General features: G+C 37.7%; 12 protein-coding genes and 1 non-coding gene across 23 annotated transcripts; 6 read left to right on the plus strand and 7 right to left on the minus strand.

The window, feature by feature from the left end:
- Positions 1-1,675: 1,675 nt before the first annotated feature.
- Positions 1,676-81,457, minus strand: LOC114360373 (ring finger protein goliath). Of its 3 annotated transcripts, none has more exons than XM_028315074.1 (12): positions 81,153-81,457; positions 42,083-42,739; positions 26,327-26,527; positions 18,643-18,742; positions 11,831-11,963; positions 10,679-10,796; positions 9,136-9,207; positions 8,808-8,890; positions 8,542-8,638; positions 7,358-7,453; positions 5,491-5,579; positions 1,676-2,970 (listed from the first exon to the last, which is right to left on the minus strand). In XM_028315074.1, exons 2-12 carry the CDS (start codon positions 42,281-42,283, stop codon positions 2,856-2,858), a joined length of 1,305 nt encoding a protein of 434 aa, XP_028170875.1. In that variant the 5' UTR covers positions 42,284-42,739; positions 81,153-81,457; the 3' UTR covers positions 1,676-2,855. The 3 variants fall into 3 exon arrangements, with proteins under 3 accessions (XP_028170875.1, XP_028170877.1, XP_028170876.1); XM_028315076.1 differs by having other exon boundaries at positions 5,466-5,579; XM_028315075.1 differs by having other exon boundaries at positions 81,149-81,457.
- A 1,254-nt stretch (positions 81,458-82,711) lies between these two features.
- msps (msps cytoskeleton-associated protein 5) lies at positions 82,712-127,165 on the plus strand. Its single transcript, XM_028315112.1, has 37 exons — positions 82,712-82,904; positions 84,051-84,313; positions 86,613-86,743; positions 87,103-87,347; positions 88,773-88,936; positions 89,272-89,510; positions 89,846-90,040; positions 93,044-93,224; positions 93,653-93,786; positions 94,696-94,831; positions 96,483-96,626; positions 97,449-97,656; positions 98,917-99,138; positions 99,669-99,906; positions 101,404-101,562; positions 102,644-102,863; positions 104,012-104,191; positions 104,939-105,108; positions 106,544-106,711; positions 107,116-107,236; positions 107,756-107,873; positions 108,535-108,772; positions 109,474-109,609; positions 110,677-110,870; positions 111,283-111,414; positions 113,503-113,597; positions 113,974-114,171; positions 115,061-115,193; positions 117,452-117,631; positions 118,152-118,333; positions 119,145-119,372; positions 119,866-119,989; positions 120,825-121,025; positions 123,949-124,102; positions 125,133-125,197; positions 125,988-126,119; positions 126,911-127,165. Exons 2-37 carry the CDS (start codon positions 84,112-84,114, stop codon positions 127,004-127,006), a joined length of 6,063 nt encoding a protein of 2,020 aa, XP_028170913.1. The 5' UTR covers positions 82,712-82,904; positions 84,051-84,111; the 3' UTR covers positions 127,007-127,165.
- A 3,671-nt stretch (positions 127,166-130,836) lies between these two features.
- LOC114360370 (uncharacterized) lies at positions 130,837-146,149 on the plus strand. Of its 3 annotated transcripts, none has more exons than XM_028315070.1 (8): positions 130,837-131,062; positions 134,046-134,139; positions 134,357-134,476; positions 135,599-135,736; positions 137,690-137,813; positions 138,770-138,898; positions 143,488-145,022; positions 145,982-146,149. In XM_028315070.1, exons 1-7 carry the CDS (start codon positions 131,013-131,015, stop codon positions 144,522-144,524), a joined length of 1,692 nt encoding a protein of 563 aa, XP_028170871.1. In that variant the 5' UTR covers positions 130,837-131,012; the 3' UTR covers positions 144,525-145,022; positions 145,982-146,149. The 3 variants fall into 3 exon arrangements, with proteins under 3 accessions (XP_028170871.1, XP_028170870.1, XP_028170872.1); XM_028315069.1 differs by having other exon boundaries at positions 130,838-131,062; positions 138,767-138,898; XM_028315071.1 differs by lacking the exon at positions 130,837-131,062 and adding an exon at positions 133,613-133,788 and having other exon boundaries at positions 138,767-138,898.
- An 82-nt stretch (positions 146,150-146,231) lies between these two features.
- Positions 146,232-198,912, minus strand: LOC114360371 (paired box protein Pax-6). The gene is made up of 10 exons (XM_028315072.1): positions 198,507-198,912; positions 192,021-192,141; positions 189,825-189,990; positions 187,106-187,286; positions 168,124-168,385; positions 148,991-149,167; positions 148,695-148,777; positions 148,156-148,340; positions 147,571-147,758; positions 146,232-147,464 (listed from the first exon to the last, which is right to left on the minus strand). Exons 2-10 carry the CDS (start codon positions 192,106-192,108, stop codon positions 147,376-147,378), a joined length of 1,419 nt encoding a protein of 472 aa, XP_028170873.1. The 5' UTR covers positions 192,109-192,141; positions 198,507-198,912; the 3' UTR covers positions 146,232-147,375.
- Positions 198,913-217,324: 18,412 nt separating this feature from the next.
- On the plus strand, positions 217,325-226,317 carry CAPA (CAPA/CAP2b protein). The gene is made up of 5 exons (XM_028315103.1): positions 217,325-217,337; positions 221,178-221,249; positions 224,267-224,377; positions 225,064-225,237; positions 225,606-226,317. Exons 2-5 carry the CDS (start codon positions 221,183-221,185, stop codon positions 225,698-225,700), a joined length of 447 nt encoding a protein of 148 aa, XP_028170904.1. The 5' UTR covers positions 217,325-217,337; positions 221,178-221,182; the 3' UTR covers positions 225,701-226,317.
- A 3,042-nt stretch (positions 226,318-229,359) lies between these two features.
- LOC114360380 (uncharacterized) lies at positions 229,360-235,101 on the minus strand. 3 transcript variants are annotated; one of them, XM_028315084.1, is made up of 5 exons: positions 235,016-235,101; positions 233,571-233,631; positions 232,185-232,355; positions 230,855-231,000; positions 229,360-229,517 (listed from the first exon to the last, which is right to left on the minus strand). In XM_028315084.1, exons 2-5 carry the CDS (start codon positions 233,626-233,628, stop codon positions 229,449-229,451), a joined length of 444 nt encoding a protein of 147 aa, XP_028170885.1. In that variant the 5' UTR covers positions 233,629-233,631; positions 235,016-235,101; the 3' UTR covers positions 229,360-229,448. The 3 variants fall into 3 exon arrangements, with proteins under 3 accessions (XP_028170885.1, XP_028170886.1, XP_028170884.1); XM_028315085.1 differs by lacking the exon at positions 229,360-229,517 and adding an exon at positions 229,544-230,293 and having other exon boundaries at positions 230,975-231,000; XM_028315083.1 differs by lacking the exon at positions 229,360-229,517 and having other exon boundaries at positions 230,719-231,000.
- Positions 235,102-242,534: 7,433 nt separating this feature from the next.
- LOC114360381 (pickpocket protein 28) lies at positions 242,535-246,906 on the plus strand. Its single transcript, XM_028315086.1, has 7 exons — positions 242,535-242,621; positions 243,072-243,297; positions 245,132-245,414; positions 245,497-245,547; positions 245,831-246,011; positions 246,394-246,485; positions 246,779-246,906. Exons 1-7 carry the CDS (start codon positions 242,560-242,562, stop codon positions 246,904-246,906), a joined length of 1,023 nt encoding a protein of 340 aa, XP_028170887.1. The 5' UTR covers positions 242,535-242,559.
- An 81-nt stretch (positions 246,907-246,987) lies between these two features.
- Positions 246,988-249,701, plus strand: LOC114360383 (uncharacterized). Its single transcript, XM_028315089.1, has 7 exons — positions 246,988-247,389; positions 247,690-247,897; positions 248,134-248,342; positions 248,419-248,512; positions 248,682-248,810; positions 248,888-249,111; positions 249,313-249,701. The coding sequence occupies exons 1-7, from the start codon at positions 247,211-247,213 to the stop codon at positions 249,563-249,565; spliced, it is 1,296 nt and encodes a 431-aa protein (XP_028170890.1). The 5' UTR covers positions 246,988-247,210; the 3' UTR covers positions 249,566-249,701.
- Positions 249,702-250,916: 1,215 nt separating this feature from the next.
- Positions 250,917-252,122, minus strand: LOC114360382 (uncharacterized). The gene has a single exon (XM_028315087.1). It carries the CDS (start codon positions 251,915-251,917, stop codon positions 251,171-251,173), a length of 747 nt encoding a protein of 248 aa, XP_028170888.1. The 5' UTR covers positions 251,918-252,122; the 3' UTR covers positions 250,917-251,170.
- A 4,668-nt stretch (positions 252,123-256,790) lies between these two features.
- Positions 256,791-265,174, plus strand: LOC114360389 (tetratricopeptide repeat protein 5). The gene is made up of 8 exons (XM_028315104.1): positions 256,791-256,919; positions 257,322-257,454; positions 257,691-257,914; positions 257,989-258,288; positions 258,642-258,827; positions 259,264-259,442; positions 262,533-262,677; positions 264,753-265,174. Exons 1-8 carry the CDS (start codon positions 256,851-256,853, stop codon positions 264,870-264,872), a joined length of 1,356 nt encoding a protein of 451 aa, XP_028170905.1. The 5' UTR covers positions 256,791-256,850; the 3' UTR covers positions 264,873-265,174.
- A 2,654-nt stretch (positions 265,175-267,828) lies between these two features.
- Positions 267,829-274,366, minus strand: LOC114360386 (torso-like protein). Its single transcript, XM_028315096.1, has 6 exons — positions 274,051-274,366; positions 272,564-272,782; positions 271,586-271,880; positions 270,884-271,027; positions 269,080-269,443; positions 267,829-268,335 (listed from the first exon to the last, which is right to left on the minus strand). The coding sequence occupies exons 1-5, from the start codon at positions 274,155-274,157 to the stop codon at positions 269,177-269,179; spliced, it is 1,032 nt and encodes a 343-aa protein (XP_028170897.1). The 5' UTR covers positions 274,158-274,366; the 3' UTR covers positions 267,829-268,335; positions 269,080-269,176.
- A 3,817-nt stretch (positions 274,367-278,183) lies between these two features.
- tsl (membrane-attack complex domain containing protein torso-like) lies at positions 278,184-286,117 on the minus strand. 5 transcript variants are annotated; one of them, XM_028315100.1, is made up of 7 exons: positions 286,001-286,117; positions 284,897-284,949; positions 284,482-284,653; positions 283,129-283,251; positions 282,481-282,655; positions 280,200-280,334; positions 278,184-279,626 (listed from the first exon to the last, which is right to left on the minus strand). In XM_028315100.1, the coding sequence occupies exons 1-7, from the start codon at positions 286,099-286,101 to the stop codon at positions 279,366-279,368; spliced, it is 1,020 nt and encodes a 339-aa protein (XP_028170901.1). In that variant the 5' UTR covers positions 286,102-286,117; the 3' UTR covers positions 278,184-279,365. The 5 variants fall into 5 exon arrangements, with proteins under 5 accessions (XP_028170901.1, XP_028170902.1, XP_028170903.1 ...); XM_028315101.1 differs by lacking the exon at positions 284,482-284,653 and adding an exon at positions 284,090-284,256 and having other exon boundaries at positions 284,892-284,949; XM_028315102.1 differs by lacking the exon at positions 284,482-284,653 and adding an exon at positions 281,048-281,182 and having other exon boundaries at positions 284,725-284,949.
- Positions 286,118-286,930: 813 nt separating this feature from the next.
- TRNAD-GUC (transfer RNA aspartic acid (anticodon GUC)) lies at positions 286,931-287,002 on the minus strand. The gene has a single exon. It is a non-coding gene; the product is annotated as a tRNA-Asp (tRNA).
- Between the last annotated feature and the right edge of the window lie 1,356 nt (positions 287,003-288,358).

Here is a 288,358-nt window from a genome sequence, read left to right on the forward strand (position 1 = left end):
GCCCAAAGTGAGGTCTTTTTTCAAGTTTTTCAAGTCAAATTTATTGTATATGTTAATCGTTTATTAGGAAATTAAATGTGTTTTTCTTTAAGGATATTTATTGGGCTTTAAAATAACACCAATATTGTTGGGGCACCATGATTGTGTCAGTAGAAACGAGTTTTCCTGTAAAACGTAGGTGGGCCGATTTTTGTGATGACCAGTGTATGTTGTTTTTCAAAGCAACTACTCAAAAATTACATGACGTTACTAAGTACCCCATTTGTAAAATTAAATAATTATACTTTTATAATAAATATTGTTTGTTAGTATGTAGATGAATAAATTAGGAAAAACATAATAAAGTAGTCGTCACAATCAATTTAGTAAGTTGTGGTAGATAAATAAGCTGTTTTGTGATAACTATGTATGAAAATGAATTCTCCTAGATATATTATTAATTGGTATGTTAAAAATGTGGTGTACGTTTTTGTAAATAATAATATTCTCAATGAATTTAACTATAGTCAATAAACTTTTTTTAAGTAATTACCTATGCAATATCTTTAAATTTTATCATCTACGAGACCAAGATCAAAGTTTTAAATAATAATATAATGCAATAGGTAGGTACATTGAAACACAAATATTTCAATACTGTTTTGGTTTTTATTTCAACACTTGATGTCCACACATGGGAGTCCGTAGAACATTTTCAAGGGGGGAATGTAAACATCTTTACACAATAACGGTTATTAAAAGTACATACCAGTCTCCTTGTTAATATAAAATCCAATGGATTTCTCGTAATAAGTATCTTACGTGTACTGTAAGTAATAACTTAAATGCTCACTTAAAACACTAAAATATAGTTTTACTTAAAAATAAAGTTTGAACGGCCATGGTCGCTTTTAAAAACAACTGCAGTAGTCATAGAATATGACAAACGCAAATAAATTGTATCTAAAAACGACATACCTCCACTTCAGACTAGAATTTATAACTACCGTTTTCTCTGAGTCACGAAATAAGTGTTAGCATACATGTAAATAATGATTGGACATAATGAATAATTACACTGTATAATATACATTGTTTTACTTAGTGGAAAAATGAAAGATTAACATCGTCGATAATTATGGAATAAACTAAACCACAGTCGCACTTTGAAAACACATTTTATCGACGTTGCCGCGTTGCAGTTGTGTAAACATTATAAATATTAGTCCGTTATTTATTTACGTGAACTATAAGCTAGCGACGAAGAAAGGTTGAAATAACTTCGGGAAAGAAGTATCACATTACAATCAATGATGATTTAAGTGTAAATCACAAAAATTTGGCTGCAATTTGGCCCCATTTTTACAAACAAGAATGTGATTATTATATTACGTTTATGAAGAGCACAACAATATCATAAAATACGTGGATACATTTAAAACATAATGGAACAGCTTTTTTATGAATTACATGAAAATACAGAAATTGAAACATTTGAGTACAGAATATCAGAATGAAAGATATTATTTACTATGGACGGATCTCTCGCACACTTCACTTGTTCATAAACAACATAATTAAAATGTATATTTAAAATCCACTCAGTACATTTAATTTCATTTGATAACATAGGCCAATAAGGAAAAATATAACTTAAAAAATCATCAAACTTTCGAATATTTTTTTTGTATAATAAAAATGGATCACTTATTTAAAAGAATATTTTATAAGTACATGATTTAGTAAATTTTAATATGCTAAAGCCTTTGATTTTGAACATTTAAAAGAAAAGTGGCGGAGACTGATTATTAGCCACCAATTATAAAGATAAAATATCCTGGGAAGTTCATCACAAATACAAATAGTTCCTAATTAAATTCATGGCCAATACACAACCGGGTTACCAAAAATAAATGTTACAAATAAAGGTTAAGTTTTAGGATACATTATGAGATCATGAACCAAATATTAACATTTTAAGTACAGTGGCTCGACTTAATTCAATATTTTTAATTCGGCAGTTTTGTTAAACGTCCAGACTGTACTCAACAGCGTTGCCTAAGTTTGAGACTTGGTTGTAAAAACAATATTATTACGAAAAATTTAAAACTTAACATTTTTAAACCCTCGTGATTTGTTTATGTAACCGATTTTAAACATTTAAATAACAGGAATTCGTAAGTACACAATAACTACAGAAACACGTACATACTCGCATTTTTATCAGTTTTAATTTTTTTTTCTACAAAATCGTTAAATTACAATGTTATGCCACTGTGTATTTGGTTTTATTATCCGTTATCGATGGTGTTACGTAGTCAAGTTACAACAAGTACAATCAACAGCACATCACACTACACATTAATGTTGCAAGTTAGCATCTATTACAATAATAATTGTTGTTAAGTTTGACGTGCTGTCGATACATTCTCGCCGCTTCCACTAGCAAGTCTGTGAGGTGCACCACAAAACGAACAGCTACATAGTCATAACCGTCACAGACGAGCCATCAGACCGGCGAGGTACGGGTATAGTCTGGTCTGTGAGCACGTAGAATTTTGTCCAATGACCCCAAGCTACCCATCCTTATCGCTCGCGCGTAATTATATTGCTGTCGCGACTGGGCGACGGGCGCCCGCAGTGAGTGTGCGAGCTTGGGGTCATTGGACAAAATTCTACGTGCTCACAGACCGGGCTTTAGATTACAACACTATTTCGTTGACTAGGCGGAGTAGCGGATGCCTACCTAATATAAAACTAGCTTAAACAAAATATCACTTGTCATCCACATTTCACTGGAAGTTCGAACCACTATTGTTGAGTATTTGTTTATTGAACACATCACACTGCACTGAGTCTCGCTCACGCGGCACGGCTTAGGGGCTTGGCGTGGCGCGGGCTTCCCTTGGCGAACCTTGCAGCGGCGCGTCGGACGCGTCGGGCGCCTGCGACGGCTCACCATGCGACCCCGAAGGAGACGATGCGCACGACCTGATGAAAATGAAAATGAAAAATAAAATATTTTATTCAGCGACACAAAACAGCATCAAAAATACATATTTAACAAAAGTAATTACGGACGGATTAGCAAGCTGAAGTGGCAATGGGCAGGGCACATAGTGCGCACAACTGACGGCCGATGGGGCAGCAAGGTTCTGGAATGGAGGCCGCGTACCGGAAGGCGCAGCGTGGGACGTCCACCTACAAGGTGGACCGACGACATCGTAAAGGTAGCAGGGAAGCGCTGGATGCAGGCCGCTACCAATCGAACAACGTGGAAAGCATTAGGGGAGGCCTATGTTCAGCAGTGGACGTCCTATGGCTGACATGATGATGATGATGAACAAAAGTAAAGAGAGTAGGTGATGTGCGTGTCACCGAAACGGTATCCACTCAGCATCATGTCGAGGTGTCGTTTGGGACACCACGACGCTGGTCTTCCGTGGATACTCGGAGGGCAAGAGGCACTGCTATAACACAGCAATACTACTCCGGTTGCAGTACAAGTAACACAGTTATCACTAAAGAACACACCGATTTCCTTACTGGTAGGCGAAGAATACAACACTGTTATAGTTCCAAAATACTGGACTGTCCTGTCGATGACATTGACAGTGGGGCGCCACCGTCTATACCGGATCGCTGGTTCAGATTTTTGCCATGTTGGAAACCATATAGTTGAACGATGGTAGCGCCCCCCTGTCACTGAGTTTGGTGGGACAGTTCAGCGTGGGTCATCTATACTTAATGATGACAAACATGTTGTTAATAAGAAAGAGTTACAATATACATCAGGGTTGGCCAACCGGTCGATCTCGACTATTAGTCCAGTCGTTCGTGGCAAGGAAAAAAATACTACATGATTGTGTACTAAACTATGCTGTTTCATTTAAGATTTCCAGAAGTATGTAAGTGGTAGATCCCCCAGGGTTTCGTTAGTAAACAGTAGATCGTATGTCTAATCTAGTTGGCCACCCCTGATATACATGGTATGTGGAGATGAAAGATTGTGAAAAAAGCTATCCGACTATTTTGCATTCGTGGTATAGGTTGAGTAGCCGCGGTATGGGTACGGCGGTGAAACTAAAAAGAAGCCCTAGTTCTGACGAAAGGCTCTCGGTAGGCTTGCTGAAGTCGGCTATTTGTGATGGTCTGGTAGTGGAGAGGGATGTATGCCACTTATTGTCTTAGAGGGGGATGCGCGGGGTGGTATATGCTAAAATCCATCTCATATGGGGGCTGCGGATATCAAGGGTCGAAGACCCCATATTCACACATTGGTGCTTGAGGCCTGGTCGTGCGCGCAGCGCGCCAGATGGCGTAGCGTGCCTTAAACGGGCCCTGTATTAAAATTTTTTGGGGGCCCCATTGTAGACCGTTTAATTAAAAAAGGTCTTTGCAAAATTCACTGTCTGAATGCATAGAGCTTTCCTGACAGTTGCCTATTCTGTCTAATGCGAAAAAGTCTGGCCCTGGCGCCTGTAGCCGGGGGGCCCCATATTATTGGTACTGCGGGCAATTACGCCCCTGGTGCGTGTAGCGTGTAGCATTGAGTAGGTTTTTGGTACTTTGGTAGTAGGTACTTGGCACCCGGTAGGCGAGTGGGTTTTTTTTTATTTTATTTTATTTATATGGCATACCAACAACATATATATTATACTCTTATGATTAGGGTTTAGTGCAGTCTTTCCCAAAGTGGGCGATAACGCCCCCTTGTGCGCGCTGCAGGCTTAAAGGGGGGCGGTAAGAGACCCAGAAAAAAATCGGGACGTTGTGTAGAGGCTTGGGAGGCGTCATTTACTAAGAGGACTTTTAGACACCGACTGAGCACTCGACTACAAATGGGGGCGCTAAAAAGAATTTATTCTCAAAGTGGGCAGTAGACAAAATACGTTTGGGAACCGCTGGTTTACGCCCAATTCCCATATTCAATCCTTGTCCAAATCCGGATTACAACTGTCAAATTGAATTCAGTTTTAGATTATATTTCCAAAATGTTCGATGCATTTACACTTTAATATTCTTTAATATTATGTCTTATAAACAATATAAAAATGTAAAAACATCAAAAACCGCAGTTATTTTGGCCAAAAACATATTAAAATTTGACAGTTGACAATCCAAATCCGTATAATTTGGATTAGGATTGAATATACAGGGTGTTAGGTAAATGGGTATATGAGCCGACACTAGCCCATGTTAACATGGTCATATAAATGGTATGGTGAAGTCAGAAAATTGATATCTTAATTTTAATTATTTTAATTTTCATACAAATCGGATTTTATAAAAAATATTTTGTATGAAAATTAAAAAAATTTAAATGATAATATCAAATTTCTGACTTCACCATACCATTTATATGCCCATGTTAACATGGGCTAGTGTCGGCTCATATACCCATTTACCTAACACCCTGTAGAAATCCAGCATTAGTGGGTAATTCGCCAAATAAGACGTGTCCTGCACCCTGTAACAAGCTGTACCTAGGGCTCTTGTTCGGGCACGGACCTGGCCAGCGTGGCCACGAGCTCGTCGGGCGACGACGCGCGGCTGCTGCGCTCGCTGGCCGCCTCCGAGTACGAGTTGTCGCTCGTCAGCTGAAACAACAACACATTCGTTAAAAACCTTATGATTTTAGTGCAATGTCGTATGGGGCCAGCAATGAGGGCTATCGTTTTAGCGCTCACCAGTTAGCGCCACTGTAGAGTAAGGTCCTGTCACTTGCTAGTAGCGAAGACAGTGGCGCCAACTGGTGAGCGCTAAAGAGGTAGGAGGACTATCGTATTTGTACTCATCAAGATGGCGCCACTGTAGAGTAAAGTCCTGTCAATCGCCAGGGGTGCCAACTGTTAAGTATAAAAATGATAGCCCTCATTAAAATCGTATGATTTTAACTAAAATAGTAAGACACGGGTCTTAACGCGACGGTCTGACTATTTTAGTTGAAATGGAACGCGAAAGTTTAAAATCGTATGATTTTAGTGCTCAAATATTTACCCATTACTTTTTGGATGGGGCCAGCAATCGACCTCACAAAACATTTTTAAGGCTGAGTTGCATCACCACCGGTAGTGTGTAGAGTTTGAGTGACATTTGACGTTTGTTATTCGTTCGTTCGTTTCAGCCAAAAGACGTCCACTGCTGGACAAAGGCCTCCCCCAAGGATTTCCACAAAGACCGGTCCTGCGCCGCTCGCATCCAGGCACCTCCCGCGACCTTCACCAGATCGTCGGTCCACCTAGTGGGAGGCCTGCCCACGCTACGTCTTCCGGCTCGTGGTCGCCACTCGTTTGTTATAATTAAAGTAATATGTGCAACCCAGGGTAGTCTCGTTAACCTTCTGTTAAGCTAAATGTAATAATTATGCTTGTGAGACTGGGTTCACCATAATAGTTCACCGGCGACGGGGTTCGAAACAGAGTTCGTCAAATCTGACACCAAAGCCCATTGGACTATTGTCGCACTATGGTTTGATGTAAAAATTAGAGCGGTTAATTGCACATGCAACTATAATTTATTGTTGCAAAATACCTCCTATCCTATAAGATGTTATGGCATAAAAGTACCAGGGTTAAGTAGTCGGCCATTTGGTGTAGTGGTTCGAAACGGACTACTATTCCGGAGGTAGCGGGTTCGATTCCCGCACAGTACAAACATTTGTGTGCATGAACATATTTGTTTGTATTGGACTGGGTGTTTTCTATGTATAATAAGTATGTATTTACAAAAAAAAAGTATTTATATCCGTTGTCTAGTACTCATAGTACAAGCTTTGCTTAGTTTGGGGCTAGCGGCGCAGTGTAAAATGTCCAAGGATATTTATTTATTTATATGCTGATATGACTGGGATTTCCAGTCAGCCAGTCCAACACCAAGCGGTTAATTGCATATCATAGCTCGTAGAGCTGATGGCCGCTGAGGCAGAAAAGTTCTCGAGTGGCGACCACGAGCCAGAGTGGGCAGGCCTCCCACTAGGTGGACCGACGATCTGGTGAAGGTCGCGGGAGGTGCCTGAATGCGAGCGGCGCAGGACCGATCTTTGGGGAAATCCTTGGGGGAGGCCTTTGTCCAGCAGTGGACGTCATTTGGCTGAAACGAATGACTGGGTTCACCACACTAGTCCACCGGCGATGGGGTTCAAAACGAGTTCGTTAGGTCTTAAAACCGCTTTAGTTTGATGTGCAATTAAAGCTACTAATTATTGCACATCAAACTATAATTTATTGTTGTGAAATAGCTCGTATGACTACTGTGTAAGATGGCTTGACATAAGAGTACCATCGGTAATGGGTGTCATTGTCCGTTAACATTATCACAGATTACATTGTTGCAAAAAAGCTTCTATCGCAAGTACATAAGGTGCACATTCGCGTACCAGCGTGAGCGGGTGGCGGGCGCGGGCGGGGCTGCGCGCGCGGCTTCGGGCTTCCTCCACCTCCAGCTGGAGGATGCTCTCTTGACTACCCGTGTACTGGAAATAAAAATAAATTTCATTTATTTCAGACCTCCGTAGTCCAGTTTTTTTTTTTAAAGATTATTAGTAATTTGTTATTACACAAATTACTAATACTCCCGTTAGCCCCTCGTACTAAGCTAAATATGCTTGTGTCACGAGTGAGCTCACCACAATAGTCGAGCGGCGGCGGGGACCGAACCCGCGTTCCCCGGATCACGAGTCGGCCAGTCCGACCCCTTCACCGTTCGGCTATCGTGGCTTATAATAAAATCACATCATCCTCTGTGGTCTAGTGGTAAGACCACCTGCTTCAGACGCAGACGCAGAGGTCCCGGGTTCGATTCCCAGTGGGGGAAGATTTTTCTGTTCGGTTTGGTTGGTGGTAGGGCTTGTTCTAAGTCCGCCTGGCTAAGCTACCACCATCTTACCTAAGTCTGTCGCCATAACAACAATGTTAACAGCATTGTTGTGTTCCGGCAGTTAGAGGTAAGATAGCCAGTTTTTCCGTGGTTGAGGATTCCGGGTGAAGCTCGCCGAAGGTGGAAGACCTTCGGCCTGATCGTCACTTACCATCAGGTGAGATACAGGCCAAGAGCTTCCTCGTTGTGGATAAAACAAAATCAAATCATTTAAATTTTTAAAGACTTGAAAAAATGGAATCGCTTCAGGTGGGAATTGAACCCACGACGTTTGTTTGCCGAGAGACTCTGACCGTTGATCAAGCAAACTCGTCGCAAGCGTATTACGCTGTTAAATGAACGCGCAAGCAAGACACGGAGTGGAGGCCGCGTACCGAAAAACGCAGCGTGGGACGTCGACCCACAAGGTGGACCGACGACATCATAAGGGTAGCAGGAAGGCGCTGGACGCAGGCCGCTACCAACCGGGTAACATGGAAAGCATTGGGGGAGGCCTATGTTCAGCAGTGGACGTCCTATGGCTGAGATGATGATGATGATGAGTTGGGGGGTAAAATAGCTAGTTTCACAATATTGTTTTCCCTAGAATTAGAATTCACAAGAGGTGAGAACGCAACAAAAATCACCCTGCCGTTTAAAATAAATTAAAAAAAAAGTCTTAAAGGTTGAACATGGGTGACTCACCACAAAACCATAGTACTTAAGGATGTCCATCTTGCACATAGGACAAGTGCGGTGCTCGAGCAGCCACGGATCTATGCAGTTCTTGTGGAAGTCGTGTCTGGAAATAACATAATTACACATTAATGAGGGCCATGTCGCTTGTAGGCTACCAAAGAATGAAACCCTTTTCAAAAACAGTTTATGTAAAGTATTATGTAAGAAACTTTGTACTTAGAAAAGGTAGGAGCAGCTTTAAATTATAACTTTACTTTTGTAGTTACACTTACCTACAAGGAAGAGATCTAAGCGTTTCTGAAACTTTATAAGGTTCTATGCATATGGCGCAGCATTCGCCATCGCCCTGTACTTCCTGAAAAACAAAACAATATTCCTTTTAATGTTATACTTTTTCGTATATTTTCATTTTCCCAATAATCTGGTCGCCGAGCACGTAGAATTTCGTCCAATGGCCCCAAGCTAACCCGAACGCGCTCGAACACTCACTGCGGCCGCCCGTCGCACAGGATAAGGATGGGTAGCTTGGGGTCATTGGACGAAATTCTGCGTGCTAGACTCTACAGTAAAAATTATAAATTTTAAAATACAAGAACTTACTCTATCTTCAGTCTTTAAACTCTTAACAGGTATTTTGGACAGCGCCTTTTTCGCCGCGCAACACAAACGTTTCTGTAAAAGAAAATATTTTAGTCATACAGAGCTCTGTGTCTGTCGACGGGTATGGGACTATTCCCACCACAGGAACAGCTGTGTGGGAAAGATAAGTACCCTTTGTGTATGTTTTTTATTAGGGTTCCGTACCTCAAAAGGAAAAAACGGAACCCTTATAGGATCACTTTGTTGTCCGTCCGTCCGTCTGTCAAGACCCTTTTTCTCAGGAACGCGTAGAGGTATGAAGCTGAAATTTATATCAATTACTCAGGTCTACTGTCCCTTGAAGCTGTGAAAAAATCAAACTTCTAAGCCAACGCAATCAAAAGATACAGCCGTTTATGCCGCAAATTTTCGACACTTGCAAGGGAATCAAAACCTACAGGATGCTTCCCGTGAACTCAGAATCTTGAAATTTGGTACGAAGCAACGTCTTATAGCATAGATAAAGGAAAAATTACGAAAACCATAAATTTTTAGTTACATCACATAATATATATTTTTTTAATAATTTTAAACTTACTACCCATTTCCTCATAAACGCGTAGAGGTATTAAATTGAAATTCATACCAAATACTCAGGTCTATAATACCTTTAAGCTGTAACAAAATCAAACTTCTATGTCAACGCAATCAAAAGAAACAGCAATTTAAGCTGCATATTTTGAAACTCGCAAGTACTCGCAAGGGAATCAAAACCTAAAGGGTACTTCCAGTCGACCTAGAATCTTGAAATTTGGCATGAAGCAACGTTTTATAGCACACATAAAGGAAAAATTCCGAAAACCTTAAATTTTTAGTTACATTACAAAATATATATTTTTTAATAAATATAAACTTATGAATTTCATTTTGCAATAAAAATACCATAGTTATGACTCGATTGTCGTAATGAACGAACTTTGTAAACCTTGCAGGTTTGTACGGAACCCTCGGTGCGCGAGTCCGACTCGCACTTGGCCGGTTTTTATGCATAACAAGGCAGGTATTTGACCGCAATCGCTCCTGGTGTTAAGTGAGATGCAGTCTAGAATAGTACATAATCTACCCTGTAAGTGCCTATTCACTCTCGCCTTAAAAAGACCTGGATGTGTTAGGAAAAGACAGCAGCAGGCAGCGAATTCCAGTCCCTAGCTTTTCACATTATAAAAGAGTTTTAAGAAACGTTTAGTGCGAGCTGATGGAATGTCGACAATATAGGGATGTCAAGTTTTAAAAATGTCTTTATATTATTATGGTTTCATATTTAAAAAAGCCTTAACATTTTAATGGTTAAAAGTTCTGCCAATTAATTACTTGACTTTTATTATTAAACCTAAACAACTGGTCATTTTTAAAACTTGACATTTTGCGAATTTGACAATTTATGAATTTGGCAGATTGCGACCGCATGACATTTGCGAATTTGACAATTTGCGCATAAAGGATGGTACGCTACCCTGCGTCTGGTTCCCGGGTGATGGAAGGGATGTGGTTGTTATGTACTCACAGAGAGCCTGTCCTTGGCGTGTATGTACCGGAAGCGCTGGATGTAGTAGAACACCAGCCACGCCAGCGATATCACCATCAGCACGATGAACGATATCGACACGAATAGCACTGACGTTCTGGAGATAAAGATTAGGAGCATTTAGTCAACTAGTACAGAGCTTCCTAAACTGTGAATCCCTTTTTAGAATATCCCATTTTTTGGGTGACCCCCATGATATTTTTTTATTAGAAAGAATAAGAACATGATTAAAATTAAAAAAGCTTTTCATTTGCTTTTATTTATTTATTTATTTTGAGAAGAATGTGCATTATTTACTGAGCATTTCTCAAAACTGGAAGTTTGGTGGAAGTGGCTCAAGTTTGGAAGTTGCCACTCATCTCTTTCTCCGCATTTCTTTACGATTGCTCTCACGACGTCCTTGGGATGTCATGATGCCCCGGGCGACGTAGTTTGGAAAGCCCTGAACTAGTTGATGAGTTAAAGAAACTAGAATTGACTGGAGGTATACAAATTACAGGGTTGGTGGTATATTGATGGCCATTCATTTATTTCTATAAAAATGGCTAGGTACCTAAGTTTAAATCACTAGGATTTGGAGAAGCTGTGATACACAGGGTGTCCCAAGGAGAAATGCACTCTTGAAAATTCAAGGAAAAACAACTGTATAATTTTGTAGAACTTTATTTATTAATTACAATTTAAAGAAAATTAAATGTAATTTGCGCTGGGGCAAAAGTGCTCGAGTGGCGACCACGAGTTGGAAGACCGGGCAGGCCTCACGCTAGGTGGACCGACGATCTGGTGAAGCCTGCGCAGGATTGGGCGTTGTGGAAATTGGGGGAGACCCTTGTCCAGCAGTGGACGTCATTAGGCTGAAACGAACGAACGAAACTATGTTTATTTTTAAATTTACTTAAAAATAAATTTCATTTCAATTTATTTTCTACTGTTATTTTCTCTCTGGGCCACCCTGAACAAATTACTTATTCTTTCCCACTCTACCCCGTGCAAGCTGAATCTGCACTATAACGGTCATTATCATATAATAATGATGATGATAATTGGAGATTTACATTGCACAACAGTAGCCAAGAAAGTCCAACCACGGCATGCAATACTAGAAGACCAGAGTATTTGAAAGAGACTTACTTGTTAATATTGTTGCTGACGTTGGCGAATGTCCGGCCTTTGAGGATGCCGATCATGACGCGCGTGCCGTTGTCGATGAGCCGCGTGATCTCCTCGCCCTTCCACTTGTACGTGAACACCGCGGATATGTTGCCTGCAACAAACAAAAAAACATCATGTCAGCATCACTACATAGTATAAAACAAAGTGGCCTTCCGCTGTCTGTCCCAATGTATGCTTAGATCTTCAAAACTACGCAATGGATTGTGATGCGGTTTTTTTAATAGATGGAGTGATTCAAGAGGAAAGTTTATATGTAGCACGCGTGCGAAGCCGGGGCGGGTCGCTGGTAGGTATATAAAGTACATAGCATAAGATCATTATGTAATTTAGTAGCCTATGAAGAAGCATGCCCTTCCTAATCATCCACTGCTAGACAAAGACTTCCCCCAAGGACTTTCACAACGATCGGTCCAGCGCTGCCCGCATCCAGGTGCTTCCCGCAACCTTCAGCAATATTCACGTCCCTCTCTACTTTACCAGAAGAATATAGTATACTATCTATAATTCTATATCTATACTTCTAAACTGTTAATTATGAAAAATCTAAAACGTTAAAATAACGGTATCGTTGTGGCCAATGAGATGCTGTCATAGTGACATTGACGATACGTCAATGTCACGCTAGCATCAAACGTCAGAATAGAGGGACGCGCGGAACGACTCCGCGCGCTTTTGTGCTAAGTGATGAATTGTATTTAAAATAAGGCAATATACTGTGAAAGTTAAGTATCCAGTGTTTTATTTATGAGAATAGATCTACCGGCCTTTAATAATACTAATATTATAAATGCGAAAGTAAGTCTGTCTGTCTGTCTGTCTTGCTTTCACGCCTAAACCACTGAACCGATTTTGATGAAATTTGTCATAGAGATAGTTTGAGTCCCGGGAAAGGACATAGGATAGTTTTTAACCCGGTTTTTGAAACAGGGACGCGCGCGATAAAGTTTTTCTGTGACAGACAAAATTCCACGCGGGCGGAAGGCTAGTTATGTTATATTCTGGCTTACACTCTCCTCTCTGGTCCTCTAGTAAAGGACTGATTAACGTATAAATTGTTTTTAGTTGCCTTTTAAAAGATGTAAATCTTTTACGGGAAAAATGGGATTGGTTCTATTCTACTCTGCAGCAACCACACGGCAAACAGCCATGGAAAGAATTAATTAATAAGAAGAAAGTAATTAATCTGTTATAGCTATATTTTTTACCTGACTGGTTTCCACTCATAACGATAACAAACAAGTTGTTTTGTGACCAAATTAATTAAAATAAATCAAAAACTAACTCAGGTAGGTAACTAAACTCTGTAACTGAATTATTAAGTGAAAATTAAGACTCATAAATAAATAGATACATGTGTACTGCGCTAAAACAGCGAGTTAAATGAAACGTAAGGACACAAAACAAATGATAATAAGTTCAAGTGTAGTGTAGCGCGGTGATTCAACCAACGTTCATTATTCAGCTGAATAAACATACATTTTTGTTGTTCAATCGGCATGAGTTGCAACAAAACACCTGTAATTCGAGCATACGTGACATCACCACTAGAGACGGAATCTCCCTTATCAGTTATCACAGACGTTATCAGTATATGAAGAGATCATTTGATAACACGTTACTAATCGTTGCCTAATAGTTCAGTTAGTTTGAGAAATGTATTCCGGGTGGCATTGATATCATTTCCAAGCAAATATGTGAATACAAGGAAAGCATTTCACAATTCTTTATCTTATGAGATAAGTATGGTATTTTAGGAAGTATTGCGTGAACAATAAACATCAGATGTAATTCTTCATTTCAGGGAAAAAATGAAGAAAGTTACTTGTAAGTACTATCTATTTCATCTGTAATTAAGTAGTATTCTATGTATGAACTGTTAAATAAATAAACATGTGAATTTATTAGAATATGACGTCAAAGCAAATAATGATAATGACTTTTTACAGTCATATCATTATAATATGTAAATGAAGACTCGACAAAAGCAATTGTAAACTGTTCCACTGTGGGATGTAGTATTTGATACTCAACTATAATCTAAATTACAAAGGTTTTGACGTAACTATGTAAATGCAGTTGTTGTGTGGTTGCGAATGGCAAATAAAGGTAACATCTGTAGTAATGTTTGTTTAAAACGCAGAATGACCATTGGATAAGAGCCCCCATAAAATAGGATGAATATTTATCACTGACACTACAACCGCTGAATTGTATTTCTATAGACAACTAGCTTTTGCCCGCGGTTTCACCCGCGTGAAATTTAGTATGTCACAGATCGTCATAAATTATAGCCTATATGTTAATCTGGGTTATAAACAGTAATACTGTAAAGTTTCAACAAAATCCGTTCAGTAGTTTTTGCGTGAAAGAGTAACAAACATCCAGACATCATGACATCCAAACTTTGGCATTTATAATATTAGTAGGATGGGTAGCTATGGGTCTGCATCCTCATCTAACACTATAATGTGACGATCTGGCCGAAGGTGGAAGCGTACTTCACATGGTATTAATAACCATTTGGCAATCTGAAATTACCAAAGAAAAATATTCAGCGAGTAGACGCAACACACTGTTCAATACATGGCAATGATTAAGTACCTACGAAAGCGGATTACCATTAATCAAAGACTAGAGGCAAAGTAGAGGCGTCAGTAGGCCATCTTAAAGTACCTATTTCATATTTAAGCGGATTATACTACAAAGAAGGCGAATGCGTCACGCAAGGGCAGTGGGTGCAGTAAGTAGTAACGCGATTGTACCGTCGGGTTTCATTGTCAAGGCCTCACTTAGTGGTCGTCGAATGCTATGCAGATGCGATTATAGGCACTGAAATAGACGCACTTGTCTTTAAAGTGCAAATGTATTAGTCATTGCGTTATCAAGGCTTCATTAGTAAAGCCTCATAACGTAGAGGTTTAATGTGGACGTCAGTAAAGTGCGCATAAAGGTGATAATCGTCCAAATAAAAATAACTCACAATGAATTAGATACGTATTATTAATTATAGTGATGAAGTTTATCAAACAATAGCCTTAATCTATACCTAATCAAAAATGAACCAATTTATATCATTCTATTCATAATTTTCCCTAAAGTTTAATAATTTGTTTAATTTTAATCGTATTTATTAAGGAAATAAGGTAGGTCGGCCGTTTGGTGTAGTGGTTCAAAACGGACTACTATTCCGGAGGTAGCGGGTTCGATTCCCGCACAGTACAAATATTTGTGTGCATGAACATATTTGTTTGTATTGGACTGGGTGTTTTCTATGTATAATAAGTATGTATTTACAAAAAAAAAAAAGTATTTAAGTATGTTTATATCCGTTGTCTAGTTACCCATAGTACAAGCTTTGCTTAGTTTGGGACTAGAAGCGCAGTGTAAAATGTCCAAGGATATTTATTTATTTATTTATTTATAAACAGCAACATTTTTAAAACATATAAACCAAAACAAAATAATTAACACATTTGCCTTAAATAATTTCCACAGGTTATGTTGATTTAGACAAATAATACAGACGATAGCACAACAAGGTAATCACTTAGGGGGAATGGGCACTTTTGTGCACTTACTTTACTTTAAACCCAACTTCACACACACTCAATAGTCAAGACACTTTAAAGCTTATCAATAAAAATATTTACCACATACTAACAAATAGGTACTTACTACTTGTTATCAGTAAGTGGCTCATAATGAACCTTACTTAATCACTTCTTCTAATTAATTTAACCGTTAAAGATGTTAAGCCGGTTATTAACAATGCAGTTGCGTTAACTATTACTAAACAGCGACCCACGACTGCTTCCCACGAATCTGTGATACTTAATTATTATGTATCAATAGAACTTATTTGAACATGAGCATTGCATTCAGAGAAATATAATGGAAGAAATACTAGAAATTCGCTTTAGCCACTAACATTGGTTTTTATTAAACTTTAGGCAAATATTTAACCACAATCTCACCTAATATTTCATGTGCAATTTTTAAGAATACCTATATTTAAGTTATTTCACATTTTATGTAACACGTCCCTTGTAAAAGCGTTAGTTGCCGGCCTCGAATTGGTCACGAAGTTGTTTTTAACCCAGATTTTAAAACTTTTTATGTTATTTATAAAGTAACTGGTAAGGTTAAGTATGTACTAGCCTAAGGTTGGGGCATTTCCGATACCATATCGTAAGAAAACATTATAAAAGTGATTGTTATTATTACTAAGTACGGACCATAATTATTTATGATTTGGGGTTGTTTTTATTGAGATCCACATTAAGTATGCTCGTATTGGTATTTTTATGGTCAATCGATAGGCCTGACCCGGTACAGTAAAGTAGAATACTGGAATTTTTCTAAGGAGAGATTTCAGACAAAAATATTGAACCAATAGTTCTTCTAAAACAATTAACAAGTGAGAACTATAACATCGACTGCACATAGTTTTCAAAATGTATAATTAAATCACCGATCAAGTAAAGGGTAGTTGTATTCCTCGGTTATACTATGACCTTCTCTGGGCCATAATAAAGAGCTTTTAGTGTACGTAAAATATGATTCCCTAAAAAAAACTATTCCAAAATTTTCATCATTTCAGCCACAGGACGTCCACTGCTGAACATAGGCACATAGGCCTCCCCCAATGACTTCTACATCGCACGGTAGGTGGCGGCCAGCATCCAGCGCCTTCCTACCTTTATCAGGTCATCGGTCCACCTCGATCCAAAATTTTAATTTTATTTTAAATCACCGTTCAAGTAAAGGGTTCGCCCTTAACAGCGCATGCCTCGGTCCTGTTCCGGCCTTCGCCGCGCCATGTAAATCTGCGCGCACGCCCCTTATGCGTGCGTGTCGCGTATTTATAAAATAACCACAAAGTCGACAAACACGGCTGTAAATCACTAATGTTTATGTAGGCACTTACTTAGTTAGCGATAGTAGTTATATGCCGATTTTAATAAGGAACTACAAACAACTGTTAACTACAAATTAATACCAAATTCTAAAAAGTTACTTCCAGCTTTATGCCGATTTCTGCTTCTGAAGAACTACAATGATACAATTTAACGAACCTTTTAAAAATTTTACCCAAAATACTGATCATATCACCATCCTTAATTTAATAAATGAATTTTGGCTTCGACCTCGCATGCGAAATACAAAATTCTTGCACGCACAGCAAAATTTAGCTTAAACTTTACAACCGCATATTTCAATCTGGAAAAAAGTATAAATCTACTACATAGTAGCCTACTACACTCAGAAAGCATTAAATATCCCACAACTGGGTAAAAAGATCCCTCGACTCTTTTTAGATCTATTATTATTTCAGTCAAGTTTATAGGATCATTGTCTACATCTTATCAATAAAAAAAAGTAAAGTTAACGTCATAAATTGCATCATCAGTAATCGTCCAGATATACCTCCAAACAACAAGTAAACAAAACTATCTTTTGATCCATATCTAATCAATTCAATTTATTATCGACCAATCAGAAATTCCTTCGTTTTGTTTATTTTTGTTGAAACACGCATCAACTTAGAAACTTTATATCGCAATTTCTGACTCAATTTATTTAAAAAGTCTGCATTATTATGAAGCAATAAAATATAAAATTCTTTAAAACTTTGTTTGTCATTAAATACTGACTGGAAAATAGCAAGATGATAAGACAATAAAGAGTCATGCAGACTGATAAAGAAAACCAAGAAAAGCACTGATTATGCCTAATCTATTTAGTTACCTACTTGTTGCTCAAATCTGCCACAAGACAGTGATAATTACGTATAGAAAATGTATATTTATCTATATTAATCTATACTAATATACTAATAAAAATGCGAAAGTAACTCTGTCTGTTTGTCTGTCTCTCTTTCACGCCAAACCACTGAACCGATTTTGATGGGCATCGAGATAGTTTGAGTCCCGGGAAAGGTCATAGGATAGTTTCGTGATAATATTTTTCTGTGAAAGGCAAAATTCCACGCGGCCGAAACCGCGGGCGGAAAGCTAGTTGTTTATATTTCACTATAAAATACCCATACACATGCACCGAGGAGGACATCAAACTAAACTCTGTTCTATCGTACGTATGTAGTAGCTGTAGTTACTGTTTTTCAACAAAAATGTTTTATTATGCTATTAACAACACAATATAACAATAAATATACATTCTCACAATACTTTATCCTCAAAACATAGAATAATATACTAATGTAGGTACAATAAATAGTTATCAATGTATAAAACAACAACACTGAAGTGAAAGAATCCAAGAACAGGTTATAAATCAGGGTGGATAAAAATCACGATTTTTTTATTTTAATCAAAAAAATCTGTTTTTTTTTTTTTAAAAATCACGATTTTTTGGTCTAGCAGTGGACGTCATTTGACTAAAAGTAACGAACCTGTTGAGTGCACTTCGAAGAATAGAATAGGTGCGCTTTGAGGAATGCTTCTAGCGAATACCCTATCAAATAGTAACGTGAGTTTCGTAGTAAGTGCAACAACAGATAGATAGATACGAATTTACGACTATGACTCCGACGACCTTAAGAAGATAGCTGGCAGGCAGCGGCTGGAGAAAAATGCACGTTGATCGTTCGTGTTTTATATTCCTTGGGGAAGGACTACGTCCATCCAGTGGATTGCTGTTAGCTGACAATGATGGTGATATCGATCGCACATCCTGTAGTTCCTTGGTGAGACTTACGTCCACTAGTAGATTGCTATTGGGTGAAATGTTGATGATGAAAAGTAACTTACGTCCATTATCGGTCGACAGCTTCATCTTCTCCAGGAGTGTGGTGTCCCTGTCGTTGTAGACCAGCACCGCCGTCGCGTTCGCTTTCCACGCATTTTGCACCTGAAACATAAGAAAATGGAATTTAATTTAAAACCGCACTCAATGGTCCACTCCACGAGTGCACAAGAAAGGCTGCAGTGCGGGAGGAATGGCGACTGATTTTGAGACTTGCCACCGGACCTGGTGTGACGACCACGATCACTCTGGCAAGAGTGTAGCGACGAAGAAGGTAGGATTCTACTCATATTGTATTTATGTTAACTAATGGGAGATTGGGACTAGAGGCACGTATTCGACATTGACACGAAATTCAAGACGAAATCTGAGTTGACCCACACAATCATCATCATCATCATTTCAGCCATAGGACATCCACTGCTGAACATAGGCCTCCCCCAATGCTTTCCATGTTGATCGATTGGTAGCGGCCTGCGTCCAGCGCTTCCCTGCTACCTTTACGATGTCATCGGGCCCCCTTGGTATCATTGGTACACGATAAAGTGATTGAATAAAAGAAGAACAGTTACATCAAATTCGGCAAGTTAAAAATAATAATCGAGTTTGGATGTTTCGACGGAATTTTCTCATGAAAGTTTTCCGTCGTGTCTGCTGAAATGAAAAAGATAATATACAAATATTTACCTATCTTTTATTATTTTTCTTTCATACGAAAAGAGTTCTTTTGTATTTGCTTCGGAATATTTTTCTAAGCCATCACCAAACGCCCGAAGAATTCTATTCAGAATCTTTGGAAGTTTATCTTTTATAGAAGGGTGAGCTTGTCATCGACAAATACACAATACGTTTACGGAATAATACCTACCTAATTTAATAGACCCCGACGATGATATGTGACTGTGACATATCTATCTTGAAGATAATCTGTAAATACCTAAAAGTCACCGAGAAGTAAAAAACTGTTGCGATTTGCGAACAAAATCACAGAAAAAAGCTAGTCTTAAATAACGTTAGAACATAATTACGGCTCCAGTTATTAAAAAGAGGATAAATCGTTATTAGGGACAACCGATTATACCCAAAATGATTGTGTGATACGAGGGGTTTAGCCATATCGCTTTATGTTACTTTATTACGCGTTATCTGACATACAGCAATGGTTGATATCGGGACATCGATTAGGTACATACAACAAAAACGGCAAAGATATACAACATTATATGAAATTCTTATTGCATGTGTTGCCATTTTATGGTCCTTTGTTCCGTCAGGAATGGTTTATCAGTCGTATGTCACGGAACTCAAGGTGTAGACGACAAAAGTAGGTGTATAATCGTGAATGATTTAGGTTTTTACCCAAAAATATAATAAAGCTAAACAAATTAAGTTTGTGGACGACCTTTAAAAACATAATTATTGACTTGATCAATAAAAATAAAACCACAGGAAATAAACTGGTGCAATAACAATAACTTTATAAGTGACACGACTTCTACAAATACACATAATAATAAGTATGTATGTCGTTATCTTAATCTACCCATTCACACTTGAATAATCTGGGAGGAAATCCTATGTTTTTGGTGGAATAAAAGTACATGGACATTGGACACAAAATCGCACTCTGGGCAGATGCCAATAACTTGAAAATATTGTATAAAACTTCAAATACTTATGTAAGCTCAGTGAATCCCTTCTCCATTGTGGAGGCTGGCACGATGCCAGTTCTACCATACTTTATTACGCCACACTTTATCTCAAACCACTAATTTTAATACTAGAAAGTTCTGCAAATGGAAATCGTTACGTTGACGAGAAATACGACCAAATGACTATATAGGTTAGTTATTAAGTAATAAGTAATGCCAGTACGCACCCTTTAGTACAACTGGCATTTGGCCAGCTTGAATCATTGCGTCACACTTTATTAGAATACATACAATGTATACCTTGGTAAAGCACCTTGCAGTCATATGATTTTCTTTTTGTGCTTAGAAAGAGTAAAGATCCTTCCACTTTCAGAAAATCTCCGTTGCTATTTTCGCAACATATCATAAAATAAACTGAAGTTTTAGCTGTGCGTTAATAGTCAAGTCATGATGAGTCAGGACAAATACAGGGTGTTAGGTAAATGGGTATATGAGCCGACACTAGCCCATGTTAACATGGTCATATAAATGGTATGGTGAAGTCAGAAAATTGATATCTTCATTTTAATTATTTGATTTTTCATACAAATCGGATTTTATAAAATTAATTTTGTATGTAAATGAAAAAAAATAAAATGATGATATCAAATTTCTGACTTCACCATACCATTTATATGACCATGTTAACATGGGCTAGTGTCGGCTCATATACCCATTTACCTAACACCCTGTATAAGTACAAATACTGGATAAGTATAAATATGATACATGTACCTACGTACGCATAATATACTAGATGGAATTAAGATTGACACATACTTCAAGACTAAGAAACCAGAAATAAACCCTTACTACACACGTAACACTCACGCGGCAGATAACTTGCTTGAGGAGTCAATACTCCGTTATCGGCTGCAGCGGCCTCGTCCTCGGGCTTGGCCACTTCTGGAGCCAGTCGTTGACTAAAGGTCGTTTGATAACTACACTTGGATAATTAATTTATTTTCAATTATACGAGTATTGTACAGTCGACAGCAGCTGGCACTTAATAGTGCGTCCACACTGGGCGAACTGGCTCGCGCGGCAAACTCGACATCCTGCTCACCCTGCTCTTGAGTGAGCAGGATGTCGAGTTTGCCGCGCGAGCCCCTTCGCCTAGTGTGGACGCACCACAAAGGTGCGTACTTTTGTTTGCAAACGCTCACCTATTACCACAGCTGTGTTCAGCTTTAATGTGCTGTCGTCTGTAACAGCTTTTAAGTATGTGTAGTTCTAATAAAATGAAAACTTAGATAGTCTTATGTGCTGTTGACAGTACCTTCGTAAGTAACTCACTCAAGTATAACTCTGTCTGTACGCTTAACAGTGGTTTAACCTTGATAAATTTTGGTTTGAGATGGCTTAGACCTAGAAGAATTTATTTAGGCTATCCTTTGATGTCAAAATGTTTGTATGGTGGATCGTGCACCATTATTTATCATATCATGTTAAGTAAATAAATGTTTTATATGCTTTTTAATCTATAATAGATGCGAAATAAATAATTCCGTGACAGGTCAAAAGCTAAAAATACTAGTACTGATGTTTCTAGAATAGGTAAACGTAGGTTAACGTTCTAGTTAAATCTGGTTTTTAATTATTCAATAGTAATGGCAGAACATTCCAAACAGTCGAAATATTAATTTATTTATAAGATTTATTTTTGTCTGTCGTCATCATTTTCGAGAATTGACAAAGCGTGACCTAGAAAACTTTTTAAATCTATACAATACTTGTTTACTAACAGTCGTTGCTAAACTTGTTCCTAACCTACTGGTTAGGATTTTGATAATCATAATAATACGAACTACATATTATACAGGGTGACAGGTAAAGCGATACATTCCTTGAAAGGGGTTAAAGTAGAGCTTATTTGCAGTCATTTAAGTCATATGACACCATGTCCGAAACTTGTTCATTTCCAAGTTATTCAAGATTTAAGTATTTTTAAAAAAATCTCTAGTTTTTACGTTAAAATGTACCCTTGTAATGAAGAATACGAAATAATGTTAACTTTTTTGTTGTATTCGTACAGCTAAATAACAAGATTGACATTTTAAATTAAAATTTGCAAGAAAGAATCGTCATTACTCAAGTAAAAGCTAAAAAACCATGTATTATTTTGCAAAAAAAAAAATGTTTTAGGTAATTAAACGAAGAATTTCCAAGAAAAAATGTATGGAATGTTGTGTACAAATTACAGAATTTAGTTCCTTGATTCATTAGCTATTCAAAAAGGTACAGGTGTTTAACAAACACTACATAATTATTTTTATATTTGAATTTAAACGTCTAGTGAGATACTTTCATAAAAAATAAAATAAATAAAAAAGTCACACTAATAACTGTTCTTGGGTCTAAATAAATGAAAAACTTAGTATTTTAATAATAATTGTATCACCTAATTTTATCTAGGTACATTATTTTAATCGTTTCAGCCAAATGACGTCCACTGCTGGACAAAGGCCTCCTCCAAGGCTTTCCACAATGCACGGTCCTGCGCTGCCCGCATCCAGGCTCTTCCCGCGACCTTTACGAGATCGTCGGTCCACCTAGTAGGAGGCCTGCCCACGCTACGTCTTCCAGCCCGTGGTCGCCACTCGAGAACTTTTCTGCCCCAACGGCCATCGTCTCTACGAGCTATGTGCCCCGCCCACTGCCACTTGGTTTTAGCAATTCTGCGAGCTATGTCGGTCACTTTGGTTCTCCTGCGGATCTCCTCATTTCTGATTCGATCACGCAGGGAAACTCCAAGCATGGCCCGCTCCATCGCCCTTTGGGTGACCTTGAGCCTTCTTATGAGGCCCATAGTAAGCGTCCACGTTTCGGATCCATAAATCAACACTGGCAGCACACACTGCTCGAAGACTTTTGTCTTGAGACACTGCGGTATTTCGGACGTGAGTATATTGCGTAGCTTCCCGAACGCTGCCCAGCCGAGTTGGATTCGACGATTGACCTCTTTCTCGAAGTTGGCCCTACCTAACTGGACTGTTTGTCCCAGGTATACATAATTGTCAACAGCTTCGAGTGTAGAGTCTCCAACCTTCAAAGGAGTGGGTGCGACACGGTTATTAGACATGATTTTTGTCTTGTCCATGTTCATTTTGAGACCCACTTGTTGAGAGGCTCTACTGAGGCCATCGAGCATTGTGCCTAGATCTTCCAAGGTTTAAAATAATGTACCTAAATACCATTAGGTGATACAATTATTATTAAAATTCTAAGTTTTTCATTTATTGAGACCCAATAATAGTTGTTAGAGTGATTTTTTTATTTATTAATTTTTTTATGAAAGTATCTTACTAGACGTTTAAATTCAAATAAAAAAAATATTATGTAGTGTTTGTTAAACACCTGTACCTTTTTGAATAGCTAATGAATCAAGGAACTAAATTCTGTTATTTGTACACAACATTCCATACATTTTTTCTTGGAAATTCTTCGTTTAATTACCTAAAACATTTTTTTTTTGCAAAATAATACATGGTTTTTTAGCTTTTACTTGAGTAATGACGATTCTTTGTTGCAAATTTTAATTTAAAATGTCAATCTTGTTATTTAGCTATACGAATACAACAAAAAAGTTAACATTATTTCGTATTCTTCATTACAAGGGTACATTTTAACATAAAAACTAGAGATTTTTTTAAAAATACTTAAATCTTGAATAACTTGGAAATGAACAAGTTTCGGACATGGTGTCATATGACTTAAATGACTGCAAATAAGCTCTACTTTAACCCCTTTCAAGGAATGTATCGCTTTACCTGTCACCCTGTATAAAAAAATATGACTATGACATAATTCAATAAATAGGCCTCTGGTAAAAATAGTCCTCCTGTAAAGTAGAGACAAAATATTCGGAAAGATCACAGTCGAAAAATACGTGTTGTTTTAAAAATTTGCGTACATGCTAATTAAATGTAAATTTTAATGTAAAACTGTTTTAAATGTTCATGGTCCATACAACCAGTACAGTCAGGGTCGTCTTCTTTCATCTGCCTACAGTATCAACTCGAAATACCTTCCTGAGTTCAATCAACTTTAAACCTCGACAGGATTGTAATTTGTAAGTACGAATTGACAATATTGATGGCCTACTTATAATAATATGTACTTATTATAATATTTCCAATCTAATCCAATCGCTTATACAGAAATGATTCTTCTTGCAATATTAAATTTCGACATTGTTTTCTATGATTGAAACAGCACAAGACCAAAGCAAATGGCGACAAGACACACTTTGGCTTTGGGGCTAATTATTATAATAAAAAATCCTAATTAACGGTCTACAGACATTATCGATTCGCTTTCAAATAATGATAAGCGGGATGCTTTTTAACCGACTTAAAAAAAGGGGGTACCTACTTCTTAAAGGTCAAGATCTAATAGCAGAACAAAAGCAATACGAAAAATTCCCTACTAATAAACGATCTGATACCACGATTCGTGATAACCTCCGAGTTCACGGGAATCGATTGTCTAGATCGAACCACGAAGGCAGAGACGAAGGTCGGCTGCCCTAGTCCGGCGATGTTATCAGCCGAAGGTAGAACGAATTACTTCTATTAGAGGTACATTGACCCTAGAGTAGGTTTCCGTTGAAGGGCTAACGATCAGATCAAAGGCAGTATGTGACAAAACTAAGGAGGTTCCTTGACTTTGTCAACCTGTTGAGTTTTTACGCCTAAAACTCTAAACCAATTTTGGTGTTCAGATAAACTTAGAAGAAAGGACACCTTTTGTGAGCCAAAAGACGAATGGGAAAGCCATGATTTCTCAAATGATGGAAACAGTAACAGCGTGTTTCTAATTGCAGAGCACGCAATAAAATCTCTTTGCGACTGGTTAAACTAATTATGGTTAAATATTCGTAGACTACCCGGCAGGCGAAAGAAAGAATCGTTTATACTACAAACAAAACATATACTCCAACGTCATTCATATGAACAACATCACACATAAATTAAAATACGCTTATTCTTACAGTTATCATTTTATGACTGGTATTTTTACATTACTGGCAACAACCCGGAAACTCTACAATGCCTTATCACGTTCAGGGTCACTACGAGTGGATGCTCTTTGTGAATGTTATCTTAAGGGCAAGGAAGAGCCTCATTGAATACTTTCGCACTACATTGACTGTTGGGGAAACGATAGCAGCCAACGACCGCCAGAGGCCGCGTGCTATCAGCCCATCAGAACCCTCAGGGTTATTGGGTGGATGTTCCCATTACGGTGAATTGCAATCTTACTTTAAAGATATCAATGGAGTCAGGGGTTCACGTGAACGCCCTCTAAGGACTCTTGAAATAATCAATGGTTCAATTTTAACGTCAGTTTTATATCGAGTTGTTAAACACTTGATTGACAGCTCGTGTTAGCAATGACGAGTATATTATTCACAAGCATGATGGGTAAGGTCGAACAAATCGTGTTTACATAAGTCGCGTGGCTTTTGTAGCGTTTATGATACTTAATGAATTACCTACCAGTTACCACTAACTTGGTTTCACAGATACAGCGCTAGGAAAGGAGGACTCATTAGACAAAGCTTTGATAACAGCGACTAAATTCAACTGAGTAAGTTCTAATTACCTGATTATTTTCCTCAGTATATGGCCTATCCATCCATACTCGACGATCAAAGGGTATTTCAAGTTATTTGGGGCTCAACAAACCCACTTAAAACCCGGGAAATAACGGAGCCCTTTGGCTAAACAAATGACATCATCATCATCATCAACAGCCCTTTACAGTCCACTGCTGGACTATGAGTCTCCTCCACTATAGTGGAGGGTTTTGCCATAATCCCCACGCTTGACAGGCGGGTTGGAGATCCCAGTTTAGAAGATTGATGTTTTTCAGAGAGCGCTGCTGCCCGTTCTCTGTTTGATGTGTAGTCCCTAAGTCGCCTCTTACTAGAAGAGTAGGGGTTGGTGACAAATGTATTCTACTGCCGTCACCGCACGAAATGACATCCACAGACCTTAATTTCAAAGTTGCAGCTCCCGCGCTTGATGACAGCGATCCACGGCTCGGTGGGCAGCGGGTCATTGGGGGCAGCCACCGACAGCAGCGGCCAGGAGCACCCCGTGTGGTCCTTCTCGCCGTCCGGGCCTTTCGCGCGGACGTGCACCGCGACTCCCCGGGACGACAACGCGATGAAGCCCTCTCCATACTTCCCCGACTGTGGACAAAGGAAAGTGGCATTTTGAGCATACTTACAGATTATTATGGACAAGGCCCCTATCGTTAGCAGCCAATCTAAAGGCTTGAAGAAGCCAATCAAACAAAATGTGGCACAACACAACACACCTCGTTTAAAAATTGAGAACAAAAACTAGTCAGTGAGTAAAATGGATTAACATTAATGAAATGCATAATATTTTCATAAGACAATTGAATTTAAATCTTATTATCACAAATTTTATCTCTGATTTCATTCACATAATTACATACGAGACACGAGTACAGAGTACAGCACTTGATATTAAACGGGCGCGCTTTAAATTTCCCTTGAGAGTAGCCGAAATGTAGCATGATAATATTCTGGCAAGTCTGGATAATGGTTTCCAGCTTGGCAAACGTGTAAAATTTGTATCTTTTAACAATTATTATAATAATTATGAAACTTTACACTTAATTAAAACAATAAAAAAACCGCAAAATACTATGTTTTCACGTTCCCAGACGGAAGAATGACTGTCAGGAGATTGACACGAAACCATTTAATTATCATCAATATGCATATTGACCGCTATGAGTCAGTACATTGTGGATATCATGAATATTTCATTTCTATTTGTATGAACCCGAGTAGGTATGCATTGTAAATGGGCGATAAACCACAAAACAGAAACATACCAACGCACTATAATATTGTTTACACTTCTTGTGAGAAGCACGCGTATCAATACTTTCTACCTGACCTATGGCAACATGGGAATTTGTGTGTCCGTCCGTGTTAAAATTGAAATCAAAAGGTCCTAGTCCTACTATAATAAGTAAATAATTATTGATTCATCATCATCGTATGTACATACTACTATAACAGAATCAATAGGTAGGCAGTTTCATTTTCCTTGTTTACGCGTATCAATCTATTTTAAACTAATGATTGTTTTTGTTTATAAGTAGATAAATTGTCATTGTGGTGGCGAATTACAAAATAATTTACGCAAACGCCTTTAATTGAGTTCAATGAAACAGAAAGTTTCATAATCGTTTTAAAAGATGACGACGATTCAATTGTTCTATTGCGTCAATGTCGCAAAAACATATTTAATTAAAATCAAATGTAAATGGTAACTTTATAATTTATCAATGTTTATGGGATAATATGACTGATTTTTATGGTAATAATAGATATTATTATTGTTGGTTTGGTTTTTGGGCCTTTATTTGCGCCAACTCGACCAGGTTTGATCTATTGTGGCAGCCCTTGTCTTTAAAGTTCACTGCTTAGTCCCGTTGAGTCTATAAATTTCCAGATTCTTTGGAGCGTGATATCTGCTATCTCATCCGGGTGCATGATGTGTCGCCCGAGATGGATACTTCTTTTGCTCATAAGCGGGAAGCATGAGCAAAGAACATGCATGGCCGTTTCTTCTTCTGTATGGCAGAATCTGCACAGAGTTTCCTCGGTCATGTTCATGTTCGATTTATGTTTGTTTAGTTTGCAGTGGCCGGTCAGTATTCTAGTCACTGCACAGGCTTTGTATCTTTTGAACTTTAGCAGTTCCTTAGTTACTTTATTGCTATATCCCTGAATGAGTGCTTTTGAGTGTTTTTGTCCCGATGTAGACTTCCACCACTCAATAGCCTCTTGTTTGCAGAGGGCGGTTAGTAGCGTGGTGGCTCGTTGTTTGGTAATGCCACAGAACGGTTCTACGCCGATTTGAGGGTTATCGGCTCCATCTCTGGCGAGTTCATCTGCTACTTCGTTTCCTTCTATATTCGAATGTCCTGGTACCCATGTAAGCGTTACTTTGTTGGTATTTCCCAGTGCATTCAGTGTCTCGGTGCATGTTTGCACCAATTTTGACGTGTATTAGAAGGATTTTAAGGCCAGCAGTGCTGCTTGGCTGTCTGAGTTGATGTAGATGTGTTGATCCTGGAGCTTCCTTTCCAAGTTTATCTCTGCACATTTGTTTATGGCAAAGACCTCGGCTTGGAAGATTGAGGCTTCAGTCCCCATGTTTAGGCTAACTTTGAGCTTAGGCCTCTCTCCGTAGATCCCGCAACCTACATTATTTTCCTTTTTGGATCCGTCCGTGTACCAGACGTGACTACCTTCCTTAAATGACATTTGGCCTTCTAGCCATTTGTCTCTGGGAGGTATGTTTACGGAATATAGTTTGGTGAAGTTACATTCCGTAAGCATGTCGTCACTGGGCATGCACTGCAATAATAGATAACTTTATTAATTAGTAAGAAGTAAGCTTAACGCCTTTAAAAGGTATTATAATTGGCATATTAATTTTACAATAACTACATAAACCATTGTTGTTATTAAGGTAAATTATACATATTTAAATCAGATCACATTAGTCGAATACTTAATTTTCTGAAAGAGGCAGACAACAGTAACTGAGTTAGTTGCGAATGTTGCGATGTTTAATTTCAGAATTGTGCCCACCAGATTTTTGAAAAAGTTTTTGTTTGTAATTGAATATCTTGTTGTCACTTTCTAAGAAATAATATTTTATCATATTTTTTCATTTGAACATGTATAAAACTTCTTAGTTAACGCCTAGTACGCCTACCTACATACTTAGGACTCAAAGCCTTTTATAATCCCATACTTGTCCCTGTCCTTATTTTACCTTGTACCATCAATTTGTTACTTAAGCATCGCCTACGGTAATTGTGTTACTAAACAATTAGGTACAGGAAAATGTACATTGTTTTGCTAATTAAGCAAAGTAATTAATAACAAAAACCTTTAATTGAATCGGGTCACTGAATATCATTATCTGCGTTTGTTGGAAATAGGAACAAATAATATGTTACTTATTAAAGGTTGTGGATTAGGTATTTTTGAAACAAAAGGAACTAACAATATGTCGCGCGACAGAAGTAGGTAACTTATTTTGATATTAGATTTTTTTTAATCCAAGGCCCGTACTATGAAACGTATCTGAAAAATCTGAAGAATAAACTCAAGAATGAGACCAATCTCAGCATTTCAGAACCTTTGCATCTTGAAGAATGCTTGAACTTGAACCGAGTTTTGAGTGTTGTAGCACAAAAGTTGTAGTATCATAATATTCATAATAATACGGGTATCAGTATTTTTTACTGACAGATTTTTTATCACACGTACCTAAACAAGCATATCGAAATAAAGCGATCAGCAAGAACCAATAGCTATTGAATAAAAAACTGAAGTGCCTGTGAGAACCGATTTAAGCATATTCGATGGGCTTCGACGAAGACCTTGGTGTCTAATATTTATTCAGAGCACAACGCCGTCTGATACCACTTCATAAACACATCCTATGATCAACAAAAACAAACAAAAGCATTTTGCGATTTGATTAACTGTATCAAATCGCAAAATGCTTTTTCAGCACTAAAATTTAATAAAATCATTTGAATTTGACATTTCATTGTTAGCTAAGAAATAGGATAGAAGTAGGTATGTGTGATTAAATCATGTAAGTAAAGCCGATAAAGTTTCATTAATTTAATTCATAATAATTTTATTTATTATTTATTAACCAGGAGTCTTTGTTTTTGTTTTGTATGCTGTTGTATTGTTATTGTTATGACGAAGTCATTTTTTAAATAACTTTGGAACTCGTTAACATAATTTATCAGGCCGGAACTTCCGTAACTGTATGCAAAATAATGACAATATGGAAAGAAATAACAAAATACATCCATTGTTTTTAGATTAATACCATAAGGGACACTTTTGCGAACATCCGGCCTCCCCAGGCTGTCTGGCCAGTGCAACGTTGCGAGTGTAGATAAATTAAAGGGGGTCAGTCATGCTCCTGCACTGGAGACTAAATGAACTGATGATGATGTCCCATAGTCGCCTCTTACGACATCTACGAGAAGAGTCGAAGAGGTCTCATACTACTTGGGCCCCCGCTGAAAATCAGTTTCAAGACAAGCTCTGGCGGTCTTGATGTACGCTGAGCAGGCACCCCTTTTTGTCAGAGGGGCACAAGCAGTTAATTGTCCACTTGTTTATTTATCTCTGTTTGAATCTATGTCTTGGCTGCTTGTATACCTTTCTTGCAAATAAAAAGTTTTCTATTCTATTCTATACTTTATTGACACCACATGGCCATACTGATAGTGAGTAACAATTTAACTCTCAGGTACAACATATTTAGTATGAGAGACTTGCGCACGCACAGACAGCCGTGATTCTAATTCGTAATGTAGATTAGCAAGCCGATGCTTCCGCTTCCTCGTCTAACAATGACGTATTTATCTGTATTTCGTCAGTTTGTATTATTGTAAAAATATATTGAAATAAATACAAAATGCTATCTTGGGTCTGATAGGACAAATAGTTATATTTATAATAATCCTGCAACCTTCTAATACAAACAGACACAGTAAGAAAGAAAAGCACAACAAACGCGTTCAAAACAAATGAACGATTGTTTTAGAAGCATCCTTTGTGTTTGATTACAAATCTAATGTTGATTTAATTACACATGATCGTACTTAATTGATAAGGAAAAAAGTGATCCAACAAATGACTTCCCAAGGTTTCTCGACGTATCTCTATTTGATAAATTACCTAAGGCAGTATAATAGTGATTCACATACTACCTACATATTAAGTGTTGAGTCAGCTAATATGTGTCTCTGGATTCTCACTAACATTGCTATCATATCATACAAAGAGGAAGCCAAACACGCTGTGTACATAAGTGTATCACGGTAGAATATTTTTAAACAAGAGCAGATTAAAATTACATTCCTAAGAAATTTATAATCACGGCTCTTACTATTTTCTTGTTCCTTCGTAATAGCAAATATTTGTTGTACGTAGAAATATTTGCAATCAGAATACCATTATGCGCCTTGTTTCTTTTCTCAATAAATATAATTAATGGACATAGATAAATGAAAGAAGAAAACAATATTATGGCGAACCTTATTGATTATGGCTTTTTTTTCCTTTTCTGTTATGCAAGTTTCGATCTGTGACAGACTGTCTACAATACCATTAACCGACTATTGTGATATTGTCAAGGTCTAGAAGCTAGTGGTGGTTCTAAAAAAAGCGATTGCGCGGGAGGCACCTTACTGAATTTCCTTGTTCTTTTTTATATTTTTACGGCTCAACCTTTATATGTATTTATTACACGATCAAACATAACATTCGCGGGACAATTAACTGTTCGACTCGATTGTGTCAAAACGCGTCGCTTTACAAAACACGCGTCGTGTTCAACACAAACGTTTGTATGTACACGCCTGTAATGAAAGTGATTCATATGTCCACGACTTTATCAATGATTCACATGGCCGCAATAGGCGATGGAAATGTATAACTACACAAAGCTTAAATGCTGCAACGCTGCAAGTTAATTTTTATTGTTTAAAGGCTTAATAGTTTTTTTTTTTCAGAGACCAAACCAAAACTATAAATTATGTACAAAACCAGCAACAAAGTAAAACAATATTCGTGGTAGCATGAGAAGACATGCAGTGATACACAAAATACACACTGCTTTTTAAACTTTCCACCATAACAGCTGTTTGCAGCGGAAAACAGTACAAAACTGTTCTTTCATCTTTTGTATGTTCGTACTTCGTACTCCATACATAATTATGCAATCGTATAGTGTAACAAATTACAACTCCCATCACTTGTATGTTCAATGTCAAATGTTCGTCCTCTAGACTAGCTTCGCGTGGGTGCTCCTTTAGATGTGTCTATTGATCCTATAACGCTACGGGCAGAAATGATAACAAAGTAAGTAGGTACAAACAAACTACAAACAATCATCATCATAAAGATAGGCACCGATATAATAATAAGTCTGTTTGGACTAGATAAGCTGATAGATTAAAATACAAAAGAGAATGGATAGCTGGATCGGTATTGGTGTGTAATATTAGATCTATTTATTAATCTTTGCTGACATTGCAAGGAACAACGCGAAAAAAAAACTGTTTAGGTAGTAACAATTGCCTTCGGTGTACTTCATATTATTATAGTTGTAAGTCTAACTACCTGTACCTGTCTAATGGTTCGAAGGCAATAAATACATTTTTTATTTTATTTTTTTATTTAATAGGTATGTATGTTTAGGTGTAACTTCTGTGCGGTTTTGTTTGATGATTAACACACAATACACCATTAAAATTAAAACCACAGTCTAATATCATTAGTAAGTCACAACAGATAAATCTAAATGCGATTGTTTATGACTAATCTATACTAATATTAATACTATACTAAAATGCGAAAGTAACTCTGTCTGTCTGTCTGTCTCTCTTTCACGCCTAAACACTGGACTGATTTTTATAAAATTTGGCAGGGACATAGTTTGAGTCCCAGGAAAGGACATAGGATAGTTTTTATCCCGGTTTTTTAAACAGGGACGCGCGCGTTAAAGTTTTTCTGTGACAGACAAAATTCCACGCGGGCGAAGCCGCGGGCGGAAAGCTAGTATTTACATAATACGATACAAGTTTTTTTTGTTCGAATAATAGACATTAATAAACTGTAAACTGTTTTTTGCGAAGGATATGTTTTTCGCACCGTAGTCTCTCGTGTTAAGTAAGTACTACAACATTCGACAGGCTCTTCCAAGTTTTAAGTAATCTTTCAGTATCTCTTCAGTAATTTTCACAACCGACCTTCACAACATAGGTGTAGCCTACGCACTAAGCCTCTGATTCTTTCTTTCTGTTTGTAAGCAGAGCGTGGACCTCATGAAAATTATACTTAATTGGTAGAAAGTAAAAATGATATTTAAATCCTATTTATTGTTCTAAAACAAAATAATCAACATAAAATCTTTCTTTTAGTTCTTTTTAGTCCTGTGATTTTTTGTTGTTTTCAGTCTTGTAAGTTAGTCTGTACCTACGAAACCCTACATGTGCGAGTCCGACTCGCACTTGGTTGCCCCTACACAATCTCTCACCAGTTTTCAATTTGCTTAAATTTACATAAACATCTTATGTAAATTATACAAAATAATGTTTACACGTTCCCGAAAACTGAAACACAAACTGATTTTAAAGCATTTGATTTTGTTCCAAGAATAAATATTAAAATGTAATTGAATTACAATTTTATCACTTACGACGTAATCTTTAATGTGTCATAAGTCAGTAATAAATCTATTGGTTATGGTAATAATCGCCAGATGAGCTATTTATCGGACTGGCCAGCTGATTGTGCAGCCAATTAAACTTGTTACAAAAGATTTATTCGATCATGTGATTTTGATCCTTCTGATTCAGAGTTCATTAGAGGATCACAGAATATCACTATGTTATCGGAAATAAAACATGTGGCTTAGAAGACCATCTAAGTTTCCTTAAAATGCCTTAAATGTTTAAAATAAAGTACAAAAATCAAATAATTCCTAATTTCTTGAGTCTCTATCGCCGCAATCTTCTCCATCATACAAAATAATACTAAAATAATAAAGAATTACATTTTGAAAACAAATATCGATTAATTGATAGCTTTAAGTTAACGCCTTCGAGTAAGATTTAATCTTTAATAGCGGTTGTTTCAGCAACAGTTTAAACAATTTAAGTGTAGCCAATAAATTGTCCTTGCAATTACCGCCCCTGAGTGTAACGAACAGCTATTGCAATTACAATTATTTTCAATTACTCGTTACACCGTCAGATAAAACAATTCAGGGCTCATTATCCAGGCGATTACGTAACTTTGTATTGTAACAACCATCATACAACGGCAACACGTCAGACTTCACATTTTCATTGTAAAATAACAATTTTACAACTACATAACAGTGTAATTACCTTATAATATAAATAAAATAAAAATTCTTTATTTCAGACAATTTTAAAAGTCCATATTAAGCGGGTTCGAAATAAAAATAAACACAAAACAATAACAAATTCAAAAAACTTGTACCCTGTGCAGAGACGGACCATCATGGGGGTGGATAAGGCCCCGTGATCAGTCTCTGCTGCACAAGACACTTCCATAACGGCGATGTGTATCTGTCCGCTAGGGTCCTCAGAATGCTGTTGCGACTGGCTCGCACCCAGGGATACAGATTTCTTGCGTATTATGGCGCTAAACCGTTTGGTAATCCGCAAACATCCCTACAAAAACTATAATTTATGATGTCGTCTGTACCTTTAATTTGCCCTCATACGGGCCTGTCAGGTAGGTAACTTTCCCAATTCAACAATATCTTCTTGATAACGATATTATCAGTTTAATTTTAGAATCGATTTAAACGTCACCGATAAGAATAACAGTGGTCGTTAAATCTCGGCGATAATAATCAAAATAAAGGTGTCATTACAGAAATGAGGCGAAGAACTCGATTCTAAATCAAGCATAAATTCTAAGTTATGGCTGAAACCCTCGCAACAGACGGTAACAACATTGAACATCATTATCAAAATGGAAAAAACTGCCAAAGCTTAGTCTATGTGAACTGAGATGAGTGCATGAAATTAATGCAGATAACAAACTTATCACTCGAATAGGATTAGAGATAAAATGTCATGTTTATACAGAGGGCAAACCAAAACAATACCTACACCTTAAGGCTGAGTTGCACCACGTAACTTTAACGGTAACTATCTAACTATGACGATAAAAAGCACCGGGGGCTTTTTGTATGGATTTTTAACGTTAGTCAAAGTTAAAGTAAGATGGTGCAACACAGCCTAAGTCGCTGTAATACGCTGTTATCAAAGATTGTGCAACCGAAATATTTGACAGCTTATCGCAAAAAATATATTAAGAGCCATTGTTCGTCACACGCCGACCTGAAAATGATTCACGTGGTTTAAGACCTTTGTGTCAGTACAAAGATACTTAGTGAGCCGTGAACGCTGAAGCCAATGAATACCCAGAATGCGGCCGCTACAGACGCTGCATTGATAAATAGTTGTGCAATCCTTGACATTTTCAGCAAATAGTTATCAACTACTACTGAAAACTGAAACACATGAAAACAACTACCTGAATAAAGGCGTCTTCTACTTGGTAGAGCGATTTCTATCCGTACTACGGCCATAGAGTTTAAGGCATAGACCAATAATGTTTGTGTTGGGCTCGATTAACCCTCAAGTTTTATCATCCTACAATGCAGTGGATTTTCTCTTATTACGAGACTGATTATTTCGACGTCATATTTGACAGCTAATGGTGCTTCATTACTAGCAAAAGAAAAGTTTAAACACACCTTCCCCACAGACCACGGAAAGGCCTACTCAGTACCTTTAAAACCGCAAAACATTTTGCGGGAGATTTTGGCAACGTCCAGACCGCATTTCACCAAATAACTTGGCAAAGAAGCAACTGAAAATAGGTCGTTCTTATCAACAAAATGCTTCTGAATTTCGATAGGCATCAATATCATCCATAAGATAAACAGAGTTGCAACATCCAATGAAATTACTAAGTTCATCGATACTTGATAAAGTACATAGATCCGCGGAAGTCAATGAACTCAGGATATTGGAAGAAGCGAATATATCCGCTGTAGCAACTGAAGCGAAACTGACATGGAATCCCAACAAGATTTTATCTGGAGTAATCTTTAGTAAAGCTTTGTAATTTGCTATTAAATCACCTGAAACTGAATAATATACCTAATTATGAATTGTTTTAAGCTAAGGTTAACCGAAATGAGCATGAAAATAATTAAAGTACCTACCTAGATTGTGCGTCCAACTGCTCTGAATACGTCATAAGCATGTAAAAATGCATGAAGCGTGACGGATTTTTGCATAAGATTTGCAAATACATACATACATTAAAAGTGAATTCATGCATAATGCATTCAGGTACTTTAGGTTTAGGTACAAACTTAAAAATTTGGAAAGTCAACTGTTTCCATGGTTTCAGAACCAGATATTTTTGTCACTACTTAATCACATTTATAATGCGGACAGGGCCATTTGTGTGTGGTGAGATTAAGGCCCAGAACAGACGGTGAAACGCAACTGCAACGAAAATGCAACTTTGTGATGATTCTGATGAATGAAACTGAAACTGAAAGTTTCAAAAAGGTCGCGTCATGTGTGGTCTCTCAACGGACGCTATGGCAGAAAGTTAGATGCAACTCAAAAGTAACAGCAGTTGCAGTTTCGTTGCAGTTGCGTTTCACCGTCTTTTTCTGGGCCTTAGAATACCGAAGGTAGGAATGACAGTTATATTGATATCATTACTGACAGTGTCTAGATAGAGACCTTAAACTAGTGTTGCCATAGATTTAGATATCACCTTAGTATCAATTCGGACGCACTAACCCACATTCGCGAGTGAATGGCACGCGGCCAGCGTACCGAATCCATTCGATAGGTCGCTGATCCCGCTCCAATATAAATAATACAAAATCACCAAAAAATCTTAGAAGGGAATGACGAGGATGTTTTTATTACGCGTATTTTTAAAGAAACAAATGACCAGCATAAATACTAGCTGAGCACGCGCGCAAAGTAAAATACAACATTTAAGGGATTTATTGAGGTCGGGGAATATAAAATGTCGATAAATTATACAAAATAGATAAACATGTTAGTGATAGTAAAAATATGCAATCTGTTAGCCGGCAAAGCACTATTTAAAGCAAGTAATTTATAAAACCACATGACTTCGAATGATAAGTGTGACATTTCTCAATATCAAACCGGCTGTAAATACGAAAGAAACGACAATGTTGTAAAAAGCAAATATTATATTTTTAAATTCTACTATGTTGAATTGGTATGTACATATGTAAGCAATGGCGACGCTTCGCGTATCGATAGATTAAAATAAATTTTAAATACAAACACAAAGTAACGGTGTAATATCTGCGTTTGGCACATATTTTAATACAGGATTGTATCCGTCTCTGAATAATCTGATTGTTTAATAACACTTCAGCATATTTTATGGAATTTTACAAATAAATAAATAAGGTCAGAGACTTCGATTAAGAATATTTGACAAAATAAAAATTGATTACATTAGACCTTATTAAACCTTATAACATAGTTTTTTATTAACTTTCTTTCTAATGCATTATCATGACTAAAAATTAACGTATTATGTTTGCTTGTGAAAATTTAATTTGCAATGACACTATTTTTTTTTATAAAAGAAGTGATAGATCACAAGGATGAACCTAGTATGGAATAATAGTGCTGTCTGGAAGCCTTATTCAGTCGACACAAGGTTGATTTGATTGTATTTTTATTGTGAGATATAAAACTATGTTCTTAGTATTGTCACTATTTGAATTTGGCACCGTGAGCCTTCACCATATCATTCAGGCATAACCGTTGGCTACGGGCCTATAATTTAGGTACTAAGTGCCAAACTTTACAGTTAAGAAAGGTATAATTTACTAGGCAAAAGAAATAGTGTAATATAGTGCTACGTCATACCACGAACAATGTGGAAAAAGTGTAAACATTTGTGTATTGGTCTAGTGCCTGTATAAACAGCTCGTATAGTGCTGCTGTCAAGGTGTGAACTATAAATGGACGTACCGACCTTTCTGCGTATTAATTAAGGAACGACACTAGTCATTACAATAATGAGCGTTGAGTGAATCCGTATGTGGAATTATATGAAAACTAGCTTTCCGCCCGCGGCTTCGCCCGCGTGGAATTTTGTCTGTCACAGAAAAACTTTATCGCGCGCGTCCCTGTTTCAAAAACCGGGATAAAAACTATCCTATGTTCTTTCCCGGGACTCAAACTATCTCTATGCCAAATTTCATCAAAATCGGTTGCGAGGTTTAAGCGGGAAAGCGTAACAGACAGACAGACAGACAGACAGAGTTACTTTCGCATTTATAATATTAGTTGGGATTTCCACAAGACCGAATAGAAATTAAGAAGTGAAACTGTGTAAGTAGAACTGAAGTCTAAAGATTAACCTCTAAAAGGAAAAATGAGTTTCCTTACAGAAAGACTTACAATGCGCATTAATTTGACACACTCAAAAACTATTAGTAATTAAACATGATAGAAGAGGCAATACAACACAATACGTAAGTGAGTTATAGTTTTAAGTATGTACCTAGTATAGCGTCTGGTTTTTTAAAGTATGACGTACGGTACGCGTCCTAGAATGTCAATACCGAAACTAATTCACGCATCCACGATTGTTTTCAAGAATGACTTTAGGTAGGTATTCACATAGTTGGATTGAGGTTACAAGTTTCAAATACAGTGGGTAATTAACTGTGGTATGTACAAAAACATTGTTTACAATTTGTAAACGAGTTCAATTTACGGTACCAAAGTGGCTCGATTCTCATACTTAGCGCCAAACATGTGGCGGTAATCATATGTATTTACTAGCTTTCCGCCCGCGGCTTCGCCCGCGTGGAAATTTGTCTGTCACAGAAAAACTTTATCGCGCGCGTCCCTGTTTCAAAAACCGGGATAAAAACTATCCTATGTTCTTTCCCGGGACTCAAACTATCTCTATGCCAAATTTCATCAAAATCGGTTGCGAGGTTTAAGCGGGAAAGCGTAACAGACAGACAGACAGACAGACAGACAGACAGACAGACAGACAGACAGACAGACAGACAGACAGAGTTACTTTCGCATTTATAATATTAGTTGGGATGCCGTGGGTGCCATATGGTGAACTCTGTCATAAATTATTAGCATTCAATATTGAACTTTATCTATAATACTTCAACATGTCATTTTGGTTGATATAAACTGTCGGTTACCTGTTTAACTTATCTAGCTTAGTAACTGGAGGTTTAGCCGAGTTATTTACTATTATAGACACTCAACATTAATGCAGAAAAATGACATAAAACGACATAATAAATATTTAGCTTATTTTTAACAACGTTAAGAAGAAGGTGAATTACTTGTCTAGCACGCATTAAAGTGCAATTAAAGAAACCAGCGTTTAAATACCCTCGTACTTTATTACAACAATTTAAAACAATGACAAAGAAAGTGATACGATCTTCAAACTACAATTATCACATAAAGCAAAACTTTTATACTAGTCATAAACTGAATTTCAAATACACTCAAAATATTTACTTAATTTGGGTTTTAGAGAAGAGTTAAATATTCTTAGCGTTTGACTAACAGTGCAGAAGTGTTATCAGAGTGATTTGTCAAGAGAAATTATGTCATGAGGCCAAGACCTTTATCTCTGCCGTCAGTCATGAACGTCACTCGCAATTTGGCGTTAGAGAAAGTAATTCTTGTTCAAACAATTGGAATATTTGCATAAAAACAACTAGCGATGTCGAAATACATGTTCAGAGTTACTTAACTCCTAAAGTATTTTTAACTCCTACTAGTTATTGATCTATGTTAAAGCAAGATACATTATTTAATTTTAATTTCGAATGCTAATCAGAAATTCTATCTTTGCGGATTCATCAATGTTACATGTTGACCGTTATGTCTGCCCGTTTTGGATGGCTCAATTAATCAATCAGGACCAATATAATTTTATAAGTAAGCACAGATTGTGTAAATCCTTTTGACGAGGCAAGAGCAGAATGAAGTAATGCTTACATAAGTGAGAAAACAGTTTATAGTTAACTGCCAAATAAAAAGCGACATTACTCATTACAGCAGTAGAAACCACTAATATAATAATAACTTAACAAAGTTCCTTTACAAATGTAGCTGGGGCTTTGCTATAAGCGGTTGTAGCTCCTAAACAAACTAAGGGCCTTTCACTAAAGGACGATTTTGTAACGGGTGACCTGGTTTAAACCCAGTTGTGACGAAGGGCAGTTAAAGTGCGTATAGGAACTTATGACTTTGAGCTTCGAGCTTTAAGTGACGCCTCCGTAAAGTAAGCAATAGATAACAGTATAAATGTATGTTTAGGTCTTGCGTAAAGACATGATTGCAAAATGTAGGAAAGATGCTGTTTCCTATTTGGTTACTTTGTAAAACACACCTAGGCTGAAAATACACTCGTCGTCAAATAAATCGCACCTCCCGCGACAAGCACTTTCAAACGAATGCATCCCCACTTCCTACCAATATTGGCACTATTTAAAAGCCTAGTTCTAAACTTGATTTCATTATTGGAAAGGTTTTTACCCCAAAAATGTGTCTTTAGAAGGATCCAAGGTCACTTCTTCAAAAAATAGGTAGTTACGCTTGAGCCAACTTTTATGGCTATAAAACTGTTATGTTGGGATTAATCGCTATCTATCTGTTAAAGAGGACACGTGAGACCATTATTTGGTTTTATAACCATAAAAAATGGTCTAATTGATCCCAGAGGTGAGCCTAAAGTGAGGTATTTTTTCAAGTCACATTTATGGTTAATCATTTATTAATAAATTGAATGTGTTTTTCTTTAAGGATATTAATTGGGCTTTCAAATAACACCTATATTGTTGGGGCACCATGATTGTGTCAGAAGAAAATCTTTAAAGTTCGCGTCGCGGAACGTGCGATTTATTTGATGTTGAGTACCTATATTATAGAACTGTGTGGAACATTTGTCACGGACTCACGGCAGAGCTGTTAATCTGTCTGACTCATTAACTAGTTTTACTAAACCAAGAATAACAAAGTTGTATTATTTTAAAAGGAGAATAAAAATATGTATATTGTGCAATTTAAAAACATGCTAGTTCAGTAATTGTCGCTTCGACTTCTTTGACTTCTAGTCTAGTCTCAGTAAACTTGTTTAGTAGGTACTTAGAGTTGTTCGTTCATTTAATTAATTCATACTTAGTACAAAATTTTATAGATTACTTCTTCTAGATTTAGTTTCAAACTTAGAATTCATATTCTTTTAGCATTAAAATCACGATTTTTTTTACAATTTTCAGAATAAATCCCAGAGATTACTTGCTACTATGCTACGGACGGAATAACACTAGCAACAAGACTCAACTGTCTATGTCACATGATCAATTTTTCAAATTTCCCAAAAACATATCATTTATCATTGTTATGTATGTGGAAGGTATAATAAACACCAATTCTGTATGTACTCGTACAACCGTCAACAGCATTATCGGCGTCCGGATTTGATATTACGGTAAAGAGCTTATTCATATCTCCTGGAAAGCGACATTAATTTTATTGATGGCCGCACGTCATCAGGCATTGCATTGATTAGGGGAAACCTGGGATTTACACAATGCCTCATTTAAACAGAATGTACCGGTTAGAGTAGGCGCACACCGTTGATTTTTAGTTGGCCGATAGTTGTGCCCGATTTCAAATTGTATGAAGAATCGGCCAAATTGAATCGGCGTAGTGTGCGCACTTCCATACATGCCCATACTGATCAACAGCCCGACTAAACTATCGGCCGACGATAAATCAACGGTGTGCGCCTACTCTTAATATTTAAACACTAGCGGCCGCCCGCGACTTCGTACGCGTGAATCCCGTTTTTCCCGCTAATTCCCGTTCCCGTGGGAATTTCGGGAATTCCTTTCTTAGTGCACCTCTACGGTACCTAAGCTACGTCCCTTCCAAATTTCAAGTGCCTACGTTTAGCCGTTTAGGCTGTGCGTTGATCTGTCAGTCAGTCAGTCAGTTTCTCCTTTTATATATTTAGAAGATGTTCAGTTCTTACCTCAGATATCTCTGTGTACATGATTCCATGTTCATCCTCGTAAGTGATGTTGATGTTCGCCACCGTGAAGGTGTCGAACGGCGTCCGCTCTTCGGCGGGCCCGTATCGCACCGACTCCAGCTCACTCCCCGGCGCGTGGCATCCCACCAACGCAATCCACCCTAGCGCCGCTATACTGCACCACAACTCTTCCGAACGCATATTCTCAAACTCCAATACACATCCGATACTCAAAAAACAAAGTAACACTACACAATGTAGCTGTGCACAGTTCACGACACACTCGCACGGTCCAAATGTTTCTAAACATTAATATCAGCTGTAGTACGCAGCGCGGCGCGGTGTGACGCTCGTTCGAAATCAGCACGACTTATCTACTGCGCTATCGGTTAACGAAAACAGACGCAATGGATTTAGTTAAGAACGCGATAAAATATCGTTATCGTTCGCGAAGTTTCACATGTATTTGCACAACACTGAGAACAGACACTGCTTGATATGCTGAATTGTGAACTCAAAAATGTAACTCGATGTTGCGGTGGGAGGTTTTCGTCATGACGTCGCTGACGCAGCCTCTGTGTTGTTGTGGCTCAGAGCGGCGGCCGCGTAGTCGACTGCTGCCCCATACCCGTCGAGGAACCGTGCTGCAGCAGGCAACTGAAACAATAGACATGACGTCAGAACTGCCGGTTGGTGGTCACGTATGCTGCGGAATCATAAAGCCGCATTAGTGCGTAGGTGTGTTCACATAGCATGAGATACGTTACTATAATATCACTTATCGCTTACTAGAAGACATACGATATGGTATGGACAAAATATTTGTAAGGAGCGAGCTATACTTGTACTTATTATGTAGGTCACTTTTAACAATGTTATCAACAACCCTAATATTCCCAAATGCCAAGAAAATAAGTGTCAATAAATGTTCTAAAAATATACAAATTTTTATTGGACCGAAACGATAAGGCCGAAAACTGATAGCATAATGAGATGTTTGTTTATAAAATGTAGCAATATTAAGGTCGTCGACACGCGGCCAGTGAACCCTAGGTTCTAAATAAGGCATTAACATGAGTCACTTATTCTGGAGACGATAAAATACGAGCTAAACACTAATTAGGTTTTATTATATTAATTGGTCGCGACATTTGCATTCGATTCTTAGCAACATTTCGATCATCAACGACGCATACCATTCGAGTGCTCGCATCTTGTATCCGAAGTCCGAATCACAATGCATTTATTCCTATGCCAAACAGCGGTGTTAAGGTTCTTTTAGTAAGTAAAATGGCAACTAATTAGTAATTATATTTAGAAAAATAATGAACGTTTATTCAGTCATTTAGTGAAAATTTATTAACTAAACATTACTTAACAAACGGATTATTTTTAGCACAAGTAAATATATTTATCTTTGTGTCTATCAATTGCACTACACCCAGCTGCAACAGAGCAGAAAGCGGCACACCCTTGCACCCTTGGAACGTACAGAGTCAAGTTTTGTTCGCAGCACATTTGGTAAAAATAATGACGTTGACGTTTTTCGGTGTGCTACACACTCACAATCCTCGTCGATGTAAAATTTATTTTAAAAAAAATCAGTAAAAACCCCGAGCAAAACATCTGTACAAATTGCGGTTTAAAACTACTGGAATTTAAGTGATTTATCCTACGATTCACGCGAAGTTTCTCCTGTAACTCAAAAAGCACTTTTACAGTTTCTTCTTCAAAATAACTTGGGTTAGTTTTCCAAGAAATTCTCAACTTAGCAGTTTTCGACCGTTACTTGACTTGAACCTTATCGTTGTGGCGCGGAAACAAGGCGTAGTGCACAATAACAATGTTCAAGAAAATCAAAGGACCATAAAACAGCGGATTGCATAACGAGCGGGCGGAAACTGGGCCGTTGCACGCTGGAAACTGTAAAAACTACTAGCACAAGTTAAAATGAACAAAAAGCATTTACTTAGAGATTGCAAATAATTTGTCGCTGGCTATAGACACAAAATAGAATAGGGCACTTCTGCCGAAACAATAACGATAAAAGACCGCAATGAAAAAGTATGATATCGACACCTACAAGAAAAGGTTTTAGGTACGATATAAGGGTAAAGTAAGAAAAATAACAACTTCATGTTTCACATGTCATCTGATTTCTCTCGATAAAATCGCCAACGTATATTTGATACAGAGCGTAATGTGGCGTAATCGTCGGATAACTCAACTATCTCAAACTTTGAAGAAAGATGAGCATGCAAAACAGACAGCTGTGATGTTTTAACTTCGGTATTGTAATCAAATATAAGTATGCAATGTCAACCGTCAAAAAACTATTAACATAACTATTGTAAAATGAGACAACATTAGTCACATTCGAATCGAGACTAATCCTATTCGATGAGGTGTTGCGTAAAGCCAAATCAAATGAGGCAATTTGGTCGCAACATGTGTATTACAGAATCTTGATGGCGATTACATAAACTAAACCGATCGGCGATAAGTGTGAACACACCCTAACAAGACTAACTGATAAGGGAACCAGTATTTTAATACAATTAATGAACTAACTAAAAGGTAAAATGTTTACCTTGTGCAATGTAAGTTAGAACTCCATATTGAAATTATCATTTTCTAACAGAAAAACTGCAGCTTTTGGTTTTACAATTCTCGGATAGAATTAGAATCGTCATCAGGTCATTTAGTCAGTTGAGAAGGTCTGGAGGTCTGAGAAGTAAATGGAAAAGGCCTACACTCCCCCACCCCTCGTTGGCCAGATGGGTTGGGGAGGTTTGATGTTCGCATATTTGTCCTTTTGTCACCTTTTACGACATCCACGATGAATAAAGCCAGCAATGTTATGCGTCAGATAACATAGGTTGTCAGGGACCAGGAAACTTTAAAAGAGACCAGTAAACAACTGGGCAAAAGCTTAAACTTGCTTAAAAATACAAACAAACGCTTACTATGTAGGTAACAATCGAAAGGCATGTCTCCCACTAAAGCCACTAATATTTAATATGCAATTTTGTCCCCCGAACATTACTTGCGTTACGCATGCATGGGCACTACCTATGCGTGCGCATGCCATATGCGTGTAACGCGTGCAACGTGCGTGCATGCAATCAGACTAAGTAATTGTCCACTAACTAATGTAATAGGAATTTAGAAGGTAACTAAGATATTATCATAATATTTGTTCTAGCGTAGTTTACACTAAGAGGTTATTTGAAATACATCCATTAAAATGCAAATGTGCTACAGTTGAAACAGTAACTAACTAGTAAACAAGTATCACAATAGTAATATAGGTAACATTTGTGTAAAATGCATCATGTTTCCAGCAAATTATTTATTTCATATTTACGAATGATCTATCCGCTTGGCGACATTAATAATTTAATAATCAAAAATATTTATTAATTTGACAAAGACTATTGGGAAACTGAATTTCTAGGAAATACTTTAAAACAAAAAAATACTTATGTAAGTATTAACAAATCACATGTTAAATATTATGTGCATCTTAATACCTAGGATATAAGAGCATAAATCACTTCTGGTTTTTCATATACACTTCCTAATGATAAGAACCACGAAAGTGGGTTATGTAACCTTTATCTTTGTTATCAGGTTTACGTACCTATTCAAATAGTATAATTAAATAATACTAATTTAGGAAGGCGATAAGAGAGGCTTTCGCGAGATGAAGAAGACGGACGACCGAACTGTATGCGACAAAATAAATGTTAATTAATGTAAGCAAGTTGTATTTTTAACTCACATTAAATATTAAGAGAAATAGTAATTACCGGGGTTATCTATACTTATAATAAATCTGTAGAGAGGTCAATTCTGTACATGAAATATATTTTCAAAATAACTATCAGGGGGTGATTAGTGATCGATACTGATGCCAAAAATGCAATCAGTAAAATTTTTGTCTGTCTGTCCGTCTGTATGTTCCTTATAGAAACAAAAACTACTCGACGGATTTTAACGAAACTTGGTACAATTATTCTTCATACTCCTGGGCAGGTTATAGTATACTTAGGAATTCCTACGGGAACAGGAATTAGCGGGAAAATCCTTTTGTATGAAAAATCTAAACCGCTTAAGTTAGACGCTTTAAATTTGGCATGTAGGTACCTTAGTAAACTAATTCCCACGGGAACGGGAATCGTGGGAAAATCCCTTTGTATTAAAAATCTAAACCGCTTAAGTGAGACGCTTGTAATTTGACATGTAGGTATCTTAATAAACTTAAAGCTTAGTTACAACAAGGAATTCCCGAAATTCCCACGGGAACGGGAATTAGTGGGAAAATCCTTTTGTATGAAAAATCTAAACCGCTTAAGTTAGATGCTTGAAATTTGGTACGTAGGTACCTTAGTAAACTAATTCCCACGGGATCGGGAATTTGCTGGAAAATCCTTTTGTATGAAAAATCCAAACCGCTTAAGTTAGACGCTTGAAATTTGGCATGCAGGTATCTTAATATTCCCACGGGAACGGGAAATAGTGGGAAAATCCTTTTGTATGAAAAATCTAAACCGCTTAAGTTAGATGCTTGAAATTTGGTATGTAGGTACCTTAGTAAACTAATTCCCACGGGAACGGAAATTCGCTGGAAAATCCTTTTGTATGAAAAATCTAAACCACTTATGTTAGACGCTTGAAATTTGGCATGCAGGTACCTTAGTAAACTTAAAGCTTAGTTAGTAAAGGGAGTTAGCGGGAAAAAACATTTGAATGAAAAAATCTAAACCGCATATGATAGATGAAGGGGGTAAAACGGGATCCACGCGTACGAAGTCGCGGGCGGCCGCTAGTACAAGATAAGCATTTAACAATAACATAAGCCCGCATCAGATGTACAAAGATCACGTCTGATTAATCATCAAATTACTGTGGTCTCTTAATTATACTACTGTACTAACTCGTAGTAAAGTGAGACTCGAAAATCTCTGGTTATACATGGTGGAAACGATAAGTGATCTCACTCGATTATTTCTAAACAATACAAGGTTATCAAAAAACTAGTTAACTGATCCTGAAAGTGCTTCATGAGATCTATCAAACTGTGTTAATAATAGGTTACAGAATAAACTGGATCTATCCGAAAATTCGATGTTTTCAGCTTCCATACATTTGGTAAAGGGCGGCACATAATATTAAAAAAAACTACACAAGATATCGTAAAACTAGTTATTGATTCTAAAAGTGCTTCACGAGCTCTATCTAACGATATCAGCAATAGGCTACAGAATAAACTGGATCTATCCAAAAATTCAATGTTCCATTCCATTCGTGTCTCGATTAAGAAGCCTACAATACCGAATGCACTTTTTGTCCTGACGACCATGTTAGATGTACTCAGATAATAATATACAGTATGCACTTGCCTCCATACGTGTAAAACATAACTATACTGTGACGGACATACGTCAACGTCATACCGGCATTGAATATTAATGCTGAACAAAAACAGATCTTATTTGATGCCTATCTTATACAATGCTATGTAGAGAATACATAAACAAAAATATATATCTGTCAGTGTACGTTTTTGAACACTAATTAGGTAATGGAGATCTAAAGTAGGCTGGGTATTTTTCACTGCGTAATTATGTTTATACCCTGTAAATTGCACTTTGAAAAATAATGGGTTTAGATGGGAGAGGTTTAGATAGAAAACAAAATCTCACACACATACGCTGTCATAGACTATAGATCAAAATGTAAATTATGTATGACCCCGGAAGTCATTACAAGACATTAGAAAGTGAAAAAAATTATAACATTATGGACACAGAGAAATCGGAAATCATTAACTCTTTTTCGTATTATTCGACGAGTGTGGTGACACATTCTAGTTATTTACAGTAATGTAAAAAATTTAAAACTTTTACAGTGTGAAAATTGTAACAACCAAATACCAATTTCGTGTTATAATAATATTATGTACTGTAATGATGTTAGATTAGATAATTTCATTCAAAAAAACGTTATTGACATAAAAAATACTTAGTCAAATTTGTATAAAAATAAATATGTCAGAATAAAGTTCAGTCCAGATTATTATGAATAAATGTTTCAATAATGATGATTACACTTAATTATTACAAGAATGTACCTATTCATAATAAACAATAATACAAAACGAGAAAAATTTTACATAAAATTATTCAAAAAACAAGTCCATATGGATTATAAAACATAAATTAATTAATTGCTTTTATATCCAGTCTATTTTAAGACTTTGTTATTGATGTTGTAGTCAGTATTATGTACCTTAGACTTATCTTTAAAATACGTGATCTGTACCTTTACCAGTCATGAAAAATTTCTAAATTCCAATACTTTCCACTCCATGTCAATAGCAAGAATGCGAATAAGAGTACTTTAAGAACAAAAAGCCTAGGAAAAGTTCCGGGGTCATACGAGCGATGGAGCATCAAGGATCAAACTCAAAACTGTGGCTGTGTGTTTTCAAAAATAAAGGAATGTTTTCTTTCAGTAAAATTTTCTATCTACAGTATTAAGAGTACTTTCCCTCCAGGTGGCATTACAAAATTCCACCCTGTATACCTACCTAGTTGTATTCATTAATATAAGTGCTATTGCTGTTCAGCAACAAAAAAGTAGAGTTAGTCCAGTCAATGAATGCCTTAACAACGGTGTAGAGAGAAATCCGTGGAACACAATTTCTGACCTCGGGACTTTATTTAGCCTAGTTAGGTGGTGAACATAGCAAAAGTCCCCGCCCTTAGCTCTTGAGCCGGCAGGGAGAGGGGGGTTTAAAGGTACCACTTTTCGGTTTTTCACTTAATCCTCGGAAACTATGCGTCCTAGTGACATGACTACTATGAACCAAAAAAAGCTTATTCAATTTGCTACAGGCGAGACCGTCAAGTTTTTATATATCTTGTATAGCTTTTGCGGCATCTGCTCTAGAAGGTCTGTAAAATTGGAAATTTAATTTTTGTCTTACATGTTCCTATCAGGAGAAAATCGACTAAATCAACATTGAGCAAACACTATAGACATGCGGGAGCATGTTAAGCCTAGTTCCAGGGAGGGGACTGCACCGTGCGTATATTTGTACGAACCAATTGGAGCCACTTTTGACTCCTCATCATTCAAAAACTACTGTGCATTAACTCTTCAAATTTTGCTCATGTATTGAGACTTGCAAGATATACATCAGCTTTAAATTTCATAAATATATCTCAAACGGTTATTTAGGTATTGACGTTCAAAAATCGACATTTAGAACACTAAAATCTATCTATCACCTGTGAAATGTTAAAATTTACTGGTTTTTTATTTGTTCCTTTGTATTTGTACATAACTACCTTTCTGGATGCCAAATTTGAACCTTCGAGGTCATCTGGAAGTGGTTAGAATTTGGTATATAGGTCAGACATGTAGATTTTTGGACGTCAATACCTAAAGAACCGTTTGAGGCATATTTATGAAATTTGAAGCTGATGTATATCTTGCAAGTCTCAACACATGAGCCAAATTTGAAGTGTTAATGCAGAGTAGTTTTTGAGTGATGAGGAGTCAATAGTGGCTCAAAGTGCTTCATCTAAATATACGCACGGTGNTCACAGTTACATTTGAGGAATGCCGCAGCTTTCTGGTGTCTGGGGTACTCCAGCTCTGCAGCTAAAAAGAGAAGATTTGTCACCGAGTTTGATTTAAAATTGTCTGTCACTGGGATAAGAATCCATCAGCTGGTAGTAGAAGTGTGCTAGAAGGTAATTTTTAATTTCATAGAGTAGTCCTTTATGATAAACCCAGCTGCGACCTTCTCCAAATCGTCGGTCCACCTAGTGGGAGGCCTGCCCGTGCTACGTCTTCCGGCTCGTGGTCGCCATTCAGAAACTTTACTGCCCCAGCGGCCATCAGCTCTACGAGATATGTACCCCGCCCACTGCCACTTCATTTTAGCGATTCTGTGGGCTATGTCAGTCACTTTGTCCTCCTGCGTCTTTCGTCCTTAATTAGCGTAGTAGGAATCAATCTTCTACTTTGAACTTGAGGAGGGTAAGCGGAAACATGGCGGTCAATTCCTCAGATAGTCAAGAATAAAGATATCCAGAAGCAGCATACGAAAAGATGCAAAATGAGCCCTCTCAAATCACAATGGGATGGTTTGGCAGCACATCACCTAGAATGGCGGGAGATTGTGTTGTGTAGAGGCGAGTCCGCGAATTCAACGAGCAGCGCACAACTGAACTCGACGCAAAATGCGATGATGTAAATCCCGTCCATCTGCCGCCATTCACTATAATTATGTTGGCGACGGGTAATTACTCTCAATGTGCTAGGAGTTTGCCGCAAAGATCGGCTATGTAAGCCATCTTCGGGCNTGGACTAAGTCTGATGTGCTGTCAACTGTTTATCAAAATGTACATTAAACGATCAGTGCCGTACGTCAAACCTGTCGACCGATCGACATTGTCGAAGGGTGCGAGTATTTCGGTGGAAGGTCGCGACCGTGACTGGCGTCCTTCAAGCCTGGCCGTGGCTTCAGCTGCATTGCGTGTGGTTTTTGCCTAGACTTATCGTAGCTATAAATGTTAATAAATAAAATTAAACCGAGTAATGTTGCCTAAATATGTAATGTAGTACAAAACAATTTCAGGACATTATTTACTACGGGACTATTCCCACCTCTCTTTCCCGCCACTGCAACTCCTGTGTAGCCAGGATCTACAGCTTGAACGCCCCAACCAGTGAAGGTCAAGTTTGTCCCGAGGGAATTAAACTGTCATTGGACCCGCAACGAAATTAATCAGAAGAACATAGGAGGAGTTCGAAGTTAAAAGGTTCGACTTCCCTCCGTTGCAAAGCGGATGACAGGTGACAAACAAAGGTTTAGTAACCTTTATGAAAAAATACATTATTTACTAGTAATCTATTGTCGAATTTTCTTAGCGGATGAATATTCGGTTGAGATGGCGTATTTATAGTCCACGAACAATACATTGTATATCACACCGTCAAACACTCACTAGTGTGAAGAAATGTTTTGGGAATTGATCACTGTCTATGACATTCAATTGTCTGACCCAGTCACTTCACGAACAAAACGAATCCGGCGTTTGTTGTTGGCGAATTTTTATCGGATATGTTCTAAATGTCAATCCAAACAATATTTTTGTCAATCGGACCCAGCCGAGTCTGCAAGTTATAAAATGTATGCTCTACATACTCAATTAAATCTCAAACATAAGTCAGGAGGCCATTGATTAGTTGACTAAAAATGATTAGACCAATCATGCCCTTGAGTTTGAATCAAGTTTTATTTAAAAAGCCTCGTTACTTAATACCGGAATTATATATTTAAGTCCAAAATGTATAGTGGATCAACATTGGGGCGGAGAACACAACAATAATGTTGAGGTAGGAAATGATTGTCGAGTCATGGATTGAGGGGAAAGCGAAGCCGCGGCCGTGACTGAAATCTGGCCTTTATCGATGAACCCGATGGGGTTAAACCATTATCGACATCGATGTGAAAATATCAAACTACAATTTTGTTTCGGATTGAAAAAAAGTTAGATACCTACACCAATAGAGGTGGGCGCCGATATAAAATTGACCGGCGGCGGCGCGCCGACTTTTTGACCTCGGCGGCGGCGGCGTCGGCGGCGTGACCTTGTTTGACCTTTGTTCATTAGGTATTTTCTTTAAAATCAGCTTTTTTAGTATCTGTCGTCAGGACTAATCAGGTGATTTGCAGTTGGTTGGGGTTTGAGCCACTAAAGCAGTGGTTTACCCTAGTAAATTAGCTCTCTTAATCATAAATACTTTGATATTTGGATAGCGGGTAATCGCGGGTCCTAAATAAGGCAAGGCGAGCGTACCAATGTGCCGATAAAAGTACCCATAACATGTATTTTTGAGCTCTTTGGAGGCACATAGTTAATGTTGGATTAGCTGACTGTCGGTGGAATATTATATTCAGTTCTGTTTTATTTATATTTATGGTCTTTCCATGTCATCCTACGGTCCAGTATTTTAATGCAGGTTGATTGCAGCAATGTGTCGAAGTCTAGATTGTCCGGAGGATAAGTTTCACGCCTTAAATGATAATATGGTGAGACTTCGGGGCTTAATTATTTGCGCCACTTGGTCAGCCAAGCAGCTGACATTGCAACAGCCTAGTCACTTTAAGGTCACAGTTACATTTGAGGAATGCCGCAGCTTTCTGGTGTCTGGGGTACTCCAGCTCTGCAGCTAAAAAGAGAAGATTTGTCACCGAGTTTGATTTAAAATTGTCTGTCACTGGGATAAGAATCCATCAGCTGGTAGTAGNAAATTTCAAATAGTTTGTACAGTATCAGTATCGGCGCGCCGACAACTGGTCGTCGGCGGCGGCGGCGTGAAAAAATTCGCGGCGGCGGCGGCGCGCCGGCGTGGCGCCCACCTCTACACCAAAATAATAATGTAATTAGAATAGTACAAATTAAACATAAAATATTTCTGGAAATGACGATTTGAAATTTGCAATATATCCAAATTAAATGAGTTTGTTTTTCTGAGCACATTCACCACAGCAATACACTCTGTATTGCTGCCTAATTAATCATTTCTTTGAAAACCAAGTTGTGCGTAAAATCAGGTCAAAATTCAAAAAACAAATACTCGAGTACAAACTTCAATCCCCAAAATCCCAAGGCGATAGGTTTTAGCTCGAATAAAATAAATTAATAATAATGGAAATTAAACAAATCGACAAAGTAAAAATCTGAAAATATGAATTGTTAAAATATATTTTAAAGAACACTGAATATATTCTTTTAAAACTAACAAAAGCACTCCCTTACCACCACATAACCCAGCCATAAACATACGTTATCGTTACGTTACGTCCCCTCACTACCCCCCAGGGGTTGTAGTAGGGTGCGTCGCGTGACTGGCATGGCCGAAGGCTGCGAACTTGGACTTAACGATGCCGTGGCAATGTCACTGGCACGAAGCTTTGAGCTTTATGGAGGTTACAAACATTACGGTTTGTTTTCTCTGAAGCTTGTTGAATTTTTCAGCGATAGCGTTCAAAAGCTTTTAGGAGGTTTGAGTCAATTCACTAATAAAATTAAAGAAGTTGAATACTGACTTGCAAAAATGATCCGGAATTACTCGATTTTAATATGATTTTTTCCAAGGACTTCCTTTATCGACGATATCATCATGTTGAGAAATTAAATTATCTATTATTAAGTTTAATCATTCTTCCAAATATTAGATTCACCAACTTATCTATGAAAGATGAAGGAAAGGGAATATTGGAGTAGGTAGGTATACTAGAAAGCGTGACACAAAAAAAGAAAAAAAAAAGAGGTAAGAACAGCAAATTGATCGATTAACCCAATTCCCTCAAATTGTCACAATAAAACAATCCCATCATTCGCCGCCGGCCATTACTCAATTAGGCAAAGAACATTTTCCCATAGACCACACCATCGCTCAGTCAGAACGAGATGACTTCCTGATGGTTTTTGCCGCGGCCAATCAGCTCGGGAAGTGGAGCGGAGCGTTAATTGACACCTTTTTGCTGAGGATGGACGAGTTCCGTATTCAGATGTAATGAATCTTTGATCGACCTGCTTGTTAATAAACGAAGCCTATTGTTTTTGTAATTTGAGTGTATGTTTGCTTAGCTCCTTTGCAACTTAATTTTTAAACAGTTCCCGTAGCTAGAATAGGGGGTTTGGTATTCTTGCATAAACATAATGAAAATAAAACATTATGCTGATGTGGAAAAGGGCCACCTGCAGTCCACACAATTCCTCAATGACTTTACAGCAACCATATCGTGTCGGGGATCATTAGTTTTGTCTTGATGAGGACTCTTATGTTATGGTTTGTTTTTTTTTTAAATGATGACTAATAATATCAATAAACGAAACCTAATTAAATTATACCTGTAAGAGCTATGTTGCTGATAAGGCATGTTATTGGCCCGAAACGTGACGCTGAACCTGTTTGGAAACGTTGCAGCAGATAACGCGCGTGTTGCTCGACTCTCACTACTGTGCCTGTGCGCTGCTGTAATTTGATAGCCAGCTTTCAACAAAAGGTTTAAAAGGAAATAAAGGACATTAAAAAAATATTCTGGGTTAATAGTGTAAGGTGTAGGCTGTAGGTGTAAATTATAATTGAACTGAGCATAGGGTTGCCAGGTCCAAAAACACAAAACCGGACTCAGTGCTTCATTTGGCTGGACATTTTACCCTAAAAGCCGGACATATGACGGGAGGGAGGTGTCATAGCTCACGAGTGAGTACCGTACCTACTATCGTCATTGGTTGCCCAACATCCTGATGCGTGCGCTTCATATTATTCTGAGGCTCGACTTTCGTCTAGCGCGGCAGCCAAATAAAAAGCCTAACAATAGCCGGCCAGGCCGGACAAGACAATATTTGGCCGGACAAGACCGTAAAAAGCCAAACATGTCCGGCTTTAGCCGGACACCTGGCAACCCTAACTGAGCAAGCCATGACCAAAATTTATGGAATATGGAATGCGTTTTAGCATCGTTAGGACTCACAGAGAATTATAGCTTCTTGGACTTTGATACTTTTTATTTGTTATGTTTTACTTGTCTCATTATTATAAACATGAATAAAGACTGCTTTTTACATAATATACAACACCAGAAACTTGTAACTAGCTGTGTTTTCCATTTTTTACATTTTCTCTGTATGTTATCCTTATAACTTATAAGTATTATTTTTAGCTAAATGTCAACGTCTCACAACAAGTTTTTGATATAGGTAATTCCAAAAATTCCAATAAGAACGAACAACAAAATCCAATCGAAGTTGTAATTGAACCAGTTCTAATGAAGACATGTCCCCATGAGGATTCCGTCAACTGGGACCGCAATTAACTGGGACCGCGGTCCCAGTCGCCGGATGCGTAAAAATTAAATAATTTTCTTCCGGCGACTGGGACCACTCATGGATTTTAGTACTGTACCGATTTTGGATTGAATAATATTTTCTTTTAAGTTATCTATGAGTGGTCCCAGTCGCCGGNAATTTTCTTCCGGCGACTGGGACCACTCATGGATTTTAGTACTGTACCGATTTTGGATTGAATAATATTTTCTTTTAAGTTATCTATGAGTGGTCCCAGTCGCCGGAAGAAAATTATTTGATTTTTACGCATCCGGCGACTGGGACCGCGGTCCCAGTTAATTGCGGTCCCAGTTGACGGAAGCCTCGTCCCCATATAACATTTTCGCCTACATGCCGGGGCTTCCCTGTGGATTATATCCTATTTATAAGTTAAAGGATTTAGTTAGTTCTTGTTAGTCGCTGATTGAGTTTATTGGCCATCACACGGTCTAACTACGATGATTAGTCGAGTTATGAACTCCGATTGTGTTAGCAAGTCATGTGGTCGAGTGCGTGGCTCGGTCATGAGCAAAGGCTGTTTACGATTTTATTAATAAAGGAATACTTATTTGAGCCTAGGGTCGGTGCCGTGCAAGATGCTATTCCTTCGTTCAGATGTTGCGTGCATGCATGACCAAATGTAATGTTATTGTGGCAATAAAGATTTTACTTTATTGTACAAAGAGTGTACAAAAGTGTAACATTAAGCTACATGAACTACACAAGGTGAACTTAATAATAAAGGCATTCCTTGTTAGTCCCAAAATTCGAAGAAAATAAATATAAACAAGAAATATTTTATATAGAAGGCTATCAAATATTATTTAAACGTTTGTAACTGATGTAAACTTATAATTACATTATTACGCCTGTTCAATAGAACATGCGTAATAAGTGGGTAGGCTTCGAACAAATTGAATTATAAGCATTGTGGCTTAATAAATAGAGTTACTTGTTGTTTCTAGATATTTCTCATCTATTTCTTGAATGTTAATTATTATTTTTATTTATTTTCATTGGGGTTTTCTGTCATAACTTGGGAGAGTTTTATTTAGTGAATTGTTATAGTTTTCAATACTGAAGTACCCATTTCAAGGTAAAAAATCAATCACATTCCAAGTTTATTTAACCAGACAACCTTTGTAAATAGTTATTATAATAGTAGGTATATAGTAGTTCCATAACACCATTATCATTTTAATTACAAAAGTGCTTGGGAATCTATAATAAATCACGAGATTAATACTTAATTGTGTCTAATAAGCACAACGACAATATTCAAGACTTCATTAGCATACTAATAAAATCATACAAAATTCTTGTTTCCGTCAGTTTTGCAATTTTAAGTATGCATTTTAATATAACGTTTGTTTGGGGCTTCCCTAGCGTGTCGGACTGTCTGTATCATATCAACAAAAGTGCTTACTTATTATGGGTTTTCTCACGCAAACATAATAATTAATATTATGTATTTCTGTGATCTCATACCAATACGGCACGCCACATAGTTTTATAAATATACCAGTATGGAGTAATTAGCATGATATTTGAATTTTTAATTCTACATTATATCAAATTAATTGAAAAATAAAAATCTTTTCGCTTTTCGGAAGAGAGACAAATTAATTAATAGAAACACAAAATCGAAATACAATTTAGGCGGGCTTATGTACGCTTCGACTACAACAACTGAGCTATGAAGACATTAATAAACTTGTATGCAAAATTACATAATATTATTCTATTCTGTGCTTATTTATATTTCTAAACATTTCGGGCATAAATCACTACTGTATATCTTTAAAGCACGAGTATTCTCTGATTCGATCAGAGAAAACTGTTTGCATGAATTCGCGTCGCTCGGTGGATTAGAAGTAATTGCTCTTATCAAGATGCACCTTGAAGGTGAGGATTAGGCGTCACGAGTAAGATGGCGTGAACTGAGAGTAAGCTAGGATTTAAAAATGGTATGTTGCTCAATAGTAACAGTGAGATTACGCGCCTTGAAGGCTGATGGTGTAGTTGTTACTGTGTCTTTAATAAGTAGGTATTCTTGTGGATAATCCATAGGTACCTTTAGTGTTGGAACTTTACCTGCACTGTAATTATGAGTTCGCATTCAAGGGATTCAAGTCTGTGATTGGTCTAAGTGCTCATGCACACGACGTTTTTTCAGCATGCCATCGGAATTCACAGCGATGTTATCGTAATAATGTGCTCGTATGCAAATTAAACGCGCGCCTGAAAAAACTTGATGTGCATGGACCCTCAATATTGATATTCAGCCAATAAAATGTGTGAATATTTGCTAGGTTCGGGCGTCATTTTAGAACAAGAGTTTTCGAATCGGATATTTCACCTGTGTGCCTACCATGAGTTTGCGTTAGGTGTGCTCGCTAGCGACTGCGTAAAAAAATGACATTTAAATGTATGACATATTGTGCAGCGCCTCTAGTGGCTACTTTCAAGAAATAAGATCTTCATAGAATTTTTTGACGTATTCGCTAGCGAGCTCACCTAACGTAAACTCATGGTAAACAAAGTTGCATCTTCTGTAGTTATAATATGTGTTATTTTGCGACAAAGAAGTCTAATCTAATGATGCTGTCGATTTTATTATGCTATAATGCTATCTGTATTAACATTGAAACTGCACTTTCTGTCTGAGCAATGGCTTCAACAAAGAGATAAACACACTGATGAATAAAACCATTATGTATAGATAATTGCTGTATTGTCATTTGTCAGGCTATGAGACTGTTGCGTCAAATAGGAAACTACACATTCAAGGATGCGTCTTTCGTAATACTGGTAATACGTGTCTAGTGGTACGAGTATCAGGAAGAACTGCTATTGTATCATAGATTGTATTTATTTGTATGTACAGAGGTGGAATTGTGTAAAGCAATCGTAATCATTTGACAGTTCATAACGTACCTACGCTAAAGTCAGTTAAACAAAGCGTTTGACAGAATAATCGTACGTAACTGCTTTTGTATCATAGATTGTATTTATTTGTCTGATTGGTTATTTTTCATTTTTTTTATGCATAACCACTAACCAAGCAGGTATTTGAACACAATCGCACCTGATGTTAAGTGGGATCCAATCTAGGATTGCAAGCTTGGAAGGCCCATGGGCCTAATGACTGCTGATGATATGCTATGACAGTACATAACGGCTTTTATGCGAATACAGATCAGAAGAACGAATTACGAATATTTACTTAAGTGCATGAGCAATCAGCATTTGCATATTAAGTAATTGTTTTTGGAAGTGATAAGACAACATGCTAGGTGTGTTAATTGGCGATAAATGTAACATTAAACAACCTCGTGGATATACTTTCTCATAAATGACTACTCATACCGGATCTCTCGGACCAACTAATGGTTAAATTATCTTAGCCCGACCTTGTCGCCATTTTCAGGTTGAGTTTACTTTAGATTTTATAAAACTCTTTTTCTGATTACTAAACTGTTTAATTTGATGTGTGATCAATGTCTTAATCCTCTGCATTCGTTTTAAAAATGCACTCTCTCAGGGGATGAAACTGAAGTTCAGAGTTTGTATCTTTGCATGAAGAAACAAGATTATTGTATTTGTAGTTCACACGGGCAAAGCCGCATGTATAAAGTTAGTGTAGAAAAAATGCTGGAGCTAAAATAGCTGCTAGTTTCTAATTAGATCGCCGACGTAGCAATCCAACCGGTATAGAGTTTCATTGTTCGCGAAGAAAGCGCGAAATGGCCGGGTGTAGGGTTGCCAGGCGTCCGGGTTTAGCCGGACATGTTTGGCTTTTTAGGGTCTTGTCCGGCCAAATGTTGCCTTGTCCGGCCTGTCCGGCTTTTGTTAGGCTTTTTATTTTATTTGGTTACCGCGCCAGGCGAAAGTCGAGCTATTACAGAATCATAATGAAGCGCACGCATCAGGATGTTGGTTAGCAACCGATGATGATAGTACTCACTCATGAGCACCCCCCCCCCCCCCCCCCCCCCCCCGTCACATGTCCGGCTTTTAGGGTAAAATGTCCGGCCAAATGAAACACAAAGTCCGGCTTTTGTGATTTTGGACCTGGCAACCCTAGCCGGGTGTACAGTTTCATGCGATATTTGCACAATGGCAGGCGCTGTTTGCGAGTATAGTGACGTTTACGAAGGTATACGGTGACAGCGGTGACTGTACCCGCAGCGGTTCTCTAGATACGCCTGCTTACTGCACATAAAGATGACAGTTAGTGGCTAATAATTAAGGCTGCATACTTTTAAAGTCAATGGAAATAACACGACACTATATGCTTCAGTTTATCTGATGATACATGAATTAAAATACCTGTCTGGACAGTATGAGAAGCGTAGCTTAGGCCAAATTCTCCAATAATGTATCTGGTAATTAGAGAGTCGTGTTCCTGCAGTGAAGAAGAATGCCCGTTTTCACCACCAATCCCTAATTTTTAAGTGACCCCTATGGTAACACATAACAGGAATAGGAATTTTCATAGGGGTCACTTAAAAATTAGGGATTGATGGTGAAAACGGGCATGAGTGCCTGATAAATGGATAGCTTTTTTATTCGACTGATGTTTCGATCGTGGTTATAGGCGACCGAACACTAAGATCAGACGAGGAAAATCAATAAAAGGAAAATGCCACCAGTATTTTTTTAATTACAAACTTGCCAGTGAACAAGTTTATACCACCTACATAAAATATGTATTTTTTTTTTCTAAACAGCGAAATGATTCGAATTATAGCTGTATACTGTTTATAGTGTACTTTACAAACCCAGTGTGGCGAATGAAAAATAGAAAATTCGTCACTTTTCATTCATGACTCGTGCGTTTCATTAAATGGTTTGATTCCTGGTCTACCAGGAGTTCCTACAAAAACATTATTTCATTAATTTCTTTATTTGTTTACGACTGCCACTTTATTGCAAAGTATCATAGCAAGCTGGTTGCATTAACATTTAAATTGATTAATTTATTTATTTATAACATCGTTAGGTAATGATGTAAGCATCATCTATAATCCCAACTAATATTATAAATGCGAAAGTAACTCTGTCTGTCAGTCTGTCTGTCTGTCTGTCTGTCTGTCTGTCTGTTACGCTTTCCCGCTTAACCCTTAAATGGTTTCTGTCCGTTATAAAGGACATGTCAAACAATTGCCTACAGAATCTAAATTAAAGCAATTTATCGACTTTCAAGGGATATTTTATAAAAAGCATGATATTTTATGTGAAACACGGGGCAGTAGTTCCATAAAAAACCGCGAATTTTAAAAATTTAGACAGTTTAATAACTGCAACAGCAAGGTCAAGTTTTCGCTGTTGATAAATATGGCAACACTGTGGGTATTACACTTGTTCTTGTGCTTTATTGACTGATTTTAGAATATTAACGAATAAAACTGACGATTATTGCCAAAACCGTAAAAAAATATCGATTTTTTTTCATTCATTTCAAGGTTACAAATGTTATGTCACTTAAAACGGACAACGCCATGTATCTGTAATAAATACTCATGTTGATTTTTAGACATTTTTACCCCATTTCCCCCTTTTAGGAGTTGAATTTTGAAATAACCTGAAACACGTGTTTATTAATTTATCCATAGGAGTACTCCTGTGAAGTTTCGAATTAAATAGTGCAACTAATTTTGTTTCGCCCTACAAACTTTGGACCCCCATTTCATCCCCTTAGGGGGTAATTTTGGAAAAATCCTTTCTGATAACACCCTTAGACCTTAATAAGGAACCTACATGCCAAAATTTGTGTCTTTATACCCACCGGTTTGGGTTTTATGTTGATATATCAGGCAGTCAGTTTCTGTTTTTATATGTCTGGGTATTTTTTGATAAATTTATGTAAAATCAACAGTAAATAGTCCGGATGGATTGCAAAAGGCGCTGAATTAGCCAGAGGCTGATTATCAGGGATTTCTGTATTGTTAATAATAAAAGTTGTTTTACGTTTGTTTTCCTAAACTGGCAATGTCCGCCCTAAGTGACATGGATGTAATGCTAAATAATTGGCAATGTCCGTTTTGAGTGACATGTCATAACTTCTATACTAATTGAATTTTTTTCAAAAAGAAAACATTTTTTTCTTAATCTATCAAAACAATACCTATATCCCAAATTTGACCATTTTTGAAGCAACGGTTCAATGACTGCCAATTTAAGGGTTAAACCTCGCAACCGATTTTGATGAAATTTGGCATAGAGATAGTTTGAGTCTCGGGAAAGAACATAGGATAGTTTTTATCCCGGTTTTTGAAACAGGGACGCGCGCGATAAAGTTTTTCTGTGACAGACAAAATTCCACGCGGGCGAAGCCGCGGGCGGAAAGCTAGTGGAGCTATAAAAGTCTACTATATCGCGTTGTTTTGTTTGTTGCGGTTTTACGATTAGTGAAAAGATTTATTGTTCCCACAAAATGTTATGTTGAATGTAACTAATAGCTACTATTATGTATTCTGTGCTAATAGGTTATGTATTAGGGAAAACTTTGTTTGTGTGCTATAATTGTTAATTAATTTTAAAAACAGCGAGTGGTTTCGTGAATGGTCATTAACTCAGGGAATTTCCACAAACGAACCAATCAAGGGTTGAAATTATTTTAGAATACATATTTTTAAGATAAAAAGAAAACTAAAATAAGACATTGTAATATTTTTATCATTCTTCATAACACCTATCAAGTACGACGTTAGACGTAGTTACTAACTTACAAATCGTCGATTCACTTGGATAGCTATTCAATATGTGTGACGTAGATGTCGTTCAACGACGAACAACAAAGATTAACATTGACTGACACTTTAAAGCGTACAAATACCATCTGTTTAAGTGTTGTAGCTGTTCTTCTGTTCTCATTCATAAATCGAACGTCACATAATTATTATAAGACTATTTGCGAAATTAACGTGGATATAAGATTATTATCCATCAGCGTGAACTAGGAACTACCATACATATACATACGTTATTTAAATTGTGATAGCCGACTTGTCTGCCTACCATAAAAGATTATGACGTTTAGTCATAGTAATATTTATATGACAGTAATCGACAGACCCAGGAAAAGCCTTGACTCGCAGTAGGAACTATAGCTACGCAAAGTTTATTTTATTTCGTTATGTTGGCGCCATGCGGGTACTACTTACGTATAAATAAATGTTAGTATTAATTTATAAAGTTAATTTACGATGTGTGAAAGCGGAAATGATTTCAGTTCAGTTCAGTTGTGGTTTTGTTAGATTAGAAGATTAGTATCAAAAAGGTAGTGCATTTTACTTTAATTTTGTATATTTTAATGAAATCGAAGTGTTTGTTGTGTCAAAAAGGTTAAACAAAAACAGAGAACAAGTTATGGGATTACTTCCAAGAAACTACTCCCAGCATTCTACAAGTCACAATAAATCCACAATCATCGAGATAACAAGAACTAGCTAAACTTGACGGCGATTGTTGGTTATTCGTGTCAATTGATATGATCTTCAAATAGCACGCTCTCCAGATTAGCCGAAAGGCAGGCAAGATAATAAAATTCCTACCTCGACACGACTGTCACTGGATCGGGTTGAAATACTTTTTTATTCAAAGAAATTTAATGCAAACGTAATGGAAAACAATCACGTCATCTTATCATGTCTCAGCTAATCACCGAGGTACACGGAGGGCATTGATTGCATAATTAATTGCAGAATGCATCGACGCGATATAAACATTGCATAACCAAGTCCTTGGCCACAACTATTATACTACACGTGGACTAGATAAAGTTGCGCACCGGTGGTTTTGTTGAATCGTGGTGTTGCAATAGTAATAATTACTTACGCAAACCTAATTCAGTGCGCATCCGTTACCATCCAATACCTGTCACAGGAGTCAAGATTTACACGTCGAAGAACTCGTATGTCACCAAAACACCTAAAATCTGTCTGGACTCCACTCTTTCCCAACTTCTCTTTCTTTTTTCTTTCTTTCTTTCTCTTTCTTATTCTTATTCTTATTCCCACCACAGCCACTCTTGTGAAGCCAGGATCTACAGCTGGACCGTGCCGGTGAAACGTTTACTGGTTCTGAAGGCCGACTGTCTTGATGGAACACTCAACGGTTTAATCAGATCGTGTGATTAAAAAGATTTAAATTCCTCTGCAATGATAAGTGTACAATTCAAAAGTATTATCGCGTATCCCGATTTATTCATTATTTTCATCATATATTTTTGTCTCTACTGCAGGCGCATACGTCCTCTCTAATTTACCCGATCATAATCTTGAATGATGTAATGCTAATTATATTTCATTAATTCATTGACATTATTACACTCATCTTCATTCATTTTTCGGTCTACCATAACAAAATTTTATTAATAACAAAATTGTAATCCAAACAAGTTATACGTGTGAAAGGAAGCGTATTGTGGCTTGTACAACGCTTATAAACTTAAACACTTAGGTATCTTATGTAGTGGTAAGAAGAGCGATTTTGCTACAAAAATGTATAGTCTGATGTGCATGTTTTACGTGATAGTAATCGTATTAGATAGGCATTGTAATTCTGTTAATGAATGGTTGCGTTGGCTGACGTAACGATCGGGAGTCCGTGTCACCCGGCGCACGCGCAGGATGATCGGTTGAAGCAATCTATGTCCAAACCGCGATAAATTGCAAGCGCATGACTGTTTAATTGTGTTGTTATTAGAAATACCCAGAAGAATAAATAAATGTGAAAAAAATATTTTTTGTGTTTAATTTCTAAGATATAACACCTTTTTCGATTTTTGTGTACTGCTTAAAATAAGAATCCCTTTAACCTCTTAAAACCCTATTTAATTTCGCCTTATTTTCCCAGTGATGATAGCAAAAGATCATCGTATTCATTGAAAGGCATAGAAAACATGTACTGCCGGTTATTTCGTTCCTAAAACGTGAGTTGATCTATTCATTACTATTCAATAGGACGCTGTTTGCTTTCCAAACCAGAGTTAAATTAAAACGTACGTCTTTCATACAAGTACACGTACCTACCCATGCATAAAACATGGGATTCTCGCTGTTTTTCAATTTTCCTGTGCTCACTTCTAAAAAGAATAATTATTTTAACTATAACGTACAGGCGTCAACACTATTATTACAAAATTGTTCTTATTACATTTTAGCAGTTATAATGCCACAGTGGTTAACTGATATGCAGTCGTCTGTACTAAATTATTGCTCTACGAAGCATTTGTAGCGATAACAAAGTGTATTTTCCTACTGCAGTTATACGAGTACTATGGTTATGGCCAGTCGGGTCATGAAAATGCATAAAATTAATTTGCAGTAATCACTTCGCAAACGTCTTTGTTACGTCAATGCACGGAATTTGTATTCTGGAAAATTTCCCAGAACTAAATTAACTAAGGTTTATCTATTTACCCTCCTGAGACCCAGACCCCTAAAAATTGTCGGATTGTCTTGAATTTTGGAAGGCAGGCTAAGTTTCATATGTAAAACTAACAAAAAATACGAAAAAAAATCTAGCCCCCCTACATACGCCAAAATGGGGGGTGTCACCAGTGACACTATGGGTTTCAAAGACATTAAAACGGGCTTGAATTAATTAATATTTTAATTACTTCAGGTATGGTAAAATAGGTGTTTTTAGTTTCAAATTGATCTGCAATTGTTTAGAATCATGTAAGATTTACTTTTTAACAGCTTTTATTGAACTTGTTATTATAAACTTTAATTTAACTTGCAATAAATGTGTGAATGTATGTTTGAGTAAAATCTTGGAAGCTGAATTAGAGCTACTTACTGCCAACCGATTGAGCTGAAATTTTGCATAGACATGTAACTCAGATGAGACTTCAATATAATGAGGTCATGGAGCTGATCTGATGAAAGAGACGGAAGGTAGCCATAGAAACTCTGTGACTAAACGATGTAACTCTGTCGAGTTTTGACTCATTTGATTGGTATTGACAAGTACTCTGGACTTGGATGATATCCAGGGTCTGATCTGAGGATGGAGCATAATTTTTACATCATCTGTCTCATCAAAGTTGCATAACATTGACTTGACGTTATCATCAGACAATCCTAAAAAGGAACATATTTCAAGTCACGAGTGCCCAAAGTGTCACCAGTGACACTCGAATTAATTGACGAAAATACTTATTACGATAGAAACATTTTAATAGTTTTATCGCACAATCTGAGAGATATATTACCGTAGCACACAGAAAACACAAAACAATACCAAAAAACTTGTTTTAAATAATATTTTCTTTTCTTGGAATGTGTCATGTCGGAGGTCGCGCGAATTCAAAATTTCAATTAATGTTTACAAAATCAAAAACCCTTTCGTGCGAGGCAAAGCAATTTTTTGGATATGTGACATATTCCAACATTTCACACACTTTTATTAATTTTCATAAATACCAATAAATGGCGCTGTAAAAAAAATATATACTCAAGTGTCATGAGTGACACCGGGGGTCTCAGGAGGTTACAGTGAAGTTAAATCTTCTTTTTAAGTTTTCAGTTATTTTTACAAGTAGGTCCGTACTCTGTATTCGTTTGGGTCAACCAAAAGTTGTCCACTGTTGGTCAAAGGATGCATAACAACGACCGGCCCTAACGCTGCGTGCAATCCAAGCAGTGGCGGCGTAGCATGGGTTGGCACCCGGGGCGATCACCCATGAATTGAAATAATATGTATGATTAATCGCATCCAAGCAGGAAAAGGTTTCAAGACCATTTATAATATTCGAATAACACTTTTGCTGATGATGAAGATAACGGACAATAATGGTGTTATGCCGATAAGAACAGCACAATCAAACAGTGAATCTTCGTGGAAGTGCTGAATCACTCGTGGCCCTGACCGACTTTTTACTTGGTAATTAAAACAAGTCAAAAGGTGAAACGTGACGTTTGTTTTTTTAGCAATTAAATTGATTGAATCCCAAAATATTTATTTTATTTTGAAAATCGTAGTTAAAGTTAAAATAAGACGGATTATTTTCGCAGATTGAATAAATTAGAACAGGCAAACAACTGGGTTTTGAATGTAATTACGTTAAAAATGATATTACCGACATCCAAGATGGCTTCAAAGGGAAAAGTCTATTCAACCTAAGTATGTTTATTATTCCGACGTTGTGTCAGAAATCTTATGACGATTGTTACAACAAGCGCCAGCACATCAATCTGCCACAAAAACAGTTTCCCTAGTGCATTTTATATCTGTTAGACAGTTGTCAGATAACAATCAGAAACTTTAACAGCAACTGTTTTACTGGGGCTTAGAGACGAAAATGGCTCAAGCGGTTCTTAAGAGTAGGCGCACACCGTTGATTTTTCGTCGGCCGATAGTTTAGTCGGGCAGTTGATCAGTATGGGCATGTATGGGAGTGCGCACACTACGCCGATTCGATTTGGTCGATTCTTCATACAATTTAAAATCGGGCACAACTATCGGCCGACGAAAAATCAACGGTGTGCGCCTACTCTTAAGTAAATGTATCATTATAAGCCCGGATACACGTCATTACGTTTAGGCACCTATTCATTTTAAACTCACCGCAACAACCTTGGCAATCATGACTAATTGGTCATTAGGATTAACAAATGTGTTGGTTTGGAAGCAGTCCAAATTACTTTCCTTCTTTAAGATTCTCTTAGACGGAAAAACTTGTGGCGCAATACCTTACTGTTACTTCCCTGGGTAATTGTATGGAAGAGATAAGCAATAAGACAGCTTAAATGTGCCGTTTTCTATCAATCTGCTTATGTGCAGTTTCTAAATTCAATAAAAAAAATTTACCTTAACCAAGTTCAAAATGCATGGAAAACTACTTGAGAATGCTAATGTCATTAATTACGATAAGGTTTATTTTTGTAATCCGAATTTACATTTTATTCCACTTATAGCGCGATTGTTTGACAAAACATACAATAAAAGTCAATTCAATCGTTTGACACGACGACACTTCAATAGTGTGTACTCAACTTTTGATTGAAGTGAGTAATTCAGTGCTATTCACAATTCATTCATAATCATCCTTCACTATCGTATTGACGCAAGAGTAGAAGGTTCTTACCACACAGCACTGTCTAATAAATTCAATTTTGTCGCACATTATTATTAAATTTTTAGCGTTTAGAGTCGCATCTCAAACTAATTTGAAAATTATAAATAACTTGAAAAAATCGAACTGCCTAAGGCGGGAATTGAACCCACGAATCGAATTGAATCCAGTGTCTAAGTAGCTCAGTTGGAAGAGCAGTCGCCCGGCAAGCGGAAGGTCGTGGGTTCAATTCCCGCCTTAGGCAGTTCGATTTTTTCAAGTTATTTATAATTTTCAAATTTGTCGCACATTGTTTCCATAACAAGATAAATTGACTATTTTAGTAACAACTATGATTTCACAAAAGAGCAATGTTTCTACAAAAGAACAATGAAAAAGTAAATGTAGGAAAATCCTATCCGCGTTTGTTCGGAACAGAAATCTTGTACACAACAATCCATATTTAAAACCGGATCTCTCTAAAGGTTAAAAATACTGGCGAGACGTCGAAATCTTTAATTACAGATTGAAGTCCATCGTATGTGTGTCTGTCGTGAATCGCATCCGCCTCTTTCATTTCAGAAAATAATGTATCGGTTTTGGATTTGACCGGTGATTCATTAAATCCATACCCTTGTCTTCACTTGCACTGCAAGGCTGAAGTGACTGCTAATTCATTCATTTGTAAAAATAGCTACCCATCATGTAGCTGTAAAAAATATTTAAATGAAGTTTGCCCATACCGATTCCATACAAGGAAATCTTATAGCCTCATCAGCCTTGTCTTATAGACATCATGAAAGCTCAGGTGCATAGTGCATGCATGCATGTATGCAAACGCGACCTTTCAATCTGCAAGTTGATTCATGTCATGTCTCCATTAGCCGTAGCAACCCGGATATGGAAAGGAAAGGTGTGGGTCCATTCCGCCTTGAGGTTGCCAACCTTTTCTCACAATCATAACTTACCGACCCTCCCAAGTTCACGCGGCAATAGAAACACGAGGTCGAAAGAGGTCGATAATACCCAACTGACGGCTGCATCACGTACGACCATTGTCTTGTTCCCTTCTTATTCTGACCTCTATGCACCAAGGAATAAGGACACAATGTGCACTTTGTTTTGGTCTGTTTCTTCTGTTACATCAGCAGCAGGAAGTTATGTAATCTGTGTAAATGAAGCACGTACGGTGACGTTTAGCAACTGTCAATGTTATGGGCAATGCCATGATTTGTGAACCTTGTATGCTGAATCTTGATAAAGGAAGCGATAGTGTCCGTCAGAGAAGCCGTTACCGAGAACTTTGTTGAAGTGGACGTCTGATCGACTATACGAGTACTATCGGCAAGTTTGTCTTTGCCTTTCATGTTTAGGGAATTTGAAAGTTTGACGGCAAACTGCAGTCTCTACACTCATACCAGTTACGTAATACATTATCTTTACGGGTCAATTTCGAGTGCACTTCAGAGAGCCTTGCAGGAACTATCGGCAGTTGCCGTACAACCATGTGCTATGCTTCTATCCCCTTGAATTTGTAAGGAAGCGGATGGAGCTAGATTAGTTACATGAAACCGCATATCCTTCCTTTGTAGTAGGTATAATTATGTCGTGTGACGATACACTTGTAACAGCTTAAATATTTTCTCACGAATTTAAGTAGGTACTCAGTATGGTACTTATTAAATTATCATATTTTAATACATAAATAGGACTGTGTAACAGCAAAACACATTTGGCTGCAGTTCGGGTGCATAGAGAAATTGGCAAAGAAAATATTAATTTGGCAAATATAGCTCAGACGATGACTGAAAATTACGAAAACAGTGAATTAAAGATAAATTTTATAAATAAATTATTAGTCTCGTCTCGATTTTGTACATAAGAAATAAATTGCTTACAACAGTGCTACACTTCCTACGGTGTTAGCATTGAATATAGATATTACAGATTATAATGACATGCATCGTAATTAAATAAGTACAAGTTGCGATCTAGGAAGGCATACAATGCAGATAAATAGTCCGACGAGGAAGGAAGTAAGGGCAAAGCTATTAAGAAGACAAACCCAACGGTTGCAGTTTGATTAAGTGGCGTGTCTGATGAAACTAAGAACTTATTTTCTAGCAGTTTCCATTGATTACTAACAACAAACAAGTAGAAAATCTTTAGTTCTTTACTCGATTTGTTTTTATTTTAAACTCTTCTGGGTATCTCTTTGTAAAAATGTCATAAACAAAAATTGGCAAACAAAGTAACGTGACGTTTCTATTTGAGCTGTGCCTTAATTATTGTTTAGAATACAAAACAATTGCACTAAGCTAAGACCAAAATAAATCGATTCTGACCCTACTGGTAGTGTAGTGCTAGTGAAATATTATGTAGATATTGGCGCCAATATTTGGTGCACACGTTATTTGGCTTTTCGGCGCCAAGCTTGGATCCAATACATAACCCAATGTGTGGACGTGCATTATGCACATTAGTTGGTACGTATGAATAATAATGAGCGATTAATTTACTCAGTTGGATCGCTTGCAGACGTGGTAGAGAGAACCGTGGCCAAGCGTAGGATTGTGTAATATACGAATGTGCACGTTATTAGTGGAACCGTCTCAAACAGATATGCTAATGAGAATATAACTAAACATGTATTTGCAAGCGTAATAAGCACGAGTAGTTTAAAAATCATTAACAATTCTATTAAAAAAAAGTGTAACATACAGGTTCGGTTGGCTTTTGAAGTATTCGATTCGATACATAACTTGAAATCCTATGTATTAAAAACCGGTTAATTACGAGAATATTCGTTGCGAATTTTGATATTTCTTATTAGGTTGTATTTTATAATTTATCATATTCATGCATGTCTAGTAGTCTACTTCCTATGGTGATACATTAATGAATCTTAGAAGGAAGAAACATAGAACAGTCAAGTTATTTCTTCTCTATGTATAGTTGCTTTATTGATAGTAAACACTTTATGCTAAATGTAGGTATAAATTACGGTAATGAATTTACATTTTACATCCTTATTTATATAGAAGTCGCTTGATTACATGTTCTTCATCTAACGAGGCAAATATCCGAGGAGCAATTTCTATGAAATAATAGGCAAGTCATTATAGACGCCATTAGGGTGAGGCTGACCATTTCTTAACTCGGTAGAAACTACTGCATCCGCGTCTGAAATTGTAATACACTAATTGCAAAAAATAATAAAGAAAATTAACATTCATAATAACGCAATAAAATGATGAACAAAGCAGTAGGTACTTATTTTATCAACACGAAAAGCCCGCTCTTTTCCTAATAAAATAAACCAGTTTAGTAAAAACACGAAAAGATAATGATATTATTATAATAGTTGACGGTAAAACCATGTTACTTAATAGCTCATTTAATTTGATCTGATATAATAAATTGGCAGTATTAATTTTCGCTAAATAAGTAAGTAAAGTATCTTAATACGTGTAATAATACTTAATCAAATGTTTTTTTAAATTATCGACCTTCTGTATTAAAGTTATTAAATAATAATGAAATATTACTTTGGTTGGGTGAATGAGCCAATTCTCACACATACGAGTAATGTTCTAAAACTAAATGAATACAAGTAACAAGTTATGAGAAGTTATGCTACACAGACGTAAGTACATAATGCTTTTTAGGTTGTCTATGTAATTCGAACGTGTTCCTTTCATTTACAAAGTCAGTGTACTCCTGCTTCAAAATATGTATACGGAAGAAATCTCGTTATCGTTGCTGCCATGTTGCATGTTGTCTGAAATATGCTCCTGATAGAAAGCGGTTTGGTTACACAGGTGTTCGGTAATAAATTCAACAAACTTTCCGATGTGTTAACGCTAATATTATATTATCTATAGAACAGTAGTGCATTGGTTACTTAATAACATTGTTCCAAGAAAAGAACATTCGTGAGAAGACTTGCGTTTAAAAATAATAATAAGTGCTACTTATGTTTGTTCTTGCAGTAATGCGTGCTAATTACGAATGAGTAAATGCGTGCTAATTACGAATGAGTAAAGATATTACAAACAAACAGCATAATAATGGGTGGAATTAGGAAAACCCTCGCCACACAATTTAAGTATTAACTAAAATGACGCGCGGATTTCATAAAAATGATACAGTAGGTACCTAACTTTATAGTATGTGTGTATTATGTATGCAAGACAGACTTTCTTTCGTCAATAAGCAATATCAATAACGTAATTTTATCAACATGTATGCATTTTAGAATAATCAAGCGGGCGGAAAAGTGCCAAGAACATTTAACGGTGCCATGCTAACTCAATAACAAAACAGAGGGCGTGAGTTTCGCTAGCGATTTTGATTTGTTGATCGGAAGATGCTAAAATGTAACTTATTTACAAAAAATCCTGGACAACGATTATAAAATGTAGTATAGCGACCTGACATACACATAATATTAATCATCAGGTCATTTATTAATCTACACTACAGGAACACGACCCTCTGCACCACATACCAGATGCAAATGGAGGATTTGGTCAACAGAAACGGAGCCTAAAAACTAAAAGCGTTGAGGACATCTTTAAGATTAACATTTTACGGCTGTATTGGATAGTTAAGTTATAAATATCTGGTCAAATTAGGAGTCCTATCACTCGCCATAACAACAATGGACATTTTAGCATCAAAGCACGGAGCTACTTAAGCATTCAAGGTCTTTCAACGCCTAGGTACATGGTTGTTTTCAATGTAATACTAATTTTATTGTAATACGACTGCATTTACAACCAATCTTAAACTCTATGTACTTACAAAATTTTGCTACTCCTTTATTACTATAATTTAAATTTGATGTATGGTGCAAACCCGAGAAACCGAAATCGCAATAGGTACACAGTACACATAAGTTACAGTTTTACAGCTTCAAGGATTAAAATAAAATAAAAAACCAATACTTAGCTTTTTTAATACATCTAGATTCTAGACTGTGCAAATAAAATTACCATGTGTAAGTATAATATGCCGCACGTGAATGTTAGTAATTATTTATTTACCATGCGTTGTGTTACTTTAGAATGTATTTTTTTTTGACAGGAGGCAAACGAGCAGACGGATCACCTGATGGTAAGTGATTACCGTCGCCCATAGACACCCGCAGACCCAGGGGTTTAAGTTTAACGTTTTTAAGGAAACCAAAAGGCAAATAATAGTATGACCAATATAGGACAGTCATAACATTCCAATTTTAACTCAGCCGTTTGCAATTTATAACTAAAAATATCACTCCCAATCTTTACTAAATTACGATAACAGCATTATGATGGGAGACATCTGCTACCGTTTATTTTTACTCGCCTCAAAACATCACGAACGTTTATTAAGAGCCCCCACGATGTATTAAAAAGTGCCCCACGCTAAGACTAGACATAAATAAACTCCGAGATGGTATACATTTGCGAGTATTTTATGGACTGGGGTTATGACAACACGCACTCTTTTTGACCCGACAATAAAAATAACATCAATGGCGACATCGTCATTTTAACAAAGCTCCTTAAATGGACAAAAAAATTAAGGACCTCACGAAAATGATATGGGAACATCATCTCTATTTCCCTTTGATCAAACAGGCAAATACAATAAGGTACTTAATTCCATTGAAATCCCATATTTACTTAATATTAAAAGTCACTAATTCGATATTTTATGATGACTCAGCATGCCCGTAACCTACCTACAGAGAATGGTTAAATTCAAACTCGTTTGACGTCGTGCTTGCTCCAGTGAAAGGATATTATCCTCTTATGACGCAATCTAAAGTTTAAGAGAATGTTGCAAAAAGATCTGCATTACCCACAATGATGTAGCAAATCAAATATGTATCATTAGAATGCATCATCACTGTCCTTCTTCATAAAAATTATCACACATGGTGCATCCTCATTGTCATACGTAGGTGTTTGCGACATTTCCTCACTTCTGAACCATGGACGACCGATGCAGCGTTTGTTTTATTCCAACAAAAGTTCCCTCGAGGTCGTCCAGCTTCCGGGCGGCCATATTTGTTTATTTATAGGCCGCAGGAAGTACCCAAACGTGTTTCTTAATCCTATGCGCGATCAGATGGAACCTTTCCTGGCAACACTTCCTTTTGTGACGGTGTTGCTAGTTAAAACAATAATTGATAAAAGATAAACACACCATACACCATTACCCGAAAAATTATAGGGCAAGCATCTAATAGGCTCTGTAAAAAACTTGAGTTCTTTGAGCTGTGTCGAAACTTCATATTAATTTTCTAGCTAGAGGAATATAAAGTTAAGACCCTGGAGTTAGAGTCATAATGGAAATCGTCAAGTGCATATTGGAATAAGTAGAGTCATTTCTTGTTGCAAGTACAGGCAAGGGAGAGTTAAAAAGGAACAAGTAGATAAGGTTAACGACTTCTCTGGCCAAGGGCAGTGTTAACGGTTTGTTTTGTACTATTTCTGCTGGCACGCCATTTCTCTTTGCTCTTGTAAACCAAAATCTTTAACTTGGCCACCGGCCACTTTCATCGTCATATTATTTACGCAATTTTCAACCTTCAGTGAATGCCAAGATGATGAGGCGAATTGAGATTTAGGTCGTTTGTACTTAATGATAACAGATTCGATCACATCACATGTCTTTGAAACTAAATAAACACTAAAATAAAACGGTTCAATCGTAAATATAGTCCTACCTACCACTTATAAGTCTTACATTTTATCAATAGTATTAGTCAATTAATGAAATAAGTCGTAAACTTTAGATTTGTTTGTTACTTTGGTTTGTTGTCATTCAATATTAACATCAACAATCAACATCCTCCTACGCCACTCTGACCGAAATGGATCGACATGATGCAACAACCGAACAAAACCGGCATCGTACAACATTGCACATTTTTGACGTCTGGTAATTCTCAGTCTAAATCCGGCCCAGGAAGTGCAGCGGCCACCCATCCCGATTGAAGTGGTGCTTCACCGAATTCGGTTAAGCCGAATCTGAAACGGGGCGAGTCGTTCAACTCTCATGATCAATGACCCGCGATAACTGTAACTGGGTTTGGAGTTTTATTGGGACATAACCAGCCAGCTGGCATTTAAATCATACCTAATTTATAAAGAGGTAATGTTTATGAGCATGTTTGTACGAAGCTAAGTAATCTCTGGATATTTTTCACCAGTAGAAAACTACATTAAGATTTCCACGTAAAAGGGACAAAAGATGGTTTGCTTATAAAACGATAAATAATTATTAGTTTATTTAACAGACACAGTTAGAGTTTGTCATTATACCCTACTGATTCTTTATTTTCTGGTATATAAAAATCCAGTATATTTTCTGGATCAACGACCGAGCCGTCAAGATCGGACTTGCTGATTCTTTTGGTATAAGAGGAAGTGTTCGTCAATGTCTTATGTTTATTTTTATCAGGGTTCGAAAATATCCGATATTTATTATAAATATCAAAATATCGGATATTTATGATATATATCCGATATATATCAACTTTGATATATATCAATTTTGTATGAAAGCCATACTATTATTTTATTGTATTATTTATGAATACTATTGCATATGTGTTACATAAACATGATTTTAATACTTAAAATGAGACAAATAAAGCAAAAACATAATTTTTCTTTTAAATACGGCAAAATCAACTAAAATTATAAAAATCTTATGTCAAAAAGTACAAATACAGTAACAAATTTTAAAAATTGATATATATCGTCAAAACCGGCTTGATATATATCGGATATATATCCGATATATATCTTGATATATATCCCTTGATATATATCCTCGAACCCTGATTTTTATTGCACGGAAATACGCTAACCACTCTCGCCGTGTGTGAGCCGCAATCGAAACCAGAAATTAGCACGACTTTTGCATACTTAAATTCGATTTCCTTATTCGTCATATAGGGTAATTGCGCCGGTTTTCCGTCCAGCACCTGTTTTCGTCCATTTGACCGACTTGCCACAAACAAATACGGAAAATTAGAATACAAACCTAACTTTCCGTGCAAGTTTGGACTTGTTACAATCTATAATATCTAAGTAACAGTTCTGCCTGCATGATAATGTAATTTGACAAGTAATAACTCCAAAAAAATCTACGGAAGTTGCTGCTGCACACAGGTGAATGGAAAACGTCGTCAAGTTAGAAAAAAAACGTGCCGGTAGGGAACTTTCATGGTATGTTTCATTACTGTTTTAGCTACTTTACGTAATTTTTTTGGCACGTATGTCTAATTATTAGCATAATAAACACTATTTTAAGGGTTTATTAAAGTTTTTGTATAGAAATCTTAGATAATTAAGTGGACTAATACTAGCATAACAATTTTACAAGATTTTGGTTTTCGTCCACGTGGACGGAAACCCTGACACCTAGTTAATATTTTTAATAATCATTTTACTTCAATGGACCTACAAAATACAATGTTTTTTCTTCCAATATGATCTTTATTGCTATTACATTAAACATTTTAGTTTACGTCCACTTTTTAACAGTGATAAACCCATAAAAACCGTTAAAAAGATGTGGACGAAAACAAAAAACAGCTTTAAACGTTGTTGTGTTTTCGTCCATGACGTCATGAGCAAGCACTGGGGTGGACGAAAACCAAAATTAGCTATTCCTGTAGATTAGTTTTCGTCCATTTGTCCTTCGACCTATTGAAATATTTTCCTAAATTTAGGTAAGAAACTTATTTAAATCTTTTTGATATCATTTGAAAGCTAACAAAATTACCTTTCAAATGATATACCACAATCCATAGTTACTGTATTGTAGAATTGGTTTTAAGTTAATAATTCAACTGCACCCTTTTTTCTACACAGTGGTCGAAAACTAGCGTACACTAGGACGAAAACTGATTTTTTTGGACGAAAACTAGTGAAATCGCCTCTTTTGCATAAAATATTTTTTATAAAAAAACCCGTGGTATTTACTTATTGTCATATAATATTAACGTAAAGTAGACTATATAAGGACTAAAATGACATATCATACATATGAGTAAGGGTATTTTAAGATATTCATTTCGCATCACAAAGTTGGCAACTCCGATAATTGGACGAAAACTAGCGCACTTACCCTACCTACTTCGCCTGAGGATGAAGACAATCGAATGCTTACTGCGTGATTTTTTCAAATGAATCTATCTAAACAGGACAAAGACATTTGACCCCAAACAATACAACCTTAGTTATCTTCCAATGGGTCTAGGTAACTGATACTTTCTCGGAATATGATCAAGCTCGTGCTTATGTTGTTTGTTTAGTAAATAGGTCAGTCTATAATAACAGTGAGGTATGGATGACGGCACATTAAGCCACTGAAGCGTCTTATTAAGTTACAATGGGTGCGATTTTGCATCAAGGCGACAGTAATATAGTGGCGTTTCTATAACACAAATAATATGATTAACAGTTTCCATAACTGATGGGCTTCTCGAACATGAGAGTGTTGAACACAATTATTATTATTATTTAAAACGTTTTGCGAATTTTAGAAACCACAACAACACCTAACACTAATACCATTCAAACTTGCATGCACCGTGCTCGTGCATGTGGTATTAATTAAATCAAAGTAATATGGAATCCTTAGTAAACTAGCCCACATGTGACAGACAGACCTAAATCCTATTACTGAAGAAGTGAGCAGGCGAGTGCGAGCACATGTTCGAAGCGTTCATTCATTATGCTTAATTGGATAAGTAAATGAGCACTAAGTATGCGAATTAGTTGCCTACGTCCCAAATGAGAATTAATAAAAGAAAACGTGATTAATAGACGCCTGACATGTTAAAGATTTTTATAGTCACATTGGGACGACTCATTTTGCGATGGAGGAAGGGTTAGGAACAGTTTACAGCAGTGGTTCCCAAAGTTGTCTGGGCTACGACTCATCTAATACAAGTTCCCAAACTCGGGACCCACCTATAGGACATTTCGCCCGCTGCCCAGCGGTTGGATGGGTAGGGTGGTGTGTCGTTCTACAGGCAGGGCCCACTCAATGTTCGCTCACGACCCACCTGGGTCGCGAGCGCGACCCATAGTTTGGGAAACCCCGGTTTACAGCATAGTGTAAAGTGGGCATAATTGGCTGCGATCTAATACAATTTTCATTTATTGTTAGGAAAAACAAAAGCCATGTCATGTCAATATTTCATTGCGTTAACCGGTATTTATCTAGACCAAAAACAATTCTCCTAAGCTGTGTCACACTTTATAATTTAAAATCAGTTCATTAGCAAGTCAGGCGACATTAATACTAACGCTTACGTCACAGAACGATCCTTGTGGTGGCGGAAGTCTGCTGCAACTATTTATCAATAAAGAATCGCATTCAACATGCATACTTTGCTATAAGAGTCCAGTGGTCCCAGCTTGTATGGCCGTGAATCATATTTGTAGGGATGTGCTGCGACACTTGAATGTAGACATCGATCCGAACAAAAGGAATAGTGAAAATAATAAAGAATAATTTAAAAAATTGAAAACGCAAGTACACATCGTCAGTGGAAAGGAAAAAAGACTAAAGCGCCAAAACCGTACTTGTGGGAAATGAGGATCAAAGTTTTTTTTTTACGAAAAAAATTCGTATCTCTTTTGATATTAATGTTAAACAGTTCTTTTAAAATGCAATCGTGTTCTTGATTTTTTGCCTAAATTTTAATGAAAACACCAGGTTTGTAGCTCTTTTAGATCGTAAAATAGGTGTCGCTTTAGAAAAAGAGTCATGAAAATTCATTAAATGTTAGTCAGGGTAAAACTGCTAACCTCCATTTATAATCAAATATCCAGCCACCAATAAGTGCTNAAAAAAACCCTTACGAGACACTTGTTGCAAAAACACTGAAAACACGTCGTTTTAGCAGCGACGAGGGCGGTGATTTTAGAAATACTTAAAATTTTCAGAGTGCTAAAGCGCCAAAAAAGTCATCGGATTGAGTTGAAACCTAGATAGATCGACGCAGAAAAAAAAATCCTATCCAACAATGTATATAACTCATTTTGGCCAAAATGGCGCTTTAGTCCTTTTTCCTTTCCACTGACGACATGTATTTCACTTGTCTTATTTATAATTTATTGATTTTACCATTAACCCACCAAGATTTTTACTATTCATTGATTGAATTAAACCTTCAAATCAATGGCTCCTGATTAAAATTTCTTAGCGATTAGAGTCGCTTCTCAAACTAAATCTTAAAAAGAACTTGAAATAATCTAACTGCCTAACGTCGGGAGTTCAGTTGGAAGAGCAGTCGCCCGGCAAGCGAAAGGTTGTGGGTTCGATTCCCGCTTTAGGCAGTTCGATTTTTTCAAGTTGTTTATTTAAAATGGTGGACATCACTGAATATCCTATTTTGTTTATGCTTGCCTTTGTTTTCGATAACATTGACATCAAAGTACAGCCCTAATTAAGTTCAAAGATGGCGGCTGCAGCAAACATGGTGCGGGTATTGCCCGATGCATTACTACGTGACGGAGCACACGTAACTTGTGCAATTTTAACTTTTAAGCTACCTGCCAGCTCAAGGAAAACTGGAAAACCAATTCAATTAAAGTGTGCGATTACAACTTAAAACTTCATCCGATTCTTAACACTATCTTCCAAGTTTGGAAAGTAGATATGAGTGGTTGAAAGGAAAATGATCAATTATTTGCAGCATTTGCATCTTCTGTAGTATTCGTAGGAAAGTTATTGTTTCCCTTCTATTGCGACAGCGTATTTAACTTCAAATTCGTCAGAATTATTTACTTCTACCAAATAAATTTTAATAACCCAATTAAAATCGAAGGCACGAACAGGTAAAGTGACGCATTTATAGTCACATAGGAGGAACATTTTTCAGACAGATTCCCAGAAAAAATCCTCAGACTTGGTAATGAGATATTTTTCTGGGAATATCGAGGCTAACGAAACTTTATGTCGCTATGTGATAAATAAGGCAGTAATCATCTATTTATTTTACAGGTAGGTCTGTACGATAAATATTTTCTTATTGAGACAACAAGCACTTATGCCAGTGTTTACTTTTGTGTGATACCTACCTACTTATGCATTAATGAATATTGTAGATTTTTCGTCATTGTCAGTTGGATGTTGATGGACAGTTTCGTACCTTGGATGTTCCATAAATGGACATTCTAAAACAAATAGGTACTTGAAGGACTTTTTAACTAAAAAAAAAGGTCATTGCAAAATTAGTCTAATTTTTTGAGCAGATGGGATCTCCATCCATCGCGGCGCAGGACACTGGTTTTAAGCTTCTCCGACCCTGGGGGCCCCTGTAAGTCGAGGGCCCCGTATCATTGATACGGTTGATATCGTTGATGCTGAAGCTACGCGCCTACGCCCCTGTTTAAATACCTATTACATTCGTACAAAAAACGTAAGTCATGTAAAGTAACATGACTAGACTGTATCCTGTCATTGTACCGATAATAGTGATAAATAGAACAAACCTAAATAAAGTTAAATTAATTACGATTTTGTTCAACAGGTGCTTAGCATGCACTCATTGCCTGCTTTGACATGAACACAATTAAATGATTATGGCATTCTGGGATTACGACAGTGAATTTTAACCTAATTACCAATACCACATCAATTTAACCTACCTAAATTGGCTAGAAACAAAAAGTTAATTGAATCGCCGGCGATACGGTAAAAACGAAAAACGTTGGAACTTGGAAACAAGGAAGTGGTGAAAATGCATTCCATCAACATTACTAAATAACTAGGACCTACCTGCCTGCCTACCTGAAGATTTTTGTTAATTTGAATATTCATCAATATTTTTTCAACACTGCATTTTATAGTTTCTTAGAACAAGATTACTTTGTGTTAATGATGAAAATACATGTTTAGTCCTTAAAATATTTATTTTCATCTAATGAAATAATAATGTTTTTTAACATAAACAGAACAAATAAATTGTGATAAATAATGTACACAGATAAAGACCATAAACATGTCTTAAATCTGTACTTTAATTTGATGTGATCTTATTTTAAATTAATTTTAATATTAGTGTTTATTATTTTGGATTTATTTATTTATTTAAAGGCACAACCATAGAAAAATTGAATACATGATGATCACTATCACATTTTAAATTAAAATGATAAGAAAGGCACACAGTAGAGCACACAGAAATTACATCAAACAAAGATACTGCTATGATGCCCAAAAAACTGGTTTCCTTTTCAAAACTAGTTTGAGTTCAAACATGGTAAGTAGAAAGTAGGACCTACCTACTAGTTTGTTATGATTATATAGCAGTACAGTAACTTAAGTCATCCTGATGAGTCTTGGAACAGCTGATTAAATTATGTACAGATTGTATGTGACACTTATTTTAATATACATATTGACTGAATGTTTATTCTACAGTAAATAAAAATTAACACTTTTCCTATACCTAGGCAAAACGAAAATACCTAAAATTTTAAGCTACTAGTTTTTGGACATAATAGTCTCAATATTTTGGTAAGAAAAGCCTATAAATTGTACCTACATGCATAGATTCATGGAAATAAGTCAATACATTTTGTTTTTAAAACCACTAGGCATTATTTAAGTAGGTAGGTAGGTAGGTATGTGGTAGGTATTTAATTTACATGATTGTATTCCAAATTCTGGCCCTTTTTTTCGTTACAAAGCTTTCACAAGTAAGGTAGGTGAGTATTTTTTACCATATTTTTTGCTTTGTAACTAGCAATGTAGGAAAATATATGTAACTCCTTTCAATATAATTTACTCCACAAAGACTATTCCTTTGTTGTGCTATGTAAATACTGACTTGCTCTGAGAAATCGAGTTAAATTTGAAATTTAAAGTAAATGAATATTTAACAAATATCAAAACAGCTAAGCTAAAATACAAAAACTAAGGAAATCCTCACCAAAGTATTTACATACCCACCTACCTACTGTTTTAGGATGTTACAAGAAATTTGCGGTCACCTCAATGAGAAAATAACGAAGAACACATTATTATAATAGTAAATACGAGAAAAGAGCAACGTACTTACAATATGAAGCATACTATGCCCAAGCAGCTGGTAGAAACTCTCTATTATCGCAATATTTTGCCCCAACACCGAATACAAACACAACACTATTTATAGTCTATTTTCCATAAAATACACGTCTATGTCCTTATTTTTCCATTCAAATAAAACTTTTGATGCACAAAAATAAAGCAAAAACGATTCTATATCAAGATAATCGTATAAAACAGTCTTTATCTACAATATTGCGAACGCACAGTAGTCACGATAAAAACGTAACACACGTCTCGTTCGCAGGTGCTCGCAAAACTGTTTGATATTTTTTTCTTGAAATGACGGCGACGAAGCGTTGTTGCGTTTCCGGCGCATGATTTTTTTTAATGATACGATACAAGCAAAGACATCTAAACTAAAAACAGACAGGCCATAACCTAAGGCCATAATCAATTTAAACTTCGAATGAATATTGAATACTGATCGAGCAGCTGATTAGTGGTATGATGATGAGTCATTTTGTTTGTTTAATCCTGTGCATAATTCATTTTTTTGTGTGTGTATTATGTTTATGTTATAAATCAATGTGTTACATTTAATTAGAACTAGTAATTTATCATATAACTTCTCCAGTTCTAGTTAAAAAACTCAGTGGTGAAATAGTTTAGGTTCAATGCCGTTATTGTAGTCTATGGTAAAAAATTAAAATTGCCATATCAATGAAATTTCTACATTTGGGTAGGATAAATGCTGCTGCTAAATTGTTACATATTTAGGTGGGTAGATTATAACATCACACTGATATGTACTGACTGAGTTGAGAGTCGTCGATCTGTCTGGTGACGGTCGCGCGCGGGAGGTGTCTGTATGCTGGCGGCGCAGAACCTGTGGTTTCGAAACTTTGTAGTCACAAGTTCAAATATCATCAAATACATCGCTTTTGATTAAATATTAGAAAATGAATGTGTGCAAGCGCGACAAAAAGCGCATGTCCGTCAACACTCAATCAACAGACTACGCATTGTTTGTCAGACAAACGCCCGATTTCACAAACATTACTATGAAGTCTCACAGTGAGCGTGGACGCACAGGGTGACAAACGAACAAATTACAGAACTCTATTCAACACTGTGCGTTCCATTTGCTGCTTCACTTTAAGCAAGCATCGTTTGCGTATATATACGGGCGAAAACCTCATAAAGCTCAAACAAATCGTTGCTTGTGTTGTGTTGATTGCCTCAAGTGACGCTGCGCAACCTATTGTTAAATGCATAGAATCAATATAAATTCCAAAATTTTAATTGTGATATCTGTCTTCTTCTTCTTCTTTGGTTTATGGCGATGAACTTGCGTTTTTTCGCCACTGAGGGCACACTATTCCGCCAATGTCACGTGCGCAGCTTTTACACAGTGTGGTTATAAAAATAAATAATTTTGTAGCTGCAATTTAAGCAAATTTAAATACCTAAAACAAACAGACATCACAAATAAGACAACACAATACATGAAAATAAAATATAAACAGAAGTGATATCTGTCAAAAAGAAAGATGACATTTGTACATTTGGTAGATAAAAATACTGTTCCTCTGGCAACATTTTCCGTCCATTTTCATTTCGCAAACTCAAAAAAACGACGACGGAAAAGAAAAAGGCAGTTCTTTTTGTCGGTTACAATAAATCTTTTCTTTAGATAATGTGACTCATTTACTGTTTATCCTGTCAGTGCTTAATTAATAAAGTTTTGTCGCGAAGACTCGGCGAAGATAGGTTTATAACGGTAAGTTTCGTGACATTTGATTTTATTGTTTGTAAAGTGAGAAAGTGACCGTTGCGGACCTCGTAGCCGCTGCAGATGCGATCTAGTTTCACATTTCACCTTTTATTGGGCACATCTATAAATGAACCAGCTCGTAATTAACTATTTGTTCCGCATTAATACGGCCAACTGGTCTTATTGAGATTTATAGGGAATTGTTATTGAATCATCATTTTTCCATTGTAATATACAAAGATTTCGTGTTTATAGCCTGATAACATCAACGCCCACGCCGAAAAGAAAGTGGGCTCAGTAATAGAAAGATTTATTTATTAATAAGGTAGACTGACGTCTGCATATTGCATGTTCGCGGTTTGCCAATTTATTGTTAATTAATGTTCAGTATGTTAAGTAGTTACGTTTAGTCTGGACTCGTCGACGTACGTAAAACAATTAATTTACCTTGAACTTACTAGGGAAACTGCATTAAGGTCATTTGACTTGTTTTACAAAATAATACATACACAGTAAAAATTCAGGGCTAACAAGCATCCTTATAAAGGCAATAACTTGAGAATGATAGGTTACAATAATTTGTTTATGTGCATGTATAGTGTGATCAACATGACGTGTAGCTGGTGAAGTAAAATAGTGCTTTTTGTATCGCAGTATTGTTTATTTATAAGAGATCATTTTAAAACATTGATTGATGTGTGTTCTAATGAATATTTTAATAGCTTTGTACAATGAATTGAATTAATATTTGAAAGACACCTGTAATACTTAATTGACTTTATATGCCTCATAAATAAGTTTTTGTGTCATTAGATGCAGATTGCACATTAATAAATTGTTATAAATTACGTCTGCTGTATGTTTTCTCTGTATTTATAATAAAAATAAAAAATAAAAATAAAATTCATTTATTTCAGGCCAGGGCCCATAAAATTTCAATAATAATAATAATTGCATTAAATAATTAAAATCAAATTAAAATCACATTAAATCAATAAAAATAATAATAATGGAGACAAATAAATTAAATTAAAAATTAAATTGAAAATTAAATTAAACATTAAAATAATAAATAAAATTACAATCTAAATTTAATAATGAAAATATTTTATTTTAAAACAGAATACAACTGAAAGTTTTTATTTGTTGTAGAGAAGAAAAAAAAATTGACAAAGACAGCTGAATAGTTAATTAAAACTGACAAACCTTCAAAATGGAGGATGAGAATGAGTATAAGAAGTTGCCGACCGACGACAAGTGTGTCCACAAATTATGGAAAGCCCGATTGGCAGGGTATGAAGAAGCCATCAAACTATTCAATCAGATTGATGATGAAAAATCACCGGAGTGGAACAAATACCTGGGACTGATTAAGAAGTTTGTCACAGACAGCAATGCAGTGGCACAGGAAAGAGGTAATTTAATCATTATATCTTTGACATGTATTTTTGCATGGTAGAATTATAAACATCTTCAAAACCAAGTAGGTAACCATTTGATTACTTTCAAATCTGGAAAGTGAAAGAAAATAACTTTTTCAAAAGAACATAAATATTTTTTCATTGCCACTTTTGCTTAAATATCTAGTTAGTATGATTCAGTGCATAAAAATATTATAATTGTAAATATTTTTTTCAAGTAAAATAGCTAATTTATATTAAAATTCCAATGCGTTAAATCTTTTCTAGCAGTTGGTTTTCTAAACATAAAGCCACTAAGAAAGTGACTAGGAAATCCTACTTGAGTTGTAAATAAATCAACAAGGTTATGCATTTATTTAGTATAGATAGTGCACATAGTATACCTGTTCCATGTACAGGGACAGCACCTCAAGCTAAGCACTAGGATCTTATGTACTTATAATACAGATGAATTTGCAATAAAAATGTAAAGTCTGTAGTTCTGTTGTCTGTACCAGTCAATTGAAATGTCTAGGCGACTTCCTACTTTACTTTCATAGAATCTTGATCCATCTATTATGATCTAATCCAGTGGTTCTTAAACGGTGGTTCCTGGAGGCATTCCAAGTGGTCCGCGAAGACGTCGTAATAAACAAGTGACGTGACGTGATGAGTCGAGTAAACACAACGCAAACGGCGCACAGTGGGCGAGTAATCGACCTCCCCTTTCATAGGATTTTGAAAAAAAAAAAAAGTGGTCCCTGACTAGATAGAAATTTGGTAAAATGGTCCCTCGTGACTTAAAGGTTAAGTAAGAACCACTGATCTAATCTAATGATTTAGGTTCATACATTTTTTTATGCATGCAGGATTTCATACAAGTTTAAAGAAATGAACCCTTTATAAAATTACTTACCTATCTGTTTTTTTGACAGTATGTTGCATGAAATTTTTACAAATAGTAATTAACCATTGAGCATTATAGGACTGATTTAGTTAATTTAGTGAATTCTGGAGGAAGTTAAGTATTAGTAGATAGTGATTTAGTAGGTTTTCATAAAATTCATTAAGGCAGGGAATATGAAAATTTTATTTAATATGATGTGGATAGGTAATAGTTTATTTTTATTCTTTTAAGTAAGAACAAAACTAAATCTTAATTCACAAATATCTAGAAACAACAAAATACATTTTGCTGTCCAACAGTTCATTGAAGCATAACTTACTTCATATTGTAATTTATTCAGAATTGTATTGATATTAATAATTGACAATCAATTACGCGAGTAGTGGCGAGCATTCGTTTTCATTTGAGTAATAGGAGGTAGGTTTCAATTTTTAATCAATATTTCTTCAATAATACACTTTTGGCCTGGCAGTCTGTGCTTAGTATTTCACTACTGTAGAATATGCTGTGATGGGATTTATAAAGGGAATCATGCACTTCATGTTGAGTTTTACTTGACTAATTTAATTGTACATTTATATGCCAATGCGTAATTTCATCAATCTGACAGAGCCCTTCCAAACTTAGTGGTGAGGAAAGAAAGGGCTCATGAAAAAAGGTTATCATTTTGACTGTTATTTTTCGTTTCAGCCAAATGACGTCCACTGCTGGACAAAGGCCTCCCCCAAGGTTTTCCATAATGAAAGGTCCTGCGCTACCCGCATCCAGGCTCTTCCCGCGACCTTTACCAGATCATTTGATATTATCATGATGTTTTTTTTACTTCAAAGTCAAATTTACAACGTTTTTAGCTTATTAAAGAGATCGGCATAATCCGACAGCACGTTTATTCGCGGCGGAGACGTGTTGTATGGCATCCACACGTGCTTACCACAAGGGATTATAATGAGCATGTCTGTTGCCATATCTAATTATAAAAACACCTCTATTTTCACGTGGACTTTTGGCAGATTATTTCAATTAAAAGATTTATTTAGACAGAACATTTAAGACACATTCATGCGCCGTAACAAGATTATAAAACCGCGCCACGCTCAAAACTATTTTCATTCTCAGGCGTAAATTATTTAATGTTATAAATATTAAAATTCTACAAATCATAAGTTATTGTAATGTTGGTCCGTTTCTTCTTCTTCTCGTGACCTTCACCATATTGTCGGTCCACCTAGTGGGAGGTCTGCCCATCACAGTACATCTTCCGGCCCGTGGTCGCCACTCGAGAACTTTTATCCATCCATCAGTTCTACGAACTATGTGCCCCACTTAGATAGAGTAGCTTCAATTGTATTAAAAAGCCTCAATGTCCTTGAGATTGAATCAGGATTCAGGTCGATGTAAACTTTCTAGGTCTGGAGGCAGCACTGGTGTTCGTAGAAAATTGCGGACATGCCGGCAAGACGGCCGGCGAGGTGATGTCAGGCATCGTTGCCAAGTGCATAGCCGCGCCCAAAACGAAGACTAAAGACCTTGCTTTGCAGGTAAGATATATTTTTAAAGGTCTGAACGTGTGAACACGAGCGTAAGAGGGTAGCATGTTAAAATATGCTAACAACTTATTAATCTACCAGTTAGTACCTACATTATCAACAAAACGGTTTTATTCATTTGCAACTGCACTAATTTAGGACCCCAACTTAGACTGATGCTACTAAAAGGTGTTGAAACTTGTGCCAGATTTCTTAATTAAATCAGATAAAACGACGCTGCTTTTATGTTATTAGACGGTTGTTTAAATTCTGTGTAGGATGTCCCCTCTGTCTGTCCCACATATTGGCACTATAATTTGTACCCTATTCACTTCATCGAAAACCAATGAGAATTTTCTAACTGTTCACAGGTGACACTAATGTACGTAGAGATAGAAAAACACGAAGTAGTCGAAGAGGAACTCCTAAAAGGCATGGAGCATAAGAACCCTAAGATTGTGTCGGCCTGCACCGCGGCCTTGAACACGGCCCTCAAGCAGTTCGGCAACAAAGTCATAGCCATCAAGCCTATGGTGAAGAAGATACCGATACTGTTGGCAGACAGGGACAAAGGCGTGAGGGACGAGATGAAAGCGCTGGTCGTTGAGATGCACAGGTTTGTTGGTTATTTACTTGGTTGCCTTGTGTAGTGCATGTGACCTTGCCTTGAGGATTTGTGCGTCTTTGTTAAATGAAACATCTTTGGTTTCGGCCGATTTTTTTTTGTTGGGATCGACCTATAAGACCATTTATAGTCTCATCTCTCGTGTGATGTTGTTTGTGTGGACTAGAAACTTCTCTGTACGAGTTATTCTCCGCGATATTGTTATTCCAAATAAATAAAAAAAAAACAAAGATTCGATAATTTGGATTAAGAAAACTTAAGCCTCTAAAAATTTAAACAATGCACCTCATTGAACTCTATTTTTCAGTGTAAATAATTAGTATAATCAGTTGAGCTATTGTACATTATTTTCCATGGGACAGTGACCTAGATTTCTCTTATGGTCTCCTATTGTTACGCTGTCTAAGAGGAAGTTTGCAATTATTTTTCAATTTAGACGCCTACAATTACTTATAAGAGTAGTACAAATCATAGCTTCCAAATAAAATATGAATGCTTTTATGTACATTGTTTTCTCTCTGTAAACTTAAGACGGTTTTTAGAATTTAGGTCGTTTGATTTCATATCTTGATTAACGAATAATTAGCATCTTATGCAGTCATTCTTAACTATCGCTGCGATACCCACGCCGTTTTTGTTTATAAACTGTCTGCTCTTGTAAAATCGCCTGAATATTCGTAACTGAGAAAAGGTTCTCTGTTGAGAAAACTACCCTCATTTAAATGAAACAGTTACCTCAAGGTGGTCATTTGTTCGTTCGTTCGTTTCGTTCGTTTCAGCCGAAAGACGTCCACTGCTGGACAAAGGCCTCCCCCAAGGATTTCCACAAAGACCGGTCCTGCGCCGCTTGCATCCAGGTACTTCCCGCGACCTTCACCAGATCGTTGGTCCACCTAGTGGGAGGCCTGCCCAAGTCTCAAGTCAAAAGTATTTGACCAGTGTGTGTTGCCAGTGATGGTGTATGGCTCTGAGACGTGGTCGCTTACTGTGGGCCTCATAAGAAGGCTCAAGGTCACCCAAAGAGCGATGGAGCGTGCTATGCTCGGAGTTTCCCTGCGTGATCGAATCAGAAATGAGGAGATCCGTAGGAGAACCAGAGTGACTGACATAGCCCGCAGAATCGCTAAAATCAAGTGGCAGTGGGCGGGGCACATAGCTCGAAGAGCTGATGGCCGCTGGGGCAGGAAAGTTCTTGAGTGGCGACCACGAGCTGGAAGACGTAGCGTGGGCAGGCCTCCCACTAGGTGGACCGACGATCTGGTGAAGGTCGCGGGAAGTACCTGGATGCAAGGTCATTTGTACCTAAATTTTATTATGAATCGGCAAAAAGGCTAAGGGTTGGTGTTGCATGTGAGGCAGTCAAAATCGCGCTTTAGATATACTCCTCCTTTTAGATGTTTGATTCCGTCATTGCAGATGGATCGGTGCCGCCATAGAGCCTCACATCGCCTCTCTCCAAGCGGTGGTGCAGCAAGAACTCCGCGAATCCTTCAGCGCGGGCGGCGGCGCTTCGCCCACCAGATACCTGCGGTCCCAGCAGCACAGGGTCCGAGACACAGCTACTGCTGATTCCACTGATGGTTAGTATCCCTACAGCGATCGTAGCAGATGGATGAGTGACGTCAGAGAGCCACACATCAAGATCCTGTGCAATAAGAACTTCCGAGGGTATTTACAATTAATTGAAGTGATTTCTTTTAAATGAGCGTGAGGACGAAATTTGTCTTCGAGATTTCTTATACAAGTCCGACGGCTTCACTATTTTTCTAGCTCAAATAATAAATCATTTTTAAAGCAACTGCAAATCTAACTTAACGATCAGTGATTTTTTATTTAAAATTGTAGTTGTCAAATAACGATTTTTTCTTTCGTTCTTTCAATGAATAAGGGGGATAAATGTAAGTTTAATTCTCAGGCGCGGCCGAAGATGAAGACGCCGAGACAGGCGGTGGTGACTCTGGTGACATGGACCCATACGACCTCTTAGACCCCGTGGAGATCCTCTCCAAGATCCCCAAAGACTTCTACGACAAATTGGAGGCGAAGAAATGGCAAGAGAGAAAAGAGGCCCTAGACTCTCTGGACAATCTGCTCAAAAGCGCACCCAAATTGGAACCGGGAGATTACGCTGATCTGGTTCGAGCTTTGAAAAAGGTCAGTGTTAATAATTATAAATTAAGTCTGAATTCAATTAATATTCTATTAGTAATTATTACCTACCTCAGCCTCACATAGTATTTATTTATTCAAAAATTACCACCAGAATATTGTGTATCTTATCTACATTTTCCGAGAGATGGTTTCTTGAATAGAGACCTATTTTTTTTAGATTTATCACTGCGTTCAGCTAAGCTTGTGTTAGGAGCGGATTCACCATTCAACGCTGTAACTAACGGCCTTCGAATCTGTTTGCATAGTCGTCGCCTTTTGACTTCCGTTCAAATCAACTTGAATTCTATTCTTTTCACTAATAAGGTCGTATCTCGCAGGTGATATCCAAAGACACGAACGTCATGCTAGTCGCGCTCGGCGGGCGTCTGCTCGGCGCATTAGCCCTGGGTCTACGCGGGCGCTTCCAGCCTTATGCCGTCGCCTGCGTGCAGGCCATCCTTGACAAGTTCAAGGAGAAGAAGACCAACGTGGTGGCTGCACTACGGGAGGCCATCGACGCTATATACCCTTGCGTGAGTCAACTATAAGTCTAAAGCCTGGTCTGTGAGCACGTAGAATTTTGTCCAATGACCCTAAGCTACCCATCCTTATCGCTCGCGCGCAATTATATTGCTGTCGCGACTGTGCGACGGGCGCCCGCAGTGAGTGTGCGAGCGCGACAGCAACATAATTACGCGTGAGCGACAAGAATGGGCAGCTCGGGGTCATTGGACAAAATTCTACGTACTCGCGGTCCAGACTATATACGTGACAAGGAGCACCCCTATATGATGCGTGTTAGCGTTGGAACTGCGCGGGCGCTTCCAGCCTTATGCCGTCGCGTGCGTGCAGGCCATCCTTGACAAGTTCAAGGAGAAGAAGACCAACGTGGTGGCTGCACTACGGGAGGCCATCGACGCTATCTACCCTTGCGTGAGTGAAGTCATCATCATCATCATCATCATCATTTCAGACATAGGACGTCCACTGCTGAACATAGGCCTCCCCCAATGCTTTCCATGTTGATCGATTGGTAGCGGCCTGCGTCCAGCGCTTCCCTGCTACCTTTACGATGTCGTCGGTCCACCTTGTAGATGGACGTCCCACGCTGCGTTTTCCGGTACGCGGTACGCGGTGAAGTATAAGTCGATATACGTGACAAGGAGCATCCCTATATGATGCGCATTAGCGCTGGGTCTGCGCGGGCGCTTCCAGCCTTATGCCGTCGCCTGCGTGCAGGCCATCCTCGACAAGTTCAAGGAGAAGAAGACTTAACGCGGTGGCTGCACTACGGGAGGCCATCGACGCTATCTACCCTTGCGTGAGTCAACTATAAGTCTAAAGCCCGGTCTGTGAGCACGTAGAATTTTGTCCAATGACCCCAAGCTACCCATCCTTATCGCTCGTGCGCAATTATATTGCTGTCGCGACTGTGCGACGGGCGCCCGCAGTGAGTGTGCGAGCGCAACAGCAACATAATTAAGCGCGAGCGATAAGGATGCGTAGCTTGGGGTCATTCGACAAAATTCTACGTACTCGCGGACCAGACTATATACGTGACAAGGAGCACCCCTATATGATGCGTGTTAGCGCTTGGTTTACGCGGGCGCTTCCAGCCTTATGCCGTCGCGTGCGTGCAGGCCATCCTCGACAAGTTCCAGGAGAAGAAGACTAACGTGGTGGCTGCACTACGGGAGGCCATCGACGCTATCTACCCTTGCGTGAGTGAAGTCATCATCATTTCAGCCATAGGACGTCCACTGCTGAACATAGGCCTCCCCCAATGCTTTCCATGTTGATTGATTGGTAGCGGCCTGCGTCCAGCGCTTCCCTGCTATCTTTACGATGTCGTCGGTCCACCTTGTAGGTGGATGTCCCACGCTGCGTTTTCCGGTACGCGTGAGTGAAGTATAAGTCGATATACGTGACAAGAATCATCCCTATATGATGCGCGTTAGCGCTGGGTCTGCGCGGGCGCTTCCAACCTTATGCCGTCGCCTGCGTGCAGGCCATCCTCGACAAGTTCAAAGAGAAGAAGACTAACGTGGTGGCTGCACTACGGGAGGCCATCGACGCTATCTACCCTTGCGTGAGTCAACTATAAGTCTAAAGCCCGGTCTGTGGGCACGTAGAATTTTGTCCAATGACCCCAAGCTACCCATCCTTATCGTTCGCGCGCAATTATATTGCTGTCGCGACTGTGCGACAGGCGCCCGCAGTGAGTGTGCGAACGTGACAGCAACATAATTACGCGTGAGCGACAAGGATGGGCAGCTCGGGGTCATTGGACAAAATTCTACGTACTCGCGGACCAGACTATATACGTGACAAGGAGCACCCCTATATGATGCGTGTTAGCGTTGGAACTGCGCGGGCGCTTCCAGCCTTATGCCGTCGCGTGCGTGCAGGCCATCCTTGACAAGTTCAAGGAGAAGAAGACCAACGTGGTGGCTGCACTACGGGAGGCCATCGACGCTATATACCCTTGCGTGAGTGTACTATAAGTCGATATACGTGACAAAGAGCATCCCTATAATCTGATGCGGGTTAGCGTTGGGTCTGCGTGGGCGCTTCCAGCCTTACGCCGTCGCCTGCGTGCAGGCCATCCTCGACAAGTTCAAGGAGAAGAAGACCAACGTGGTGGCTGCACTACGGGAGGCTATCGACGCTATATACCCTTGCGTAAGTCAACTATAAGTCTAAAGCCTGGTCTGTGAGCACGTAGAATTTTGTCCAATGACCCTAAGCTACCCATCCTTATCGCTCGCGCGCAATTATATTGCTGTCGCGACTGTGCGACGGGCGCCCGCAGTGAGTGTGCGAGCGCAACAGCAACATAATTAAGCGCGAGCGATAAGGATGCGTAGCTTGGGGTCATTGGACAAAATTCTACGTATTCGCGGACCAGACTATATACGGGAGGCCATCGACGCTATCTACCCTTGCGTAAGTCAACTATAAGTCGATATAACGTGTCAAGGAGCATCCCTATATGATGCGTGTTAGCGCCGGGTCTGCGCGGGCGCTTCCAGCCTTATGCCGTCGCGTGCGTGCAGGCCATCCTCGACAAGTTCAAGGAGAAGAAGACCAACGTGGTGGCTGCACTACGGGAGGCCATCGACGCTATCTACCCTTGCGTGAGTTATCTGTAAACAAAACTCGATATACCAGACAGAACATCCCTATTGACGTTTAACTTTCCTCCGGGACAGACTTGACCTTCACTGGTTAGGTTTTTATTGGCGGTCAAGCTGTAGATCCTGGCTACACAGGAGTTACAGGACGAAAGGTGGGAATAGTCCCGTATCCCTAAGAACCTTCCGAAGGTTTATGTCGTCAATTATGAAGAAAAACATCTTTAAAAAAAATTGATAACCTCTTTACACTTAAATGCTGTCTTTGTTAGTCCATATTAAAATTTCCATTGTCAAAATTGCAATAAGTTGTGAGTAGCGTAATTCCCATTTTCCCATTTTTAGAAAGAAAATCTTACTCTATTGTTATTGTCACACTATAATGTGGTTTAATTGTTACAGACAAACCTTGAAAACATAATGGAAGATATGCTGGCAGCGTTCGACAACAAGAATCCATCTATCAAAGCGGAGAGTGCGTTATTCCTAGCAAGAGCGCTGTGCCACACGCAACCGGCCGCATTCAATAAAAAGCTGATCAAGGCGTATGTTGCTGGACTGCTGAAGTTGTTGGAAAGCGCTGGTAAGTGTTCTTATTACATAATTTTACTATGTTGAAGACTGGAAGTAGCTAAAAAAAATAACTATAGATAACATAGAATATAATTGAAGTGAGGGATATAATTTCTCTCGTTGAACGAATACAAAGGTTTATATTTTGCCTCTTTAGTAGAATTATCTCTTTAGTATGAAAAAGAAACAAAATTATGTTTTGACCGATACAATCAATGACCTCACAAGATAACTTACAGAAATTGGTGTAAAAGTGGCATATCATGTTTTGTGGCGCATCTCGAGAGAGGCTTACGTTCAACATTTATAGCAGAACAACCTACCATAAAGTTACGAATTCCCCAATAGATTTTAAAACATTATCTACCTATTTACTAAAAGATTCAAAATCTTTTGACGTATTATTTATTTATCTCATTTACTCAATTTCAATAACAGACCCATCGGTCCGAGACGCGTCCGCTGAAGCCCTAGGCACCGCCACGAAGCTAGTCGGAGAAAAGAACATCGCGCCGCACGTTGGTAAACTTGACAACCTCAAGGAACAGAAGATCAAGGAGTTTGCTGATAAGGTATGCGTTGTTTTCATTAGATACAATCATCAGATGTGTAACTTCATAAAAACACTCCCAAAATAGTAAATTATACAATAAATAACAAGCTGACTTAACCCTTAACCAGGCTCTGGTGGCCATAGAGCCCACATTAATTTGAACTTTATGCTGTGAAGATACCAATTGAAAACCAATGACTTTTCTTTTTTGACTGGTTAAGGGTTAAAACTCCTATTTTAAGTAATATAAACTCTACTTCTGCAGTGCAGAAATAATGTTTGGTGTGTTGTTGAGTCTTTGATGAGATGTTATACTCAGGTTTCAAAGATAGAAGTAGATGAATAGTCATTTTCTACTGCAGGTACGGCTTGTTCCTTCTTCTGAGAGGATGACCACAGTTAGTTGAGACTTTGTACGAAAGTTTTATTATTTATTACCACAGTATTTTACATCTATGAACTCGTCTGTTAATTATTAAAATCTAATAATTAATTCGTATACCTGAACTTGGGTGATGTAATTTCATTTATGAATTGTATTCTGTATGTTATTTTGTTTGCTCTAGATTTAGTGGTAGGTTCTTTTCTGGTCGTTGTGTTAGGCCCAGAACAGACGGTGAAACGCAACTGCAACGAAACTGCAACTGCTAGTTACTTTTGAGTTGCATCTAAGTTTCTGCCATAGCGTCCGTTGAGAGACCACACATGACGCGACCAGTTTGCACTTAGATGCAACTGAAAAGTAACTAGCAGTTGCAGTTTCGTTGCAGTTGCGTTTCACCGTCTGTTCTGGGCCTTAGTGTACCGTTAGACAAATAAGGGTTAGACAATTAGTATTTAGCAGTGGCATTAATTATTATTATTAATTAGTCGAAGCGTGCTGTATTTATTAAAATGTTTATTCATTAATTGGCAATGCTATTTTTAGGCGGTGATCCAAGTGAAAGTCGCGGCTCCGAAGAAAGAAGCCAAGCCGAAGGCGGCCGTGGCGCCGTCGGGCAAAGGCGATGCCAAGCCCAGCGCTGGGTCCACACAACCGAAGCCTGTCAAACGCCCAGCTTCAGGTAAGATACGACAGTCTTTGACTTTTTAGCAACTATTCACACCATTCTCTTTTAAAAGATCCTAATCCTACCATTATTAGTGTATTTTTTAATTCGTTCATTATTTTTCTTCTTCTATTGGCTCCGTGCACGATTACAGCGCCAACTAGCGTCCACAACTTTGTGGGTTCTGTCACATTGACATTTAGGTCGTATATTTGTGAAAAAATATCGAAATGAAAAAATAACAAATATTTTCAACTAATAAATTGTTGTGATACCACGATTTGGGTGGAAAAAAGGTTTTGAAATCATTTTGGTCATTCAAATCAAATGAGGTAAGTCCAAAAAGTGTGTTTAATTTTGATTGTGTCAGGGTTTGTTTACTTCATTTATAGTTGTAGTTTTACAGTAAAACAAAAAGAAAAAGCTACTTTAACGGTTTCATTATATAACAGTAAATATATTTAAATGTTTCTGTATCGCTAGTAATAAATTAAATATCGTTTTCAGATCGAAATGAGTATCGTTTTGAAGACCGGGTTTGTGAGAGTTACAATATCAAATTCCAACCACAAACCGTATTTAAAGGAAAGTTGTTGGTATTGGCTGGACAAGTCCGAGATGTAGAAGAATTAAGAACAAAACAAGGGCAGAGTTCAATAATTCACGCTCTCATCATAAGGCAAACATCTGTGCACAACAACTACTGTGACTCATTTTTGTACTACCACGTTGTATAGTTTAGTTATTTCCAAATTGTAAACGGCTATTAAAACAGCCCTATCGAAATACAGTCCACTCTTTTATTTAAGTTCCCAGTAGGACCCTTTTCATGCGATTAATTAATGATATTAAAATGTATTATGTAGAATCGCTTTGCCATTGACAGATACATCTGATGACAGAGCTTACATTATTTCTACTTTTGACCACCATGAGCGCTGCGATAGATTATGTCCCCCCCACCTAGTACTTCGCACCCAGCGAATAGTGTATCAATTTTACTTGCTGAGTTGGACATAACTCAATCAGACGACGATTTAACTTGATCACCAAAGCATTGAAGAATCGTAAACTTGTATTTTTTCGGATCATCTATCGTGCTTTGTGGCGAACTGGCGATTGTTGTAGCAGGTATACATGCAAGAACGGGACTGTTCTCACCTCTCGTTCCCATCGCTGCAACTCTTGTGTAGCCAGGATCTACGACTTGACTGCCAATAAAAACTCAACCAGGGTAGGCCAAGTTTGTCCCGGGTAGGGTTGCCAGGCGTCGCGTCCGGCTTTAGCCTGACATGTTTGGCTTTTTAGGGACTTGTCCGGCCAAATATTGCCTTGTCCGGCCTGTCCGGCTTTTGTTAGGCTTTTTATTTGGTTGCCGCGCCAGGCGAAAGTCGAGCCACAGAATCATATGAAGCGCACGCATCAGGATGTTGGTTAGCAACCGATGATGATAGTACTCACTCATGAGCTGACACTAATTGCATTGCCGTCACATGTCCGGCTTTTAGGGTAAAATGTCCGGCCAAATGAAGCACAAAGTCCGGCTTTTGTGATTTTGGACCTGGCAACCCTAGTCCCGGGGGATAGTTAAACTGTCATTGCACCCACAACGAAGTTACACCCAGCAGTAGACTTCCATAGGCTATCATAATGATTTTGTGTACAGGAGCGGTGAAGAAAGCCGGCGTGGGCGGCGCCAAGAAGTCGCCGGCGGCGCGCGCGCAGCCCAGCCCGCCGCGCGAGCACGAGCTGTCGCCCGAGGAAGTGGACGCCAGGGCTGAAATGCTCTTCACCCCTGACATCCTTACAGGTCAGCTCAGTTTTATATTGTCTGAGGCTAAGAACTCATGGCGCGATTTCCACCCGCGCACGTGGCGGTTGCGGCTTCTGTAGAATGCAGATACTTATGTAAAAACTAATGCACAACTCACGACGCGGTTTTCACCGAAAGCGGGCGCGGTTGTATGCGGGTCCCGCTCGGCGGATTTCGCCAGCGCGAAAACCGCCCCATCGGCGAGCGACCATTAATAACCGCGCAAATAACCGCTCCCGTGAGTATTGAAATAAAACCGCAATTCCACAACCGCCGCGGGTGCTGGTGAAAATCGCGCCGTGAGTTCTTAGCCTTAGAGGAATAAATAAATAAATAAATAAATAAATAATCTTTGGACAATTTCACACAGCGCCAGCTAGCCCCAAAGTAAGCAACTTAATGCTTGTGTTATGGGTGCTAGCTTAACGGATATACTACTTATATACTTTTAGGAAGTATAAACTATTAACTTCTGAAATCTTGCTGATTCTACTTAGAGAGGTTTCGCACTACGTCCGATCCGTATCTGTAATCTGACAATGTAATGTACGAATCTAGAAAATAACTAAAGAAATGTAATGTAGTGTGTAAACTACCATACAAATAATTCTACAGCTACTCACTTTCAGGGATTCGAATCAGGTTTAGATAGGGCGTAGTATGAAATTTCTCTTCCGTCCCGAGTTATCTATATCTACTTTGTGCCTACAAATTAAGAGGAAGCTAAATTTTTTGCATTTTTTCAAGTTTTTTTTTTGTTATGTCAAAACGGACGTAAAAATATTGTATGATTGTGACAAAATTAACATTATTCCGCAGGCCTAGGGGACAGCAACTGGAAGAACCGTCTCACAGCAGTCCAAGGCTTCCACTCCACCGTCCAAGGACTGAGCAGCGCCGATGCGCAAGCGCAAGTGTTGTACCGTACGCTCAACAAGAAGCCTGGATTACGAGACACCAATGTGCAGGTGTTGCGTGCACGACTGGAGGCCTGCAAGCACATCACCGAGAACTTCCCCGTCACCACGTGAGTATGACGTCATCATCACTCCACTGTCCAGGGACTGAGCAGCGCCGATGCGCAAGCGCAAGTGTTGTACCGTACGCTCAACAAGAAGCCTGGATTACGAGACACCAATGTGCAGGTGTTGCGTGCACGACTGGAGGCATGCAAGCATATCACCGAGAACTTCCCCGTCACCACGTGAGTCTGACGTCACTAGCCCGGCTGACGTCATCATCCGTCCATTCCGCCAGTCCAGGGTAACCAGAACCGATGCGCAAGCGCAGTGTTGTACTGCGTGCTTAACAACAAACCAGAGCTTACAAGAAGCCTGGATTGCGAGACACCAGTGTGCAGGTGTTGCGTGCGCGACTGGAGGCATGCAAGCACATCACCGAGGACTTCCCCGTCACCACGTGAGTCTGACGTCATCATTCTCACTCTACCATCCAGGGACTGAGTAGCGCCGAAGCGCAAGTGCAGTTGTTGTACCGCACGCTCAACAAGAAGCCTGGGCTACGGGACACTAACGTCCAGGTGTTGCGGGCACGGCTCGAGGCCTGCAAGCACATCACCGAGAACTTCCCCGTCACCACGTGAGTCTGACGTCATCACCATTACTCCACCGTCCAGGGGCTAATCAGCGCCGATGCGCAAGTGTGGTACCGCACGCTCAACAAGAAGCCTGGGCTACGGGACACCAACGTGCAGGTCCTACGCGCACGGCTCGAGGCCTGCAAGCACATCACCGAGAACTTCCCTGTCACCACGTGAGTCTGACGTCATCATCATCACTCCACCGTCCGGGGTGTAACTAGCGCCGATGCGCAGGCGCAAGTGTTGTACCGCACGCTCAACAAGAAGCCTGGATTACGAGACACCAATGTGCAGGTGTTGCGTGCGCGACTGGAGGCCTGCAAGCACATCACCGAGAACTTCCCCGTCACCACGTGAGTCTGACGTCACTAGCCCGGCTGACGTCATCATCGTTACTCCATTCCACCGTCCAGGGTGTAACTAGCGCCGACGCAAAGGAATTGCACCGCGCGCTCTACAAGAGAGCCGAGTACAAGAGAGCCGAGCTTACGTCATCATCATTTCAGCTACAGGACGTCCACTGCTAAAAATAAACCTCCCCCCAATGATTTCCAGATTTGTCAGTCTGAAGCTACCAATATCCAACGCTTTCCTGCGTTATCTATACTTATTATTTCATTATAAAAGGATAACCTACAACCATCGATAGGCCTCCTCATGATCTCTAATATTAAATTCCCCAAACAGGACAGCGGCAGACTTCGTCCTCCAAGACGTAGTGACCAAGCTAGGCGAGGCGTCGTGCACCGCCACATCTGCGGAGTGCCTTACTTGCCTTGCAGAGGCGTGCGGCTTGGAGCACATCCTGAATGAGGGCCTGACCTTTGCCATGGACTCCCAGAAGAACCCTAAGGTCCAGGCGGAAATGTTCAACTGGATGTCCAATGCTATCAAGGAGTTTGGATTCTCGTAAGTTTTGTTCGTTATTTTGGATGATACCTTTCATTAAATGATGATCAAGCATAAAAAACGTGACGTCACAATTCTATACACCATGTCTTTTTGCTATATTATGGAATTTTCCCAGAGACTAAAGTCCGGTCTGTGAGTACGTAGAATTTTGTCCAATGACCCCAAGCTACCCATCCTTATCGCTCGCGCGTAATTATATTGCTGTCGCGACACTGTGCGACGGGCGCCCGCAGTGAGTATGCGAGTGCGACAGCAAGATAATTACGCGTGAGCGATAAGGATGGGTAGCTTGGAATCATTGGACAAAATTCTACGTGCTCGCAGACCAGACTATAGAATGCATGATGAACTTTGTTCCGAGTAGTTTACGTCATCAAATTCAATTAAAAATAATCGCTGTACGTCATATGAAGCTTATTTTAATCTCACTACCCACCAGATTCGCTCAGTAGATTGATACAAATAAACCTTTCTTTTACGGACCTTCATTTTGACCCTTACCTAAAAAACTAATTTGTTCTTTACAGCATGAACATACGGTCCATAGTCGCGCACTGCAAAAAAGCTCTCTCAGCAACAAACCCCAACGTTCGTACCTCCACGGTGAACTTCCTGGGCATTCTGTCGCTGTATGTCGGGCCGTCGCTCATCAACCACTTCGACAGCGAGAAGCCGGCCACCAAGCAGCTCATCAGCTTGGAGCTGGACAAATACGCGAATAGCACGCCGCCCACGCCCACAAGACAGCTGGGGACTGTCAGTAAGGTAAATAAATGGATCTAGATTGATTGAATGGTTCTATTAAAGCCCAGTCGCTCGCGCGTAATTATATTGCTGTCGCGACTGTGCGACGGGCGGCCGCAGTGAGTGTGCGAGCGCTACAGCAACATAATTACGCGCGAGCAAAAAGGATGGGTAGCTTGGGGTCATTGGACAAAATTCTACGTGCTCGCAGACCAGACTATAGATACATACCGATCAAACAAAGAAATAGGACAGCCTATCAGTTTCATTTTTCATTCCTGTCCTTCTCAATTTTTTTATTTTTTAAAAAGATCAACAACAACAATACACAAAAATAGATATGAACAATAACATTTATAACTCTATGGCCAATGTATAAATTAAAATTAAAAGTTAAATGTGTAGCTTATCTCAAAACTGAAGGACGACTTCCTTTGTGACAGTGCTGCAGTGGGCACGACACGACACATGCTGAATGAGGTCCCATTGCAATGGACATCACAATAACGCCAGCGTGACACTATTCACCATTTTTTTGGGGTTTCTGTGCTACCGTTATGTGTATTATGCTCAATGTCATTAACAATATGGTGTAATTTAGCCTATCTCAAGAGTCAAGCACCATTTTGTTGACAAACGTCAGTGATCGGCACTGCGCCGAAGCTATAGGGCTGACTTCGGTAAAATGATGTGACGTGAGGTGTCAAACTGCGGAAAATGGCGGAGGAAATACATGATTTAGCATGAATTATCATGAATCAGTGGCGGGGCAAGACCTAAATTTGATGTGGGCAAGACAGATTTCGCGAGACCTTGTTCTGTGGCGACCTGAAGACGGATTTTATGAAATAAAAAAAATAAAAAAAACGGGTCAATGGTCTATTCATTGACAGTTTCTGATTTCTTGATTCAGTGATTATTTTTAAAGGAATTTTGCGTCAAAGAATAATTTAACTTAAAACCGTGTTGTTGCTTAATTTTGTGTCTGATTATGGCTGAATTTGTTTGGAAAAAAATATTTTTTAACTACATTGTTTAGCTATCAATAATTTATATTTAATAGTATTTAAAGTTGAATTTGACATGTGAGCAAAATTTTTGATGCGCGAGGCCCCTTGTTCCGCGAGGCCGTAGGCGGTGGCCCACGTCGCCTACGCCTTACGCCGCCACTGTCATGAATAATATTAACTACTTATTTACCTCTCAGTGTCTTGAGGCAACTTAAAATAGTACATTCTGTGTTTTTATTATTATTTAGGCAGTTAAATACTGCACAGTATTTAGTACACCATTTTCTTTATTTTCCTCCATCATACACAAGAATACGCGTGCGTGAGTCAATGTTCGCTCGTATGTGAGGCCTTGTCGAATAGTATCCTGTAGGTGGGCCATCGTGCTTGTTTTGTTTTCGATGTAAACTCGCGGAGATGAACAGGCCTGGTATAAGTTTCTTTTTCTAAAAACTAATTTAAGCGGGCGCTGAAGCATGTTAGAACTAATTAATTTGTTTATCCCCAGTCTGCAAGCAAAGGCTCCATGGGCGACGATATCGAAGAGGCGTACGAAGACGCAGCGGAAGACGAACCGCCGGTCGTTGAAGACTCCAGGCCGCGCACCGACATTGCACCACTTATTACGGATGCCCTTGTAGCTGAAATTAATGATAAGAACTGGAAGGTAATGTAACAATGTAATTCGCAAATGCAGACTGTTAGAGTTATTAGACTCTAGTGTTAAGGTAATTACAGAAACTTGCGCATCAGGCAGCTAAATATTAACCCTCTTACTAATAACTAGCGGCCGCCCGCGACTTCGTACGCGTGAATCCCGTTTTTCCCGCTAATTCCCGTTCCCGTGGGAATTTCGGGAATTCCTTTCTTAGTGCACCTCTACGGTACCTAAGCTACGTCCCTTCCAAATTTCAAGTGCCTACGTTTAGCCGTTTAGGCTGTGCGTTGATCTGTCAGTCAGTCAGTCAGTTTCTCCTTTTATATATTTAGATACTTACACGCTCGTTGAACAGTGTTTTAAAGTGACGTTTAGTATGGAAATCCCAACTAATATTATAAATGCGAAAGTAACTCTGTCTGTCTGTCTGTCTGTTACGCTTTCCCGCTTAAACCTCGCAACCGATTTTGATGAAATTTGGCATAGAGATAGTTTGAGTCCCGGGAAAGAACATAGGATAGTTTTTATCCCGGTTTTTGAAACAGGGACGCGCGCGATAAAGTTTTTCTGTGACAGACAAAATTCCACGCGGGCGAAGCCGCGGGCGGAAAGCTAGTGTCATTTTAAAACAGTGATCAACAACTGTGTAACTTTTTATTAGTAAGGGGGTAAATGCTTAATCTGAAAAACAATAATATTGAGTAAGGCATTACCATTACAAAAATGTGTGAATAACAATTTAGGGCCCACAGCGATATTTTGTCGCGCGTTTCGTAGAGCCATAGCATCGCTACTAACGCGCGTTAGTCGCATTTGCAACGCACTACAGACGTGATGCCAACGCGCTACTAACGCGCTACAGTAGCGCGACTGCATCGCTACAAAAAGTCGAAGTGGGCGAGGGCCCTTAGATTGACAGCGGGACCCAACTAATCAGTTTGATTAATTAGTATTTATAGAAAGAAAGAAAGAAAGAAAAAATTTTTGTTTGGAACCAAATAAGTATACCTACACAATATTTAACTTGTTCTAATAGGGCTTTGATTTTTTCTCTGATTATTATTTATTAACAGCAACATCATATTCTCAGGTCCGCAACGAAGCTCTTGACAAACTAAAAGCCATCATCACCAACTCGTCTCCCATCAAGCCTTCTCTCGGCGAGTTGCCCGCAGCGCTCTCCGCTCGACTGCTGGATTCAAACTCGAAGCTGGCTCAGAGCGCGCTGCACATCTGCGAGTCGCTCGCCACCGCCATGGGGCCCAAGTGCAAGACGCACGTGCGGACCTTCTTCCCGGCCTTCTTCCAAGGTAATAACAACCTTATGTCCTAGACAATAGGTGCGTTGTATGTCGACTCGAACTCGAAGCTGGCTCAGAGCGCGCTGCACATCTGCGAGTCGCTCGCCACCGCCATGGGGCCCAAGTGCAAGACGCACGTGCGGACCTTCTTCCCGGCCTTCTTCCAAGGTAATGACAACCTTATGTCCTAGACAATAGGACTCGAAGCTGGCTCAGAGCGCGCTGCACATTGCGAGTCGGTGTGTTCAACAACCTTATGTGTTAGACAATAGGTGCGTTGTATGTCGACTCAAACTCGAAGCTGGCTCAGAGCTCGCTACAATCTTCTATCTTAGATAATAGATACGCTATATGCAGTATGGTTTGGCTCACAATAAAAATCTCCTTTCTGTGTTGTCGTTACAACTTAGACAGCCTTGGTTAGCTTCTAATTTGTATGAAGAATATCCCGATACCAAATCCAACCAAACTTGGCCGACAAATGTAGTCTGAGGGGACGCTTATTCTCGTCGTTTTGAGTGACGATTGATAAATCTAGGCATACTAAAACTGTGTTACGGAGAAATCCTGTCGCCGTCGTGATTTTCATGTTATTTAGAAAGAAAGAAAGAAACATTTATTGTCATGTACAGTCACGGAATGAAAAGGTTCGTCAGTTTTCAAATTGATTCCTTCAACGAATCCCGAGCACATTATTACCTTTTGAAACCATGTTACAGAACAATCTCGAGTTAGAGAAAATAATCTTTAACTGTTCGCCAGTAAAGTTCAAAATTATTCAGATCAAAGTTGTTTGAAGATTTAACTTGTTAAGAAGATTATTATGATTGATAAACTAAAACCTTCTTGTTGGTGCAACCTGCCATTATCTATTAAATAAAAAAAAACTACATTTTGTAACATTACACTGATGGGATAGAAAAATAAACAAGCAAAACCTTATTCGTTAGCAAACGTCATACTTATTTAAATGTTAGCAACGCTGTTTCTTGCACGGTGATGTTGGCAGGTTTGACTCTTACAGTACCTAGTGCAAGCGAAAACCGACACTAAGGTGACGAACCTTTTCATTCCGCGACTGTACATCACATAAGAAAAGCAAATAAGATAGAGGTAACACATAAAACATAATATTTCAAATATACATTTCTTTTCAGCTTTCGGAGACAGCAAGCAATGGATCCGAACATCTGCCGTGTCATGTGTAGAGACATGGTGCCGGGAGGCGGGGCCTCAGGCGCCCTTCGACGGAGAAATGGTGTTCGACGCCCTCAAGGCTGGCTCGCCGGTGCTTAGGGCTTCGCTCCTGCAGTGGCTGGCGGAGCACTTGCCTAATGGTAAGCAGAGTAGCTAAGTAAATCATAAAAACTGTCATCATCATCATCATCATTTCAGCCACAGGACGTCCACTGCTGAACATAGGCCTCCCCCAATGACTTCCACATCGCACGGTTGGTAGCGGCCTGCATCCAGCGCCTTCCCGCTACCTTTATAACACTTTTTTAAGTTGCACAGCGTGCTATGGAGAGGGCTATGCTCGGTGTTTCTTTACGAGATCGAATCAGAAATGAGGAGATCCGTAAACGAACTAAAGTCGCTGACATAGCCCGACGGATCAGCAAGCTAATAACTGTCATTCGTCTAAAAATAAATTGTAGCTAGGACCTAATGAATGGAATGAAAATAATAGATGAAAAACTTTGTTACAAGTGGATTTTCACTATCATCTAGCCTGATGACAAAATTTCAATTATTTGTCCGTTAGACAGATAATTAGGAAATATACTCATATTTTTTATTTTCTTTCATAATTAAATAATAACAGTGCTACATTGAGTTGAAATGGCGCGTTATGTCACGCTTGAGTAGATTTTTTACTCAAAAGTGACGTCACGCGTCATTTCAACTCAATATACCTACTACTGTAATAAATTATTCGATTATGAAAAAAATTTAAAAATATGTCTCCGAATTTTTTTTATTATCTGTCTGACGGACTAAATAGAATTTCGATTTCATTACCCGGTCATCATCCCTATTGCAATAGGCTGTAGTATCTTCTCTAACCAAAATATTTTCTTCAGTGCCAGCCAAGTCGTTTCCTCGTGAGGAGCTGTCGCTGTGCGTACCAGTGCTGTTCGCGTGTCTGGAAGACCGCGCGGCCGACGTGCGCAAAGCTACTGCGGACTGCGTGTTCCCTTTCATGCTGCACCTGGGCTACGAGGCCATGCACAAGCAGCTGGACAAGCTGAAGGTGAGATATGACTAGAATCAAGTTTCAAGAATGAGGTCATGCTTCCAGATGGACTACGAGGCAGTGCACAAGCAGCTAGACAAGTTGAAGGTGGGATATTTGATGTAGAAGCAGATGGACAAGATGAAGGTGGGTGGGTTAAGAGAGGAACCATGCACAAGCAGCTGGACAAGTTGAAATATGACTGGAATCATGCACTAGCAGCTGGACAAGCTGAAATGAGAAGACAGGAAAAATGCACAAGCAGCTGGACAAGTTGAAGGTGGGATATGAGAGGAACTATGCACTAGCAGCTGGACAAGTTGAAGGTGGGATAATAATATGAGAGGAACTATGCACTAGCAGCTGGACAAGTTGAAGGTGGGATATGAGAGGAACTATGCACTAGCAGCTGGACAAGTTGAAGGTGGGATATGAGAGGAACTATGCACTAGCAGCTGGACAAGCTGAAATGAGAAGATAGGAATCATGCACAAGCAGCTGGACAAGTTGAAGGTGGGATATGAGAAGAACTATGCACTCGCAGCTGGACTAGTTGAAGGTGGGATATAAGAGGAACTATGCACAATCAGCTGGACAAGCTGAAGGTGAGATATGAGAGGAACCATGCACAAGCAGCTGGACAAAGTTGAAGGTGGGATATGACTAGAACAATTCACAAGCAGCTAGACAAGTTGAAATATGACTGGAATCATGCACTAGCAGCTGGACAAGTTGAAGGTGGGATATTGGGATTTGAGAGAAACCATTCACAAGCAGCTGGACAAGATAAAGGCGGATTATGAGAGGAACCATGCACAAGCAGCTGGACAAGTTGAAGGTGAGATATGATTAGAACAATGCACAAGCAGCTGGACAAGTTGAAAATGGCTGGACTCATGCACTAGCAGCTGGACAAGTTGAAGGTGGGTTATATGACTGGAACAATGCACAAGCAGCTGGACAAAATGAAGGTGGGATATGAAGAACCATGCACTAGCAGCTGGACAAGTTGAATGTAGGATATATGACTGGAACAATGCACAAGCAGCTGGACAAGTTGAAACTTGAAGGTGACATATAGACCCAGATAATTTCCAAGGACCACAGATTCAACTCATGTTTCGAAGATACTCTGATATACTATGCTATTATAAGCGAAACTTGTAGAAACACCTTTGGCCACGTGGTTTTAGCAGAGTAGAACAATGTAGTAGAACAAAGACCACTCTTTCTCCACCAAGTGAATTCTTTAAGTGGATGTCGTAAAAGGTGATTAGGTAAAAATATGCGAACATCAAGACCTCCCAAACCCATCTGGCTGGCGTGGGAAGCCAAATACTGGTAAATTATAGAGGGTTGTGTCCTACAGTAGAAACCATATTTGGTATAATAATCTAATGATAATGTGATGTGATGTCTTAAAATACGTCTGACCATAATCCTTTGTTCACAGCCCGGATCAAAGTCAGTGGTACAAGCGGCGCTAGACAAGGCGCGACCCAACCTCCCGGTTCAGCCGCTGCCGACCAAAAGCAAGAAGGACGAACCACGCGGCGTGAAGTCTGCAGGGGCTCTCAAGAAGGAAGCTGAGAAGAAGTCCGTCATACCCGCTAAGGGCAAGGTAGGTGAAATAAGCATTTTTTTAAACTTATAAATTTTGCAGATAGCTAGCTGTTATTTGAAAGACTACACTAAACGTGTATATTTCATGTATGACCTAGCGTTAAGAGAGATAGTCTGAAGTCATTCGAACGATTTATTAATATTGGTCAAACGTTTGACAGTTCGTTCGTTTCAGCCAAATGACGTCCACTGCTGGACAAAGGCCTCCCCCTAGGTTTTCCACAATGAACTGTCCTGCGCTGCCCGCATCCAGGCTCTTCCCGCGACGTTTACCAGATCGTCGGTCCACCTAGTAGGACGCTTGCCCACGCTACGTCTTCCGTGGTCGCCACTCGACGACAGTAACATTTAAATTTTTCTATATTAATTGTATGATTCTAAGGAAATGTTTAATAACTTTAGGGACCAGCAAAACCATCGTCTGCTTCGAGCCGCGGCAAGAAGGACGACGAGGACTGCACTCCCTTGCTACCGAACAACAACGCCAAGAACCAAAGAATCATCGACGACCAGAAACTAAAAGGTAAAACTTCTTCCGTGTTTTGATTTGTCACAAATTTTAATGATATCACAACCCTAGTCAAAACATAAACTATATTGTAGCTAAGGCCCAGAACAGACGGTGAAACGCAACTGCAACGAAACTGCAACTGCTAGTTACTTTTGAGTTGCAAACTTGCAAACTGGTCGCGTCATGTGTGGTCTCTCAACGGACGCTATGGCAGAAACTTAGATGCAACTCAAAAGTAACTAGCAGTTGCGTTTCACCGTCTGTTCTGGGCCTAAGTGTGATCAATTTTAATCTTTTCTGTCGTTTCGCTCTGGGCATAGACTGTCGTGGTACCGTCGATGGTAGAGAGCTCTCTGCGCGATCTCCTGCCATCTTTCCTTGCAGTTAGTGATCAATTGAGAAGCCTTATTCCTAAAAAAATACTAGTTTTTAAATACACTTCACTCGTTTTGAATCACAATAGGATAAGATAGACTTTCCATCCCATAATGGTTTTTAAAACTATTGTGTTAAAGCTGATTTTCTTTCCAGTACTGAAATGGAACTTCACAACACCCCGCGAGGAGTTCTTCGAGCTGCTGAAGGAGCAGATGGCGACGGCGGGACTCAACAAGCAGCTCATAGCTAACATGTTCCACAACGACTTCAGGTTAGTAATGTTATTTTTAATAGACGCTGTACAGTCATCGTCAAATAGTTCGTGACATCTGTCTACTCACGGACATTGCCCGCGGGCGGCGTGACCGGAGGGAGCGGCGAGCGTTCGGCGAACTAACGATCAATGTTCGGTTCGCGAGCGAACATCGAAGAAGACGATCCTGACGCACTCTCTTCAACGACTTTGCACTAAACGGTCTCGATAATATTGTAAATTTATACCGAATAGATAGACAACTAATTTCATACAGTCCACTCTTTTCATTTGACCCTGACTGAACTATTCGCGATTCTAAACAATGGGATCATTTTGCCTCTCGTTCTCATTACTTCAACTCGTGTGTAGCAAAGATCTACAACTTGCCAATAAATCTAACAAGATCGATCGAAGGTCTTCTAAAAACTTAGGTCATATAATCTTCGTGAGCATTTTGATAGAAGCTCCTATTAAGTAGCCTATTGTAATCACTGTTACAAAAAAAGCTTATAAAAATATACATTTTGATCTGCAATCCCATGATCTTACTAAAGTCCGGTCGCCGAGCCGAGGTAGCTTGGGGTCACTGGACGAAATTTTATGTGCTCGGCGGCCGGACTTTACGCGGAGTTAAGAAAGAAACAAATGAAACATTTATTACTTTCTTCTTCCCCAGATACCACCTAAAAGCCATCGAGGCTCTCTCCGACGACCTGAACGAGAACGGTTCAGCGCTCATGGCCAACCTCGACCTGGTGCTGAAGTGGCTGACGCTGCGCTTCTTCGACACCAACCCGTCCGTCATCCTCAAGGGCCTGGAGTATCTCTCGCTGGTCTTCCAGTATCTGATGGATAGTGATTACACCATGGCGGAGTATGAGGCTAACTGCTTCATACCGTATCTGGTGCTCAAGGTGAGATGGAGAAGATACGAAGTTGTTTTTATCATTTTTATTAACGCCAGTAGGCCTAAGATGCGCGCCGTGATAACTTTTATCGACGTCAAAATGTATGGGGAAAATCGATAAAATGGCGTGATAACCGCTTATCGCGGCGCGCATCTTAGGCCTACTGGTTCAGACACGATAAACTCGCGGTTTCTGGCTGTTTCTCATTGCGAGGTACTGAAGCGGTAACCCTGCGATTATGGTTTGATGCAAAAATACGAGAATCGCGCGATTACCCTTGTGTCTGAATCAGGTCATAAAGTAAACGTGGAGAAAACGTAGATAGTCCCCTGTGCCTCCGTTGTCTAGTCTTGGCATAAACTGACGATTGGAATTAAGATTTTAATCTTCCTCTTATTTATGTGATGTCATAACAATGTTTATGTTGGCTTAATACAATAAATAGAAGCTTTTATGAATAGGTGACCAAGGTGACCTAAGACTAAGCCAAACCACCGACTTTTAGTTGACCGATAGTTGGGTCGGGCTGTTAATCAGTATTGAGATGTATGAAAGTGCGCACATAACATTGATTCTTCATACGAATTAGATAGTTATCGGCCGACTAAAAAGTGGTCTGCGTCTAGGCTAAAGACAGTGATGTCTAAAGACTGGTTAACAATTTTAACAGTATAAAAGTAGCTGTTTTTAAATAAACTTTCTTTCAGGTGGGCGACCCAAAAGACACGGTCCGCAACGGCGTGAAGGCGCTGTTCAAACAGATCTGCGTGGTGTACTCCGTCACCAAGCTGTTCGGATACCTCATGGAGGGGCTCAAGTCCAAGAACGCACGGCAGAGGGCTGGTGAGGAACTTACGGATGTGTTGTTGATAAATTAATGTTATATTTAAACTAATTAATTTTAGTTTAGTTTAGTTACACAATTTAGTTAGATTTTGGTAACAACTGCACGCAGGAAGATTTAATGATGCTACCAGGCCTGTTCATCTCCGCGAGTTTATATCGAAAACAAAACACGCACGATGGCCCACCTACAGGATACTATTCGACAAGGCCTCACATACGAGCGAACATTGACTCACGCACGCGTATTCTTGTGTATGATGGAAGAAAATAAAGAAAATGGTGTACTAAAAACTGTGCAGTATTTAACTGCCTAAATAATAATAAAAACACACAATGTACTTTTTTAAGTTGCCTCAAGACACTGAGAGGTAAATAAGTAGTTAATATTATTCATGATAATTCATGCTAAATCATGTATTTCCTCCGCCATTTTCCGCAGTTTGGCACCTCACGTCACATCATTTTACCGAAGTCAGCCCTATAGCTTCGGCGCAGTGCCGATCACTGACGTTTGTCAACAAAATGGTGCTTGACTCTTGAGACAGGCTAAATTACACCATATTGTTAATGACATTGAGCATACATTTTTTTAAATACCTTCGCGAAGTAAAACTTCTGTACGTAGTACTTATTATTATTCTGTGATGCTACTGACAATGCCACTCTTGGTGCAGAGTTTTGGGTTGACACTGTATAGGTTTGTTATAGACGCGACAAAAAGAAGCACTCTCCATTTATACCCAGCATAGCCAGAACAAATTGCATTGCCGCGCCGACTCTGCACTGACAAGACGACTAAATTTATTCTTTGGCTAAAAAACAAGGCAACGAAATGGACTACGGTTGTCTAATAGGCGACGGTAATCACTTACCATCAGGTGATCCGACTGCTCGTTTAAAAGTAAAAATGTATTAAAGCTGCTAGTGTGGGGCCTTATGTTTGTGTTTTACACTAAGCATGACACAACTGAGTGGTCCCAATTTTGGTTCCAACTGCAATCTTATGAACGAAACAACCTATTTCTTTGTTCTATTGTGATCAAATATACCTTATTCCCTTCTAGAATGTTTGGAGTGCATCGGGCACCTGCTAGAGACATACGGCTCGACAGTGATGTCCCCAACCGGCGGGGCGGCGCTGAAGGAGCTGGCCCGCCATATTGGGGACAGAGACAACGCGGTGCGCTCTGCCGCGCTCAATTGCGTCGCCAGCGCTTACTTCCTGGAGGGGGAGAAGGTGTACAAGATGATTGGCCAGGTGAGTCACTGTCAACAGGTCTCCACTGCAGGACAAACCTCTTTAATTTACCACAGGCAATGGATGGATTTCATCATCATCATCATTTCAGCCATAAGACGTCCCAATGCTGAACATAAGCCTCCTCCCAATGACTTTCACATAGCACGGTTGGTATACCGGCCTGCATCTAGCCCCTTCCTGCTACCTTTATCAGGTCGTCAGGTGTTGGGGAAGTTTGATGTTCGCATATTTGTATCGAATATAACACCAGTGTACCCCCAAAATACCTAATAATATAATCACAAACATTGAAGAAAGTTAGCCAGTAAAGTACAAATTACTTAACTTAATGATGATGTATCCATCACTGCCGTCTCTTCAGGTAACGAAGTATTCTGTTTATTTAAAGCATAATTTGTCTTCTTTCTAGATATCCGACAAAGATCTATCGCTGCTGGAAGAGCGCATCAAGCGCGCTGGCAAGAGTCGCAGCGCAGAAGTGCGGAGGTCTATGGTCGTCCCGCTCTCTGCTTCCGGCAAGCCCATACAGCAAGTTATGGAGGTATTTATCATTTATACATCCACTAATATTAATTGCTGTAAATTTTCAGTGGTAGGGTTAATACTGGGACGTGTAAAAGTGCTTTTTAAAAGCCGATTTGCAAAAATAAATGAGTTTTATGAGTTACTAGCGGCCGCCCGCGACTTCGTACGCGTGGATCCCGTTTTACCCCCTTTTCCCGAATTTTCTTTGCTATAAACCTCACGGAGCCCGAGACCTTTCCAACGAATGCAAAACCGTGGAAATCGGTTCGTGCGTTCTGGAGTTATACCGTCAGGGAGGAAAACCCGACTTATTTTTATATAGTAGATTATGAGTTTTTTTAACAGCTACAACGTGTAAGCTCTTAGCCTACATTTTATTTTGGAAAGTAATGATTAGGACGAAGGCGGAAGCAAGCTTCACAGAATTCTGAATAACGGAGGAACTGGCTATCTTAGCTCCAAGTGTTAAATCACTACCAAACTGTTAGCATTGTTTTTATGGCGACAAACTAAAGTAAGATAGTGACAGCTAGCCAGGCGGACTTACAACTAGCTATAGTCTTTTTCACGTAAGATGATCCGTATGACACTTCAAGGTTATCCATATTACGCATACTACATTTATGCAGCATATTTTTGAAAAAAAAAAATGTATTTTATTAGGAATATAATAAAAAAAAAATTAACTACTTGTCTTGAAATATATAGTAAAATCTGAGTCTATTGATTATATTTAAATTAAATACGATGTAAAAATATTTTTTATTTAATGTACGCAATGTGTGAAACGGAATAGATTTAGTGCTGGGGTATTTCTTGTTAAATAAAATCGATTATTTCCGCGGTTCATTAATCGATTGCAGTGAATACTTAGTTATTAAAAACATCACAAAAATCAACTATATTTTTCGATTCTTGACTTTAATAAACGCATTGAAAATAAATTAATAGTTTTTAATTTAAAGAAACAGAACCAGTACTTTTTAGGAATCGTTTTTTTGAACACGAACTATGGAATTTGAATATTATCAATAAAAAATTGTTACAATAATATTTGTAATTAAAAAAAACATGTTTTTTGTTAAATAACACCTATACAAAATATTTCTCTAAAAGTAGGTTTCACTACCTCTTGGAAAAAAATCGATAGATAAATCGCTATGGTTTAGTTATGTGACATCTCTAAATCTTTCAAACTCGAAACGTCATACGGATCATCTTAGGTGAAAAAGACTATAGGGCTAGCAAATTACTCTTGAGTCTGAGACAAGTATTCTTACCACTAGACCAGTCTTTCCCAAAGTGGGCGATAACGCCCCCTTGTGGGCGCTGCAGGATTAAAGGGGGGCGGTAAGAGACCCAGAAAAAAAATCGGGACGTTGTGTAGAGGCTTGGGAGACGTCATTTACTAGGAGGACTCTTAGACACCGACTGAGCACTCGACACTCGACCAGGCCTGTTCATCTCCGCGAGTTTACATCGAAAACAAAACACGCACGATGGCCCACCTACAGGATACTATTCGACAAGGCCTCACATACGAGCGAACATTGACTCACGCACGCGTATTCTTGTGTCTGATGGAAGAAAATAAAGAAAATGGTGTACTAAATACTGTGCAGTATTTAACTGCCTAAATAATAATAAAAACACAGAATGTCCTTTTTTAAGTTGCCTCAAGACACTGAGAGGTAAATAAGTAGTTAATATTATTCATGATAATTCAAGCTAAATCATGTATTGCCATTTCCGCAGTTTGGCACCTCACGTCACATCATTTTACCGAAGTCAGCCCTATAGCTTCGGCGCAGTGCCGATCACTGACGTTTGTCAACAAAATGGTGCTTGACTCTTGAGACAGGCTAAATTACACCATATTGTTAATGACATTGAGCATACATTTTTTTAAATACCTTCGCGAAGTAAAACTTCTGTACGTAGTACTTATTATTATTCTGTGACTCGACTACAAATGGGGGCGCTAAAAAGAATTTATTCTCAAAGTGGGCAGTAGACAAAATAAGTTTGGGGACCGCTGCACTAGACCATGACATGTCATAATGTAGATGTTCGCCATATTTTTAAGCTTTGTGTGTGTGAACAGGACGAGCCGCCGAGACGAGTGATCTCAGTGGACACAGCACCGACGGAGTATATCGAGGAGGAGGAAGAGGAGCAGCCGCCGCCACCAGTTCATGTGTTAGTATTAAACTTTATTAGATTTAGTGGGAGAGAGAGAGAGAAGATAGATTGTTAATTGTAAAAATAATGTATAATTTTAGAAATACAAAGTAAATCTTTATCGCTACGTGGTGTAGCGTGCCAGGAAATACGACACCTTTTATGAAAATCGAGGTGGCGGTCACTTGACACTTCTCGCATAAATGTCAACGAAGTTATACGTTTTTGGAACGTTGTTGTTTTCATATTGTGGTTTGTGCAATTATTGGTATACTAACTTAAATGAAATATAATATTTGACCTAAATCAACGTCTCATCCTCATAACATAGAATTCTTTATGTTTTAGTAACGCCCTACAGTATTCCTAAATAAACACGTTCGATTTCACCCAGGCCGGCGCCACCAGAGCCGAAACTAATCAGCGGCCCGTTCGGGCTAGACCCAGAACTGATCGCGCAACTGGACGCCGCCGTGCCCGTACTACGCCGGCCCGACCTGCCCGAGCTCGACCTCAAGTTCCTCGACGACCCCATCCCCGTGAGCGGCGTGCGGACCGTGACGCAGCACTCGCAGCCCGCTGGCAGGCACAGGTGAGGCGAGCTAGACTAACGCACAGCGCCGGCCCCACCTGCCCGAGCTCGACCTCAAGTTCCTCGACGACCCCATCCCCGTGAGCGGCGTGCGGACCGTGACGCAGCACTCGCAGCCCGCTGGCAGGCACAGGTGAGGCGAGCTAGACTAACGCACAGCGCCGGCCCCACCTGCCCGAGCTCGACCTGGTACGTCTACCATGGTAGACTTCCTACTATACAGCATAGTGCCACCAGAGAACTCCAACGAAACAAATCACAGCTTGATCTGAAGTTTTTCGAAAACCCTATTCCTGTTAGCACGCAGCCTGCTAGAGGTGAAATCATCTTCTTTTCAGCCACAGGACTTCCACTATTGAACATAGGCCTCCCCCAGTGCTTTTCAGATTGCCCGGTTAACAGCGGCCTGCATCCAACTTAAAAAGTAATCTTTACAAGGTAATTTGTCCATCGCCCTACGCTGCCCTTACTGGTACGTAGCCTGCCTTTCCAGAAGTTTCCAGAACCCATCGGCCGTCAGCTAAGCGTGCTATGTGCCATGCCCATTGCCACTTCAGCTTGCTAATCCGTCGTTGAAGTAAGGTGAGATGGAAGGTAGACTTTAGCATTTGTAAAAGTAGCCATGTGGCTCCGGCTGAGAAGAATAGGACTGATGTAAGAAGCGTCTAAGAGACAAATATGACCCATCCTTGTTAGCGGGGTGAGGACTATAACGCAGCAGTCGCAGCCTACGGATAGGCATAGGTAAGAATGGTAGATTTTATTGTTTGACTACAAGAATGTAAACGTGGTAGATAGATGTACATTCCTTCCTATTTACAAATCTCGTTTGACTGAAGTGGTAGATTGATAGATTCCTATTATTAATAACAAGTCATATTGTCAACAGCATGGTCCCGATGTCGCCTCCTCGCCACATGGCGCCGCACCCGCTGGTGTCGTCGGCTCAGCACTCGCAGTCCTCCATCGACGACTCACAACTGGCTGACACCATCCACTCCATCGCTAGTCCTGATCTCAATGTAAGTTGTTGCATCATCATCATTATCATTTCAGCTACATCGGCCAGTACTTATTTTTAGATGAATGGAAGTATGATAAGCTTTTGAAACACCTTTTCTGATATGAATACTGAAAACTGTAATATTTTATTATCTGTCTACCTCGTGAAATGACCCCCATTTCAGAACTTTATTTTCGTAATTCGTTGTATTGGATGTTTATTATATGATTTGTTGTCTTAGTACTCCTATCATTTGCAAATTGTTAAGGTGTGGTTAAAATAAACTCTTGAGTAAGATTTCTCACGTATATTTCAAGTAAAATAAAACGTATTACAAATCAAACAGTCATGGCGAGAACAACCGAACAACGAACCAAAAACAAACCCCTGGCGGTATTCAAACGAACTATTTACCTTTTTAAGAATACCACGCAAAGATATTAAGTATTATAAAATTTACATCTTAACACTCCCACTTAAATTTTAGAATAATAACCTACTTAACTATAAAAGCTTCAAAACAACTCACTTTCCATTCAACATAAATAAATAACTATGAAAGACACAGCTTCTGTTAAAAAAATGTGCGAGCTGGTTTGAGCTTTCTACATTATTTAACACAATACATACGTTTACGTTTTAAGACGTGTTTTGTATCTTACTATATTGCCCTCTGTATCTCTTTTTATACAAAATACCCTCTTTGAGGACACTCTTCTCTCATGTTTCTTATCTACTAACTTCCATGTTTTATTTTCTTCTAGCGACTGTATTTCTGCCTCTATAGCTTCTTTCCATTTACTGCCATCTCTGCAATTCATAGCTTCTTCATATGTAGTAGGTATATCAAATTCAACGAAATTCGCTTCTTCATTTCTGTGCCTTCTAGGTCGCAGTGTAATATTTCTTGTATCATCTTCAGATATTATCTGCGAAGGCTCGTATGTTCTATCATTGGGATCTTCGTGTGTCTCTACACTTTCAAAACTTGATTCAGTAATATCTTGGTTGTCTCCTGATATTTCTGGACTTTCTTCATTTCGATCTTTTTCTTCAGTAATAGAAATTGTAGTAATATTTTTCTTCTGGACCGGTAAATTGTTCTTATTGAAGTATACATTCCTACTTATTTTCCCACTTTCATCAGGTTCACATTTTCCTCTACCAGATTTATAAAATTGACATCCTTTACAAATGAAGTTGTCAACGTCTGTCAATGTTACTGGAATTGCACCATTCTTACTCAATGTCAAATTCAATAAGGTTTTAATGTTCAGTCCATAAAGATTGTTCTGTTTCAATGTTGCAGTCATTACAACAATATTGTCTTTTAATATTAGGGCCTCTCTGTTCTTCTTTACAATAACATAGCCTTTTCTAGCTGCCATACCTTCTGAGAACAGATTCTTTTCTAGTTCTGGCACATAAAGCACATCTTTTATTATGCTTTTCTCCCACTTGCCATTTACAAATCTTCTAATCAATATGTTNCTGTTAAGGTGTGGTTAAAATAAACTCTTAAGTAAGATTTCTCACGTATATTTCAAGTAAAATAAAACGTATTACAAATCAAACAGTCATGGCGAGAACAACCGAACAACGAACCAAAAACAAACCCCTGGCGGTATTCAAACGAACTATTTACCTTTTTAAGAATACCACGCAAAGATATTAAGTATTATAAAATTTACATCTTAACACAAATAGCAACCCTTTTGTTGATAGCACAATTGCATTTTGAAAACTGAAAGTAAACGAATGCAAGCTTTATTCTTAGGTGCACCACGATTTCATATGCCATGGTTATTTTGTGTGCTGCTTATGTGACATTTCCAACAGTGCTGATGATGTAGGCTGATGATGTCATGACCGACGACATCATAAAGGTAGCAGGGAAGCGCTGGACGCAGGCCGCTACCAATCGATCAACATGGAAAGCATTGAGGGAGGCCTATGTTCAGCAGTGGACGTCCTATGGCTAAAATGATGATGATGATGAGGCTGATGATAATGGGTTTTCTCTGATTGTGTACTCATTCATTTATTCCGAATGAATGAGGGTTTTCACGGTTGAAAAATCCGCCAGATGGCAATACGTAGACGCGAGGTCCAAATGCTGCGTGATTGGTGGATTTGTACATATCTGTCAATGTCATGTCGAAAATAACCAATCATGCAGCTTTTGGCGTCTACGTATTGCCATCTGGCGGATTTTTCAATCGCGAAAGCCCTCATTCTTCTAGACGTCAGGTTCTCATATTTTTTTCTTTCCCTCAGGCCGCAATCCGAGCCCTGTCGCTAATTTCTGGAGCTTTAGTCTCTGGTCGCGGCGCAGCGCTGGCTTCGCACGAGCAGCGTCTAGTCAGTGCTATAGCGGCGCAAGTGCGGCGGCTGCGCTGCGGCCCGCCGGCTGACGCGCTACCCGCCTACAAGTATCTTGCCGGAGCTCTTACCACCGTAAGTCCTGGTTAATTTAATAGAACACAAGAATCGACTAAATATCACATTAGCCAAGCGAAAGGTCGTGGGTTTGATTTCCACTTTAGGCAGTTTGATTTTTCAAGTTATTTAAAAAATACTTGGATTAGTTAGTTAATGTGAAAATAGTTGGATTACCACAATGGCTCGCATTATTAAATATTTTTCTATCGTAAATTATATGCGTGCCGTCATAGTATTAAAATTGCTACGCCTCCGTGATGCATAGTGCTTGTAAGTATACACAGCACCACAATCACATACACTATTTTCCTCATCGTCTCGTTGCGTACACTGAGTGCGTTCAAGTAGCCCAAGTTGTGATGTCTAAGCAATTACGCAGCCTCTCTTGAGCAACGTGTGACAGGACTCTTACACGAACGTGTGTGTTTACTAGGTGTCTCAAAGCGTGTGGGCAACACATCGTGTTCCAGTTTTCTTGCTATTAACTGGCAAGAATGTTGAATGCTGAAGAAATGTATTGTTTGTCTTCTCACAGTTCTACGAGACAGCGGGCTGCGGGTCGCAGGTCGGCGAGCAGGCGCTCTGCTCGCTGCTCGGCGAGTTACTCCGCGTGCTGGGAGCCGGCGGCGGCGGGCCCGACGCTGAGCGGCTCGTGCGCATCCTCAACAACGTGTGCGTGCGCGTGCTCGAGCACTCGCCGCGCACGCACCTGCTGTGGTGAGTGCCGGGCTTAGGATATCAGGAACAGGACATCAGGCCTAGGGCATAAGGAACAGGACGTCAGGCTTAGGGAATCAGGCTCAAGTCACCAGGAACAGGACATCATACCTAGGTCATTAGGTTCAGTGCATCAGGCTTAGGTCATCAAGAACTATAGGTCATCAGACTTTCCCTCGGGACAAACATGACCTTCACTGGTTGGGTTTTTATTGGCAGTCAAGCTGTAGATCCTGGCTACACAAGAGGTGCAATGGTGGGACCGAGAGGTGGGAATAGTTTCGTATAGATCAGCCCAGGGAATCATACGCAGGGCATCAGGCTCGGGATATTAAGCTCAGATCATCAGGAACAAGACATCAGGCCTAGATTATCAGGCCCAGGGAATCAAGCCAAGGGCATCAGATCTAGGTTTTACGACTAGTGAAAAGTCGCTGACAGAAACTGGATGCGACAAGCCCAAGAAAGTAAAATGGCCGACATGTCTAATAGTGGACTCTGGACCGCTATAGGCTCATGATGACGAAGTTTGTTGATCCTACTAATATTACGAAGCTACGGGCAAAATCTAGAGAAAGCCTATACGCTATATCCCATAGCATAATATGTGACTGCATTATAACAACAGGCGCATATGTGCAAAGCCTGTTTTTAGGAACAGAAACTACCAAATATCTCCTTTTAACCGCTTGAGTCCCAGACGGCATTAATTAATGTCATAACAATTGATTATCTATTGTGTCTAGATTCGCGGGCCTTGAAGGATTAATGTCAGTAAAATGGCGAAAATAACTCTTCTTTTCTCTTCCAGTGCAATCGTCTCCCTCCTCCACGATTCCATCGGCGTGTCCGAACCTGCCTACCCTCGCTACCAGGACCTACTCCTCAAGTGCTTCTGGAAGACCCTGAAGATGATCTCCACCTGGGACGCCAATTCGGTGGATTACGACGCTGTGTTGCACAAGATACATCTGTTCTACCGCGCATATCCCAACAGTTATTGGAAGAAGAACCCTGACATTAGTGACACCCCGTACAGGTACGTAATGCATCAGAAACTTGTCTAACATAGATTTCACGCCACGATATAATAATTAAACGATAAACCCATACATTTGTCGTCTGAAATAGTCGACAAGATTATATCGTGGCGCGCGTCCTAAGTTGACTGGAATTTGTAGCAAAACCTTATATTTGACAAGTCTTGACGTATAAAATATGTAATTATTGGCAGGTAGCTAAGAGTGATAGAATGAGCTTCTGAAGTGACGTTCATGTCATAGGTAGTGTTGGCATGTGTTAGTAAGCGCATAACTCAACAACGCTTGGACCAATTTTACCGATTCTTTTTTTAATGTTCGTTGAAGTCCAAGGATGGTTTTACGGCGAGAAAAATTCGAATAATATCCGAGCAAAATTCAACCCCAAAGAGGGTAAAACGGGGTCCATACGTACGAAGTCGCGGGAGGTCGCTACTAAATAAAATCCCCATACCATAAGACAACTTGATTGATTGACGTGTTTTGTTGCAGAACGGTGAAGACACTAGTGCACACTCTAGTCAAGATGAAGGGCGCTTCAATAACGAACCACCTCACGCAGATACCCGACGTCAACGAGTCCGATCTGTATCCGTACCTTCTCAAAGTTCTGAAGGTGAGACTTTATTCTCCTATATTTAGCAGTTTTGCGGTTTACAGAATAATTTTGTTAATGTCTTTTCACAGCATATCTGCAAATGGTAGTCCAGCTACTGCTAGACGCGTTTTCCTTAAGTCACTATACTGTTTTTTTTTATCCACAATGAGGAAGCTCTTGGCCTGTATCTCATCTGATGGTAAGTAAAGATTAGGCTGAAGGCGAAAGCGAGCTTCATCCGGAATCCTCAACCATTTATTTAAAACAGAATGAATTTGTTCAAATTTTAATGTTAGTTTGTGTTTTGTATGACAAAAAGTTCTGTATCTGGGCATCAGATTTAGATCAGTCTGATTCCTGTACTCTTAAGCGAGGTTTAGACTAGCAATAAAACTAGCAGAAGTTGACTTTCGCAAGCTGTCACCACTGTGTAAATCTACCAGATGGCTTGCCATAGCTCTGCAAGTTTTATTGCTAGTTTAATGCCCGTTTTCACCATCAATCCCTAATTTTTAAGTGACCTCTATGGTAACAAATAACAGGAATTTTGTTGTCATAGGGGTCACTTAGAAATTATGGGTTGATGGAAAACGGGCTTAAACCTCGCTTGATATTTCTCTCAAAAGTTATACCAGAGTAAATACAAATGAGTAGGTCATCTTCATAGAAACGCACCGAGCGCGGTTTGTATGTGAGCGCGCCAATACGTATGCATCGCGCAAGCACACACTGACAAAAAATAACGTGGATTTAGCGGTGAGATGACCTACTCATTTGTATTTACTCTGGTTATACGGCTTACGATGCTAGTTCCCACAGCCTTTCAGTAGTTATCACAGCCCTTTGCCCCCAGCAACTGAAGCTAGACGAGAAGAAAGAGAACACATCGGACGCTCTGAACGGCGGCTCGGTTCTGGCGACGGTGACGCCCAACGCCGCTCTCACGGCTGGCCGCCTGCCGCGCGGGGTCCACGACGAGCTGGCGCTGATCTTGAAGAGGATCGGCAGCAAGGAGCATAACAAACACGCGCTGGCGCAGCTCTACGACCTGAGGGTAGGTAGATAGATAGATATATAGATAGATAGAAATGGTTTATTGACACAATAAAAAAAACACAAAACAAAAAAAAAGAACAAAAAAAAACACTAATAAAACAAAAAAGGTAAAGGCACCGCTCAGAATTTATCATCAGTATTTATGGTAGGCGGGGTGCCTTATGGTCACGGGCCAGGCTCCCCCTTAAAATGACCCTAGATACGCCAATAGTGGTCGCTTGCTCCGCGACCCCGCTCCCCGCCTGCCGCGCGGGGTCCACGACCAGCTGGCGCTGATCCTGAAGAGGATCGGCAGCAAGGAGCATAACAAACACGCGCTGGCGCAGCTCTATGATTTGCGGGTAGGTGGTCATTCCTTAGGTAGTCCTTGTCACGGGCCAGGCTTCCCCTTAAAATGACCCTAGATACGCCAATAGTGGTCGCTTGCTCCGCGACGCCGCTTCCCGCCTGCCGCGCGGAGTCCACGACGAGCTGGCGCTGATTCTGAAGAGGATCGGCAGCAAGGAGCATAACAAACACGCGCTGGCGCAGCTCTACGACCTGAGGGTAGGTGGTCATTCCTTAGGTAGTCCTTGTCACGGGCCAGGCTCCCTTAAAATGACGCTACATACGCCAATCGTGGTGGTCGCTCGCTCACGGCTGGCCGCCTGCCGCGCGGGGTCCACGACGAGCTGGCACTGATTCTGAAAAGGATCGGCAGCAAGGAGCATAACAAACACGCGCTGGCACAGCTCTACGACCTGAGGGTAGGTAGATAGATAGATAGAAATGGTTTATTGACACAATAAAAAAAACAGAAAAGAAGCAAGCTTTCAAGAAGAGAGCGTATCTTCACCTTAAAGGCCGGCACCGCACCTGTAACGCCCCTGGGTCTGCGGGTGTCTATGGGCGACGGTAATCACTTACCATCAGGTGATCCGTCTGCTCGTTTGCCTCCTGTCACATAAAAAAAAACACATATAAGTAGGTACTATAACAAAAAAGGTAAAGGTAAGAAAAATTGTGCCAATAGGCACCGCTCAGCATTTATGGTAGTTGGTGGGTGGGTGGTCAAGCGCGTATATAGTGAGGAGCCTGTCACGGGCCAGGCTCCTCCTTAAAAATGACCCTAGATACGCCTGGCTGGTGGTGGTCGCTCGCTGCCCGCGGTCTGACGCCGCTCCCCGCCTGCCGCGCGGGGTCCATGACGAGCTGGCGCTGATCCTGAAGATGATCGGCAGCAAGGAGCACAACAAACACGCGCTGGCGCAGCTCTATGATTTGCGGGTAGGTAGATAGATAGATAGAAATGGTTTCATCATCATCATCTCAGCCATAGGACGTCCACTGCTGAACATAGGCCTCCCCCAATGCATTCCATGTTACCCGGTTGGTAGCGGCTTGCGTCCAGCGCCTTCCCGCCACCTCTATGATGTCGTCGGTCCACCTTGTGGGTGGGAAATGGTTTATTGACACAATAAAAAAAACACAAAACAGAAAAAAAACAACAAAAAGCACTATAACAAAAAAGGTAAGGAAAACTGTGCCAATAGCCACCGCTCAGCATTTATCATCAGCATTTATGGTAGGTGGTGGGTGGTCAAGCGCGTATAGTGAGGAGCCAGTCACGGGCCAGGCTCCCCCTTAAAATGACCCTAGATACGCCAATAGTGGTCGCTTGCTCCGCGACCCCGCTCCCCGCCTGCCGCGCGGGGTCCACGACGAGCTGGCGCTGATCCTGAAGAGGATCGGCAGCAAGGAGCATAACAAACACGCGCTGGCGCAGCTCTACGACCTGAGGGTAGGTAGATAGATAGATAGATAGAAATGGTTTATTGACACAATAAAAAAAAACAAATAAAAAAAAACACTACTATAAAAAAAAAGGTGAAGGTAAGAAAAATTGTGTCACGGGCCAGGCTCTCCTTTAAAAATGACCCTAGGTACGCCAATGGTGGTGGTGGTGCACGACGAGCTGGCGCTGATCTTGAAAAAGATCGGCAGCAAGGAGCATAACAAACACGCGCTGGCGCAGCTCTATGATTTGCGGGTAGGTGGTCAATAGCCACTGTTGATCAACATCAGATCATTTAGTATCCACTGCAGGGGCGCGACCCTCTAAGGTCACCTTCAGATGACGAGCGCACAACGCGCATTTTGATAGCGCGCGTTTACAACAACACATGTAGAAACGCGCGTTGAGCGCTCACAATCTGAACGTGGCCTAATTTACCAGAGGCAGAGGATTTGGTCTACACTCCCCGCCATGCCCAAACGAGTTGAGGAGGCATATTGTTCGTGTGTTTCTCCCTTAGTCAGTTGAGACATCTGGTGGTCTTATTTTACTCTGTCGGGATTACACGCAACGAGTTTCACCAAGAATTTTGGAGGAGTATCAACCGCGTCGCTCCGCTTAAAGTCCACGCTTTACAGATGACTCAAAAAGTATTAAACAAAGATAGGTGTCGCAAGTAAAATAAAGTGTTTGATTCAACCATCTGCAATTCATGATCATTTCAGCCACAAACAGACGTCAACAGCTAAATATAAGTCTCCCCCAATTATTTCCACATCGCCCGGTTGGTAGCGGCCGGCATCCAGCGCCTTCATGATATCTGCAATAGGGTATTTGCCACCACCAATCAATTGACGTACTTTTCAAAAATGTCAAAACGAGACCCGTAGATTCTGTATGGCATTACTAGCCAGTGACTACAATATTTTTTCAACTCAATTTTCAATTAAATGCAACCAACAATCTTAATTTACAGCTAATTTAAAATTAATTATATTCATATGACCAGAATAAAGAGCCTTTTAAAAAAAGTAGTGCTTTAGAATTATTGGGGAGTGATAATGGGATCATTTTGAACAGAATTGGGTATTAAATTATTCACTACGGCATCTTTGCTACAAAAATGTACATGAAACTTGTCCCACAGGAGCGTCACCCCGAAGTGGACATCTGGACGTTCATGCAGGGCTCGTCGTTCTACTTCCGCAACTACGTGGAGCGCGGCCTGCGCGAGGTGGCCGAGCAGCGCAAGCTCGCTTCCATGCCCATCTACAAGCACGACTACAAGTCTGACAGTATCGGTGAGGGGTTTATGATAAACTAGCTTTCGGCCCGCGGCTTTGCCCGCGTGGAATCAATGGAACACAGACAATTCTGTGACAAAAACTTTATCACGCGCCTGTATCAAAAACTGGGATAGAAACTATCCTATATCCTTTCCCGGGACTTAAACTATCTCTATGCCAAATTTCATCAAAATCGCTTCAGTGGTTTAGGCGTGAAAGAGTGACAGACGGACACAGAGTTATTTTCGCATTTATAATATTAGTATAGATCAGCTTTCGGCCCGCGGCTTCGCCCGCGTGGAATATTGTCTGTGACAAAAACTTTATCACGCGCGTCCCTGTGTCAAAAACTGGGATAAAAACTATCCTATGTCCTTTCCCGGGAACCGAACTATCTCTATGCCTTTCATCAAAATCGGTTCAGTGGTTTAGGCGTGAAAGGAAGACAGACAGAGTTACTTTCGCATTTATAATATTAGTATAGATTAATTTGCCTATCGGACAGGCAAAATATTGGACCAAATTCCTAATTTTAAATGTAGTTGTTGCAATCCACGATGGCGAGTGAGCTTTACATGTGTGGTGGCTCGCTACTGTTCGTATTTCAAAAGTTTTGTTAAACATTACACTATTTTTGTGCATGTACCGTACACACACAAGTAAAGCTCACTCGCCTTCGTGAGTTGCAAGAACTATATTATTATCGGTCTGCCAAGACACTGATTTTCAGTGGTAATTAATTACATACAAAAATTCGATTTTATTTAATCGTATCACGATGACTAAGGTATTGAAAAATGAAATTATGTCAGGGGAATCCCCGCATAATTTTTATTTACGCTTCTCATTTTTGTATCTAAACATGTTTGTTCAATGTGGTTGACTGTTAATTTTGTTTACATTGTCTTCGTAGAATTTAGACCAAGTATGACACACAATTCATTACGATCTCATGTTGTTTTACTCATAAAAGAATATTTAAGATAACCTCAAAACCCTTTGAATGACTCATTCCCAAGCTTATATCATTGTTTTTTTATTTCAGATATCAGTAATGAAAACGACGAAAAATCGCACGTGATATTCTTAGAACGACTCAGAGCCCTACAAGTAAGTGTCCTTGTCTCTATTTTTCAGGTTAAATGGCTAACAATAGGCGTAATCAGTGTTTTATTGTGTGTACAATCTACTCTCATTATTGGCAGGTAGTCAGTGGTAATAAAACATAATAGGCTTGTGTTGAAATGTGCCGACAGGTAATTCTAGCATCTATGTCTGCAGTAGATAAAAGGATTATGTATGAAAAAATTATGAATGTACAGTCGACAGCACATCAGACTATATTTTCGTTGCAAAGTCGCCCCTATCGCAACGACGTAAGATACCACAATGTATACGTTGACGTGCTGTCGACTGTACTGTTATTGAAATGCTTAAACGATGAGTATTTATGACCATAAATAGGACAAAAAACTTGCTCTTTATGTGAAAGTATGAGAATGAAACGTGCATGAGGTATTTTAAGAAACATCGGTATTGGGGCTAGTAAAAGTATTCAAATATTGCTACTGGGAATTTAAAATTTGTTAGAGAAACCATTTATGACGCACTTTCGGGCCAATAGATGTTGTTTTATCAAACAGTGAGAAGGGAAAAATGGTGTTTTAGCGACTTAAGATTAGGTGTTTGTAAAACTTAATTTGCCCAACTGTATTGGAAGCATTTAGCTTAGCAACATATTTAGGATTTTTGGTTTTATTTCCATTAGATTTGGTTTAATTTACAAAATATTTTTAATTAATTTGAACTGTTTATCACCCTTATGGAACTATTCCCACACAACTCCTGTGTGGCCAGTTTCTACAGCTTGGTCGCCAATAAAAAAGTTACCGATTTGCAGGCCAAAGCAGGTCTGAAAACCGAGTCGCCGTCGTCACAGCCGCGGACGCCAATGGGCGACAACCGCTCCCTCGCCGACTCCATCAACGACAACTCGCTGCCGCGCGCGCACAGCATCGACCCGCAGCTCGAGGTAACACTCAGCAGTCAGCACAGCAGTAGCCTAACGCCCGTATTCACAAACGTTACTATGAGGTCTCTCAGTGCGCGCGCGGACGCACAGGGTGACACACGAACCAATCAGAGCTCTATTTAACGCTGTGCGTTCGATTTTCTGCTTCACTTAGGAAGCATTGTTTGTGAATACGGGCGTAATTCACGTAACAAAACTTCAACGACATACAAGCGATTTGATCGCTGGACTATACCTACTTTTCGTATTCACGTGCTAATCGCCCGATTTTGTTTCGATTTCGTTTACGTATTCAATCGTTGCCTCCGCGGTATTCACCTATTATTTTTATTCTTATTAAACGTCAAATCTTCTTCTTTTTCTTCTTATTAAACTTCTAAACGTCAACGACATTTTGACTGTTTTAAAATACGAGAATTAGGCCACAGGTCTGCAGAGGCGCCGTCTTCGGACGCCAATGGGGGGCAACCGTTCCCTCGTGTGACTTCTGGTTTAGAGTAGTCCACTGCTGAACTGAGGGCCTAGGAGAGCCACAAAGGCACAATTTTTGTAATTTTAGTCTAAAGTCAATCAACTCTTTCAACAACTTTTCTTCAACTTCATCAACTTTTTTTGGGTGACAGTTTCAATAGTATAACATAAGTTACCTACGGACTTAATAATCTAGCAAAAAAAGCAAGATTGCGGTAAAACCCTAGAGTGCTTATCTAGGCGATACGCGCTATCTATGCAGTATTTATACATGTGTAAGTATCCAGGATTACTGGTATTTATGAATATTTGTCTTCTAGTTACACACCACGCAGCCGATGTCGCAGAAGAACGAGGCAGCAGTCGACGCTCTCCGCCTCAAGTTACAACAAATCAAAAGCTCCTCTAAGAGATAAGACTGCCTCACTCGCACGCACCCCGGAATTGTAGCTCTCTCTCACTCACACGTTTGACATCACACTTGCCTCCGAGATGATGATAAGCGATTTAACACCTTTCTGCCATGCGTTAAGAATGACATTCATGAGAAACTTGACAAGTTATATTTATTTCTCGAACTTCAATAAAAAATTTGTGTTGGCGCTTTACGTATAAGTTATATAAGAACTCAAGTTACAGCTTTGAAGAAAATAGCTTTAAAAATACAAAAAAATAAATCCTAAACATGTTTAGTGTCTGAATCCATTTTCTCATTTATAAATCTCACATGGATCATCAAGCCTTGACAAGTATTTTAAAATCTTAATAGTATTTACTTTAATGGCCTATGTGTGTGTCTTAACTACGTCCAATATTGTTATTGTGCCCTCTGCCGAGTCGGAAACTTGACAATATGGCAGAACAATACCGCCAAAAACAGGGTAAAATGCTTGAAAAATAAATTGATCTTCAACCTTGGTAGGGGGGCATTAGACGAATTGGTGAATCGTGAGATCGTTCTTGAATACCGAGAAATTGTATTTAGGAAAGATATTAGTCTAATATCTCATTAACAATTCAATTCACTAAATTATACGAAATAATCCATCAACTAATTGCACGATTAATCGTCGGTATGTTAACGAGTTGCGATCTCGATTCACTGTGTTCCGAAATTGTTGTGAAAATATGATAGTTGTCTGTGTGAACATAAAAGTATAATGTAATGCAACTGTGTGGTGTTTGTTTGCCGTTTGTTGGATGTCGATATTGTTCATAAATAAACATTATAGTCCGATATCGGAATCACTACGGTATCGTAATGTACTTGAAAATTGTACGAACATGAGAAAATCCCAATCTATTGTAGATTTTATTCCTACTTCAAAGAAACTAAGACCCTAACTTTCTTTATATTGAATAGATAAATACATTACATTATGTTTTGAAATATACTTTGTCTCTTCAGGCATACAAATATTAAAACATTAATTAAATAAATGTCAATCTATTCAATATTAAAGATGTTTGGGCAAATGTTTGGTATATTATACAATATGTAACAAAAACACCGTCCGATCCGAAAGGGTCATAAAGTAGCTTTAACAACATTACCAAAACAAGTATCAAAATTACATAATTAATAAAAACATTTTTTTTATCGATTTTTAAAGTCGATAAGTTTAGCAATGATTTACCCTACAACGGGGAAATTTTCAAAAAGCGTTAACACTCTGTCGCCGCGCGGCTTTTTTTTATACGCTGGAGGTCATGACCTTATGACGTCGCTACGCGTGCCGGCGCATCTCTACCCCTCCCGCGTACCCTCTACACTGCCGTTCGGATTGCCATGTAAGCTATTTTATTTTTGTAAATTTTGTATTTATTTTTCATGGGGTATTTTTTTTATAATATTTTATGAAAATTATTACACAAATGGAATCTTAACTCGATACCTATTAACACCTTAATGGATCGGACGGTGTTTCCGTTACATATTGTATTGGGTACTTTATAGAATTCCACTATAGTATGCACTAGTGGCACATTTGTAAAACCTGTTGTGTAAACTATCTAAATTAAGCGAACCTGCCCCATCATTTAAAAATCATTGCATAGTATACAATGCTCTTGTAGGTATTGACGTACTTTGAAGTTATGCGACTATATATAATTATTTAATTAATTATGCCTATTATGGAGGTAAAAAGTAACTGACTTAGTTTATTTTAGTTTACAACTACATTCTTTTATAATTTAATTGCACCTTTGTTTATTATTTTGTTCTGATTTCTGACATGTAAATTATCTTGTATATTGAGAATTCTCGTATGATCTTACGCTATGTGTGCCGAAAGTTAAAAATATACCCGTGTCTTTATAGTCAACACAATAATCAATATACAATTTTTAATGTAACGAAAATATTTAGTAATAGACCAGTAGTGAGAATTGATGGATATCGGATAGTTTTGTATTTATAGTCAATGTAGTTTTCAGTGCAATTGAAAACTATCAATTGATATGTTATCCACAGTTGGCGAGTTCGTAGCGTAGTGGTTTGTTCGTCGTTTGGTTCGTATATTATTATCATTGTGTTTTGGTTTGATGTGTTTTAAGACTGTTACGATTTGCGGTTGGTTTTAAAATTCAATACTCAATTATTATTCAAGTTAATGTTTACTAACTTTTTTGTTAACGAGTTAGGGGGCAACAAGTACTTTTTAAATATGCGGACATTATTGTAATGTAGAATCTATTTGTCACTGTCACCTCTACTCTCTCATAGTTTTAATTAAATTGTTGAATTGTATGCATGTTTCTCAGGTCATAGACGTGTTTTAAGATTATATTCTTCCCCGCCCTAACTTGTGCATAGACTAATGTTTTTTCTACAATATTTTTGATAATGTGAAATGTTAACTAGACTTACTGTGTTGTGTTTATTTGAGATGGAACGCTCGATCATCCAGTAGGTTTATTAGAAAACTTAGAAGCTGAGATGAGGCCATATTTATATTTCGCGACATTTTACTCCCCTCGTTATTAGAAATATGAAATCAAACATTCCCTTCAGTATTGGTTCTTAATGTACAAATTTTTCTCATCATAATTTTATTTTTTTATTTTTTATTTTATTTAGGAACCAACGGCGTTACAATGAATAAATCTTAAAGTAACTTAACTATAAGTATGGCTAATTATGGGTTTCCCTGGAATATCCTTAAAGTAAATCTACCGTTCGGATTACCGAGACGCAAACTCCAAAAGATGAAAACTAGAACATTACAAATAACTTACTTACATAATATTATTATGAGAATACATTTTGACACCCTATAAAGTTGAGCCACATTTGACGACTAAATTAAAGTTAATTAACTTAAAATGTAATTAATTTAAATTACTTAAACCACAGATAATATAATCTTAAACTAAGGTTTATAGTTTGACAGACAAATAGATATCAGATACCCGAACAAAATTAAATAATCACTCACCCCACAGACAACCCAAAAAAGATGTAGGTCAATTTAATAATAACTAGATTTTACCCGCGGCTTCGCTCACGTGAGATTAAACTTATTACGGATCATAACATCATTTATTAAGCATATGTATTTGGATGTATAAACTACTATGCAGCTTTTGCCCGCAGCTTCACCCTTATTGTATCTTTATGTAGTATTAATTTATTAATAAGGTTACATTTATGTTTTACTTTAAAGTATAAAACACAATTTATTTACTTTTCCTTTTTAAAGTCTGTAATACCGAATGTTCTTTTAAGAGAAAACATTTTTTTATTATTTTTCACCTAAAATAAGCTCTATGCACTATTATATAGGGCCCCTGAAAATATGAATGCAAAAGAAAATCTCTAACATAGAAATTTTTTTACTCGAAGTGCTCGGCGTTTACTACTTCAAATTATTCGTTCTTCTGAAAGCACATTCGGCGATACTTAGAAGTCGACACAATTTACTCTTCGGTCTTACGAGGTTATTGTATGTAAATTAATATTGTAAAATCATGATGTAATAATGATAAATAAAGTTCATACAACACTAAATAGCTGTTTTTTGTATCCGAAACATCTTTTAAGTACTATGTTATAGGTAAAACACATAAAGAATTTAAAAACTTACATCATGTAGCAACACACGCAACACAATACACATAGGGTCCGTCAGTACACAGGGAGAAAGTGAACCGTGTTATTTTTTGCCATTTATCCACTGATGATACTCAATGATTACATCATTAGCATCATCAGCTAATTATCTTCGTTAAACATTTATTGCAAGCGGTAAACCCAATCGACGGAACGGAAGGGCCCCGGGCGCTCCTAAGACAGTCTAGTTCTCTCCGATCTCCGGCCTATCCGTCAGTCCTTTCCTAACCGTGGAAGTGATAACTCCTGCTTGCGGTGAAGCAGTGCGTTTTGTGTAGTGTCTGTGTATTGTATTGTAGTGAGAAGTTATGGCTGCGTTCTCCGATTTGAATACGTGGGGCATGAACTTCAATTATCCGTAAGTTTTAAGTTTTTCAATAGTTTGATTTATGAAGTTCTCTACTTTTTACTTAAAAAACTTGTTTAAAATCTAAAATATAACTTCGTTTGTTATGTTCAATGAATGCGGTAGGAGACGAAAAGAAAATTATCATAAATATCCTAAGTTGTCTAACTACCCTGCAAAATTAAAAATATTTTTTCGCAATATGTCTTGTAAATACAGGAGAAAAGACCATGCATGATCCCTAAAATAACTGAGTGAGGAGGCCCAGCGCAAGAGTTTTCTACTGCAGATTTCATAACTAAAGCCGGGTCTCCAGCGCGTGTTTTGCTCATGAGTATTTCTCAAAAAAAATGTACATTTTGAAAAAAAAAAGTGTGCTTTGAAACAGTTCAAAAGTTTTATATTTATAAATCATCACACAAAAAAAACACACACACAATTTTGAAGTATGAATATTAATCTTTAAGATAACGAAGAATTATAGCTATAATCCTACTTATTACCAAATATTTAGATATTTTAAAAATAGTCCTTTTTTACCTTTCATACAAAAACCTGTTTGCCACCCTAGCTTTTTCATGTATTTTTGTTTCATAAAATGTGATACGTAACTAAATTATTGTAAATTTCTTTGTATTATCGTTCTACAGTAATCGCAGTTTCTGTATCAAATTGATTTTCTATGGGGTGTCATAATGAATTAGCAATTTAAAGCAAAAAAACAAAATGAGTCGCTCTCATTTACTATTTCGTTATTTACTCTTTAGTTACGATTTATTTCTACTTTCCCATGGTTTCTGAACAATTCCGTATTTATTTTACACGGACAACAATAGCTGCACTCTGAATGGCTGTTGGCCTGACGTCTCCGCCATTACATCTATCGCGAAAATTAGTGAAAACGTGTGTGTTTTGTGGGATTACTTTTTCGTAACAGGCAGTAAAATCAGCGATTTTATATAGAACGGTAAGTCTTCGTTTAACCATTTTTTGTAATACGTGTGGTACGAACATTTAGTAAGCTTTTATATTTGCTGTAACAAATTTTATCAAAAAAATACTTGTTTCTGATCTCATTTTGTCTAATATTTCGTTACGTTTTTTACGAATTTCGTTACGTTACGAAAAAGTACAACATAATGCTGAGTGTATACTGTTATTACCTGACTAAGCATAGTAATATTCACTACTTAATTTATTTAAAAAAATATAGAGCGTTAATAACAAAAGGATTGGATACTATCTGCTTTACTGAAGTGTTACCAGCAAAAAAATATCAAATCATTTAGATTACGTTTTTATGTGATTACTTCTTTTGTTTTTTTAGGAATGCCGCCAAAAACCAATGCCGAAAGGCAAAAAGCTTACAGAGAACGACTCAAAATGGATAAACATGATGGAACAAAAAATAATTTTATTAAAATAGTATGAATGATTACTTCCTTATTTTATTTCTAACCCCTTAATATTACCCCGTATTTGGGTGCATACTTACAAATATTTCGAATTGAATAAATAAAGAGCATTCAAATATTTCGCCAATGTATAACAAGCCTTATGGCCTTACTATTTCGTTACTACCGTTTCGTTACGTACATTTTTTTTGAGAAATACTCTCATAGAGGAATGTTAAATGTTTTTTCCTATACATAGGGTTGCCAGGTCCAAAATCACAAAAGCCGGACTTTGTGTTTCATTTGGCCGGACATTTTACCCTAAAAGCCGGACATGTGACGGCGTGATGATGTGAAATTTACTATCATCATCGGTTGCTAACCAACATCCTGATGCGTGCGCGCTTCATAGGTATGATTCTGTGGCTCGACTTTCGCCTGGCGCGGCAACCAAATAAAAAGTCGGACAGGCTGGACAAGGCAATATTTGGCCGGACAAGACCCTAAAAAGCCAAACATGTCCGGCTAAAGCCGGACGCCTGGCAACCCTACCTACACAATCAACAAAATCACGATGTCTACATTCAACAAAATTGCCCACAAAAAATGTTGAATGTTGACATCGTGTTTTTGTTGATTGTGTAGGGAAAAACATTCCTACACATTTGGTAGGACAAACACGCGATGGAGATTCGGCTTATAAATAATGAGAACGCCTATAAAACTTTTAGAGCCATCGCGGCGTCGCGTCGGGCGTCATCGCTCCAGACTTGTATGGGATCGGGAATGTTTGCTCCATCTTTTTTCTTCATCTTTCTTTAATTAGTACTTATATAAATAAATGAAACTTTAATTCGTATAAACTTTATTTTGTAACATCGAATAAAATTAAACATCAATCTGAAGAAAATTAGAAAGAAATTGATTCTTATAAAATCTTGTATGAAACCTCACTCGATGTTGTAACGATTTTTGCACAGAGTACATAATAATTAATTTTGTTTAATACAATGCGCGAATGGGATGCAATCGCACCTTAAACTTGATAGCCAATAAAATTTGAGCTTACTTTTTTATTCCTCTTCCCGATTGGGTGATGAGCTGTCACTTAGTTTTTTTCTTAAATTATTTAGACACCTGCAGTTGTGTGTTTTGTCTATGGCCTACATTTCGACAGCCAATGGGCGGTTCGTGGACAAAATGAAATGAAAGTCCGCCACATGTCCGCCATATCTACTTCATCTTCTTTCTATTATTGACGTTCGTATTATTTTGTGTTTGATAGCGTCGTGTTGTAGATATTTGTTGTTTAATTTAATTATTTTTTAGTTTGTTTAAACCACGGTGAGTAAATAGCGTTAACATAACTCTGCGTAATGTTACTTTTAAATTGGATCTAGTTTAGCCGCGACGTGCTGCACAATTTGTCAAAATGGAAAAATCTTAGTTTTGTGTTCTTAGAAGCTTTAACACGTGTTAATACCTACTCGATTAGTTCTTTTGGTGTTGTAGATGTGATTTCTAGCTAATCATCTTGTATTCCTTACGTAAAGTGTTTATTTGTGTCGGCGTTTGGATTAGAGACTTATTGCATTTCACAGGTACTGGAGGGCGGCGGAAACCGCGGAAAACACCATGGAGTCTCCGAGAAAATTTAATGACTGCTACTTTTACTACTATTCTACTTGTACCAAGGTAAGAATCGATTAAATAATTCCCTATAGGTTTTATAAAATTTCTCTTGGCTAGTTTATTTTTGGACTACATCTTGACTTTCCTTTTGATTTTAGTTTTTTAAAGCTTCTCGCAAAGTCCTAGCACTGTCAGGATAATATTAAAAACATTACACTTGTAGATCTCCAAAGATTTGAGGGCTTTACTGAAGTAGTTTGTAAAACACTGGTAATTTCAGGGAGACAACTGCGTATTCCGCCATGAACCATCTGCCCTGGGCTGCGAGACGATGTGCACGGCGTGGCAGCAAGGCAAGTGCCTGGACAAGCGCTGCAAGTTGCGCCACATGGAGCTAAGGGTCAGTTTTATATTTTATACTAACTAACGTGTTAGTAAAGTAGTTAGAGCTGCCATAAGTTGTTGGAAGTTGAAGCTGATTGTACTATTCATTCTACTGGTTTTGAAGATTTTCGCCCATTGGCCCACTAACCAGCGTATGTAGGTGTAAGCATTGGTTGTCAGTTTTTCTGATAAGACTGTACAAATGATTTTATTGCACTCTAATCATACTTTGTAAGCACCTATCTATTGTAGGTAAATTATATTATCAATATCGGGTAGTTATAAAACTTAGTAATCGTCACAGACATGTTATTGGTTATCAATTATGTAATATGATAAAAATATTATGTTATGAATTAAAACAATTGAAAGTATTATTATGATAATTAGAGTTATCTTTGCTAAGTAACAAGAAGACACAATTTTTTTATTTCAATTTCAAGACTTAAATTCTTTTCTTTCTTAATTTGCATATAAAATGACCTACTCGTCAAATACCAAATTAGTCAAATAATTTAAGAATTTTTGTGTTTAGTTGATGAATCAATACTTTACTGTAGCTTTTATAATATTAATCATGTCTTGTAATGGTTGCATCAATTTTGGATGTGATTGGGTCGTCTGCATTGTTTATACTGATGATGTCATGATGACATTGAAATTATTTGGAGGCCACTTTGTGAGATTTTATTAAGTTTTATAGTACTATCGTTTAACAATGGATAAACATACGGTTCTTTATTTAGAATTTGGTGATAATTGAGTTAATCTGAGGTTGTATTCTGTAAATATGTCACAATTTTACACCCAGTTACATTGATAGCTTATTCGCCCATAAATCTTGTTGTTTTAAACTATTTTATTTAGGAAAACATAAAGTGGACTGTAATGTTGTGCTTACCCAAAGTTATTAAGTTCTCTTTCATTTGAATGTCGAATTATTACTAGTAATCACTTTCTTAGCTTGCAAGTATGTCAATTCACACATTATGGGACTATTCACACCTCTCGTTCCCACCACTGCAACTCCTGTGTAGCCAGGATCTACAGCTTGACCGCCTTAAAAACCCAACCAATGAAGGTCAAGTGTCAATTCACACATTAGACTCAATCTTGAGCATACGATTGCTGTTTACAGAAAAACCGCAAGCAGATCCCTTGCTACTGGGAGAACCAGCCCGGAGGCTGCCGCAAGAAGCATTGCCCCTTCATGCATAAGAACCCGGACGCGCGCACCGATGGCATCGCGCCGAGCCAGCCCGCCCCCCCTGTACCAGTGAGTATATTACTGTTATCCTTCTAAAGCCTGGTCCGTGAGCACGTAGAATTTTGTCCAATGACCCCAAGCTACCCATCCTTATCGCTCGCGAGTAACTATGTTGCTGTCGCGCTCGCACACTCACTGCGGGCGCCCGTCGCACAGTCGCGACAGCAATATAATTACGCGTTGGACATTGGACAAAATTCTACGTGCTCACAGATCAGACTATACCTCATTTTGATTTTGCCCTATCAAACAACAAAATGGCAAGGCCCAAAAGTAGGGTGGCCGAAAAAGATGGGCCGATGACATAACAAACAAGGCAGGGAAAAATTGGATGCACATAGCCAGTGACAGGGAAAAGTGGAAATTTATTTATTTATATTAGGGAAACAAACACCAATGGGGTATTCAATCAATGTGTGTTGCCAGTGATGGTATACGGATCCGAGACGTGGTCGCTTACTATGGGCCTCATAAGAAGGCTCAAGGTCACCCAAAGGGCGATGGAGCGGGCTATGCTCGGAGTTTCCCTGCGTGATCGAATCAGAAATGAGGAGATCCGCAAGAAAATCAAACTGACCGACATAGCTCGCAGAATTGCTAAAATAATGTAGCAGTGGGCGGGGCACATAGCTCGCAGACCTGTTGGCCGTTTGAGCAGAAAAGTTCTCGAGTAGCAGGACCACGGGCCAGAAGAGTAGCGTGGGACCCCCCACTAGGTAAACTGATCTGGTCAAGGTCGCTGGAAGAACCTGGATGCGGGCAGCGCCGATCGTTATGGAACTCCTTGAGGGATGCCTTTGTCCACAGTGGACGTCATGTGGCTGAAACGATCGAACGAACACCGTTAAAATACTTTGAGGCCTTTATCAAGCAACGGGGCGTCTTTTGGTTGAAACGGACCAATGATTCAAACGAACATTTTTCAAATTCAAATTTCTTTATTTATAAGCAGGTGTTTTTACATTTCTATATTGCGATCGAGGAATTCTTTTAATTAAATAAAAACTTGTGGTAGAATATCCCCACTCTCCATATTAATTTAACATTAATTGACAAGTATAAATGATAATAATTACATTAGATATGTTATTTTTCAGCCTATTTTTATTAAATTAAATAAAATAATAAATATAGCCTGACCAGGAACATAAAAACCCTCGCCATGTTGCGGAAAACTAATGGTACTAATTTCTTTTAATGGCAACAGTAACTGAAAACTTCATTGACATGTCACCTTGCATGTCAGTCTATTGCTGTCAAAGTGTAAACAAACTTTATTTTAAATGTGCGCAATTGGTTTTATGAATTAAATTGCTAAAATATTTTTATAGTCGTGAAAGAAAAGTGGTTCACAATGTGTTAAAGTATTTGTCGAAGAGAAATACTAAGGGTTCGGACAATATTTTCATTGAATAATGTTTCCGACAAAGGTTGTCAAATTGACTGACATGTTTATCGTATAGTACAGTCCACTATGAAAATTAGCTGTGGTTTGTTTCAACTACCTATTTTAAAATTTTTTGTCACTTTCTAAGTGTTGAATTTTATGGGATTGGGAAAGAAGTACCGAGTTTGAAGCGTTCATGAGCAGACATTGCAGTTGAATATTCAAGTTCTGAATTTGATTATTGATGAATAATAAAATAAATTCTTCTAGCTCGATTGATGGTTTCATTTAATTTATTTAAATCAGGTTACCTATAATAATATTTTTTCGTTAATTTATGAAAATATCAAATTAGCCCGTAATCCTGAATCCTGATACATAAAGTTAGCCTATTAATTTAACACAGGTACGACTGTACTCAGTGTTGCACTATCAAATGCAATTGACGCGCCTCTATGCCAGGGTTTTTATGTTCCTGGTCAGGCTATAAATTAAATCAATTTAAATATAAAAGAAAAAGTAATTTGATTCAGGTCTTGTTACACGATATAAATTAACATTGTTTGTTGTTGCAGGTCAACGCCGCCAGCAGCTTGCCCGAGGGCGTCGAGCCAGTGCCCATGGGCATGGCGCCGTCCGTGCCCGCGCCCGCGCCAGCGCCCGCGCCGGTGCCGCTCCTGTGGCAGCAACAACGCCAAGGTATGCACACGTTTAGGCTGGGTTGCACCATCTTATTATTATTATTATTGGTTTTGGGCCTTCATTTGCGCCAGCTCGACCAGGTTTGATCTATTGTGGCAGCCCTTGTCTTTAGAGTTCACTGCTTAGTCCCGTTGAATCTATAAATTTCCAGATTCTTTGGAGCGTGATTGCACCATCTTACTTTGACCGTAACTATTACGATTACGGTGTTTTTTTTTGTATGGCGTTTGACAGATTTTTGGCGTTGTTAAAGTCAAAGTGCACCATCTTACTTTGACTTTAACAACGTCAAAAATCTGTCAAACGCCACACAAAAAACACCGGTTATCGTAATAGTTACGGTCAAAGTTAGGTGGTGCAACACTCTTCTTAAGCATTACTTAGGCGCTATTTATACTAGACTAGCAGCGGCCCGCGACATCGTACGCGTGGATCCCGTTTTACCCCTTTAGGAGTTGAATTTTGCAAAATCCTACGATCCTAAGACTAGCACTTGTAGTTTCTGAGATTTCGTGATGAGTTAGTCAATCAGTGACCTTTCGCTTTTATAGATATAGATAGATTGAAAATTGGTTTGAAACCAGGGTCGTCTTTAACCTACTGGAGTCGCTGGGCAATTATACCAGGTATATTTTCTTCCAAAAAAGGGAATTACAAAATTATTGAACTTTCACAGGTTAACATTTTTTTGAGAGTAGACGGGGTATCCTTTCTTTGGCGAGTTAGGACTCGCAAGTGCTAGGGCACTTGCTCGAAGTGCAATCAGTGTGAAAGAGGGATCTGATTGTAACTTTGGACTCGGGCGTTGATCCACTTCCAACCACAGATAATAGGCATGATTATCCAATACCTTGAGTAGTTTTCTGTGACCTGTCCACAACCTTTTAAACTACATAGATCCATGCTTGACTGGATTGCAACTTTGTAGTATACAGAGCATTTGTCCGCAGTAGTGCTGGACTCTGCCATTCTGGGCGTGCTGCCGGCTTCATCCGAGCTCCTCGGGCGGCGCGTGATGCCGCCGCATGACGCGGGCTACGCAGCCCTGCCTGTGGACCCGCTCGTCGTCAACTTCGAGGAAGGTATGCGGCTCTACTGAAACTACATGTATTAAGCAGCCACCAGGCGATTTGGGACCCGCTAGGACATAAAGCTGGACAGTGACGGTCAACTGACCATGTAGAGGCAGCTTCAAATGTTACAACTAAAGTAATCAAAAAGTTTGCAACTTATTGTATTGTCAACTTTTTGCTCACTCTCCGTCTCACAAAATATTTGACGATGACTGTACAATGAATTTCAACTTTAGATTTCACTTTCATGGTCAGTTTTTGGATGTAAATGATGTCAGTAGTTGGGTGTCCAGCTTTAGTTTTATAGTTGCGCGGCAAATGTTGACTTGTAAAGGCGACAGCATAAAATCTGAACAGCGTCTTACCTCTAAAAAAGAGTGCTGTGTACAATATTATAATGTGCTGTCGGCTAATGTGACTTAGCCGCGTGACTATAAAACAATAATTAGTAAATTGTTTTCGATACTGTTTGAGACTTTGAAAAGCTGATTGAGATGATCTAGAAATTTATTGTGATGACCGTTGAGACTTTAAAAATGACTTATAAATAGTCATGTTGAAATGATTTAAGAATATGGATTGAATGAATTGAGTCATAGACAATGAGTGAGCTGTAAGACATCTATGTGTTTGAGACGTACAACTGTCGTTTGGAATTAAAATTTTATTTAGATTTGAAGGAATTGAAACTTTCATCATAAGTGCGCTGGATTCGCACAAGTTTTGGTTATGTTGTACTCAGTATTTTGTTTTAACGTCGATCATGCTCAAATGGATTTATTCTAATTTCGGTCAATTGCTTTTATATCTTGATAATAACCGTTGTAACCACCAAGGTTTTATCCGGAAGAGTTAATAGTGGTCTCAACGGTTGAAAGTTAAGTGTTTATTGTAACGAATGAAATGGTTGTAATAAAAAGGCTGTCCCAAAATATGCGAGCGTTCCGAATCGAATGGTAGCTGCTTAAGGCTTCACTGGCTATCTACTTTTTAAATGTCGTCGAGAGTATTTTTCATATAGGACAGTTTGAAAACATTAAGTGGAATGTGCGAAGTAAGGTTTTGTATTTTAATAGTGATTAGTGGATTCGACGATTTTTAAAAGTGATTAGTGTTACGAAGCCAATGAAAAAATTGTGTAACACGAATGTATCAAGAGTTTTCAATACAACTTATACTCTTTTGCAAGACTTTGCATGTGCATTGAACTCTGCAAAACACTCTTTAACATTATAAGATTAATGTTTAGAAGAGTCGTGTAAGTTAACGCAGTTACTTAAAATAGTATTTACTACATACTTAAATATAAAATATAGCTGTTTCTATTGAAAACTCTGCATTCTATTGAAGTAGGGTTAAGATTTAACGATGTCTAGAAATACTTCGAACGCTCACTTATTCATTTTACTATAAAGTAATGTAACGCTTGGGGAGGATTTATATTGTTTGGCATTTCTCTATAGCCTGTTTTATGTGAGTAAATTATAATAGTAAATATGTTACGTGAAGTATTACGAATGTTTCTTTTGGCATCATTGAAACGTAATAAATTTTGTTGCATCATGTGCCAATAATAAAAATAGCAAGAAACGCAGAACTGTCCGTTAGGTGGTTAGTTTAAAAATATTTATTTTATCACATGTTACGAATTATTAAGGACGTTTTTACTTGCTTTATAGTCGATGCACAGACCAGGGATGGTATATTGTTTACAATGTTTTTACTGTGACGGGGCGTGGTTTTATTATTTCTTTAATTTAGTAAGTTTTGTAGAAAGAAAATATTTTTATTTCGTTTTCCTGGTTTGTGGCGCGACTAACGCCTGTTTATACTGATATTAAAGTATAATGTAGTATTTTGTTTTCTTTATGTCAATAGTCAATTAAATATTACTATATAGTATTTATTGGGTAGAGTTAGATGGGTTTGGTTTCGTTGTTCACGATCTACGTTGAGAGAAACTACTATTTATTGCGACGTAGTTGAAACTAGATCCCGATATGTTGTAATAGATGTTTTTATTTACGATGCATTTTATTTTGCTGGGAGAAGCGTCGTTTTGGTTATTTCTATAACATAGACAAGATTTCTTTATACCATAGACATGGATTTGATACTGAAGTCCTCCAACATAGAATTTATTACACTTTGCATCCGACTGTCTGCCCCGAGAGCACGGCGTGGAGTCGGTATTTTTGTATGTGCAATAAATTAAAGTATAATAATATATAATCTTCATATCTTAGCTAATTAGATTCATAAAGATCTTTTGCTTTTTTGTTTACAGTATACTGTAATAATTTATTTAACTCGTACGTTATTAGACTATTACAGTTGCATTTTGAATGCATGTTGACTGAGAGGTATAATGTCAACACTTATTTGAAATATCACTGTAATACATTTTAAATAGATGTTGATATAATCTTTGTCTATGATAGAAAAGTACATAATAAATAGGTTAAACAACATATAAAATACAAATAAAAATATATATACACGACATATTGTAACTCATTATTATAAGTGAAAAAAAAAAGAAAAAAAAAAAGAAGCTTTATGCCTTTAAATTGTTTGTATGTTAGTATGTAGGATGTTTTAAGGGCCTCAGCGGTATATAACGTACACACTGCTACAGGGCCCTATATACTTTATATTCGCACCGTGAGAAATAGATAGAGCTAATAAAATTAAAAAAAAAAATGTATTTGTAGGTACGATTGTAGGAAACACAGACATTAGGCCGTACTAAACTAAGGCTGTGTTTTCTGTAACAAAAAATTCTTGTGCTTATAAGATTGTATTACCAATTTTAGAAAAGTAAAAATGATAAGTAAATTAATTAAAAAAAAGAGATGTAATGCTTAGCGGTTTTTGATAATACATATTTGAGAATGCTTCCGGTTTACCATTATTATAACTAGCACTTCTGAATAATTAGTATAGAAAATTAGACAAATTTCCGTGAACATTCTGGGGGATATAATGTTTTCGTTTTATATATTTTTGCACTGCGAGTAAAGTTCCTATATTTATTACAAAAATCAGCAGAAAGCATGAACTGGATAAGGAAGCTGTTCTTTTAAAAGTAATTTGTACATGGTCCATGATATGCCTAGTCATTATTTATGTATAAAACTAATCAATATTTAAAAGTATATCAGCAAGCTCTTGGCCGAAGGATAGAGTAAGGTGTGGGGAGGTATAGCTCTAATGTGCTAATTTTTTACGAACTCGAAATTGTCTTGAGAAAAAAAGCGATTGCCAGACAATGTAACTTATGTAATAAAGTAGTAAATTGATTTTGTAATGAATAAAAAATAGGCAAATAGAATTGAAATCGTCAAGTTGGCGAAGAGGTGTGATTTAGTACAAATGCGGTTGTAATCTTGAGGCAGCTCAATGGTGATGCAACTTTTTTATTGTAACAATGTTGATTTCGCTCGTAACATAGCAATACTTTTACATTTAGCATAGCGTTGTAGTATCGTCTTTTTTTTTATTAGAAGCTATTTATTTATCCTTAGACTAATTGTTGATTGGAATGTTGAAGTTTTCTGTTAACCGTACGATTGGGATTCCCAAATCGAGCGAGGTTGTATTTGCCGTCGTTCTTATGTCCGTGCATGTTACTACAAGCCCTCTTTACTGTCATTACTTAAGTAATTAAAACGTTAATTGAGTATTTGAACTTAATAACGATGCAAGTAATATTTTCTCAGTCTACTATCACAGGGTACACTTAGCGTTTAAGTAGGCTGCACTGAAACCAAGGAATGTTTTGCTCAAGTTCAGTTTCTTTACATGCATCTGATTCGGGCATTTTTGACCTTTGATTGCATCTTGTTCAATACGAAAGTAATGAATTCAGATTTAAAAAATAAGAGGGCTTGTATTAAAATGTCTAGTTAGGTTGCTGCCTTAATTAAAAAATGTGAATTATTAATCGATTTGCTCAGAAAAAGCGTCAAGTGAAATGTACCTTGCTATGAAATCGTTTGTCCAAATCGAGTAATAATGATAAGGTAAATTTTATAGTATTTGTAATACGAGAGGCGTGGTAGGGAACTTGGATTTGCTGCACTGGTCGGCTCACTCTGCGACACTACTCTGGACTTGGAGTGCCGTAACATAGTTGTAACCACGACAGCACCGGCGCGGCGCCGACACCAAACATGTAGTTTATGCCCTATGTGACTTCCATCGTGCTGGTACTGTCAGTTTCTTGTTTGAGTTTAAAAGGGTTGTTGTTATTTTAATCTTAGTCTTACGTTATATAAGAATTTCAAAACTATCTTAATATTAGTATCGCGTGTGTTAAGACCTTTTTTAAGCTAATTAACATTCAAACTGATATAGGAACTCGTATCGGAACAGGTACTTTGGCTTCGTTTAATCAAATTGTGTTTAATATACCAACGAGTAAATAAAAATGTTCCATAATAATGATTTTTGTAATTATTTTTGACGCCCACCCCGAATTTCAGGTCGACTCGACAAGAACACACAGCATGCATTAGACGGGTAGTTTCAAAATTAATTACGAAAATCATGCAAGTCATCCGATCGATCACTAAGCGGTCTGTGTGTTCTTGCAGAGTCCGACAATGAAAGCGCCCCCTCGTCCACGCCCACCAAGACCGTGTCGCCCGACGACGCGCAGCGCATCGCGCGCTCCAAGTCGCAGGAGCTGCTCCTCCTGGAGAGGATCCAGGCCGAGGCCGCCGCCTTCTACAGCTACGACGCGCTGCCCGCCGAACCCTCCAAGGACCGCAAAATAGTGCGCACCAACCTCAACACCAAGTACGATAGGCTCTCGCTCGACGAGATCTCAGGTAAAAAGCAACAGCCGGTCGCCGAGCGACGCAACTCGCTAGATTTCAAGGTCCTGTCTCTGGACGAAATCCGCGCCCGAAAGAAAGAAACTATCGTCCACCCCACACCGATCACTCTCAACCTGAGTCGCAAACGTAAATCGTCCACGCAGGAGACCATTGAAACCACTTCGGGCAATAAAATCATCAAAGTGGTCAGAAGCAACTCTATAGTGTATAAGAAAGTCGATCACAATGCGCCAGTCGTTTCGAGCACCACTAAGGTGGATCAAAAACCAAACGAAGAAAATGTCGGCAGGAAACGAACGATTTCTGAAATAAGCGACATGTACGAAATACAAGATGATGAATTAGTCGACAATTGCTTCGAATTCAAGAGAATCAAAGTAAACGAGCAAACGACTAAGCCTAGACTCATTAGAAATAGTAGCATCAACAAGGACAACAATGAAAGTAAAGATGATGAAGTAGATTCTAGCACTAATGTAGATAATGATTCTGATTCGGAAGTACAAATTGTGAATGTTGAATTCAACAACCAAAATACTGATGTGAGTGCAATTTCTGATACTGAAATAATTGATGTGGATTCTACCAGAATAGGTGATCCCGTAGCCATAGTGGATTTGAGTGATGATGATGATGATAGTGACGAAATTACCATATCTGATCTAGACTTAGAATTAGTTAAAAACGTCCCAGATGTGGTAGCTAGTTGTCAGAGGAATGCAAACAAGGCGGATAGTGAAGGCAAGGACCTGATTAGTAGTATCGATTCGCTTTTAGATGACGACTTATGATTTTTTTAAATAGGTCGCGGGACGCGGGTTGTGTTCATAATCGAAAAAATAGAAAAGACTACAAATTTACATGTAGGCTACAAGTTTAGGACGTGTTTCTACCTGGCAAAAGAGAGTAGAGTTACGTTGCAATTTTCTATCTTTAAGAACTTGTTTCGTTTCATTTGTCTTGTATTTAGGTACTTATATTAGGAGAATTTCAGGCAATAAGCTTGTGTGCAATAAAGTTATGTAAGTTAATTAAGATATTAGAGGTCGATAGATCTTCTCTAATATTTACCCTGTTTAGAACAGGAAGTAGGGCTGCAGCCTTTTGCATTATTAAGGCTTTTTATTTTATTGTGAAATAACTTTCAGTAAGGTTTTGATATTTTGAAGTTATCTATCACATTTACTTAGACATAAGTTTCATTCTTTTGAGTACAAACAAAATCTTCAATTTCGGGAGATATAAAAACAAATACATACGTAATGTTGTTTATGTATGTAAATATTATTTTAACCTTTAACTATGGACGTGAAAAAATAATCACACTCCCATGGACGTCGGGTCTCACAGACCCCTATCTAAAATTCTTCTTATTTTCATAACTGAATTAATTTGAATTTATTAAAGAGTTGATATATATCTTATAACTATTATTAAAGGATTTAGTGGTAAATGTAATCAAATTTTAACCATCATTTAATTATTTTTTTGCTAATTTAAAAAACTTAGACATTTTTCAGTGTTCATGACTTGCCATCACATATGGGCTCATCGATTACAGTCAATTATTAATCAATGAAAGTAATATTTTTTTCCTTGCTAATTAATAACCATGTAACATAAAAACATGAATAAAATTTCTGAAGGACATAAATTAAAAATTTTGACAAGGGTTAAAGTTACTAAAATTATACACAGTGGCCTAGAACACTAAAAACAAATTATATCTACAGGCATGTGTCATCTTTCTTTGAGAGCTTTGATAGACAAAAAGTACACCATTCAGAATCGGAATCTGCACCAATGGTGAATTCTAAGACATCTAAACTCAAAAGAAGAATCGTCTACAAGTAATACCTTACTCCTAAAATGTTCTTTAGATAGTTGGGCTAATAATATAGCTGATGTACTCAGATACTTTCTGCCATTAAGTATTCTTAAACTAGAGCATTTTACTTAAGATTATAATAATATAATATAAAAAAAATATAGTTGACAAGTCACATCCATACAAGTATGTTTGTATGGAAATTATAGTCATCGGGTCTCCCAGGCCCGTACAAAATTTTGGATGGTTATTACTCACGTAATAAGTGTCGGAAGACGCGATTTTATGCCTCCTCGGTCCAAACACAGTTAAAACTGAAGCTACTGAGATGGTCGAGAGCAGCACGTGGCGGGAAGGTGTTTAAACCGAGAAATCGGAAAGGGGGGTGGGCCTCTGAGACCCGACGTCCATAGTTAAAGGTTAAGAGCAGTACAAAGGTGCATAGGTTGAACATTGGTCTGTTTAAAAATAAAAATAATTAGTTTCTGCTCTTTTTTGCCATGTTACAGTTTAAGAAAAGTTACTGAGGTACTGGTAGCTGTAGTATGGTAAAAGCTTTAATTAATTATATGAGATTGTACATAATTATTTCTATTTTCGTTTTATTCACCAACTACCTTCCATATCTTATTTATCTAGCTAGAATCATTGATCAGGAAATGGTTTGGTTGCAGTTGTTGCTAATAAATTAAAAAATAAATTAATTTGATCCAAAAATTTATTTAAATAATGCTGTTATTAAAACGTTTCATCGACATCACACAATTATTCACAATTTGATGTGTATACCTCCACATACTATACAGTTAAAACTAACAATTATGTATTAGGTATAATAAATTCGAAAGTAATACATACCACAACTGAATTGAGATTAATGATAACAGTTGGCTTGTTAATACTACATGATTTCCGTTTAAATTGAATAATTATCTACATGCGTAATCTTTATTTTGAATTTGATACAAAATTACAACGTCACATCGAAAAAGATCCACAATTAACATTACATTACATCAAATGAGTTTATTTACAGACACTTATAACTAAGAAGCCCTGTTTTATTTAAAAATATCTTTTCGAACGAATTTTCATTAAGATAAAATTTAAATTTTGATTTTTTGACGGACAATTTTCTTTACACGTTTTTGATGATTTAGGTACTAGAAGTTATCAATAAAATTTAGTTTTGGCCTTAATTAGGAAACATTTACACCAAATATACAGAGCCAGAGTCTTAAATTAGTCTTATCTAAGTCCTATCTATGGTGTTAATTAAAATATAACACTTACACCAAGATATTAAATTATTTCATTCAAAATTATACATTTTAAACGACTGCACATCTTATGTGCATCAGTGCATGCTCTATCGATATAAAATTTTGGTTGAATCTTGAATGAAATAGCCTAATTAAGTAGTATAAATACATTTGAGCCTACATTTTGTGCTCATATTCCTGTTTTGTGGCAACTAACGGATATGTCGATTCTTTATACTATGCGTGTATAATGATAATATAGTCGGGTCGACTAAACCGTGAATGTCTCATTTCTATTTATAACTCCAGCTAAGATAACAAATATTTTATGGACATAATATTCTGTGAACTGATGTTTTTTACTCAAATCGGTACATAAATTAAATAAATCATAAAATACTCGGAGCAGATTTATGAAGAAAGAAAAATTGAAGTCCCCGCCGAACCACTAGCTAAACCTTTTAATAATTGCTCGTAAGGTTTTAATTTCCGTAGCTATGACCGAAATTGAGAAGTACCGAGCGGTGCCGAACGAAACTAGGTCCACCAGGGTCACTGCAGCCGGGACCAGTACTGCTGGGTGTCTTGCCCAGGGACCGCTAATGGAACCGACACTCCTGCACCGAGAAGACCACCCAATTCTGGAAAGGAAAGACATCGTAAAGTTGACAATCTAATGTAGCTCCTACAGCTTTGTAACAAAGGTGGAAATGACTTCGGACAAAATTTCAATGATATTATCTTTACCTGGAGGCGGAGAGGCAGGTTCGTGCTGGTAGCCATGATGGTTAGCGTACGGATGCGGCGGTTGTCTGTAGCCTAACTCGTAGCGAGGGTAGCCTAAGAAGCCACCCTTGCAAAGCTCAGAGTCAGTGTTCTCGCACACTGGTGTTTCAGCGACCATTCCAGTACCGTATCCCATAGGAGTAAGTGGACTGAAAATTAGGAACATCTCGATTTTAGAATTTGCTTATGCATTTGACAAAGTAACATTTTTGTTCTCTAAGAACTTGAAATGAATTAGGTAAGTACTGCTTTAAATTTTAGATCAGTAAACACAATAATCCACTTAATTACTGTAACACTTTATAGGTGTACGTACATTCTAAAGTAGTTGTTTACTGTTACACGGGGTGTTCTGCAAGGCTCTATTTTAGGTCTTATTTAAGTATTTTTTTTGTGATGATGGTTGTTGTTTGATTAAAATTATTAAATGGCTTATCAAGAGCAACATGGGGATAATTATGGACTCCGGACATTATTACGGTAATCAGTCAACCTTAAAAAGGAAGGTGTTTCACAGCTATGTGATGTACAAATATCGAATGTTACCTGTAAGTATCAACATTGAGCGGCGGCTGATAGGCCTGGTGAGGCGGGGTGGGGTGCGCGGCGTGCGGCGGCGCGGCGTGCGGCGCGTGCTGCGGCGGCGGTGCGTACGCGCATTCGGGGCTGCGTCGCTGCGCGCGAATCTTCTCCTCGCGACGCCACTTCGCGCGCCGATTCGAGAACCACACCTTAAGGTCGGGTTAGGTTAACACAACACGCCTACGGTTCGCTAAGTTTTCTATTACTATTGTGTAGATGGTTATGATCTCTAAGATTGTGTGTCGAAAGGAGATGCGCTTGAGATTGTCAATGTACTGGAAATAGTAATACAAAACCGAAACATAACTGTAGCTATAGCTTAAATTACGCAGAATGATACAGATTTACGCAAATTGTTTATGATGGAAATTGAGTCCGGTTCTGGAAAAGAAGACACAAAACTCGAACGTATAGCTATAAGCTTTGGCATAGTAATTTTGGTAGATGATAGCTTGGTTAAGTAATGCAGAAGGAATTGGATGGTTCGACTTGTTAATGCTTACCTGTATTCTAGCTTCGGGGAGTCCAATTTTGGCAGCAAGTCTCTCTCTGGCAAATACGTCGGGATAGTGAGTTCTTTCGAATTCTGGAAATAAACAATTATTTGCTTTTCAACTCGTTCGACGACAATGTCCGCACCGAAAACCGGCACTTACTTACGCAGCGCTACTTATGTGAAATCATAGAGCAAACTAAAATTCGTTGCGTGAGGTTTGGCGCGCACCAATGAACGCGTAACTTAGATCTTGTGAAATTATGCTAGCATTCGAGATTGATAAATTCTATGAGAGTTGCTTACCTCTCTCCAAGCTATCAATCTGCTCGTTAGTGAAGCTGGTGCGGTTCCTCTGCAGCTTCCTCTTGAGCCGGAGCCGCGCGGCGTCGTCGTCGGCGCCGCTGGAACCCGCGTTGGAGTTGTCCCCGGAGCCCGTCTCGTCAGAGTGCAGGCCTTCCAGACCTTCGAGGGGCTCCTCGCCTGTAGGAGAATAAATCAGAAATTAGTGGACATATTTCAAAGTATATTTTCAGAGGGCAACATAATTATTGCTTGATGGTGTTGATGTGAAGTGTTGGTAAGGGTCTGCCGAATTAGTAACGCTCTTGCTGTCCAACACAATGAAGAAGCCTACTGGAAAGTGACGATCAAGCCGAAAGTGGAAGTGAGCTATACCCGGAACCCTCAACTACAGAGCTAGATTGGTATCATAGCTATGAGTGAGTACTATCAACTGTCATCTTTGAATGAGTAGCCCAAAATCCTGGGGTGTACCAGAACATTCTGAGGAGGACACGGCCCTCCGGTCCCCCCTTTATACAGAGTGTTGATTTCAATACTCGCCATATTTAGGGAGCTGATTAAGTAGCTTATTCTGATCACGAATCAGTAAAAAAATTGAGTTCGAAAAAAATTTAAAACGAACTTTAACTTTAGGAAGTCAAAGAAAAATACCTTTTACACTACTTACTTTACGTGGCTTACTTCAGAGGCTATCCGACATGATAAGCGAGCGATCCGCGTAGCTCGATGGTGCCGCAGTGTACTATTGCAGTTTTGCGAGCCACAGTACAGTTTACTTCGCACGGAAAATATTCGCTAAAAATTCTACATTCGTTTGTAATTTTTTTTGGTGGATAATGCGTTTATAAAGTCGTAATAGATCACCTAAATAAATATGGCGAGGATTGAAATCAACACCTGTATACGCGCATGGTGTTAGTTGGCGCATGTTTTCAGTTTATAGTAGAAAGCGCAGATCATTTCTCAGAAAAAGTAGCCACCTTATTCTAAGCTTATCGTATTATTAACCGTAAAGTTTTCCATCCAAAATTTAGAGGACAATTAATTTGATTAATTCACTTTGATTAAACTCGGCAGCCATCACTTTCGGATCTTATCACGGGAGTTGTCGAGTTGGCCGCAACTTGCCAGACTATATTTTACCAAGTTTGTTTGTGCGCTCGCGGTCCCGCCTGATTTATTACGTCTTAAAATTTGCAGTTACAACTGCTGGGTGATTTAGAATGTGGGGTGTCTGGGTGGTTTTCATGTGTAACATACCTATGTAATTTTCTTGCACGAGAAGTAGGTAAGTTTAGTCTAACTTATAAACTCAAAACAAGTTTATTTAAGTAACCATAGAGAGAGGGAGAGAAGAGAGAGATTGTGGAAAACCTTGGAGGAGGCCTTTGTCCAGCAGTGGACGTCATTTGGCTGAAACGAACAAACGAACGAAGTAGGGTAGGCAATACCATCAACGATTTTCTGCTAGATGTTTTGTTATCTTGTAAATACTGTTTTTGTATCCTCCTTAAAACTTTTCCGTAACTAGTAAAAATAACAGTAGTAAAATACCTACTTGGTTTTACTGTTTCAACTATGAATGTACTCGAAGAAAGTAAATAACGAACATGGCATTAGTGTCGACACCGCCTTCCCCTTCGTTTGTTTGTTTTAAGTAACTGTCCTCTCTATAGGTTGTCTGGAAGAGATCGCTTCATAGCGATAAGACCGCCTAATTGTACCTTATGTGTTCCTTTTCTTTCTATTCTTTTTATGTGGTGTGCAATAAAGAGTATTTATTATTATTATGGCACTAATATTTCAGCTGAAACAAGCTTCCAAAAGACGCGACTAACTTAGGCTGAAAATGATCCATGTAGATAGATACCAGTATCTGGCGAGTCCCCTCGCAAAGTTACCGCACAAGTAATATTAATTGTCCGAATAACTCGATAACACTCGGATTTATTCGAGTTTCGCGATTTTAATCATCGCGACTTACCTCCGTTCGGTTGAGTAAAGTTATGATACGGGAATTGAATTGTGTTTCAGTGGTTCTTGAGTAGGCATACAAATAATGTGATATGAGTATCATTCGATGTTGTGTTATTTGGAGTATTCGGAAAGTTATTATAACTTTGAGTTAAATCAATATTGAAATGATATTACTTAGTGATGTATCGGGCCTCCTACCCCTATTCTACTACAACCTACTTCTGAAAGATTTGTTACTCATATTAGGATAATAACTAAGCTTACTAATGATTTTCATGGGCATTAATGTTCTGAATCTTATTTTAGCCACTGAAAAAAAGGATTCTAACAAAACACACCAACCGAATTGAGAACCTCTACATATTTGAAGTTGACCGTTGGTTAAAAAGTAGTCTAGTGTGTTTAATTTTGACATAGAACACGAAGGAAGAAGGCTAGTAGGACTCTACATCCATTTACTAACCAGAAAATTGTGATGTTTATTTCCAATACGTCATTCAGGACGTAATTTCAGTTTTTCAACATGAATTTCCAAGGATTTGTTTTGTTCAGAGGCGTTTCCCGGCTCGGGGAGGATAAAACAATTATAATCCGGTCGCGGTGCGGTTCGCCGTTATAACCGGGTACCGGCTGACGGCTCTGCAGACTGGATACAACGATCGGGGTCCCTTGATACTTGCTAAAACTAGGTTTTGAATTAATTAATCTGTTTATTATCATTTTCAGACGTGTCATGAGTTCATGACGTAGACAACCGTGGTGAAATATCCGAATCTACAACTCTAGAACGAGACATGGTTTATGAATCATGACATTATCAACCTACACACCTTAATTGAGTGAGTGAGTGAGTGAGTCATTAAAAGCAAAAATAATCTTTATTTGTCTCAAAGATAGTGCAATCTTGGGGACCATAAGGAGGTTGGATCTTTAAGTTGAATACTATGACCGAGACACTTTGATACTTTTGCGTCTCGATTTCAGAACATGGGTAAGTTTGATTCGGCTTTTCGTCATTACAACTTACAACTCAGAACACGAAGTGATACACGTTTGCTGAATAAAATAGATTACGTATTTAAATGATCGATATTCTGATACCTCTATTATTGATTAAACAAAAACAAAACGTTGTTGCAATATTTCTAGTAGGTTATTGGCAAGTTAAATATAGCGACTGTAATACCATGATACTTGACTTGAGGCTTGAGACATTAGTCTACTATTAGTTGAGAGTCTGTTCGAACTTCGAGGGATATTATTGAGAGTGACGTTGCCAGTTTGATACTTGTGCGAAGATTTGACAAACATCAGGGAGACCTAGCTTTTAGGTTTTTTTTCTAGTTTCTATTTATCGACATATTTAAATTTGCAATAAGATTCAGGAATCTTCATAATGCATCAATTTCATATAACAACATGCATCAGTTTCACTAAAAATATTGCATCTCGGTTTGCACAACTTAAATGGCAACAAAAACCCCGGTAATTAAAAGTTAAGGCGAGCCCAAATACCGAGCGCAGGGGATGAAACAATTATAATCTGTTTCTGTTGCGGTTTGTCCTGTTTATTTGCCGTGACGGACCTGCCTCCGCCTATGTCGATTCGATATCTTGATCGTTGTTTGAAAATAAATACTGTTTTTATCATTGATGATTTATCTAATTTAATTAACTATTCACCGTTATGTTTATTTACAAACCACAACTCATTTTTAAACTTAAACAATTAAATTTTGTTAGAACATAGTAATTGTTAGGCAGTAAAATTAATCAACTGACCCAGGTGAAATGAATTAAGTACTCTCAAAGTAAAACAAAGGCGATTATATAACTATAAACATAATATTAAAGTTATTACATATACAGTGTGTCCGGGCATGTAGTGATCAAACTTTAAAGGCGTAATCTATAGACAATTTTATCGATGAAAATACTTCAAATTTGGGCCTTGACCCATTTCTCCCAAAATTACAAGGATTTAAGTTTTTAATTTTTACTTTTCACCTCTCCCTTCAAAAACAATTGAAAGCGTGGGTAACTTGACACTAATAAGCAAATATTTTATATCTTGCGATAGCCAATAAAATTATCTTTTAGTAGACGTAGAAAACAGACACAAGTTTCATACATTTTATGGGAGTAAGAATGGATTTAATTAGAAAAATACCTGACTTTTTTCACTTCTTTTTCAGTTATTTTCCAACACAAGAAAAACCAGGTCGTTAAAGTATATTTTTTTTGCATTGTATTATTAGTATTTGAGCTATTCTACAAAACGAATGTAAATTTATTAGTCTACGTCTATTAGTTTCGACGTAATTGATGAACAAAGATACCCCTTCCCAGCGGTTTCCATAGCGCACGCGACATGCGAAAATGCACTGCCTGAAAGAATCACACAACCTATTCCGATTACTATGGAAACCGCTGGGAAGGGGGGTATCTTTGTTCATCAATTACGTCGAAACTAATAGACGTAGACTAATAAATTTACATTCGTTTTGTAGAATAGCTCAAATACTAATAATGCAATGCAAAAAAAATATACTTTAACGACCTGGTTTTTCTCGTGTTGGAAAATAACTGAAAAAGAAGTGAAAAAAGTCAGGTATTTTTCTAATTAAATCCATTCTTACTCCCATAAAATGTATGAAACTTGTGTCTGTTTTCTACTTTTACTAAAAGATAATTTTATTGGCTATCGCATGATATAAAATATTTGCTTATTAATGTTAAGCTACCCACGCTTTCACTTGTTTTTGAACGAAGAGGTGAAAACTAAAAATTAAAAACTCAAATCCTTGTAATTTTGCGATAAATGGGTCAAGCCCCAAATTTGAAGTATTTTTATCGATAAAATTGACCATAGATTACGCCCTTGAAGTTTGATCACTACATGCCCGGACACACTGTATACGTCATGAAATGTAAATAATATGTAACGCATTTAACATTCATAATAACTCGCTCACTAATAATGCTCCTGCTCACCACACTAACATTTATTTCTAGCAGTATCCAAATCTGCAATCATTAATGGCGGCGTGCCCTGTCACAAACCAAGAGGCCAGGTGAAAACATAAGTGATTAAAACAAACTCGCAGACTTCTAAATCATGTCACAGCCAAGGAATACTATAACCCCGATAACGCGAATCTCAAACACAATTCCCAGTTACAAGAGCTAACTCCCGCGAATAAATTAAGCTCAAGTGTCAAGATTTCTCGGTCGGCGTCTGCGGAGCGCGAGGGGGCGGCGGGGGGCCGTAACGCGCGCGTTCATGCAGAAACTGACGATAACAGCCCGGCCTACCACGTAACCCGGGGAGGCATATCGCAAGCCTAAAAATGTATGCCCAATAATGGAGAGTCGGTTTTGACAACGCACTTTAGTTCGTAACGCCCTCGATTCCGCGTACCTGCGACAGATAAGCGCTGAGTATTGAATTAACCGAAATTAATGTGAAGGAAAATAATTTTACAGCCGCCCGTGCTTCGTAGACGGCGTATCGTTATCGCGTTAACAGCTGGGGGGTTGTAGTGAAGTTTTTATGATAACGTAGAAATAAACATGAAAATTCTGCAGAGAATCTTACATTAACGATCTTCAGTGTTTCGTAGCGTCGTAGTAGCGTAGCCCGTAGCGTCTACGAGACTACGACTCGACGCTACAGCATCGTTAGATTGCTTCATTTATGTTACATGTCTGTTTCATGTTTTTTTATCGTTTCCCTGTTTGTGTTTGATTTTACATGTTTTTTTATCAAGTGTTTTCAAAAGATTGCACCTAAGTAATGTCGTTATCGTTTAAAGTTACCTATTTAAAAATAACGAAGATTATAAAAGGGATGGTTACCGCACCGTGTTACGTGGTAGGGCCCGTAGTGTTTTTACAGCGCCCCCTCTTGGTTTATGCGCGGATACAAAATACTGCAGCGCGCCGGACAGAAAAACGTTGCATATTCCAGTGTCTGAATTAAGCGGGAGATTTTACATAATTTTACATGTTATTACTGCACATTATTGTGGGTTTGTAAGTTATTTACCTGCTTTTAGACTAGTATTACTTTAATTTAAAGGACTTTCTAATTAAAGATAGTTCAGTACTGGTAATAATTGTATATGCTCTTTGTGAATTGGTAAATAATCATTAGTAAGAAAAATTAAAGATAATTAAAATAATAATTATTGTTGTTGTAGACAGTTATGTTAAAATTAAAACTTGCATTTTTTCAAAACATTGCTCTTACTTTTTTTTATTCATACTTAACTAGCTGTAAAAGAGAAAGCCTTACTTGCTGAAAAAGGGAAATTCGTACACAAAAAGAAATCTCCAAATTATGCGGTCACATTATACGTAGCGCTACAACTTCTCGTGTCACGCTGCGAACATGACACCTCGAAATACAATCCTAAAATATGACCAGGCGCTCGACCCACCTCCCCACAGTCGCTAGTCTTTATGCCTTTGTGTTAAGGCTGAGTTTGGGCTGGCTGATGGACTTTCGGCCGCAGAGCGAGTGGTATCAGAAGCCCATCTGTCAGGAGAACATTAATGTTTCATGAAGCCGAGCAGATCCGTATCAGATAATAGACACGTCGGTGTTTACCGTCACTCAATGTCTGGGGACGCGGGAAAATATCTCGTAAATTATCTACCTTTTGCTTGGGTGGAAATAGTTATTTTGATAATTCTGAAAAAAGCCCGTAAGGTTTGGACGTTGTATGCAATGTCGCGTAAATGTTGTCTGTGCAATGCGGTAACTTTTTAGTTTCAAGTCAACACAATAAAATAAGACTTTTAAGTAAAATGCATACCTAATCATTATTTTTTTTAAGAAAGACTAGATCAAAAGAAAACTTTCTGATCTTCAGTGGGCATATGTGGCGCTTAAGGTACTTTATTTATATTATTGAATTGTATTAATAGCCTAATGCCCGTTTTCACCATCAATCCTTAATTTTAAAGTGACCCTTATGGTAATGCATTAACAGGAATTTACAGGGGTCACTTAAAAATTAGGGATTGATGGTGAAAACGGGTATAGTACACATAACGTATGCTTTTTTCGTTAGTTTCAACTGCTTTTTTTTTAAATAAAAGTTTGTTCGAGGAAAACGTTTGGATTGGTCGGAAAGAAATTAAATAAATCCTACAAGGTGCTTGTACTAGCATAAAGATAAAACATTGCAAGTCCTTTGGCAGTCGGGTCACGCGCCGGCCATTTTGCGAGGGTAGGCGCAGGTAACTGATACCGCGCGGCGCGAGTGTGAATATGAATGTTTTATTGGGGGGCAAAAATTGAAAATTATACTTAACATTCAGGTATAATCCTTTTTGTGCGTGGAGAATTTAAATCACAACTTAAGGCTGAGTTGCACCACCTAACTTTGACCGTATCTTTAAAGATAACCGGTGTTTTTTGTATGGAGTTTGACAGATTTTTGACGTTTGTCAAAGTTAAAGTAAGATGGTGCAGTGCAACTCAGCCTCAGAGTTTTCATTTAATCTTAATTCGAAGTAAGAGTATCCGTGATTCCTTGGTACTTTATTTAATTTTGTGTTTGTTTTGTTTGTTACTATACCTAAGTATCAATGGCTCTAGTGAAAAAATAACGCATGAAACTAAATAAAACACGGGGTTGCCATACATTATCGTCTACAGGGAAAACAAACTAATTACACACATACTCAACTTAGTTTTAATAATTGTTTTAAATTATAGTCCAAACACTGCTACAAGGTTCTTTATTTTGCCCCTGCGATTTATGTCATATACATAGTTACAAGTATAATTAAATTGAAAAATTTAAACTAGAGATCCTGTCATTTACCTGTAGGTAAATACAGGTGCGCAACATCATCACTTCATCAGATGGAAATTCAAATTCTTCATTTTTATTAGTATGTAGGTCCTTTTCAGGACACTTCTAAGTACCTCTACGAAATGAACTAAATCGAATGCGATATCGAATATCCTACTAATATTATAAATGCGAAAGTTGGTATGGATGTCTGGATATCAACATGTTTGTTACTCTTTCACGAAAAAACAACTGAACGGATTTTGATGAAACTTTACAGTATTATTGTACAGTTTGTACCCAGAATAACTTATGAAGATCTGTGACAAACTAAATTTCACGCGTGTGAAGCCGCGGGCAAAAGCTAGTTAAAACATAATCGTTTACTGTAACCAGAAATCTTAATCAATTTGAATAAATTCCCTTTTTTTAATAATTCCCCGAAGCTTAACCACATTAAAACAAACCTTCACACAAGGTGTTCCATACACACATGCATAATTATGTCATACAATAATTATATGTTGTTTACCGCGTGGGCGGGGCAGCGGGGTGTGAGTAATGTGCGCGCCGCCCCACCCCACCCCCGCAAATGCTTTTTTTCGTCTACGCTTTGTTTCGTTGTGTTAATACCGATTGGGACTGCACTTGTGTTAACAAATGACAAGCGCGAGTAATTTTTTTCATAAATGGCATCGATAGTTGTTCTTTTTAGGCCAGTATTCATGTATAACAATGTGAAAACTGTAGGTATTTGAGAAATATTTTTTCGTCTACGCTTTGTTTCGTTGTGTTAATACCGATTGGGACTGCACAAATGACAAGCGCGAATTTTTTTCATAAATGGCATCGATAGTTGTTCTTTTTAGGCCAGTATTCATGTATAACAATGTGAAAACTGTAGGTATTTGAGAAATATTTTTTCGTCTACGCTTTGTTTCGTTGTGTTAATACCGATTGGGACTGCACAAATGACAAGCGCGAATTTTTTTTCATAAATGGCATCGATAGTTGTTCTTTTTAGGCCAGTATTTTTTTTATCCACAACGAGGAAGCTCTTGGTCTGTATCTCACCTGATGGTAAGTGACGATCAGGCCGAAGGTGGAAGCGAGCTTCACCCGGAATCCTCAACCACAGAGGAACAGGCTATCTTACCTCTAACTGCTGGAACACAACAATGCTGTTAACATTGTTGTTATGGCGACAGACTTAGATAAGATGGTGGTAGCTAGCCAGACGAACTTAGAACAAGCCCTACCACCAACCAAACCGAACAGAAAAATCTGCCCCCACTGGGAATCAAACCCGGGACCTCTGCGTCTGAAGCAGGTGGTCTTACCACTAGACCACAGAGGCGGTTAAAAATATGAACACTCATATTTATTTATAACAATGATGAAACTGTATTTGACAAAGATTTTTTTCGTCTACGCTTTGTTTCGTTGTGTTAATACCGATTGGGATTGCACTTGTGTTAACAAATAACAAGCGCGAGTTTTTTTTTCATAAATGGCGTCGATAGTTGTTCTTTTTAGGCCAGTATTTATGTATAACAGTGTTGAAACTGTATTTGATAAAGTTTTTTTTCGTTCACGCTTTTTTGGGATTGCACTTGTGTTAACAAATGACAAGCGCAAGTTTTTTTTTTCATAAATGGCATCGATAGTTATTCTTTTTAGGCCAGTATTGATGTATAACAATGTTGAAACTGAATTTGATAAAGATTTTTTTCATCTACGCTTTGAGTCGTTGTAAATAGTTATTGGAACTGCTTAATTTGAGTTTAAACAAATGACGAGCGCGATTTTTTTTCATAATGGTATGGAGACCATAATGTATAAAATTTGTTTTTTTAGGCCAGTATTTAAATATAAATCGATGTTGAAATTGCATGATCATTAACTAAGATTAGTTTTCTTTTACTCTTTGCTTTGTTTCGTTGTGTTATGATGAGTTCAATGTTATATTATAGCGCTTGTGAATATAAGAAAATCACAGATTATTTAATTTAGTTTGACTCTATCTTCTGCCCCAGTTCTTGAGTGGCGACCACGAGCTGGAAGACGTAGTGTGGGCAGGCCTCCCACTAGGTGGACCGACGATCTGGTGAAGGTCGCGGGAAGTACCTGGATGCAAGCGGCGCAGGACCGGTCTTTGTGGAAATCCTTGGGGGAGGCCTTTGTCCAGCAGTGGACGTCTTTCGGCTGAAACGAAACGACGACTCTATCTTAAGAAACTCACCTGAACACTTGTGCTTATTTAGACAATATTTAAGTAATAAACAACAAAAAACAGCAAAACACACTTATTTCCTGGCCTTGAAAGAAAACCAAAATTTCAAACACATACAAAACTTCAAAAGGAGCCCGTAATTTATGATCAAGCATCTAATTTTACCCGTGCCCCAACTCGCATAAAACTTTATACGATAATATTTCAGCTTCAGTTTATTGAAACAAACGCACAAAGCGTCCCAAATTAACAGATATAATCACATGTAAAGACCCTTTAGCGCGTTTTATAATCCTGTTACACGCGTTATTGACAACCCTTTGTGCGTTCGCGCGAATCTGCTGCGATACATTTCATGTATTTGACTAGCTCCTGCCTGCGGCTCCGTCTGTGTTTGATAAATTATAACCGGGATAAAAACTATCCTATGTTCTTTCCCGGGACTCAAACTATCTCCATGCCAAATTTCATCAAAATCGGTTGCGAGGTTTAAGCGGGAAAGCGTAACAGACAGACAGACAGACAGAGTTACTTTCGCATTTATAATATTAGTTGGGATCTGATTTGCAAGCTATAGTTAATATTGTAATTAAAGTTTGATCAAAATACTTACGATAAAATAAAATTTTTGACAACATTCATCTATCCTCACAAATCGGGTTTATAATTTTGTGATTAGGTATCTTAACAGATGTTTGACCCACTAGTAAGATTTTAGACATCAAGTTGACGTCAGAATTTATTTTATGAAAGCACACTATACAAACTGCAGTTTTAATTGCCAAGTTTCACGTAGGAATACAAGTTATATTTGTTATTATGTAGTTAGTTTGAGAAATATGAAAAAAAAATACACGGATTCCATAGGAGGCAGAAAGGGATTGGCAATAAAAACATATTTTTGGGGTACGAAACCCTAAAAAGCAAGACATTAAGGCTGAGTTGCACCACCTAACTTTGACTATAACCATAGCGAAAACCAGTGATTTTTGTATGGAGTTTGACAGATTTTTGACGTTTGTTACAGTCAAAGTAAGATGGTGCAACCCAGCCTAAGTTTGTGAATTTGCCTATTACATTTAAAACTTATACTTAAAAGTGATCAAGTATTATACTGATAGAATGAGATAAGAATTAATGAAATATTAGTATTTAAACCTTACAGTTTTGGCCAAAGTACCTATGTGACAATTATGCTCACGTTACTCTACAACGCTAATGAGGATACATTTAGCGCCTTTAGAGAAGACAAGCGAACTCAAAGGGCTGTCATTTCATAATCCTGTTTCATGCGCTATTTGCCCCTCGCACCCTTCCCTACGCAAATCGGTAGTTGTCGATTTCCAAACCCTTAATTAAGATTGTATAGACAACAGCACGTCCAACTAAACACAGTATTATCTTATGTTATGTAGTAGTAACTGTGGCTATTTTCCAACAAAAATATACATATATAGTCTTATGTACGTCTGTACTACGATCGTTGGAAATAATAGACTTCGAAAAAGAGCTGGCAGTTAAAAAAGGTCAATTATACGAGCGACTACTAACTTGTAGCAAAAAAAATAAATATTTTTAGACAGCGACTCTACTTGTAGCAACAAATATCTTTAGATATTTAACAAGACTATGTCTAAAACTAAGAAAAGCTTTAGGCACTAAACAATCGAACCCTCGTAGTAACCAAGTTTACAACATTGCACAAGTAACGTAAAAGATGCGAATCTATAATATAAAAATGAAACCCGTTTTCCGTTGTCACGACATAACATGAAAACGGCTTGCCCGATTTGGCTGATTTTTTTTTGTAGTTTTCTAATACTCTGTACAAGGTTTTTACGGAAAAAAATATAAAGAAAATCTCTACGCTAAGGCGGTACGAAGTTCGCCGGGTCAGCTAGTTAATAATATTGATCAATAAAGTTTTCTGGGCTCTACTGAATACCTCATGCTTCAGTAAACACAACCATTTTATAAATGTGTTCTGATGAATAGAATTTTTATGTGTGCAATTCGTAGAAAAGAAATTAAGCACTTGAGCACACTTCAATGTTGTTTTTCATAGCTATTTCAGTAACTTTCACATCACTGATTATGAAATCATCATCTTACCTAAGTCTGTCGCCATAACAACAATGTTAAAGCAATGTCAACAATTGTTGTGTTCCGGCAGTTAGAGGTAAGATAGCCAGTTAATCCGTGGTTGAGGATTCCGGGTGAAGCTCGCTTCCACCTTCGGCCTGATCGTCAGTTACCATCAAGTGAGATACAGGCCAAGAGCTTCCTCGTTGTGGATAAAAAAAATCACCGTCTTCGCTTGGCAAACGATTACAAGATTCCGATTTAAATTCAAATTCTGTAAGTTGTATGTAGGCCCTGTTCAGGACACGTCCCAATGTAGCTGGCTAACTATTACCCCTAACACCACTTCGGGACAACACATCGGCTGCAACTGAGAAGAAGTGGCGAAAGGAACTCAGAAACTCATTGACCATTTTTATTTTTTCGTAAAAGAAATGAGTTTACTTTTTATTTTTTCTTAAAAGAAATGACGGTGAATGAAACAAGGTGGACCTACGACCTGATAAAGGTAGCAGGAAGGCGTTGGATGCAGGCCGCTACCAACCGTGCGATGTGGAAGTCATTGGGGGAGGCCTATGTTCAGCAGTGGACGTCCTGTGGCTGAAATGATGATGAAAAGAAACTAATATTTTCAATAGTGACTCTCAGTATCGTCCAATACGCGTACATGTGTTTAGCGAGCGAGCAATAAGGGAAGGGTTGTAATGAAGGCGCTCTAATTGCCATTTTGGCCGCGTGTGTGCTTCCGCCGGCCCGACCCGCGGTGGACCCGGGACGAGGCCGGCTTTACATGCGACGACTTTTAGTATTATTTGCTCAAGAGATCTACAAGCTCAAGAAAGCTCTCGCACTACCAGACAGCAAGAGAGGCAGAGGACGACCGCTTGCTACATGGAGGTCCACTATATCAAAGGATTTGAAACAGGCCCAGCTGAACGAAGAGACAACCCAGGATCGAGCGATCTGGCGCATGAGAACGAGGAGGGCCGACCCCAAATAATGGGAAGAGGCACGGAAATAAGAAGAAGCTCAAGATATCTACAATGACAGCATATCCAGCCATTAACAATATTAGCATGAATTGGTACACCACTTCATCTCCGCTTAGACTCAATTTCCTCTCTATCAGATTTTGTTTTTGCCACATCTTTACCTTCGGATCGATGCTGGTTGGTAATTCAAACACATCTCCTCTCCTCTTCGTTTTGGTGAAAACCGGCTTTAAGTTTGAAATGTCTTTCAGTATTTGACCCTTCATTTGACTTTTCAAGTGTTATGATCTAATGTAACGTTTTTTTACCGTTCACCCCTGGACGATTGTGGGTGACATCTAGACGTGACTATAAGGCCCAGAACAGTGTGCCTACCATGAGTTTACTTTAGGTGAGCTCGCTAGCGAATACGTCAAAAAATTCTATGAAGATTTTATTTCTTGAAAGTAGCCGCTAGAGGCGCTGCACAATATGTCATACATTTAAATGATATTTTTTTACGCAGTCGCTAGCGAGCACACCTAAGGAAACTCATGGTAGGCAGGCACACAGACGGTGAAACGCAACTGCAACGAAACTGCAACTTCCTGATGTTTCTGATGAATGAAACTGAAACTGAAAGTTTCAAACTGGTCGCGTCATGTGTGGTCTCTCAACGGACGCTATGGCAGAAACTTAGATGCAACTCAAAAGTAACTAGCAGTTGCAGTTTCGTTGCAGTTGCGTTTCACCGTCTGTTCTGGGCCTTAGTGGTGTGTTTTAGAACGAATAATCGAATCGTGTAAAAGCCCCTAGTGCTAGTGGTTGCTAATCACTTGTTTGTACAATTTCGGCTGTTGGGGATTTGTACGTTTAATTTTGGCCGATCTGTGGGCGGACCGGGTTGTACGGAGCTTGTATGGGGAGGTGTCGGGATTGAAACGTAAATGCTTTGCTCTAAATATGGGTGGTACTAGTTTAGATTTTTGGAAATAAATAATCATAATCTTACTTTTTTCGAGTTGAAGTTTGTACTGTGTTGTACTCGTAGACTTAATTTGTACTGTTTTTGGAACGAATATTACCAACTCGTAACGTAATTTGTATTACACAATCATCTACTAGTACTATAAAGGATTAGTTTTCGTTACAATTTTGTAATTTAGTAATGACTGAATGAAATTCCCATTCACTGTCCGTATATTTTAATACCCACTGAAAATAATATCTGAAAGTTATTAATTAATAAAGGGTTGGTACCTAATCACTAATAGCATTATAAACATATTTTGTTCCGCCATCCTGTAGCTAAAATTATCGTTATAAAATTAGTCCCATCAGGGACAGAGGATCAAAATTAAACTTTATAAATAGCTCACTAAAAGTAGTTAGTTATTAATACAGGGTGAAATGTAATGAGATTACTACTATGTTGTGATAAAACTATTTCTTTTTAAGGTAAGGGTCTTGAAGGGATTGTGTAAAGTAGGTACCTAATTATCTATTGTGTCCAGCAAAGCGTAAGTATTTTGATAAGTATTGCACTGCACTTCCATTTTCATATTATTTGCAACCTAGATTGAAAATGATTCCCTTGATCCGTCTCCAATCCAAAATCCATCAAAATTAGTTAAGTGTAAGTATATGCAAACGTAAACTGACAAACATACACAGGCATAATATTAATACATTTGCTAAACATCAAAACTGTCTCATTTCCCATGAATTCCCGCTTAAATTATACATCCTAATTACAATACACAGACAGTCCCTTGAAGCCCAATTTCAAAGGTTGCTGTACATATGTACGTCGATGTGACGATCGCTCGCTCGGGGCTATATCCCGAACACCCTGTATGTTTATGTGCGGCGGCTGGCTCAAAGCGGCCCTTTGATCTGTGTAGGTATAGACTAGCACAGCCCTTCTATTTCGGTGGGCGTCTTGGGGAGCCAGTTAAAACAGGGTGTATTCCAGAATTGTGGTTAGATTAGTTGAGGTCTGAGTTTAAATCAATTATTTTATTATACTTTTATTAGGGCAAATTTTTAAGAAATTTTAAAAATTTCCACCACTTTTCTTAATATTATCTGATGTTATGTAGGACAAGCAAGGATTTCGGAGTTAAGAGTATTGTAATTGTAAGAGTAATTGAATGTGTAATAATAGCCATGAAAAATGCTCAGAATCTAAAAGAATTTGAATCTTCAAAACGTGTTTTATAGTTTTTATAATTCACATCATGACATCATGCATTCTGTTTTAATGGTAGGTAGGTAGTAATCTTAGAACAGATTATTAAAAAAATATTTTTCGAAAGCTCAACTGCTTATTTTGTAATAAAAAGTAGGTACTTCCAAAAGTACCTAGTCTATCGATTTCAGTGTACCTATCTAACATTTGTTTACTTTAGAGATAGAGGTAGCCCATCATATTATGGCAGAAAAGCTTATATTGGTAAAATAATTGAGTTTATTACGTCACGAAAAAGTATCTCATGCGTCAAGAGAGCTAGTTCGGATAACTTTATAATTTGGAAGTGTGTTTTGGAATTTAATTTGTTAGTAAGCTACGAGTATATTTGGTATAGTGTTCAAAAAAGGGCCTAATTGTATTTGAATGAAGTTTTCATGTTTGATTTGTTATGAGGTTTTGAAGAAATCTTTGTATGGCTTTGATTTTAAATATGCATAATGACATACTACAACCATTAGGCTATCGCAAATCAGTATTTTTCTTGTATGACACTGATAAATAGCACTTAGAAGGGACATTAAGAACTCTTCCTGCCGGTATCTATCATGGCAACCCCAAACAAACAAAAGGTAGAGACATTCCGCCCCAAACGACATCACTACACTTCATTACGCGGCGCTCGATAACTCACGGCGAATAAATATTCAACGCGCCATACATCTCACTAATTTACTACTACCAAACCCCATAATAACCATTTATCCGGAACCCGGCGTATAAAATATACTACGACATTTTTCTTTGCCTTATCTTCGGAGACCAGACGGGGCAGACGGTTACCTCTCCCTCTCACACTTCTAACTTTCCCGATCGCGCTGTTTCTTTTACCCTGTATTTATCATGGGTTGGGTCCTTTTATTTAGTTTAGTAGAGGCTTAATGGATTTATCCAGTTGTCGTTCTTTGACCTTGCCTGTTTGTCTTAGCGTGAAGGAGCCTTAAGGCTGACCTCCAAGCGTTTGCGCCTCAATGGAGAATTTTTAAGCGTTCTTAGTATATTTTCGCGATCTCACAGAGTTCATTGTGTTTTCAGTTCGATTTCTTGAAGCGTTACAATTGGATTTCAGTCCTACTTTTATTTGTAAAGAATTTTATAAATGCGAAATATAAAACCTGTGTGAGTAAACCGTACTTTACGAATGTAGAGCTCAAGAATTGTTGACTGATTTTATTCTAGTATAACCTAGTCTATCCATCGTCAGACTACAGTATTTCTTTTCCAATGTCAACGAAAAAAAATAAAGCGTCGTCCTAAAAAGGGACTTTCCCTTACATGTCTCATAATCTTTTTACATTTTGGCAACATTCTTCCAACAAGTTAAAACAGAAACAGATTATCTGTTTATCCGCTTTTCAGATCCGTTTACAAACACTTACTAAGTATTAAATTACCAAGATGCAAATGTTGACTAAGTAATTACTCAGATTCTAGGTATTCTAGGTGAAAATGTATCAAAATCACAAAGCGGTATGGTTCGAACGGCCTCTTTACAGTGCTGTCAAAACAGTAGCGTGCCTCCGGGCTCGCTTTGTTACTGGCCAATTATTTCGGCTTTGTGCGGCTGTACGCCGATTTACCTTTGCTCTGAATTAAAAATAATAATGGAGTAGGCATGTAGAGAAACAAAACTTCGAACTTCGAGTCATTAATTTCAAAAATCGAACAGTTTCAAAATTTTAAATGCTGCTTTAGTTTTTTTCTTACGGTATGTAGTGGTAAAGGTGGCCAGTGTTTTAATAATGGAAAACAATAAGTTTTCATGAAAGAGGTTTTTTATGGAGTGTAATAGGAGATTAATTAACAATCTAAAAATAGTACCTACGCTATGATATCAATTTTAAATATTAACTTTTTTCACAAACTTATTTTAGGATAGCTTAGCGTATTCCCAAAATCTTTAAAAGCATACATTGGCAGTTACTTTTCGACTCGACGGAATATCGAGTGATCTACTATAAAGTTAGACCCAGCGGACTGCGTAAGTATCGCGTTACGTACTCGCACTTTCACGCTCCGTGTCGCGGCTGATGATACCGTGACAAGTGACGTGGTCACCGCAAGATTGGTGGCTCATTTGATTTTGGATCTTAAGTTAACAAGATTATGTTCAAAGTTCATTGGGGAAATTCGTTATTTTGTGGTAGGTTGATATGCTACTCTGTACATGCCAACCACTTTGAGTTTACGGGCATATTTTCGAAATAGCTTTGCGTAACGTAAATTGCATTTACTACGAATACCTACTTTTGGTAAAGTACTTACGTGCAATATTAAATTACTGAATGTTCCGAAAATGTATTGAATATCAGTCCAATTAATGCAGGTTAATTTTGTAATTCATTAATCTACCTATGCATCGAGTGGTGTTGTCAATGTTTTATTTTTTAAACATGTTTGTACCTATTTAAAAATTCAATAAACCTATAGTCGGCAGTACAGCATATCATACTTCACAATGTTGTTGTTAAATCAGACCTATTTACAACTTTTAAGACGCTACAGTCAACTTTATGCACCGTCGTCCGTACTACAGTTTAATAAAATTCTCGTTTGCATAACTTTGCCTATCTGTATACAAATAGCTTCGCAACGTATACGCAAAAAGGGTCTTTGTAGATGTTTCTTTTACCTTTTGTTTATGAGCGCTTATCTTTTATAATCTGTGCGGGATCGAAATTAAAAATTCCATATCTCCAAGCGAGTCTGCAGCTATGTGGTACTTTCGGAAAAATGCTCAAAGCCACCTAATTGGAAACAGAGTACAGACCACTACAAAGGGGGATGTTTGAGATAAAAATGAAAATTAAATCTTCCAACCGGATGGGCACAGTAATGTTTTTGACGGTGGCGGTGGCCGCCCCGCAGGGAGGGGGGTTATCCCGCAAATCGACTATCAAAATGCCGAAAAAAGTGCTGCTCCCAGACTGTGTGACCGGCTGTTGCGGATTTTCAGCCTTTTTGGTCGATTTTTAGCTTTATTTGGCGGTCGCCGACCGGTTATCGATTATTTTAGACGTACAATGTGCAGACGGATATTCTTGCAAATTATAACGGCTCCCAAAACGGTCTGGAATTATCCGTGTACCTATTTGGAAATCGTTTGTAATTAAATAACTTTGTTAGCCGTGGCCAGACTACTCTACCAGAGTCAGGCACAACTTGTCCGCATACTAGCTGCTGACTCTAAATATTTATAATACATTCAGCAACACTGAAAACTGGCAATCGTCCAAACAAATAAGACCATACACGTAAACACCATTCACTCCGATTGTCTGATAGCACAGCGGAATATGTAGAGATCGCTTCTTAGCGAGACCGCCTAAATTGAGTTTTAGGGTTCCGTAGTCCTGACAAGGAACTCTTAGGCTGGGTTGCACCATCTTACTTTAACTTTGACAAACGTCAGTAATCTGTCAAATTCCATACAAAAAGCACCGGTTATTGTTATTGTTACGGTTAAACAAGGAGGTGCAACTCAGCCTTTTATAGTTTCGATATGTCTGTCTGTCTGTCTGTCCGAGGTTTTGTTTGTATTATTTTCAAAGTTAAAATTTTGTTTTAAGGCGGGCATAAGGTGTAACATAAGTATCTCAATTGCGATAGTATTTTTTTTAAACTTTAATGCCAAATTTTAGGTCTTGTTCAATTAATTATGTCTTGTTAACTGAGCTAGTATTTTAGTTTATATTTTGAAGTAAATCTTGGATGCGCGATATTTATTAATTTGTTCTAATTATGCCTTATCACCTGAAAACAGTACACAGAAGTATCAATATTCACAATATGGCAAGAAGAATCCGACTTACTTTTCTTCATCCCCGCCATGTCCCCCCCATTGCATCCAATCGCTTGGGGCCCCGGACTCAAGCTGTGCAGCTGGTACGGGGGGGTCCGCGTGTCTATCTGCGCGGGCCAGGGGGCCCGGGGCCAGGAGGGCGCAGCCCCCGGGGCCCCGAGGAGCCGCAGCCGCTCGTACACCGGCGTGGAGCAGTCGGAGGCTGGCTGCTGGCTGTTGGTCTTCTCTTTCTGGGCTGCTAGGTTGCGGAGCACCCGGTTGATGGAGGAGACCTGGTTGAGAAGTAAGTGATATTTATAAAATTATAAGTGCCAATAGTAGCGTGGGCAGGCCTCCTACTAGGTGGACTGATGATCAGGTAAAGGTCGCGGGAAGAACCTGGATGCAGGCAGCGCAGGACCTTTCATTTCGAATACCTTGGGGGAGGCCTTTGTCCAGCAGTGGACGTCATTTGGCTGAAACGACGACGATGACGATGAAGAGCCATTATGAATAAAAGTAATTAAATGACTTAGGTAACAATAGCAGTGTTTTTAAGCTGAAAATAATTTGCCGGTCTCTGATCAATTTTCTCAACGAAATACTAATTTACAACGTAGGTATTTAGATGCCTATAAAACATGGGTAGTGACAAAGTTTATGGCATTAAGTTCGCCTTATGTTCAAATTTTAGCATTAAAGCATAAATAAAAGTAAATGCTTTATTAAACTTTAAAGTATCTTAAAATTAGTAAGTTTTCAGAAACTTCAGAGTACAATAGGTATCACTTTTATAACCCATTGTTAGTAAATGAAAAGTAGAGACTTTTATACAGGTGTTTACTCACGACAAAACATAACGCAGAACATGGATACTCAATTAAACCTCAAGTTTATTTACTCGTTTAAGTACAAGAAACACGTGTATCAAGTAATTAACATCAATTACGTAAGTTTGAGGGCCTGTATATCATCTTGTGTGTGTGGTGCACACCCATCCGATCGGGGCTCGTCACTCGTGTGCTTGGGATAAAGAATGGTTATTGATGATGAATTTTATATTATGTGTAAAGGCAAGTTTTTCCTATAGGTGGTTCAAACTGATTTTTGACAAGTTTAAAAAAAATAGCGTTAAAAGTAGAAATATGTGGATTTTTGTCTGTCACAGAAAAACTTAATCGCGCGCGTCCCTGTTTCAAAAACTGGGATAAAAACTATCCTATGCTCAGATCTATGATCTGAGATCCTATGTCTTTCCCGGGACACAAACTATCTCCAATGCCAAATTTCATCAAAATCGGTTCAGTGGTTTAGGCGTGAAAGCGTGACAGACAGACAGAGTTGCTTTCGCATTTATAATATTAGTATAGATAGGTATAGCAGAAACAAATGCAATTCAAAATGGTATTACACTGGTTAACTAGACTTCAAAGTTATGATGATGAAATAGAAATAAGTAATAAGTCGGTGTTGATGAATTATTCTAATAGCTTTTTAAGCTGTAGTTATTTTAACTGTGATGATTAAGAGGGTCATTGATTCACCTTTTTAAAATAATAATCATCATGCCCTTCGACTGATCTAAAAACCACCCGATAGCCCACCCATCGACAAAAGAATGAAAACCGAAAATGTCCGCCGTACCAACTGTCATATGCCATGTGACAGCGCGCCAAAACGGACGTAGCGTAAGTTAGACGTAGGGCAGGAAGGCCGTACGTAAGACGATAGATGGTAACCCGATACCGCGCCGCGTGGTGGTCCGGACTCCTTGGTGACTGGCAGCTGACGGCATGCCCGATGGACCGAGAAAGCGCGCGACGAGAACGCACCTTTTTTAAAAACAAAACCTTTTTGTCTATTCCGATTTCAAAAATTCAAATCGAGAACTAGGTTTAGGGTCTACGGTCAATCAGGCACGAAATTATTCGTATTCTCAGAAATGCCAAACAAGTAGGTAACAAGTATCAATACCTGTTAACATAAAAATGTTTAAAAGATTTAATTATTATGATGGCAAAAGAACCTATTTGTATTATTTTCAGTTAAAGGGTTGTTATCTAAAATTGGAATATTTTAACAAAGTTTATAACAAATCGCATCCAAATGAAAATCATGCGAAAAATTTGTTCGATTAGAAAATTTTAACAAGAAATACAATTAAAAGTCAAACGAAAAGATCTCGAAGGAGTGAAATATTATGGAAATAAAAATGAGTAAAGGGTTGTTGTAAATTCAGTTTTCATACAAATGAAACGGAAATTTTTAACAAGCGTCCTTCTATAGGCGAGGATCAATGAGTCGCGTCAATTAAATGTTTGTTTACGAATTTGTTTAAAGGGTATTATTTGCTTGTGAATTGATTAGCATGGGTAATTAGACCATTTTCGATTCCTTTGTGATAAATTAATAAAGATTTATAAGAGTGAAATGTTAAACGTAAATAAATACCATCGTAATCACTGCAGGTATGAAAACAAACGGTAGGTAACTCTGGTTAAAAATGAAAATGATATTTATTTAGTCCAAAAATATTACAGTACATGATTTAGTTACTGTTACATTCTGAATAGAAACGGATTACAATTTATACAGTAAGTATGTACTAACAGCATCACTGGACTCCACACTAGGATTCCCTGTGTCGTGGAGACCAGTCTTCCCGTTGAAATTTCGAGATAAAGTGCGTGCATGACTTTGTATGTAAGTATTTTGAAAATTTTAACATACTTGAAAAAAAGTAGCGAGAAACTTGCTGATTTGAGTGAACTTAGACAAGTAGGTCTCATCAGTAATTTTTTTCAATAGGAATTACACTTTCAGAAGTTTTATCATATTTTTTTATTTAAATCTTTATTATTCAATGGAAGCCCTTTTCAAGGCACTTGAGTAAGTATATGGCTATTTTCATCGAATTATAACACAAATATATGTAAAGGCAATACACAACGTTGCTCAAATCCTACGCTGCTTGGCCATGTGTGAAACGGCCTGCGCTGGTCGTTCGTAAAAACACTACGTACGCGTACGCGCCTGTAAACAGTCCTTAATGCGGATCACACGCGCCAATTGACTTGTTTCCACGGCTGTGTACCGCTTAATGTGCGTTTAAAAAAAGAATATTTTTGTCTATGGATTTCAATAATTTCATTTTGGTTTTTAGATTTTGCAAGTGATAAAAATTGAGATAACAAATAAAAATAGAAAATTTATGTTCATATTCAGATGGTGGATTTATATTTTCACAAGCTTCAAAAATAGACACTTTTGTATTTTTGTTGCTTTTTATTTACAAGGCTTATTAATTATTCAGAAGTTTTTTAATGTTGCCCAAAAATAGCTGTTATCTTCTTTTATTTTAACTGAACAACTTTACCTATAATCAACAGTCCTATACATTTTTGGTGGAAAATCGCAACTATTACAACTACATAAGAAGCTACTATGTTTAGCTTAATGCGCCGTCATCCATTGCTTTTAACTGTTCAACCTGACTGTATTCATAGTAAAAGGATTAAGAGCAATAAAAAGCATCGATGTTTATAAGAAAAAAATCCGGTCCCAATCTCCAACTCGTTTTTGCCCGCAGCAATGCGACCTGTCCCACTGTGCATTGAGCCACATTCGAATTACACACGTCGATTGCCCCGTTTCCATGACTCCCTAGCCTCAATTACCTGAAACCCCACCGTAAAATCTGTTTGTATGTGTTTACGAACTCAATTTCTTTACTACTGCACATAGACAATGTCCGCTGCACAATGGGTGCGGTCTGAGCGATTCCAGTCAAAAGATTTTTTGCAGTTTTAGTTTCACGGTGAATTAGACTTAATTTGAATTTAATTCGGTTTTGATGTAAAGGGTTTGATTTTTAAATTTAATTTTGTAAGGACTCAAAAAACAGAAAAAGTTGCCAAGTTTGGTAATACGAGAACTTAAACGTAGATGCATATCATTATGAAAAAATATTAGGTGGCACAAAAACTTGGATAATGAAACCACTTTTAACACTTTTACCAATAATGTGTCATGTGCTCTTCAGTAAAATACAGAGAGAGTTTTTTAGAAGAAGGCAAAAAATTTATTCAATAATTCCATAACCCAAGACGGTCAGATATTAAAACCATAATTACTTAGGTTTCAGTAAGATTTTAACTGGTTGGTTTTAATCAGTTCAGCTGTTGATAGAGACGGACGAGACCATAATAAATTTACAATGTTACGAGTTTAATATTGGCTGAATAATTTAACGACAGCCATTCTCTTGACAACTCTTGATATTGTCTCCAAATTGGAAACAAAGAAATAAAAAAATCAAAATAACCGTTTCAACAACCTCAAATCAGTTACGTTCCGTTCGACGCGGCGCGTTTTGAATACAAAATAAATTACATCACAACGTCCCGCCGTCAAACGGCACAGTAAAAAGTACGAAAGGTGCCCCCTAAATACCGGGTGAGGTGAAGCGGCAAAATTATCTTATATTTGCTCAGACGCCGTGAACGCGGGGCGAGAATACTTTTCAATAAGCTTAGAGAGCGTTTTTTTTTATTTCGCGAGACCTATCTTGTAAGCGCTGTGTAAAACGGAACGTAAATAGAGGGTCTTTATTGATTCTGTTTTTGATTACTGAAGTTTTATGCAATTTTATTATGAGATTTGTTAAGTTTAAATCTCATTATTTTATTTGAACGTTGCATTTAAAATGGCAGATTCTTTCTATCGAAGACTATCTTTGATTTATGTGTTTTAATAATTAGAATTTTTGGCGTTTAATTAACTCAACAGAGAACTGTACTAAAATCTTTGAATTTCTTTATTAACTTCTCTTTTCACAAACTTTTATCTGCTCAAAACTTTTCAATTAAAATATATTTGTTTATCTGTGGAAAGATTTATTCCACTTTGAACCAAACAGTCTAATCACTTTCACCTATTCCATTAATTGCAGTGTGCAATTCTCAAAGCGTTCGAACAATAAGATTTTATTCAAATCTTACATCGAACTGCTCGCAAAAAACGGTGCATTACCGTCGAGTGCGGGACAAAAGGCAACCTGCTGGTCCTTTGTGTGACGGCACTTTAGGAGTCAATATTTTGGGTGACTCCTTAGGGCTGCGTTGCTAAGCGTAGGTTAAGGGAGGCTGAATTTAGGGCGAAATGCAGAATTTAACCTGTTTTTTATGAAAAAGAAGTTTGATTGATTTTTGGGGAACATAATTTTCATGTTATGACTCATGTCGTTAGATACTTTTCTTTATTGTAAAAAAAATGTATTAAAACGAAAAGAAAAACAAATGTCATATTTTATGAGGAAAGATTTTTATATACTTTTTTTGCTTCATTTACATGCCATATTGCTTAATACAATGGCTTGTATTAAGCAATATGGCAATACCACACATAATATTAAACTTAGGTGATACTTGATTCAATCTTGGAATCTTAGACTTGGAACTATGTGAAAATTCATATATTTGAGTCTAATCTCATAATATGAGTGGTTAATGTTATGAAGTGGTATGAATGTTGAATTTGTAAAATTTTTCGTATCAACCCTGAGCCCCCACTGTTGCACGGCAAGCGGACAACTGTTAACCTTCCGCGCGCTGTTTCATTGATTATTCTTTTGTTTTGCGCACTTTTGCGCGTAATTATAACCGAATGCTTGATTGAAGTGTTTGCCGACTCCAACGGCGAATGTTTGTTCGCTGACATGGAAAGTGGGCAAAGGAATTGAGCTGTGCATTCTTGCATATGGTATTTTTAATCTTAATTAAAACGACATGAGTGTGATTCATTTTTAAAATGATTTCTCTGTTGATTAATCTTGAAATATACTTTTGAGTACAATAGACGGGTGAAATTAGATCGTACTTGCTATAATGTTAGACCGGACTTGCTGTATAAATTTACTTTGGAATAATACAGAATTTACAATAAAAATATAGAAGCACGTAAATTGAGAACACCAAAGTGTTCAACAATTAATTCATCACAAAGAACAATAATTCCAAAAGTGAAGAAATTCTCGCACAATCGGAATAAAGGCAACACACGCCCCGTCTTGAAAAAAAAAGTTTTCCCGCCCATTCGATGACAGCACGAGTCAAAACGCACTTAATTCGAAAGATTCCCACGATTCCAAATTCAAATTGAATTGACGATTCAACTATTGTGTAGTCGAAGAAATGGGTCAATAACGTAAGGAGCTCATAAATGCTTTTGTTTGATTGACTTTATAGGCAGTTTGTCAATACGTCTTTGCTTGTCGCCCCGCGGGGCGTATTCGGGGTGTACAATAGTTCATATTAACGTGGGCCTAAGGTGTTTGGCCCTTTGGTCCATTCATGGTCGCTAGAGTGAGATGATATGCAACCGTTTAATAGTAGTTCTCATCAGAATGTGTGAAGGGCCAGGCTTGTTGATTGTTTGCCAATACAAGATTGAATATTCAATTAATGCTCGTAATCGTATTCTCATTATTATGCCTTTAATTTATTAACTTAATACGATTATTATGATTGGATTTGCGTAATCAAACCTTTAATATGACTTTAGATTTGCAAATCAGAATAATTACACAAAGTTTTTAATGTTTCAGATGGGAAAATTCTAAAAGCGTGAAAATAGTAACGTACGTTCTTACAAGATCCTAAAGTATAGAAAAGAAACAATTACTTGGAGAAGAAAACTTTGTGTCGTCAAAACAAGAGTTTCATCAAAAGAAGAAGATAATGTGTAATGCCAACTAACTAAGTAAGGTAAGAAAGTTTGTGATATTTTAGAAGAATTTTCCCGAATCTTAAATGGTATTTATGTTATAAGTAAGTATGTAACGTATGTTAAAAGAAATAATGCCTATATTTAGAGCAACAAACAACATGTCCCGAGTGGTTATATTATTATTATATCCGTGAATAGTGCGAGGTGTGATTCTCCGGGCCGAGCGGACGCGATTTTCCGCTAGATCTCACGGAGGAATAATAAAATATTGAATCCTCACAAAAATACCTCGGTCCGAAGGCTGGCGTAAAATTGATTATTGATTTATTTTATACTTTATCACGGAGGGTGTAGCGGCTCTGTCGCGGAGGGACGATTTGAGTGTCGTAAATATTATTTAGAAATGAATCTGAAGGTTTTTTAGATGTCGACGCCAATAAATTACACGGACTGTGGGTTTTATAAGACTCTTTAGAATACAGTTGTTAAACTGTTAAGGTTTCCAATAAAGTTTCTGAGAATTTTCTGATGTAAATAAGTTTGTTGAATACTGGTGATCTACCAGTATCAGCCAGATATTCTAATCGAAACCTATGAGTTCAAAAGTTTTAGAATATCTGACAGATAAGCTCCTAACAGTTCGTCGGAGGCATTATAAGAAATTGGGAAACTGGCCTAGAGTAATATTATACCTACATTTAAAACATAGGCGCCGTCTAGTCTCAAACTTAACTAGTCTCAAAGCTTGTTACTAAACAACTTTAGAGGTTGTCTTGTATTAACATATTTAAGTTTTGCAAATACATTTAATATTATCGCTATAATTATTAGATAGTTTCTTCGTAAGTGAATAGCTAAAAATCAAAACTTACTATTTTAAACTACTGATTTGGATTTTCAAGCTTAAAAGTAAATATTTCAAGTAAAGAAAACTTAACTTTTGTTAAATGTTAAAAAAAAACATTTTTACATACTTATTGACTTATTTATTCATAAGTAGGTACCTACTGTTTTCACTTACAACAAAGTCACACTTAAATCACGCATCGATAAGTGAAATCCGTGAAATATGGCTCCACAGTGAAAACAAACGTGGGGTCAATATAATTAAACAGACGTCTTTGAGAGCCAGCCAAATGGCAAAAGTCATTGTGTTACTTCAGGCCGCTCGCGTCGATAATAATGATTTTATTTTAATAACAATAACGCGGATTATTATTATTAAAATACTATAATAGTGTATTATTAAGTACGGGGATGAACGCTCGAGTGGTTCAGAATGACAATTTCAACGGATTTTTATTTCGACTTTTTATTGTTGTCGCCAAAATGTAACAATTTTTTGACGTTCATTAAAAACGTTTACTGATAATAAGTATTGTATGAATAGATTTTGCCATGGAATATTTAAAGTAGAATATTCTTTCAATGGACAGTAAAGTAAATTAAAAAATGTGTAGTCAATACTACACTTTTTTACTTTTGACGTAAGAGAGAAACAAATTCAATACAATATTTTAACCAAGTGTTTGCAAAAATTATGTAATTTCCCTATCGTTAAATCTGTAATAAGATCGTAATAATCATTACCATAACAATAACCCTTATCTTAAACCACAAAGACATCGGAAACCAAACTGTCCATTACAACTGTAATTACACACAACTGACACTCGTAATCGCCGAATTAAATCTTGCGTTAGAAAAAACACATTAATATTCATTATGGGTCTCGATAGTGTTATTACATTCGATGCCCCTCCCTTAACAAAAAGGAACAAGGATGCCGTTTAATTCACAATAGTGTGGACGCCGCATAAAATTATAATAAATATCTAGAGCGAGATGGTTGTGGAAATGCAGTAGAGTGAGGGGGACGGGTAGCGGTCATTCTTCGCGCAGCCGATGTAAGGCCGCGTCGACACATTCGTAAATCGCATAGGTGACAATGCAGTGACATCTCGTGGGGCTATTAGATGTCGAGTGTTGGGGAATCACACTTTTGTGGCGATACGTAATAAGTCATAACTCATGTGTTAACTGAGAGGGTATCGCCGATCGAAGCGCATTATGCTCGGTTGGATTATTTCGCGAGGGGACCGTGTCACAGTTTCATCTGTGAAATTATTGCAGTTGCAAAAGATGAGCGTTCCGGTAATTTAAATGTTTATTATAGTTAAATCGTGGATATTATTAAGTGTAGCGACATTCGTTTTCTCACATAAACAAATTATCAACGAGCACTTAGAATTTAGATGAAATTATAATCGATATTGATTAGTTTCCTTGTTTAAATAAAAAAGTAAATAATAATAATAATATTTAGAACGTATCTCACAGGTTTCTAAAATATGTACCTATCTAGTTTTTTGCTACGTGATTTCGTAGCACGCTACGCCGTAGCCGCTTCTCTATGAGTGAAATAAATGTGAACTGTCGCGCGGTTACGCTGATATTAGGTATCGGGATTTTTGCATTCATAAAGCTAAATATCTCTTAAGGTTAGTTATGGAACGCGAAAGCTCAAAAACTTAAAGTTGTAAGTGTAATCCCTACTCATAAGTTATAAAAGTAATTTATTTCTGCAAATAGGCTTTTAAAAAGCGTTTCTACAATTCAAATCATGCATGAATGGTTGTCCTATTAAATAAATAAATAAATAAAACGCTTTTTAACGGCAGGACAAGTACCTATCCTGCCGTTACTACCGTAACCGTCCTAAAAGATGTGCCCTACAAGATGTGTGTATAAGGTTCTGGCATTTATTTCTGCTACGTTTCCATTACTTGTACACATACCTAAATGATATGTTTAGTAGGTATATGCACATAAATAGTGTCAGTACATCTGTACATCATAGCTCAGCTGTGTTCTAAGCGCGGGCATCCCAAGCACGATTGGAATGCTAATACCTAGATTGCGTAATGAATGGCCAGTCGGGCATTTGGCGTCGCGTGCGCGGTTAGCGAAATGCTAACAGCGCTTTGTGTGGTTAGATATGATTTTGGCATGGATCATAAGCACATACGAGTAATGTATACTAATATGAGAAACATGGATTAAGAATTTGTTAAAAACGGAAAGGGAGCTATTTTTGACTAAAATCTTTGTAAATGAATCTTTGGTCAAAATTCAATCAGTTATTTGAAAATTAATTTCGAATTAGATACTCTTTCAAATACTGGATGCTGTTAAGGCGGTAGGATGCATTCAGTTTTTTTTTTATATCTACTCCAAGAGAGTAATCAAACTGGAGTAGGATAGTCTTAAAGTTACGATATCTTTGACGTTTTATTTAAACTATTACACAAACAAGTGCATAATTCTTAAATGTTTATAGTCTGCCGTACTTTCCAAATAACAGAACCATTCTGACCTAAGTGAGGTCTAAAACAATAACCTCACTCTAAACAAGCCATTCGAATGAAGCAGCGTTACCAAGAGCTTTCTCGATACATGTAAATCTCGCGTAGTGGATTAAAACCGGCAAAACGCGCGACATATGTCGACTAACACCCTACTCCACCCCTAACGGGATGAGCAGTTTAGAGCAAACAACTTTGTTATGCGTAATTTGATCAGGACTGCGCATGTTTTAAAACTGCATTTGATTTGGGCTTTGAATTTGAATTTAGATAATTATGATAAAGTCGAGTAGGTATAATTGCACAATGCGTAAAATCCGTTGTATTATAATAGAGGCAGGTAATCGTAGTTGACATTTTAAAAGTCGGCTGTACATTTTTGCTGTAGAAACTTGAAACACTGAACGTGTTACAATGTTGTTTTAAGCTGTTGGTAGCACGCAGCTACTTAATTTCGCGTAAATAAAACTTGAAGGGGGAGATACTAGGATAACTAGGGGATGATACTTTTGTTTTGTTGCATTACAATGGCGTAGCGAAATATTGTGTTTTATTCTAACTTCCCATTTTACATTAAACATCGGGAACCGATTTTTTGCTATTCTGAAAACATTGAAGATGATTCAATCATATTTACATGGCACTGTTCCAAGTATCTAAATCGCCAAGCTGTATCGTCTACGTAGGTACATACTATAAGCACATCAAGTTTAACCTTATTACTTATAGCATCTCACATGATTGTAACAGATGCTATTATGTAACAAAATGTATAATCTACGCTGTCGACTGTACTTTTCCCAGTTCCCATACATTTATCTAAGGCCACCAAAATCGGCCCACAAGGCATTCTTACCCTCTCACTTCGGTGAACATCAAACGCAGTCATAATCAGACTAGGCTTTCTTTGATAAGCGAAATTAGCGTCTCGGGGAATTTAATTTGTCTTCAAAGTTGCGTACTTGGGACTTCTTTGAACAAGTACTAATTCTCTGTGATGCCACAATTTAGCATTTCAAAGATACAAAGACGGTCTGTTTACAGTTGCTAAGACGTTCTCGTAGTTTTCTTGGAATAAGAGCGCGAAGCTCTGTGTTAGGTAGTAAATCATTCAGCAACTAAATGGCAAAATTTTAGCTGTTCAATATTTATTCTTTAAAGTAAAAACGTACCTTATTAGGTGAATTTAATGTTGTTGAAAAGAAAAAAAGAACAAGTATTCGTACTTGTTTTTCTCAACACCAGCTATGTGATGTCCATAAGTAGGTGTAAAAAGCTCGTTGGGACATAAGCGATCTGAAAATGGCCTTTTACAGGACACTAATACAAATTATTATTTAGCAATACAAGAATCCTGCAAATTCTAATGATATTTCATAATGACAGTTTCTTGGTAGTGTAATGTACCCCACACTTACATGATAGAAGAACGCCATAGAGTAGGAATTGCCTGACTTCAAAATCCCCCCTTCATATTACAAACTGATGGATCAATTTGCTGTGGCAATAAGCTAAATCCAGATTTAATATGGCGCCCCATGCTGCGAACAACTTGTTATAATTACTATCTTATCCAATACAAGATCTTATCGCCATTTAATACACCGTGTAGGGGGTGGGTATGGACAGCAAATAACGTATTGTTCAATTTTCGTGTATAAAAAGAGTTTTAGTGGACAAACGTAACGTAGCACAAGGGTCTTCGTGAAAGTATGAATGTAGTAATGGAATTAATGTAAATGATTAGCATTTGTTAGCACACCTGTGCAAGTAATGGTTGCAAATTCAGTTAGTGATAAATCATTTAGAGTTAAATGCTGATATCAAATCTACGTTTATGATTGAAAAAAAAAGCAAATATTTTATTCAATTTTAACCAGTATTTTGTGGCACTTATTATGATTGGTCATGAAAAAAGTAGAAGGTGAGGTAATTACGAGCTATGAAACTGCATAATTAATTTTTAGTTAATTTGAAATCATGCACTCTATCATGCATGATCATATCATAATCATGCATGCTGTCAAAAAGCCTGTGACATCATAGTTCCCTATTTTGCTTTAACAAGAAAGCGCTATTACAGCTCATTATCCTGCTNGTATTCTTACATTGGTGGTGTAACTCCCAATATTAGACCCATCATGGTTTTACGTTGATGATTCGGCATTTTAATCTGTCATTTATGGTGTCTGTACGAGGGATGAGTGTAGAGTTGATTCGGGAGGAGGACCCGGGATTAGAACACATACGCAATTTGTACTGTTTGGGAACGTAGGAGAGCCAAGTGGTTAATTACGAAAATGTTTGCAAATACGGCTTTTAGTTTTGTTAACATTTTATTATGTAAACTGAATGATGATTAATTATTAACCCAAAAATATTTTGAGTTTTAGTTACCATTTTACGGTTTTTATAATGTTGTTTTCACGTCGCGATACAATTTTTAGCAACACGACTTTGGGTTAGTTTGACCCAATCATCATCATCATCATCATTTTAGCCATAGGACGTCCACTGCTGAACATATGCCTCCCCCAATGCTTTCCACGTTGATCGATTGGTAGCGGCCTGCGTCCAGCGCTTCCCTGCTACCTTTACGATGTCGTCGGTCCACCTTGTTTGACCCAATGTTGAAAAGGAACACTACCGATAGAAACTCAGTCGGCATCGATTTTTAAATTCTTTAAGCGTAAGATTTTCATCGAACAGTTTTATTTGACACAATAAAACTTCCATCAGGTGTCCAAAACTCTATCACCAGCACGTGCATAAGAAAATCCGCGTGAAATCACGCTCAAAAATATCGCCAGCAAAAAATAATAAAACACTCCATAACGGTGCTAAAACTCGTTCTTAACTATAATGAAATACATAATAATACAAAAATTGCGTGCGCCGGCTTACGCGCACGTGTTGGCTCACTTACTTGCGCTTGAGTGGCGCCCCCAAACTTTTAATGTTGTTTAAAGAACAGTTATTTGGTATAATGCGAACATATTTTGCTGATCGGAGATTTTTTAAACTGTCATAGCTGATATTGTACTTCAAAAATTAGAATGGAAAAGAAGATTATGCTCTTTGATATGAAAGTAACCTATTGAATATAAAAAAAACAAATCAAAGAATAAGAGACAGGTAAAACAAAGATTTATCAGTAACAGTCTATGCTTATGTTTAAATCTACTGAAATCTCTTTCCGGAAAATCTAGTCGAGAATCGGAAACAGCATCTTATTTTGTTGTAATAGGAGTAATTTTGGAAATGTATGTCGTCTGTACATGTACATAGGATTGAGAAAATGTATAAGGGCCCTCGCGTGTTTCGTAAACGAGCGATAGCATCGTAGTTGCATTAGCAACGCACTACAGAAGTGATACCAAGGCGCTACCGACGCGTTACAGCAGCGCGGCTGCATCGCTACAAAAAGTCGTCGTCGGCGAGGGCCCTAATGGTTTGTTTTTCATTTTCATCTTGACTTTCACTGCTTATGGTTTTCCAAATTAGGTACTAAGCCTATTAAAGCCTATACAGAAAATTAGTTGCTTTTTTAAATGTAAAAGTAGAGCGTAGCGAAATAGTTAATCAAACTTAACGACTTGGATTTAATTTCCAAGTTCATAATGTTTAGACACTTAATAAGTGTTTGTGTTCATTGCTTGGGTGTACATTAAAGATCTCCACTCAGTAGCCACTTATTTTTATAACTAATCCAGAGTCGCAACAAACGCAAAATGCAAAATAAATGTCCCCGGGCAAAGTTGCGAGTGACAACAGAATTAACCACTCGTGACGGACAACTGCATTCTTATTTGCTCTTCCGATTACACTCGACATCAATGTAAGCCTTAAATCCTCAGAATTGTGGTATTAATTTCTCTCCAACACTTCTTAGTTTTGAATAACTTTCATCGTTTCGCGATCCAATTAATAAGCTGACCTAAATTTTGGGTGTTACGGTTTGTATTCGCTTGCGGACGGATGTGACTTTTCTTTGAATTTGCTGTTAGTAGAAAATGTGTTTTTGTGTGAGGGGATAGAGTAGGTTTTGCGTTATGTGCGGCGTGATAGGGTAGATGCGACTATCTCGGCCACGCTCGGGCCACGTGCGCGCCACGCGTCGCGTCCGATAATCTTCTTTGGCGCAGTCCTTTGTTACAATTTGTTGCTGCGATGCTAGATAGAGCCCGTGAGATCCGTCGATATGATTCGTAATGATATTTTAAATCGGCGCACTGAACGGGCTGTTTATTGACGCGATTATTGAGATACGATCTCGATTGTTTGGGAATTTATATTAAAACAACCTACATCACCCTTATTAGGTTATTATTGCCATATCCAACTTATAGTAGACTTGACACAATAAAAAATTTAACCAGTTTAATATTGAGACGATACAATACTAATGATTTAATATGTTGGAGTGCCCACCTAGTTCATTTTCTCATATTTCTTTTAATATGTTACCTTTTTTGATGTATTGTTATTTTTCTTATTCTACCCGTATCCAGGCGCTTCCCGCAAACTTCTCCAGGTAATATAAAAAAAAACTTCTCCAGCAGGTCATCAATCCATCGAGTAGGGTCTGCCTAAACTAAGTTTTCTAGTAACTACATCAGGGGTCAGTTCTACGAGCAAGGAGATTGACATTTATTACGTCTATATCAATAAAATACCCGACCTCTAGTCCCAGCATTCGTCACAGCATCGGGACGTCACCCAGCCCCAGTCTGCCAAAAAAATGGCCCCGCGCCCGTCAGCGCTAAGTGACAAGAAAATATCGCGACACAATGAAATAAAGTTGTCATCCCCAGCCCGGAGCGTGCTAAATGCATTAATTTGCCCTGGATTTAGTGGCCCGGAAGTGATTTGCAACGGGAACGCATGTTCTATGCGATATGACCCTGCCGCAACTACGAGCATGCACCCTCTTACCGCACTTTCTTTATTTTAACCGAAATTAAACTTTGTTACGATAACCACTAGATATAGTATCGAATGTAATTGGAAGGTAGGGACGTATGAATAGTTATTAGGGTTGGCGTAACTAGTTTTAGTTAAGGATCGTTACAGTAAAGGCTTAACTGCTAAGTCGTTATTGTTACACTTTTGAAGTATTAAATTAGCTGCTTCCATATTATTATTTTTACTAAGAATCAGGTGAACCTGATAAAAGACAGTAGCTACGAGTACATCTGGTATCTACTTGTATTTTCTAAGCCGGTCAAGGTTTATTATAAGTAAGTATCTAGTCTCTTATTAAATTCTTGAAGAGAGCGAACCCTGCCTATCTTTTGCCATGAAGTAAGGAAGAATCTTACTACGCCACCCGTTGCTACAACGACACTGGTTATTTAGAAAATTATAAACCAAAGTGTGTCATCTCCCTAGCCACAAATCGACTAAAAGGTATTTTTAACAGCCCTATCCCTATTTTATAATTTGTTAAGCTACTTGCTTAAAATTTTGGTTTAAAATGACATCATTGTTATTCTTATTTCATCATGATCGTGATCGTATTGTATCATGATATTAAATGATACTAGAAAACATTCCTTTGGTTGTCAAACCCATCAACCAGTCTGTATTAAAATTGATCCTGAAAATTCATTTTCCTAGCTCGATCCCATCCATTAGTGTACAGCCGCGCTCAAAAACTCATACCCTTTATACTTTAAAATCTTTCGCGCTTCTTTAGGGGTAAATATGCGGATAAACGTTAATATTCCTGCGAAGGAAGGGTTCCGTGACTTTGAATTGGAATAAAATTATGCAGGTTATTTGCATAATTTTATTTATTAAAACTTTGTTACTTGTGTAGACTGTAGGTAGGTACTTTCGAATGTTCCCTAATACCAGTTTCAGTGCTGTTTTAGTCTTTTCTTAACTATTTTAGATAAACAAGAAGATTTCGATCTTTGTTTACAGTGATAAAATTTAAGATTATAATTATTAAGATCCGTGCAATTATTAAGTTATCCTCCGGTCTTATAAATCATTTATTAGCAAACACTATTGACACAAAAAAATAGTAAAGTTGCGGTATAACTTTCGATCAAATTGTAACGTTTATCTATGGAAACTGATTAGGCTACTGTACTGATTTTATTTTTTAAGTTCACATGTATGTTTTTTCTTTTTTTTTCTGAAGAAATCTGGATTGATTTACAGTTATTTACAATTAAATTACAGTGAACTAAAAAATTAAAAACTAAGGTCGGTTTTTAAGTTTAGTGTCAATGCATTAAACTTTACTATTAATTTATTTATACCACTCGAGTGCTTAATTAATCTAGGAATTTTAAACATTTGGACTTTTAATTTAAATTTAGGTCCTCAGACTGACAATAAATGTTTAAAATGTCGCATTTGAGACCTATTGTTCCTAATTTTAATCCGATATAAGATTTTTTATGCAACTGTACCCACACATTATCATCGGGGTTTTCACTCATCGCTCGTTATGAAATCAGACGGGGCGCAGACGTTAATATATTCAACCTCTACACAACCCTTAAAACAATATAAGTGCCTCTACATATCGTAAACACAGACAGACACCGCCATATATGATGTATATCAACACACAGGGTTGTCAGATGGAGAACAATGTGTTACAACCTGTATATTTTTTGCAAATAATAATAAATAGTTTTTTTCCAAACCATAACACTAATACATCTTAAAATATTAATCACATTAATTAACAAACTTCGTTGTAAGCAAATTTGTTGTTCCCCTGACCTTCAAAAGAGGAAAACCTGAGCTTTGAAGGGTCAGTGGTAAAAGTTTAAAGTCTAAATAGAAGGACAAGTAAATCAAATGTTATTTTAGTGAGCCCGAATATACCTATTATGTATGTTGTAAATTATGTCAGTGTGTAAGTCAAGACTTCTTTAGCCTTCCTTAGTCTGGCTGAGGCAAAAAATATAATATCGTGACAGGAAAGAAAGAAAGGAAAAAAATGTTTTGGCAACAAACTCATGCAAGACTTACATAAATGGAAAAAGAGTTCTACAACAAAATCAGCTATATTTTATAGGAATTACAGGCTTAACCTTGCAGTTTATGATTTTACGAATAATTCTTAGAAACTTATATTATATCCTTGCCGTTATTAATTTAAGCAGCAACCCTACCGCGCTCATCCCTCACCTGTTTATGTAGGTACATAAGCGCCCCCAAGCTCCCCGCTGATAACTTAAAGACTTTATCCACTGTACAGGAATTTTTACGGTAACAAAAGCCTTCATATTTTCTTTATTCATGCCGTGTCAAAATCGCCCGCTTCCCCCTCGGAGACGAAAAAAGAGATAACAGACTAACTCTTTCGCACTCATTACAATTGGGTATGGCCGTCTCGTTTCTAGATTTCTCTCTGTTTCGGTTTTATGTTTTTCGCCGATATCTTCGGTGAATACTTGGCGTTCTTTTTAAATGTCACAGACAGGGTGATGGCGCGTGGTTCTAATTAATTTATGTCCAAAGACATAGTAAAAGGGTGTTTAATATCCCTTAAGGCGAATCGTAAAGTAGACGTTTTTGTAGAGTCATGGTTATTCAGCTTTCGGTACGTTAATTTTTATTGGAGCTCTTAAAATGCCTGAGATATTTTGAGATTTTAGTTGTTATGCCAATGTTAATAGGTTCAACAACACCTACTGTCTCTTTAAATAAGCACGTCTTCGTAATAAAACGATAGAGAAGAAATTTCTAGTAACGCGGTAGGTAACTTTATTTTATCAAACATATTTTCTTACATCACCCGTACGGTCGACAGCAAACTATTATACATTTCTGTTGCAAAATAGCATTTACTACAACTAAATAAGATGCCCCAGTGTTTAGTTTCATGTGCTATCAGACTATAAAATAAATAATTACGTCATGCTTTTAAGGTAGGCTAGATGAACCACTTGCACTTGACGTACAATAAGTAGCATAGCTAGGCTTATTCGAAGCTTAAATTTGCTTCAGCCTATACCTCTCAAATTAAGAAAATTCAATACCTTTATAGGGACTACTCAATACACTCTACAGAGCTCAAAAAATCCATTGAAAAAACATCACCCTGTGCAAAGAAAGACGTATCGACGACTAAAGGATGTCCCAGAAGGGAGCGGCCCCGTATTCAAAAAGGGGAAAAAATGAAGAAAAAAGTTATAACGTCATATTGTTTTGCCACGAAGGGGTGGGGAGGCTGTATAGTGGCGCGATAAGACGAACATATACCGCTATAGCTGCTATAGATACGGCATCTATTGTGTTTTACTGCTTTGCTTTTATGTGCATATACTTTTAAAAAGGTGTTTCGCGGATGACGACGAAGGATTTCGGATAAAACGGTGTCATTTTAGTGCGTGATAAAAAAACTATTCGGCATTTTACGTAACCGTCATAAAGTTGTCGCTGTAATCGCATTATGCTGTGTACTTACGCCTTTTTACGTCTATTTAATTGATGCAAGTTTAAGTTTTGATTCGTCCAATAGCAGATAACGGTGGTGTCTAAAAGCCTGTAAATATATTTTAATAATGAAGAGAGGGCAAATTTTGTTATACAGCCATAACTACCCGTGGACATAATTTGAAAATAACCTACCTATACAAAAGCCAAAGGTCACTGACTGACTCAATGATCACGATATCTCAGAAACTACAAGTGCTAGGAGTCTCAAATTTTGCATGGAACTATTTAGATCGGTGCTCACTAAGACGGGATTTTGACCCTAAGGGGGTAAAACGGAGTCCATGCGCACGAAGTCGAGGGCGGCCGCTAGTATAATAGAGATCCAAATTCGTATGCTCTCTTTTGAAGACCATTGTGGTCTCCGGTTAGTTAAAGTCAGAAGAGGACACTGTAATGAATGAAACTTTCACCTAAGCTGCACAGTAATAGTAACAATCATAAAGCTGTACTCACACTAGGTATGTTATCGGATGTGCAGACTCCTTCACTAAGGAGGCGGTCCCTGATCTCCCACGCGAAGATGGATGGACATTCCCGCTTGTACTGCGCAATCTTGCTGACTACCTCCGCCGTGGCCACTCTAGGCTTCGACCCGCCGATGGCCCGTGGCCTGATGGACCCCGTCTCGTAGTACCTGGAAAAAACGACTGGTCAGGTACTTCTTGGCTTTTACTGCATTTTGGAGGTCTTTAAACGTTTTTAGACTTTTTTTTTCAATTCTTTAATTTGACTTTAAAAACTGGTGTAAAAATGTAATAGCTTTGAAATGATTTTACTTTACTTTTTTAATATTTTTTTTACTGTAAATAAAAACAAACCAGTGAAGGTTGAGGTCTGGGCTAAATTGAGGTTTTTTGAACCCGAAACGAAAATGAGAAAGTTAATCGATCTTTTAAAATCTGACTTTTGGACAGTGCATTCAAAAAGCCATAAACATGGGAATTCACATTAGTAAGCTTTAAGTGGTACTTACATAGACTTTAGAAGACAACCAGAAGATTAAACGCACAGCAAAATCTAATAAATCGTGTTTGTCAGTGTTACTCATCAGAATACTATACCAGAATCAGTGGATCTCTCGTGTGTGAAACTCACGGTGACGTGCACTTATGGCTCCCTTCGCAAGTTCATAAATTGGCTGAGCAGAGGTTATTTAATTTTAAAAATGGGTAATAATAATCCTGCTGTACCAAGCAAGATTATAACTAAAGAAATAAAGTGAAACTTACCTTTTTTGTGATGATTGAACTATCTAATCCAGTTTACAGATAAACAAAAATATTTAAACTTACCACAACAGTGGATGTGAGTGTCTAACTATAAAATTGTTACAGTAGCTCAGTGAACCGAGAAGTCAGGAAGAAAAGTTCGTAGTTTCAAGTTCTATCCGCTGTTGATTTTTTCAATAGAAAAATCTGTTAATTCTTTGTCACCCCACGTAAGTTGTAATAAACAAGGACAAAGTCTGGCGATTTGTAAAATGTGATCTACCTGAGAATCGAATTCAGTTCCAAAAAGAAAATCGATCAAACAATTATATTGGTCAACAGTTCGTTGATGTCGTTTGTACTAAGCGACGTCACCGAACCACTAAAGTCAACGAAATTAAATTTATTTATGTCACTATTAACATAAAAACATTAATATTTTAATTTTGTTGCGATCCTTATAAGTATAAGCTTACAACCAGTCGCCACTCGGCGTATCATGATGCCTTTAAGCGCGGGGGTGGCCGAGTGTTGGGTTTCTGCGCGATGGTATCAGGTTCGAGTCCAGGAAAATAAGAAGTGATATTATTTGTCAGCTGTTTTATACGGGCTTTTTAAAGTTTACGTTTAAAAATAGGTTGCGCAGACAACTTTTTTGTAAACATCATACTTAATCTCTTTTTTTGTATTGGGATTTCTTATTTTTCCTTAAACGACACAAAATCTATACAGCATAAAGTAAGCAGAAATTTGGCACTTAAAATGCTAAATATGTCGAGAAAATCAATTTGAACCCACGACTTTTCGCTTATAAACCAGGGCTGGAGACTGCTCTCATCTCTTAAAACCGATTTTTAATTTTAATGCTATATTTTTTGCCTTAGCCTCGGAAATCAAATCATACGGAACCACGGCCTAAGGCAAGTTTTTAATGAGCAGGTGACCCAGATATTTGATTGGTTTTTTATCCAACGATAGTAAATCTAGCGGTTTGGAGACAACTTTTCATTGTCGCAACTCGGTATTGTATCAACCGCAAATACAAAAACTAATAGACATTCTCCGTCTCAAATCTCAAAAATAGACTTCTCAGGTTACTTATCATACAAGACCAACCTTCATCATCACCTTGGCTGTCTAGTTCAGACGCCATTTTATCCTGACACGTGTCGACATACGCTTGTCATTGGTTTAAAGATCTACGTATGTTGGATTTTAGAGCCACGTAGTCTGAACTAGTTGGTGAAACAATGTCTGCTAGGGGCGAGGTCTTATTAGACTGGTCGATCAATATGTGGTTTTGCTCTGCACATGATCCTGTGGTCAGGACCAGTTAGGCGCTGGATAAGTTACCGACTGCATTTTTGGGATGGTTCAGTATAATGTTGCTGGGTAATATTTGCGGTTAGGCCAGCTATTCGGGCCTTTAGAAATAGTTCCGATTTACAAGATAATGAAATTGATTGTTTACTTACTTGTTCGAGATGGTTCTTGAAAAGACTTTGATGTCAGACGTAGTTTATGTTTATTATTTGTAAAAAAGGCTGACTTTTTATATAGCTAATATAGATTTTCCCCTAAGAGCTCTAGCTCCAGGAACTTCGCTGAGATCCAACTGCTATATAGTGGGTAAGAAGAGGGACGCGTTCACTGACTGATCTGCCGAGGATCCTGGACACGCAACCGTTAGAGTCCCGCAGAATGCAGCTGACGTCATAACCGGACTCCTGCGTATGCCAGCTTCACGATGATCCTCGTTGTGACGCAGCTGCCTGGGTCTGTATAATATCTTTATGAGAGGGTCGTGTTCAAGTGACTGACCTATCCAGGATCTTGGACACGCTGACGTTGGGAACCAGCAGGATTCGGCTGTCATCACATGGAGGGGCTCCGAAGAGCTCTAGCTCCACGAAGTAGCTGTCTAGGTGTTATTGGAGTAAGAAGGATGTGTTCAAGCGACTGACCTGCCGAGGATCTTGGACACGCAGCCGTTGGAGACCTGCAGGATGCGGGAGATGTCGCACGGCCGCGCGCCCGAGTGCGCCAGCTCCACGATCTTCTGCCGCGTGGAGTCCGGCAGCGGCCGCCCTCCTACAAACACGCCGCCGAGCTGATTAACGCCGCTGTGACCTGCCGCATCATAAGCCTGCTTACTCCAATTAATCACGTCTTTTAGCAATTGACACATAGACTTGCTAATGCAACAGGTTTGGGGATTGAACGAGCGGCGTAACGTAACGTTAGTGTGCTGTGGTGCTGTGCTGTGATCTGAGTGAGGAGTAAGGTACCTTACTTCTTATTCAGACTTTAGGGACTAAAGAAACAATAAAATTAAACAATATTCATTAAAAAGATAACGGGGGAGAAAGAAATAGTGCATCTGTGTGACTAGTTTTCATATGAAAAATCTTTAGGTTACAACTAAGGGTCAGCAAAAAGTTGGGTCCATTAAAACATAAAAATAAAGTCAATAAGGTAGTCAAACTTTTTGCTTGTATCATCAAGATGCTAAATTAGGTACGAGTATAACCTATAACCGTGATATTCTAGACGATATTTTTCTCATGAGGATACTTAGGAGAGTGTTGGAGAAATAATATCATCAAACCAATCAGTAGAAAATTGTGTTCTCGATTTTAATTGTGAGAGTGGATTAAGAAAATGTCTTTCAGTTTGGGTGTTTCAGATAGTCAAATCGAGTAGATTCATTGATCATCTTTGATAATGTGTGTATAACTCTCGTCACTTTCTCGTTCATCCATGTACCTATCATCTAATGATGCAATTAATATGTTTTTTTCGATCAAAGAAAGCACGATAAATATTGCTTTCTTTCAAATTAGATAAACTCTCTTCTACCAATACTGAAAAAACCTTTAAAAAAAAACGAAAAAATCGAGAAGTGCGATCCATGTATGTGTCTTAAACTGCCTGATAACCAAGACAGAAAAATGTATGTGTGAGTTATTATAGGGAAAGTATTGATTCAACCGAGCGCGTCGGGGCCGGGACGAGGGCTGCTACGCCTCATTGAGGGCCTCTTGGTCCTAATAATATGTATTCGAACCACTTATTGCTAAATTATGGTGTGTCCCATTAACTTGTAGTTTTATCAATTACATTTGATAATGGGTTAGGGGAATTGGTTTGGTTGGGTGTTGATTTGTGAACGTAGATGTGTGGAATGAAATTAATTAATGTCTCTACGGTGTATTTTTAAATAGTTGACTTTTTGAATCAATGGATATTGTAAAGCAATTAATTTCATAGTAAGTACTTGTAAATGTAGCCTGAATTGTTCATGAAAAATATAAAGTTAATTATTTAGCCTGAATACAGCCTTGTTCGTAGAAGTTTTATATTAGCCTTAATTCAATCGAGAACACAAAACTTGAGTTAGTTGATAATTATAATGTACCTAATCTCTTACTTGTAAGAGAAATAATGATATAAATAGTAATGATTTCGCCTAATCGTTTAAAAATGGACGGCACAGCATAAATTAGGTAATAGGTATGAAGTTTTTTCTTTGGCCGAGGTGTTGTAATAAATAATTGAACTATTTTATAAACTATGATATTACATCCGATTCTGCCGGCAACGGTCGGTCGTCTTGCTCTCTCTCTAAAGGTATATTCACACTATTACAGAATGTGCGAGAAACGATGTGTTATGCTTTGGAAAAGAAAATATCTCATAAAAAATCTGGACATTCTAGGCCTATTTTAGGTCATTAGAAATTGCACCAAAAGCGTTTGAGTGAATTTGAGACGTGCTGTTTGTATTAAGATGCAGGTTGGTCCTTATAATTTCTCTTTGGCCTCTTAAAAGTCGTTTCGCTTTCAGAGCGAAATGTAAATCGTCGCCTGAGTGAAAACCTCGGGAATGCATTTTATGCATGTTATGTATTTCGGTTCGGGAAAATTACTTATTTTACACAGGTTTTTACTCTAAGGCGTCGAAATGACTTAACCGGACTTCACTTCAACTGGACCTCATCGGATATGCCCTAAGTATCGCAATATGAGTGTACTTTTTCAGTTAGCACTTTATTACCGACAAATGCTAGTAGCAGCAACAATAACAACTGTTCAATTCAATGAACTCAGACCGACCGTAACCAGTAAGATAGGTAAAATGGCAGTCACCATTACCTTTACCTTTGTGCGCCAGGTCGTCCATGCGGTCCAGCAGGCTGCCGTCGGGCGGCCACGGCGTGATCGGCGGCAGCTGCTGCGCCGGCAGCATGGTGTATACGCCGTACTCTTCTATGGTGGCGGCCTGCGGTTAAGTGGGATTTATTTAAAGTTCAAATTCAAATACACTCGCGAGCAAAAATATGGAATCACCCTATTTGTTTCGAGCGATCACAACAACTAAATGACAAATAAAAGACAAATAAAAATGGCACCATTTTAAAGGCAATATTATAAACTTTAAATTGATACCACAGATAGATACATAATCATTCGGTTCTTTAGATCGCTCGGTACAAAACATATGGGGTTGATTCCATACTTTTGCTCGTAAGTATATTTATTTGCACAATTTTGGGTAAACATAGTGGTCTTAAAACTAGTATAAGTTGATCGCCAAATTTTGCTGTATAATTGGTCAGCGTACAAATATTTAAATAATTTCTACAAGAATAAATGAATAGTTGAAAAAATCAATAGTCTCAGGTGGGAAGTGGGAAAGAGAATACATGATCTCTCTTGCCGGATGACTGTTCTGACCACTGAGCTACGGAAACATTGGGTAGGGTAAACTCGTCGTTAACTCTTCTTGAGCTAGTTTTCTTTAATTAATGACCATTGCTTACAATTTACAAACCATACTGTTATGTGAATAATGTGGATCTAAACGGAAAATTACATATTTTCTACATCTTAAATATACTTTAGGTACTTTAACTAGGATTTTTTTTATTTTTGGAAATTTTGATAGTTACAAATTATTTTGATATTTTTTCCAAAAACATGTAAAACTGAACTATTTAGAAACTGTTTTTTTTTTCAGTAACATACTACATTATAGACCATACTCATTTATAATATCTCAAAAATACAAGTGAGATACCGGCCAAGAACTTCTTCGTTGTGGATAAAAAAAAAATCTTCCCACTCAGATAATTCGGTTGGAAGACCAAAATTCGAGATCCATAGTACATTTTTACACCCTGTATACATTGAAATTATACAGAAATAAAACAATAATAAGCGGAATAAATAATACCGGTATTACCGAACCAAGTAATTAACGACCAACCGATATTTTATTAATTTAATTTAATTCAACGAATGTTCATTGAAATATGAACGAGTGCAATTTGTAATAATTTTATTTTGGAGCACGAAATAAGTACGCTTTATTTTTGCTGGGAAAACGTATTGTATTATATTTTATTCGATGAATTAATTTGAGCGCACTTATTTGAAGAAAGAAAGAAAAATTGTGTACAAAACTGGTTTTTCTGGCGGATTACCTCGCGTTTAATTCGGTCTGACACGAAAATATTTTGTCGCAGGCAGATTTTGCGATTAATAAACAATTAATAAAGTTAAAAGATATGATGAAAAGTAGATTCTAGATACTAAGACATATAAATATTCACATCCCTTAGATTAGAAGCTCAATTCGTTTACGATCGACTGTAAAAATTTGATGCTTAGAAATTAATCGACTCACCAAGAAGGAAACTTAAGTAAATGGCGTCAAGTACCATATTGGCTCAATAATTTTAGTTTGAAAATGCATACAAACGGTCAGAGTTTCAATAATATCGGTGCAAGTTTCTATTGAAAGTGCCCAGTAATATAAATAAAAGTATTTAGTTAATATAAATAACTAGCGGCCCGCTCCGGTTCGCACGGTTGCAATGGAATTTCCCTGGCTTTTCTCTCGTTTAATGCATGTTTTATACCCTATAAACCTTCTTCTTGAGTCACTCTACCTATTTAAAAAAACCGCATCAAAATCCGTTGCGTAGTTCTAAAGATCTAAGCATACATAGGGACAGACAGCGGGAAGCGACTTTGTTTTATACATGTAGTGATAGTCAATGATTGCTCCTCTTATCGAGCTAGCTAGGCGAACTAGTTATTGATAGTTACCTAACATAATCATACATAGGGGAATGATTTATATTTTTGTAACAACTCAAAAACTACTGAACAGGCTTCAAAAATTCTTTAACCATTAGAGCCACATTATAGTAGCTAGGCTTTAGCAGACCTAGAAATTCACGCAGGTGAATCTGCGGGTATAACCTAGTGAAGTATAGTCACGGTATAGTTGTTGCAATTCACGAAGGCGAGTGAGCTTTATATGTGGTTGCTCGCTACTGTTTGTTTTTAAAACTTTTTGATAGACATATTACACTATCGTTATGTGCATGTACACACACACACACAAGTAAAGCTCACTCGCTTTCGTGAGTTGCAAGAACTACTAGTATCTAACTAATATTATAAATGCGAAAGTAACTCTGTCTGTCTGTCTTGCTTTCACGCCTAAACCACTGAACCGATTTTGATGAAATTTGGCATAGAGATAGTTTGAGTCCCGGGAAAGGACATAGGATAGTTTTTATCCCGGTTTTTTAAACTGGGACGCGCGCGATAAAGTTTTTCTGTGACAGACAAAATTCCAAGCGGGCGAAGCCGCAGACGGAAAGCTAGTTTATAATAAAGGCAAATGTGTCATAAATATAATGTTACACATTTAAAAACCTAGTCAACATTTCCATTCATATTCATATGTGAGTGCGTGCACAAAAATAATTCAACAACATGGTTAATCAGAATTAAATTTCGCCGATGCGTTCATGCGTTAGAACGCCAATCCATTCGCATAGTTGTTTTTGAAAAACATGTGTGAAATCCGTTGCGATGGACTGAGAGTTGCATATTTAGTATTTGGTTTATTATATGTGGATAATGTGTTGGGATTCGTTAATGATGAGCTGGTGAATGAACTGTATACGATGTATAGAGACGCCGTGAACAGTGGTAACTTGGGTTTTCTTTAAATAATATATTTTTTAAGATTACTACATTTTCACCCAGATTTTTCCTACGATTGTGATGCTCTATGAGCTAGCTTTCCCGGATCTCCCTATCTAACATAAAGTTTGCTATGAGAAATAGGTCAAAACATATTTTTTTAATGTGTATTTATAATTCTACTATTTTTTAAATGGGATTAGTGCTATTTAAGCGATTCGGAGTTACCTACTGTTCATTTTTCATAATGGAATTAACTTTCTATTTTTAATTAAAACTTAGGTATGCGTAAAAGGTTTAACCCACGTTATAATAAGATCACATTAATACACCGTTAACAGTTACTTATTTTTTAATTTAGAACCTTCATCATCACAACGCCGACTCTTCAAAAACAACAAAGAATACAACCTTCACGTGGAACGACTAAAAGAAGTAAACGGATTTAAAAAACATAATCTTATCATCAAAGAAGTATTGCGATCTGGAACAGATCCAATAATTTATATCAATAATCCGGTAGAATCTAAAATACCAAATGCGTATCTAACTTTAGAAGAATTCAAAAAAATACTTAGTGAGAGAGTTAAAAAAGAACAAGATTCGTTCAAAATGTCAACGAAATACAAAAAGATAGCAAACACATTTTACAATACAATAACTACAAGAAATCCAATTAATACCAAGGAAAGAGTGTATAAGACAATATCAAATAAGGAAGATACAACAAAGATTAAGAACAAGCCTCCTACCGAAGAACTTAAACCGAAATCATTGAAATTCAATACATCAGGTTTTCCAACGAATGTTGTTCCTACACGAACTTCAACTACGACAACCACGACGAATAATATAGACAAAAGTGTAGACAAAAATGTAACTGAAACACAATCGGTAGATACTTCGATAGACCACCAAATTAACACAACTCCAGGCATATTTACTATCGTTAACAATACAATAATGGAAGATGATAACAATGTCACACAGAATACAATAAGAGAAGAAAACACACATTTAGAAGAAAATAATGATGACAAATCAAATGACGCTACTTTAGCATTAAAATTGATCACAGATGGTCAAACAGAAGAACCGTCTAGAAGTGTGGCAGTAGAAGAAACAACAGAAGAAATACAACCTCATATTTCAACTGTTACAAGTACCGAAACTACCACTTTTAGTACAACTACGACAAGATCGAGAAAATTGAACGTAAGTATTGCTTTGTTAATTAACTTAACACCTAAATTTAACGGTAACTATTACGAAAACCGATGTTTTTTTTGTATGGAGTTTAACAGATTTTTGACGTTTGTCACAGTTAAAGGAAGATGGTGCAACTCCGCCTAATTTTTTCAACTATCGCATCCACTATCCAACTTTGTTTCTTTGAATAGTACACTACGCTAAAACGCTCTTATATATCTGAAAACAGAGTTTGTTTTCAAATGATGTCAAATTCGATAATAGCTTAGAAATCAATAACTACACAGTGAACTGAGTTCACAAACTAGTGTTCTTACGAGTTATTTCTTTACGAAATCTATGGGAGATTTTAAAAGCTCGTAAAAAGTGTCAACTGAATAGTGGCACAGATTACTAATATAATAAATGTATATGTACATAGCCCTAAACAGTAATTAAACTTACATTTAACGATGAATGCAAACTACCACCACTACCGAAGTGCCGAGTCAGGCGGCTGTCAAGAAATACTTTATTTTAAAGTTGACAGCACATTATGACATATATGTATTTAGATTGATATTTTTTTAACTGGGTAAACTTTGTGGGCTCTGTCACATTGACATTTAGGTCGTATATTTGTGAAAAATATATCGAAATGAAAAAATCCCAACTAATATTATAAATGCGAAAGTAACTCTGTCTGTCTGTCTGTCTGTCTGTCTGTNCCACGTTGTATAGTCTAGTTATTTCCAAATTGTAAACGGCTATTAAACCAGCCCTATCGAAATACAGTCCACTCTTTTATTTAAGTTCCCAGTAGGACCCTTTTCATGCGATTAATTCAAAAAATTTCATGATATTAAAATGTATTAAGTAGAATCGCTTTGCCATTGACAGATACATCTGATGACAGAGCTTACATTATTTCTACTTTTGACCACCATGAGCGCTGCGATAGATTATGTTACCCCCACCTAGTACTTCGCACCCAGCGAATACCTATTACCCATTTTTTTGAATAATATTACTGAGTTATCTAGGTGTTTTAATTTCTACACACGAATATTATGTGAAGTTTGCGAGTTTGTTTGAAAATTCTTTCACCAAAGTTTTTCTTGAGTGACATAAGCTATTTTTTCCGTGACTGATTTCTCTCAAATACAATGATACTTTTTAACACGCTTTTCTTAGGTCATCGTGTATGTAACTATGTAATGGAATCTAAAAATCTAAATTACACGCACTTTTAATTCTTGTAACATCATGAAACTTGGCAATTATAACTATGTAGATTAGATGACAATACAATATTATGGTATCATCGAGATGGTCTTATGATGGGACTGGAAGGTGGCCATAGGAACTCCTAAACGAAACGGCGAAATCGCATCGAGTTCGGGATCATTAAATTTGTCTTTTCAAGCACTTTAGTGCTAGATGATGTCTAGGATGCTGCCTTTTAGTGCAGTAATTAAGAGCGTGTTTTTAGTTTTTTAAACTTTAATTTTTTATTATAAGGTTTTTAGTTAGCGTTGCGTATACCTTCTTTTGGTGACAGTCGAAGTTAATATTAATAGGGTAGAGTTTACATAGAGGTGTTCGATTTGCTATACAACTTTGTAAACGGATAAATAAATTTTGGTGAAAATTGTTTATTGTTCTTTAATGCAATTTTTGAAATGTTTACGTGAAACTAATTTAAATGTTTTTCAATACGTTTATTTATCTAGTTATTTTTATAAATATGAGTTGACTTTGGCTAGTAGATTACTCGGATATTTAAATGATGTTTTTGTCTCATCATGTAAATATTGTAACAGACTGTTTATACTAAGAAACACCAATAAGAATCGTATACGACATGTCATGCCATGTTTATACGCAAATAAAGATTCTGATTCTGATTCTATTTAGATTACTATTATTTACTTTGCTACGAGTTATAGTTAAGTTAAATTTCGTAGCGCAGCGCTACTAATAGTGCGTTGAAGTTTTTTGTATGAAGACTTGCTAGTTTTCCCATATTTATTTATGAAAGTAAGCAATAAGGATTATTCTTATGAATCATATTGATATTAATTAATAGATATTATTTTAAATAATGTTTGTTTTTCTTTTTCAGAGACCGAGGGTGTTTGTTGGACGATGACAAAATAAGTTTGTATTAAAGACACTAATTTTTCTACATCAATAAATACATAACTTTAACTTCCAATGTCTCATTATCTTTTAAATATCTATTTTTATTAAATTTTGTAGGTAAGTATCAATAGAATATGTATATTTTCCTTTTATTATACAAACACAGTTTCTAGATTTCTTTTATTTGTATAAATTCGCACGTACGTCTTATCATTAATGATAAAGTAAATGAGTCTACTATTTCATAAAAAGCTTCACTGTAGGTATTCCCTGTAAGTTTTTTCTTATCCGAAAAGTAAATAAACTTACTTTAAGTTACTGGAACTAATAAATCCAAGTTATTGCCAAAGCAATAACTGAGGCAATCTTCAACTGGCCGATTCCACCATCACTGTCAACAATACATTTCGATTCGCATTCAAAACGCTATCACTGCAGGCTGTACGGCTTTTTATTCCTTGTACTGCTCGTCCGAAAACTTAAAATTACGTTCCCGCCAAAACGAAACGTCAAAACGTCAAACGCGCAGACATTGTGCCTTCTATTCGACAATAAAGGCGGCACTTCACTGATTACACAACACAATCTCACGTGGAACTCAACTGGCTGTCTATACCTTTATAACTAGAAGGGCGACTCTATTCGTCTATAGTCAAGCGGGACAGAGACAGCGATATTCCTGAGTGTCAACTCCCATTGTAAGCCGCTTACTGCATTTAGGACTGCTCATTTGAGCGAAAGAGACGCATAGCTTCCGATTATTCAGCTTTAATTGACGCCCCGCCCTTTCCTCATTTAACCCCCCGGTGGTGGGGTGAACTTGGGCACTTTTAAATTATCTATTATAATAAAATTATTTCGCAAAATAAGGGGTTGGTTATGGTAATGATGTGTTTAATTTATGTCGATGTCTTTATCTCTGAATACTTCAGGTGACAGTTATGGCTGCTCTTGTTAAATCATATTGTAAAGCCTTGTTATGACAAGATACTGTTCCATAGTTGTTTCTTGAAAACTTTTTGTTTTTCGAAGTCTTATTAATTTTTACGTACCCACTCATACTACTAATTTATTACCCGTGTGCATAACGATGGTAAACAAAAATAATGTTCATACATAAATATTTCATCATTCATTATCTTATTATTTATTAAAAATTTAAATAAAATGCACTCGCGAGATTATTTTTTATTTTTAGAGCCGGTAATGCAATCCTTTAAAGCCCATGCGGTCCTTTTCCCCCAACCACCAAAAAGGCTTTTGCTGTTGGTTTTCCATCCCGCTTTTTCGCTCGCTCATCATATTTTCTGCACAACTGTGTTATTCTAATCGAAGCAAAACGGGCTCTATCTTTTGCCAGGTAAGGTTTATTTTGTAGAGATGACCCTCTGAAGCTTCTGTCAACATTTGCGGTCGAGTTTCGCGGTTTATCTCCCCCGCACAAAATTGTTAGTCACACAAACATTATCTTTGACCAATGGCACGTAACCGCGAGCCTTTTACAGCCAATCAACGCGCTTCAAATTTTCGGTTTCGCGCGCTTTCGGATTTGAATTTTGTTTCTTTTGTTCGATTTTTGAATTCGGATCGTTTTGTGTAGCGGCACTTTTTCGTATTGCTCTATTTTTCTGAATGTTAATGGCTTTTTAGTGGTGTCGTCTTTGTTTCATTAGATTATGAAGCATAAAAAGCAGCGTTTGGATGAAATGGTGCAAGCAAAAGTGCAAACTTCATCTTCTACAAAGATTCATAATGGTTTTAAAGCTACTTTTGACAATAAGAAAACAGAAAACGAATACAACAAGCGAACAACTAGAATATCAATGCGACTCTACATTTACTAAATTAGTCTCCAAGTCTTCTAAAATGTAAGTCTTAAAATGGCCCTTAATAAAAACTTAATAGGTACATATAATAAGCCCTTGTTAGCCACTTAATTATGACAATATCCATGGATGAAGGAGGTGGGTACTTCTCATTTACACTCAAATTTGATGGTCACACAATAATAGTTCATAAACGGTATAAGTTAGAACAATAACTTTGAAATCAGATGATAAAATATCTATTTAGCTACATACAAAATAAATTTTATCGTAATAGAAGCAAAAATAATACGAAAACATCACATGAAACGATAAAAAACGGGGTGATTTTTCGCGTTCTCATCGTGTCACACCTTCGGTTGCAATGAAACATTTGGTTACTGCATTCACAATTTTCATTCAATTTGTGTGTAGCATATACTAAAATCATCGCAATTAAATATACTTTCCACACAATAGTCAAAAAAATATCTTCTTATAATTATTTCGAATTGAGAAAGCAAAATATGTTGGTCACACGATTTTAGGTACCTAAAATTTTGAGTAATAATACAAGATTGCCGTTAAACCGAAAACCAACAACCAATCACAGCGTTCTATTTGGTTAACGTCAGTCGCGCTCCGGCCATTGGGGAGGTGAGATAGGTCGATCGTCGCTCCGTGAAAAAAATACGTAACTTTTTGTGATTATCCATAGACATACCGTCGCTTGCTTGAACAATGTTTTCTACCTCTAAAATTAAAACAATTTAATTGAAACTTAGGCCATTGAAAACTTAACATGTTAGACTTATTTGTGTAGTATTCGACTTGAACCGTTAAATTCAAATTTAAGGATAATTCATAAAAAACTAAAATTTTCGTCACCTTCGTGGCATCACCTTCGTGGTGTTTTATACACGAAGGTGATTTTAGGCCACGAAAGTGATTTCTTGCTTTGGTTTATTTTAAAATATAGTGACTGGTGTTTATGTTTTTACAATATTTTAATAACTAATAAATTATACGTGGTAAGTAGAGTTCAGTACATCAATAAAAAAATAAGGGCCTCGTATTTTTGTTGTCTGTCTGTCTGTATGACTGTATGTATGTCTGTATATGTGACTGTGTATCTGTTTGTAAGATAAATTTAATCTGAAGTTTGAGTTAAAAGTTGTACAACAAAAATACGAGGCCCTCTGGCCTAAATAAAAAATATATTTTTGTTGAGGGACTGATAATCAGTTAGAGTTCTTTTTTATTGAGGTACTGATAATCCGTTTTTTGCTTCTTTAGCATTTCAGAATGCCACCAGTGTCACCCTTAAAACCAATTGCGTAGAATCTTGTAACTTAGTAGGTGACGTAATCGGTAAAATTTTATCTTGTATTTAGGTAGGTACCTCTTTATATTATGTTATTGCTATTTATCTATGAAAATAAGGCAAAATGTATGTTTTATAAACACTTACGAGTCATTTACAGTAGTAAAGTTTGAAAAAATTATTGCTGTGAAGTACAGAATCACTTTCGTGGCATCAAAAAATTCAAAACGTTAAAGCTTCCAAACGAGACTCACTATTTGACTGATTTACTGAGAATACAATCTTCACATCAAGCGCTACAATTTTTGTTTACAAAAAGTTGAAATAAGTTAGAAATAAAATTTGCCACGAAGGTGACGATGAGAACCGTGGCGATGAGAAATAGCCAGGTATAAGAAGGGACAGTAGCCTCAGCGGAAGAGGGACGGCCGCACGTCCTCTTTGCTGCTCAATTTGCCGAAGAAACGACAACATTCTTCGCTCGCCAAGTATGGACACGGCATCGACTTAAAAGGAAAGAGTAAACTTTTATTTTCGGGCAGCGCAGGACCGTGCATTGTGGAAAACCTTGGAGGAGGCCTTTGTCCAGCAGTGGACGTCATTTGGCTGAAACGAACGAACGAACGAAACTTTTATTTACAGCTGAATTTTTTATTTATTTTAATGTCATAAGTCTCTAAAATTTCACTTAACAAAGTGAACCCTACAATCTTCTTCGATTTTTTTTCAAATTGTTTTTTTTTTCGAATCATATCAGCCATAGGTATTCAGTGAAGACCATTCCCATATAACACTAACCCCTAGGCTACACACATCGCGATAACATTCGGGCGATAAAAAAGCACCGAAGTATACGCTAATACTTAGCTCTCTACACACACATCGCGACAGCGCGAATCTTCGGGTCATCGCGATGAGTGTAGCCTAGGGGTAATAAGAATGAATAATTCACCATGAATAACACTTTATCTACTTTGACAAAATCAAAAATATCGGTGTGGCAGTCCCTCTGCGTTATTAAGGGTTCACTTCTTGGCCCCCTCTTATTTATTATATTTGTGAACGATATAGGTAAGTGTTTCCAAAACTCTGAATTTGTATTATTCGCGGACGACATGAAAATACTTAAAAAAATTGTCAATTTAAATGATTCGATGTTACTACAACATGATTTAGTTCGTTTTCAAAACTACTGCATTCATAACAAGCTGGATCTGAATGTATCCAAGTGCCAAGCTATTACTTTTACTCGAAAAGCTAATCCAACCAAATTTAATTACACTTTTAATAACCATAGTCTAGCTCATGTCGACCATATAAGGGACCTGGGAGTGATCCATGACTCGAAACTGCTGTTCGATGGACATGTGGATTATATAGTTAAGAAGGCCTCAAAGGCTCTTGGTTTTATTATGAGATCATGTGCACGCTTTTCCAATCTAAAACCTATAAAAATTTTATACTGTTCCTACGTTCGTAGCATCCTCGAGTATGCGTCTCAGGTCTGGAATCCCCAGTACAAAGTATACTGTAACCGAATTGAGTCCATCCAAAGAAGGTTTTTAAGATACTTGCAGTTCAAATCTAAGAAGCGCGATGTAGACTATTATGTGCGCTGCAGGAGGCACCACTTTATTCCTCTTGAGTTGCGTAGGACGGCTGCGGATATCACTTACTTAATGAACATATGTAACGGCCGTGTTGATAATTCCCAACTTTTAAGTAATGTCCGCCTACGAGTCCCCAACAAACAGAATCGAAAGCGCCCCTGCTTGCACCTGCCGTTGACTCGCACGAACTACCGTCGGAACTCGTTCTTCTGTAGGGTGGCAAATAGGTTCAATGAGATAGTTAGCGCTCACCCGCATGTAGACCTATTTTGTACCAACCCTACTGCTGTAAGAAAACTGATTGCAGGTGATTTCACGCGTCAGACTCGTCGACCTGACATATAGTCAAATTTCTTCGAACTTCTTTCTATCCATTTTTTTTTCTCTTTGCTTCTACGTATAATTAAAATTTGTTAAATTTTATACCCCTTGGTTATATAGAGGTGAAAACTATAGGCTTTGACCAACTACACTGTATCTATGCAATTTATATATTTGTAAGCTGTTTGTTTTCTGAATAAAATAAAATAAAAATAAAATAAAATTAAAGCTATTTTTCAACAAAATATTTGACTAGAGTTTTCATCTCATTGGATACTTACTTTAGGTCTAAACTATCTCTAAACCAAAATTTAGCCAAAATTAATTCAGTGATTAACGTGTGAAAAAGTATCTAACAGACAGACAAACATCAGAGTTCTGAGTTACTCTGTCATTTATACATGTATGTTACCATTTGTTGCACTTTCTGAAATGCAACTCTATGAAACTGAAATATTAAGATTCGATTGATATGTATAAACATGTACATATTGTAGTCTTATACATGGCGATATGAAACTAAATAAATCTTCTACTTATACGTCTTTGGTCCCTGCGTTTAACTTTTAATGCTTTTCAAATAATTAAAGTATAAAAAGCATTAAAGTAGTTTACTTACCTACGTACGTCTAAGTATGTGAACACTAACAATACTCACGTATGCTGCTCGATGTTGATATAAAAATAAAAACTGTATAATATTGTAGGAGTAATGCAATGAACTAGACTAGTGCCTTTTAATGTTACCTGTTAATGAGTTTATGCACGAATGCTATGTGACCATGTGAATCTTATGAAGTTATTTATTGTATTTTGCTGAAAACCTAAATTGTAAATATCTTCATAAGTTGTCCTTTAGTACTCGTATGTAGGTATGCAAGTGTTAAAATATGTAATGTCTGATTGTTACTTTTTTACGCATCAAAAATATTATAGGATATTGGTTTTATGGTAGAAGGTACAGAATTGTATTTCAGCAGGACAACAACTACTTCTAAAATAAGACACTATGAATCTTTTGACTGTTTTAATCATAACTAGCTTTTAACTTTCAGAATTTATTCAAAAACGAGAATGTGTGAATAGATACCAAAAATCTTATTGCATGCCCTGTATAAAACATGATATAATCAGTCTTCTACATTATATGCCCAAAACCTAACGAGAGCTTTAACTAATAACACTCATCAACAAAACAACAGACCATGAAACGTAACTTAAAAGGGACCCCGTACCACAGATCGCTTTGAAACGTTCGTATTACGAAATGCACCTCAAATCTCAGATGAGTGCTCACACGAGATTATACACAGTTTAAACCGTAACAGAGCAACCCTTTGGTTGTCATTATCCCAAAGAGTGGCGGTATGAGTGTGTAAGCCCATTACCACGCTCTAATGGCGTCCCTTTACCATGGGCAGATGGATCCAAATGAGCGACAACCTGCATGCTGAGGTTTTGTCTCACGATGTGTTTGTGGACTAAGTTAGGGTTTATTGCGTTGAAAATGCAGAAATACACACGTGTCCTGAATAAATGAAAAAGAAAAACAGGTCGTACATAAGCTGCTAGGGTTTCTAGTACAGTACTGGTGTGACTAGCGCGAAATAAGCAAGACGTGATGTTTGGGAGCCAATAAAAGTGTGTCAATTGACTAGTGGTTATAACTACTATTATCTGAATAGTGCTATTATATCTGCCACCACAGACAATGTTACAAACCTAATTAAAACTATCACGAATGTTAATTTGCCTAGGCCCCCGGTGAAACAAAACAAGTAATGTAATCAATGTATTCCTGCTTAAAAACTTGGAATAAATCTCTGCTCAGTGCCCAGTTTAGTTGCTCGATAGTTTATGCCCAAAACTATGACCTGTAAGATGCAACTTTCTTTGAGAAGATCTGATGCATGACGACTAGAGTACATTACAAACCTAGCAGCCTTCAAAAAGGTTACGGGACTATTCCCACCTCTCGTTCCCACCACTGCAACTCCTGTGTAGCCAGGATCTACAGCTTGACCACCACAAAAACCCAACCAATGAAGGTCAAGTTTGTCCCGGGAGAAAGTTAAATTGTCATTGGACCCGCAACGAAATTAATCAGAAGAACATAGGAGCAGTTCGAAATTAAGGTTCGACTTCACTCCATTGCTTTAAAAAGCTTGTAAAATATTTCTGCAAATATCTTACGTCAGAACGTCGATGTAGAAATTACTGTAGAGCAGTGTTTTTCAACAGGGGGTCGGGAAGCCTGTGTAGGGCGGTCGTAAAAAAGACAGTAAAGTTTTAAAGATATATTTCTCCAAAATCTAATTATACAAACCCTACAACATCTTTGTAACATTATAAAATGCATGAAAAAAAAGCGAATGGCCACAAAATCGTCGTCGGGGTCGTGTCATGAAAAAGGTTGAAAAACGCTGCTGTAGAGAAACTACATCGATGTTCGATGTTAGTAGACACTGTATAATGTAGGTAACATGTAACTAATTATTGTAATAAATGCTACTTTGCAACAAAACATGTAAATTTAGATGTGATTTCACAGTACCCACATTATTCTCATCTTCACGCTTTATGTAGCGTCATTTTCCCACAACACTGCATTATCTGGGATCTGCACACGGTGCATAATGGCACAATGGCTCGCAGCCACTGGCTGGACTTCCTCCAGGTGCAATTATAATGCAAATTTGTTGAACAAGGCTTATACATAATATTTTCTGCGGCATAAAACTGTGAAGGTTCCGCAAATGTGGTTTTGACTTGCATAATATGAATAGTCTCTACTATGCAAAAGATAGGATGCCAGTCGAACTGTGGCAGATGAACGCCCGTATTCACAAACATTACTATGAGGTCTCACAGTGCGCGTGGACGCACAGGGTGACACATGAACCAATCATGGATCTCTATTCTACGCTGTGCGTTCATTTTGAAAACTTTTCAGTAAAAAGGTAGGTAAATGGAAACAAAAGACACCTTTCTTGTATGATTTTTATTTTTCTTATGTATTCATATTCATTTATTGCATCTTGTTCAATTAGATGTTACAAAGAAATATATGTAGTCACAATCAAGTACTACCCAACCAAATAATTCGATTATTTGGCAATAAGAATAGGTAGCGCGGTAAAATGTGGATCTATTCGTACATCAAATCGAGCGAGCCAGGGCTAAAATAACTCGCTCAACCCTTCGGATTCATCTTATGCTGCCATCTGTTGAATGCAATAACCCGAATATACAACCCCCTGTATAACTTGATTTACCCACCCTTACAAAGATGTCGGTACGGTGTACTTTTCCGTCACTTGTTTCCATGGTTTTGGTTTAATACGATTCAATCTCGGTAGATGGCGTAGTAATGCTAGAAAAAGCAGCGATGGTAGTGTTTGTGCTTTTTATTGCAAGAGCTTTCTAATTTTGCGAATGTAGAGCTTTTGCAAGAGAAATAGTCTGAAGATTTTTCAACAGATGCTTTGTAAAGGTTGGTGACGATGAAAAAAATAAAATAACCCTCCTTCTGGCGCAGTATAGTAATAAAAAGAGCAATGTGCTTTTTTGTCTTAGATGTTGTAAGAGGCCAATCAAATTAAGGGTTTCTTCTCAGAATAAAAATGAAGCTGGTATTAAATATTCATTCTGGCATTTTACAATACAGGGTGTCCCAAAAACAATGGATAACCCTGTAACCATCGATAGGCCTCGCCATGGTCTCCCTAACGTCCAATTTTGATCCCAGTAAAAGTATCACCGTTTTCAAGATTTTTAAGTTTTTGTGCATTTTTAGAAAATTGCCACCTGCGATTACTTTTTCTCATGCCATTTCTACAAATGAGGATACTTTTCAATCTAGTTTTTTTCCTTATCACAAGGGATAGTTGGGCTATCAAATGAAAAGATTAAAGTTCAACAAACTAGTTTAAAAGTATGAAAATTTTAAGAAATTGCAGAGATGAAGGAAAAATTAATTCATAGTCTTGTACTTTTGATCAGCCACCGTGTAAAAAAAATGTAGGAAGACCATCGTGCCCATTACCCTAAAAACTTTCTTGGTTAATTGAGATTCTAAAAAGATATCACAAGCCTATGTATTCTGTATTATTTTTATCTTACGGCTATGCCACTATGCAGTCCTAGTTTAACTATTACGAGAAAAACTCATTTTTGCAGTTTTGATACTAGTTGCTATTCAAGTAGCCGTAAGATAAAAATAATACAGAATACATAGGCTTGTGATATCTTTTTAGAATCTCAATTAACCAAGAAAGTTTTTAGGGTAATGGGCACGATGGTCTTCCTACATTTTTTTTACACGGTGGCTGATCAAAAGTACAAGACTATGAATTAATTTTTCCTTCATCTCTGCAATTTCTTAAAATTTTCATACTTTTAAACTAGTTTGTAGAACTTTAATCTTTTCATTTGATAGCCCAACTATCCCTTGTGATAAGGAAAAAAACTAGATTGAAAAGTATCCTCATTTGTAGAAATGGCATGAGAAAAAGTAATCGCAGGTGGCAATTTTCTAAAAATGCACAAAAACTTAAAAATCTTGAAAACGGTGATACTTTTACTGGGATCAAAATTGGACGTTAGGGAGACCATGGCGAGGCTTATCGATGGTTACAGGGTTATCCATTGTTTTTGGGACACCCTGTATGTAATAAAAGTCTCATAAAAGCTCAAGACATTCATAGTTAAATGTCAAAAAAATCAGTTCACAAATTATACAACCTTAAGTTCTTTTTATTTTAAAAGTACTCCGACTCAATTTAGTCCAACCTCACTTTGTTCTTAATTAATTTGCCCTTACTAATTGATAGGTCTATTCTTGTACAGGATAAGTTTTTAATTTGTATCTAGGTCATTGCGATACAGCCCAATGGCGCATAAAATTTACATTCTAAGAGGGAGTAGGATCCTGTCCTTATGAAGACATTTGCATACTTATGTAGGTAATATGTTATACTTATTCAATATGAAATAATGTAAGAATAGGGTTGTGTTAATACTTTAAACGATCAAAGGTTAATAACAAGATTTAAGATAATTAAATAGAATATAGAGATTGTTAAATCTTTTGGTTTTGACTTTATAAGGTACGGTGTTGGACTGAGTGTTCAAAGGTTTTGTAAGGCTTACAAGGTCAATACAAATAGTGACCTCGTCACCTAGGCTCGAACTCAGGACTACGTGATTGAGAGAATTCAACGCACCAGTTGACTACGGAGACGTATAATTGCATGTTGCATATTAAACAAAAAATAAAAATAAAAAAACATAATATTATTTATTAAATTCTACCTCTATAATGTATCTAGCAAGTATCTATCTAAAATGACTGGAGTACACATTAAGCCTTACCTACTAGGTCAATATGTTTGTGGCACTATAGACAAATGGCCAACCTTGACTGAAACCTCCTCGGAGTGCCAAAAGAGTCACGTGGGCCGTTATCATATACGTCTTCGTTCGTTATTCAAAACTAAACAAAATGCCACCCCAGACTGAGAACCTATACTCCGGCCAATAAGTCTTGGCAGTTGCGTGTTGTTTTTTAACAAATATTTATAGTATGTTTTTTTACTTCTAAATTATTGTGATTCTTATGCCCAATAACAACACTGCGATATTAGATTCGCAAAGGAGTTTTAAAACGTTGGATTTAGTTCCTATTTGTTATTCTTAAAATAAGGTTGTATAATTTGGTGCCCATTTGTTAAATCCACTGACATGCCACGCAGTCATTCCCACAATACTAGTGTTTCGGTGTTAGAACTTGGTTCGCCATTTGAATTTTTATCGCATATTATGCTCTACCATAGATATCTAAGTATTAAAAAATACTTTTTAGATGCCACCGAGGGTTACTGTCCACCCACAAGGTGGACCGACGACCTGATAAAGGTAGCAGGAAGGCGCTGGATGCAGGCCGCTATACCAACCGTGCGATGTGGAAGTCATTGGGGGAGGCCTATGTTCAGCAGTGGACGTCCTGTGGCTGAAATGATGATGATGATGATGATGATGAGGCTTACTGGAGAGTCGAGAAGTGTTCCTCAGAGGTAAAAGATTTAAAATTTGAGTAATTATGAGGTAATTTAGTCCAACGGTGTAAGTCTGCTGATACGAACCCCGTCGTACCCGAACTTATCTATGTTGAACCCGGATTACTAATGTTTGGCCAAAAAACGTTTCCCAAATTATCACATCGCAAACAACGTTTCGCAAATTCTCATTTGGCAAAACCACTTATTGCAAACTTTTAATTCGCAAATGTCGTTTTTGGCATATCATTGTTTAGCAAATTATTGTTTGGCAAAGTATGTTTTGCCAAATGTTTCATTTGGCAAAAATATTTCACGATAAACTATTTACAAAATAATTTGATTGGTGCATAGAATGGAATTATTTTGTTTAGTGTGTAGTTAATATAAAATTTGTTCTAAATTATTTTTCATATTTCATTCTTTTTATCGAAATTTCCAAATGATTCATTAAAAATAGAGGTGATTCTAGCGCTCGGCGCGTTAAGGGTCACTGTTCTAACCTAACCTAACCTACTATTTTCTGCAATCTCTTTGTTTTAAATAAAATTCTTGCGAAAACCACGATCGTGGCTTATGCTTTGATTTGTGGGTAACGGTGGGTAAGTAGATGAAGTGTCAATTTGACCAACCAAATTATTTGGGATATAATATTTGGCAAAATAAAACATTTGCTATATGAACATTTGCCAAGTAAAATTTTGCCAAATGATAATTTGACCAAATGAATTAGTTGCGAAAAGTACAGTTGCTAAAAGTTTATTTGGGAAATGAAACTTTGGCGATAAGTTGTTTGCGAAGTGAAATTTGGCGAAAAGTAATTTGGCCAAACGGAAGGATACCATGTTGAACCCACTCCTATCACAAGCAATTATTGAGCTTAGTTGAAGCGGTTAACGGGACTTAAAACTAATGGTTAGCCACAATGTTAAAAAAAGTTAGTTAAAAATTCTGCCTCGATTGCCACGCCGCACCAAGTCGACTATAGCTCGCGAGTTAATATGATCACAGCTCGCATCCGGCACTCACTCTCAATTTGCGGACGCGCGTGTGCCGCTTAAATAATTCATCTACCCACAAACAAATAATATAACCACACTTAGCATTTACGTCTAATATTTATCGGTTACATTGACATTGCTGTCGTGACTTTTTATTGAGCTGTCTAGAGCTTAATGGATGCTTTCGTAGAGCTTACAGAGATTTGGCTTGACTTTTGATTTAGCAAGATAAAGTAGGTAAATTATACAACACATTTTGTCACTAACTCCTACTCTTCCCACGGGTGTCGTAAGAGGCGACTTAGGGACTACACATCAAACGGAGAACGGGCTGCAGCGCTCTCTGAAAAACATCAATCATTTAAACTGCGATCTCCAACCCGCCTGCCAAGCGTGGGGATTATGGCAAAACCCTCCACTATGGTGGTGGAGGAGGCTCATAGTCCAGCAGTGGACTGTAAAGGGCTGTTGATGATGATGATGATGAGTGGTAGTTGTATGAAAAAAGAAAAAAAATCAAAATAAATTAAATTAAGCATTTTTCAGGACATTTTATAATCACTGAAAGAATTAACTTCTCTAATGAAATAATTTTGCCGAAAACTCTCCAAAGTCAATTGAATTAGAACTTTTATTTCGTGGTTGGAATGTCTTTGTTAAAATTAACTACCTTTAAAAATTCTGCTAACTCACAACAGAATTTGCCAAAAAATTAAATAAGATGGAATCACACCTGCCCAAATCAAATGAGCCTATACCTATTGTATAGTGTAAAAGTCCTTTTAGTCGGTGTAGTGCTCAAATAAACATTAGTATGGGATCAACTACGCGAACTCTAGAATGCTTGACTTAATAATTAAAGTAGCTTGTTTCGCTTGCGTGAAATTTTATCTGTCTCAGAAAAACTTTATAGGCGCGCGTCCCTGTTTAAAAAACCGAGATAAAAACTATCCTATGTCCTTTCCCGGGACTCAAACTACCTTTATGCTAAATTTCATCAAAATCGGATCAGTAGCTTTGGTGTGATAGCGTGACAGACAGGCAGGTACTACATATATTACGAAGTTATGATGCGTTGAAGTTTCGCGTGACGTCACAAAGTGCTACACTTTTAAGCACGCCTAGACGTCACAAGCCTCTTTTTTTAACTTTGGCGCGCTTTATCTCTTTAAATTTTCAGTAGTTTGAAAAAGTGAAAAATTTATGTCGAGTATTTTTTGATAAGTTAACCGACGGACTAATTCAAATTTCTTTTTTACCCAGGAAACATCCCTGTCGGGTTTGTCATTTGCCATCATTGGTCAGTTGGGTCACATTCCTGAATGCGGTGCGAACTGACTTTGATTGATACTGGTGACGGTGGGGTCATTAACTGCTAATTTAATTAATCGACTTATCGATGACGTTTACTAAATTATGGTTAAGTTTTAGATACGCTATTCTGTATCTTCGTTTTAATTCTTATCCACAAGGCACTTTAGGAAATAAAAAGTTTGAATATTAGTATGTAATATTAAATGGCGGATTTACATGAAAAATAACTTCATTTTTTCCTGAAAAAGAACTAAAGTGTTGGTGAATGTAGATCAATCAATCAATCCATTTATTATATACTTAAAAGTCAATAACTTATTTTCAGTTTCGGTGTTGATTTTGACACAAACAAAGACCTATACGTATAGGTTTAAAATTTAAGTTATTGTTACAAAGGATTTAAGTTTAAACCGAGTTCATGTTAATCAGGAGTTAATGCCGCGTGACGTCATAGCTTACGCCTTCACAGGCGCTTATTATGGAGAGAGTGGAGCCTTCAGTTTACACAGTGACGTCAAAAGGTTTGAAATATATGAGGGAATCTTAATCATTAATTATAAAGTAGTTTTATTACTTGCAACTTAAGATACAGGGCTTGGATTGCAAGCTTTAGTCTTCTTTTAAAATTGTGGATGGACTAATTAATTTTTAATGCGATTTAACGCTAGCGAATCGATCCCACTGTGAGTGTATTACAAGCCGAAGTAGTATAAAGTAATAGCAACCTTAATTACGCTGATACCTGATAATTTTATTACACGCACTTTAAATTATAAACATAAACAATAATATAACATTCTATATTATAGAAATAACATAACATATACAGGGTGTTAGGTAAATGGGTATAATATGAGCCGACACTAGCCCATGTTAACATGGGCATATAAATGGTATGGTGAAGTCAGAAAATTGATATCTTTATTTTAATTATTTTAATTTTCATACAAACCGGATTTTAAAAATTTATTTTGTATGATAATTAAAAAAAATAAAATGATGATATCAAATTTCTGACTTCACCATACNTTATTTTAATTATTTTAATTTTCATACAAACCGGATTTTAAAAATTTATTTTGTATGATAATTAAAAAAAATAAAATGATGATATCAAATTTCTGACTTCACCATACCATTTATATGCCCATGTTAACATGGTCTTGTGTCGGCTCATATACCCATTTACCTAACACCCTGTAGAAATCTATACAAAATGTCATTATCAAATCAACTATCGCTCAAAAAGTAAGTAAGTAGTAGGTAATTTTAGTCATAATTTTCATGAGTTTTAAATGTAGCAATGACAACTGATTTGCTACGATTACAGTTGCTACGAGCTACGAGTACGATGGTTTTTATACTTTCTTGGTATTGCATCTTAATACAGTGACCTTAAGGTCTACAGAGTGTTTAACACCTTATTTAAATTGAATTGAAATTGACTTTTGTGAATTAGATATTACTTTAAAATGAAGAACCAATGAATGTAGCGCGTAGCAACCGTAGCAGACTTGCTACGACTACGGTCGCTACGAGCTACGGTAGCTACGAATCTACGTTTTGGATTTGTTGTTTCGCAAACGGCCCCGGGACAAACTTGACCTTCACTGGTTGGGTTTTTATTGGCGGTCAACCTGTAGATCCTGGCTACACAGGAGTTGCGGTGTGAACGAGAGGTGGGAATAGTCCCGTTAAACGGCCGATTTCTTTTTACAAAAAATGATTTTTTATCTCAGTCAGTACTACTACTCAGTACTAGTAGTCAGTCTACTCGTACAATAAACTGTTACATACTCGTAAATCCCTTATTATTATGATTATAAATGATTTTTCTTCGTAATGACTCTCCTTGCATCGTTTATAATATTGTTGTATACGATAAATCAATAAAATAGTGCCTATGGGTCATTGATTATTTTATTTACTATATTAATTCTACGAAGTTAATAAATGAGTAGTAACGTTTTAAACAAATCAATTAAAACTAATAAAAGTTAGCCACAATTCGTTGAATTCAAATTACATGTTTCCAGAATTCCTTTTATTTATAGCTACAGGAAAACTTATTTATAAAGGTACCTTCACACTGTTACGCTTCCCTTAGAAGCTTTTATCCTGCTCAGCGCTTGGTGTGGCACGCTCGCTGCAAACTGAGTTAGCAGCGCTTCCGCTTGTATTAAGCGTACCGCTTTATGTACCGGTAGGTTACAGTATAGCGATTAAGCTGTAATCATATTTTAGAACCACTTACAAAGCAAGATACTTCAAGTAGGTAAGGTAGAGAAAACTGTAGTTTGTACTTTATTTCGAGCTGATGACGTGGTCTATTCCACTTTGATAACCTGGCTTTGATCACCCAGATAATAATCAAAGTGGACTGCAAGCGACAATTTGGTGTCCTTTGATCACCCATGGATGATGAAAGTGATGGGTGGATGGGACCTGGGTGATGAAAGTGGTCTTTAGATTAATTAATATTTTAGTTTCCTTTGATCACCTATCACCTCCTCTGAATAGTCATTATGTGCAATTGTTGTACTTACATAAAAAAATATGTAAGTACAACTATTGGACATGTGCTGTGTTTTAGGTTTTTATAGTAATGTACATCATATGTTTTTTTAGATTTTTCATTTTCTTATTTTAGAAGTTAGAGGGGGGGGGGGGGACCAACTTTTTTCCACTTTGGAAGCGTCTGTCACGCAAACTATTCGGTTTGTCTGTCTGTCACGCAAACTAAGTATGGGGAGCCCCCAATATTTTTTTATTTTTTTTATTTTTGCATCAAAATCTTAATGCGGTTCACAGAATACTGTATCTACTTACCAAGTTTCAACAGTATAGCTCTTATAGTTTCGGAAAAAAAATGGCTGTGACATACGGACGGACAAACGGACGGACGGACAGACAGACATGACGAATCTATAAGGGTTCCGTTTTTTGCCATTTGGCTACGGAACCCTAAAAAATGTTACAAGACAAGTTCTGTAACATTTTTTATATTTTCTAAAAACCGTAACAAACAAATAGGACATGGATGTGACTATTTAAATTAAAAATGTATCTGCCACTGACTGTCTGATTGACTGACTGATTTTACTGTCTCAGTATGGGGTTATTTTCGAAAATACACACTTAACATCTAATTTCAGTATCCATGCGTATGTAATTAAATGATTTTCACAGATAATTTCACTGAATCGATTACCTTGCCTTTGAAAAAAAAATCACTTTCTTTGAGTTCAAGTTGTTGTATTGTCCTGTCCACATTCTAAATAATGTCGTATTTTTAATCATTTTAGCATAACTTGAAAGCGTCGCTTCTTCGTTTCAGCCAAATGACATCCACTGCTGGACAAAGCCCTCCCTCAAGGATTTCCATAGCAACTGGTTCTGCGCTGCCCGCATTCAGGTGCTTCCCGCGACCTTCCCAAGATCGTCAGTCCACCTAGCAACTCTCAGCTTACACTTATTTTATTTATAGCTACCGTATTGAATATAGTACGAGTGAGATCTATGGTTCCACGAATAGTTTAAGGTCAGTTATGTGCAATTAAGTAGGTATAATTAAGTAGGTGTGAGTGACGTATTATTACGATAGTAATAATATACCTGTACGGAGGTATGTTAAATTGTTGGTCCCAAAATGGGATTTCAAACAGAATGGGTTGTTGAAACAAGTAACTAATACAAGTATGATATTATCTTCCCTCCCACGTACTTACACGTAGTTTTAATCTAAAATCGATACAGATACTTGTATGGATAATGGCATGTCAAGCTAAGCACGGGCACCTTATGCTAATGGTAATAGATACGATTTTGGAATAGAAATGTAACATCTGTAATCACAGCACATGTTACCATGAAAATGACGCCACAGAATTCAAAGTAAGTATTAAAGATCCACGCAAGATTTTTAAAAGTTTAGGAAATCATAATACCTAAATGGCCGGCAAAAACTTTAAAAACTAGCTTTTACATCGTCACCAGGGCCGGACCGTGAATTTGGGGGGCCCTGGCTAATACTACTTAGGGGCACACCTACTAATATTACTCTTTCGCATTATCGTCTTTCTTTGACTTTGACTTGACTTAGCTGGGGGCCCCTTGAATCCACGGGGCCCTGGGCTGAAGCCTAAAAAGCCATATGGTACCTAGATCCGGCCCTGATCGTCACTTTTATGAGAAGGCCGTCACAGTGTTTTCATTTGTAGCACTGAAAAAACTAATCTTATTTTAGTTACCTACTAACTTGGTTAGAGTTTCCTACTTAGTAATTATATTGTTGTAAGTAGTCTAAGGATGTTTGGACTAAATAAAAGTATTTTTCTTTCTTTCTATTTCTTTTCATAGCAACAAATAGACCAATGGTGTCGTGACGAATTCAAGGGACACTAGTTCGATGCCCGACGGTCGTTGTACTATTAAGTATAGTGAGGGTCCACTCCTAACACAAGCATACTTACCTATTATTTTGCTTTTGGAGAAGAAGATAAGCAAAAAATGTCACTCCGATAGTTTAGCCTAGGCGCAGACCACCGACTTTTAGTTGACCAATAGTTGGACCCGATTCTAATTTGTATAAAGTATTAGCCGATACCAAATCGGTGTATAATGTGCGCACTTTCATATATCTCCATACTGATCAACAGCCCGACCCAACTATCGGTCAACTAAAAATCGGTGGTCTGTGTCTAGGCTTAGTACTTATTATAAAAACACTAATCAATTTTTTAAAGGATAGTGCACACTGCACGTGTGCCTGTCATCGTCGTTTGACATTTGCTTGTCCAAAATGTAGGCTGCGAGCACACCGGGGTGTAAATGAATTATCCTGGCCGGACGTGATTTCGCTACCACACCGCTCATCGCTTCCCAAACTGTATTATATTATGGTCCCCTTTTTTCCTTACACGCACGCACGGATACAATATTTTTGAACGATAATTTAATGTACTTAAAATGGTAAAATCAATGGTATCCAAGCGAAAATACTTTAGTAGCCTCTATTACTTAGTAGTTTGGTGGAGATCGCAGGAATTATCTGTTAGCCCAGTGTGAGTTTACGTCAAACGCATTCGATGTCGACTGCGTAAAAAAGTGACATTAAATGTATGACGGATTTGTAAGGCGCCCCTAGCGGAAACTTTCAAGAACTAAAATTTTCATACATTTTTTTAACGCACTCTCTAGTGAGCACGTTTAAACTCACATTCAGCCTTCAGGTGGCGCTGCACTGGTCGTTATGAAAATCTTTGGGAGAGCCTTTGTCCAACCTCGGACATTATTTGGCTGAAGCGAGAGAAAGAGCGTCTATTATTGAAAGTCGAAGAATAAAAGAAAGAAAAGAAAAAACGTGATTTTACAAGGCAGCTTTAAATAAGTGCTCCTGACAACATTTTTTCTTATGTTCAAAGAATGAGAATACCTACTTAAGAAAATTGGACTTATGTTGTAGTTTTCGAAGTACTATGAATAACTGATACAGCAAGAAGCACTGCAATATTGATGCCACTTGTTATTTTAGAACGAATACTTTTAGATCTTCACTACATTATGTATGCGCACCTACATTAAACGAAGTTCAAATTATATCGCCCCCAAAAAAGTTTGAGCGCCGCCGTAGCGCGGGCGTCCCGTCCTATATAAACTCGGCTGCCGGCGACGCACCGCATTCAGGAGCGCAACAGGTGGCGAGAGAAGGTGAGTGTGAATACAGCCTTATACTTTTTGAATTTTTTAAACTTGAAAAAAAAAACGAAAGAAGAATGCGAAAAATAAAAGGCGCAGTGTTAAAAATATCAACTTAAAAATATATTTTAATATTTAATTGGTAAAAAGTTATTGGGAAGTTAATATTTTTATAATTTTTAAAGAAAAACTCAAATGTTATTGATTCAAAAAAGTATTTTATTTTAATTTAATAAAAAATATGACATCGGTTAAACTTAAATTGTAATAACTAAAATATAATGCACAATTTTAAAAAGCAGCTGTAAAATATTAATATTGTGTAGGTAGTTAGTTATCTAGCTCTTTTTTAAAAACTTAAAACTTTTGTTAAAAACAAATACGCGAATCCATAAAAATTTGCAACATATCGTTTTGCGTTGTTAACTTCTATTAAAATATTCTACGTTTATAACAATAATTAAAACTATTTTATAATAAAGTACCCATCAAATTATGTTAAAATAACTTCTAAAAACGGGTTTTTAAAAATACCCCACTTTTGAGGCACTTAATTAATTATGCCTTCAAACAAAGGATCTTGGAAATTAACCCCTCAACCACTTCTTAATGATTCCACGAAGGAGATAATAAATTGGCAGTACCTACATTTACTAAAACGTCGTGCATTAGGTTAATTTAATTTAATTATGAGTCGAATAAAACAGAATGTTTTATAATAGGAGTCATAATTTTAATTGTTGGCATTGCCGAAAGCCTTATACATTATTCAGGGCAATTATTTTTGTTTCGCATCTAACTTGGGCTGAAGAAGACATGGTTACTTTAAAAAGAATCTCGTTTGATAACATTTCTGAGTTGGATTGTAAATATTGGTTTATGAAGTATATTTTTAACATATTTTTACGTTTTCGTGGCATGTGATACGCGGCCGTGATACCTTTATCATCTTTCGTTTTTTTTATTACTGTAATAAAACACCTTACATGTAACAAGGAGGTATAAAAAAGAGAAAAAGCCTTAAATTTGTACTTATTTAGTACTTTAAAATTTTTTAGAAGCCAACAACGAGTGACTTTTTACAAGACGAGTGTTGTTTTTTTTTTCGTGCGTGACACTACCAAGACTACCTATAGCTTTTACAAATCCAGTTATTTGCAAAATAATTTTTTTCGGGGCCATCTAAACTTATTGGTTAATGTTAGGTGTATCTTATTAAGTTTTTAAACTTGTTTTGTCTTGCCACTTGTTAAGTGGTCGCATGAGACTGCGATAACAATTAATTTCTATTGTGTCTTGTTTCGGTGGTATTGAAAGGACTAAAAACTTAACCAGGGTAAAGTAAACGTGCCACAGTCAAGTCGTAAGACCAAGTTGTATGTAGATATGCTAGTTCTCTCGCGTATATCGAACTCGATATTTCACGCGAAAAACTTTATTCTTCAAAATAGTTAATGCCTTACATTCTTTTATAACATTATAAAAGTTAATTTTACATTCATATTATAAAGTTATCCTTTCTACAGAAAAAAGCATGCAAGCATTTAGTAAATAGGATAAAAGGTGTTAACATCACGAAGAAAGTAAAAAGCTCCGCCAAGAGACCCGAGATCGTAAAAAATCCGTGAACTAACACGGCTCACGGCGATTCCCGCAGAAGTTCGCATAATGTTACGGGATACCGTGTGATATTGTAGACAAGAGCATTTTCATGGTCTTAACATGTTGCTTACTTGTTATCCTCCGATCATAAATGCACTCTCTTTTTAAGGCTTAAAAGAAAAAAAAGGACCTCTATAAAACCACTTCTTTGTTCTTTTTTTAAAATCATCATGCCTTTTAAGACAAATTTTCTTTAAAATGCCTAAACGTGAACTAATAAAAGAACTTGCTGTCGAAAAAAGTTTCTGCTTTAATGGAATAAAAAGTCCATATTTAGTCATTCAGCACTAGACTAAATACTTTCCCATTGATTAATAATATCATAAAATTTGCTAAGAAACAAAATGTCAAAGGTCTTGAAAATTGTTATTGCTCCCCATAACTTTTAATAAAAAATATTTTTGAAACACAAAGGTTTTTCTTCCATGTATAATGCAATCAAGACTATTTTAGCGTTTTAGTCGTGAAAACGTTACAAAAAGCTAACATTTACCTATCTTTAGCTAGGTAACTAACATTTATCTGTTAGTCTCCTGGCACAGGCAATTATAAGCTTAAAAGGAAGCTTCGTTTACTTAATGTTCTAAAGTCTTATAAAATAAAGGCTTGTAAAAATAAAGAATTTTGTATTTTTTTATTAAAGTCTATCTTTTAGGTCACATTTCCGCCCAAAAATTACAATTGAGATTTTAACACAAGACTTGACAGCTCAAATCCCTCTTCTGAAGTATGTAATTATTCTATTATGAATATTTGAGTACCGTTAGTAAGTTTAAGCCTAAATACAAAACGATCTTATTAGAAACGTTTGATTAATTATGTAATCATCTGCCTACGAACGAATCTGATCCGCAAAGTTAGCAAAACGAATATTATAAGAATTGTAATACAAATATTTAAAAAAAAATGTAGAAACCTTAATCTTTTCATCATGAAACTGGGTGGATGTATGGTCCCTTTGAACTGGAAACACGATATTTTTAATTTACAGTCTCACTTTTACAAAGGGGCAAATAGTTTTACTAAGTGGGTTCAACGAGCTCTAATGACAAGATGTTTAGGAAAATATGTGTTTAGTTAACTAAAATAGAGCTATTTGTTTGATCAATAAAATGTTTTGATTCAAATACAACCTAAAAGCAAGGAAAACTAAAATAATTTTGATCACGTAGCACGTCCCTAGTCCGTACCTACATGAAAATGCAATAAGTGGGGTGTATTATTTTGGTAAGATTGTTACTGCTAATAGTATACAATAAATAATATCTTTAGAACTATGTAATTAACATTTAGGAAATTAACTTCCTTCTGCAAGACTTCTCAAGGTCCTATTTCTGGCACTACTCCTCAATATTTTTAAGTATTTAAAATAACTGCTAGTTTTTCTGCCTCACAACACAATATTCCAACTTTTTGTTTTTATAATGGAATTTTCCGTACAGCAGCTTAGGGATAAGAATGTCAGTTATTGCAATGGCAGCTCGCTGCTTAGGGATGATTTTAATTTATAAATAGGTGTGACATTTTTACCGAAGAGGGTTGCGATGCACGGTCTGATTGAAATCTTACCTATTAACTTCTTGCCAACTAATTTCAAACTTTCTGCAGAAGAAGTATAGTTTAAAACGAAAGATGTTTTTTTCCGGATCCGGATTTATAAAAATTTTGCTGCGGTAATGCACTCGAGTTTTTCAAGTACCTACCTTAACTAGCACATCCTACCTCATTATTCTGTCTGTCTGTTAAACTTTCAGACCTAAACCACTAAACCGATTTTAATGAAAGGAATAGAGACAGTTTGAGTCCCGGGAAAAGACAGGATAGTTTTTATTTCAGTTTTTGAAACAGGTACGCGCGCGATAACGTTTTTCCGTGGCAGACAAAATTTCACGCGGGTGAAGCAGCGGGTAAAATCTTTAGGCTGAGTTGCATCATCTTATTTTAATTTTAACCACGGTCCACGACTTTAACCAAAACCGGTGTTTCTTGTATGGAGCTTGACAGACTTTTGACGTTTGTTAAAGTTAAAATAAAATGGTGCAACCCAGCCTTAGACTATAATATTATCACGCTCTTTCTAAAAAGTCTGTCTCTTCAATAAATTCGAAGATTAGGCACAATAAAATTTACGTTTTGGGTCATTACTTGTTCTAAAATAAAGAATGCTAATGAAATGTCTTTGTCCAACAGACACCATGCAGCCATCATTCAGAATCGTGGTCTCCCTGGTCCTGCTATACTCAGCTATGGCGACTGCCTACCGTAAGTACTATTTCTCCACTTCCTGATAAAGTCCCTGATAGCCTTATCAGAAACTTACTTGTCAGAGGAACTGCAACTTTCGGAATTCCACGTCTAATGGCGGATTTAACTTTTAAGATGGTTTTTAACTGTTAAAAACAGGAAAAAATCGAAGAACTAATTTTAGTGACTGGTTAATCAGTTGGTTATTTAATCATTCTTGAAAATGAGATCAAGTTATTTAGGTATAAACTTTTTTCTTGACATTTTAACAAAATCCATTTTTTTCAGAAGCCTGCTATAAAATTCCTTTTAAGTAATCGTATAGAGCAAATTCTTCTGACAAAAAGAATTACATAGCGCTTATACTGTACTAACTTGGTTTGGTTCTCCCAAAATTTCCATTTAAACTTTTTTGTACGTAAGCTGATTACTGCATTTCGCAAATGTGCCGAAAGATTAAAGAATTATTCATATTCAACACAAACAAATGACTCAAAAAGCGGTTTAAGAGATTATTGTAAGAGCATGCCGACGTGTGTTATATGAAAAATGAACTGTGTAACAATTTACGAGGTGAATTGTATTTACAAAGTTAAGTTTTCAAGTTAAATTATTAAATTTACCTAAAGAGATGTAAGATGGAGAAAGTAGGTCTCAAAACTAGTTTTTTTCAGTTGAATTTTAATATTTAGACTAATCATAGGACAGAATTTAAGATATTTTACTTATGTTGCTCATTACACAATATTTATGTAAAATATCATTTTCACAATATGCAATACTTCAGTTAAAATGTAACTTTTCAGAACCGTTTCAGTACTCTTACAAAAGTTAACCATTAATCAGATGTTAATTAACAAGGTTAGTTACTAATTACAGATCAAAGAGGGACTAATAACATCTTTATTAATTACAGCCAAACTATTCCAATACAAAGTTGTATGTCACGTAATTGACCGCATATAGTTAAGTGTTTCAATGATAAAACTTTGTATAGTAAATCAATCAAATCTTCGAAGTACCCATAGCTTAAATTTCCTCAGAATTTCTTGTCACTTGATGTTATTTGTCCTTTATTAAACTAGGCTATGACAGTGACTATGTCTATTATTGGTAGAATATGGTTTAATTGAAATATCATGTCTTAAGAGGGACTCGAAGACGCAAGTGCGTTGCCGGGGACTGGTCTAACTTGTAACTAAAATTGAACTGTAGAGTAGTGTAGAGCTCACCTACTCTACCCTGTCGAACTTTTTGAATGATTTTTGCCTCAGTCAGTGTTGTACCAGTTGTACCATCAATGTAAGGTCAAACCAAGAAGACCTTGGAAATATTAAATTGAAACTGCAAATAAACATGTTTTAAGATTATTTTACTATTCAGAACTTTTCTTTTCACTTAAAAGGTCAAACTTTTCAAATGCTAGCAAAAGCAAAGTCGTAACTTAAGATAAACTTACAAGAAAAACTAATTTAAAATGGTAATATTATTCCCATAATATATTAAACAATATGTTTTACACAGAATTAAAGTAGCAAGATTCTTAAATATTAAACTCTATGCAGTCTCACTTAGTCCCTCGGCGACTAACGTCTGCTTTAATGAAATCTTAAGTTTTACTTAATTATGTACAAAATCCAACAACACTTGATTACCTTTGACGCTTCTACGATGGTTAACAGACCATTTGGACTTAAAACTTGTCTTGATAACTTGATACCTATTGTCTTGTGAACTTCCAGTTTCGATGCGCAATTTATTGGAAAATAGCTTTTGTTCATGAAAGTCTAGTTCTACGTGAATTTGATAACGCCTACACACTTTGATGTAACCTTTTTTCAGTGACCATGCATCGACATAAACATTTTTTTTCATTATAACTAAGACATTTTTTTAATTTTATGTTTGAATTAGTTTGAATTCAGTAGAAATAAAATATGAAGGAATGTTTACTGTTTAAAAATTATGTTCATATTATAGGATCACCTATGTATGTAAGTAGATGAGTAAGATTAAATATGATCCTACTAAATAATAGGTATCGCATCAACATTGTTGGTAACTCGTCTTTTGTTTTCTTCATTGTTTCTTTTCAATTGTTTTACTTCATTTCAAATAATTAATTTACATTTTCATCTCTCATAGCTACAAACTTTTTACTCTTTTTATACCAAACTCTAAAAAGTATGATTTAATTCACAAATGTTTCCACTATTCAAATCCTCTGAGCAAGGGGCTGATTGTAATCGATGGGGCGCCGTATTTATAGGGCGCATCAGTCAGTCAATTTGCGAGGCGCTATGAATACGGGGCGCATTTGCTTTGTATCGATTTGACTTTTCATTCATAAATAAACACTTGTGAGGCAAAGTTTGACTTTGTGTATTGGCTTTGTGTATGATATGATGATTAATTTAAAGGACTAAATTTAGTAAGATTTTATTCAAATCTAATGTTATCAACGTTGAAAATATTTGCTACTTTGCAGTTAAAAGTATGGGAAAGTACATTAGTCTGATAGTATTAGTAGGTACTACGTTGCTTTGAGCGTCAATTTTAAGAATCAAAAGTTCTTCACAAATTTTAATGTCAGTGTTGTTAACATAATTGTATAAAATAAAAGTAAGAACTTATCTGAATTTTGCATCAACATTTTAAATTCAAATTTTCAAACAGATGCTTAACATTAACATTTTTTGTTCTCTCCAATTTTAATATTGCCCTTTATAAATTCGCTTTTTATCGTGTAGGATTAAGTAAGATTGAGGTCACAATCTCAGTTTCTGACATATTGAGTCGCCACCTACGCAAAATCTAAGTGGGAATAGAAACAAAGACTACCCGTCTAGCCAGCGCGGGCAGTATAAGCCAAAATCCTCTATTTGCTCAAATTGTAGGAGGTAAATTGGAGAAGGTCGTCCTCGTGTTGTTAGCTGATGATGATGTTAATGATGAAGAAGAAGAATCTGAAGAAATAATGAAACTGGCTGCTAATGTCATCTATTTTCTTCCAAACCAAACGTCTTTGTCCACAGACAGCAGTGCGAAGCTTCGCCGGGATGGAGTTCTGAACCTGTACCCCTTCCCGAGGGTCGGGCGCGCGTCCAGGCACACCTGGCAGGTGCCCATCAACGACCTGTACTTAGGTAAGTACCCTCGTTACTTAGCCAAAGTAGAGTAGCATAGAGATCCTTGGTGGAGGCCTAAATCGAAGGAAACTTAAACTAAAGATGATAAATCAGGGTGTAGTTAAATCGCAACCTGTGTTATGTAAAATATTTTTCAGCAATGGATGCTATAATATCCTTTTTTAAGAGGAGATCCACCACTTTATTTAACCATGGTTTTTCATTGGGATTTTAGTAGACGAGAAAAAAAAATGTGTCAGGATTTAAGTTGTATTTTACAGATATAAATTGTCAAAGAAAGAAAGATAACAATACAGACAATTTTCATGAAATATTTTATCATTTTATTTAAGAAATTATCTCAATTACCTCAATACATGATGTAATTGCTCATTTATCAATAGGTGCTTCAGGGCAGAACATCGAGGAAGTAATTAAGTGCATGTTATCTGACTCTACAAATGGGCCAATAATGTTACATTTATTGTGTGGGAGAGAAGACTTTTATGACAAAGACAGATTTAGAATCGATTCTTGGGGTACCAACTTGTAGCTTAAGTTAATTCGTTCTCGCGATCTGTATTCTATGCTGTGGAAAGGAAAAAATCAGATCATTATCGTACTTTTTCTTCCTTATTAATAGCCACTTTAGTGATCACTGTTCTTCTTAGGACATGGTATTAAAAACTTTATGACCTGTGCAGATTACGAGCCAGTAGAAAAGAGGCAGCTCTACGCATTCCCTCGTGTCGGGCGCGACATGCCTTCCCTGCGGGACCCCTACGCGGAACACATCCAAGCACCCGTGAAGAGAACTGACAACCCTGGCATGTGGTTCGGGCCACGGCTCGGCAGGTCCTTCAAGAGTGACGAAGACGGTCAGTATTATGTCTGAAGTATTATGTGACAATCCCATTCCCAAGCAAAATGATGGCATTCTACCTAAGATCTTCAGACGGACCATACCATCCAGGTGAAATGTATTGACAACCCTGGAATGTGGTTCGGATCACGCCTCGGCAGTTTCTTCATGTTGTGTTGAGATAATTCCCCCACCCCCTAGCTGACAACCTTGAAACGTGGTGGTCATGCCCACTCGATAATTATTTTATTTTTATTTTAACTGCGTGGTAAGTTCATATTACCCACCTACTTCCTGTCCATCTCGTCAGCTAACAAGGCCTTAATGCCATTAAGTTAATGGCTGTATTTTTGTCCATATTTTTGACGTTAACATTTCTGACAGATATCACGGTTCAGAGCGAGAGGGTTGCACGCAGCGACCCGGAGCGAATGGAGCCTTTACACGAAGACAGAGAAAAGAGGCAAGTCGAAAACTAGAGAAATTCCCGCCAAATCTCAACTGGAGCGCAACCACGTCAGTAGTGCCAATCAACAGAAAATAAAAACAAAATTAGGTTGGCGTTTCCCAAACTGTATTTTTTCAGCAGTTGAGGGCTAAGGAATATTTTTTACAGCTTGATGTTTATGTAGGCGTAGGTTTATGTATGCTTTTGAAACTTTGCATAAAATTCTAAACCTGATTTTAAATATGTATAGGCCTTTTGAAGATGAAAAGTAAAATAGTACAGCGAAAAATTAGAATAAAAGAATAAACTGAAAAGTATAGGTACCTACCTACTTACATTGAGATTGTTTCATTTTAATTCCAAATTACGTTCCAAGAATAGATTTGACCGATCGGTATGTACTTTTTGTGACTGATCATTGTAATTTGGGAAACGTTGACTTATGAACAAAAAGTATGTAAGTAAATGAATTGAAATGAGTATTAATATTCTAAATAACATATTATTATACCAAAAATAACATACCTAGTTACAAATAGATGTATTTAATGCCCATACAGTTACGCCTGCCTCATTTGTCATGTAATATTAAGAAAGTTGGTCAATTTCTCAGATTGTACCTATAATAATAAAAATTAAGATTTTTGTCTTTATAAACGTTTATTGTTTTTTTAAAATGGAACTCAGTCGTTGAAGTTTAATTAATTATTATTTATTAAACTTAAACATATAGCTTTTAAGATGTAAAATAAGATAAACTGTTAAACAATTTAAGTCAGAAACATTTCGAGGCTGGGTGGGTTTTGCAATAATTAAAAAATAATTTTTAAAATTGTTAAAATCTGCGAAGTGGTTCTGCCTTATCTAAATCTTAACGCTAACATGTTTAGTTAAAAACTATTATTTAGTTCGTAATGTATCAGTTTATGAAAATAAAATGTATAATTAATTTACTTCCTTTAATTAAAATTTCATCTACTTATCGCTCTATCTACTTCGTAATTACTAGCACATATTCTAGACTGAATAGTCTATATTAATTAACCCTAGTCTAGAGTTAATTAATTATTCTATAACTTTAGAATTTAGAGTTATAGAATCTATATTTTCTAAGAAAATTAACTTAGTATAAATCTTTGGTTCTATTGTTCGAAAGAAACCCTTTTGTGAATAGTAAAAATTATTAACAAATCAAACATCAACGTCTCATACACTGAATTCTCTATTAAGTAAATTGCTTTAAGAACAGAGATAATCATGTTCACGAGAAAATGAAATCTTGAATTTCAAATTAACTTACTTTTACAGAGTAACTGAAAATCGTAGTTACGGTTTTCAGACACTTTAACAATCTAGGAAACTTATTTTTTCACATAAAAACACTATCCATTTTCATATTAATTCCATTAATTAATTGATTTAACTCACGAGTATTTGTGTCTGGTTCCAAAATTTATTCATAAAGTGACAGTTTTAACACAGATACAAACAAAAACGAATCACCTGATACAATTTTATAATTATTGTTTTGTTAATTTAACAGATGACGATTGATTAGATTTTTTCACAGATGATGTTTTTGAAAATCGAATTCGAAAACTTTTCTCAATTGTTTTACTTAGTTTACTTACTTAGCTTGAAGTTTTTTCTTTCTGTTTTTACCAGAACGAAGTTGATAGCTCTATGGAATTTGAAATGAACCTTTGTGCTAATTTATTATGTTCTCGCCAAATACTGACTAAATGAAATAACAATGAATAAAAATGCTTTGGTTTCAGTGTAAAGTGTGTTTAATCAAGTTTTATTATTAAAAATGGTACGAGATGACAGGATTATCCTGCCGGAGGCTCTCGCGAGCAAATTAAAAATAAACGTGGACTTTCATTGTACCTACAAGTACGAGTGGGTACTGAGCGCCGGACTTCATGTCAGTCAAAGCGATTTATTCTTATTCTACTTATAATAAAATTAGAATTCCTCCTACATTTTAAGATTAACTTCGTTGCGGGTTCCAGCTATCACTTCGAAATACTCAACCTCATTGGTGACACCTCCGTGGTTTTAGGATTTTTCTATAGAGATGGGTTCGATTCCCAGAAAAAAGTAAAGTCAAGTGTGAAAGGCTAATTTATTGTTTTCAATTGGTTTGGGATATTCTGGTTTGAATCAATTTGACTCTCCGATTTTTCCAAGACACAATTACTTCTCTAAAGTAACATTAAATTCTTGCCGTGAAAACCCAATAGGTACGGTAAGTGGGTAAGAGAAAAGTCAGCTAGGTTGCGGAAATGTGACGTCACTTCTTATCTTGTCATACAAAATCAATGTTAGAATCGCGTTTCAACAGTCCATAAAAATTATGTTAATTGACACCAGTCAATTAACATAATTTTTATGGACTGTTCCACTACCAAGTGGCAACTACCCTCTTGAATAAATCTTTGGCAATAGGTACCCCGGAGACGAAACTGCAAAACTTTGAGAAGGTGTGTCTCCAGTGTAAGCTGGTTTTCCTTGTCGTGGTCACGTCGAGGCGTCTGTGTTGATGGTAAAGGCGAATGCGTACGTAAAGTAAGATGGTAGTAGGCAAGTATTGACTGAGCTTTGATATTTGCGTTTTAGCTTTGGTGATTCGAAATATAAAAATAAAATAGTATCAAGTACCTAGTCATAATATTGAAAGCAATAAAGTAAAAAAAATCTATTTAAGAAATATAGTGTTTGGATATTTCCAGAAAAGCACCTGCTTTTCATCAAAATCTTACAACATGACTAAACTTTTAACTACTGATTAAAATTCTTCATTCAAGAGTCGTTGTCCGCCCGTTCACCGCCGATACTGGCGCCCCACCCTATTATTGTCTAAATAAGTAATGAGCAAACACTGATTCGTGTGCGCGGGCCCCCGGCAGGGCTTTCCACCAGGTGGGCCGAAGCCCTGTGTTGTCTCTGGTTTTTGTGACGTCACGGATGCCCTATTTTAAACGGGGATTATTGTAACGCGTATTGGTTTGCATATAAAATAGTAGTTGCGGAAATCGGACATGGTGTTTGTGGACAGACCGTAGTAATCCGCGGTGGAGCTTTGTAAAGAGGAATCTAAAACGAAACACATCCTTTGTGGATAAGAGTGTGTAAGGAGGTAAGCTACATATTGTTAATAATTATGTTTATGATAAATACCTAATTAATACAGTGATGAGCTAATTTCCGAACCACAGAATCAGCTTTCGCCTCAGACATTCGCCAAGACAGCAATATTCTAATTAAACTGGCAATTACGAAACAATGGTTTCATAGCTAAGAAAATTTCGAAGATTGAAAGGTACACGAAGAAATACAATATAACCTACGATACAAGAAAGGGTAATTTAATTCAGATGATAATTTAGTCTTGTAGAAGGGATGGAAAAACAACTCGTTCTCAGATAAGTATGTTTATATTAATTTATCAAAATTACACTAAGTCTTACTTAAGGAATGGTTTCGAGCCATATCTAGAGTACAGCCGGGTCTCCAGTGCGTGTTTTGACAAAAACATACCTATCAACATACAAGAAAAGTAGACAATTTTGTTGAATGTTGACATGTTTCTGTTGATTGTTTAGGGCAAAACACGCGCTGGAGACCCGGCTTAAAGACGACAGCACATCAAACTAAACACTGTGTCATCCTAATAAGATGTAAGATGTAAGTGTTAAGTGTATTTTTGCAATAATACAGTCTGATGAGCTGTCACTTGCACAACTCCTCTGCCTAACTTCTAAACTTAAGCCTACTCAACGATATAAGTACAAGCACGCAGCCAGCGCCAGGAACCAAACGACGGCAGTGGCAGGGTCGGCCGCCTCGGCGCCGTTNACAGCAATATCCTTATTATTATAGGCAATACGACACAATTTGCGCTACAAAAATTTTAAAGATCGACAGTTAAAATACGATACAAGAAAGAGTAATTTATTTGGATGATAATTTAGTCTTGTAGAAGGGATAAGAAAATATAACTCGTTCTCAGATATGTTTATATTAATTTATCAAAATTACACAAAGTCTTAATTATGGAATGATTTCGAGTCATCCATAGCCAACTTATAAAACTTTCTAGAGTACAGAAGACAGCACTTCAAACTAAACACTGTGTCATCTTAAGTCTCACTACACACTACTACAGTAAAACTAGTGTATATTCGTAAGCACCGCTGACGTTCGGTCACTGATGTCATCCTAAGAGGAAATCAAGCCATAGGCTGAGTTACACCAATTAAAGTTTAAACGTAACTATAATAACTATACATTATCAGTGCTTTTTGTATGGAGTTTGACGGATTTATGACGTTTGTTAAGATGCAACCTTAGTGTAATATGTGTATGCATACGGTCTGATATGCTGTCGACTATTCATCTTCCACTCTTCAAAAGAACTTAACCATACTCCTCAACGATATAAGTACAAGCACGCAGCCAGCGCCAGGAACCAAACGACGGCGGTGGCAGGGTCGGCCGCCTCAGCGCCGTTGCAGTAGTCCGAGGTGCACTGGCAGACCGTCTCCAGGTGGTCCTGGTTGTTGGCCTGGTAGCACTCCTTGTGGTGCCGCACCCACCCGCAGCCTCTGGTCACGCGGACCTCGGAGTCCCGGTGGGAGTGAAAGCAATATCTTTATTATGCTGGCAATACGACACAATGGTTTAGCGCTACGAAAATTATGAAGATCGAGAGAAGAAAGAGTAATTTATTTGGCTGATAATTTGGTCTTGCAGAAGGGATAAGAAAATGTAACTCGTTCTCAGATATGTATGTTATAATTTGTCAAAATTACACTAAGTCTTAATTATGGAATGGTTTTGAGGCATAACCAACTTATAAAACTTGCTAGACCTAGAGTACAGAAGACAGCACTTCAAACTAAACACTGTGTCATCTTATACATAAGTCTCACTACTATAGTAGTACTGAGGTTTAATTTCCTGAAGCACCGCACTGCAACGCTGTCGTCAACGGCAGATGATTACATAGAACTAGAGTATATTCGTACGCGCCGACAGATATTATGAGTGCATACAGTCTGATGTGCTGTCGACAATGCATCTTCCACTCTTCAAGAAAACTTAAGCCTACTCAACGATATAAGTACAAGCACGCAGCCAGCGCCAGGAACCAAACGACGGCAGTGGCAGGGTCGGCCGCCTCAGCGCCGTTGCAGTAGTCCGAGGTGCACTGGCAGACCGTCTCCAGGTGGTCCTGGTTGTTGGCCTGGTAGCACTCCTTGTGGTGCCGCACCCACCCGCAGCCTCTGGTCACGCGGACCTCGGAGTCCCGGTGGGAGTGGAATACTGGAAATATGAAGGGTTTGATTAGGTTCACAAACGATTCTTAACTTAAGTGAAGCAGCAAATCGAACTCACAGCGTTGAATAGAGCTCCATGTGTCACCCTGTGCGTCCACGGTCCACGCGCACTGGACGACCTCATAGTATGTTTGTGCATATGGGCGTAAGTGGTCATTAGTGTGCTGTATGAGCGAGCGAGCGACTGAGCGAGTTTATATTAGATTACAGGAACCAAGTCCAAAAATACGAGTATGTGACTGCTTCCAGGAAAACGTTTCAAAATAGCCTGTGATATTATAATATCACGATAAAAAGCTTGGTAAGTACACGAAGAAGGAGCTGACCGAAGATCAAATAAATTATCTAACTTTTAAAATTGGCCGGAAGTTTGAGAAAATCTTTCACAAACAATGAGGTAAGAAGATCTTAGACAAATACATATATTAATTCGTCCAGGGTAAGATTATATTTACGTCATGTGACATGAGCCTGACGTCATCATTCGAGCAGGTAGGTCTGTCAGTTCTGAAAATCAAATGTTTACCAAGTAGGTACTTCCGGCCACTTAAGAATTGCCAGACATAATCTAAACCGGGTAGGTACGTGTTTATTGCATGCAACTCTTCATCTAAACTGAAGTATACAAATATCATCAGTGCTATCATACTCTTTCCATCTCATACATCTTTTCGTCCCAAATACCTCAGTGCCAGAAGACTAAGGTCTACAACCAATGTGTGTTACCAGTGTTGACGTCATATGGTTCGGAAACGTGGCCTGTCACTATAGGCCTTATACAAAAGCTCAACGTTGCACAGCGTGCTATGGTGAGGGCTATGCTCGGTGTTTCTTTACGAGATCGAATCAGAAATGAGGAAATCCGTAAACGAACTAAAGTCGTTGACTTAGCCCGACGGATTAGCAAGCTGAAGTGGCAATGGGCAGGGCACGTAGCACGCAGAACTGACGGCCGATGGGCAGCAAGGTTCTGGAGTGGATGCTGCGTACCGGAAAACCCAGCGTGGGACGTCCACCCACAAGGTGGACCGACGACATCATAAAGGTAGCAGGAAGGTGCTGGACGCAGGCCGCTACCAACCGGGCAACATGGAAAGCATTGGGGAAGGCCTATGGATGCCCTAGGATGTCCTATGACTGAGATGATGATGATGATGATATCATACTCACTGGTCTGAACAATCTTCCTGCAGAAGAAGTCCACGGCAACAGGACTCGGGATGACAGTCTCGCACGTGACGACCGGAATGATGCGCGCGCGCGTCTCATCGTCGAACTGCTTCACGTCGATGCACGCGCTGTTGTTCGCACTGTTGCAGTAGTAGCACTGGATGCTGTATGCTGGAAGGCATAACTTTTTTAAAGATTATTAGTAATTAGTTATCCCGTTTGCCCCTCGTACTAAGCTAAGGCTTGGTTGCACCATCTTACTTTAACTTTGACAAACGTCACAAATCTTTCAAACTCCATACCAATAGCACCGGTTATCGTCATAATTACTGTCAAAGTAAGATGGTGCAACCCACCCTTAATATGCTTGTGTCACGAGTGAGCTCACCACAATATTCAAGCGGCGGCGGGGACCGAACCCGCGTTTTCCGGATCACGAGTCGGCCAGTCCGATCCCTTCTTTACCGTTTGTCCATCATGACTTCGAACATGACCAAATTTTCATTGTTTTTGGTCCTTAAGACACACGAATAAGGATCAAAATATGGTGGTAACTTTGCCTTACAAAGAGATAATACAGCCTACACATCTTGACTCTATATTTGCAAAAGTTGAAGCGAAAATTTATAGCCCAACGGTAAATGTAAAGGTGTCGGACTGGCCGACTCGAGATCCGAGGAACGCTGGAATATTGTGGTGAACTTGCGCTGCTTCTTCTCAGCACTGGCCCATTTATTCGGGACAATTCCCGAAGCAGTGGTAGGGTTAATGCTGGGAATGATGCTGTAAAAGTGCTTGTAAAGCCTACTGGCAAAAATAAATGAGTTTCATGAGTTTTTTTTTACTCGTAACACAAGCATATTTAGTTAGTACGAGAGGCTAACGGTAACGGGACTATAAGTTTTTTTATGAGATTAATTTGTGCAACTAAGAGTCTACAGTATTTAGCTTGATAAGAAAATAAATTGCTTCATTGGATCATGATCACATTATGAAATAGAGATTGCTAAACTGAAAACCTATCCGCGTTATGTTGCAAAACTAACACAGTACACCGGTGGGAGATTGAGGCTTAGAAGTAATTAAGGTTAAGTAATAGACATGTTGACACCACCAATCAATTGACGTCCTTTTTAAAGTGTCAAATGTAAAGTGTCAAAACGAAACTCTCCCATTTAATTTATGCCACTACAAGCAAGTGACGTCACTGGTCACTATTTTGTAAACTCAATTAAACTACTTTTTTTAATTACACCAAAAATCGTAATTTATAGGTAATTTAAAATTAATTAAGATTTTAAGATCAGAATGAAATGTCTTTTTAGAAAAGTTGTGATTTTGAATTATTGGGGAATGGTGTCAAATTGTCTATTATGTATGGCTTACATTCGTAAACTGTTGACAGTAACACAAGTAGAGTGCAGAGTACCCTGTTGGTTGCCATTTTCTGGAATGAGAAAAGGAATCCTGTTACAGTCATAATTCCACGATATTTCAAATCACCACGACCACTGGTTCTCAACCATTATTGACGCTGAGATCTTTTTTTACTTTTACGCCCCTCTTGAATCTTTAAACCGAGTGATTCAATGCTCTTGATTGCTCTTTTATATTACTTCCATTGGACCAAACATGTTAGGAAGTGTTAAAAGTTAATTAATGAACTAAGGACTGAGGACCACTGAATTTGATGCTTCACCCATTATCTTTATTAACTACTAGCTTTTGCCCGCGGCTTCACCCACGTGAAATTTAGTTTGTCACAGATCGTCACAAATTATAGCCCACATGTTATTATGGGTTATAAACAATAATAATGTAAAGTTTCATCAAAATCCGTTCAGTAGTTTTTGCGTGAAATAGTAACAAACATCCAGACACAAACTTTCGCATTTAAAATTAGTAAGATAAGATAAATTATAATTATGCGTCGCCCACCTTGAGAACCACTGGCCTAAATGAAAAAACACCGGCAATTTCTCATTTCAACATAAAGCAATCGGATCTTTGTAGATTAATCTAACAAAACCTGTTTACAATACACAAATTACCGCACATGAAAGGAGTTTGCAACTCCATTAAAATTTCAGATGATTTCATCAGAAAACCTTTTAAGATGATCGCCGATTTGTAGGAAAAACTCACAATGCTTCTAAAAAAGTTATATTGTAAGTTACCTGGGGAACAATAAGTATTCAAACCAAGGATCTTTAAAAAGTAGACTAACTTGCTTGTATTCACAAACATTACTATGAGGTCTCACAGTGCGCGTGGACGAACAGGGTGACACACGAACCAGTCACAGAGATCTATTCAACGCTGTGCGTTCGATTTGTTGCTTCACTTAAGTAAGCATCGTTTGTGAATACGGGCGTAACACACTAACACTTTACTCAATCAATTAAGTACTCATATCAAATCAAATTATTTATTTACAGGTAATAGAATACAAGAGTAGAACTCTATGTCTGTTTGTCTGTCTTGCTTTTACGACCAAACCACTGAACCGATTCCGAAATCCCGGGAAAGGACATAGGATAGTTTTTATCCCGGTTTTTAAATCAGGGACGCGCGTTTTTCTGTGACAGACAAAATTCCAAGCGGGCGAAGCCGCGGGCGGAAAGCTAGTTAACTATAATGTAAGACTACATTATCTCATTTATTTTTATCTACAATCCAAATTAGGTAAGCACGCATATCTTCAAGAAGTAACCAGTATTACTTATACAATAACAATGAGAGAATCTTAATATTACTTATAGAACAACCATCAAACTATTTCGCCCGTGCTGAAACATTATCTTATTACACAATGATAAATACCCACTCACCACTAATATTGTGTTCGGTGTTTCAGTCCAAATTTCCTAATATGTAATACTGTATTAAACTTTGAACACACTGTTTCTCTGTTTGTTATTATCTGTCGACTGTGGAACGGTGCCGGTACTTAACGCAACTCTAGTATGTGTAGCGCGACCGAACGATCTTGGGAGTTGCTTTAATTTTAATATTAAAAACAAGGTTTACTAGCAATAAAACTAGCAGAAGTTGACTTCCGCAAGCCAAAAGTAAATTGCGTTCTTCTTTTTGATAAATTGTTTGTCCAATAAAGTTAGGTATTAGGTACATTAGAATTCTAACATAAGGCGGGAGCCGAACCCTCGAACTCAAGTTGTTTATTTAAAATGTAGTTTAAGAAGCGACTCAAATCGCTAAGAAATTTTAATAATGCTCAATATTGTATTCGATACTGTAACACCTTGCTGTACTGGGTCAACTCATTTTTAAGGGTAGGTAAGTAGGTACTTAATTATATTCAAGTTTTTATTTCAAAATTGTCTCTGTAACATGTAAACAAACTAATTTCTATTCTATGATAATAATTATTGAGTAAGAATACATAATATTAAGTGTTCTTCATTCAATTATAATTATCTCAAATTGTTGTATCAACTAAAATGACATTTTGTTTTATCTCCCGACCTCTGACATTGTACGTCCCAAATACAAATTGTAGGGCATGATAAGGCATAGTAAAAAAAAGTAATATTCCTATCTGAGCGCATTGATATTAAACTTAGAGAGAGACGAACCAATGTTGCGTCATAAATATTGTACAACTATCTACAAGCGATAGACCATCATTTCATTTGCTGTCGGATGGAGTTCCTCATTCATTGAGATGTATTATTGGGTACAGCATAAACCAATAATTATCTAAAGTAAAGTTGACAGCACATCATTTGTTGCAAAAACAACACCTACTACGCCGAAATAAGATGCCACAGTGTCTAGCTTGATATGCTGTCGTCTGTACAGTCAGCATCAAATCATCATCATCATTTCAGACACAGGACGTCCACTGCTAAAAAAATAGGCCTCCCCAATGACTGCCACATCGTACGGTTGGTAGCGGCATGCATCCAGCGCTTTTCTGCTACCTTTATCAGGTCGTCGGTCCACCTTGTGGATGGACGTTCCACGCTGCGTTTTCCGGTACGTGGCCTCCACTCCAGAACCATCGGCCGTCAGTTCTGCGTACTATGTGCCCTGCCAGTTGCTACTTCAGCTTGCTAATCCGTCGGGCATTGTCAGCATCAAATAGTTGGTAACACCCAAAGTTGCCAAAAAGTTTATAACACACGCACACTTATTCCAATTGTAACAAAGACGTGTTGCGAACTTATTGGCTACTTTGGGTGTACCGAACTATTTGACGCTGACTGTACAACTCATCCACCATTAAATCTTCTATTCTACGTTCATCATGGTTATGGTATGGTAGAGACAATAAAAGGTAAAACAGCTCATAGTTTTTTAACACAATGCTATACTTAAACCTATTTAAATCCTTTAACGAGGTAATATGATCCTCGTAGGAGATATGGCTTCAGGACTCTCGTGTATTATACTCGTGGTAATACATCTTGATACTTGAAGCAGTTGATAACAATCACATACAAAAAAACATAATTTTTGAAAAAAGAATTCAATTACAATACTTACTACAGTTAAAAAAGCTATCCAATTTACTGTAGAGAATCACACATTCTAGGTACCTACCTAAAATCTAATGTTAAACAGCTTCAAAGGAGAAAGTAAAGAAACTAGCATACTTACTTATTTGAATAGTAAAGTATTTATTCGTATTATTTAATATCGCAGTTGGTTTATACAAGATGAAGACTCTTGTAATTACAAAGAAAATGTAATCTCCGGAAGAAAAAGAATTGAAAATGAACGCTTAAATAAGCAAAGAATAAATCCCTATCCCGTAAGTTGAGGTCTGGCGTTGAAAGAAAATACACGAATACCTTTTCTCCGTTTGTAGATAGGTACTTACCTATGTTTATTAGATTGTATTATTTAGCTATTTTGATTTCAGCATTTTAGGTAAAGACTCGCTCCTTTTCTTACATTTATTGCAAAATTACTATTACTCAAAGAAAAAAGAAACTTTTTAAGCTAAGATCACGGCTGTATCTAAAATTATAGTTTTCCAAAGTCATCCATATTTAAAACTATTCCCATTGATCTCAAGTTCAGCAAAAGCTCTCACAACTTGTAAGTGACAATACAAGTTAAATCAATACGGCTCTGCCTATATCATTGTTTTTCCATTTCAAACTTGTAACAAACATGAATATTTTCTATGAGAATTGACTATGCATGGGCCGATTGACGTTGATGTTGTATGGAACTAGTGCATAGAGAGATTGACTCACACTCAAGTCAGACTGGGTTCGATACCCAGTAAAGAAGTGGTGAAAATGAAAAGTTGGGCACTTTATCATTTCAGTCACAGGACAGGGGCTCCACTGCTTAAAGGCTGATTTACAGGTATTAAGTGTGTAACAAAATTTTAAGTGATTAAATTGCATAGGTATAGCAACTTGGTACTAAATTCTGTGTTTACACATGCAATTAATCACTTAAAATTATGTTACAATTTAGTTACCTACTTAGACAAAACTTATAATGCTTGTGTTGACGTGAGACGTTGTGACGTGAGACGATGTGACGTGAGTCGTTGTGACGTTCGTTAAGTTATTTATAGTCTATCCAAAATAGCTTGATTAGAATGACAGCTGTCAAACGAATGTGACTAGTGCTGGGTATGTTTCGTACGGTTCACATAGATGTATCGATAAATTTTCGAAAAAATGATGTAAAAAAATGCACCCAATTTTTCTTCATATCTTTATTCATAAAAATGACAATTATAATTTAATTTAAAGACAGTAAAATTTAAAATTCATGTCAAGGGTGTACAACCTAAGTCGTAGTCATTATCATCAGTGTTCTTCAGTGGTTTTTTCCTCTCGCTAGAGGGCGGTGGGCATCTCTTCTAGAGCAACGGTGCTATAAATACCCAAAAAATTACCGGTGATTAATTTCCGATGTTTGAGTATTTAAGAATGAAATGTTTTTTGGTTTTTAATAGTGAACATTTAGAAAAACGTATAACTTGACTTAAATATGTTAAAAAATTAGTTAGAAATTTTTTTTGTTAAATATGTTAAAAAAATAGTTTTAATTTAATATGACTTTTGTCGATATGTCCCATCACTAACATTTTTGTAACTCGAGATAACCTTGTAGAGACGTCGTTAATACTCTAGCTTGATTTTTATAATTTCGAATTACTACTTATTGGTGTAATTTAACGCTGCATTTACAAGAAATTAACATTTTTATTGGAAGCACTGTCGTCGAAAATATTGTTTGTAGGTCAGACGTGAATTATTTCTTGTCCGCCAATATTTAGCTCTCATTGATCGCTACTACAAAGTTATGTCGTTACTTTTGATGGCAGCTGTCATTCTAATCAAGCTATATTGGATAGACTTATAATTTGATTTGATTTCCCGATAGTTGTTACAACTACCTACCTAAGTGTTGTACTTACTTATGTACTTTTTTATATCTACATTTATGTAAGTTATCTGTAGCCAAAAGATTGGGAGAAAGGGCATGCACTAATAACAAACATCAGTAGCATTGTTAGAAACCTATAAAAACAGGAAATTCGGGACTCAACAATTTTACGAAATATTTGGCTCCTTGAATCTGTGTTTCAGTCTTCCCACTCTAATAAATCGCTAGTGGATTAACTTTTACGCAAAAATGTACAAGTAAGTAATATTTAGACTTACGAGTGGCCAATGTGGGTGTACACGAGCAACATTATACACAAAATACCAACACTCTTTAACTACTTTACCCTCTTGAAATTCGACCGCGGGTCCGCACTACTTTATTACTTTGATCTACAAGTATTTTTTGCTGGCCTCCGTGCACGGCATTTCTCGGGAAAGATCGATATGTGGACGTCATAATGTCTTCAAAACTGTAGAGATATGGTAATATAAATACATAGTTGTAAAAATTAAAAGCATTTACTAATATTGCTAATGCAAAAGTTCCTAAGTGTATCTTGTTTGACAATGTTTGGTGTAGAGACAACATGGGAGGAATATTATGCTATCTTATGAATGACGCAGAAATCTTAAAACCAGTAAAATATAGAACACCGATCATATTTGTAATATTGTTATAGAACAATCTAGAAAAGCTCTCAAATTATTTAGAAAAAGCGTTTTTGTTTCTGAGATATACTGATTCAATGCAAATTTTCTCGTAAATTCCTGAAATTCCACTCTTTCTTTGAACTGCCCTTTTGAACGCACTAAGAAAATAGCTAATTTTCATAAATCGTATCTAAATTGAAGAAGCTAATATCCAAGTTAACGTAACTTTCAACGTAACAATTAGTGTTATTGCTCTACCTTCGATCAATCATGGAAACGAACGATTATTGGATTACAATTCAGCCAATAGGGGTAAGTGCATTCGATGAGTGCAACTTACTAACCGATACAAGGATGTGCCCCGGTTTTGGTTACATACCTGAGCGACGATTGCAAAAAAAAAACAAGGCAGAAAAAGTATAAGTTACGAGTACATGACGTAGGTAATTGAAATGAAAGTGAATCCTGAAAAATGGCATCATAGATTAAGCTACTCGTAAAAATATCCAATAGAACTTTTTTGACATGTTTTTTTTAATTTCACATCCTTTTAAGCGATTTTACATAAGTAGATCTCAAAAATATTTTTTTATCCACACCGAGAAAGCTCTTGGCCTGTATCTCACCTGATGGTAAGTGATAATCAGGCCGAAGGTGGATTTGTGGTTTCTTCTTTTTGGTTGGTATGAAAATTGCTTTATTTTTTGGTACAAACAAACCCACAGATCCACAATGTTTAGTCTCCATACTGCTCAATAAGGCTAATGTTTTAGACGCACTTTTACCTGAGTAGGTAGGTGGGTACTTACCTACATACCTACTTTCAGTCCGAGCCAGAATTTGCTACAAAACTGTCTTTCCTAAAACACAGACTTAAAAAATCCTAGCCTTACACAGTATCTTTTAATCTGAAGTCATGAACCAAAAACGTAATCTATCGTTAAGTGAATCTATAACCTATGCAAACTACTTTCGCGATTACTACAAAAAGGACTTCCAGTACATAAGCCCTGACATGTTGAAAGCCAACCAGGTCAACCACCATGGGTATGAGAGGAACTGCACGGGAGTTGTCAATATGTGGATGAAGGAAGTCACGGCTGGAGTTAAACAGTTCTTTTATGGAGGCACGCTGCATGGGGTCAAGTGAGTTTCTATTAGATAATGCTGGTACACTGTGGTCTAGTCACTAGTAGATAATTAATGTTCCCAATTTGTTAGAACGTTGTCCAAAGATATTTTACGACGCCTTGTTTTGGAAGTACCTAGATAGGTACCAGGCCACGTACTTTATTACACCGATTCATAAGAGTCGTGTAGGATAGTCCTATCTATCTCATAAACATGGGTTGGGTTGGGGTCTTACAAAATCTCACTCTGGGTGGACCATGGTCTTGTCCACACATTAAGAGGAAGAAGAAATTACTTTAAGAATTTCATTATTTGTCAATGTCTCTGAAATTTTTAGGTACATTTTCGAACCTACCTTCAGTCGCAAGGAGCGTGCTACCTGGATCGTCATCGTGGTCGTCAGCATCGCCTTCTGCGCCGCCAACATCATCAAGCTATTCTCCAAGTGGACCTCCACCCCGTTCGTCAACGTCATGGACTCTCTGCCCACTCCTATCTGGGCTGTGCCCTTCCCAACTGTGGTGCTCTGCCCTCATCTTCATGTGAAACTGTCTTACGCTAACGTTTTGAAACTTGGACGGTAAGAAAAGTTAAAGTACAAGGTATAATAAGCAATTACTGTAGATTTTAAGGCAGTCAAAGATTTCGGGGCAGTACTAAATACACATTTAGTTACAAACCAAAGTAAATAAATGAAAAGATGTAGACTAGTCGGAGAGGGCAATGAAGTGTTTAAAATACACTCGCGAGCAAAACTATGGAATCACTTACATGAAGTTGTTTCCACGCGAACTTGTGTACTAACGAATTTGTTAGGAACAAAAAAAGTGGCACCATTTTAAAGATTAAACTTTTATCTTTAAATTGATACCAAATTCATTTAAATCACACCAGTATTTAAAAAGATATCCCGGCTGATGTGAAGAAGTAACGAAAAAGACATGTATGAACTGTTTGATACGTCGCGAGTTGCGGCCTATTTACCCCTATAAAAGCACGCGTTTTCGGATTTTTGCTTTCACACGTTGATTCATACACATCTCCGCTTCTTTTGACACTTTACCTGGGATTCTACACTTTCAGAAGCAGCACAAATCGTTGCACTATTGCAAGAAAGGCTCAGCCAGCGGGCTGTCGCACGTCAGCGCCACATAAGACCAGTCTCCCGAAAGCGTCTTAAAACTTTCGAAACCCAGGACTGGCTTATGTGGCGCTGACGTGCGACAGCCCGCTGGCTGAGCCCTTCTTGCAATAGTGCAACGATTTGTGCTGCTTCTGAAAGTGTAGAATCCCAGGTAAAGTGTCAAAAGAAGCGGAGATGTGTATGAATCAACGTGTGAAAGCAAAAATCCGAAAACGCGTGCTTTTATAGGGGTAAATAGGCCGCAACTCGCGACGTATCAAACAGTTCATACATGTCTTTTTCGTTACTTCTTCACATCAGCCGGGATATCTTTTTAAATACTTGTGTGATTTAAATGAATTTGGTATCAATTTAAAGATAAAAGTTTAATCTTTAAAATGGTGCCACTTTTTATGTTCTTAACAAATTCGTTAGTACACAAGATCGCGTGGAAACAACTTCGTGTAAGTGATTCCATACTTTTGCTCGCGAGTGTATATGTAGGTCTTAAGTCTCAATCCTTAATTATACATTCATTTATAATTACCTACTTATTACAGGGAGGAGGAGTTTTTCGCATCCCTTGTCTGCCCTCGTATGCTGCACAAAAACAAAACGCTAGCGAAACAGTTGTCCCCAGCCCAAATAGAGCAGCTTCAAAAATTCATTTTAGATGTAAGTAGAAACCGTTATATTTGTTCATCTGCCTGAATTCAGTAAGTAATTACATCAGGCCAAATCTAATAATTCTAAATAGGTATCTACTTTTCTTAAAATGGGATTGGTCCCTGCAACGACCGGTGCATGAACCTAAAATCTGACCTCTCGCCTCTCGTTGAAACAGTCCAATTGAGTCTTGAGCCATGTGACATGTCAGAAGCTGGTTTATTAAGTCTGCACCTATAGAAGGAACCTCCATTGCCTATTGATGCCCCTCTATCTGGTAAGGTGACGAAGCACGCGTCTAATTCGGACCCTCCATGATTACCAGGCTTCTCCAGCTTGCAGCGATCTGGTGAAGAGCTGCAACTGGCCAGCCAAGCATGACACCAGATGGGTCACTAGCGAATGCTGCGAGAAGTACTTCATGCCGATCTTCACCGACTATGGCCTGTGCTACGCGTTTAACAGCTTGCCGCTGAATGGCATGTGAGTTTATTTGTTTTTTGTTTCTTTATAAAACTAGATGGCAATAGGTCGAAACTGGTCGCAGTGATTCTAGGACTCCACCGAACTAGAAAAGTTGTGAAAAAAAACTTGAAACCATGAACTGAAAACCACACTAACTAAACGCTGGCTGTAACAGCGTATTACATTTGGAAATTTCGACGAGTTCCAGTGTTTAAGTAGCTCAGTTGGAAGAGCAGTCGCCCAGCAAGCGGAATGTCGTGGGTTCAATTCCCGCCTTAGGTAGTTTTTATTATTTATAATTTTCACTAACTAGTCTTAAATTATTACCTATTCTGTGGTCTAACTACTCGTACGCCTGATGAAATTTTTCTCGTAAAATGAAGTTATGATACAGTTAGTTTTTTCGTCATCGCTGTATTAAAGTTTGATCTGAAAAGTTTGACTAATATCTACTTTCTGTTTATTCAGGAGAAACGACACCATATCCTGGCAAAGGAGCTTCAACCGTCACGCAGCACCCAGTTCCCTGCTATGGGGTTTAGACGTGGGGTACCCGAAGGTGTTTCCTCCAGACCCCAGCATGCAGCCACTCAGGGTCATGGTCTCTGGAGAGGACTACGGGCTTGGGGTGGAACTGTACCTCAACATCAGCGAGCATCAGCACGCTTGCGATGGCAACAGTCTGGGATTTAATGTGAGATTAACTAGTACTCTGTAGATACAGTAAACGACATTTATACGAACATCAGATTTCTGCAACACATAAGTAGTACATGCGTAGGGATTGTATTGTAGACCTCTTCCATTTGTCTGTGGTAAATTTTATTATAGGCCAGTAGAATTAAACACAAAAATGAATTAAATCGGAAATAATTCCTTCTAAAGATTTTAGTGCTTTAATGGCTTCATTAGTTGCCCATAAAGACTCTCCTAGGTTTTCGACTTCGACGAAGTTGTGCTTAAGTGGTGGGGGCCCCCGAAAGGGGCGCTTTTTCGGTTTTCCGGTTATACCGCGTAAAGGACTTACCCTATCGAAAAGTGGTCTTCCTGACGGTTGAAGGGCATTTAATCCTGCATTAAATAAGACCAAATTCATATGTTTTGGACAAACCGTTCTCGTGCAAATGTTCGGAAAATTAGAAAATATGTGTACAATTAATGATCCTCTCCACGTCCAATAGCTCGTCGCCCGTAGGCTCCCAAGCCTTGTAAAGGGTCGCCTTAACCAGCGTATCCCTGTCAAGGCTCACGAGTTGGATTCGCTTATCCTAGTTCGTCCCAGCCGTTCCTTAACTGCGGTTGCTGCACCTCTTCCTGGCACTCTCCTGAACGACTCTGTGTTACCTAATGTGGCTGCCCCTCTTCCTTGTACCCTCCTGTACGATTCCATTGCTTAGCCATATGCATGGTCCAAGGTTTGACGCCACAAAATCAACTTCGTACGCGTGAAAATAGTTTAAATACTATTTTCCGTGCTTGCAAAATTTTTCTTAACAGCTTCGCCTCTATTAGTCGTAGAGTGATTGTATTATATACTATAGCCTTCCTCAATTTATGAGCTATTCAACACAAAAATAATTATTTCAATCAAACTAGTAATTCTTGAGAGTAGCGCGTTCAAACAAACAAACAAAAAACTCTTCAGCGTTTTAATATGAACTTGTTGTTGTTGATTTTTGGCGTCGAACCTTAGACCAGGCATACGGCTAGGCAATGTAGTCGTGCAGGAGGATACAAGAAAGAGGGGCAGCCACAGTAGGTAACACAGAGTCGTTCAGGTGAGTGCCAGGAAGAGGTGCAGCAACCGCAGTTAAGGAACAGCTGGGACGAACAAGGATAAGCGAATCCAACTCGTGAGCCTTGACAGGGATACGCTGGTTAAGGCGACCCTTTACAAGGCTTGGGAGCCTACGGGCGACGAGCTATTGGACGTGGAGAGGGTCATTAATTACACATATTTTCTACTTTGCCGAACATTTGCACGAGAACGGTTTGTCCAAAATATATGAATTTGGTCTTATTTAATGCAGGATTAAATGCCCTTCAACCGTCAGGAAGACCACTTTTCGATAGGGTAAATCCTTTACGCGGTATAACCGGAAAACCTAAAAAGCGCCCCTTTCGGGGGCCCCCACCACTTAAGCACAACTCCGTCGAAGTCGAAAACCTAGGAGAGTCTTAATGGGCAACCAATGAAGCCATTAAAGCAATAAAATCTTTTGTAGGAATTATTTCCGATTTAAAATCTAATTCTACTGGCCTATTAAGAGTTTCATGTTTCTTCAGTGGAGACTTGGTAAATAATCTGACGATGGTATACTTACTGTACCTCTAAAGTAAAAGTTTCTCAGGGAAAGCTGTAAAATTTGGAGCTATAATATAGCCTACATTTAAAAGATTTCAGGAACTATCTAGGAGTATAGGGCCAACTAGATCAGAAATTACCAACATTTTCCTTCTTAGGTTTTTCTGCGATAACGGTATTATCTACACAAGACTTAATTAATTTAAGATAGTACTCTTTCTAGGTCCTAATTAGGTCGCCAACAAACCATGTGTACACCAGCACCGTTCTACGTCTGCCCATGGACAGGATGACCACCATAGAAGTGTCCCCCATAACCTACAAGACTGATTCAGCCCTGAGGTCTTTGGCTCCAGACCAGAGGCAGTGCTTCTTCCAGAATGAGAGGAAGCTGGAATATTATGAGTTTTATACCGGCAGTAATTGTAAACACGATATTTTTGTGAGAGAGTCGAAGAGGCTGTGCAATTGTACTCTTTACAACTGGCCACGTAAGTCATTTTTTGGTTTATGGACATCCAGCTTAGTACTTAGTAATCTAATCTAAGTTGACCTTAATTTTGTTAATTCCAGGGAAAAACGCGTCAGAGCCAGTTTGCTCTACGACAAAAGATTTTGAATGCATTGATAATGTTAAAGGTAAGTTTCATAAAAATAAAATAAAATATTTCATTTGCATTTTTTTTTCATAACATGGCCTATAATAGAACCTGCTTGCAAATTCGATTTCTTGTTAGGGACAAAACGGGTCTCAGTTTTTCTTATCTGAGAAATATCTCTACCTGCCTGTCACTGAATGCTTTTCTTTAGTTACTTTTTACCTCTGATTTCCCATTATGCTATACCTATTATAAGTAGGCATTCCCTGCCAATTTTTGGGTAGATTTAATTTCCAATATTTTCATGACCTATTATTATGTAGGCAAGGTAGAAGAACAACAAATCTATGCGTATTACGCTGAGTGTGAGGAGGGCAAGGGTTCAGACGAGCCGGCCTCCTGCCATCCCTCGTGCAATGACGTCATCTATGACAGCCAGGTGTACTACTCCGATCTTATCAAGGAGCCAGGAGACCCGTCGCCAGTTTGGGGGCGCCCTAAAAAGTAAGTCAACCTAAACGGTAGGGAATACGAGGCGTTGTCATGTGAATGTTTGGTTAGTCTTTCTCGTCTTCTAGAAAAAGTTGCATATTGCAGTTTTTAAAGGTTGACAACACCCACCTCAGGACCATGCTTGTAGTGTCACGTGGGGTCTTTTAGTCTTTCTGTTTACTAAAGTTCTCAAGAATTTCCGCATTCATCTCATCATACTTTCACAATCGTTTTAATGAAAGAGTAGGTAAAATACTCCAAAAGATGTTGTAAATTTTAAATACCGAAATAAAAATGGGTCAATCTATGACGTAATGAGCACCATACTTTTTAAGTAATTAATGGGGAAGCCAAAGATTTCTTTGGTTTGTTTAAATATTTAATTTCGCTTCAGAGGGGAGCTGACGCAGATCAACGTGCATTTCTACGAAGATATGTTCTTGGGCCAGCATAGACATGCGCAGTATGATGATTACTATTTTGCTGGTAAGTTTTCACAAAATAATTCAATTCAATGCCATCTCGTAGTTATCCTTTAAAAGGGCTTTTGCGTTCATTTACTTTGTTATCTTTACGAGATACTTTACCTACAATACGAAAGTTTTCGACGTAATGTCCTTTGAGACCCACTTATTTACAGAAAATAAATGAGTGTTATGAGTTAGGTACTTAGCTACGCACTCAAAATACCTACTATAAGTACACAGTTCGAATAATGACGGTAACACACACATTTTGTTTCATTTTGAAATGACCAAGTTTCCTTTTCCTGATTTCAGGTGCAATAGGTGGACTTCTGAGCCTCTTCCTTGGCTTCAGCATAATCAGTGTCGCAGAGCTGGTGTATTTTATTGTGCTTCGCCCTGTGCATAGAGTTCTAAAGGAGAGTTATTGGCAATATTATTGAAATAAAATATACAATACACTTTACATGATTTTTATTATAATTTTACAGGAAACTCACAATTTGAACCTACAAATACCTCTTCATACTGCAGTGGCTCATAATGTTAACAGCCGCAGTAAAGCCTCATTTTATAAAAACTAACAAAATTGCCAATTTTTGACACAAAATCAACATGTCAAAGGTGTTTGTAAACATTGGCTGTCGTAAAAACTTTAGACAAAATTATTACACATCCGCTCTACCAATAAAGTTTTCACACACATAGAGCACACAAAGTGATAACAAGTGACCTATTCTTATAAGAATGTTTTCCGAGGACGGGTTTCTGGGTTGTCCCCGAGGAGTAGAAGACCTCCGTAGCCTGAACGACCGACTGAACGCGAAAGTGGTAGACCAATTGAATGAGAGCCAAGAGTTGGTGATGATCAACAGCTTCGCCAGGGAAACCAATGAGTACCAGTTTAAAACGAGCTTGCAGGATAGGTATTAATTAAAATTACTTAAAACTTGAGAAGTTCTATAAAGGTCATGTAGGTAAATAACCTTTAGGTATTCGTAGATCGTCTAGAAATCCACTATTTGACTACCTAAAATGTAATAAGGCAGTCTCTTCCTCTGCGGAATCAACTTACAAATTAAAATTTAACTGTAGGTAGGTACATAAGTAAAGTAGAAATCTGATAATCGTGGGTGGAGGAGAATCTGTCAATTATTTCTAACACAAATTATTAAAAAAAAAATAGAAATTGTCTTATGATATCATCCTTATTTCTATCGAAATAGGATCGCTGATATAGCATCATGGCGGTGGGTGTTCGAAGACCTGTCTAAACGACTTGACGAGGCTATAAGTACCCTTCACTACGAGCACAACGCGTTGAGGGTAGTCATAGAGAGAATACAACAAGAGATCGATGACCATTCCCGTGAAGCCAGTAGGCCTGGAGCACTCAACCCCGATTCTGATGCTGTAGAGGCGGCAATCTTGCAGGTGGGTCAAAAGTTCATCTCAAGAACAGTTCCCTAATCCCTTGGTCCAGTGAAAGCTACTCTATTTGTTATCAGTTGGCGCCAATATCGAATAACAGGACTTAACTGGCCAGTAGACGCATTAAATAGTGACCGCAACTGAATTTAAAAGAAACTAGCTTAGGAGCGATATCCAATGCATACTTAATATAGGTAGGATCTGACTGAAGTAACACTTGATTATTTTTATGACTCTAGGAGTACAATTTCCTTCGAGACGAGAAAAAGAACTTCGAAAAGTTGATAACCGAGCTGGAAAAGCAAACAAAAGCCCTTGAAAGGACAAAGAAGAGGATTAAAGACGACATTTTGAAGAAAAGAGAAGCTTTGTCAGTAGAGGAATCGTGTGCCAGCATGGATTTAAACTCGCTAACTAAAACCGGTGATAGAAAGAAAAAGAAGAAAAAGTACGTAACTATGATGAATACTGCCAAAATGTTTATAGAATCAGATGATCTTCTTCAAGCTGAATCTTTTGAACAGGTGCTCTACTCTTGATCGATGGGAAACCCGCTGCGTATCTTTAAAGCAAGCTGGTCTCCAAGCCCTCAATAATGCAGTGGTCACAAGGCAACAGGTGATACCAAATTTTTTTTCAACCAAGTTTACCTAATAAGACTAAAGGGCTGCTGTAGATGGCACCGCCGCTAAGTCTACATCACTGAACGATGATGGCGGTATCTTTAAGGGTCTTAAGGTATTATACAATATGATCTGTAAGCAATTCAATCATCATCAACTTGCAGGTAAGGGGCTCAAGAGTTCACTTGTCAATAGTTGCTCAAGCATATGCCGCAAAGGTGGATTCAGCTTTAAGAAGAAGACTCCATGCCAACACTGCCAAACTAGAAGAACTATGCTGGCAGAGGGAAGAGGTACGGACAGATATATCCAAAAGACCCAACTTCAAAATTGATCAGATTAAAGTAAAAACTTTTTGGTGTTTCTTCAGGCAGTACGAGACATCAAATCACTGGAAGAAGAATTGTACACAGCTGAAAAGAATTTTCTAGAAACGATGGAGCAGGAGCGACTGGTAGAAGCAAGACTGGCAGACCGCACCCTCAGACCTACGGGAGAGTTAACGAGGGATGAGGTAGACCGCAAGCTCAGGGATGAATTGGCCAGGCTCAGGCATTTTATGAAGCACATGAGGAGTAACATTGAGAGAATTACGTTAGTATCTGCAGTTTATCATTTTTGAAAATAAAAAGAGTAAGATGAAAGGTATTCGACTTTTTGTAGGAGTTTAGCCTTATTTAGCGATAGAGGAAAAAATTAACAGAGTTAATAATATGAAGAGAGAAATAATAAATAGAAGGTTCTTGAGTATAATATTGACTCAGTCATTTATTTTAGATCTTTTTATACCCTCAGTTCTTTGCAAAACCACCTCGGAAGCGCCATATCTCGAATCGACTGCTGCGCCGAAGACATATCCCAGGTCGTGCGCCTGGACCAGGACAGGATGAGCTGGAGACTCGGGGAGGAACCCAAGTGTGACACAGAGACCAGCACAGCCCCAGCTCAGACTCCACATATAAGCCAGTCTACCACCAGCCGGAAAGCCAATGCGCCGTTGACAGCCATCAAGGAAGAAGATGAAGAAGAATACCCGTTTGATGAATGAAATTAGGAAGGCAGAAAGACGATTGAAAGAAAAAAGATTTCGCCATTTGCAAAACACGTATTTGGAAGATTAGGTATACTCTACCTACACTCATATTCCTATTTAACATACTTTAATATGTGTAGTGTAGTATTTAGTTAGAAGTGATAGCATATTTTACTGGTTATAAAACATACCTACCCAGTATAGCGATAGTTATATAAATTAAAATGATGGTTTTAAATCAAAATCATATTTTTGTCGTAAAATACCTACTAATTGATGCACAGTAGGTACTTAGATTGTTGTGCTATCATTTGAAGTACCTATTTTCAGCCTAATACTAGATTATGCTAAGTAGCTATTTTAACATATTAAGTACTAAAAAGAAAAGTCATAATGCTTTTGTAATTTTATTGAGAACAAAATTAAATTAAGTGTTTAACAATATCACAAACCAAAGTAATTATACAAACTATAGTATGAATGAATAAATGTAAAAATATGATAGTAAAGCACTAGAGTTTCAGGCCTGCTATATATTTTAGCATAGTATATTTTTATACCATCATATTTTTTATTACAATCAATTGTGATGTTTTACTAATCATGTAGGTAACTAACAAATTGATATCCAATTGCCTTAATTTTTTATTTAGGTATTTCAGATTTACAGGGATTCTTACCTAATACATTTCTATTGATATTACATATTAAGTTTTATATTTTGTATATTAAGGTATTCATAATGAATAAATAAATATTATAAATTACATAGATACATATTTATGGTTTTATTCAATATAATTTGCGTAGTACTCAAGTACATAAAAATTAAATAAATACAGTATTATTAATTTATAATGAAAAAATAACTGAACACAATCTGGTGAACAGAGATTAATTTTATAAATTAAATATCTGTTAAAGTTTAAACAATAATTGGATATTCAAAAGATGTACATTGTAATCAACAATCAAATTCAATAACTTTTTGAGGTTTAAATATTATCAAAATTAAAATGTGAGATACATTTTCATTTCAAGCTAACAGCTGTAAAGGCTAGAAGTATTGTATATGGAAAGGTTTTAGCACTATCTATTATCTTTTAAATTATTATTTAGATAATACTTTTTAATAAAATCTCAAACACATGATTTCCATACTGTCTTTTAGGCTAAGTCTCTTTACATGCAAAAGGAGAATCTGAAATGTTAAGTATTTATTTGTGCAATAATCACTAACATTAAATATTAACTTAGTTCATAATATTTCTCCAGTATGTAATTTCAAGGCTATATTTTATTTAGGTAATTCAATAAATACTAACCCATGCTAGTGCGAGTATTTCTTATTCTGCTATTTATGACAAAGGGCCAGACATTACATTGATACTGAAAATATTCTTAAATAAAAAGTATACTTATCAGGGAATACTGTTTGCTGTGATGGAATTATTTAACATAAATTTTTATTTATGTATTTTATTAAAAATAAAACTTTTATGTGTATTATATGCAGTTGACGCTTCATCAACTGTATTAATCCATGGTAAATATTCTGTATCAAACCAGCCAAAACTATACCTTTGCAGTACAATCACAGCAAACAAACAACATGACTGTTTAACTAAAGTGACTGAGGTGTGCATCGCTATTTACATGTTCCTCGATTGATTGAGGGTTGCATAAGACCTCCAACTGACACCTGTTGCAGTACGCGTTAAGATCATACTCATTCGCCAAGAAGCTTTCAATCGAAACATCCTGCTCCTCGATCAGATCTTCTATCTCAGCAAACCATTCCATGTGTTCATCATCATCGTCAATATGATCGAGAATACTCCGCGCTGTGTTATCAATGAAGACATTGCACACTTTGCACCACACCTCATCATCGTTATCAACAGGGAATATGCCGTTCAATGGTTTTAACCGTTCAGTGATATTTGTGCGATGATTTATTCCGTTGACGTGCGTTTCAATATTTTGAAGGGTGCAGTTCAAGGTACTGTTACAGACTTCGCAGTAGACATCCTCTTTTTCGGAATTGAGGTATGGATCGAGGCTTATGAACTCACCGTCTATGAGGTCTTCCATAGCAGCAACCCAGTTTGCGTGGCCATCGCTTTCGATGTGTTTCGTCACCGACTCCTCTTCTGTAAGTTCCGTCCTGCACGGCTTACAGTAAAGCATGTCGTTGGCGAAGCTAATACCATTTTCAGTCATCAGTTCAATGTTCTCCTTGTGCTTCGCCCCGTTCGTGTGCTGCTCGATACATTTGTTGGCCTTCGGTATGAACACTCCGCAGAAGACGCACCGTACACGCGTCTTAGAACTGGCGACTATTCCGTAAAGCAAGCCTGTTTTCATTATTCTACTGTCCGATGTGATGAAAGATTCAAAAGGGAATCTTGTTGGGTACGTACCTACTTGTAATTTATCGAAATTTTGATGTAATTTGAGTTTTACTTTTGACAGATTTGATTTGATTGTGGATTGTTATTTTCGAGAGATGTGTTCTGTGGATGCTAGTGATGATTTCGTACATTAAATTAAACTTGTAAATCGATTAATCGACACAGATAAGTTATTCAAAAAATTATTTATTTATGCCTATTTGGCCTATTATGTTTTGTCACTTTTGACAGAAAAGAAATGTTTTATTCATCTTGATTATACAACATTAACAATGAATGTTAGAATTCTCTGTCTACCTACGGATCTGGTATTGACGGTGGCGCCCCCCTGTTGACATCAGTCAGTAAGTCTAATTGTTTCTTTTCTTTAGTAGTTGAAATGTTGCAGAAATGTTCAGACGAAGAAAAATTGAATTTATTTTTTCAGATTTTCAGTTCGATTCATTAAAACTTGTTACAACACTAATGAGTGAATGGCGAGTGAATGATAGATAACCAATTTTTTTAAAGCTGTGTTTTAAAGGCTACAGAAAAAAAAATAAGGGTTAATTTTATTTCAAGTTATTAAAAATATATTAATATTTTGTGATGCAAATATAAACGCTATAAAAAATGTTTTATTTAATAAAAATTAACTCGCTGAGCCTGTGTTCTGAACTTCCTACACAGTGTTCCTACCCGAAAATAGAGACTTATCTATAAACAACTTCTTTTGTTCCTTTTACAGTAAAAGGAAAGTTTTACTACACAGAAGTTACCTATCTGTTTTGTGATATCAAAAAGGCATTCCATCGCTTATTTTTCCTAGCTAATCATAAAATAAATTGAAGTAGGTAGGTACTTAATAAAACTTTCATCTTTTCTGTGATGGAATTTTACGGTATGCTACTATAAAAATTGTATTTTTTATGTACAATCAACTCCTTCAGGTTTATTATTCTTCCTTTCTATAATAGTTAGAGCTTTTTTAAATACCTAGGTCAAAAAAACGGGATACTTACAAATTTTTATGGAACTGAAAGTCGTATTTTGCAAGAATCATAATTATTTCATTACACAGATAATCATCGATATTATTATTTTTGTGATAATTTAATGTAGGTATTTATTTACCTCGATATGTCACGGCGGGCCGAAGCCAAGTAAGTTAATTTGTTTGCGTGGTTGGGTAAAAACTTGCAAAAATCCTTCAGTACCTACCTATTCAATGCTGACTTTTTAGTACTGCGTAGATGTAATCGGGTAGGTCTAAAGATCGATGACTGGATTAAGTTGGATCGGTATTACACCAGTCGCGGAGACAACTATCGTCTGATCGGGAGAGCTCGTTCTCACTTATCGGGTGTCGGGTCCGGATTTTAATCGGTTGTCGGCGCCTCTGTTTACACTTCAATCCGTTATCGGCCCGACCTAAGCTGGTTGGTTGGTGCCATTTTTACTCTACGGGAGGCGACTGTACTCGATGGACGTCGACGAAGCCTAGTTATTATGTATTATTATTTGAGAAGACGAAATACAGCCAAGGAAAGAAAATATTGGGTGCAACCAATTCTGAGGGAAAGATTTAGTTTAGGAACATTTCAGAACTTACTAACAGAATTGAGATTGAGAGGTGACGAAATTAAGTTTTTCAATTATTTTAGAATGTCGATATCAGTGAGTATAAACTACCAAACTACCAATACACAAGATTTGGGGTGGCGGGGAGAGGGTTATCGGCCCCGACATCCAACAAATGTAAACACTTAAACAGCGCCATTATTAAATCATAGGCGAGCGAGATCCAATACGATTTTTTTCCGGGCGTAGAGGGCTGGCAAAACACCCGACATTTCTTGTCGGAGCTGACATAAAATCGGTTTCCGATAAGTGTGAATAGCTTCATATACATACAAATGCTCTGCCACTGGAACCTCCGATTATAATACGGATCCGACAACCGACTAGTGGGAACCTGCTGTAAGGTTATTTAGCTTTCACGTAGTAGGTAAGCACATGATTATCCATCCAATCCTACCGGTAGCAGTGATAATTATTAGGGTCTAGGTAGGGTTTTTAAGTGGTCAAAGGAAACTAAAATAATAATTTAACCGGAGTCCACTGATCACCCAGGTTATCTTATCCATGGGTGATCAAAGCACACCAAACTGTCGCTTGGAGTCCACTTTGATCACCTGGGTGATCAAGTGATCAAAGTGGAATAGACCGATAAGTTTAAAGTTTTGAACTGCAGGAGCCTCAAAAAATAATAGGATAGGATCATAGGAGATATAAAAAATATTATGTACCTACTTTATTTCATACACAAACCGTAGTGAATAACAAACAGTTTATTTTACACATTTAATAATACAGTATTAAAGAGAAAAAAAAATGAATACAATTCACATAAAAGAATACAATTAATAGAAATTTAAAAGTAAGTGTATAATATGTATAAAAAATGTTATCAGCTAAGTACTTTAAATTACAGTTTTAAAATAATTAGGTAGGTAATGTGGTAAGGTTCTCTACTTATTGTGTAACTTCCCCTTGATGTGTCTTTCCAGATTATCAACATTGCACGCAACTGGTACGTCACACTTATTACAGAAAGCTTTATCTTCTTTAGGGTCCATTAAGTATTTTTCAATTGATATATGTTTATTTTTTATTAAACTGAGTATTTTCTTATACTCAGTGTAATGTTTCACGTTTTCTGTGACGTGGATATAAATATTTTCAATGTAATTTTCAAAGTAAACTTTGCAAAATTTACACCATAAATCGTCTTTGCTGCCTTCAACAGAAAATATACCATTCAAGGCCGAAACAGCAATCGCACGGGCTCGCCTGTGCCTCTCAGTTGCAAGATGTTCTTCAAGTAGTCTTTTTTCAAATGGTACAACACAGTCACATAGTGCACATTTTAAATCCACTAGTTTTTCAGTTTTAGATGATCTATCAAGATAATCTAAAAATCCACCATCTTTGTTAATTATATTTTGAAATTCTTTCAACTTTTCTTCATGGTACGACTTTTCGATATGGGGAACAGCTGTTAATATGTCCATTAACTCACAGCAAACTCTACAATAATAATGATTGGAATGGACCACAATACTATGACGTGCAAGAGTTATAAACAGTTCCGTAAGTTCGTGGTCTCCGCTATTAATATGAGCCTCGATTAAATGGTTTTTGTCTTCAATATGTTTGGAACACAACGTGCACTTTAATTCATGTTTGTCGTAAATTATGTCTTCGTAATACGCCATGTTTTTTTGTGCCTTAAACAAGGGTACACTACACTTTTTAAGTAAATTCTTGATTATAGGTAGGTACTGCTCGCTCAGCACACCGCACAGGTCAATGAGAGAAGATGAGACATTAATATTAATCAACTGTATAGATAATAATGTCCAAACGTTCAAAATAGTAAAAATAATGTTACATTAGATGCGAAAGGAAATCCCCCACACAACAAGTCACAAATGCATGCACGCACGCACAGTGTTTACTCAGCTGAGAACGAATGAATGAATGATAAAAATATGTCAGATTTAATGACATTTGATACAAGTTGACATTTTTGTTGTTGATTTTAGAGATGGGTTATACTAGGTAAATTTGATACTAGGTGCACCTATTCCAAGTATTTATTAATACGTGATCCAAATACCTGTTCCACTTAGTACGTAGTAATTTACCATACTTGACGCGACTAGTGCGGAGTGCGGACTAATCCACGTATTATGACTTTAAAATACAATTTTCTTTGAAAAGATCGAAAAGATACAACCGTAGTATTAATAATGCAATTTGAAATTGAATAACTTGTAGAATAGAATGTTTCTTCTATAAAAAATAAACACTTCAAAAATCGGACGTGTGACGGCTCATGTCAAACTGAGAGTGTTCCATTTCAACATTTTTTCACATCGCTCACAAAACGCTTACAGATTAAAGAAATATCACAGATATCGCTAAATTTATCAACGTTGATGTCAAAAATAGCAAATCTCCATACATGTAAAGGAACACGCCCAAATTGACAAAGAAACACAGACAAAAAATCTTGGTGACAAAACTCCCCATGGGTCATCTACTACCAAAAATTTCTGGGAACTTTTGTCACCACCGGTATTTTAGCGGGTAACTTCTCAGAAACAGGAGTTAAATTCTATCTAATCAACACTCGAAAACTATTCCAATTTAATCTAATTATCAAATTACTATTTCAATACAAATTATGCAATTATCACGGACGCGTGACAACAAACCAAAACAAACCTGTCGGAAGAATAAAAACTGGTTTTTTACCGGCTAGTCAACAAGGAGTGAGCTGGATGAGAGAGAACAAAAATTAAAATATTCAAAACCTTACCTGTGTACAAATAGAGTTTAAATTACGTAATACATCAAACACCTATTCCTATCTCACACCTGCCTGCGCTCAAATTTGTTTGTCAGACAGAGACGGAGTGAATCTCTACGTTCGCACATAAGCTTAGCGAGAAATACGCGGTGCACGTAATACACGACTACGGATTATGCAATAATAACCTCTATTACTTTGATGGTAGGGTCGGAAATCGTGTAATTTAAAAAATACTTAGCGAGAAATACGCGGTGCGTGTAATACACGACTACGTATTATGCAATAATAACCTCTATTACTTTGATGGTAGGGTCGGAAATCGTGTAATTTAAAAAATACTAAGTGGATCAAGTATTTTAAAAATTGGAATAGGTGCCACTTAGTACTGTAAAATACCTAGTGTGTGGACCTGTTCTAGTAAATACGTCTCATCTCTAGTTGATTTGTTTGTTGCACAGATATGGATAAAATATCTTGAACCATCTGTGCTGAAATTGAAGATTTTTAAATTCTAACAAGTGAAGTCATGTCGCGCGAGTCAGAAGACGAAACCGATTTATTGGAAAATGTCGCAGAAGTCATCGAAGGACTTACGGTATGGTTAATTAATTTATTTTCAAACAGTTCTTTAATATTTCTCAAATCAATGGTTAATAATGTTTGGAGTTTTATGTACGCGAGTATGTTGTAAATAAGTTTAATATGATCCATTTTTGCTTCCCAGTTAAGCCCAATGTCTTAAAATTAAAATGGGATACCTACTTAGTATCCCACTTTTTTGTCCATTTTATGTCATTTATTCCTTTCTTCCTTGCTCCCTAATTCACACTAAAGTTACTTATTAAATTTAAGTATTTACGCATTTCCTGCTACGCCTGCTAATGCAATTAAGGCTGTGTTCTTCCGTGATCTATTTATATCTGTATTGCAAAGAACACCGTCATATGTAATCTTCCACCTGTTACATTAGCTATTTTATGTTTTGTATGTTTTACAGAAAGAATTGCAAGAATTGTACCAATTCAGGGACATGTTTTTCGAAAATCATCCCATTGAAATGGCAACCGAAAAGAATAAGTTAGTCGAGGAGAAAAAAAGTGTTTTGGTCGAAAAGTTTGAGAGTATTGATGGTAAGTCACTAACACCCGTATTCACAAAGTATACTTGCTTAAGTGAAGCAGAAAATCGAAAGCACAACATTGAATAGAGTTCTGTGATTGGTTTGTGTGTCACCCTGTGCGTCCACGGCTCGACGCTCACTGTGAGACCTCATAGTAATGTTTGTGAATACAGGCGTACTAATAATTACTATTTTTATTGCATAATTATGTATCTACACATCATGTAAACATACTCAATGTTTCAGTGGACACACAGATACCATTTTCTCTGCGTGCTCAGTTCCTATACATGAAAGGCCGCTGCTACAATATAAGTCCAACATATGACTCCCGTTCAACGCAGTGTCTCAGCAAAGCAGTGAAACTAAATCCGCACTTGGTTGACGCCTGGAATGAACTTGGAGAATGTTACTGGAAGAATATGAACGTAAAAGATGCTAAAGCCAGCTTCGAGGGTGCTTTAAAACATGTTAGTTTAATACACATTTTATTTTACTACTCTTTAATTTGTGTATGGTTTGCTAATTTCATCAATTTTTACAGGAACGCAACCGTCTTGCCTTACGCTGTCTGTCAATAATACTTCGTCAAGAAAGTGGTGAAAGGAAGCTAAAAGAAGCCACAGCAGCTATACTCAAGAGTGTAGAATTGGCTAAAGAAGCAGTAGCTCAAGACATAAAAGATGGCGTTTCATGGTCTGTGCTTGGAAATGCGTACCTGTGCCAATTCTTCATGGTTTCTCAAGATCCAGCTGTTCTTAAGTCCTGTATGAGTGCGTACAAACAGGCTTGGATGGATCCTATTGCTAAAGGGCAGCCAGATCTTTATTATAATAAAGGAATTGTAAGTATGAAATTAATAAAGTGCCTAGAGGAAAGTAGACGTAAGATTAATTTCAGGATTTACGTACAACAACCAAGTAAAGAGTTGGTTTGAACTTAACTGGTAATTAAACGAATTCTGGATGCCCAATGGCAGCCTGATGGCATAATATCTGAATAACTTATGTGTATTGGTTTGTGTTACTTGTGTATTTGTGGTTAATGCCCGTATTCACAAACGATGCTTGCTTAAGTGAAGCAACAAATCGAACGCACAGCATTGAATAGAGCTCTGTGATTGGTTCATGTGTCACCCTGTGCGTCCACGCGCGCTGTGAAACCTCATAGTAATGTTTGTGAATTATTGTATCTCAGGCGTTGAAGTACGAAGAGCAATATGCCGAAGCGTTAGAGAACTTCGAATACGCGTGCCGCCTGGACCCGCCATGGGGCCCGCCGAAGCAAGAGTTAGCTCGCCTCTCGCAGTACCTCACCAGCGCTGATGAGTTGGTGCGAACTAGAGGAAAGCTGAAGGGGAAGAAAATACAGCAGATGGTGCAGGTACGATCGTATAGCGCTTCATATTTCGTTTGTTAAATGCGTATTGGCGATGACTTTAAGAATCTGCACCATCACAGAATTTTGGCATCAGTAAGTTAGTGATCAGTTTTCATAAATGATGTTCTGGGGAGGTGCTTTTACATAAATTCATTTGTGGATATCCTAGAACATTCAAATATTTGACTAGGTTATCAAGAAATATCTTTTACATTGGAGGCGTTTGGCTGAAAATAGCGCTAGTAAGAAAAATGGCGTCCTTTTAGCGGTGCTATCACTATTTAAAAAATGTAGGTATCTCTGACGTTTTCATTGCCCATGGCAATCGCCATTTTGCTAACAATTTCTAACAAGTGCTATTTTCGGCCAAACGTAGCCAGTAATACACATCTGTATTGAACATTGATCGATCTCCTTTAACATTAATTTTGTTCAACAGTCCATAGACAAGAAGATGCTCGGTCCATACACTCCTGGCACTTTCCACACATTCGGAGCGCGGAAATCGGTGACGCTAGACGTGACGCCGATCGACTCGCTGCAGGAGGGAGCCAACGAGGGCAAAGTACTGTTGGCCAGGGTCATCGGCTCCATACACAGCGAGAGCGCCGTGCCCTTGTGAGTGTAGCAACCATAGACTAGCAGACACTAGGTCCATAGACTGTGACGCTGGATGAGGATAGACTCGCTGCAGGAGGGAGCCAACGAGGCCAGGGTCATCGGTTCCATACACAGCGAGAGCGCCGTGCCCTTGTGAGTTTTGTAGCAACCATAGACTAGAAGACACTAGGTCCATAGACTGTGACGCTGGATGAGGATCGACTCGCTGCAGGAGGGAGCCAACGAGGGCAAAGTACTGTTGGCCAGGGTCATCGGCTCCATACACCTTTGTGAGTTTTGTAGCAACCATAGACTAGCAGACACTAGGTCCATAGACAATGACGCTATGTGGCGTGACGTAGACTAGAAGACACTAGGTCCATAGACTGTGACGCTGGATGAGGATCGACTCGCTGCAGGAGGGAGCCAACGAGGGCAAAGTACTGTTGGCCAGGGTCATCGGCTCCATACACAGCGAGAGCGCCGTGCCCTTGTGAGTGTGTACATAAACTAGAAAATTCTTGGTTTTTAGGCCGGCAATATACGGACCGCTTGAAGCAGTCAGGGTCGACAGCTTCAAGCTGCGACTGCACAGTGAACTGCAGAGTTCTATGGACGCACATACACGAACCGCTCGAGCAACTGATTCGGGCGGTCGACAGCACGGTGAATTTTTATCGTGCGGTCAAGCAGTCGCCAGCCATACACTGACTGCTCGAGCTGTCGACAGCTCTCGCGCAGTTACCTCCGCCCACTTTTTTCATTCCACGGCGCGCGCGCTTGTGATTTGTTGAGCAGTTAATACCAACTGCTCGAGCAGTTATTACTGGCAGCTTCAAGCTGATGACTCTTGATTGCAAGAGCGGTCCGTGTATGTTGATCACTGACCAACTGCTCAAGCTGTCCGTGTATGGCGGGCCTTACACTTTTTCCGGGCACATTCTATACATTTCGTTAGTTCGTTCGCTTCAGGGCTCCGCTAAAACTCGCGCGGGCGCCCTCACGCGATTCTGTATCGAAAATTAATATGAGCAGTGCACGCGGTTGCATTTCCATACATTAACTCGCACGGGTACTCGCTGCGAAACAAAATGAGCGGTCTTTAACCTGTTTCTACAACGACAGGTTTAATTTTGAGTTCGTTCGTTCGTTCGTTTCAGCCGAAAGACGTCCACTGCTGGACAAAGGCCTCCCCCAAGGATTTCCACAAAGACCGGTCCTGCGCCGCTCGCATCCAGGTACGTCCCGCGACCTTCACCAGATCGTCGGTCCACCTAGTGGGAGGCCTGCCCACGCTACGTCTTCCGGCTCGTGGTCGCCACTCGAGAACTTTCCTGCCCCAGCGACCATCAGCTCTTCGAGCTATGTGCCCCGCCCACTTCCACTTGATTTTAGCGATTCTGCGGGCTATGCCAGTCATTCTAGTACTCCTACGGATCTCCTCATTTCTGATTTAATTAATTTTGAGTATGTTTGATGTTTTCTAAATTGAATTAATAATTTAATCATGTCTCTCTCTGCCGTGACAATGCCAACAATGCCGCATCCATTTTCAATACTTCGTGCATTCGTGTTCAAGTTTCTAACACCCGCAGGGAATGGTCCGCGCTGAGACTGTTTGGTTTGGTTTTTTAAGACTACCGACTTTTATGAAATACTAGCTGACCCCGCGAACTTTGTTCCGCCTTAATGGCAATAAATAAAAGACTTTTTTTTTTAATTTCGAACGGGATAAAAAGTATCCTATGTCCTTCTCCTGGCTCTAAACTACCTCCCTGACAATTTTCAGCTAAATCGGTTAAGCCGTTCTTGAGTTATAAGTGGAGTAACTAACACGACTTTCTTTTATATATGTTACTGTAAAAGCTCGAATTGCAGTAAATCCTAAGATATTCCAGTAAAACCTAAGATCTACCAATTCCTAATGGTAAATGTCCCAAAAGGTTTGCGATTCGAACTCTTACCACCATTTCGTTGGTAAATCTTAGGATTTACATTGATGGCATGGTAAATGTTGAAAAACAAAACAAGCATTTTTGACAGGTAAAAATCGATCTTATCTACGTATTACACGAGCGCAGCTTTTTTGTATTGTTTAAATGTACGAACAATTTAAGAACTAAAAAAAGACCACGGCGTCACTTTTCATTTTAATACAATTAAACAAACCATGACGTCACTGCCTTGTTTTTTCTTTAGCAACGTAAGATCATGTCATATAAAATACTAGCTTTTGCCGGCGGCTTCACCCGCGTGAAATTTAATTTGTCACAGATCGCCATAAATTATAGCCTATATGTTATTCTGGGTTATAAACAATAATACTGTAAAGTTTCATCAAAATCAGTTCAGTACTTTTTGCTTGAAAGAGTAACAAACATCCACACAAACTTTCGCGTTTATAATACATATTAGTAGGATGCATGCAGTACAAAATATCAGTTTCCTAGATAGGCTAGATATGATATTTACAGGTATGCGCTACTATCAATTCAGGGTTATTATAATTCAGATTTTTTCCACTTCACATTTCGTCCATGCCATGATTTTTGTTATAATCTTACTAATTAAAAGTTCTGTAAACTTTTACGAAAACAAACGTCGTTGGTAATGAGTCAGAAGGAATAAAAAAAGGAAACAGTAAAAATGTGAACACCAAAACACAAGAAAAAGAAATGATTGCAAATAATTTAAATAAGTTTGTACTTATTACTATCAAAAAAGTAAGTAGTTAAGGATTACTCATTGTTTTATTTCTAAAACCAACATCTACCAGCTGACAGAGGTAAAACCTAGCATATACTGAATTCGAATGGTAAAAGCTCGAAAAAATCGTCGTATTTTCAGAAATACTTACATTTACCAACTCATGTCGGTAAATCCTAAGACTTACACTTAAATCTTAAGATTAACCGTAGTTCGAGCTTTTACAGTAACATATATATAGATTATTTTAGTGATATTCTTTCTTTGTTTTTAGCGAAGCTCGTGTCGCTTATAAATATGTATTAAAATGTTAGTTTCTCGGTAAGTGAATCAAATTTGTATTCTTATGAGAAATAAAGTGTCTTTAACCAAAAAAAATAATATATATTTGTTAATTTCCAGCACATTCGCTGTGGTGGACGAGAGCATGCAATGCGCGTGCGTGACGGTGTACAACTGGGCCGACGGGCGCGGCGCCATCATCGGCGACTGCGTGTGCATCCCCGAGCCGCGGCTCAGCGTGCACCAGCGGGACTCGCCGGACTTGGTGAGCTAACTGAGCAATACCTGCTGCTAGAAGTGCTATATACTTGGTGAATAGACTGGACAATACTTGTAGCCGGACTTGGTGAACAAACTCAAAACTCAAAAACTGAGCAACACTTGCCGCGGAATTTGGGTGAGTAAACTAAGCAACACTCGCTGTTGAACTTGGTGAGCAAACTAAGCAACACTCGCAGCTTGACTTGGTGAGCAAACAGCAATACTTGTCGCTAGACTTAGTAAGCAAACTGAGCAATACTTGTAGCTAGACTTGGTGAGCTAAATGAGCAACTCTCGCTGCTAGACCTGGTAAGCAAACTGAGCAACTCTCTCTGCTTGACTTGGTGGGCAAACTAAGCAACACTCGCTTGCAGCACATTCGTTAGTGGACGAGAGCATGCAATGCGCGTGCGTGACGGTGTACAACTGGGCCGACGGGCGCGGCGCCATCATCGGCGACTGCGTGTGCATCCCCGAGCCGCGGCTCAGCGTGCACCAGCGGGACTCGCCGGACTTGGTGAGCTAACTGAGTACTTGTCGCTAGACTTGGTGAACAAAATGAGCATCACTTGTCGTTAAACTTGGTGAGCAAACTGAGCAATACTTGTCGCTAGACTTGGTGGGCAAACTCAGCAACTTTCGCTGTTGGACTTGGTGAGCAAACTGAGCAACACTCGCTGTTGGACTTGGTGAGCAAAGTGAGCAATACCTGCTACTAGACTTGGTGAGAAAAGTGAGCAATTCTCGCTGCTTGACTTGGTGAGTAAACTGAGCAATACTTGTCACTAGACTTAGTTAGCTAACTGAGCAACACTCGATGTTGGACTTGGTGAGCACTGAGCATTACTTGCCACCGGAATTGGTGAGCAAACTGAGTAATATACTTGTCGCTAGACTTAGTGAGCAAACTGAGCAACACTCGCTGCTGGACTTGGTGAGCAAACTGAGCATTACTTGCCACCGGAATTGGTGAGCAAACTGAGCAATACTTGTCGCTAGACTTGGTGAGCAGAATGAGTAACTATCGCTGCTTGACTTGGTAAGCACACTGAGCAATACTTGCTGCTAGACTTGGTGAGCAGATTGAGCAATACTTGCAGCTAGACTTGGTGAGCAGAGTGAGCAATACTTGTCGCTAGACTTGGTAAGCAAACTGAGCAACTCTCTCTGCTTGACTTGGTGAGCAAACTAAGCAACACTCGCTTGCAGCACATTCGTTAGTGGACGAGAGCATGCAATGCGCGTGCGTGACGGTGTACAACTGGGCCGACGGGCGCGGCGCCATCATCGGCGACTGCGTGTGCGTCCCCGAGCCGCGGCTCAGCGTGCACCAGCGGGACTTGCCGGACTTGGTGAGCTAACTGAGTACTTGTCGCTAGACTTGGTGAGCTAACTGAGCAATACTTGTCGCTAGACTTAGTGAGCAAACTGAGCAACACTCGCTGTTGCACTTGGTGAGCAAACTGAGCAATAATTGTCCCTGGATTTGGTGAGCAAACTGAGCAACACTCACTGTTCGACTTGGTGAGCAAACTGAGCATTACTTGCCGCCGGAATTGGTGAGCAGACTGAGCGACCTTCGCTGCTTGACTTGGTGGGCAAACTAAGCAACACTCGACTCGCCGGACTTGGTGAGCTAACTGAGCTATACTTGTCACTAGGCTTGGTGAGCAAAGTAAGCAACACTTGTCGCTGGACTTAGTGAACAAACTGAGCAACACTTAACTCTAGACCTGGTGAGCTAAATGAGCAACTCTCGCTGCTTGACTTGGTGAGCAAACTGAACGATACTTGCTGCTAGGCTTGGTGAGCAAATTCAGCAAAACATGTCGCTGGAACTAAGCAATACTAGTTTGCAGCGCGCTCGCTCTAGTAGTCGAAAGAGAAACACTCTTCTGGTATTTTTGGTGTAGTGGATGATGAGTCTTATGTAGTGCCTGTATAATTAGACTTGACAGACTTGGTGAGAAAACTGAGTAATTTGAGTGCACAGTTATGGGAATTATTACAATTTGTTATCTTTTTTAGCATTCCTAACTTGTTCTATAACCTTTTAAAATTTGTTTTTATCTTCCACAGAAATACGACTTCAAATCGATACGCGTGAACAACCCTATGCAGATCCTTCTCAACGGGAAGCGAGTGGGCCGCAACCAGTTTGCTTGTACCAAGGTCACCAGCACCTACGAGATACACTGATTTTGTATGGTACGTGGATGGGATTGGGTGAGAGCGGCGCTAGGATTGGTTGAAACGACGCTAGGAATGGGTATGAAGAGGTCTACTGTTTTATAGGTTTAGCGCCTAATTTAGATACTAGATATATTATTATCTAGATGATACTGAATAAACATTTTTTCTTTCTTTCTTTCTAATTTAGTCAGATCCTGAGGTAACGAGCGGCACCGGAGGCGTGACATTGACATACACTCGGCATAAAATAAATAGCACCTCCCACAACAAGCACTTCTCAAACATATGCATCCCCACTTTCCACCATTGGTTCCATTTGAAAACCTAGTTCTAAACTTCATTTCATTAAAGGAAAGGTTTTTACCCCAAAAATGTGTTTTTAGAAGGATCCAGAGTCACTTCTACAAAAATAGGTAGTTACGCTTGAGCCAACTTTTATGGCTATAAAACTGTTAAATTGGGATTAATGATTAATCGCTATCCATCTGTCAAAAAGGACACGTAAGATCATTATTTGGTTTTATAACTACAAAAATTGGTCTAATTGATCCCAGAGGTAAGCCCCAAGTGAGGCCTTTTTTCAAGTCACATTCATGGTACCTGTTAATTGTTTATAAAAAAATTCAATGTGTTTTTTTCTTTAAGTTTATTTATTGGGCTTTCAAATAACACCAATATTGTTGGGGCACAATGATTGTGTCAGAAGAAAATCTTTAAAGTTCGCGTCGCGGAAAGTTCGATTTATTTACATACTAGCTGACCCGGCGAACTTTGTTCCGCCTTAATGGCAATAAATAAGCAGACTTTTTTTATTTCGAACGGGATAAAAAGTATCCTATGTCCTTCTCCTGGTTCTAAACTACCTCCCTGACAATTTTCAGCTAAATCGGTTCAGCCGTTCTTGAGTTATAAGTGGTGTAACTAACACGACTTTCTTTTATTATATAGATTTCGTTTCAGCTCGGAATGACAACTTCTCAAAATGACAACCGGGGCGCAAAATGTCCACTTCTCGAAATGACAACTTCTTAAAATGTCAACTTCGCTAAAAGACAACTTCTCTCTTCTTCTTCTTCTTCTTTTATTTTGGCCACAACATAATGTCTATTTCTCACAATGACAAATTCGCATTTGGTTAACTTCACACAATAACAACTCTAAAAGAACTAGAACTCTAGAAATAATGAAAATAAAATATCATGTTGAGTATATTGTGGCGTGATATAGCATTAGCGTTTAAAGTTACAAAAACACCCTCCCGTGCCGCTTCCATACCTCAGGGACTGATTATGTTAATCGCTAGATCTATAGTATAATGTATGATGAAAATGTTGACACAATGTTATTTTTTCCAACCTATTTAGAGATTGAAGACATTTAATTTTATCTGTTGATTATTTTATTTTCTAAAATGTGCTGTTGATTTAGTGAGGGCTCCCGTAATAACGCTCACTGGCGAGTTAAGTCCTGTCACTCGCTAGTGGCTAACACAGTGGCGCCACCTAGAATGTTTAAAGTGACGTGATAGAAAAGAAAAATATTTTTCGAAATTATTTACGGTGAGCCGTCCAGATGATTTGCAGAGTTAAAATGTAAAGTACACACGGCCACACTGATAACTATCCATTTCCGTTTTTGCTCTCGCTCTCATCAAATGGTGATACTTTGCGATAGAACGAGACGACATGACAGACAATGGATAGTTAACAGTGTTGCCGATGGCACACTGTAATCGAGTAAATTAATAAATGAATTGAATTTGGAATTTTCGATGGTATATCCTAGCGTCGCATGGTTGCTATTTTTTATAAAAATGTTTCCATGTAACATGGAATGCTTTGGGTTAAAATAATATCAAATGAAGAGCTATGCTTATTTAAATTTTTAACTGGTGCATGCCACCATATGATTTATGCAATAAAATAAGTTTTAAGAGGCCAAATGACTCGGAGGTGATTTTTTAGGCTGAGCGTAAGCGAGAAAGGGACACAAATATCACAGAACAGGATAGCACTAAGCAAAAAAGGTCCATGGTACCATTATCATTATATTGTACTTTCTAACAACACGTGGACCATAATTAATTGCTTGATGACTGTTCTATGCTCATTTTTAGTCTTGAATGAATTTTAATACATTGATTTTTCCAATCTATTAATTCCCAGTAAAACAGTTAAAATTTTTCAATAAAATTATCCATACAAAATATGTAGTAGAATTTTCTTATAATATTTTGATACAAACGGTAGATTGATACATTGGTCAAAGTATACAAAATCCATACAGGGTTGTCTATTATTCGTGGTCATCACTTTTTGTACTATCGCCCTGAAACTATATCAATCAAGGTTATTCAAATGGGCCGATTGTGTTTCTGACAAGCAGGAAATATGGTAAAATTGTCGTATAAATGACAACATTATCTATGAACAATGTCAATTTGACAGTCTTTCTATATTTCTACTTTTAACAAAAAACTGCGACATTTTGACGTTGCTTTCATAGATAATGCTGCCACAGAATAGACTTATCTGTGTAGGTAAAATACTATTTATTACACTACTCACTAAACTAAGTTAGATGTAAGTTATTATTCAGAAGCGAGAGAATTTGCTATGATGAAAAACTTTGACATAAAATTTGAATTAATGAAAAAATGCTAAAATTGTTTATTGATATTTTATTTGAACAGTATTATGTTTGTTAAACAAGAGTTTTAAATTACTAAAATGTTAAATTATTACATTATATTTAGGTTCATGTTTTCATATCTTATTTTATGTGAAAAAATGACTTCAAAATATTTTCAAGTGTTAAAACTTCACTAAAACATTATGGCAAATTTTTATTAATTGTTCAGGCGGAATGCACCTCATATAACATTCATATCTTCTTAAAATACATACATACATAAATATGGTACATACTTAATAGTGCACATTTAATTTAATTAATTCTACTAACCTTTAGGCAAAGTTGTGAAACATTCCTAGTCTTTTATGAAACAATTTGTTAATCCTTTACACAACATTTAATAGATGCGATACAAAAATGTAATAATATAAGTGCTGTTTTTATAAATTGTATTTTATTTCACGGTAACAATTAATAATGACGCAAATCTACTTATAATACGTAACCATGATAGACTTTACTACACATATAATTAGGTAGAATACTATTATGAGTTGAGAATGATAGTTCTGGTACTTCTGTATTTAAATTATGATTTTGTAAGTCTCCTTTACCTACCTTTATTATTGGAGTATTCGTCGTTGCAAATACTAAAGCTATATTCACATTGCGACGTGACATGTGCTCATAAATAATTTGTGACTATTTTGAATATTTTAGTTACAATAATAAATTAACACTTATGTAAAAGGAATTTAAAGGTCCTCCTGGAGCATTCGCGTGTAAAACAATACAATGATGATGCTTTGTCGTAAATCTTTGTACAGTCCACAGTATAGCCTGACCAGGAACATAAAAACCCTCGCCATGTTGCGGAAAATTAATGGTACTAATTTCTTTTAATGGCAACAGTAACTGAAAACTTAATTGACATGTCACCTTGCATGTCAGTCTATTGCTGTCAAAGTGTAAACAAACTTTATTTTAAATGTGCGCAATTGATTTTGTGAATTAAATTGCTAAAATCTTTTTATAGTCGTGAAAGAAAAGTGGTTCACAATGTGTTAAAGTATTTGTCGAAGAGAAATACTAAGGGTTCGGACAATATTTTCATTGAATAATGTTTCCGACAAAGGTTGTCAAATTGACTGACATGTTTATCGTATAGTACAGTCAACTATGAAAATTAGCTGTGGTTTGTTTCAACTACCTATTTTAAAGTTTTTTGTCACTTTGTAAGTATTGAATTTTATGGAATTGGGAAAGAAGTACCGAGTTTGAAGCGTTCATGAGCAGACATTGTAGTTGAACATTCAAGTTCAGAATTTGATTATTGATGAATAATAATAAAATCCTACTTGCTCGATTGATGGTTTCATTTAATTTATTTAAACCAGTTTACCTATAATAATACGTTTTTGTTAATTTATGAAAATATTTAATAAGCCTATAATCCTGAATCCTGATACATAAAGTTAGCCTATTAATTTAATACAGGTACGACTGTACCCAGTGTTGCACTATCAAATGCAATTGAAGCGCCTCTAAGCCAGGGTTTTTATGTTCCTGGTCAGGCTATACATCCGAAAGCCTACATTTGTTCCAAAATCGCTCTTATTACAACTAATCAAATGCTGCTATTTAGCTTCATATGCTGTCTGTATTCTAAGTTGATATCACGCATTAACCTCCCACAGCTTCAAATCGTTTTCGACAATCTCGGCGTACTTTTCCGCCTTGTTTCTGTCCTTGAACAAAGGCCTCAAGGTCTTTAGGTCTAAGCCTAGTAAGGCCCCGTTGTCTGCCCGTAAGAGCTCGTTGAGTTTGTACGCTAGATACGGACTGTAGTGCAGCTTGAGTAGGCTAGGTCTAGAGTAGAGGTACTGGCTTTCGCGTAGATTCTTTTTGGCCCAGGCTTCGACTGTTTTGTTGCCGCTTGCCACCTGTATCGTGAAAAATATTATTATTAGACATTATAACATGCAGGTATTGCAGAATAAACATTATGGTTTAGGGCAGCGGTTCCCGAATGGAGGTCGGCGGAATCCTGGGGTTCCGTGGAAAGGCCGCAAGGGTTCCGTAAAAAATATTATCCCACGTTTCGTGACCGACGTTGTTCGCGCGCACCGACTTGTTTACGCACAAGGGAGGGGCAGGGCGTGCGGGCGGAGTAGTACGGGGGTTCCGCTAAGAAAAGTATAATCAATTAGGGTTTCTTGTCAAAAAAAAATTGGGAAACCCTGGTTTAGGGTACAGTCAGCGTCAAATAGTTCGTAACACCCAAAGTAGCAAAAAAGTTGACATACAAGTATAACACGTCTTTGTTACAATTGGAATAAGGTTGTGTTGTGTTGTCAACATTTTGGCCATTGGGTGTCATGAACTATTTGAGGCCGACTGTACATGAGATGAAGACCTATTAGAAGTGCAGTAGTTTTTGTTTAGGTATAGGTACGAGTACGTTAATTTACTTGAAATTATTATGGAGGAACGTCATCATGTGGGTCATTTTGTCCACACCGCAGGAGCTAGTACCTATTCAATTTAACAGTAGGTATAGACAATTTGGCTTACACTCTATTCTGGCCAGAGAGGTTGAGAAGGCCTGACTTGTTGATTGATTAAATACTTATTTAATAAGTAAATATTTACAAGCATACCTACCGTTAAAAATTAACGTTATCTATTTGCTATGACCCATCGGTAAATTAACTTATCTACTTTTAAATCAAATATTAGTTAACTCTCTTTTAATTTCTTATTGTTTTCGACTCTTTTGCTCATTATTATCGTTCTTAGTCATTATTTACGCTTTAATGTTTCAAGGATGTGTAATGGTTAAAACAAGTGACAAGCGTAAACTACACGTTTTTAACCGCGAAAATAGTAATTGGATCCGGCTAAATATGTATGGTGCAATCTTTGCTAAACTGAGGCAGAAAAGTTCTTGAGTGGTGACCGCGAGCCGGAAGACGTAGTGTGGGCAGGCCTTCCACTAGGTGGACCAACGATCTGGTGAAGATCGCGGGAGGTGCCTGGATGCGGGCGGCGCAGGACCGGTCTTTGTGGAAAACCTTGGGGGAGGCCTTTGTCCAGCAGTGGACGTCTTTCGGCTGAAACTAACAAACGAACCATGTTAAGAATTGCCACACAGGATGCGGTCTGCAGTGGAACGCAGCCCGCGTTAATATGTCGGTCTCTATACATTTTGTATTGATACGGTCTGACCGTGCGGACACGAGCAAAGAACCCAAACCAGATTGCCTTTGTCACACCTTCTGACATATTATATTGCCTGGACCGCTGACGGATTGCTGACCGACAATGAACAACGACAGAACGCAACCATTGTCGCAAATTCATTAACCTATGTTTAGACTTACCTTTATATCTCCCACTTGCTTCAAGAAATACGAAGAGAAGTAAAACCGCAAGTTGTCAGAGTTATTACTAGCTTTAGCGTTTCGCACTTTTACGCGCATGTACGCTCGGAGAAGGTTGAAACCGGAGCGCTTGTATTTGAACACCTGTAATTAGAGAAGAATAGTTATTCACAGATATGAGCTGACGAGGAAAAATGGAAAATCAAATCACAAGCGTTTAAACAAAGTCAAGAAGTAAACAAGTCATAGAAATAATATTATTCGGATGTTTTTGTTTTTTCATTCTTTTAGTCAAAAGTTGGTGCAAAATATTACACTTTATTGAACACTTAGGCTCAGAGCATTCTTATATTATAGAGACTAGCTGAGCCGGCAAATTTAGTACCGCCCTAGTCAATTAGTTTGTGATACGAGGAATGTACATTGCGGAAAATGGCGGAATACCTATCTAGCTATGTATTTACTTCACCATTTTCCGCATTTATTGTAACTTTTCATAGGAAAAATGTTTTGTTCATCAGGGATAATGTAGGATTTTTAGTACAGACGTCAGCACATCAGACTATACATTTTCGTTACAAAGTAGGTAGCCCTTATCGCAACTACGTAATACCACAGTGTTTACGTTGACGTGATGTCGACTGTACCTATTGACATGCCTGATTGAGATTACCTATTTCTATGATCAAAATAAACACCTACCTGGTAAATGAAATTCCCCGTCACATACGAGTCGATATAATGCGTCCCGTAGCTCTTCATAAACCGCCTTACTTCTGCAGTGTCACTGACATTTAAATTATCCACCGCTCTTCCAACATGATCCTTCACCGCCACACCAGTCAGGTCATCCAGTTGAGCACTAGTGTGGGGCTTGGTCCACTTGACCAGGACATAGCAGCAGTTCTCAAGTTTCCCATCGTACATGATGCCCATGGTGCGAAGGATTTCGTCGTCCACCCAGTCGCCCATGAACGCTTTCCATGGTCTGTCTGTTCTGGAAAAGGGTGGTTGTTAGTGAAGGTTTTCAGAACATAATGCAATGGGGTTCTATGATTATTTATTTACTTTTTATTTAAAATCTTTATTTATAACACACACAAAAAAGTGGTACAAAAAGGTGAACTTAATGCCATGTGGCATTCTCTACCAGTTAATGTTATGGATTGGGATGTTAAAAAAGTCTTTGGTGATCAATATAGGGACGGTCGCTATAACTTAGGTTATAATAATAAAACCAGGCTTTGCTGTTCACTTATAAAAGAACTCCAGTATACAATTTTAGTTTTAGTTTCGTCAGTGATGCAGTGCGTTCTTAATTTTCGCCTTTTAATTTATATTTTACATTAATTATGTAGACCGATGCGACTGGCACGTGTCTCATACTATGTCGCGCCACGACACTACACAACAATGTATCTTTATCTCATCAGTCATCACGTTTTATTATGCCTTTACTATAAAAATGTGTTTATGTAACGAATTAGCTACATTTTCTTGTTGTAAGGTTTCTTCCTTTATACCCTTAAAACGATCTGAATTAGGTTGCGGTTCCACCAGAGCTACCTCGCTTCGGCAAATGAAGCGATTCTATTGGTTCTTTACAAACACACCCCTCGCTACGCATTCTCGCACATCTCTCGTGGAAACGTAGCCTAAATATGAATCTTTTTATCTTACCCTTCAATCTTGAAGTTACTAAAGTACGTGTTGAGCAAGTCTTCAAAGGTGTCGCATATCTGTATCTCCATGTTCGTGGTAGACCCGCCCACCACACTGCGGCTGCTGGAATTGGCGAAGACACGAAGGTTCTTCTCGCTGAAGGGGACTATGGGCTCCTGGCCATCGTCCTCGTAGTCTGCTGACACCACTTGTGTCACTTGCGAGAGGTCTCCGTAGCTGAATTGAAAAGTATTTGGTAAAATAAAATGACCCTTATCATCAGGTCTTTTAGTTTCCATTGGAGGAACACAACCCTCTCCAATTTACTAGAGGTAACTGGAGTTTAGTGTGAAGGTACTTACTCTCCACGCCAGACGGGGTGGAGTTCGCATTAACCGCATAATATTTGTCCTCCATCAGAACTTTAGTAAGTAGGTGGTCCTATTCTACTCTGACGGACCACATACTTCACAGTTATGATCCGACTCATCATCATTTCAGCCATTGGGCGTCTACTGCTGAATGTAAGCCTCCTAAACTAAAAAAACTTATAAAACTCATTTATTTTTACAAATAGGCTTTTAAAAAGCACTTTTACAATGATTTCCTTAATCATTGTACTATTGTCTTTTAATATTGTTACCCTGTTACTAGTCTCGTAAAAATTAGGAATAAGTAAATGTACTTTTTTATCTGCTACAATGTAGCTATTTGAATACAAAGAAATTGCATTTAAGAGTACCTAACTAATTGCTTTTAGAGATTTTTGCTTTATCTTAACTATGAACAAGTGTCGTTAAAATGTTTGAAGGGTAATAAATAAAATGTCCATCTCTATTAAAAACATTCTTTCTTTTACAAAGATGTGTCAATCTCTGGTCTTTTTGGTTTTATCCGATCAGTTAGAAACTAATAGCTACATTTTCTTGGTATAAGGATTCTTCCTTTTAATTCTTCTTTATATACAGGATGTCCCAAAATTAGCACGGCAAACTGACACCGAAAGTAGTCAGGTCTAAGACGCACAGAACAGGTCTAAGTAAATGTCAATAGAAATGTTTTATGAGTTTGGAGATATGCCCAATTTTAGTAATTATTTTCCATATAAAACATGACTTTCAGTAATGAACAAGTTTAGTTATTTTTTAAAATGGACATATTAGATAGACTTGTTCGATGATGTTGTGTGCTGTTATCATGTTAGTTTTTTTCATTTTAATTTTGTTTGTTGTTTAATACATTAGCAGAACAAAACTGTGATTTTAAATTCAAAAGGCACTATTGTGATTAAGCAACAGTCAGAGAGAGTGTCTGTTAGAAGTTAAATAAGTAACTAGTTAGGATTTGCAATAATTCTAGATTTCGCTCTATGAAGTAAGAACTGATAGGTATAAACTTGTTTCTTGCATTGTTTTTAACATAACTAGTTATTTATCTACACTAATGCATATGGTTGTGACAAAAATAAAACTTATCAGTTATCAGTCGAAACAAAAAAAGCATACTTAGCAAAAACATCGATGGTGTTCCCAATATTCAAATCGTAACCGAGGTCTCCCACTTCACACTTGCACACACTACAACATATCAACAACAACACCAACAACAACATGTTGAACAAATGTTGAACAAGTGTCCAACATACCACAAGCTATCCCGCCCGAACTCGGCGTTTCACTGAGTTTTTTTTCACATTTTGCTAATGTAATGTAAACAACTATTGAACTTGACCCGAGAGATTAGTGTGTAGGTATATCGAATTCTCGACAACCATTTTGCCCCGGCTCCGTCCGCGTTCGGCAGCCAACTAACTCATTTCATAAGTTTAGTAGAGTTACGTAAAACCGCTCTAAATTCATGGTCGAAAGACCTAGCTAGCATCTATGTTATCATTTTGTATATTTATAACTATGTCGTCATATGTTTGCACGTTAGAATTGCATTTACAATGCATTACTTATCAATCTATTTTCAATTAAGTTAGTTAATTAGTTGCTTTCTTTGTGTTTTAAAATGTATTTACCTAAGCAATGCGGATATCCGTTTAGAGAAGATTACGATTTGTTTTCCTATCTCTAAAGATTTTAGTAAAAAAATAAGAGAAAAAGTTTTCTAATTAAAAAAAATCAAGACAAAAAGACGGGTTAGATAATTCCATATATCTCTAAAAATGAGTCTAATGGGTCATCAATTTCAATGATAAAATATTTAATTGGTCTCGACCGACATTACACATTTTTGATGCCTTAGTAATAAATATTCTTACTGCATACGTCACATAAAACATTGTCACTACATTGTAGTTTATCTAATTTAATAATTTACCTATTATTATAAAAAGGTGATTTACATGCGTTACTTTGTGCTTAGGAAAAATGTAAGCTGGGACTCCAGTAAAATAAATATGTAACTGTTGGTGTACTTTTTTTGGCTTGAATCTGACTGAATCGAGTTGTAGAGTTGTTTTATAAAACAAACTACCGATATTTACTTAGATTCAGTCCTTAAAAATATCAGTAATTTATCTAAAAATATATTTTCGTACAGTATTGGCCAATGGGACTAAAAATCAAGGTCCCGCGCACATGTGTCAAGCGCAGATAACCGATGACCTGCGATTATTAAGGTACGCGTTCACTTGTCATAACATCCTATGTACACGTGCGGATTGCAATTTTAAATTCTCTAGATTCCATTGGTGCATGATGCGACTAGAAAATTGAGATAACTCTTGTTTGGCCGTAAAAACTGATCCCTTGATTTGGAAAGAAAGAAAGAAAGAAAGAAAGACACATTTATTACAATGGACATCACACAAATACAGGTAATTACATAGACATGACAGTGGCACATAATAATGGAAGAAGAAAAAATAAAAACAAGAGTAAACTGAGCAGTGCCACCCATCCACCAACAAGATGCCCACTGCAACGGGACCCCACTCAGATGCCGTGGCCCACGGTGACGAAGGCCACGGCGCTGGTTTTCAGTGTGCCCCATGCCGAGTGAGGGCCACGGACCATTTTTAAAATAAATAAAATACTAAGCTGCATAAAATTGTCTAGATAAACATACATAAATAGTAATATTAGTGCACAGATAAATACAAAAGGCGGTAAATCGGTAAGGATGATAAGACTACGTTTATTAAGAATACTAATGAAAAGAATACTAGGTGAAAGCATGTATAGAGTCAGATATTTTCGCAGCTCTATATCTAACATTGGGAATCTCAATTGTTACAACCTTCTTAACTGCCAACATCATTTCAGCCTAAGGCCGCTGGACGTAGGCCACCAAGGATCTATCGTCATCATTTCAGCCTAAGGCAGTCCACTGCTGGACAAAAGCCCCAGGGACGCAAGGAAATCACCTCTCTGTCTCTATGACTCGCCGCGTGACGTGTAGTCGGTGAGGGTTAGACGTTTCGGCTCCATACGTCTGTGATGGCTTGCTATTTGACTTTAAGAACTATAAAGAAAAAGAAGAATTGAATTTTTGAATTTGACCTAAAAAGAGCTCTAATAAAAGCGCCATCTGGTGAGTTTACCGAGTTTCCGTCCCATTGCTAATTACGATTGCCATTTTGTTTCGTGCATTGCATACTGATAGTCTGTATGTTCCTTTATCTGAGTATGGATTTCATTCACGATAAATGAAACTCTAACAATATTTAATTAGTATTATTAAGTACGCAGTTTTTTATATGAACAACGGGATTCAGATTACTTTACTCGTGGCATGTCTATGATTTACCTATAGATATGTTTTTGTAACGTGATATTATTAGAAAGCATTTGTGTTATATTTGCAGTTGTTTCCTTTATATTCATTATGATATTTTTCGATGGGGCTGAGGTCCGATTCTGATGCATTTTGGTATCTCATACTTACCTAATTAGCCGAATTCCTCATGGCCTTTGTTCGCTCTACCGGGGAATCAAATCCAGGTCCGCAGCGAGTGAGTCGCAAACAGTTATTTATTCAATGAAGTTAACTCTACAATATCTGCTGCTTTTTGTTAAATTTTCACTGAAAATAGTTATGAAAATACCTAAAAAAAAGTTTGACACTTAGCACGAGGTATCACATATACAGGTTGTTCGGAAGAAGGTGTACCTACCAGGCCAGGAGGATCCAATGGCCCATTTGTAATTCAAAATGGCTCTACCTATGCACTCACGTGTTTGTATAGTGGTAACTTACTAGTCGTGATAGGTTCTTACAATATTAGGTACTTACGATTCGCAAACCACACAACACCTAAATACTACTTATTGTTAGTTGAATGACTCCATATCGGGCAAGTGTGCTCTGCGATAAGCATGTGCTTTGTCTACAATGGCCTAATTTTAAGATAACTTACCAAGAATACGATGTTTGTACGGTTAATTATAAGATTAACAGATTTTTAGCTTCACCTGCTTAAACAATAAAGATTCTTATTAGTAACAGAATCAACTATGGATATGGATAGAGGTGTTACTATACAGATTAAGGTTCTGGTGCAAATAACCCTCCTTTTAGCGCAGTCGGGTAAAAACTCGTGCAGTAACTGTTTTGTTAAGTCAAAGTTCGGCTTGTTTTAGGAGAAATGTAAAGTAGACTTACCTGCTGAATGGACCGACGATCCCAATAAGTTATTGGCAGTGGCTTGATGAAAAAAACAGGCTATCGTTTAGTTTTACATTCCTTGCTGAAATGCTGATGAAGATTTACTTGCTTTTATGTAACCTGAGATAGTGTGTGTAGTAGGACTAGTAGGTATACCTACTGGTTTTTAATTGCAGTTGTAGGTAATTGCCCAAGAAGCAAAAATGGGTTGAATTGTATCATCATTGATTAATTGGGAATACCTACTTAAAATACTATTATAAAAGAAATAAAACCGGAATATAATTGGGACAAGGTCACTCGTTGACCAAAATATCTGACTTTTTAGATATTTGCTAAGATAGCAGAACTATTCGGTATAAAGAACTGAAATTATTTTCTTTATCTTGAATAACTAAGACATTTTGCAATGAAAACACTAAATCAGTTTAAAAATATATTTCCATTCTTACAAAAGATCCTCACAAAATATTTACATCGGTTAATTATAATGTTGTCATACAAACAAACATACTTAAACTTAATTAATGTAAATGCATTCTCTAATTTGATCCCGCACTGTTGATGTCTACAGCTGTATAATCATAATATTGCACGTTACATTTTAGTCAAAAGTACACTAACTTGCAAAATTATGTATCAAAAATATTGTTACATTGTCCTGTGTTTCATTTAATTAAGTTTAGTTTATGATAAAAATAACATTTGACACACATATCGGTTAAAATAATAAATTATCATTAAGGCCCAGTTTTTTGATTCGTAGTTAAAATAACCAATAGTTAAATTTGACAGATGTCAAGTGACAAGTGGTTAAATATCAGAAAAAAATGTTTTTCGAACAATGGTTAGTCTGGCTTTTAGTACATTTTTTAACCATTAGTTTACAGTTTGTTAATATTTAACCATTAGTAGCAAAATTTAACAATTAGCTAGTTATTTTAACTATGAATCAAAAAACTGGGCCTAAAAAGAACACATTTTTATTTGAGAGTAAAAGATTTTCTGCAATTATTTTTAATAATTTCAAAATCGTTAGTTCGGCTGGATGACTTTAAATAGTACAAAGAATGTTGTCACAAATTATTATCATTATTCCACGAAAAAACATCGCTTAGATAAAATCATAAAAACTTTGTCAGGTAGGTAAATAATTATTGATGTGTAGTGTAAACATGACTAATATAATTTTATTCTTTCAAAATCTACAATATGATTACATAGAATTTAAAAAAAAATAACACAAAACCAAAATAAAATATGTGGTGGGCTTGTGTTTTGTGATGTATCACCAGTCTTTATAATTCTGATCCCAGTTTCGTAAAATAGGTTTATTTCGAGGTGCCTACCATGTAAATCATAATTTTCATCTATAAAATAAGAAGATTAAAATTAAATATTATAAAACGAATTAATTGATTTTCTTTATTCGATGCAGTACTTAAGTTAAGTAGTCGTTCTTTATTTTTAAAGACTTCTAAGGACCTATTAAATTTACATACTATTGCACTTATCCTGCAAGGGAGTGTATTTTTAAGATATTTAACATTCCTTGATTTTATTTCATTAAATTAATTTTATAATATATTTTCATAATAATATTCATAATGCTAAGGCACTTTTCATTACAAAATATTTACAAAAATATATTTTTCACTATAATAATAATAAGTAGAACATTTTAATTTAATTTTGATATCCTAAAATAATTATATTTTATGATCACATTTGTTCAGTATTGTCTACAAGGAAATTTTGATTGAAAAATTGTAAATAACTAAGTTCTAAACTATGTGAAATACGTAAATGCAGACCTGCTACATTTAATATTTTAATTCCATTTATTGTACTTCGTAAATTCATTAAATAGAAGTCAAATAAATAAATTTAGGAAGGTATTTATTAGTTATAAGTATTTGGCATGTTACTATAGCAAAATATTGTATGCCATCTATACTTATTTATTACAATCTATTTGTGACCAGTTAATTATAAATTACCTATGATGATCATCAAAATACTAATACTAAAGGTATATTCACATTAGTACGTGGCAGACACAGACACAGTATTTTTTATGAATCACGCATGGCACGTAGCAATGTAAATGACCTTAACCCATCATCGTCAATTCATTGTATTGATCTATCACATTACAAATTACAATTTATTGTCTACAATTAATTAACCTATTTGTATCCGTTCATCACATATTACTCTCCCACAATTTTAAATAATTGTCTATGACCTCCTCGAACCACTTTTTCTTCTTGACATCTTTGAAGGCAGGCGATAATGTCTTTAATTCTAGTTGTAATAAGGCTTCGTTTCCTAGGAGACTGTCGAGGTTTCTCAGTAGGGCTGGTTCTCCATGAAGTTTTAAAAGGCTGGGGTATGAGAATATGTAGTAGTGGACTCGAAGTCGCTTCATTGCCCAGCTTTCAACTGTTTTATTTCCACTGGCGACCTGAAAAAACAAATGCTGCTAGACTTTTTTAAATTAGACATTGTCGTAAAAATAGCAGTCCGATTGATTTTTTTTATAGGTACTCTGATTGTGTGTGTAGGTAGTTTGTACCAGTGTACCACACATGATACAATAGGATACTAGGATAGGTCCTTGAAACCTACACTAGTCTTATCGAACTGAAATTACTTTCTCATCCACAAATTTTTAGTTATTAGTCAGTTGAGAAATAAAATTGATTAAAATGTAAAATGATATGAATCAAATGAAATGTTTAATGATTGATGAATTTTTTTATGGCTTGGTAGAGACCGAAAGAATGTAGTAATTATTCCAACTCCAGACAATTCTCCAGTCAATTAGAAATCAATAGGTTCACCTACTAACGAAAAATGGTTTTATGTTAACTTTATTTTCTATTTTCATTCTCTTCTTTTCAACTTTATGGTTCTTACCCGAAGACTGCAGGATAGGATCTAAAATGGAGCGAGCATCCCAAAAGATACTTTTTACTGGCTCATTTATTAGTAGGTAGGTAGTTCTAAATTAAATCTTGGTATCCATAAACTTTACCTTGATCTGGCCTATATGCTTCGCGTGCCAAGGCGAGAAATACCCTTCCAATTCCTTGGCAGTAATGTCGGCCACGCCCTTGCTCTTTAGCCGCTCTTTAATCATAGAGTAGGCCGTTCTAGAGAACACAAACACCTGGAGTGAGAGCATAGACAAGGCATCATAATCTTGTAGTGGTTATTTTTAATCTATATCAAAAAAAGATCGTGTACTCCAGGCTTTATCCGTCAAAATTGGACTGTGAAAACTTCTTTTGTAATAAAACAAGATTCAAATTATACTTAGTTCTTTTTTTTGTTCTAGAAAAATCTTTCAGCTTAAGCGCAGTGATGATTGTAAGAAAAATGATTGTAAATGATAATGGTATTAGAAAAGAAGTTTGATGTGATTTGAACACCATGAAATGATTATGAAAACATGGATGATGTTCAAATGATGCAGATGCATTTAGGCTGGTTCCACACAACAAGTTGGTACAGAGGTAGCTATATGAAGATGTAATTTATAGTACCTATGTAGCACCTTTTATACGATTTTATTATGTGACGGTAATAAGAGAAGTTGGAAGTTTGAGGCGATTTAATTATGTAGTGACAGTAAAAAAGAGAATTTAGAAGTTTTAGGCGATCAGTTGTCGAAACTGTCCTGTTTTGTGGGTATTTTTCAAAAGTAGAAAACTACTTACTTTTCTTTAATGCACCATTGTAATTGCAACCAGTAATTTTGAAATACCGGTAATCTGATTCTTTTTTACCGTCACTTACTAGGAGACCTCTATAATTATAATGAATGAAAGAACGAATGAATGAGCCCGTTAATCAGTGTGGAACCAGCTTTACAGTCCAAACCTTGACAGCTCCGACATGCTGCGCGAATATCGGCGAGAAGAAGTTGTTCATCTCCGTCTGCGGGATGTCTGACACGCCCTTTAGTTTGACACGCTCCTTAATCCTGGAGTACACGCTCCTTGTGTATACGAACACCTGGAAAACAAGGGCACTTAAAGATATACATTATAATCATCATCATCATCATCATCATCATTCAGCCATAGGACGTCCACTGCTGAACATAGGCCTCCCCCAATGTTTTCCATGTTGATCGATTGGTAGCGGCCTGCGTCAAGCGCTTCCCTGCTACCTTTATACTTAAATACATTATAATATGTAATAAGTACATTGCGTATTATGTTCAGTATCAGCTTTAATTACATCTTTACTAATAAATGTATTGAAATTCATCTTGAACCAACTTACTCCACGAGACTAGCAACGTGACACTAGTTTTAAATGTTAGTCATAAAACCGCACTTCCCTAAGCGCGTTTATCGCTTGTTTTGTAAACTACCCGCGTTTTCCCAAACACGGGGTCACGTTGCTACCCACACAGCTCGAGTCACGTGAGTCTACTCGTTTTAGTTATTTTGAAATCAAGTAATTAGTAAAATATAATTAATATTCAGTGGGCCCATGGTGGAACAGACAAGACAAGACAGCTTAGTATTTTAAATCATAATATTGCAGGTAGGTACTGCCTGAAGAATAATTTAGCCGTTGAATGAAAGGAATAGTGAATTGTCTTGCATGGGAAAATCATTCAGTGAGGAACAAACTTAGTGTACTTTACCTAAAGTCCAAATATCCAGTGGCTTAATTCATTGTTTACCAATTAATCACCCAGATTGGGAAATTTTCTTCGCCGAAAAATGTAGAGAATTAAAGTCAACATTTGACACAATATGTTGCTTTCAACATTAGAGTAGCTCTAAGTAAAAGGTCAGTCCTTCAGACCCACATTTATTTGATTAAAGAAATGCATGAAAAATCTATTCAACTAAGTAATACCGTAACTAATATCGACTAAGATGAGATGATTGTAAGAGTTGATTAGTCTAATGCAGCGGTTCCCAAACTTATTTAGTCTACTGCCCACGTTGAGAATAAATTATTTTTTAGCGCCCCCCATTTTTGTAGTCAAGAGTCGAGCTCAGTCGGTGTCTAAGAGTCCTCCTAGTAGATGACGCCTCCCAAGCCTCTACACAACGTCCCGATTTTTTTTTCTGGGTCTCTTACCGCCCCCCTTTAAGCCTGCAGCGCCCACAAGGGGGCGTTATCGCCCACTTTGGGAAAGACTGGTCTAATGCTTCAACCACACCAACGCGTGCAGATCGCGCCGCCGCGGCGATGGCGATTTGCACGCGTTGGTGTGGTTAAAGCTTAAACAAGGTCTAAAAATCAGGTCAGATGAAATAAAGTAAAAACACATGATATTAAAGATTTACCTGATACAAGGAGTTACCAGTGACGTACGAAGCTATGTAGTGCGAGCCGTACTTGCGAATGAAGTCGGCAATGGACACCGTGTCTCCTATAGCGGACTCCTGGATGGCCTCGAACACCACGTCCTCGATCGAAATGTTGGATGGTAAGTCGCTTAGTTTCGCTGTTTCGCGGAATCTGGAATTTACATCAAAAATGTTTCATCATCAAAGTTGCATAGCGTGCTATGGCGACGGCTATGTTTCTTTATGAGATTGAATCAGGAATCGTTTATGAATCTCCTTATTCCTGATTTGATCGTAGATAAACGAAAGGCACACAGCACGCAGAACTGATGTTTGATGTTCAAAAATGTTTAAGTACCTACCTAGTTGAGAACTTTTTTTATAGAATAGGTACATCAAATCTATGGTAAGATAGCTGTTCTGTTCTGCCAGTCTGGATTAGCCTTAGCTATTGTAGCGCCTAATAAAAGAATTAGCTCAAAATTATTTACCACGCAACGCAATACGTGTAATAAATAAATAAATAAATAAATACAGGGAGATCTATGAGAGACGACCAGAAATTAGAAAAAACTCCGTGGCATTTTATTTATAAGTGTTCTGAAAGGCGGGACAGTTCTTTTTATCATATACAAGAACAATTACCTTGACACCCTGACCAGCACATAGCAGTGGTCGCCGTTGATGAAGGAGGAGTTGATGCCGAGGTTCCGCGCCATGATGTCCGTGGGCCAGCCCGCCGTGAACGCACGCCATGGCCGCTCCAATCTGAAATGTAAAATACCAGTATTTTACATAACTTCCTCTTTATGTCGATGTTATGATCTCGGCACGTTTATGCTCAGACCCTAATTTCGTATCTTTATTACCTACTTAAAAGCAGTCTTATCTCTCAAAAGTAAAGTCCCTAAAGTACGCCTGCAGCAGCTGCTTCAAGTTACTGTGGCTATGAAGCGTTCCATGTCGCGGAACACGCTGACGGTTGGCTCGCGGAACACTTAGCCCAAGAGGCATACTTAGCTTCTGAACCAGGAGGGAATTTCTATCCAGGGAGGAGGGCATGTAGGCAGGGTCCTCAGCGCTTAGATATTTAAGAAAAATAAACTTTGTGACTGACGATTGGTCCGCGGAACACCCAGCCCTCGGTGTCATTATCAAGCTGGCAGCCTTACTGTTTGTGCCTAAATTACCTAATCAAAAGTAGCCTTACCTCTCAAAAGTAAAGTCCCTAAAGTAAGCCTGCAGCAGCTGCTTCAAGTTATCGCAGAACTCCATGTGGAAGTCTCCATCGAACAGCGTCTTCGGCTGGCGAGGCTTCGGCACGACTGTGAAGCGTTCCACGTCGCGGAACACGCTGACGGTTGGCTCGCGGAACACCCAGCCCCAGAGGCGTACCAAGCTTTTGGACCAGGGAGGGGGACATTCTGACTAGGAGGGAAATGCATTTGGGCAGGATCCTCAGCGCTTGGATATTTAAGGACAGGAAACGTTTCACGTCGCGGAACACGCTGACGATTGGCCCGCGGAACATTCAGCCCCTGGTTCCATTATCGAGCTGGCAGCCTTACTATTTGTGCCTAAATTACTTAATCAAAAGTAGCCTTACCTCTCAAAAGTAAAGTCCCTAAAGTACGCCTGCAGCAGCTGCTTCAAGTTATCGCAGAACTCCATGTGGAAGTCTCCATCGAACAGCGTCTTCGGCTGTCGAGGCTTCGGCGCTACTGTGAAGCGTTCCACGTCGCGGAACACGCTGACGGTTGGCTCGCGGAACACCCAGCCCAAGAGGCATACTTAGCTTCTTAACCAGGGGGGAATTTCTGGCCAGGGAGGATGGCATTTAGGCAGGATCCTCAGCGCTTAGATATTTAAGGACAAAAAACGTTTCACGTCGCGGAACATGCGGACGATTGGCCCGCGGAACACCCAGCCCTCGGTGTCATTATCAAGCTGGCAGCCTTACTGTTTGTGCCTAAATTACCTAATCAAAAGTAGCATTACCTCTCAAAAGTAAAGTCCCTAAAGTACGCCTGCAGCAGCTGCTTCAAGTTATCGCAGAACTCCATGTGGAAGTCTCCGTCGAACAGCGTCTTCGGCTGGCGGGGCTTCGGCGCGACTGTGAAGCGATTCACGTCGCGGAACACGCTGACGGTTGGCTCGCGGAACACCCAGCCTTCGATGTCTTAATGAAGTTGCCAGCCTTACTGTCTCGTGACTATATTACATACTTAAAAGTAGCCTTACCTTTCAAAAGTAAAATCCCTAAAGTACGCCTGCAGCAGCTGCTTCAAGTTATCGCAGAACTCCATGTGGAAGTCTCCGTCGAACAGCGTCTTCGGCTGGCGAGGCTTCGGCGCGACTGTAAAGCGTTCCACGTCACGGAACACGCTGACGGTTGGCTCGCGGAACACCCAGCCTTCGGTGTCGTTTCGCGGCACGACTCGCATGCATATGCTGAGGTAGCCATATCTGGAACATTTTGGAGAACATGATAGAGATGCATTTGGGGAACATGGTGGCGTACGAGGCTACACGTGAGGAGAATAATAGACACGTAGAGTATAGATTAGAGGGGAATGTCTGAACACGTAGTGTATGTTGTATCTTGATTGGAGGTAGATAGCGATATTGACATATGTAGGTATTGACATTGAACATCACACATAAATTAGCATACTTTATTTTATCAAATTATCATGATAACATACCAAATAAACATTTTAATAAATAGGGTCCTTACACTTTTGACCTTACATCATATTCAGTGCGCATCGTAAAGGTCACGGAATCATGTTTTATTCAAACATGATTTAAAATGTAAATAAAAAAATATCAATAGGGAGATACTCCTTAGAAAATATTTCCTTCCTTAGTAATAAATAAGATACGAGTATGAATAACATATTTATTCTAAAAGTGATGTCACTTAATTGGAGCAAGTGACCGGGTCTGGTGAGCGCTGAAGTGGTTAAACCACAGATCACAGAAACTAAACGGAGACGGGAAAAAGGGGCGGGGCCAGTGTCGCAGCAATATGCCCAAAAACAGAACACACACTCTTCGCGACGTATCTATTGTTTTTTATTTTGATTACTTTGTGTGTGTTTTCTAATGAGACATTGGGTTTCGAACTCGTCGCAATAGTTGGCATCTCTATGGGTTAGACGATCTATAGTATTTGCACTCGCTAGAATGGCGCCACGGTAGACTAAGCGTGGTAAGTAACTTGCTTCTGAATGTATTGTAACTTCCTACTTTTTTATACTTATTTTTAAACCGGCAGACAGTGGTGACTGAGTTTGTTGCGGCGCTTCTTCTCAGCACTTGCCAAATGTTTTTTCTCGAAGCGCTGGTAGGCTCCTTAAGAGCATTTGACGATTTGCAAGTACTAATTTAATTAGTCTAAACAAATAAAGAAAATTTTGATTTTGATTTTAAGGTCCTATCACTCGCCAGTGGTGCCAACTGTTATGTATAAAAGAAAGATATCCCTCGTTAGTATAGGATGGTGTAGGTGTACCTCATGAATATGTTGATGGCCTTCCCGACGCCCAGCTCGGAGTCCACGGCGGCGGCGCCAGCCAGAGCAACCAGCAGCAGCACCGTGGACGCCCGCACCATCACACCGACACCGCCCACCTGTGAAGAAAGAAAGAAAATCGGTAAAAAATAGTTGAAAACATACCTAACCCTCCTTTGGGCGCAGTCAGGAAAGAGGCGGGTTACTTCAGCCCTAGGACAACCTTGGCTCAAAAAAAAGGATTAAACTGGTGACAAATTTATTGAAATCATAACCCTTCTTCTGGCGCAGTCAGGTAAGAGGCGGGTACTTTAGCCCTAAAGGACAAACTTGGCTTAACAAAAAATAATTAAAATGGAGACAATAAAATTGAAAACAACCCTTCTCCTGGCGCAGTCAGGTAAGAAGCGGGTTACTTTAGTCTTTAAAGGACAACCTTGGCTCAACAAAAAAGTATTAAAATTGAGCAAAAAAATATTGAAAACGTACCTTCTTGAGCCCTAAAGAGCAACCTAGGTTGCTAATAAAATTATCTTGCAGCCAACAAATAAATAGGCGTCAGTAATGCTATCTAACATTGCCCTGCCAAATTATATCGTTTAGTGGAAGAGGTAGGAACTGAGAAGTCAAGTCCTTAATTTTTTGTTTTGGACTAAAGTTGCCTCGGGGCAAAAGAAATCCGCAATCGGTAACCACAAAATAAAATGAAATAATTATTATTTTAAACAAATGTGATTGGTTTTTGTGATTTTACGCAAACGGTGTGGTCGTGGACGAGTGTCAGTTGACAATGAATGTAACAATTTTGTACCTTCCTATGATTTCCATTTTAGCCAATGTTGCTCTACCTAAAAGGTTCATTGGAAATAATTCAACCCTAAAAATAGCTAATAACTTCACATCATAAAATAGTAAATAATGCCAAAAAATCTCCCCGGCGGGGAATCGAACCCCGGTCTCCCGCGTGACAGGCGGGGATACTGACCACTATACTACCGAGGACGTTACATAGGGGTTGAAATTGCACAATATTGCATCCATCCAAGTAGATGTCATTTTTTGCTTACATTGTATAATAACAATACATGAAATAATAGACATAAAATAAAATAAGTTAAACTAAATAATACAATTTATACAGAGTAATTACTTAAAAAATCAACCACAAATAAATTATAATAAGAGAGTTATTATAAAAATATTTCTCATTCACTAATTCACACGTTTACCATGTTCTTTAACAGATGGCGTTACTAGTAACGGCTCGGAGAAGATTCGGATTTTTCGTAGATTTTTTATAATTTTGTAGATTTCCGCATACATTGACATTTATATATTGTATTATAATATCCAATAAATATGATTTTATGGGAAATGAAAATTTTATTTTATTAGGTGTCCACGCCTTACAAATCCAATGAATTCGATTAGCATTGTTAAATATAATACTTAAAATTCCAAACAATTCAATAAAAAATATCAAAAAAATTAAATTATCATTAAACTCTGTAAACTAACCACAGTTTATCTCAATGGTGATCGTTAAAAATAGCTTAAACGATTTAAAATAATGAATAGGTAATTAAGTAGAGAAGATTAGGCGATGGTCGTCCATCGGTCCGTCTAAGGTACAGTCATCTAGATAGCGTAATTTGGTTCGCATTGACACTCATTCTTGAGGTCAATCATTGGGCACAGACGGAAGAGAACGGCCAGCTCATTCCTGACAGATGCATGCATTGCAGATTTTGTAGATAAAAAAGCCATAGTATTGTTACGTACAAAAGCATATTTTTATGTCTTTAGTTAACACTTTGTCGTTATCATGATCATTTAGCCGCTAATTGGTTCTAGGTAATCATCCGGTTCCTTCTCGCTTAAGTAGGTAACAATGTGCAGTGGTACAATTTTTGTATAGCCTTAGTCCCATCATGTGGTACCTACACGTACTCTTTAAGAAATAATTTCAAATGATGTTTTTTCGTAGGTGGTACACATAAAATTCAATAAAGTATTTATTAAACAATATTTCCAACAAAATTAAAAAACTAGTAAGACACAGATACAGATATTAAATAATACACTTTTATAATGTTAACTACAGACATGTCGTTAATTGAAATAAAAATGCCGTTTTATTTTGACTGTGACTTGTCTACGATCCCAAGTTGAGTGCAAGGCTAGGTCAACGCGCAGGTATTGAATCGTACACCAGGTTTAAACACCATGGATTTTAAACGCTACTGCATTGACTTAGGGATTATGCAATTTCCCGGGGCCAACTGTGCGAGTTGGTAGGCCGATTCAATCGGAGGCACTTGGTAATCTTCTATAGCCATAGCCAATTTTGTCAAGTGC

The sequence above is a fragment of the Ostrinia furnacalis genome, unplaced genomic scaffold (assembly GCF_004193835.3).
Source record: "Ostrinia furnacalis isolate ACB-3 unplaced genomic scaffold, ASM419383v2 OfSCF4979, whole genome shotgun sequence".
NCBI classification, from domain to species: domain Eukaryota; kingdom Metazoa; phylum Arthropoda; class Insecta; order Lepidoptera; family Crambidae; genus Ostrinia; species Ostrinia furnacalis.

What these genes read in the sequence shown, in the direction of transcription:
- LOC114360373 (XM_028315074.1), bottom strand. Translation starts at nt 42,283, where the DNA reads ATGCGTTCGGAAGAGTTGTGGTGCAGTATAGCGGCGCTAGGGTGGATT. An exon ending in GCTGCAACTTTGAAATTAAG is followed by an intron (nt 18,743 to 26,326) that starts GTCTGTGGATGT and finishes CTTATGTTTCAG; the next exon opens with GTGCAAAATGCGTGGAAAGC. An exon ending in CTTAGATCTCTTCCTTGTAG is followed by an intron (nt 8,639 to 8,807) that starts GTAAGTGTAACT and finishes TGTTATTTCCAG; the next exon opens with ACACGACTTCCACAAGAACT.
- msps (XM_028315112.1), top strand. Translation starts at nt 84,112, where the DNA reads ATGGAGGATGAGAATGAGTATAAGAAGTTGCCGACCGACGACAAGTGT. An exon ending in TGCAGTGGCACAGGAAAGAG is followed by an intron (nt 84,314 to 86,612) that starts GTAATTTAATCA and finishes TAAACTTTCTAG; the next exon opens with GTCTGGAGGCAGCACTGGTG. An exon ending in TCGCTAGTCCTGATCTCAAT is followed by an intron (nt 115,194 to 117,451) that starts GTAAGTTGTTGC and finishes TCTTTCCCTCAG; the next exon opens with GCCGCAATCCGAGCCCTGTC.
- LOC114360370 (XM_028315069.1), top strand. Translation starts at nt 131,013, where the DNA reads ATGGCTGCGTTCTCCGATTTGAATACGTGGGGCATGAACTTCAATTAT. An exon ending in GTGGCAGCAACAACGCCAAG is followed by an intron (nt 137,814 to 138,766) that starts GTATGCACACGT and finishes ATTTGTCCGCAG; the next exon opens with TAGTGCTGGACTCTGCCATT. An exon ending in CGTCGTCAACTTCGAGGAAG is followed by an intron (nt 138,899 to 143,487) that starts GTATGCGGCTCT and finishes GTGTTCTTGCAG; the next exon opens with AGTCCGACAATGAAAGCGCC.
- LOC114360371 (XM_028315072.1), bottom strand. Translation starts at nt 192,108, where the DNA reads ATGCTGCCGGCGCAGCAGCTGCCGCCGATCACGCCGTGGCCGCCCGAC. An exon ending in CATGGCGGGGATGAAGAAAA is followed by an intron (nt 149,168 to 168,123) that starts GTAAGTCGGATT and finishes ATTCTCCTACAG; the next exon opens with GCGAGGAGCCCCTCGAAGGT. An exon ending in GATTGATAGCTTGGAGAGAG is followed by an intron (nt 148,778 to 148,990) that starts GTAAGCAACTCT and finishes GTTTATTTCCAG; the next exon opens with AATTCGAAAGAACTCACTAT.
- CAPA (XM_028315103.1), top strand. Translation starts at nt 221,183, where the DNA reads ATGCAGCCATCATTCAGAATCGTGGTCTCCCTGGTCCTGCTATACTCA. An exon ending in CATCAACGACCTGTACTTAG is followed by an intron (nt 224,378 to 225,063) that starts GTAAGTACCCTC and finishes TGACCTGTGCAG; the next exon opens with ATTACGAGCCAGTAGAAAAG. An exon ending in CTTCAAGAGTGACGAAGACG is followed by an intron (nt 225,238 to 225,605) that starts GTCAGTATTATG and finishes CATTTCTGACAG; the next exon opens with ATATCACGGTTCAGAGCGAG.
- LOC114360380 (XM_028315084.1), bottom strand. Translation starts at nt 233,628, where the DNA reads ATGGCAACCAACAGGGTACTCTGCACTCTACTTGTGTTACTGTCAACA. An exon ending in CAGGAAGATTGTTCAGACCA is followed by an intron (nt 231,001 to 232,184) that starts GTGAGTATGATA and finishes TCATATTTCCAG; the next exon opens with TATTCCACTCCCACCGGGAC. An exon ending in ACTACTGCAACGGCGCTGAG is followed by an intron (nt 229,518 to 230,854) that starts GCGGCCGACCCT and finishes AACGGCGCCGAG; the next exon opens with GCGGCCGACCCTGCCACTGC.
- LOC114360381 (XM_028315086.1), top strand. Translation starts at nt 242,560, where the DNA reads ATGCCGATCTTCACCGACTATGGCCTGTGCTACGCGTTTAACAGCTTG. An exon ending in AGCTTGCCGCTGAATGGCAT is followed by an intron (nt 242,622 to 243,071) that starts GTGAGTTTATTT and finishes CTGTTTATTCAG; the next exon opens with GAGAAACGACACCATATCCT. An exon ending in TGATGATTACTATTTTGCTG is followed by an intron (nt 246,486 to 246,778) that starts GTAAGTTTTCAC and finishes TCCTGATTTCAG; the next exon opens with GTGCAATAGGTGGACTTCTG.
- LOC114360383 (XM_028315089.1), top strand. Translation starts at nt 247,211, where the DNA reads ATGTTTTCCGAGGACGGGTTTCTGGGTTGTCCCCGAGGAGTAGAAGAC. An exon ending in TAGAGGCGGCAATCTTGCAG is followed by an intron (nt 247,898 to 248,133) that starts GTGGGTCAAAAG and finishes TTATGACTCTAG; the next exon opens with GAGTACAATTTCCTTCGAGA. An exon ending in AGAAAGAAAAAGAAGAAAAA is followed by an intron (nt 248,343 to 248,418) that starts GTACGTAACTAT and finishes TCTTTTGAACAG; the next exon opens with GTGCTCTACTCTTGATCGAT.
- LOC114360382 (XM_028315087.1), bottom strand. Translation starts at nt 251,917, where the DNA reads ATGAAAACAGGCTTGCTTTACGGAATAGTCGCCAGTTCTAAGACGCGT.
- LOC114360389 (XM_028315104.1), top strand. Translation starts at nt 256,851, where the DNA reads ATGTCGCGCGAGTCAGAAGACGAAACCGATTTATTGGAAAATGTCGCA. An exon ending in AGCGAGAGCGCCGTGCCCTT is followed by an intron (nt 259,443 to 262,532) that starts GTGAGTGTAGCA and finishes GTTAATTTCCAG; the next exon opens with CACATTCGCTGTGGTGGACG. An exon ending in AGCGGGACTCGCCGGACTTG is followed by an intron (nt 262,678 to 264,752) that starts GTGAGCTAACTG and finishes TATCTTCCACAG; the next exon opens with AAATACGACTTCAAATCGAT.
- LOC114360386 (XM_028315096.1), bottom strand. Translation starts at nt 274,157, where the DNA reads ATGTTGTTGTTGGTGTTGTTGTTGATATGTTGTAGTGTGTGCAAGTGT. An exon ending in CGGGGAATTTCATTTACCAG is followed by an intron (nt 271,028 to 271,585) that starts GTAGGTGTTTAT and finishes CTCTAATTACAG; the next exon opens with GTGTTCAAATACAAGCGCTC. An exon ending in AGCAAGTGGGAGATATAAAG is followed by an intron (nt 269,444 to 270,883) that starts GTAAGTCTAAAC and finishes TTCACGATACAG; the next exon opens with GTGGCAAGCGGCAACAAAAC.
- tsl (XM_028315102.1), bottom strand. Translation starts at nt 286,101, where the DNA reads ATGGTGCGGGCGTCCACGGTGCTGCTGCTGGTTGCTCTGGCTGGCGCC. An exon ending in GTGCTGGTCAGGGTGTCAAG is followed by an intron (nt 282,656 to 283,128) that starts GTAATTGTTCTT and finishes TGTAAATTCCAG; the next exon opens with ATTCCGCGAAACAGCGAAAC. An exon ending in AGCATATAGGCCAGATCAAG is followed by an intron (nt 279,627 to 280,199) that starts GTAAAGTTTATG and finishes TTGTTTTTTCAG; the next exon opens with GTCGCCAGTGGAAATAAAAC.